The sequence below is a fragment of the Phocoena phocoena genome, chromosome 11 (genome assembly GCF_963924675.1).
Source record: "Phocoena phocoena chromosome 11, mPhoPho1.1, whole genome shotgun sequence".
NCBI classification, from domain to species: Eukaryota; Metazoa; Chordata; class Mammalia; order Artiodactyla; family Phocoenidae; genus Phocoena; species Phocoena phocoena.
In genome coordinates, this window is record NC_089229.1 from 8096425 (window position 1) to 8384782 (window position 288358).

Sequence of the window (288358 nt, forward strand, 5' to 3'; positions counted from 1 at the left end):
CAGCAGGGGGGAGTGAGAACTAACAACAGTTTCCCTTGCTAGCTTGCTCACCGAGAGGGGGAAAGCTTGTTTCTTATATGGGGTGAGGGTAGGGGTGTGTCCAGGGGTCGGGCCGGAGGGGCGGCTTACGTGTTTTGCTCACCCTCTAGGTGGTGGTGTGTGCAGGGGCATGTACGTACCTTGCTTTTGCTCTCAACACCGTGTTTCTGTTCCAGACTCTTCAAAAGTGGCTGTTGGGTTTTTTGGTCTTTTTGTAACTTTTGGGTCCAGAATTTGTCCCAACTGCGCATGCACGCAGTTATTTTTGGTCCCATACACTTTCTTTGTATTTTGTTGCTCCAGGAAAGGTGTGTCCAGGTGCAAGCGTTGCAGCACTGCAGCAAAGGGTGCCAGGTCCCAGCAAAAGGTCCCAGGTCCCAGCCTGTCTCACTTGGATTGTAGTTTTTTCCTCCTTAAAGCATTTTTGAACATCTTTGCATAAAACAAGATTTCAGTAGAGATAACATTGTCATTTTTCATACACGAAGTAATAGGAACATCCTTACTAGCGTTATCTTTCTACTAAAGCCCATGGAAAAACAATAGATATGTGGGACTTCCCTGGCGGTCCAGTGGTTAAGACTCCCCACTTCCACTCTGGGGTGGGGGGTAGGTGGTGCGAGTTTGATCCCTGGTCGGGGAGCTATTATCCCGCATGCCGCGTGGTGCGGCCAAAAGAAAAACCAATAGATGCTATTTGTAGCATGGATGGTGATTCAGTTTATAGACTCTGGAGTCAGACTTGAGCTCAAAGCCTGTTCTGCCACTTGCTAGCTGTGTGACCCTGGGCAGGTCCCTTGAACTCTCTGTTTTCTCATTTGTAAAGTTAGGAAAATAACAGTAAGCAACAGCATGTACCTCATAGAGATGTTGTCAGGCTCAAATGAGATAATATATCTAAAGCCCCAGAGCCTAGCACGCATGCTAATTTATTTCACAGCCCCGATGCAGCCCTGACCATATACCAGCACTACTGTTTTCCTAGGACAATTCAGAGGACGGTTATGAGGATTAGATAAGTCAATATCCGTCAGGTATGAACCACGTCTCCTAGACTCAGCATGGCTCAGTAATTCCTTACTTCCTTCTTAGCTCTTTTACACTTTTAAGAAGATACCTAGTATATTTCGCCCAGTGTTTTAAGCTATTTTTAGTGGGCATGTTGGTATGATTTTCCTAGTCCACCATGACCGGAAGTATAACATTTATTATTTATTGTCTTTCCCCATCCTCCACCTTGCCCTAAATAAAATGTAAGCTCCATGAGGTAGAGGTTTTTGTCTTTGTTCTCTGATGAAACCCAAGTACCTAGACAAGCTTGAGGACAAAGGACAGCAATGTTGCAGCATCAGGCCCTTACGAAGTGCTTACTTCTCTTCTTAGCCACATGGTGGCTAGGAAGACACCTGGCCACACGGTGTCTTCCTTTTTTCAAGGAGGGGCAAACGCAGCACCTCATTCACTCCTCTTTCGGGGTTGATCGCATGCAGTGCTGGGGAGACACATGTTGCAGGGCTCCTGCCCTGGGCTGGAACTCTGCCTCCTGCTGTCTCATCCCGGTTAATCCTCCCAACACCAAGGAAGGCCATCTACCTAGAACATTCTGAGACAGCTCCCTTCCCATCTTCCCCGAGGAGCTAATCTCAAAGATTTTATGGGTCTGTGATCCTGTTTTGGGTCCCTTTTTCCTGCAGCTCTAAAAGGCACTATTTGGGGTCAAGACAGGCGCAGCAAGAGAGCTTATTCTGACTCTTTAGGAGAGAGAGAGAGAGACACTGTAAAATTTGAGGGCTGTCAAATTTAAGGGCTTCTTCCTTATGAGTTTGGACAGAAGTCTAAGAAGTGAGGTTTGATCTTGGACGGAGTGTGTGTGTTTGCTTCAGAAGTTTTCTAGACAATGTGCACCTGAAATTCTCACACAGGTGGACTGAAAGCTAAGAGGAGACCTGACCTGAAAGGTACCCACCTGCTCTGGACCATCCTTAGAGCCCTCCCGACCCCCCTTTCTCCCCAGACTATTCGCAGGCTGCTGACTGCAAGTGTTCGTTATTATTTATTCAGTCAGTGAACAGATATTTACTGAGCACCTACTATGGACCAACTCAGACTTGGAGAAGTCTGCTGCTGGAAGGAGGGGGCATGGATCTCCGTAGAATTTCCTAAAAGACAGGTGGGGACTTGCTTTAGGGCAGTTGGGGAAAGCACCTTTTGAGAGGAGACAGACCCTGGGTACATTCATATTTTAAGGCAAGGGAAGAAAAATTTAAACCAAGTTTTTCTCTGCTCACTTGGGCCTCCTTCCTCCCCTCTAGTGTGCACTAGGCATCTGCATTATGTCTTAACCAGGCCTTCCCCACAGCAGAAACACCCGCTAAGCCATCAAGATCAATTTTTCTTCTTCTGGCACCAGCCATGTAACTCCTTAGAAGATGACATTATTTACTTACAACCTTATAAATGTTGCTAGCTCTATTATCTATATTCTGCCTATCTTACAAGATTATTTTTTTCTTGTATTACCAAATGTGTGACTGAGCCTCCAATAAAGTAATGATGACCAGGCGACTTGGAACAATTGGCCAAATACATAGTTCTATAAGATCAATGATTGTCACAGTGTAACTCTAGCTACGGGAAGAAGCAACAAGAGGGCACCATTTCCTGGACCACAACAAACTAGTAAGACAGGTGGTTCAGAGGCTTCTGGTGACTGTTAACAGAGCCTAGTACAGTAATAACACACTGAGTGGCCTGTCAATGAAATCCTCACCCTGCCTGGGAACGAGCATTCCTGGTGCCATGGGACAAACTGGTCATGAAATGCCTCCCAAACCTCGATTGAAATGAATACTTAAAGGGAAAGGATTATAAAATAAAGACTGTGGCCCACATCCAGTTCTACAAGAATCAAGTCATCAGCCACTGCAGTTGCTGATACACGATATACCTACCCTACAAGGAATTCAGGGCAAAGCTCAGCATGAGGTACTTTGTGTGCTGGGAAAACTGGCAGGACTGGCCCCCAGTTAGATAGATATTTTCAGGAGAAAATGTTAGGAACCCAGCTTCTTGCCCCTTTAGTACTTAGAAAAGCACTAAAACCATTGACTAAGCTCTCTGTTCCTCGAGAAGAGTAGTAACCTGCCAGGATGGGTGCTTGATTGCATGCACCCCCTTGGTCAAAATCACAATATATATACTGCCCCACCCCCCTTACCGCTTCAGAACCGTCCTCAGAGCTTTTTGGAAGACTCTCTCCTGCTGGGTTATAAGCCTCAGGTTGGCTCCAATCAAATTCTCCATTTCTTTCTTAGGTTGGCCATTGATTAATTTTTCATCGACCTGATGATGGGAAGTCAGATTAGGAGCTGGAGGTACCCCTGATGGGGGCCCTCTTGGTAAGATTCCATTACTTAGGCCCCTTCCCCTGGGACTCTGGAACAAAACCTCCTTACTCCGGGGTCACTGGGGTCTCTCTGTGCCAGGCAGGTTGAAGTAAATTTCAGGAGGCAAGGCCAGCCCTTGCCGCAGCTCCACAAAGCAACCACTCACCTCAGCTTCTCAGGAATGTGACTGTAATGAAAAAAATGCTGCCTGCTCTTCCAGTTCTACAAGGATCAAGCCATCAGCCAATGCGGTTGCTCAGCCCACAGACAGTGTGCCCAGAGGGGAATTCGGGATGGGGAAAAAACGGGAAACATTCTGTGCTTTGGATATACGGGGCCCCTAGATAGTTAAGATACACAATTAAGGAAAATTTTCAGTGACCCCAGATTCTTGCATCTTCCTATACATAGAAAAGCACTAGGGAGTTCCCTGGCGGTCCAGTGGAGGACTCGGCGCTTTCACTGCCTGGCCGGAGGAACTACGTAGGATCCCGCAAGCCACGTGGCCAAAAACAAAACAAAAGAAAAGAACTAAAATCATCTACTTGGATGTCTTTCCTTTGTGATTAGCGGTAATCTGTTTTTTTTTTTTTTTGCGGTACGCGGGCCTCTCACTGCTGTGGCCTCTCCCGTTGCGGAGCACAGGCTCCGGACGCGCAGGCTCAGCGGCCATGGCTCACGGGCCCAGCCGCTCCGCGGCACGTGGGATCTTCCCGGACCGGGGCACGAACCCGTGTCCCCTGCATCAGCAGGCGGACTCTCAACCACTGCATCACCAGGGAAGCCCGAGGGAATCTTTTGATGCTTGACTACGTGTTTTTTCCAGCAAAAAAAGTTGCTCTATATCCTGGCTTCTCACTTACCTCTTCAGAGCAATTCCTCAGAGCTGTCTGAGAGGCTGTCTCCTGGGCTATAGTCCTCAGTAAGGTCCCCAAATAAAACTTAACTCACAACTTTTACATTGTGCCTTTTCCTTTCAGTAAACAGGGACATCACTGGAGCTTCAAGGAGGGGTGACATCCCAGGATCATCACTTTTCCCACTCCCCACCATGTTGCAGTATAACCTGAAAATTCTTTTCGCCCAGGCACTTAGGAGAATTCTGGGTGTCTCAGGTCTTCTGGGGGGCATGGGGCGAGGGGATTCCCTTCTCCTTCACGTGAGTTTATCAAGGAATTTTTTTCCTGAACAAATAAACAGTGCTTCTCCCTAAAGGAATGCCAGTGAATATGGTTTCTCCAACTCATCACCATCGGATTTAGGCCACAGCTTTAGGTTCTTTATTGTAATACTCATTAATCATCCCAACCCTTCAGTAAAGGCTGTGGGGAAACAGACACAGGGTAAGAGATGGAAGCAAGAAGCTCTGGCCTGGAGCCTCTGGGAAGGAGGCAACATGGCCTAGAAGTCCGGGCTCTGACCCACACCGAAGGGCAGGGTGGCCCCCAGCAGCGCTGGGAGTGAGGGACACACACAGTGAAGACTCCGGAGACCTGAGTGAATGTCCACTCCCCCACTGTGAGTCAGAGGAAGCTGCCCCATAGCCCGGCAGAGGCTGAAGGCTGTGACAACAGGCATGTTTAGCCCTCATTTTACACAGGACAAGATTGACCTTCAGGGACACTCAGTAATCGACCTGAGGTCCCCTGGCCAGCAGGGCAGAGCCAGGCTGGGAACTACACCTGCCTTTCCATCAAGTTGCCCTGCCTCTCTATTCTGAGTTTCTTGCGAAGTGTCTGTTTCCTTACTGCTCTCACCTGGTGCGTTTGGTTCACCTGTAGGGAGCTGGTACCATGAATGTCGTATGATCGGTTAGCGTGACTCTTATCAGCATTTTTTCTGCTGCTGGTTTTTACCACACTCTGGTTTTCTGAGGCTTGGGGAGCAGCGGGGCATCGAGCATCCCTGTCCATTCAAGCAAGACAAGACAATCACTTGAGAATGAATCGGTAGGATAGCAGCCCTCACGGGCATGTAAAACATTACTTCAGAACACAGTCCTAGTCAGGTAGGACTCTGTAGGGAGAGGAACCAGTACAATGGGATCTCCCAACTCAGAGCACAAATGGACCTCCAGCTAATTGCTAGAGTCCTTACCCACGCCCCCACCCCCCACTTGTGATTTGCCCCCTGCTGCGAAGGGCTTAGGGCACGGCTCATCCAGAGACGTGAATGATGTCCTGAGGATCCTGTCTCTCTCTCTCCTCCACTTTTTGGTCCTGCTTGTCATTGTTGGGCTTTATTCCCAAGTCTTCCCTTGCCACCTGACAACAAGATGGCCACTGGCAGCTCTAAGCCTACCTTGTCTTTATGGCTTATGAAGTTAGAGGAGAAGACGGAGCATCTTTTCTTTGCTTTTTTAAATTAAAGTCTTTATTGAATTTGTTACAGTATTGCTTCTGTTTTTTATATTTTGGTTTTTTGGCCGTGAGGCACATGGGATCTTAGCTCCCCTACCAGGGACTGAACCTGTACCCCCTGCATTGGAAGGCGAAGTCTTAACCACTGGACGGCGAAGTCTTAACCACTGGACCGCCAAGGAAGTCCCCTAGAGCATCTTTTTTTTTTTTTTTTTTTTTTTTTTTTTTTTAGAGCATCTTTTCTTAATGACTCTGGCAAGAGTCCCAGGGAGTACTCGGACTGGCCTGGTTTGGTTGCATCCCTCTTCCAGGGGCATGGAGTAGTTTGGCCAGAATTTGATTGTATTATATGAGCTCTTTGGAGTAAGGAGCAGGGCTCAGATCCACTGAAAACACGCAGACTGAAAAATATTTCTAAGGAATAGGTCTGGGTTATTCCCCAGAAGGTCTACTGGGCTGACATCCACTTGACCTGGGTGTCACCCCCTGGCAACACAGACACTGTTGACCAACCTGTTTCAGTCAGACTGCTTCTGGCTTCAAAGAACAATACAAAATTCAAACAAGCCTATAAATGGTGAGGAAATGTATTTATTAGGCCACACAACTGAAAACCCAGCATCAGATCAGCCTCCAGTAGCGATATAATCAGCTGCTCAATAAAGCTGGTCGGGGAAATGACGGGTCATTTCAACAAATGGTGCTGGGACAATTGGACTTCCACACTCAAAAAAATGAACATAAATGCTTACTTCATGCGCAAAAATGGACTCAAAATGGATCATAGACCCAAACGTAAGAACTAAAACTACAAAGCTTCTAAATGTACGAGAAAATCTTTGTAACCTTGATTTTAGGCAATGATTTCTTAGATATGACATCAAAAGCACAATCCATAAGAGAAAACTTATAAATTGGACTTCATCAACATTAAAAAAATTTTCAAAAGGCACCGTTAAAAAAAATGAAAGACAAGCCACAGAACTGGAAGAAAATATTTGCAAATCAAAAATCCAGTAAAGGACTTGTATCTAGAATATACAAAGAACTCACATAACTCAACAATAAGACATCCCAATAAAATGAACAAAGGGTTTGAACAGATACTTTACCAAAAAATGATATGTGGATGGCAAATAAACACATATAAACTCTCAAATCATTAGTTATCAGGGAAATGCCAACTAAAACCACAGTGGGATTTCATCACATACTCACTAGCATGGCAATAATCCAATGACTGACAATACCAGGTGTTGGTGACGATGTGGAGGGCTGAAGCCCACATAGTCTACAAGTGGGAATGTAAAATGGCAAAACCACCTTGGAAAAGCGTTGGTAGCGTCTTTAAAAGTTAAACATATACACTTATCATATGACCCAAGCAATCCCGCTCCTAGGTATCTATCCAAGAGAAATGAAAATATTGTCTCATTATTCACAATTGCCTCAAACGAGAAGCAGTCCAAGTGTCCATCAACTTGCAAACAGATGAACAAGTTATAATGGTTCCTTGGCGGATGATTATCTTCCAAATGGAATTTTTCTTTGCAAAATAGTTTAGAACACTGGTTAAAGGACTCTGGACTTACTAGCTGCGTGCCCTTAACATATTTAGATTCCCTGAGCCTCACTTTTTTAACCTATAAAACTGAAATATGAATACCTACCTCATAGAAGTAGAGTGAGAATTAAATGAGGGAATGTAGATAATGTGCCTCAAATAGTGCTCAAAACAGCTGTTTCTGGAGTATCAGTTTTACTTGAAGAATGAGGGGAAAGTCATATAATTTTAAAGGGAATTGATTTAATTATTTACTTTTATATGAAAACAAAAACAGATATCACACATATATGGTCATCTTATATATGGAAAAAGAAAAAAATATATATATTTGACCCCTACCTCATACCATACAAAAATAATTTCCAGAAGGATTACACATCTGAAGCTAAAATAAATAAATAAGTAAAGCTTTTTAGAACAAAACATAGGAGAACATCTTTCTGACTTGGGAATAGGCAGATCTTTCACAAACAGGAAATGAAAAGTGCTGATCATGAATGAAAAAAATATTAAATGAATTCTATGAGAACTAAGAACCTCTATTCATCAAAAGACACCATTAAGGGAGCAAAAAGACATTTCACAAAAGAAGCTATCCAAATGTAGAATAAACATACAAAAAGGTTCTTAACTTCACTACTTTCCAGGGAAATGTAAATAAACTAGAGTATGATACTACTCCACTTGATTGGATAAAGTAAAAAGGATAAAAAATATCGTCTAGACAAAGATGTGAAGCAACAGGAACTCTCTGAATTCCAGTTGCTTTAGAAAGTTCACCAGCAGTACATACTAAAGCTGAAACTATGCCTCCCCTATGACCCAGCAAATGTATTTCCCAGCAGACATGTAGGCAGGTTGTATGGTTTTTTTCTGTTTCAATAAAGATGAATCATCCTTGCATTTTAATGTTTGTTTTGCTGGTAATTAATTTTTATGGCTTCAAAAGAGTGTAATATTAGTTAGTTATTGCTACAGTATTCTACAAACCAAACCACTCTACAGTTCAGTGGCTCACAAATCTATAGTTCAGCTAGGAAGTTCTGCTGATCTTGGCTGTTGTAGGCATGTGTATGTTAACCAAACGACATGCATATAAGAATATTCATACCAGCACAATGTGTAACAGCCCACACTGAAACAACCTATGTCAGCAGAATGGATACATTTATTATAATAGATTTATACCGTGCAGTGAGAATGAAAAAACTACAACACACACGAGGATTATGGCTTAATCTCACTAACATAGTTTTGAGCAAAATAAACCAGACTCAAAATATTTTAGATTGTATCGTTTCATTTATATACAGAACAAAAATAGACAGAACTAATCTATGCTTTCAGACATCAAGATGGAGGTAACTTGGGGTGGCAGTGAACAGAGAGGGAAGGAGGTGGACTCTGGGGACCTGGTCTTGATTGGGTGATGGTTAAACGTGTGTTCATTTGTGACACTCCTTCGAGCTGTACGGTTATAATGTATACCTTCTCTGTACACTTCTGAAGTGTCTACACTTCAGAAAAAAGAAACAGAACAAAACCAAATACGGATATATTAGGACATTGAATTCAAAATGTGCATAAATAAGAGCCTTAAAGAAATTTCTCGCTTGCTGCAGGTCTTCTGGCTACTCCTGGCAGGGGATGATCTCTTTTCTACTAAGGTTCTTTGGTGGGAAAGTCTGAAAGCACCGCTTCCATTTCCCATGGTGAGGTTTTGAGGGCCACCTTCAGGAATCCTCCACCCAGAGCTTCTCGAAGGGGCTGGGGTTCCGGGCTCCTGCACCAGTGCTCTTGGGATTGGGGTGAAGCAAGTGAGGCGTGGCAGGACAAGTACACGGTCAGATCCTGTTTGTTCCATGTTTTAAATTTTATTTTGTTCATCATGGTTTTTTTTTTTTTGCTATTAATTTTGTTCTTTTTGAAACATTATTTACCTTGATTATTGAGGTTTTTTTGGTGTCCACTTAAATTTTGCGTCTGATTCTCCTCACCCTACACTATGACATCCTGGCCAGCTTTCACTTAAGAAGAAAAGAAAGGAAAAGCTCTGCTAGCTTTTATTTTTAAAGCAAAATCTTTATGCTCCCCAAGCAGCAAGAACTTTAAAAAAAATTTTTTTATTTTTTACTTTCGAATTTTATTTATTTATTTTTTATACAGCAGGTTCTTATTAGTTACCTTTATGACACATATTAGTGTATATATGTCAATCCCAATCTCCCAGTTCATCCCACCACAACCACCGCTCCCCCCTGCTTTCCTCCCTTGGTGTCCATACGTCTGTTCTCTACATCTGTGTCTCTATTTCTGCCTTGCAAACCGGTTCATCTGTCCCATCTTTCTAGATTCCACATATATGCGTTAATATACAATATTTGTTTTTCTCTTTCTGATTTTGAAGTACGAACTTTCAGCGGGGTTTCTCCTCTCACCATTTACCGGCGTCATCTAGGGAGTAAGGGAGGGGTTACTAACAGCTATTCACCACGAGGGGGCGCCAAAGAACAGTTTATAAAGCCGAACTCTCTGGTAATGGTGTCCGGCAGGCGTTCCCCAGCCTGGATTCCTTTTCTCTGACAAAAACCCTTCCATTTTGTGAGTCTGCCTCTCTCTACGCGCCTGTCTCAGCTAGGCTCCAAATACAGGAGCCAAGTTCAATATAAGAGCATGCTTGGATTCTATCCCCAAAATACCCAAATAAGATATTTATATTGTTTGCAATGATCAGAAAGCCAAAATAAAATCCCATGGGAGTTTGAGCTGGTCAGACTTGTGTTTAAACCCTGGCTTGTGTAATAGGGGGCAAGGTATCTTGGTAGGGTGACCAGCCTTCTGGGTTTGCCTGGGGCTGTCCTGGTTTTAGCACTGAAAGTCCTGCAGCTCAATCTCTCAGTTCCTGCAAACTGAGAAGTTTGGCGACCCTACTAGCTTGACCCTTAGTTTTTCTGATCTGTAAGATGGATATTATGTCAGTACCTACCACTGGGAGAATTGAATGAGAGGATGATATACATAGTAGGTGATGGATAAAAAACCAGCTTAGTTTTGTTACCGAGTAATACTGCAGTTGGTTGCAGGCGTGGCCTGAGTTCCTATGAAATCATTTAAACAGAGCCCCAGCATTTTTATCACCCTGCTCAGGCATTCAACTCAATTACAATATTTGCTGAGTGCTTATCAAGAAATTGTTGGCAGTTTAGCAGTTATGGGCACATTTTTTCAAATGATTGACAATTCTCAAGGATGTCATGATCTTTAGGGGACAAGGAAAGACATAAAGCGTTTACAGAGTAGAGGAAAAAAAACAATCCAAGGCCACTGCCAGCACCCTGTGGGTCCTAAATTCCTCTTGTCTGGAAAACAGTAGTGGTCTCCTAACTTATCTCCCCAGCCCCATTTCAGTTTCCCTCCAATCCAATCAACTAACTACCAGGTAACTCCTCTCGAGACACAGTTTGGATCCTGTTTTCAAAAGCCCAATCAATACCCACCTCGCCTTGGCATTCTTTACTTTTTAAAACAGGGACTCCACCGAGGCTTGAAAGCCTTATCTCTCAAACAAACCAGACCAATCCCTTGCTCAAATATGCCCCATGTTTCCCTTCCTCCATGCAGTTACACAGTGTTCCCTAAGCTGGAGGGCCCCACCCCATTACCGCCTACCAGACGTAAACTCCTTCACGCGATCTTACTGGCTTTCCACCAGACACAAGCTCTCCCTTCTCTTATTTCATTAATACCATCCTTACAGCATTGTTCATATTGGTGCCATTTATAGACCCTGCTCTTGATTGCAGGCAAGGATTGTCTATTTCACTTTTAATATCTCCTCTAGTTCCTTGTGTGTAGGCAACAAATGTTTATTGAATTTCAGCCAGAGTTCTCATTTTAGTATCTGTACCCTGGCTTTGCTAGTTTTTAGCTGTGTGATATAGAGTTACTTAATTAACCTCTCTGTCTCAGTTTCCTCATCGAACAATGTGGATCATAACAACACCCACCTTGGGGTTTACCAAAAGAATGAAAGGCGACAATGCACTCAGAATGCTTAGCATTGCGCTTGGCACACTGGAAACTATGGATTATCAGAGAAGGGAAAGATCCATTTAGGCTGGGGGAATAGTGGAGGGCTTACTGGAGGAAGGGGAATGTGAGCTGGGATATAAATAAATAAAGATAAAAGAGAAGACATTTAGGCAGAGGGACCAACCTGAACAAAGACTTAAGAAGAAACGGGAAAGAGCAAGATGTGCTGAGGATAAGGCAGATCAAGACCTGGGAAATGGGAGTTCCCTGGTGGTCCAGTGGTTAGGATTCAGCACTTTCACATTCAATCCCTGGTTGGGGAACTAAGGTCCCACAACTTGTAGAGTGTGGGTAAAAAAAAAAAATAAACAAAAAACCAAAAACCTGGAAAATACCTTTCGAGAGATTCCCCAGGAAGAGAGACAATGAGGAAAAGGACAGACAGGTGGAGTAAATCTTCCAGGAGTATGGATTAGCAGGTTGGAAGGAGGGGAAATCAGCCTCTAGCGGTTTGCTGAAGGTTTCTGTCATTGGGTTTGCCCATTTCAGCAACAACAACAAAATTAGAAGTGGCCAGTTAGATGGGTGACAATCCAACTTGCAGCAAAGGATGGAAATGGACAAAATGACAACTACTGCTAATTATTAGCAGGGTTAAGCCTAAAATCCCATATTTGTGTTAAATAATTAATTAAAGATGTATAAGAAAGAGTGAATTTGGCTTAGTAGCAGATGGTGGGGAAAAAGCATTCAAGGAAAGAGGGCGGAAAGGATTGGTTACAAAGTCATTTTGAGCCAGAAGGTCAGGGCAGCCACTAAACTTGCTAACGCAACCTCATAGCATACCCATGGATGTAGGGGGTCAGATCAAGGACGGCCAAGGTCTCACTGTACTCTGTGGTGGTCTGATCACACCTGAGTATTTTAGGTACTCACATTTTGGTTGCAAGGAACAGAAACCCAAGAGGGAAGGGAATGAACTGGCCCCCCAGCGTGACTCAAATGGTGCCTCTCCCATATTTCCTTTAAAATATATATATATATATATTTGGCTGCACTGGGTCTTAGTTGCAGCATGCGGGATCTTTTTTTTTTTTTTAAGTTGCAGCATGCATGCAGGATCTAGTTCCCTGACTATGGGTCAAACCCAGGCCCCCTGCATTGGGAACGTGGAGTCTTAGCCACTGAACCACCAGAGAAGTCCCTTCTCCCAGGCTTTCTTTAACAGGCCAGTTCACCCATCCCCCAGCTGCTGTGAGTATTGGCAGCTAAGGGTTCCCAGATGCCCAAAATTCCGGAGAATTGCCCTCCGCTGAAGGGAGCAGTTTTTGTGACCTTAACCCCGTCATGACCCATGGCCAATGGCTGAGAGATACTGGGGGGATAGCCACGTGGTATGGTTTATGCTCCAGAGCTCTCTGCTGTGGATCAGGCCAAGGTGGGATTTGAGCCTTTCTTGCCTCTTTCCCTTTCCCTGTCCTGGTCAACTTCCTCTGTTATAGGTTTTTCCTCCCTCAATAAATCCCATTCACTGGACCTCGCTTACAGGCAGTTTCTAAGGACCCTGACCTAAAACAACTATGAAATCAAACAGCCAAAAAATAGCTGGATCCAGGCTCTCAGAGTCATCACTCCTTGTGGCCTTTATCGGTATCTCAGCTCTGATAGTTTGTTGGTTCTCATACCGGCTTTATGCTCAAGCAAGTTCTTTCCTGTGGTCTCCCTGTCAGCTCCAGGTGCAGAGCTGGACAGTTCAGCAGCCTTAGTGCAAAAAGAGCTTCTCCCTCCCCGTAGTTCCAACAAAGAGCCCAAGACTCATTCCAATTGGGGTCACATGTCTGTCTCTAAATCAGTCCCTGCAGGTGGTGGTGGGGAGGGGTGAACAGCGATTTGATTGATCAGGACTGGGCTGTGGGCCCGCCCCGGAAAGGTGAGAAGTCAAGTCAGCCCCAGGCAGCCAGCCATATAGACCAAGAATGGGGAGGAGTGGTTCCCCAGAGGAACTATGGGTCCCCTTCCCAGAAGAGAGAGAACATTTGCTGGAAGGACAAAAATAACACATGTCCCCGGTAGAGCCTGACAAACTGAAGATGTCCTCATGAAGTCATTGGCATAGTGGGGAGCATGGAAACCATCATCTGAGGAATGGTGGCAAGAGAAAGAGACTTAATCCCTGTTATTTTGGGGGATGGGTAGAGGGTGTGGGAAAGGAAGCATACTCATCATCCTTAAATATTTGGAATGCTGTCATGACCAAGTGGGATTAGACGTGTTCTGTGTTATCTTTAGGGGATAACGTTAGCATTTAGGGTCAGAGATTACAGGGAGGAAGATCATATGAATACCATCCATATATGATATATATATCATTCACACACACACACACAAAATATATGTATACAATTTAAGTTGTCCTAAAAAAAGAACAGGCCTGTCTGAGAGCTGGTAAGCTTGCCATGTCTGGGAAGCTGAGTGGAATGTCACTCTTCCCATGACTAATAACACACGCCATGCTTGCCTCTCACCCTGGCTGTTTCATGAGGGCTGTGTCTAGGTAGACCCTATCTGGAATGCTCCAGCCTGGTCTTGTCTTGGGGAAATTCTGCCCCACCCCAATAATTCTGACCAGCAGTGCTTTTGTCTCTGAGGCATACCTCTGGGCCCTCTAGTTAGTCATGATGCTTGGGATATTCTGCCTGGTCACCTCCGCATGTGCCGTAACTTCGCCCAGTTTGGTAAGAGCACCCAGAGGGTACTATCTCTTTTCCCTTACTCCCTCGAGAAATATTTGTTGAATACATAATATATCAGAACTTTTGCGGAAGAACTCTTGCCTTGCAGAAAGGTATGTCACTCAGGGGCCACACGGATCCTGCCTGCGGAGCTACAAGATTCTATGACCAGCTGTGACACTGAACTTGTAGCTGATGGATAGATGAGTAATTGGGAATACCCAAGGCTGCTTCGGCTTTTGCAGCTGTTGGAGGGGGAGAGGCACCCTCTCCTGCCCTTCCTCTTAGAGTTACACCAATGCCAGGCTTTTGGGGGAGAATAGGGGAGCATATTAAGAATTTACTCTGGAATGTAAAATGAGCAGCCGCTTTTCAGTTTTTGGGCCTTCACACTTCTCCGGCCTAAACCTGGAAGAATGCTCTAGCCCCCTTCTTCCTGTAGCTACTGTTACTCCTCCCTCCTTACCCTGTCTGGTGACACCATCCCCGGGAAGCTTTCGGGAAAACACTTCCCCCCCCTTTCCACCCCGCCAAGTTGGAGTTATTTCGCCTTTTCTGGGCTCCCTCCCATTGCTGGGGGAGGGGAAGCAAGTGGCCTGCCTCCACCAAGGCACTTACCGCCGCGGACCTCGCTTTCCGTGTTTCTCTCTCCCTCTTAGCCTGTATTATTTCTCCTTGTTGAGGTCAGGGACCAAGTCCCTGTGTAGCCTCTGCGCCTAACGCAGGAGTCCCGCGCATGCACACATCCCCACCCCCAACCGCCCCACACCCCTTCGCTACGTGCGGAAAAAGTAGGACATCAATCAGCATTTTAGAATTTTAGAATTGCAAGAGTCGTCGGAAGTCGTGTAGTGTAGTCCTCCCTTTTACAGAGGCTCTTCCTGAAGTCTCCTGATACAAGCTTTTGGGTTCATTCAGCCTTTCCTTCTTGAAGCCCAAAGCACTTTTGCTGTTAATGATCTCAACATCCTGCGCGGGTAAAGGAGGGGCAGGTAGGTGCCGGTAGGGGAAACTGACTCAGGGAAACGAGACGGCGGGCTCCTGCGGGGCGGGGACTGTAACTGGAATTCAGGACTCCGGGCCAGGACGGAATTTATTGTGTCTCCTTTTGGGAAGCGTGAAAGTAAGTAATCGATTTATGAGCCCCAGGCGGGGACCCTTCAGGCCCCTAGAAGGATTGTGATGGGGTCGGGAGGATTAATGCACTAAGCGCTCACGGCATTGACCCCTTGGCAACTTAGCGAGGTCTCGCCGGGTCCACCGCCCTTCCCGTGACTGGGTGACCAATGGGCTGCGGCCTCTTTAAGGCCCCAGCGCCCCGCCTCCGGCTCGTCTCCGACCTCCTCCCACCTCCTCGCTGCCACTCCGCCAGTTCCAGACTTCCCTCGGCATGAGGTCATCTCCCTGCTGCCTATTGGCTGCGCTGGACCGTCAGTCACAGGAAGTCCCGCCGCCATCTTCGCCAGCCTCGTATCCCTCTGGTCCCCCCGCCTTCCCCTTAGTCCGCGGTTCCCGGCCCCCACGAGGCCTCTGATTGGCCAGCGCTTCTGTCAGTTCTCCAGCGGGCGTTGTGGGGGGCGGGAGGCGGGTGTGGTGGGAGGGCCCGCAGCTTCCGTGGCTGAGAGGAGCCGGCCGCTGCCGTGTCTGTGGTGTCCGCGGCGGCGGCGAGAGCGACTGTCCCATCCTTCCCACCCTCTCAGCTCCGCTCGCTGCACGCCCTCCGCTCGCGCCGACTTCTCCGCAGCTCCGCGCGTCCCAGCTGGACGCTGAGCCTTGGGAGAAGACGCGGGCGGTGAGAGCCGGAGCGGGGACCGCCGCAGAGCCCGGGCCGGGAGGAGAGCGAGGCGGTGAGTGAGAGTCCGGGCAGCGGACCCCTCCCCCACCGCGGCCCCGCCCCGCCCGGAGCATCCTTTCTCCTGGCGACCCCGCTGCTCGCGCGCCCTCCGGGGGGTCCGGCAAGGCCGGCCTCGCGGCCCGGCCCCCTCCCCGTCGCCGCCCCGCTCCTCCGGGCCGGGGTCGCAGAGCCGGGGCGGGCGGCGCGGGGCGCGGCGGTGCACCTGTGCGCCGCCGCGCGGGCCTCGCAGGTGGGGAGGCACGGAGGTTCCCGCCCCCGCCGCATCCCGGGCGTTTCGTGACTGCAGGGACTGGGTGTAGGGTGCTTTCTCCGGGATCTTGTGCAAACCTTCAGAATCCATGTGCAATCCCAGGATTCCCAGGCAAGGCAGTCTCACCTGGACTTGTTGATGCCTGTGTAGCAACCTGAATGCTGCCAGGTGTAAGGAATCTGACAGATTTGAAACTTTTCCCTCTAATGAAGTGTCTGTCAGGACGCCTTGCTTACAGCCCCTACCCTGGGGGTAATGCAAGAGCATTGATCCGCTGTAGTAGGCAGGGTTGGAGTTTGTGAGTCAGACTCTCAAACCTGCCAATTGCTAGCTGTGTAATTTGGGGCCTCAGTTTCCTCATCTGAAAATTGGGGATAATAGTAGTATCTGTCATCGGGGGTCGTTGTGAGTATTAAATGAAATAATTCACATAAATTGTTTGACACAGCGCTTGGCCCCTCGTAAAGGCCCAAGAAATGTTTGGTTTTATGATGTTGAAAACCATGATAGACCAGCGTGTGTGTGTAAGCACCAGCCCAACTTGGCTTTGTCAGGATTTCTGTTTTCTCCCTGTTATGCAGCATAACTAAAGGGCAGTTTGGTGGCCAGTTAACTGCTTACCAACCTATACTTGGCGTGAAATGTGTGTAGACAGGAATGTGAAATACGTCACTTAACTGTGGTAATGAAATTACACCCAGCTTCATGTATTTTTACACACTTTAAAATCCATAAGATGTCTGAAATGCCAAGTTGACAGTTTTTGAGCTCTTTTCAAGGTCTTTTCCAGCTGAAGTCAAAGCCTGTAATAGAATCTTTATTTTCAATAAGAAGTTACATTTATGTGTCTTACTTTAGAAGACCCCCCAAAACTCCACATTTTACTTATGCGGTTTTACTGTTGAAAAACAGCCACCTCCCAGGGTTGAGGTGGTACAGCCAGCTGGCCCACAGCCCTATGACTGCAGGGTGGGGAACCTTTGGCTGAAAGTTACTAAACTAAGTTTTGCCTAGTGTTGTTGGCATTTTTCACAGCGAATCAAAGGGCTTTATGATACTTAGTTTCTTAATGAAATGATTTAGAAAGAAGCAAACCATTACTGCTTTTTCAGAAACATGTGCAAAGAAAAACTGGCTGTAATGTAGTTGTAGCATTTGCTTCAGTTCTTTGCCAGTAACCGTTAAGAAGAGCCCCTGTTTAAAAAGGCTTCCAAAAGTCACATCCATTAGGATAAATTTTTTATTTAGAGTGAAATCATGTGAGATGGAAGACTAATATGTATCCCATAATCCAAAAGTATTTATTGCAGACTTTCCATGTCCTGAGTGCTCTGTCAAGAGCTATGAGGAAGGGATTCAAAAGAAGTACAGAACAGCATCTCGGCCCATAAAGGGCAAAAGCATAAAGTTCAGTCACCCAGTAGTGATTATGGGTATTGCTTAAGTAATGACTTCATTCATTCAATAAATTTTTGTTTCATGCCTGTAATGTGCCAGGTGTTTTTCTAAAAGCTGAGATTATGAAAATGAGTGTGCTATATGTTCCCTGCTCATGAGGAGCTCACAGTCTAGTGGGAGGGTAAGAAAGTGACAGATAATTGTAACACACTGACATAAACTCCAAGTACAAACCCAGAACTGTATGGGAGAGTCTAAGGAACTTTTCCTTTGGACTTCAAGGAGAAGATGGCCTTTGAGCTGAATCTTAACTCATTAGACAAAGGAGAGGAAGATCATACCAAACAGAAGTAATTGAGCTTGAAAAGATTTCCTGACAACTCTTTGGACCATGGGTACAAGCCGTAGAGAAGGGGAAAGAAATGGACATTTCTTGATGCCCACTGTGTTACAGGCATCAGGCTAAGCTTTTAATGCATTGCTTAGTCCTCACAATAACCCTAAGAGGTAGATTTTACCTCCACTTTAGGGTATAGAAACTGAGGGTCAGGGTAGTTAAATAATTTGTCTAAGGTTACACATTAGTGACAGAGCCAGGACTTGAATCCCTGACTTTAAAGTGTAGTAAGTGTTTTTTCTTTTAAGACTCTGTTTTGTAGAAATACTAAATATACAGTGAGGTGAGAAAGTTCCACCCACGTATATCATTTTACTGCTTGTGTTACAGATTGCTTTCTGTGAAATAAATGTTTCATATTTGATTAATTTTGGGTTAGATGAGTTTTGGGTCTTCGTTGCTGCGTGCGGGCTTTTTCTAGTTGTGGCGAGTGGGGGCCACTCTTCGTTGCCATGCGCGGGCTCTAGGAGCGCGGGCTTCAGTAGTTGTGTGGCATGTGCGCTCAGTAGTTGTGGCTCGCGGGCTTAGTTCCTCCGCGGCATGTGGGATCATCCCGGACCACAGGGCTTGAACCTGTGTCCTCTGTGTTGAAAGGTGGATTCTTAACCACTGCCCCATCAGGGAAGTCCTCATATTTGATTTAGAGTTGCTAGGGCTTATATAATAAATAAAGGCTGTTTTTATCAAATGATATTTATTTTACCCTTATAAATGTGATATTTCCTAAGAACTGTGGCCCATGAAAACATTCAGTGAAAATGGAGGACATTGAGATATACAGATCCTGTGTGTGGCACTTTACAGAGTAGTTAAACAGGTGTGGACTTTTCCTGAAGCTGCAGCTTAAATATTTATTTAAATGTAAAAGAAAAGCATATGCAGACATATGGCCAATGACATGGGTTTGAGCCCTAGTCCTGGAAGATCCCACATGCTGCAGAGCAACTAAGCCCCTGTGCCACAACTACTGAGCCTGCGCTCTAGAGCCCGTGAGCCACAACTACTGATCCCACATGCCACAGCTACTGAGCCGTGTGTCTAGAACCCGTGCTCCGCAACAAGAGAAGCCACCGCAATGAGAAGCCTGCGCACCACAACGAAGAGTAGCCCCCACTCGCGGCAACTAGAGAAAGCCCATGTGCAGCAGCCAAAACATACATAAATAAATAAATAAATAAATAAATAATAAATAGATGATGAAAGGGGTAAAAGTTTTTGAATACTTAATTTTTACACGGGGAAAACTAGAATTTTGAAGTCATATTAATGAAGATGGTTGTATTGTATTTAGAGAGACCACCACGGCAAGGGCATATCCTGACTGTAAGCTCCATAAGGGCAAGGATGTTTGATTCTTCTGTTCCCAGCTTCAAGAGCAGTTTTGGGACATAGCAGGTGCTCAGAAGTTTATTTCAGAAAGTCTTTGAAAGGGAAGAGGGGAGACATTGATGGAGTACAGATGAAGTGCTTGAGGCAAAGGGAATAGTTTATAAATGGATACATTTTGGAAGAAAAGGAACAGCAGACAAAGGGAATAGTCTGCTGACACAATTCAACAGATATAGGCACTGTTTATTTCTAAGGCTTAATGGAGTTTTGAGAATCAAGGAAACAGTGTCTACTCTGAAGGAGCTCACAGTTTTAGAGAGTAGGTATCTGCTATTAGCTATCTACTGCTGTCTATTGCCTACATATGTAATAATTACCCCAAAAGATAGTGTTTAACATGGCAATAAACATTTATTACCTCTCACAGGTTCTGTGATTCAAGAGTTCAGGAGCAGTTTGGCTGAGTGGTTTTAGGCTCAGGGTCTCTTTAGAGATTGCAGTAATATGTCAGCTGGGATTGCCGTCATCCAGAGGCTTGACTGAGGCTGGCAGATCCTCTTCCAAGGAGGCTAATCATATGGCTGGCAAGTTGGTACTGGCTGTTGGGGGAAGTCTCAGCTTCTCTCCATGTGGGCCCCTCCGTAGAGCTACTTGCTTGCCCTCATGGCATGGCTGCTGGTTTCCCTCTGAGCAAGTAATCCAAGAGACCAAGCTACGCTGTCTTTTATGACTTAGCTTCAGAAATTACATACAGTCCTTTCTCCAGCATTCTGTAGGTCACACACTGCAGGAAAGGACTACACAAGGATGTGACTGCTAGGAGGTGAGGAGCGTTGGGGGCCAGCCTGGAGGCTGGCTACCACAGCGGGAAGCATAGAAAAAGCTAAGTGTTGAAAGAAAGCGCAACGTGCTGCGGGAGGGGAGGGGAGGACTCAGAGGAGGGAAAGATCACTTTTGGGATGATAAGGGAATTGGGGAAGATTTAATTCTTTTAACAGATATTCACAGATATTTATTGTGTGTTTACTGTGTGCCTTCCACGTGGTAGGGTAATTTGTAGAAATAGACGCTGAATTAGGGCCACATGAAACGTTTTAAGTAGTCTAGGCCAGCATTGACACTAAGGACAAATGTTTGATCTTTATGTGTAAGGTGAAGGTGGAGTCATTTTTCTGATGTTGAAGAGAACAGTAACTTATCAGTGTGATAGACAAGCAGTTACAGAGTGTAAGTAGTTAAGAGAATGAATACTAGAGCCACTGTCTGGGTTTGAATCCCGGTTCCACCACTTGCTAGCTCTGTGACCTTGGGTGTGTGACTGTGATACTTTTGCTACTTTATCTTCTCAGTGACTCACTAACTGTAAAATGGGGATAAAAATGGTGCCTGCTTTATATTGCTGCTATGAGGATTAAAAAAGTTAAAAATATGCCAGTTTCTTGGAACAGCTTTACATGCATCATCATCATCATCATTACTTTTTGGCAGTAGCGTAGAACTGACATGGGTGAGTGAGGGTGGAGGGAGAGATGAATGAATGTGAAATGATGCGAGTATTGAGAAGGAGGCGTTTAAATGTCAACCATTGCTGCTTCAGCATCAGTTTTTCCAGTTCAGATATCTACCTCCAGATAAATTTTATTTCTCCAAATAGAGTGAAGCAGTGGTTTTATTAGTTGAACTCCACAGTTAAAACAAGACCTCAGAAGGTGCAAGTTTCCTGTTGAGGGTATCTCATACCCTCTTATTGTCCCTGTAAATTCCTGGGCCCTCTATCTGCAGAATGGGTTTAGCCAGAAGCAGTCCCTAAAGTTGCATATGCTTCAGAAGAGCTTATAGGTGGAACTAGGCACCATAGCAAAAATACCTAGAATGAGAACTTTTGTGACTGAGTCACAAAGGAATCTGCAGAATTCTTAAAAGCATTAACTATATCACTTCTATGGAGAGGGAAGATAATTGAACTCCATGTTGCTGCAGGTGTTGAAGAAGAAATTGGGTGAACTGCCAGGGTGTCTTGGGTGGAGCTAATTGCTTAAGTTGCCTTCAATTCTGCGGTTTTACTGACTCAAGTCCAGTTCTCATTGTTTAGTTGAACGGAGGCACTGAGAAATGGTTTGAGGTTCCACAACCATCTAGTGGCTGAGCCTGGACTACTTCCTCACCCTTTGTTTAAGACCAACTCACATAGCAGTAATAAAAGGTCTGCAGAATCCTAGGAAGACTGAGTGTTGTGAAAATTTCTTTTTTTAAGTTTTAAAAAAAAATTTATTTTAATTTTTTTTTTTTTGGTTGTGTCGTGTCTTCGTTGGTGTGCGTGGGCTTTCTGTGGTTGCAGTGAGTGGGGGCTACTCTTTGTTGCATTGCACGGGCTTCTCATTGCGGTGGCTTCTGTTGCAGAGCACGGGCTCTAGGCGCATGGGCTTCAGTAGTTGTGGCACGAGGGCTCAGTAGTTGTGGCTCGTGGGTTCTAGAGCACAAGCTCAGTAGTTGTGGCACACAGTCTTAGTTGCTCTGTGGCATGTGGGATCTTCCCGGGCCAGGGCTCGAACCTGTGTCCCCTGCATTGGCAGGAGGAATCTTAACCAGTGCGCCACCAGGGAAGTCCCCAAAATTTCTTTTTATTTTCTTTGGATACCATATTTTTACTTTTGTGGTATGTCTGGTTCATTTGCTTCTTCACTCACTCTTGCTAATGTGCATTTAGAAATCATTTCCTGTATAAATGAGTGCCAGTAACGAGTAATTTGGGTAGTTCATTTGGAAATCCGTAGTGTATCCTCTGTTACTGAATTTGAAGATAGGTGGCTGTTTTCAGGTTTTTGACCTCTGAAATTGTGGGAATTATGGGTCAGTTTGGTTTGCTGAAAAGTCTTTGTTTTGGTATCAAAATTTAAAGTATCATGGGTATAATTTGAAAAAAAATTCTAAAATTCCTAGTATGAGAGAGTAAAATAATTAGTGAGATAACATGTCAAGTTGCAAGGGTGTGAGCAGAGCTAGGTACTGACAATTATCAGCTGTGTAGCCTTAGACTCACTGCTTAACCTTATGTGACTCGATTTCCTTATCTGTAAAGTGGAGTTAAAAATTCTTACAATATGAGGTTGTTATTAGGAGTATGGAGAAATGTAAAAGGGAGTAACAGTGGCATATGCTTTGTTAGTCATTGTGTTACCTCATTAATGCTGGCACCAGCTCTGTGAAATAAGTAATAATAGCACCATTTTTTTCCACCCCCCCCAGTACGCGGGCCTCTCACTGTTGTGGCCTCTCCCATTGCAGAGCACAGGCTCAGGACACGCAGGCTCAGTGGCCATGGCTCACGGGCCTAGCTGCTCTGTAGCATGTGGGATCTTCCTGGACCAGGGCACGAACCCGTGTCCCCTGCATCGGCAGGCGGACTCTCAACCACTGCGCCACCAGGGAAGCTCCTAATAGCACCATTTTGCAGATGAGGTTAGAGAAGCTTGGAGAGATGAATTAATTTAGGAAGATCACAGTCAGGATTTGAACCAGGTCTCTCTGTGAATTAAAAGATGGTAAAAAAAAAAAAAAAAAAAAAAAAATGGTGACTCCCTATCATAATATGTTTGAAGTGCCTAACTTTGCCTCCAGTAAATGTTTGTTCCTGTTCACTTTCTTTTGCATAGCTAGTGAAAACGTCAGTACAGTGGGAATTTTTTATGGTAGTGATCAAGGTGTTATAGCTCTCAAAATATTCTTTGTAATATTCCTTATATGGGGACTTCCCTGGTCACACAGTGGTTGAGGGTCCGCCTACAAATGCAAGGGACGCGGGTTTGAGCCCTGGTCCAGGAGGATCCCACATGCCACGGAGCAGTGAAGCCCATGCGCCACAACTACTGAGCCTGCGCTCTAGAGCCCACGAGCCACGGCTGCTGAGCCCATGCACCACAACTACTGAAGCCCCCGCGCCTAGAGCCCGTGCTCTGCAACAAGAGAAGCCACCGCAGTGAGAAGCCCGCGCACCACAACAAAAGAGTAGCCCCTGCTGGATGCAACTAGAGAAAGCCCGCACAGCAATGAAGATCCAACGCAGCCAAAAATACATAAATAAATTTACTTTAAAAAAAGATAAAAAATAATTCCTTGTATGTATCTTGCTGCCATTCCCGAAATGGAAAGCTGTAATAGTGACTTCACATTTTAAGTTGCACGTTAAAATGCTTACTAAATAAGGGCCTACCAAAATATCCAAATTAAAATTTTTTGTCAGTGTTTCAGTATCTTTGTAACTGTAAATGGTGTAAGTTATGCTGGAGTCTCTTAATGGTGGTTAATTTGTACATATTTTCACTACCACAAAATTTACAGGAACTTGGAAATCTGTCTTTTCCTCATACTTTAGGACACGCCATGTTGCAGATTAAGAGTTGTGTTATCGTGGTTGAAACTGGCTTTATTGTTGATTTTATATTTTGTTATATGATGTATATCTTTAAAGTCTTTTAAAATTTGCCACATATGTCTTGGCTTTTTTTTAAAAAGGTAGAGATGGGGAAACAATTTTGAAATGAAAAGTTAGGATCATTTTCTTTCTTATTCTTGATACATGTTATAATCACTTTCTATGAACAATCACTTGAACTAAAGCTTCCATTTAGGAGCTGTACATTCTTTAATTCTAACATTCCAGGTTAATGCCCTGAGGTCATGACAGTGAAGGCAAAGATTTCATGGTATTTTAAATTCTTCTTTTTTAAAAAAATATTTATTTATTTGGTTGTGCTGGGTCTTAGTTGCAGCATGTGAACTCCTAGTTGTGGCATGCATGTGGGATCTAGTTCTCTGACCAGGTATTGAACTTGGGCCCCCTGCATTGGGAGCGTGGAGTCTTAACCACTGCCTCCAGGGAAGTCCCTTAAATTCTGTTTTATAGAGTCAGTGATCATTTCACATTATCTTGCTGATATTTCCTTTCTGTTCAGATTTTTTTTTTTTTTTTTCTGGGGTTGGGGTGTGTGGTCCTGGAATGGGAATAATAGGCAGTCAAGAATATAATGAGATCATAGACTAGTGATTTGAAATTAAATAAATTTAAATATTTCCTTTACTTAGTAGAAGTTCATAGGATGGTATGGTTCATTTGTGTGATATCTGTCCTGAATCTTTGGGTACCTCGTGTCAAACAATTATTTATTTAATCATTTTCCTAAATCAGTCACTGTAGCATAATTGACACCCGCCTCCCCGCTTTTGGCTTTTACCTGTAAGCTGATTCTGAAGGTGAACCTAGCAGAAACAGTATGTGTGAAAACTGGACATGACTTGTACAATTTGGATAAGCTATTCATGACATTTTACTTTCAACATGTTTAATAACCTTTTGGGTGCCTAAATAAAACTGAGTTAATTATAGTGTAACCTTTTGTTCTATTTGGAAAGTGTTAAGGGATTTTTGAATATGCTCCAAAATTCACCTTCATCAAGTGAGCTTAGAAAGCTCTTTCTAGAGCAGGAATTCTCAAGACTTTACCTGCATGATTGTTTCTACTTTTTCTGGCCACTCTTTTTGTTTTATTTTTAAAAAGAAGAGTAGATTTTCCCTGCTCTTTGGAGGTAGTATTGATGAGTTTTAGAGTTGAATGCACCTGTTTTCAATCGTGACTCTACTGCTCATTGGCTCTGTGATCTTGGGTGAGGGAATTAATCTTTCTGAATCTCTCCTTCCTCATAGGATAGATGGGGGGGTAAATAAATTTACATGTAAAGCATTTAGCACATAATGGACGTTTAATTCATGTTAACTTTCATAGCACCCAGAATTTTTCTTTTGTAGCACTAGCCACAATTGCAGCTAAATAATTATGTAATTATTTTATGTTTTTCTTCGCATAAGCTTCATGAGGCTAAGGCCCAAGTCTGTCTATTCCCGGCTGTATTCCCAGCATGCAGTGTAGTGCTTGGCATGGCATATAATAGATGCTCAGTAAATACTTGAATGAATGAAAGTGACTCACCTCCTCTTCTTAACCTGTCCTCCCTTGACTTCAAGGACAGTGTCCTGAACTTATTTCCTGAAAGTAGATCATAGAGCTTATGATTTGCTCTCCAGAGTCAATTCCATAGTCTTCCACTCTCCTCCTTGCTTACTGTACCGCAACCTCACTGGATTCCTTGCTGTTATTGGGTTGTACCAGGTTTCTGTGTTTGCTGTTCCCTCTGCCTGAAATACTCTATCCTTGGACCTTCACATGGTTTACTTCCTCACTTTTTTCAGATCTTTGCTCAGATATTACATTATTAGACCATCATATTTAAAAAAGCCACTTTACTCCCCAATCCCAGGCATTCCGTATTTCCCTTATCCTGCTTCACTTTCTCCACAGGATTAATCACCCCTTGACATGTATTTATTTGCTGTCTCCTCCCACTAGATGATAGTCTCTGCAAGGGCAGGTACTTTGTTTTGTTTATTGTTGTGTCCTCAGCACCATCAATACTTGGCATGTAGTAGGTGCTTAAATATTTTTTGAATGAATTACTGAATGAAGGAATGGATATTTTCATTCCTGTTTTTCCTCCCAAGTGGTATTTAACATAGTTGATCACTTTCTTTCTTGAACCATTTTATATTCTTGGTATGACATGATTCTCCTAGTTTTTCATTTAATACCTTATCCCTTCCTTCTATCTCTCCTGCCATTCTTTCTCAGTCTCTTTTGCTGGCTGTTTTTCATCCTGGCCTGAGTGGGATTTTCTCAGGACTCTGGCTGAAACCCTCTTATTGTCTCTCTCTGTAGGAGATCCCATTTAATCCCATAGCTTTAACCACCAGTTACATGCCAATGATTCCCAAATGTGTATCTCTATCTTTTTTTGAACACAAATCACTTTGCCACTTCTACTTGGATGTCTCACAGACACCTCAAATTTACATTTCAGACTGAACTTTTTTTTTTTTTTTTTTTTTGGCGGTATGCGGGCCTCTCACTGTTGTGGCCTCTCCCATTGCGGAGCACAGGCTCCAGACGCGCAGGCTCAGCGGCTGTGGCTCACGGGCCTAGCTGCTCCGTGGCATGTGGGATCTTCCCGGACTGGGGCACGAACTCATGTACCCTGCATCGGTAGGCGGACTCTCAACCACTGTGCCACCAGGGAAGCCCTCAGACTGAACTTTTAACCTTCATTTCCTCTTGTCAGAGTTGTTCTTGCTCCAGTGTCCCCCATTTCTGTAAATGGCGCTTCTGTCCACCTAGTTACATAAGCCAGAAATCGGAAGGGTCATCTTTGACATTTCCTTCTGTCCTCACATCCATTCCATCATCAGTTTCTATTAATAATCACTCCATAAATATTATCTCATTTGTCAACTTCTCATTTCTTCTACTAAAGCCACTCCAGCTAGTCCAAGCCATGCTCTTTCCAGGGCCTCTTCAATAAATTCTTAGCTAATTTTCCTGCTTCCAGCCTTCCCCCTGACTCTTTCTCCACAGTGAAGCCAAAGTTTCAAATGCAAATTTAATCATATCACTGTTCCTCTTTCCCTAAGCCTTTCACTGTATGTAGGCTCCAAGCAGATAACTTACATGAATGGAATTGGGTAGGTCAGGGTTTTTTAATAAGGAGTGGTAGGAACTGTAGCAGTTGGAGAGAACGTGCCCTGTCTAGAGAGGGCAGCCACTACTCAATTTTGATATATTGCTGACATGTGGGAGTATTGGCCCAGAACTGCTGATCTTCTGATTTTTTCCAAGGGAAGCCAGAAATCTGGATTTTTTTTTAATTGTGAATTTTCTCTATTTTAAAATGTTGACAACCAATTTGAATTTAAAAGATTTCTATACTTAGGAATAAATTTACTGAAATACATAAAAAACTTTTACATTGAAAATCACAAAACATCGCTGAGAAAAATTAAAGAAGACCTAAATAAGTAGATGTGTACAGTGATCACAGTTTGAAAGACCCAGTGTTGTTAAACGTTCCACTTTGCCCCAAATAATCTAAAGATTCAGTGTGTTTACAATCTAAATCCCCATAGGCTTTTTTTGTGGAAATTGACATGCTGAATCTAAAAGGTATGTGGAATTGCAAAGCATTTACAATAGCCAAACAACTTAGAAGTGGAAGAACAAACTTAGAGGAATTAAATTACCTGATTTCAAGACTTATTATAAAGCTAGAGTAATAAAGACACTGTGATGTTGGTGTAGAAAAAACATATTGAGCATCGACCACAATAGAGTCCTGAAGGGGACACATATGATCAGTTGGTTTTTTAGCAAAGGCTAAAACATAATTCAGGAGGGGAAAGGATAGTCTTTTCAAGAAATGTTACTGGAACAATTGATGGATGTTTGCCTGTAAAGTAATGAGTCTTAATCCCTGTCTCACACTATACAGAAAAATTAATTTGAAGTGGCTCGTAGACTTAAACATACAAACTAAAGCCATAAAATGTATAGACAAAATTATAAGAGAAGATCTTTGTGGCCTTGAGGTAGACAGAGATTTTTTTAGGACCCAGAAAGCCTGAACCAACCATAGAAGAAAAAATTGATAAATCAGACCATATCAAAAGTAAAACTTTCTTTTCTACAAAATATACTGTAAGAAATGAAAAGGTAAGCCACAGGCTAGGAGGAAACATTTACAAACACACATACTATCTATATATCTATATATAGATATATATATATACACACACACATACACACACATATATATGACTTAAATCCAGAATATGTGAAACACTTTAAAATTCAGTAATATGACAAATGGCCCAGTTAAAAATGAGCAGAAGTTTGTATAGACCCTTCACAGAAGAAAATATATTTGAATGCCTAAAAGCATATGGAAAGGTGCTCCACATCATTAGTTACCAGGGAAGTACAAATTAAAACCACAATGAGATACTACTTCATACCCACAAGAATAGCTAAAAATTAAAAAAAAAAAGACAATTCCAACTATCGGTGAGGATTTGAAACAACTAGAATTAATGTATGTTGCTGGTAGCAGTGTGAAATGGTATAGCCACTTTGGAAAACAATTGGTCAGTCTCTCCTAAAGTTTGACCTAAACAATTGGTCAGTCTCTCCTAAAGTCTCTCCATCCTCCTCTTTGGTGTTTATTATCTAAGAGAAATGAAAACATATGCACAAAAAAACCGCATCAATGTTCATGGTAGCTTTATTCATAATAGCCAAAAAACTGGAAACAACCCAGATGCTGTCATCAGCAGGTGAATAGATAAACAGTGAATTATCGATGCATGCAGCAATGTGAATGAATCTCAGAAACATGTTGAGTGAAAGTAAGACACAGAAGAGAACTTACTGTATGGTTTCATTTATACTGAAGTTTTAGAATAGGCAAAACTAATTTATAGTAATAGAAATTAGGTCCGTGGTTGGCTGGGGTAGGGGTGTATGGAGATTGACTGAAAAAGGACATGAGGGATGATGGGCATGTTTTTTTCTTGATTTGGCGTGGTGACTACAGAATAGTGTACATTTGTCAGAACTCATTGAACTCCTTGAAAATGTACACTTCAAATGTGTGCATTTTATTGTGAGTAAATTATACCTCAGAGTTGATTTTAAAAAATACTGTACGGGTCAGCACTCTGGATTAGACAAAAGATGTGTGCGTGCCAAATTTGGTTGAGGTCAGCCAGTTTCTAACAGCCGATCTATACCCCCACTCGTGCATACACTGCAAGAGGGCCTGGCCTGTAATAGGTCTTCAGATTCTGTTCAATGAATGTTGCAGCTCCCTTGCAAGAAAATATCCCATCCTTTATCCTGCAGTTTTCTGACTCCAGTCATTTTTATGGAGTTAATTATTTGGTTTCTCCTGGCCCTAGTACCTTGAGTACAAATCAGTCCATTCATTCATTCAAATAGTTACTGAGCATCTACCACATGTAAAACCCTGACCAAATAAAGTACTTGCTAACTGTCAGTTGATTATATATATATATATGAAAATTACATTTGACTTATAAAAGCAGAGTCTTGGTAAGCTCTTCTTGCTTAGAATGTTTCAGCTACTATTTCTTTGTCTTGAGCATTTACAGTCTGCTATCTGTGGAAAAATAGCATAGGCTTAATAACAGACTCTTTACATAGTAACTTCTCAGATGAGAGGAAGCAAAACATTTCAGACTGTCATTCAGTTATAGCTGTAGAAATGGCAGATTTCTTTTCTAGTCAGAGTCTGTGAGGGAGGGGGGGACTGACTTAATTGTGTTGCTAGGACCAAACTGCTTCTTGGTCTTATAGTGAGTCTGCAGCTGTATGTTGTCTACATCAAATTTGGTTATGGCTGTGTACTTTTATAGGTCACCAAGCAGAGTTATTACGTGGTTTTTCAACCAGAACTTTAAAGAGCACTGGTTATCATTCTCTACTGATAATTGTTCCTTTACTGACTTTGATCGAGCTGCTCTGAATCCTCCAAATAGCCTTCCTCCTCCCCTTCCCTAAACTATGTCCTTGCCCATTTTAAAAGTTAGCCTAAGGCTTAACTCCTTTACAAAACAACTTTCCTTCATTAATACAATCTCAAACTTGTTTTCAGACTCTCGTCTCCCCATGGTACCCTCTTATTATTTGGGTCTCTCTTTTTTTTTTGTGGGGGGGAGGCTTCACCATGTGGCATGCAGGATCTTAGTTTCCCTACCAGGGATCGAATCCTTTCCCCCTGCAGTGGAAGCGCCGAGTCCTAACCACTGGACTGTCAGGGAATTCCCTCATTTCTCTTTTTTTACTTAGCATTTCTTTTTTTCACCAAGATCTTTTCTTCCTATTAACGTTGGAGGTGGGGGGTGAGGGGTGACAGCTGTACCATTTTCTCTCTGTGTATCTAATATAAGATCTGTACCAAGTGGGTTTAATAAATAAAACAAAGATTGATGGTACATTCTACTGTGAAGGTAAGTAACATGCAACTCAGATTCCATAATGGTGAAAAGCACAGTACTTTAGATAACTGTGGACCTAGGTCTTTTCTCCACCTTTTGTTGGCACAGTTCCCTAGGAAGGAAGCCAGGGAGATTAAGAGTTGCCTGTATCTGATAATAGCCCAGAAACTTAAGAGCAGGCAGTTCCCACAGCAGCAATCTGAGTCCAGTAAGAGAGCTTAATGAACTACCTGTACCTGTACAGTCATCAGACTTTGTCTCTGTGCTGAGATATCAGAGGCACTGAATGAAAGAAAGTTAACAGGAGTATGAGAATGAGGAAAAAAGAAGTGGGCGTTGGAATTGCATACATGTGTAATCTTGATAGTTTATTTTAATTTGGAAAGATCTGTTATGCTCATTGACACATTTTTCTGATTAAAACTGTTTCTACTTCTGCCTGTGCTAAAATTAGTATCATACTAAAGAGAGGACTGTGGTTTGTCTGCCTTTCAGAATATATTATTTCAAATACCTTTTATCTTTGAAGGATTCAGAATCTTTAGTCATTTCACTGTCTAAGATTAAATTTACTTTCATTTTACATTCTCACCAACAGTGCACAAGCGTTCCAGTTTCTCCACATCCTTACCAGTGCTTGTTATTTTTTTTCGTAGTAGACATGCTAATGGACATGAGGTGGTAGTCTTTTACATATTCAGTGTTTTCATCTATGACTGGTAGGTAGCATAATGTCGCCTCTACAGTTCTTATCACAGTACTGTTTTCCTCCCCAACACTTATCAGTCATATCTGAAGTGCTTATTTTTTACTTGTTACCATAAGAGCCATAAGGGTAGGGACCTTGTCTGTCTTCATCACTAGTTATCTCTAGGGCTGAGACAGTACCTGACACATTATCCTTGCTTAGCGAGTATTTGATGAATGAATGAATGAATGGAAAGGAGAGAGGCTTAGTGTAGTGGTTGAAACAAAAGACTTCGGCATCAGACAGACTTGGGTTTGAATCCTGGTTTCCTTATTTACAAAATGCTTTCCTCATAGGATTGTGGTGAGATTAAGTGAGATCACATATGTAAAACCCTCAGTACAGCACCTGGCACATTGTAATTATCTGGTAAGTGGCAGCTGTTATTATTAGGGAGAGGTCAGCTGGCCAATGGGGCATCAGTAGGCATGGGGCTTAAAAAAACCCCTCATTTTGTCACTAATAAGATGTGACATTTTAAAAAGAAATTTATTTATTTGGCTGTGTCGGGTCTTAACTGCAGTGCACAGGCTCTTCTCTGCGGCATGCGGGCTTCCCTCTAGTTGTGGCACGTGGGCTCTAGAGCGCTCGTGCTCAGTATTTGCATCGCATGTGGGATCTTAGTTCCCTGACCAGGGATCGAACCTGCGTCCCCTGCATTGGAACGTGGATTCTTAACCACCAGACCACCAGGGAAGTCCCATAAGCAGTGCAATATTGATCAAGTTGTCTAACCGCTGTAGTCTGAGTTCTTTTCCCCTGTAAGAGCATTAATCCCAAAAGGCCCTTCTGTGATTTTCATTTGATCCTTCCATTGGTCACTATGTTCACTCCAGCAGTCAGTCATCACCATTTCACACTATCTCAACTTTAATTACAGTAGGAGATTGTTCATCTCAGAGTCTGAATCTCAGAGCATCTAAATGATAGAATTAGTATTTTTAAATTTATTTATTTTTATTTTATTTTTGGCTGCATTGGGTCTTCGTTGCTGCACGCGGGCTTTCTCTAGTTGCAGCGAGTGGCGGCTACCTGTCTTTGAGGTGTGTGGGCTTCTCATTGCGGTGGCTTCTCTTGTTGTGGAGCACGGACTCTAGACCTGCGGGCTTCAGTAGTTGTGGCACGTTGGGGTTCAGTAGTTGTGGCTCGTAGGCTCTAGAGTGCAGGCTCAGTAGTTGTGGCGCACGGGCTTAGTTGCTCCGCGGCATGTGGGATCTTCCCAGACCAGGGCTCGAACCCATGTCCCCTGCATTGGCAGGCGGATTCTTAACCACTGTGCCACCAGGGAAGCCCTAGAATTAATTTAAAAGAATACTTTATAGAAAAGATCATTCCATTTCAAAAGTTAAACCATTAAAATAGTTGAAAAATAATTTGCCCTAATATGAAGTATTTAGTAATGATTTAATATGCCAGGTTGTGTACGACCACTTAGTGATCATAGAAGTGGAGGAGTGCAGATTGTAACGTAGACTGCAGTGATAGTTTGGTGGTTTTGCTGAGTTGTGTTGCACTCAGCTCTTGGGGAGACTTGCTTTAAAGATACCTTTTTGTCCATTTGCTATGCTGTTGAATGATGGAGGAAATAAAATAACCCTTAAGAGAAGACTTCTGACTTCTAAAATGTTGGTGGTTGTGTCCCTGATGTTCTTAGCAAATATAGGCCCAGATATTTAAACTCAATCTGCCTGGGTTTGACAGAAAGAGAATTTCATCAATTTTCCCAACTAAGTAAGATGTTGTGGCTCTGTCCAGCAGTTATTTGTTTTTTTTGTACAAATAACTCAGAGCAGAGAATGGAAGAAACTTGCTTTTATTACCTGTTTTATGCTAGCCACTGTTAGGGCCTTTCGTGTACACTGTCGTTTGTTTATTTATTTATTTTTGGCTGCATTGGGTCTTCGTTACTGCACGCAGGCTTTCAATAGTTGCGGCGAGCGGGGGCTACTCTTCGTCGCGGAGCGCAGGCTTCTCATTGCAGTGGCTTTTCTTGCTGCAGAGCACGGGCTCTGGGTGCATGGGCTTCAGTAGTTGTGGCTTGCAGGCTCAGTAGTTGTGGCGCGTGGGCTTAGTTGCTCCGCAGCATGTGGAATCTTCCCAGACCACTGATCAAACCCGTGTCCCCTGCATTAGCAGGCGGATTCTTAACCACTGTGCCACCAGGGGAGTCTGTCTTATTTGGTTTTATTTGTTGATGGAATAGTTGTTTTTGCACGTACATGTTGCTCACAGTCACCACCCTAAATCACTTAAAGACAGTCCTGGAATGGTCGTTGTACATGAATCCCTATAAGCTTTTCTTAGGGAGTCACTGCTGCTAGCCCCAAGGAAGTATAGGCTGCCTTCAAGGAGAAGCTCCTTTGGCTTCGTTAAGGGCAAATAACCTGGATAGCTTTTGCCACCAAACTCCCTTGTCTCTTCAGAGGTGCTTTCTGGTGGTCTGTCTCCAAGTAGGAATCCTAAACACTTTCCCCACTGAAGAAGTATTACAATTGGTGGTTAGACTCCCAGATGAAACACACACACACACACACACACACACACACACACACACATATGTGTAAACTTATTTATCTATTAGTACATTAGTCATGTGGAAGACTTTCTGTAATTTAGATCTCTATTTAAACGTTTATTTAGTGGAAAGAGTATGGGCCATGGAAGCCACTTAATGGTTGTGTGACCCTGAGCTAGTATCAACTTCTCTGGGCCTGTGCCCTCATCAGTAAAAGGGGGGATATATTTCTCTTGTAGGAATAATATCAAGATTAAGTGATGCAGTGTAGGTGTAGCCCCACAGATGTTGGTACTGTCTATTGCTCCTCTTTCCATTCTGTTTTTCAAATAACTGAGTAAAATCTCTTTGAGCATAACTTGGTTTGTTAGTGCCTTTATCAAGATTGCTTAGTCACGTGCCCCAGGGCGTGACAATGGGATTTGTTTTTCTTTCTTTATTAACTACAAATGCTATTAGAAATTTATTCTTGGGACTTTCCTGGTGGTCCAGAGGTTAAGACTCCATGCTCCCAGTGCAGGGGGCCCGGGTTCCATCCCTGGTCAGGGAACTAGATCTCGCATGATGCAACTAAGAGCCTGCATGCTGCAACTGAAGATCCCGCGTGCCGCAACTAAGACCCAGCGCAGCCAAATAAATAAATAATTTTTTTTTAAGAAAGGAAATTTATTCTTGTTTAGACTTTGGAATGAGAAAGCTTTTTTAAAAACAGAATTAAATGGGTTTGCTTTAGGCATCTTGCTGAGATCTAGCCAATTTGGACAGGAAAATTAGAATTGCTTTCATAGTAGAGTTCCCACGTGGGGCATAGTTGGCAATAAGAAAGGTTGTGCGATCACATTCCTTATCAGATGTTCAGTAAAGTTTATTGTTACCTGAAAAACTTGAGGAAGGTCCCTACTCCTTGCCTTTCAGTCAAGAAGCTGATTGTGGATTAGGAGATGAGTAAATGAAAATTAATCTGACTTTGGCAATTGGAGAATGAGAAAAATGCCTACCCCCAGGCATCTAGGCTTGTTTCAGCTTCCCAGAGAGCTCCTCAGAGGTCATCACCCATTGGTAGTAAGCATTAAAAACAAAATAAAACAAAAAAAACTGTAGGTGAAGCCTGGACTAAGTAGGGTAATTTAAAAGATTTTAGATTGGTAATGGAATGCAGACATGTTTTTTTTTTTTTTTTGCGGTACGCGGGCCTCTCACTGTTGTGGCCTCTCCTGTTGTGGAGCGCTCTGGACGCGCAGGCCCAGCAGACACAGCCCACGGGCCCAGCCGCTCTGCAGCATGTGGGATCCTCCCAGACCAGGGCACGAACCCGTGTCCGCTGCATCGGCAGGCGGACTCTCAACCACTGCGCCACCAGGGAAGCCCCCGCCTCAGTATTTAAAAACAAATCCCAGACATTATATCATTTCATCTGTAAATACTTCAGAAGGGTATAATCAGTTTAAGAACTAGTTAACTTTTGGAAAAACCTGATAGAAAAATTCCATTTGCCTTCTTGAATCTAATTGTAGATGCCAGCTGGTGAAATTCCATGTGCTAAACCACTCCCAAGGCCTGACTCACTATTGACAGCATATACTCAATTGTAATTGCTGAGATAGCAGTAGTTTGCTGGAATATGTTATCGTGGTAAAGTATGTTTCTATTGGATATAGAGAGATTACCAATAAGTGGAAACTTGTAAGTCAGAGAGAAGTTTTTTCCTTTAGACATGTGTAAAGACAGATGATACTTTTGACACTGTGCATTATAAGCCTTTGAGATTTCATCTGGAAAATGAAGATGAAACATGGTTTGTGGATTAATAGAGTAATTTCCCATAGTACTTTGTGGCTGGATTCTTGAGAGTCACAATTGGTGGTACAATGAAAAGTAAGAGTGCTGGAAGACTAAGAACTAGAAAGACTCCTAAGCCTTGGGACGTGGAGGGGTTAGAACTTGGGCCAGCAGAAAAGACTCGTGGCTTGGAAGTGGTTATGGTTAGATTTATTCTAGAAATTAAAGTTGTAACTTAGATATCTGTAAATAGCCTAGGTGAAATAAAATTTCCTTTAGGACAGTAAGAGAAGGCACTGTTTTCTTTCAGCAAATATTTTAAAGGATTAAGTACTACCTTTTAAAAATTTGGAGGTTGGCACTGAGTGAATGGTTGGACTAGAACAGTGTTTTCCTGTGATTCCAAGTTTTTTTGGTGGAAAAGAGATGAAGGGGGAATGTAAATGATCATAACTGCGTTTAACTACTTTTCTTTAACCAACCATGTAAGAGAACAGGACTGATTCTAAGAGGCTACAAGTCCCAGCCCTGCAAGGACCACAACCTTGCTTTCTTCTTAGCCTGAAGCACTATATGAGTCTTCTGTATGTTAGATTGGTAGGAGGTGATCGTAAGTTAATTCTTGGCAATTTATTTTGAAAAACTGCTCTTTTGTTCTTTGTTCTCCCATAACCCTTAGTTAATTCCTCTAGTAAAGTACTTAGCATACAATGCCTTGAATAGGGATTTTGTCATAGTCATCTGTGTATCCTTAGCATCTAGCACATGGTCACTTGGAAAATATTTGTTGACACATGATGATCCCTTTCCAGCCCTGAGATGATGTGATTTTGCGACTTCTCCCATGGCCTTGACTGAGAATGTGAGTGTGGTACTAGTTCTGTGTAGGCTCCTCTCTTTATTGTTCTCTATAGATGCATTTGTTCTCAGGCTCTGGACCGTTCTCTTCTTTTGGGACCTTCCAGGGAACAGAAGGAGAGAAAAATTTGTGTTTAGAACAAGAGGAGTATGTGAGACTGAAGATGATCGTGTTAGGATCACTGGAATCCTCCAGCTGCCATCAGGATGAAGAACTCAGTGTTGGCTGAAGAATTCAGATGCCAAGAGCTCATTGTATTTTATTATTATTATTTTCTTATTCCTCCTCACTTACTGTGATTTGACCCCCAACCTATAACTGTAGGGTGGAATGAATTTTAGTCCTGATTTTCAAGCTTTAAAGGATACAGTCAGTCATTTGGAATTAAACAGCATCAGACCATGAGTATTTTTTTTCGTGTATATTGTAACTGCTCAAATTAATTTGTTATAAAATGGTAGCATCTAGGCCAAACTAACTTATAGTTTATCTTCTGTTACAAGATAGTGAAATGGAAATGCTTTTAAAAACCATTATTTCATCAATCTGACCCTGTTTACCTGTTGGAAATGTTGGAAGGCCAACTATCTCAAACAACATACACAAAACTAATAGTGAACTATTCATTTTCTTCTCTAAACTTAATTTTTTCCACCCGCAGCTTTCCCTGTTTTGTTTGACGACAGTCCTACATTTTTAGTTGCTCTGATCAAAACTTTGGACTCTCATTTTTCTCTCATACCCCACATCCAGTCTGCCATGAAAACTTACTGGGCCCACCCTCAAAATATATCCAAAATCAGCCACCTCTCACCTTCTCTGCTGCTACCGCTGTGGTCCAAGCCACTGTCCTCTCTTGCCCGGATTATGGTAGTGCCTCCTAACCGACCTCCCAGCTTCTACCCTTTCCTTTGTTTTCAACACAGCAGCCTGAACCCTTCATTTTATACCTAACTCAGATCATGTCACTCCTCTGTTCAAAAGCAGTGGCTCCAAGCCAAGGAATGTAGGCAGCCTCTAGAAACTGGAAAAGGCAAGGAAACAGATTCTCCTCAAGAGTTCCAGAAAACAATTCATCCCTACCAACACCTTGATTTTAGCCCACTGAGACCTGTGCCAGACTTCTGCCCTTCAGAACTGTAAGATAACAAATTTTTGTTTCTTTTAAGCCACTAAAAAAAAAAAAAAAAAGCAGTGGCTCCCCTGCATTGGCCCCCCGTTCCACTCCGAGTAGAGAATCCTGTGAGGCCTTACCTTATCTGGTCTTCTAGTAACCTCCCTGACCTTACTTAACTATATCCCCCTTGCTCCCTCTGCTGCAGCCACACTATCTTTCTTGCCGTTCCTTGAACACGACAGTCCTGCTTCTGTCTTAGGGCCTTTGCATTGGCTGTTACCTCTTTCTGGAATGCTCTTCCTCTAGATATCTACATGGCTGAATCTCTCAAGACTGTCGAATCTTTGCTTGTGTCGCTTTCTCAATGAGGCCTACTCTGATCATCTTATTAAAAGATTGCAAGTCCTCTTCCCCCAACACTTCTTATTCCCTTTTTTCTGATCTACTTTTTCTTTTTCTTCCCTAAAGCATTCATTACATTTTAAGATCTTTGTAGTTTACTTATTATATTTATTATTTTATTATCTGTCTCTCCCTATTAGAATATAAGCTCTACGAGAGCAAGGATCTATGTCTTTCTAAATCACTGATGTGTCTTTTGCAACTACAGTGCCTGGCACATAGTAGGCCATCACTAAATAAACGAATAATCACTAATAAATAAACAAATTGTGAGCTATTGAACTGTTTCTTTTACTCAGATCCATGCTTTTGCAGTACCTAGAGCCGATACCAACAAAGCAGTTTATATGTTTGAATACACCACCAATAACAGCTCTTCATGGTCATTCTGAAAGATAGGTGGTATTATTCATCTATTATTTTTTAGCGCCTCTGAGCCTTAGAGAAGCTAAGCAACTTATCCCTAGATCATATGGCTCATAAAGGTAGGAGCTGACATACAAATCCAGATTTGACTCCAAAGCCTACATTCTCTGCTGCAATATTATATCTCCTTAAACCATTCATTCAACAAATATTTATCAAGTGCCTACCATGTTATAGGCACTGCTGACAAATAGCAATTTATTGTAGGATACTAACAAAAGTATTTTAAATTTTGTCATTTTTGTTGTGTTCTTCTTGAGCACTGAGAAGTTTAATGTATTTATTTTATTTATTTGCAAGCTCTGCTTAATTGCAGGTAGAAATAAGCATGGAAATGCCTATGGTAAAACTTTGGTTATCCAGAGATCAACTTTCTGTCATTTTCAAGCATCCAAAAGAGTTCTGAACGCAAAACCAAGAAAAAGAAAAGCAAGTGCCCTAGATAGTCAAGAAAGAACTTTTGAGCATTGTTGACAATTCCTGAGAAGACTTGAAGTACCAAAAGTGCTGTGAGTAGTCAGTTGTTCCAGAAATTGAAGGAGTGTGTTGATTAAACTGGCAGTGTCTGGTTATAAATAGATCAACATTTTTTGAGAAGAAAGCCAAAAAGCATAGGTGAAAGGATATTAAGATGTGCAGAGAAGGCAGAATGGAGTATGGTGGTAGTCACAGTGTGCAAGATTTGAAGTGACTAGTGCACTGAATGAGGGTAGACTCTTGAGAACCATGATGAAGAGCCAGATGATAAGACACTTGTTGTGGGGTGGAGATGGACCAGTGCCATAGGAACACCTTCAAATGCAAAACGTTTTGAAGCCGTAGACATAAGAATCCTCTCCTTGGAATGCAAATGAAAACCACAATGAGATACCACCACTTCACATCCATTAGGATGGCTATTACCAAAAAACTGCAAGGAGGAGAAACTGGAACCCTGTGTATCACTGGTGTAAAATGGTGCAGCCACTGTGGAAAACAGTTTTGTGGTTCCTCAAAAAGTTAAACACAAGGGGCCCTCCTTGGTGGCGCAGTGGTTAGGAATCCGCCTGCCAGTGCAGGGGACATGGGTTCGATCCCTGGTCCGGGAATATCCCACATGCCACACAGCAACTTAGCCTGTATGCCACAGCGACTGAGCTTGCACTCCAGAGCCTGCATGCAACAACTACTGAAGCCCGTGTGCCTAGAGCCCATGCTCCGCAACAAGAGAAGCCATCGCAGTGAGAAACCTGCGCACCGCAAAGAAGAGTAGCCCCCGCTCGCCGCAACTAGAGAAAGCCCGCGTGCAGCAACGAAGACCCAGTGCAGCCAAAAATAAATAAATAAATTTATTATTATTTTTTTAAAGTTAAGCACAGAACTGCCATAGGTACAGCAGTTCTACTTCTAAGCAAATATCCAAAATAATTGAAAGAATGGACCTAAACAGATACTTGTATACCAACATTCACGGCAACATTGTTCATAATAGTTAAAAGATGGAAACAACCCAAATGTCCCTCCACTGATGAATGGATAAACAAAATGTGTTATGTACATACGATAGGATATTAATCTGCCTTAAAAAAGAAGGAAATTCTGAAGCAGTCTACAACATGGGAACCTTGAAGACATTATGCTAAGTGAAAGAAGCCAGGCACAAAAGGACAAAAATTGTATGATTCCACTCATATGAAGTACCTTGAATAGGTAAATTCATAAAGACAGAAAGTAGAATAGTGTTACTGGGGGCTAGAGGGAGGGGAAATGGGGAGTTACTGTCTAATGAGTACAGAGGTCCTGTTTGGGATGAAGAAAAAGTTTTGGAGGTGGATAGTTGTGATGGTTCCACAACATTGTGAATATATTTAATGCCACTGAATTTTACAGTTAAAAATGGTTAGAATGGTAAATCTTATGTATATTTTACCACACCTATACACAAAAGAACCCTCTCCTCATGTGCATGCATGTGAGTGGGAGTGTGTACGGGGAGGGCACAAATGTGCCATGCCACACTGAAGGCTGGTCCCTCCCGCTTAGATGCTCCATTTCAGTGATGGTGGAGATGTGCTTTCTCCGGTAGTGTGATAACCAGCCAAGTCATTCAGCTGCAGCCACATTTGTAAGCACAGGAGAGCGATTCAGTCATTAAGAAAATGTTAACTTAACGAGAAACTTGAAATCCTTTCTGGAAAGAAGTACTAGGGGACTGGGTGGGAAAGAGACCTACTTTTCACTATATGCTCATTGTACTGTTAGGTTTTTTTAAACCATAGTTACGTATTACCTATTTTGAAAAATTAAAATAATTTATTATGGGAAAAAAGCAAGGAATGATAAAAGAATTATTGATTTTATTCTGTTTAAGAAAATAAGAATGTACATGTTTATTTAAGACTTGCTGCGGAGGTGTCTGAGTCAGCTTTGAGGTCTAAACATAATTAGAACACTGATAGACGGACTCCTTTGTGAATCCACTCATAATAGGGGCTTTGCTGCGGTTTACTCTCCACCAATACCACCTTACAGTATTAGGAGAGTCACATAAGAGAACAGATGTTCAAACACCTGGATTTTGCTTTGCAGTTTCAAAACGTGATAGCTATATCTGCCCATCCGGAGCTACATCTGAGTCTTAATACACAGTGAAATAGGAGATGCTTCCATTGCTTGTTATGGGGTGACGGCAGCGGAAGGTGAAACTGGGAGCTTTGATAGACTTGGAAACTCTTCTTATGAGTGGAGGGTTTGAGATTTTAGTTTTTTATTTGTAAAGTATTGTCTGTGTTCTAGTGCCTTACCAAGCATATGTTAGGTTGAATGCTGAATGGTGCAGCTGGGTTGACCAGCCGGGTTTTTTACTTATTCCCTCCCTCCCTCTATAATATATATGTATATATAGTACCTATGGTATTGCTTCCTTTTTCCACTTGTCACCTTAATTAATTGTTATATTAACTGTAATTTTTGTATCCAAGTTAAATTGATAGTAGGAAAGGAAGGGCTTTTGGTGCATGTGAAAGGCAGCAGGTTTCTAGTCTCTTCTAGAGGAGGTTATAGACACACTCTGGGAATGCAGCGGTCTTTCTCGACTCCCCTTTTGAGACTCTAGTAACTCCAGCCAGTACCGGCACTTCGAGGGGGCTGCATGGACCGACATTTCTGACTCCCTTACTTATTCCAGGAGGCCCACTCCACTTAATACTCTATCTTTGGAAGTGGAAGAAAGAGCAAATAGAGGAATCAGGCAAAATGAGGTTAAGATATTTTTTTTAGGTGTTCAGTTTGAGGAGATATGTAACCATACCTTTTAGAGGCTGATTGCTTAAAAACCACAGTTCATTTATTTAATTGGGAATTGTTTTTCTCCTCCTTTTTTGATATCACAGTCAAACCTTTATATTGATTTTTCTTTCCTCTTTCCTCTTTTTCCTTTTTTCCCTTCCATTTTATTTTTTTGTTACTTTCCTTTTATTTTTTTGCATCTCTTCCCTGCAAATTAAAATGAGACAGTAGAATTCGTTTAGAAGAAATATTTGTTTGAAAGAAGACTCTGAATTCTATGAAATTGCTTTTTTAATATTTTCTAATTTCTCTTGATTTTTATCATTTATTTTAATGTTTAAAAAATAAATTAATTTTATTTATTTTTGGCTGCGTTGCGTCTTTGTTGCTGTGCGCGGACTTTCTCTAGTTGTGGTGAGCGGGGGCTACTCTTCGTTGTGCTGTGCAGACTTCTCATTGTGGTGGCTTCTCTTGTTGCAGAGCACAGGCTCTTAAGCGTGCACGCTTCAGTAGTTGTGGTTCATGGGCTCTAGAGTGCAGGCTCAGTAGTTGTGATGCGTGGGCTTAGTTGCTCCACGGCATGTGGGATCTTCCCGGACCAGGGCGCGAACCGGTGTCCCCTGCATTGGCAGGCAGATTCCTATCCACTGTGCCACCAGGGAAGCCCTATCATTTATTTATTTATTTGTTTGCATCGGGTCTTAGTTGTGGCAGGTGGGCTCCTTAGTTGCAGCAGGCGGGCTCCTTAGTTGTGGCACATGGGCCCCTTAGTTGTGGCAGGTGAGCCCCTTAGTTGCGGCAGGCGGGCTCCTTAGTTGTGGCATGCAAACTCTTAGTTGCAGCATACACGTGGGATTTAGTTTCCTGACCAGGGATTGGACCCGGGCCCCCTGCATTGGGAGCTCTGAGTCTTAACCACTGTGCCTCCAGGGAAGTCCTGAAATTGCTTTTTTGTGTGTGTGTGTGGGAAGTTTATATTTTAGAAGGTAAGGATAATGTCATCTTAGATTGTAAAAATTATTCCCATACCCTTAGGGATGTAAGAAAAACCTTTTAAAGCTAAACTTCTAGCAAAGATTCTACAAGTTATTGAGCCAAAAGCATTGAAAATAACTGCTATAGTCTTCTACTGCCTAAGTTTTTAAGGGTCAGCATTTCCAAATCTTCAGGGCACACATCTAATTTTTAAATTCTTCTCAGGGAATGAATGCAGGTATTTAAACTTTTCTTCTGTTGTAATTTCCAAAACATTTTCTGTCTTAATAAAACAGTGTGTTTAGTAATATGTAGTAGAATAAATAATTTGGACTGGTAATCAGATTCTGGTCCCAGTCTTCCTGTTATCAAGTCATTGAACCCCTTCTGCTCTGGTTCCGTAACTGAAATCGAAGGGACTGGATGTGTGAGCTTCTGAGGTTTATTTATAAAAATTTAGTCATTCCAGGTTTTATTAGCATTTTTCTAAAGCTGATAAAGTAAAAGATTAAAAAAACTTTGCTAATAATACTGTTCATATAAAAATAATTTATTTCAATATAAAGTAAGTTAGACTTCGATTCTGAAGGGGCTTAGTCAGTGGATGACTAAAACCACCTTTTTATGAGATGATCTCATGTAGAAATCAGTTTCAAAATACATTCTCTGACACCTTGGAACTGAAAGCCCAGGATCTCATTTTAGGTGAGATTAATAATTGTAAGAAATCTGTCATTAGCTTATATCTTATTTCTATTCAGATATTTAAAAATAGTAACTCATCACTATTTGACTTTTTCTGTTATGGCTTTCATTGAAATACTGTTGCTTTAGTCATTCTCCCTAAGTTCCTTTTCCTGAGAATAAAGGATTGAGCTCATACCTTTGCATAACAATCTAGAGAGTATTTTAAGCTTGGCATGTTCAAACCTGGCAGACTCAATTAATATTGGACAAACTAGCGCATTAGAACACTTTTTTTAAGTTCCAAGCCAAAAATTGTGCTTTCAGTGAACACGGATATGTATAAAATTAATACATAAGCCTTGAATAGCATAGACATTCAAAAGGCCGGTTGCTGTGGGTAACTGATTTTCAGCGAGGCTCCTGCTTGCCCTGCACATTTCTTCCTCTGCTTTAAGCAGTGACGAGAGCAGAGTTAAGAGAAGGTCTGGGGCTTCCCTGGTGGCGCAGTGGTTGAGAGTCCGCCTGCCGATGCAGGGGACACGGGTTCGTGCCCCGGTCCGGGAAGATCCCACATACCGCAGAGCGGCTAGGCCCGTGAGCCACGGCCGCTGAGCCTGCGCGTCCGGAGCCTGTGCTCCGCAATGGGAGAGGCCACAACAGTGAGAGGCCCGCGTGCCGCCAAAGAAAAAAAAAAAAGAGGAGGTCTGGTCCTTCGGTGCTCTGCTACCTTTTGTTTTCAGCAAAGAAAATGGCTGCTGTTTTCCTTTTTAAACTCTTACCATATGGAATGTTTCTATAAATAAACCTTGGATTTATGATTGGACTTCTAAATTTGTAACCTCTACCCCCCGGTGACTAAAGCCAGTATAAATACCTATTTAAACATACATACTGCCTACAAAGTTGTGGCATCCGTTCACTGAGAAAGGTCACCAGCCATAATATCTAAATAATCAATTCAGTTAATTTCTCCTGTGTCTATTGATGTGGATGAGGACCTCATTTTGTCATCAAGCAAAAACTAGTCAGCTGGTAGTGTTTGGTGAATCCACTTTGACTTTTTTGTGCATGAATTGTTGGTGTAATTATGTAGCAGACATATTCACGAAGATGTAAAAGTGCATTCGATTTTTGATAAACTGAATTGTTTAAGTGTACTAAATGGGCTCACTTTTTAGAAGAATTCTATCGTTATTCATTTTGTAAATTTGAGTCAGTCGGGCCTTCAGTCAACAAGTGCATATAATGGGCACCTATTACATGCCAGACACTGTGCTAGGTCTTGGAGTATATAGAGTTGTAGAAAAGATGTTACCTGTTCAGACAAGTAAGAGAAAAAAAAAAGGAAACCTGGGGACAGTAGAATGTTTTATCATTGTAATGGAAAAATGGACAAATGCCATGTAGGTGTGGCAGAGAGGCCAGTAGATTAACTCTGGAGAATTGGAAGAGGTTATAGAAAAGTGTTTCATTTGCATCTTAAACAATATTATTTACAATAATGACTATATCTTATTGAGTGCCTACTGTATACTAGGACTAGTTAATGTTACCCACCAGAGAAAAGGTGGGGAAAACATTCAAGGCAGTAGGAGAAACAAAGGAGCTATCAAAGATTGTGTATCCTAGAATGAAGAAGTCTGGTGTGGCTAGCGGGGATGGGGAGGGAGGTCAGCGGCCAAGGCAAAGGGTAGTCAGACTGGATGGGATCAGATTATGAAGGACCTCAGATAGAGTCTGTCTGTCCCCGCCACCATGTTTTTGTTCTCGTTTCCTTTCCTGAAGAACCTTTCTCCTCTCTTTGCCAATTTTATTATTATTTTTAAAGGTCCAGCTTTAAGGCACCTCTTCTGTAAAGCTTTCCTTTCCTTTTCCCAAAGGTTATTCATTTTTTTACTGAATGATTGCACAAAGAGAGTGTACTTCATAATAGGGCATTCCATTTCTTGAACCATTTCTTGGATTTAGTCTGATCTCCCCAACTAGTTTCTCAACTCCTAAAGGGCAGAGACATAAATCATGATTAGCATCTACTATAGTGCTCAGCCCACCATGGGGACTTAAGAAATGTATAATGAGTGGATGAATATGGAACATATATAGATATCAACCATTGAGACAGCCCAGCCACTGTGGTTGAGATTGCCTACATTTATTTAAGAGGCATTTCTTAACACAAGAGCGATTTTCAGAGGTATAGGCCAGTTGTCATTTGGATGTAAAATGAGTTAATAAGAGTATCTCATAGGGTTGTTGTGAGGATTAAATTAGTTAGTACATTTAAGCACTTAGAACAGTGCCTAGCATATAGTAAGTTATTCAATCAGTGTTACCTGTTATTTAACTCCACATATCTGGGCCTTTTTGCCAGTGACACTCAGCTACTGTTGTGGTCGTGGAGAGGATAGAAAGCAGATAAGAAACAACTTCTTACCATTGATACCAAATATGCTGTAGGAACTGGAAGAACTGCTTATATTGCATGAACTTTTATTTTTCTGTTTGTGTTTTAGTGATCGAAGGGTATGGTTGGCATGGAATTGAATTTCATCTGTCTGTGGGAATTGTAAACAAGGTAGGTCCCGGGTTTATTTATTCTTTCCTGCCTCCTTTCTAAGGTGTTTGTTAGTATTTTGAGTTCTACTGAAATAGAATTGATCAGATTTGATTATTGTTTAGGGAAGCACTCAGCATGGCCCTATGATGGTCTGTCACCATGGTTTATCTAGTGTTGTGGACTACATCTAGTGTCTTGTCTGAGGGTATTGAATGCCAAGAAACAGCACAACCGATTTAAAATTTTGGTGGTCATAGAACAGAACCATGAATTCACACACACACCATGACCCACTCCTTAGAGGGCAGAAGTTCTTGTTTTGGAGCCGTTATGTGAACCAGCTTGGGGTAGTGGGAGGTGACAGGCTAGCTGATTCTTCTGGTCACTAAAATTCAGTAGCTTATGTGAATGGTAGACTAGCTGCAATCAAAGGGCTTATCTTGACAGTAACCAGACCATCACTGACAACTATAAATTTTGTTACTGATGACAGAATCTGTCCATCTGTAACCACTAGAGTTTGTTTTGACACAGCATGCTTGTGTTCCTGTCTTAAGCTCCAGAGTCTGAACAAAAGTACACCAGATATGACTGGCTCATGTATCTCTCTTGTATCAGATGCCCACAAAAAAGAGCTATAGACGGCAGCTTCACACAGCTCTGCAAACCTATTTTTGGCAGAACATTTCCTGTCAAAGTAGGGACTAGTGCTGTTTCATGTAGTTTTAGTTTCCCATAATCTTAGGTATGTGGAGACCCCATTCATTGCTCATTGGTGCAGGAAACTTGGATCATTTGGAGAGTGAAATTGGTAGCCAAAAAAACCAATGGCGGTACTCCCCAAAACCCTCCAACCAAGAATCCCGTGAACTTGAGCATGGGGTTCTCTGGGTTGATGACAATCTTTGGACTCTTGCTGCACCTGCACTTAGAATAGAATAGCTTCTTGAGACTGGCTTCCAGTCACAAAGAACAGGAACTGCTAATATATTGCTATGGGGAAAAACAGTTGAGCCACTTCCTATAGCAGAAGGAACATGGTCCTTGGAACTGACACTGCTGCCTAGGAAGGGAGGTAGAGAGAGTAAAGTTTAACTTTTGCAAATCAGTGCCTTCATCATCATCTGGTGGCCTGAATTTTCAGAGTCTGATCTAGGTGTTCAGTGAGGAAATTATCTTTTTTCTATTTTCCTGCTATATATTGGGGTATAATGAGCAGGAACTGTTTTATGGAAATACTCTAAGAATTAATGGAAAGGAAAGAAAGGAACTAACATTTATTGAATGCCTAGTAAAGGTTTGGCATGGTACCATAAACTTTAAAGTTCATTGATATTACAATTTTTCAAGTCTAGATGGATACTATCGTGAATATCACTATCTTGAACTATTTTGACTTTTATTATAGCCACTTAGAGGAGATAGAATTATATATTAATACATGCTATTTCATTTGTATCTCCTAGAGCATTCTTTTATGGAGGAAGAAAGAAAATACCTACATGACTTTTGAGTTTTTTTGTTTTTATTTTCTGGGCTTGCTACTGATTTAGCCAAAGTCAGAGAGACTAGCAGGTCTGAAATTAGAGACACCTGTGCTGTTTTGGAAGCTGAGACTCTTGATCCAGGGTTCGCTGAAGTTGGTGCAGGGGAGGTCAGAGTAGGTTAATATTTTCATAGCTCAGAGCAAATGTGAATTGTGGTTGTTTATAGGTGCATTTTTGCTTGATCTTTGTTTGTAGTTACAAATGGGGTAAACAAAATACAGTACTGCTGTTTTGGGAAACTTCTGCAAAAGTCCCTGAACCAATGCAAATTAATCTTCTTCAAAAATAACAAAAAATTCCCCATGTGGATATTTTGACTGAGGGAATTGACTGTTGCCATCAGGCTTGTAAAGAAATTAACATACATTTAAAAAAACAATTATATATTTGATTTTCTGCTTTTAAATTTCTTTAAATTCTTCTCATAGGAGGTACCATCTCTGTATCTCAGGCACATGCAATAATGTGAGATCAGAATAAATTGTTACTCTCTTCTAGGGGATAGGAAATTAAGTCAGAGTGTTCCTTCTCCTTATTTCCCATTTAAGGGTTCCAAATCCATTGTGTTTCTACTCTTAAGATAGTAAGATTTTGTGGTCCTAGCCAGGTTTGTAGAGAGTTACCCAGAGACACAATACTGTCCTTTATTTGGCTGAAATGAAAACATTAATATTTCTTAATCTATGAAAAATTTCCTTTTTATTTTCTTGTCTGTCGAATGAATTACTGTACTTTTCCTCTTGGCTACTTCCTTTCTTTAGTCAGAAAAACTCTTAATAATATAATTTTCCCTCCTTGCTTTAGCGAACAAATACCACTTAAAAAAAGAAAACAACTTTATTGAGGCATAATTCATATACTGCAAAATTTGTCTTTTTGAGGTGTATGACTCAGTGATGTTTATCAGATTTGTAGAGTTGTGTAATCATTATCACATGGCAGTGTTACTTTTCCAGCATCCCCAAAAGATCTCTTGTAAACACCGTTTTTTAACTTCCTCTAAAGTCATCCACAAATTTTGTTGTTGTGCGTCAGATTTAATCTCCTTTCTATTAAGTTTCCCAGCATTCTATCGCATGTCTTCTTCCCCCTTTTATTATTTTTTATTAAAAAAATTTTTTTAGCATCTTTATTGGAGGATAATTGCTTTACAATGGTGAGTTAGTCCCCCTTTTATTTTTATATTAGTTTCTTATTGCACATCAAGCATATCATCCTTTTGTCATTTGAAGTCCATTCTCTCACCTCTTTTAAAATAGTGTAATCTTATTTAAAAAGAAGGGCTTTAATTTTTATTCAGTTATTCCCCCCGCCCCCACCCACACACAAAAACCTTAGGTCTCTCAGTAAAAGCTCTTGCATTATTCTTGGTTTCCTGTTCACCTCACTTGTTATTTATTTATTTTTAAAAGAAATCATGTATCTGGTTATTTCTCTTTGTATATATAGATTAGATATTTGCCAGTTTGGAGAATTCTGCTTGGTACAGGAGTGTTCAGATGCTTAGTAGATAAAATAAGGTAAATGAATATTCTGGTACTCCTGAGCTTTTGAAAATTTTATCAGTATATTGGTTATCTGCATGTTGACCCTTGAACAACATGGGTTTGAGCTGCATGGCTTCACTTATACGCAGATTTTTTTCAATAAATACGTATACTGGGACTTCCCTGGTGGCGCAATGGTTAAGAATCTGCCTGCCAATGCAGGGGACACAGGTTCGATCCCTGGTCCGGGAAGACACCACATGCCACGGAGCAGCTAAGCCCGTGTGCCACAACTGCTGAGCCTGTGTGCCACAACTACTAAAGCCCGCGCACCTAGAGCCCATGCTCCGCAACAAGAGAAGCCACTGCAATGAGAAGCTCGCACACCACAACGAAGAGTAACCCCCTCTCTCTGCAACTAGAGAAAGCCTGCATGCAGCAATGAAGACCCAACGCAGCCAAAAATAAATTAAATAAATAAATAAAATATGTATACTACTGCACCATCTGTGGTTGGTTGAATCCTCAGATGTGGGACCATAGGTAAAGAGGGCTGACTATGGGACTTGAACATCCGCAGATTTTGGTATCTGTGGCAGGTTCTGGAACCAATTCCTTGTGAATACTGAGGGATGACTGTATTTCAACATAATAAATTATCCTAAAACTCAGTTTCAACAGCTTGAAACAACAATAAATGTTATTGTACACAGTTTCTGTGGCTCAAGAATCTGGGAGCATTTTAAGTGAGTGATTCTGGCTCATGAGGTTGCACTCATAATGTCTGCTGGGGCTGTGGTCATCTGAAGGCTTGACTGGGGCCAGTGGATCCACTTCCAAGGTGGCTCACTCACATGGCTGTTGGCAGGAGGCCTCTCAGTTCCTTAACAGATGGACTTCTCCAGAGGACTGCTTGAGTTTTGTCACAGCATGGCAGCTGGCTTCCCTCTAGAGCAACTAAGCTGAGAGAGTAAGGAGGAAGCCACAGTACCTTTTATGATTTCATGTCAGAAGTCACGTATTGTCACTTCTGTTACATTCTGTTCATTAGAAGAGAGTCACCAAGTACAGCCCACACTCAAGGGAGAGGGGTAGTAGTTTCCACCTTTTGCACGGAGGAGTATTAAAGAATTTGTGGGTATATTTTAAAGCTACCACACTTGGTATTTTAATGACTTTATTTTTGCCTATGGGAGTTCTGTAGCTGCTGCCTTTGTCCTTTGTTTTCAGTAGAATTTAGTTTTTGTTTTATTGTACATGTGTATATCTAGGTTATGTTTTAATTTCTTTTTGGTAATGGAAGCTTTAACATTTTAGTTAAAATGACTAAATAGGTTATAAATAAAACATAAATTTAGGGGATGAGAGTATATGGTGTAGTTTACTGGTAGGTTTTAAAATTGGGCAAATTTTCTGGTAACAGAGGCTTCTGTATTTCCCTTCTCAGACAGGTTGTGAAGGAGTAGGATCTATACTTGCTCTTGTCACTTCCACATCTCTTTCTACTTCTTAATCCACTGAGTTGTTCACTGCACTTGGGTGCCAGCCTGAGGGTGTGTGTATGTGTGTGGGGGGGCTGAAGTCCACTCTGAGCCCTGCTTATCAATCTGTGTGCCCACCCAAAGAAGGCACCCTTTATGAATTTGCATTTAGGTACCCTGTGGTCTCACTGAAGTCACCAGTCACTATTTTGTCCATATGTCAAATCAGTGAATACTTCTTTCTCTACATTAATTGGTTCATCAGGTATTTATTGAGCACCTTCGGTGTGCCAGGCATTGCTAGGGGCAGGACTCCTCTGAGGCATTTGGCACTGTTTAGGATTTTATTTTCTCAAGGCTGTCTGTCCGCAGAAGATCGTATTCTTCCCTCCTTCCTCTTTGGCTGCTGCTTCTCAGCATCTTTGGTAAGCTTCTTGTTCCCTGCTTAGCTCTCCATTTTTGATACCCCCTAGGTCTCTCTAGTCTTGGTTGTAGACTTTAGCTCTCATCACTCTCTACATTCTTTGAGGATCTCTGCATCAAAACCTCTGGTTTCAGTCACTGCTTATTTGCTGTTGATTTCTAAGTAATTCCTTCACCCCAGACCTCTAACAAGTGCTAGACCTATTGATGCAGCTGCCTCCTGGGCATCTCCATATGGGTGTTCGTTCCATAGGTGCCTTAAACTTAACATGTCCAAACTTATCTACCTCTCCCCAACTCCACCACCTCCTGCACTTGTTTATCTCCTGTATCTGTGAGTGCAACATAAATCATTTCTTCATTCATATTACTTGTGTTAGAGACCTGGGAAATAACTTAGACCCCTCCTGTTACCACTTCACTTTAGGCCTATTTTTTTTTTTTATAAAACAGCTTTACTGGGATATAATTCAGATACCATACAAGTTGCCCAAATAAAATATACAATTTTGTAGTTTTAGTATATTCATAGAGTTGTACAACCATCACCACAGTTTTAGAACATTTTCATCATCCCTCGAAGAAACCCCATAGATACTAGCAGTCATTCCCTATTCCCTCCCTCCTCTCAGCCTCTCCCTTCTCCCCCAGCTGTAATATAACCCGTAACCTACTCTGTAATTCGATAGATTGCCCATTCTGGACAGTTCATGTAAATGCATTCATAAAATGTGTGCTATTTTGTTACTGGCTTCTTTCACTTAGCATAATGTCTTGAGGGGTCATCTGTATTGTAGCATATATCAGTACTTCATTCCTTTTTATGAATGAATAATATTCCATTGTATGGATATACTACGTTTTAAAAATAAGTGTATTAGTTGATGGACATTTGGGTTGTTTGTACTTGTCGGCTATTATGACTAATGCTGCTATGGCCATTTGTGCACAAGTTTTTGTGTGAATGCATGTTTTCATATTTCTTGGCTGTATACTTACAGGTTGAAGCCTATATTTTTTTTATCCCTCTGTATTATTGCAGTAGAATTCTAACCAGTCTCCCTGCCTCTTGACTTCCCACCTCTTTAATTTGCCCTCCACTTTACTATCCAAGTGATCTTTCTTTTTTTCAAGTGATCTTTCTGACATGGAGATTTAAGCACATCACTTCTCTATTCTGTGTCTTGTGTGGCTGTGTGTTGCTTTCAGGATAAAGTTCAAACTCAGCCTAACACACAGGCCATTTTATGATCTGGCTCCTGCCTTCCTTTTTTTTCTTGCCATACTTTTCATTCTTGTTAGCCTAACCTCAACTGATGTCAGGCTTTTTCCCATTAAGATTTTAAAGCTTCTAGAATGGTTAATCACTCTCTTTCCATGGGAAATGACTACTTATTCTTCAGAAGTCAGCTCTGGTCCCATTTGTGGTAAACTTTTTATCTTTTATTAAACACCCTTTCTCTCTGCTCTTATAGTACCTTTACTGTAAGTGCATACTTTTACATAATGCTTATCACACTGTTCTCTGGACATTGAATCTTTTTTTTAAATTATGCAAATATAGCATTGGATTTATGCTTTTTAAAAATATTTTACTTTTTAAAATTAATTAATTTTATTTATTTATTTTTGGCTGTGTTGGGTCTTCGTTGCTGCATGCGCCCTTTCTCTAGTTGCGGCGAGTGGGGGCTACTCTTCGTTGCAGTGCACGGGCTTCTCATTGCGGTGGTTTCTCTTGTTGCGGAGCACGTGCTGTAGGCGCGCGGGCTTCAGTAGTTGTGGCACGAGGGCACAGTAGTTGTGGCTCGCGGGCTTAGTTGCTCTGCGGTATGTGGGATCTTCCCGGACCAGGGCTTGAACCCGTGTCCCCTGAATTGGCAAGCGGAATCTTAACCACTGCACCACCAGGGAAGTCCCGTGGATTTATTCTTTACAGAAAATTTTTTTCTTTTCCATTACGGTTTATTACAGGATATTGAATATAGTTCATTGTGCTATATAGTAGGACCTTGTTTATTTTATGTATAGTAGTTTGTATCTGCTAATCCTAAACTCTTTAATTTATTCCTCCCCCACCTCCTTTCCCCTTTGGTAGCCATAAGTTTGTTTTCTGTGTCTGTGAGTCTGTTTCTGTTTCATAAATAAGTTCATTCGTGTCATATTTTATTTTTTTTATTTTTGTGGTACGCGGGCCTCTCACCGCTGTGGCCTCTCCTGTTGCGGAGCACAGGCTCCGGATGCACAGGTTCAGCGGCCATCGCTCACGGGCCCAGCCGCTCCGCGGCATGTGGGATCCTCCCAGAATGGGGCACGAACCCGCGTCCCCTGCATCGGCAGGCGGACTCTCAACCACTGCGCCACCAGGGAAGCCCCGTGTCATATTTTAGATTCCATATATAAGTGAATACCACGTATGGTATTTGTCTTTCTCTTTCTGACTTACTTCGGTTAGTATGATAATCTCTAGGTTCACTTCAGTTAGTATGATAATCTCTAGGTTCATCCATGTTTCTGCAAATGGCATTATTTCATTATTTTTTATGGACGAGTTGTATTCCATTGTGTATATATACCACATTTTATTTATCCATTCACCTTTCGATGGACATTTAGGTTGCTTCCATGTCTTGACTATTGTAAATAGTGCTGCTGTGAATGTTGAGGTGCATGTATCTTTTCGAATTAGAGTTTTCTCTGGATATATGCCCAAGAGTGGGATTGCTGGATCAATGGGTAACTCTATTTTTAGTTTTTTAAAGGAATCTTCATGTTGTTTTCCATAGTGGCTGCACCAGTTTACATTCCCACCAAGACTGTAGGAGGGTTCCCTTTTCTCTGCACCCTCTCCACCATTTGTCATTTGTAGACTTTTTAATGATGGTCATTTTGGCTGGTGTGAGGTGGTACCTCATTGTAGTTTTGATTTGCACTTCTCTAATAATTAGCGATGTTGAGCATCTTTTCATATGCCTGTTTGCCATCTGTATGTCTTCTTTGGAGAAATGTCTTTTTAGATCTTCTGCCCTTTTTTTGATTGGGTTGTTTGTTTTTTTGTTATTGAGTTGTATGAGCTGTTTGTATATTTTGGAAATTAAGCCCTGGTTGGTAGCATCATTTGCAAATATTTCCTCCCAGTCTGTAGGTAGTCTTTTCACTTTATTTATGGTTTACTTTGCTGTGCAAAAGCTTGTAAGTTTGATTAGGTCCCATTTGTTTATTTCTGCTTTTATTTCTTTTTTTTTTTTTTTTTTTTTGTGGTACGCTGGCCTCTCACTGTTGTGGCCTCTCCCGTTGCGGAGCACAGGCTCCGGACGCGCAGGCTCAGTGGCCATGGCTCACGGGCCTAGCCGCTCCGCGGCATGTGGGATCTTCCCGGACCAGGGCACGAACCCGTGTCCCCTGTATCGCAAGCGGACTCTCAACCACTGCACCACCAGGGAAGCCCTCTGCTTTTATTTCTGTTGCCTTGGGAGACTGACCTAAGAAAATATTAGTAAGGTTTATATCAGAGAATGTTTTGCCTCTGTTCTCTTCTGGGGGTTTTATGATGTCATGTCTTATATTTAAGTTTTTAAGCTATTTTGAGTTTATTTTTGTGTATGGTGTGAGGGTGTGTTCCAACTTCAGTGATTTACATGCCCTTGGACATTGGTTCTTCTGTTTGTTTCCCCAGGTAGACCGCAAATCTCTGAGGGAAGGAACCATATCTTCTTTGACTTGGTGTCTCCAGTGCCTAATAAAAACAAAAAAAAAGTAGCTAGTATCTACTGGGTTGTTTAATATATGACAGGCAGTACTCTAGCATTTTACATATATTTTGTCATTTAATCTTCAAAACGGCCCTGGGCTTCCCTGGTGGCGCAGTGGTTGAGAGTCCGGCTGCTGATGCAGGGGCCACGGGTTCGTGCCCCGGTCTGGGAAGATCCCACATGCCGTGGAGTGGCGAGCCTGTGCTCCGCAGTGGGAGAGGCCACAACAGTGAGAGGCCCACGTACCGCAAAAAAAAAGCACAACATAAAACAGCCCTTTGAAGTAAATACTGTTATTATCTTCACTTTAAAAATGAGGATATCAAAGCACTAAGAGATTGAGTAATTTGCTAAAAGTTACACAAATAGCAAATAGTGGAGCTGGGATTTGGTAGAGCTGGGATTCAAACCTGCGCACTCTGATTCCAGAATCTGTGCTCTTATTTTTATTGTGTTGCTGCCATGGAGTCTGACACACACATATATTTAATAAATATTGGTGGGTGAGTGAATACTCACTGTTTCTGCATGCTGGGCCTTTACTTTAGAAATGGTTGTGTTGAGGTTCCTGCCAATACTATGTTTGTGCTTGGGGTTATAAAGAAAGGAAGATGGGGTTTGAATCGCAGTGGCCTGAATTCCTATCTTACTCCCTGACTTCTGCTTCTTGATTCGTTTCTCTTTCCTTTCTTCTTCCATAGAGAATGGTTCTGTTATTCTGTCTTAATTCTTTAGGTAATGTTTACATTAAGGTTCCTGAGCTTTGTGTCTTGAATTATTTTCCACCTCAACCTTTTATTTTGGTAAGAATAGTACAGTGATCGTCAAGAATAGTACATATTCGCCCATTGTGAATGTTTTGCCACAGTTTTGTGTTCTCTCTCTTTCTCTCTACACACATGCACACATTTATATATTGTTGAAGCATTTAAGGATTACTTTACTCCTAAATATTTCAGCATTCATTTCTAAAGAATAAGGACATTTCTCTCATATAACCACGGTACAGTTGTCACACTCAGGAATGACAGTATTGATGTATTATCATTATCTAACATGTAGTCCACATTGTACATATTTCCTTAGTTGTTCTAATAATGTCCTTTATAGCTTACTTTAAAAACTTTGAAATCCAGAATTCAGTCAGGAAATACATTGCATTTCGGTGTTATGTCTTTTACCCTGAAATAGTTCCTTAGCCCTCTTTTAGGAAGGGAGAGGTGTCTTTCATGACATTGACATTTTGGGAAACTGGTTATTTTGCAGAATATCCCTCAGTTTGAATTTATCTGCTTCCTCTTGAATAACTTCAGGGTAAATATTGTATGCAGGATGTTTTGTCTTTCTTAGTGCTTCACATCAGGAGGCTCATGATGTTAGTTTCATTTTCAGTGATGTTAAATCTCACTTTTGGTTAAGTTTCTATGTGCCAGATTTATCCATTGTAAAGTTGCCTTTTCCCCTTTGTAAAATATAATCAGTTAGGGTAATAACATTTATTTCCTTTTGATATCTTTTTCTTTTTATTAAATGTATTTATTTTATTTATTTATTTTTGGCTGTGTTGGGTCTTCGTTGCTGCACGCGGGCTTTCTGTAGTTGCGGTGAGCAGGGACTACTCTTCGTTGCGGTGCGTGGTATTCTCATTGCGGTGGCTTCTCTTGTTGCGAAGCACGGGCTCTAGGTGCACGGGCTTCGGCAGTGGCTCGTGGGCTCTAGAGCGCAGGCTCAGTAGTTGTGGCTCACGGGCTTAGTTGCTCCGCAGCATGTGGGATCTTCCCGGACCAGGGCTCAAACCTGTGTCCTTTGCATTGGCAGGCCGATTCTTAACCACTGCGCCTCCAGGGAAGCCCCTTTTGATATCTCTTGAAGTAATGAAGTACCATGTGGTTGTTAAAATAGAAATGCCTCTTAAGGAATAATTAAACAGGCTAACAGTTTAAAAATTGAGTATTATGTGCAAGGCAGCACGTACAAAATGGAGTTCAGAGTTCATTTAATTTGAGCTTCTTTGTAATGTGAACTTTTAAGTGCAGAGTTTAAATATGATTGCTTAAGAGCCTTGGGATGAAAATTGAATTTTTCTTGGGTCACAGGAATTTTTGCTGATAACCTTTTCATAGTTAACTTTAGTGTATTAACATTTTTCATAGTTTTCAGATAAGTTCTTTCCTGCTCTTAAAGTCCCCTCCTCCTGTGTTCTTATTTGTGCCTTGAAACAATATAACTCTTGGTGAGGGCCCTGGAGTTGATCTGGGTGTGACTCCTGGCTTAGCCACTTAGTCACTAGATGATCTCTTTTTTTTTACTAACTTATTTATTTTATGTTATTTTATTTTTGGCTGCATTGGGTCTTCGTTGCTGCGTGCAGGCTTTCTCTAGTTGTAGTGAGTGAGGGCTACTCTTTGTTGCGGTGCATGGGCTTCTCATTGCAGTGGCTTCTCTTGTCGTGGAGCATGGGCTCTAGGCGCATGGGCTTCAGTAGTGTGGCACGTGGGCTCAGCAGTTGTGGCACGCGGGTTCTAGAGCTCAGGCTCAGTAGTTGTGGCACACGGGCTTAGTTGCTCCACGGCATGTGGGATCTTCCCAGACCAGGGCTCTGACCTGTGTCCCCTGCATTGGCAGGTGGGTTCTTAACCACTGCGCCACCAGGGAAGTCCCTCAGCTTCTCCTCTTAAAAGCTTGCTGCAGGTGTTAAATAAGCATTTGGCACTGTTTCTGGTCACATGTGTTTAGTAAGTGTTATATATTCTTCTCAATCTGATAAGACTTGTTACATATTATTCATTGACTTTTCCCTTAAGTCTCTGCACTGCACATGTATATATAAACATGTAAATGTACCTGGAGACTTTGTTCAAGGAAATAATCTTAGACATTTTTTCTGTAATTCTCTCTGTCCCATCCTTTCTTCATGAAACTTGGGGGAAATGTAGATTCACTTTTAACATAGAATCCATATGTTAACCTTTTTTTTTTTCCCCCCTTAAATGTCTACATTTGCTGTATCCCGCTTGGAAAATAGCAGCCAGGGACTGCCTAGTGTAGGAAAAAGGTGGTAAATATTCTTTCTACTTCAGACTGCTTGATCTTAATGCTTCCTTGGAAACGGGTAAATTCCAGGAACTGATAGCTGCCTGACATTTCTGCCCTGAGTTGGAGGCCATAATTTATTATGTGGCAATCAGTTGAACTAAGGAGAATCATCTACATTTTTCAGTGGTTCTCAATCGGAGAGGTACCATATCTCCAGAGGGTATTTGGAAAAGTATGGAGGCGTTTTTGGTTGTTACAGTGACTGTTAGGGGAGGGAGGAGATATGCCACTTGCATTTGGTGGGCAGGGATCAAGATAACGTCCAAAACAAAGAATTACCCACCCAAAATGGCAATATTGTTGCTGTTGAGAGACTCAGCTAATTGAACCTAAAGACTTGACGAATTGGTAGATAATGTTTTATTTTATCTCAGTTATTTAATAAAAGGTTATTGCTTAAGGCAGGAAATTTTATGAAAGAATCTTTCAGAGCTGTAGTATATTATCTCTGAATTCTTCAAGGAGAAGTAGGCACATTTTCTTATTTGGGAGAGTAAGATTTTTTCTTGAAAATTCTGAAAGCAGTGCCATTATGAATGTGCATTGGTGGTGTCTCATCCCTAAAATTAGGAGTAGTTGAATGGTTAGAATGGTTTAGTGGTTAAAGAAAATTGGCATTATATTCCTTTAGTAATCTGTATGTCTCCATGGTTAGTAGAAATAACATAATTTGTGCTTGGCATTCCAGTGATGCTTGAATATTGCCTGTGCTGTTTTTTCTTTCTTTCTTTTTAAAAAGACCAAATGATGTGTTTTTTTTGGCAGATCAATGAGATTATATTAGGTATGTATTTGAACTTGTTGTAGCTTGTTTCATTTGAACCTAATGTAGAACTTTGACAAAAATTTTAGGGAAGGTAAGTGCTCTCAACTTCCTACGGAAAATTTCACAAATTTTTTTGGACTGTGACTCATAATTGGAGACATATTTTATATTAGAACCCAGTTATACAATAAGTACATAGATATCTGAAACAAAAGTTTCATGAAAGAATACCCTTACTACATTCTGATAGTTTCTGTTTTATTTAGTTCAAAATGCTGACCTTGGTCTATTAAATTGATTTCATGACCAGTGTATTACAAATTGCAATATGAAAAATACTGCTTTAGGGTATACATTCATGCGATTCTATCCCAAGTTTTAAAATATATCCCAATTATGACTATATCTTTTCTTTAAAAAAACTTTTTAAAAATTATAATGGTAAGAACACTTAAAATGAGATGTACCCTCTTAACAGATTTTTAAAGTGTACAATACAATAATAATGTCTGTGTGCACAATGTTGTACAGCATATCTTTAGAACTTATTCATCTTGCACACAAAACTGAAATTTTATACCCGTTGATTAGCCTAGTCCTCTTTAACCTTCCCCCCTAGTCCTTGGTAACCACCATTCTATTCTATGAGTTTGACGATCTTGATACCTCATATGAGTCGAATCATGTGCTATTTGTGCTTCTGTGACTGGCTTATTTCACCTCGCATAATGTCTTCAAGGTTCATCTGTATTGTTGCATATTATATGGTTTCCTTCTTTTTTAAGGTTGAATAATATCCCATTGTGTGTGTGTGTGTGTGTGTGTGTGTGTGTGTGTGTGTGTATATATATATATATATATATATATATAACCTTTTAATTTATTTATATTAATTATTTTGGCCATGCTGTGCAGCATGTGGGATCCTAGTTTCCCAACCAGCCCTGCGCTGGAATCGCAGAGTCTTAACCACTGGACCACCGGGAAAGTCCCTATATCACCTTTTTAAAGTTCATTAATCCATTAGGTTGTTTCCACATCTTGGCTGTTGTGAATAGTGGTGCATTGAACATGTCTAATATCTCTTTGAAATCCCAACTTCAGTTATTTTGGAAAAATATCCAGAAGTGGGATTGCTGTATCATATGGTAGTTCTATTTTTAATTTTTTTCAAGGAACCTACATGCCGTTTTCCATAATGGCTGTACCGTTGCATTCCCACCAACAGTGTATAAGGGCTCCAGTTTCTCCACATCCTCTCCAACACTTGTCTTTTTTTTTTTTTTTTAATAATAGCCATCCTGACAGTATGTGGTGATAGCTTATTGTGGTTTTAGTTTGCGTTTTCCTGATGATTGGTTGATATTGAGCATTTTTTCATATACTGTTGACCATTTGTATGTCTTCTTTAGAGAAATGTCTATTCAAGTCCTTTGCCCATGTTAAGTTGGGTTATTGGTTTTTTTGCTATTGAATTGTAAGAATTCCTTATGTATTTAGGAAATTAACCCCCTATCAGATATTTGCAACCCCCTATGCAAATATTTTTCTCTCATTCTGTAGGTTTCCTTTTTCCCCTGTTGATTGTTTGCTGTGCAGAAGTTTTTTAGTCTAGTATACAGTCATCCCTCAGTATCTGTGGGGAATTTTTTCCAGGTGCCCAACAGATACCAAAATCCACAGTGCTCAAGTCTCTTATATAAAATGGTATAACATTTGCATATAACCTACACACATTCTCCCGTATACTTTAAATCATCTCTAGATTACTTATATTACCTAATGCAATATAAATGCTATCTAAATAGTTGCTTGCATGGCAAATTCAAGTTTTGCTTTTGGGAACTTTCTGGGATTTTTTTTCCTGAATTTTTTCCATCCACAGTTGGTTGAATCTGAGGATGCAGAGCCCACAGATACAAAGGGCTGAATGTAGTCCCATTTGTCTATTTTTGCTTTTGTTGCCTGTGCTTTTTTTTTTTTTAAATAAATTTATTTTTTTTAATTTTTAGCTGTGTTTGGTCTTCGTTGCTGCGTGCGGGCTTTCTCTAGTTGCAGCGAGCGGGGGCTACTCTTCGTTGCAGTGTGCAGTCATGTTATTGTGGTGGCTTCTCTTGTTGTGGAGCACGGGCTCTACGTGCGCGGGCTTCAGAAGTTGTGGCACATGGGCTCAGTAGTTGTGGCTCTCAGGCTCTAGAGCGCAGGCTCAGTAGTTGTGGTGCACGGGCTTAGTTGCTCCGCAACATGTGGGATCTTCCTGGATCAGGGCTCGAACCTATGTCCCCTGCATTGGCAGGCAGACTCTAAACCACTGCGCCACCAGGGAAGTCCCCAGTGGATTTATTTTTCAGCTCTCTATTCTATTCCACTAATCTGTTTGCCTGCCTTTATGCCACTACCATATACTGTTTTAATCACTGTAGCTTTATAATATATTTTGAAATCAGGAAGTGTGATACCTCCAGCTTTATTCTTTTTCAAGATTGTTTTGGCTATTTGGTGTCTTTTGTGGTTCAGTATGAAGTTTAGAATTGTTTTTTCCCTTTCTATAAAAAATACCATTGGGATTTAGATAGGGATTGCATTGAATCTGTGATCTCTTTGGGTAGTGTGGACATTTAAACAGTATTAAGTCTTCCAATCCATGAACATGAGACAGCTTTCCATTTGTTTGTATCTTTAATTTCTTTTGTCAGTGTTTTATTGTTTTCAGTGTACAAGTCTTTCACTTCCTTAGTTAAATTTGTTTCTTATTGTTTTATTCTTTCTGATGCTATATTGTAAATGGGATTCTTTCCTTAACTTCCTTTTTAGATAGTTTATTAGTGTATGTTGATTTTTGTATCCTGCAACTTTACTGAATTTGTTAGTTCTAATAGTTTGGGGTTTTTTCGTGGAGTCTTCAGGGTTTTCTATATATAAAAATATGTCTGTAAACAGGAACAGTTTTACTTCTTCCTTTCTGATTTGGTTGCCTTTTATTTATTTATTTTTCCTTGCCTAATTGCTTTGGCTGAGACTTCTGGTACTCTTTTAATTAGAAATGGTGAGAGTGGGCATCCTTGCCTTGTTCCTGATCTTAGTGTCCAGTTTCAGTGTTTCACTGTTGAGTATGATATTAGCTATGGGGTTTTTCTATATGGCTTTTGTTATGTTGAGGTAATTTCCATTTATTCCTAGTTTGTTGAGCTTTTTTTTTTTGTGGTATGCGGGCCTCTCACTGCTGTGGCCTCTCCCGTTGCGGAGCACAAGCTCTGGAGGTGCAGGCTCAGCGGCCATGGCTCACAGGGCCCAGCTGCTCTGCAGCATCTGCAGCATGTGCGATCTTCCCGTACCGGGGCACGAACCCGTGTCCCCTGCATCGGCAGGCGGACCCTCAACCACTGCGCCACCGGGGAAGCCCTGTTGAGCTTTTAATTTAATCATGAAAGAGTGTTGGATTTTATCAAATGCTTTTTCTTCATCTATTGAGATGATCATGTGATTTTTATTCTTCATTATGTTAACACAGTGTATCATATTAATTGATTTGTGTATGTTGAACCATCCTTGCATCCCAGAAATAACCAAATCTGACTGTTTGACTATCTGCTCCACTACTGCTCTTGTCTAAGCCACCTTTATTTCTCTCTTAGACTTCTCCAGTAGCCTCCTAATTGCAATCCCTGTTTCCTCTCATGTTCTACCCCCATCCAGCTCTGTTCTCCTTCCCACTGTCTGAATGATGATTTTATTTATTTATTTTTTTTGCGGGGGTGATCTTAGTTCCCCAGTCAGGGCTTGAACCCAGTCCCTCGGCAGTGAAAGTGCGGAGTCCTAATAACCACTGGACTGCCAGGGAATTCCCTGAATGATGATTTTTAAATGTTATTCCGGTCACAGTATCCCACTGACTATTGCTTTTTGTTATAAATCTAGCCTATATGTTTTTTTAAAGGCTTATATAATTTAATAAAAATTAAAAGTTAAGGTAATCACTGATTTCATACATCTAGAACAAGTTATATCATGGAGCCCTCTTGCTCAGTAGCGTTGAGGCTTAAACAGAATCTTCTCATCCCTGTTTGCTCATTTGCTGTTCTCGCAGTCCTGCTGTATTCAGTTTAATTCCAGTGTATCACTTAGCCCCTTTTTGTATCTACTCTTCCTTTCAGATTGGCAGAGATGGTAGCTGCTCTTCATTTTGTTGTAACTTCTTTTGGAGAGGGAGTGGTAAGCCAATACGAGAGCAGATTTCGCATTTTATTTTATTTTATTTTATTTTATTTTATTTTTTGCGGTACACGGGCCTCTCACTGTTGTGGCCTCTCCCGTTGCGGAGCACAGGCTCCGGACGCACAGGCTCAGCGGCCATGGCTCACGGGCCTAGCCGCTCTGCAGCATGTGGGATCTTCCCGGACCGGGGCATGAACCCTTGTCCACTACATCAGCAGGCGGACTCCCAACCACTGCGCCACCAGGGAAGCCCGAGATTTCGCATTTTAAAAGACAGGATAGCGTGCTGAATCAAATATCCCAGAATCCTCCATATCTGTTTAATTATTTGTTTACAGAAAATGAATATGGTTGTGTGGAAATGCTGAGTTGGGAGTCAGCAGGTTGGGGTTCTCCTCCTGGCTTTGCCACTAATTCATTTGGTAACATTGAGCAGATTGCTTATAACTCTTCTGAGCTTTAGTTTCTTCATCATCTGAAATCACTGAATACTGTAGATTTCTTCAAACCCTAAAATTCACCAATTCTACCACCGTTTGACAAGGTTTTGAGACAAAGAGTCTCTTTCTCTACTCAGCCATCCTGAATCTGAATGCCTAGAAGAAGGAAAATAAGTTTTAATTTATCACACTTGATGGGAATATTTTCAGAATTGTGGTTATAAAATAGTATAAACATATAAAATACAGCAGATAACAAATAATTATATATACTCCTGGGGGGTGAAAAATGTAGATAAGCAGTTCCTTTCTGTGCACTTTCTGTGAATTGCTCTGTAGTCATGATTGTATGATCTGCTTTAAAGAGTCTTTTGGGCTCTGCTTTACTATGTTTTCCTTGAGTCACAAGGCTCATTTCTTGCGCCATTCTCTTTGTATTATGTTTTGTGCCTGGAGTGTACGTAATTCAGCCAGAGGTACGTAATTCAGCCAGAGGTACGTAATTCAGCCAGAGGTAAAGCTGGAGAATTCATTGCTTTGAGAGTGGGAAACCCTCCACTTACATCCTGAGGCAGTTTTGCAGGAGAATTCAGCACCAGAAAAGATAAGGATACCAAAGTTATGACCGCCCTGTTTGCCACTGCTGTTACATAGGGAGCTAAGGTTTCCTTATTACACCTTTTGTTTTTCATCAAACATTGTAGCTTTCTCTGAGATGCTAGTGAGCTGTCCTGTGACTATATTTGCTTTCAAGTTATCAGGAAGATTGGTGGACATTCATTAACGTCCTATGAAAATAGGCAAAACAAGATTCTGGTGTTTTAATGAGTAGAATTGTTTGGTGGCACTCAGAGTCTTCAGGCTCTTGCACAGCCCTATTTGTTAAAGGCTTTTTACCTCATTTGGTAAAAGAGATAGAACATGTGCCCTAAAATCTATTAGCTGCTTTAGTCCAGTGAGGCACTTACCATTGCAGTGCCTAATGAAGGGCACTGTACTGTGTTCAGCTCACCCCCATGTACTCATAGCCAGATTACCGTCAGCCTTTTTTCAAACAGAAAGAACAGTGATGTGCATGCTGTGTGTCTCTGTAACACAATGAACTGAGTTTTGGGCAAATATAGTCTCAAAGGAACTTATGGTATTCATATGTTGTTAGGTAGGTTTACCCTGATCTGTGAACAAATCGTGACTTTTTCTAAGGAAGTCAAAGTTAGATTAGACTGCCTTGCATCACAGAGGGTGTGTGTGTGTGTGTGTGTGTGTGTGTGTGTGTGTAAGAGTTAAAAGCTTTATTCTGTGGCTAAATTAAAGGAAGTGACCTAGGGACATTTTTTAGACTGAATAAGAGTAAATTGATGAATTTCTCTATAGAAAGTAGATTAGTGGTTGCTGGGTGCGGGAGGAGGGGGAAATAGAGAGTGACTACTAACAGGTGTGAAGTTTCTTTTTAGGGTGATGAAAATGTTCTGGAATTAGATAGTGGTGATGGATGCACAGCTTTGTGAATATACCAAAGACCACTGAATTGTCCACTTTAAAAGGGTGAATTTTATGGTATGTGAATTACATCCCAGTAATGCTGTTCTATTATTATTTTTTTTAAAGGACTAAATTATCTGTTTATGGGTAAGATATCTCTCTTTTTTTGCTGGATAGAGCTGTGTGAAATTCTAACACATGGGACGTTTTTATTAAAGATAGCATGTATCATCCTTTTTCTAAAGGCTATGCCAACTTGAAAATCCTAATTATAAAGAAAAATTCTGTTTTATTGAAAGACTGAATGTGAAATTTAAAATTCTGTAGTATATGACTATGGGTGAACATGGGAAAGGAGTAAGTTGTGTATTTCATATATGTAATGATCTAGAAATAGAAACATTACAAAAGAGAAAGCACATTTGTCTAATAAAGCTATAAAAATTGGCTCATTCTCAAATAATGAGATACTATTTCACACACTTCGATTGTGCAGATGTATCTAAAGTTTAATACTACCAGTTGTTAACAAGGCTGTGGGGAAGAGAAACCCTAATACACTGTAGAAGGATGTGTAATTTTTGGCAAGATTTTGTGAAGTTGAAAATAAATATATCCTATGAACCAGCAGTTAAAGGGATGTAACTCTACAGAGTTACATATGCAAAAGGAAACATGTACAAGCATTTTTATTTCAGTCAAATTTGTAATAGGAAAAATTTAGAAACAAATTATCCAACTACAGAGGAATGGATAATAAAGCAGTAGTATTTTAATGCAATTTATTATTGTTATACAGTCAGAACGACAAACCAGGTTCACCTGTGTCTACATATATAAATCCTGGAAACATTTTGTTGAGAAAAAAAGAAAGCAAGTTACAAAAAGTTAAATGTGATACCACTTGATAGTTAAAGACAAAATAAAATAATCTGTGTTGTCTGTGGATCCATACATATGCTGCAAATTTATTTTTAAAAAAGATGAAAAAAAAAAAAAAGAAAAGAAAAGATGGATTAGGGGCTTCCCTGGTGGCACAGTGGTTAAGAATCCGCCTGCCAGTGCAGGAGACACGGGTTTGAGCCCTGGTCCTGGAGAATCCCACATGCCGCGAAGCAACTAAGCCCATGTGCCGCAACTACTGAGGCTGTGCTCTAGAGCCTGCGTGCCACAACTACTGAAGCCTGCACGCCTAGAGCCTGTGCTCCGCAACAAGAGAAGCCACCGCGATGAGAAGCCTGTGCACCGCAATGAATACTAGCCCCCGCTCACCACAACTAGAGAAAGCCTGCGTGCAGCAACAAAGACCCAACGCAGCCAAAATAAATAAATTAATTAATTAAAAAAATATGGATTAGAAGAAGATGTATTAATTTCGGCAGGATTGTTACTTTTGACGGGGCAGAGCAGACAGTGGAATGAGCAGGGAAACCAAGTTACCTCCAGTTTTCTATTTCATAAAAAATTCTGGGGCTACCCTGGTGGCACAGTGGTTAAGAGTCTGCGTGCCGATGCACGGGACACAGGTTCGTGCCCCAGTCTGGGAAGATCCCACATGCCGCGGAGCGGCTGTGCCTGTGAGCCATTGGCCGCTGAGCCTGCGCCTCTGGAGCCTGTACTCCTCAATGGGAGAGGCCACAACAGTGAGAGGCCCGCGTACAGCCAAAAAAAAATTCTGAAGCCAATATGGCAGTATGTTATAATTGTTATATTTGAGTTTGTTATATTACACTTTTCTGTATTTTAAATTCTTTCACAACTAAAAATAAAAAATAAAAGTGAAAAAAATCATACAGCATTGGTTTAAAAAAAAATCAGTCAGCCTACACATTTTTCCTCAAATATTTTCTTATTTATATTCATAGAAATGATTCATACTAATGGTCATGAATATTAGTTTTTGAAGAAGTGCAGAAATTGTAAGTGCTATGGGTTATTTCATATTTTTATTTTAAAATCCTCATATCCATATTTTGATATTTTTTCCTTGATTGAAATATGCTTGATCAACACTGTAGCATTATACAATAGCACATTAGTTATTGGCATGGTTGAGTTCTTATAAAATGTGCACGGGTTTTTATGTTTTATAGTTAGGACTTAGCTTTTCATCTATGACAGCACCTGTGTGTTTTAGTAGTGGTGTGAGAATGCTGCTTAGGAAGGGTCACAGGTCTCCCTTCAGATGTTCTTTCACACACTTTGAGTCTAAGGAAGCTGTCAACTAGTATGATATTGGCAGGCACTAATGACTTCAAAGTTTATTTGTTATTAATATTATTATTTTTTATAAACATTTACTGTATATAATAAGAAAGTGTAAAAAAAAAAAAAAAAAAAAAAAGAAAGTGTAAATCACCAGATGGAAGTGTACTTCTGAACTCTTTAGAACTTTTTGCAACTGAACAATGGAGTAGGGGGATAGATGATGATAATTATTTTAGCTGCTCATCTTAAACAAACCTTAGAGAAATAGCACAAGATATGCATGCCTTTATGAGACTTGAGAATTCCGCAGTTTTTATCTTTTAAGTAGCAGACTTGGCTCTGGATAGTCTCCCTAACAATAACAGTTTCCTTCCTGTCATTCTTAGAGGTAAGGATGTGACTAGGATCTCTTCTGTTTAGTATAGAAAATGTTCCCTTCCTAGTTTCACTTTTTTCCAAGAAATGATTGAGTTTTTGTATTTTAGAATGAGTTTTCAAGTTAGACTTTCCCCTGCAGCAGTTTTGTGTTTTTTAAAATTGTGGTGTAATTGACATATAACATTACATTAGTTTCAGGTGCACAACATAATGATTCGATATCTGTATATATTGTGAAATGAACACCTCAGTAAGTCTAGTTAACATCTGTCACCACACATAGTTACAGATTTTTTTTCTTGTGATGAGAACTTTTAAGATTTACTCTCTTAGTGACTTTCAAATATGCAGCACAGTATTAACTACAGTCACCATTGCTGTACATTACATCCCCTGACTTATTTCTTTTATAACTGGAAGTTTGTACTTTTTGACTCCCTTTACCCATTTTGCCCACCCTTTCACCCCACTTTTGGCACTTGCCAACCTGTTCTTTGTATCTGTAAGCTCGCTTTTTTGTTTTGTTCTGTTTTTTAAAGATTCCACATGTAAGTGAGATCATATGGTATTTGTCTTTCTCTCTCTGACTTATTTCACTTAGCATAATGCCCTCAGGGTCCATCCATGTTGTCACAGATGGCAAGATTTCATTCTTTTTTATGGCTGAGTAATATTCCATTGTATATTTTTACCACATTTTCTTTATCCACTCATCCATTGATGGACACTTAGGTGTTTCCATGTCTTGGCTATTGCAAAAATTGCTGCAGTGAACATGAGGGTGTATGTATCTTTTCAAGTTAGTGTTTTTGTTTTCTTTGGATAAATACCCAGAAATGGAATTGCTGGATCATATGTTCTGCTTTTAATTTTTAGGGGAACCTCCATACTGTTTTCCACAGTGGCTGCACCAATTTACATTCCCACCAGCAGAGCACTAGGGTTCTCTTTTCTCCACATCTTCACCAGTACTTGTTATTCCTTAATTTTTTGATGATAGCCATTCTGACAGGTGTGAGGTGATGTCTCATTGTGGATTTGATTTGCATTTCCCTGATAATTAGTGATGTTGAGCATCTTTTCATGTACTTGTTGGCCATCTATATGTCTTCTTTGGAATAATGTCTATTCCAATAACGCCCTTTTTTTAATCAGTTTTTTTTTTTGCCTTTTTTTTTTTTTTTTTACTATTGAGTTGAGTGAGTTCTTTATATATTTTGAATATTAACTCCTTATCAGAGATGTGATTTGCAGTCATTTTCTCCCATTCAGTAGGTTGCCTTTTCAATTTGTTGGTAGTCTCCTTTGCTTTGCAAAAAGAAGCTTTTTATTGATCGTTTTTGTGTAGTTCCACTTACTTATTTTTGCTTTTGTTGTCTTTGCTTTTGGTGTCAAATCCAAAAATGTAATTGCCAAAGCCAGTGTCACGGAGCTTACCGCCTGTGTTTTCTTCTAGGAGTTTTATGGTTTCAGGTCTTACATTCAAGTCTTTAATCCATTTTGAGTTGATTTTTGTGTTTGGTGTAAGGTGGTGGCCCAGTTTAATTCTTTTGCATGTGGCTGTCCAGTTTTCACAGCAGCATTTATTCCAGAGACTGTCCTTTCCCCACTGCACATTCTTGGCTCCTTTAGGGCAGTGTTTTTTTGAGCTGGGGTATGTGGGTGGGGGAGAGTAGTGCTATTGAAAAGATCATGAACTCTGAGGAATTTTTCAGGACAGTAATTTAAAGAGATCAGATTTAGATTCAGCAGGAATGGTTTTCTCTGTCTCTGCTCTTTCCTTTTCTGCATAGCTTTTGAAGGCATTTCAGTACTCTAGAGATACTTAGAAGTGTTTACATAAATATGCCATGTTTGGGGCCAAGGTGGTGTTTTATTTATTTTGCTGCATTTGGTCATTATCAACTAAAATGGTTAATGTCTACTGTATACACAACATTGTTTAAAGATGTCCTCTCCCCCACTCCAAAATGAGGTCCTTCAAGTTAGAAACACACTCATGTCAGGAATGTTTGGGCTTCTCATCTGTAGTCTTCTGTTTCATTAATTATCTTAATGGTGACAGAAAACAAACTACTTTAGTTAAATGTTATATTGGAGTTTTTTCCCAGTAGACATTTTTGTATTTTTAAAGATACACTTAACACATTGAAAGTAGGGATCTTGTCGTGTGCAAAGAAAATTTGTGTAATCTCCCCAAACTCCATTTTTGGGATTATTTGAAGTTTAAGCCAAAACCTGACTTGGAAACATAGTTTTTCTAGGGCATTACAGATTTCTACCATCATTTAGAATCTCTTGGATTGTCCCATTGAAAGGTGGGAAAAGTAAGTTTATGGTATAAGTGGAAAACTTTTATGCCATAAAAGGTCTATCAGGGGCTTCCCTGGTGGTGCAGTGGTTGAGAGTCTGCCTGCCGATGCAGGGCACATGGGTTCGTGCCCTGGTCCGGGAAGATCCCACATGTCGCGGAGCGGCTGGGCCCGTGAGCCATGGCCGCTGAGCCTGCGCATCTGGAGCCTGTGCTCCGCAACGGGAGAGGCCACAACAATGAGAGGCCAGCGTACTGCAAAAACAGAACAAAACAAAACAAACAAACAAAAAAAACCAAAAGGTCTATCAGCATTCACCCAAAAGTTACTGAGATCAGTAACTTATCGAAGAGCACCTTGTTCTTTTTTTTTTTTTTAATTTACTTCTATTACTTGTTGCCAGAATGCTATTTAAGAATGCTACCAAAGAATATCACTGGAGTATATTTAAATGAGAGAAATTGCTTAAAAATAGTATTTGTTGAGTTCTTACTCTGTGTCAGCATTGTTATAAGTGTTTCTCATGTATTATCTCATTTATCTTTGGGGTAACTCTGTGAGCATCATTATTATCTCCATAAGGATTACTAGCCTAAGGTCACACAGCCTAGTAAGTGGTAGTGTAGACATGTAAAATCAGGCCCTTTGACTAAAATACTCATGTTCTTTATCACCATATTGGTTTAATAAAGTCACCATAGGTTGTTTATATCAACCGAATTTCAAGTAGTTGAGCTATAGAGATACCTGCAAAACAAATACTTTTAAAAAATTGGACTATTTTTAAATAATATTTTTTCAGTTTAAAATTTACCCTAAAGTGAATATATTTTTTTGTGAAAAATATTTGAACACATCTCAATATTTTGTATCTAAATCTAGCACTTTGACTTATATAGGTCTATATTAGGTAGCTAATTAAACTATTCCACCTATTTATTGAGCAGTTGAACGTCTTCTATACAAGGCCCTGTACTAGCTAGTTGGGAACAAAATGGAGAAGGGAGTTAACATTTATTGTACACTTGTTATATTTCGGTTGGTCTTCAGGTCTTCATCTCATTAATCCATACAGTAACCCTGTTAGGTAGGTGTTATCCTCATTTTATAGCACAGAAGACTGAGGCATAGAGAATTGAAGTTCTTGTAACCTAAATGGCAGCTCTAGAATTGGAACCTAAGTCTACCTGACAAAAAAAATCCATGCTCCTTTTCTGACTCACTGTGCTGCTTTGTGTGTGAATATGTGTTCCCTGTTTCTAAGAGATTATAGTCTAGTCCAAGGGTTCACAAGATGGACTGCTGGGGGTCCCTGATTCACTTTCAAAACTGTCTTTGTAATAATACTAAGATACTATTTCTCAGTTCACTGTGTTGATATTTGCATTGACGATGTAAAAGCAATGGTGGGTAAGACTGCTGGCATCTTAGCATGAATTGAGGGAGTGGCCCCAACTGTACTCAGAGTTGTTGTATTTTTTTTTTTTAACCACTGTGCACTTACAGGGAAAGAAAAAAGTAGTTTCACTTTACAAATGTCCTTGATGAAGCCGTATGACTTTTTATTTTATTAATTTTGGACCCTCTAGTGTATATACCTTTTTAAAAAAATTGAGATATAAATCACACATAAAATTCACCTTTTAAAAGTGCACAATTCCTTGGTTTTTAGTATATTTACAAGATTGTACAACTATCGCCACTATCCAATTCTAGAACATCTTTATCACCCCCAAAAGAAACCCATTTTTTTTTTTTTTTCGGTACGCGGGCCTCTCACTGTTGTGGCCTCTCCCGTTGCGGAGCACAGGCTCCAGATGCGCAGGCTCAGCGGCCATGGCTCACAGGCCCAGCCGCTCCGCGTCACGTGGGATCTTCCCGGAGCGGGGCACGAACCTGTGTCCCCTGCATCGGCAGGCAGACTCAACCACTGCGCCACCAGGGAAGCCCAGAAACCCAATATTTATTGGCAGTTACTCCTCATTCTCCTCTGACCCCCAGCACCAGGCAAATACTAATCTACTTTTTGTCTCTATGGATTTTCCTCTTCTGTATTATTCCATTTATATGGAATGTATGTGGTCTTCCGTGTCTGGCTTCTTTCACTTAATATTACTGTTTTCAAGGTTCATCCGTGTAGTAGCCGTTGCTTCATTCTTTTTTTAAAAACACCTTTAATGAGATATAATTCAAATACTGCACAATTCACCCATTTAAAGTGTACAATTCAGTGTTTTTTAGTATATTCACAGGTATGTGCAACCATTACTGCAGTTGATGTTAGAACTGTTTTATCACCTAAAAGAAACCTGTACCATTTGGTTATCACTGTCTTCCAGTCTCTCTCCCCCTCTTTCCAAATAAAGAACCACTAATTTACTTTCTACCTATAGATTTCCCTATTCTGGACTTTCATATGAATGGACTCGTATAATATGATTTCCAGTTTCTCCACATCCTCACCAATACTTGTTATAATATGACTTTCTGATTCTGGCTGTCCTAATAGGTGTGAAGTAGTGTCTCATATTCCCTAATGACGTTGGGTGTCATTTCATGTGCTTATTGGCTATTTATACACCTTCTTTGGAGGAGTGTATATTCAAAACGTTTGCCCATTTTAAAATCGGGTTATTTGCCCTTTTATTGCTGAATTATAAGAGTTCTTTATATATTCTGGTGCCAACCTTTTTGGCACCAGGGACCGGTTTCGTGCAAGACAGTTTTTCTGTGGACGGTGCGGGGGAGGAGGGATGGTTCAGGCAGTAATGCGAGAGATGGGGAGCAGCAGATGAAGCTTTGCTCGCTTGTCCACCGCTCACCTCCTGCTGTGCGGCCTAGTTCCTAACAGGCTGCGGACCCATTCTTTTGGGAGAAATCACTTCTTGATAGTATCACTTGATGCACAGAATTTAAACATTTTGATGGTCCACTTTATTTTATTCTTTGGTTGTGCTTTAGGTATCATACCTAAGAAATTGTTGTTTAATTGAAGGTATGAAGATTTATACCTATGTTTTCTTGTAAAAAGTTTATTTTTTATTTTTTTGCTGTAAGCGGGCCTCTCACTGTTGTGGCCTCTCCCGTTGTGGAGCACAGACTCCGAACGCGCAGGCTCAGCGGCCATGGCTCACGGGCCCAGCCGCTCCGCGGCATGTGGGATCTTCCTGGACCCGGGCACGAACCCATGTACCCTGCATTGGCAGGTGGCCTCTCAACCACTGCGCCACCAGGGAAGACCAAAAGTTTATATTTTTAACTCTTACACTTAGGTCTTTGATCCACTTTGAGTTAATGTTTATAAATGGTGTTGAAGTAGGGGTCCATCTTCATTCTTTTCATGTGGATATCCAGTTGTCCCAGCACCGTTTGTTGAAAAGATTATTCTTTCCCTCCTTGAACTGTCTTGGCATTAATTGTTCATCAGTTTGATCCAGTTAAATTTGGACTGGGGTAATTTTTTAGGCCCAGCCTTTGTGGTTTGATCTGACCCCAGAAGAGGCTCTTCTTTGCTGTCTCTTGCCCTGGTTCTTACTAGTGAGTTACCTGGCCTGTGGTTTAGTTTGTTGCTCCTGATTAAGAGGAGCTACTTTTCAAGAACCTCCTTAGGCCTGAATTTCTCTACAGTCTGTCTCAAATAAAGCCAGTTTCTTTGGGGAGAGCTTTGGAGCTTTCTTTTCTTATGTACTACTTCACCCTCTGGACAGAATCTCTGAGTCATTACTCTGGATGTTGACCAGGGTGGTAGCTTTTTGTCTAATTGTCTTGTCTCTCCTGGCATGGAACCTTTGCCCTGTGAATTGGGGAGAATACAGTCTGGACCCCAGGATTCTTGGATGGCTGTATCTTGGATACAGCCTCTGTCCTATGGATGGGTGCTGGGTAGAGGAAGAGGCCCATTATCTCCTGGTCCTGCTCACCAGGAATTTAGCCTTTTCAGTGGAGTTGTAGAAGATGAGAAATCGTGGTGACCTGCTCCTTCTGGTGATTGGTTGGGAGCTGAGGAGAGAAGGAGTGCCTTCTTAGTCACACCCACCTGGAGCGAAGCTCCAATCAAGCTAACTGCGCAGTAGTGGATTGTGGCTCAGATGCCACAGATGTTCACTGTTAGCACGTTTTAGTAGATTCTCTTGAATAAATACTTCTTTATTTGCTGTATGGCTCTAGGACCATTTCCAGAGAATTAATTTTTCTTTTTAGTAGTTTTCACCAGCTTTGCTTATTTTCCAGGGAAGTTTGTCCTTGGAGCCTCTCATGCTAAGATCCCAGAAGTGGAAATCCGTAATTTACACTCTGGTTGGGATTAATATCAACTTAATTTCAATAGTATACAACAATTTCGCTCCTGTATAGTTCTGTTCCCCCCTCCCTTTTGCTGTTAATGTCGCAAGTGACAACCCAGATTTATAATTCTTACTTTATGCAGTTGTCTTCACAGACAGGAGAAAAAAGAGAAACAAAAATGCATTTATATTGTCTTTTTTGTTTACCTATATAGTTGTCTTTATCTGTGCTCCTTATTTCTTCATGTGGATTTGAGTTACTCTCTAGTGTTTTCTCATTTCAAACTGGAGGACTCCTTTTAGCATTTATTGTAAAGGCAGGTCTACTAGCAACAAATTCTCTCAATTTTGTTTTTCTCAGAATGTCTTAATTTTTCCTTCATTTTTGAAGGATAGTTTTGCTTGATATAGAATCCTTGGTTATTTGAATTGAATATCTCTTGTACATGATGAGTCACTTTTTCTTTCTGCTTTCAGGATTTTCTTTTCTTTCTGTATTTTGAATATGATGTGTCTAGATGTGAATCTCTTTTAGCTTACCCTCCTTGGAGTTCATTGACCTTGTTGAATGTGTAGATTAATGATTTTCATCATATTTAAGAAATTTTCAGCCATTATTTCTTCAAATATTCTTTCTGCCCTTTTTCCCCTCTTCTGGGCCTCCCATTATGCATATGTTGGTAAACTTGATGGTGTTTCATAGGTCTCAAGGGACGTTATCATTTTTCTTTATTGTTTTTTCTTTCATTTCCTCAGATTGGGTAACTTCAAGTTCACTGATTTTTTTTTCTTCTGCCTGGTCAAATCTGCTTGAAACCCTCTGGTGAATATTTCATTTCAGTTATTCTGCCTTTTCAGAATTTCTGTTTGGTTCTTTTTTATAATTTCTAGCTTTTTACTGATATTTTCGATTTGGTGATACATTATTCTCACACTTTCCTTTAGTTTGTAGGTATGGTTTCCTTTAGCTCTTTGAACATATTTGAAACAGCTGATTTAAGATCTTTGTAATAGGTATAACTCCGGGCTTCCTCAGGGATAGTTTCTTTTGCTACCCTCAGCATGTATTTTCTACTTTATAATTTGAAATGACTGTTCAAGCTCCAGCCATACAATCTGTATTCCAGCCATCAGGAAGGAGGAGGAGCTGAAGACATGCTTATTCCCTTTGTACTTCCTAGAAGTTCTATATGATACTTTTGCTTATAGCCCATTGGCCAGAATGTTATCCTGTCATTACACCTAGTTTCAAGGGAGGCTGGGAATTGTAGTCATTAATCTGGGTTGCCATTTGCCTGAGTCTTTTATTACTGAGAAAGAAGAGAAGAATGGATTGGGGGTTATAATTAGGATTTTGGCTTTTTAACTGTAGTCTGCTCCTTTGGTTATTCTAATATATATGCTTACCCTTCTTTTCACATATACAACACATTCACCTCATCCCTAGAGAGACTACCCCAATGTTTCATTTAGTTACTGCATTCAACACAAAGCCCAGGATGTCTGAGTAGTGTGCAATCTTCTCTGGTAGGAATGGTTCAGGGCTTATAAATTAAAGGACAAGGTAACTGCCCCCGAGACAATTAGTATACAATAGGTGTAATAGAAATAGGATGATAGCAATAAAAAATTACCACCTGGAAAATTTCTATCTTTTTATTGATATTCTTTATTTGGTGAGACATGATTCTCATGCTCCCTCTAGTTTTTTAGACGTGGTTTCCTTAGACATGGTTTCAGAAAAGGGGAGACTTGGTAAACATATAAAAGTCTCTGGTCCATAGCAATTATTAAATGCTACTGTGTAGGAAATTTGAAGACTTTCTGTCCTGACAGAGGAATACATTTCTGGATTAAGCATTATTTTTAAGCCTGATGACTCTGGTCTTTTCTTACTTGGATCTGTGCCTTGTCTATCTCCACCCCATCTTAATTTAATGGCAGTCACAGTGAGGCTATCTGAAACAGTTGGCTTGTGTGAGAAGGCAACCCTAAGCACCCCTCCCCACTGCTCCCCCCAACCCCTGTCCGCTTTGTTTTGGCAATTGGGTTCATAGCCTTTATATGGGCAGAGCTCCAGTCCTATGGCTGTTTGGCAGCCACTACTTCAAATATTTATTTATTTATTTAGCTAGCTAGCTAGCTAGCTAGCTAGCTGCACTGGGTCTTAGTTGCGGCGTGCGGGATCTTTGCTGCGGTGTGTGGGATCTTTAGCTGTGGCATGTGGGATCTAGCTCCCCGACCAGGGATAGAACCTGGGGCCACCTGCATTGGGAGCATGGAGTCTTAACTGCTGGACCACCAGGGAAGTCCCTGGCAGCCACTACCTTTAACTGCACCATTTTGGAATACAGAGTGGTTTGCTCTTTCTACCCTATAAGGCTCCAAAGTAAGAGGCTTCTAGTGAACTTAGATTGCAGGCCACAGGAAAGAGTACACCTTCCTTAGCAAGGATATGTTCCTTTTTATCTTTTCTTATTGACTGACTAGCTCTAGTCTGAGTTTTACCTCTCTGATATAATTTTGTCGAAAGTTGCAAGAAGCAGCCAACACAACATTCTGAATCTTTCCCACTATTTCCCTTAAAGCTATAGCATTCCAATATAATCAGGCAGTGCTTTAAAAAAAAAATATTTATTTATTTATTTATTTGGTTGCACTGGGTCTTAGTTGTAGCAGGCGGGCTCCTTAGTTGTGGCTCGTGGGCTCCTTAGTTGTGGCTTGTGGGCTCCTTAGTTGTGGCTCTTGGCTCCTTAGTTGTGGCTCGCGAGCTCCTTAGTTGTGGCTCACGGGCTCCTTAGTTGCAGCTCGCCAGCTCCTTAGTTGCAGCACATGGGCTCCTTAGTTGCGGCATGTGATCTCTTAGTTTTGGCATGCATGTGGGATCTAGTCCCCTGACCAGGGATCGAACCCAGGCCCCCTGCATTGGGAGTGCGGAGTCTTATCCACTGTGCCACCAGGGAAGTCCCCAGGCAGTGCTTTAATGAGATGTTTTGCCGTCTTCAGTATCTGAAGGCTCACCAGAAATGTTATAATCTTTCTCATGAAGCATTCTGTTCCTGGCACCAAATTCTGTATTAGGATTATGTTCAATCATTTGTGATTCCAAAAAAGTAAAATAATAGTGGTTTTAAACATGATATAAGTTTACTTTCTTCTTACGTAAAAGAAGTCCAGAGATAGGTAACCCAGGGCTAGTGTGGTGCTCCACAGTGTCAAGGAACCGGCTTCTATTTTTGTTGCCTTGCCATTCTCAGCATGTGGCTTCTTCCTCATAGTCTGAGACGGCTACTTGCATTCCAGCACCTCATCCATATTCCAGGCAGCAGGAAGGAGGAGGGTCCAAAGAATAGTGTACTCAGTTCCTTTAAGGACATTTCCTGGAAATCACACTTAATACTTTTACAGGCATACCTCGTTTTATTACGCTTTGCTTTATGGTGCTTCACAGATGTTGCATTTCTCAGAAATTGAAGGTTTGTGGCAACCCTGCATTGAGCAAGTCTATTGGTGCCATTTTCCCAAAGTGTCTCTGTATCACGTTTTGGTAATTATCGCAGTATTTCAAACTTTTCATTATTATATTTATTATGATGATTTGTGATTGATGATCCTCGAGGTTACCACTGTGACTCGCTGAAGACTCAGATGATGGTAAGCATTTTTTAGCAATAAACTAAAGTAAGGCATATATATTGTTTCTTTAAGACGTAATACTATTGCACGCTTAATAGATTATAGTATAGTGGAGACGTAACTTGTATCCACTGGGAAACCAAAAAATTTGTGTGACTCGCTTTATTGTGATATTCGCTTTATTGCAGTGGTCTGGAACCCAACCTGCAATAGCTTCGAGGTATGGTTGTATTCATGTCCCATTGGCTCGAACTCATGGCCACATCTGGCTACAGGAGAGGCTGGGAAATGCAATCTGCATTCCGGCAAGCACTTAGCTAAAGTTCAGGTGTTCTATTACCAAGGAAGAAAGAGAAAGTGGATATTGGGCAAAACCTCCAGTGCTTCCCATAGTGATCCAGGTGAGGTTCTTTCGCTTTCTGCTTATTGGTCGTCTGTGGTATTTAAAAACACTCCTAATTCTCTTTCTGTTGTATTCTCTCTTTCATATCATCTAAAACTTCCCAGTTACTACATTTGGATGCTTTCATTTCTTTTAGATATAGATCACGAGTGTGCTTCCTTTCTCCTTCATTGATTTAGAACCTTTCCATTTTAAGATATGCCACCAGGACATTAGAATATTTCCATGCTGGTGTGCACTTACCTTTTCTTTCTTTCTTTTTTTTTTTGCTATACACATCATGCTTATTGCCTGCACAGATGCCTACAAAATGCGCTGCGCTAACTGCTGACTACTACTGTGTGTCTTAGCATTTTATAAATTCTACAGTCACTGTTCTTAGATGTAGCTGTAAAGTGGAGATTCCTGCAGTGCTTTGGAGAACACTTTTGCTGTATTTTATATTTGTTTGGGAAGTGGATTTCTTTGTCTGTACTCTCTCTTCCCTCTTTATTTCAAAGCTTTAAATATAATTGTACTGAAGTTAAAATCATATTTACTGATGTCTGTTATATTTTATTCCATCAGAACTTCTCAGCATCTCTTTTTAGAAATATTACTTGGCTAAGAGTAATACTATTTGAAGCAAGAGGCTGTCAGAAGGGAAGAATAATGGAACATGACTTAGGAGCTGTTTTTATTTATTATTATTATTATTTTTTTTGCGGTACGCAGTCCTTTCACCGCTGTGGCCTCTCCTGTTGTGGAGCACAGGCTCCAGACCCACAGGCCCAGCGGCCATGGGTCACGGGCCCAGCCGCTCCGTGGCATGTGGGATGTTCCCAGACCAGGGCACGAGCCTGTGTCCCCTGCATCGGCAGGCGGACTCTCAACCACTGCACCACCAGGGAAGCCCCCGGAGGTTCTGCCTTGATTGAAGCCTTTAATGACCATGAGCAACTGAAAATGCATTTTTAAACACAAACTCTGCACTGTTTACTGTGAAGGTAATGTAAAGAGCAAGTACTTTTGTATGGTAACTAATCTTGGCAGAATAGATTCATTTAATCAGTAACTTAGCTTTTATAGTTAAAGTGTAATAAGAAGGATAATTGATGAGAATGCTGGTGGTGTTTCATCTCAAATGCTGCAGTGCTGTCATAGATTGTACATAGTCCTGAGGGTTCCTCACTGTAGCACCAGTAGGTGACTAGGAGCCGTAGCCTAGCCTCTTCTCCTTGACCCATATTGAAGACTCTAGTCTTCAATATACTTTTTCTGTAGCAGAAAAACCCAAATGAACTTTTGGGCCAACGCAATATTTGTGTTTACTGTATTCCTACAAAATTGTGACAGTTTCTGGATTTTTTCCCTTCTTTTTATGACGAAATATTTCATTCTCAGTGTTTTGAAATATTTGATCAAGAATTTAGGAAAATATTCATGACTCCTTTTATAAAGAGGGAACATATTCTTAAGATATGGGGAGAGAGCTCATTGGGAAACCTAAGGATGTGAGGCTCTGGCACTGGAAAATAGTGCTTCTCTTCAAACACTCCATTGTAGTGTGGAAACAAAGCACAATACTGTAAAGGTCTTCCGTTTCCCCCAACTGCTGCCTGTCTTCATCTTAGGTGAGTTTTGTCTCAACAAGTTTTTCATTCCAAAGGTAGTATGTTCAAAAATAACTAGTCTTTTTCATATTATTCATACCTGAACAGCATCACTAGGGCACATTTTCTATACTGTGGCCTGGCAACATTTCAGGTTGTCCTGGCTTATTGGAGTGTAAGGTTTTAGTGTCAGAGTGGAAACGACAGAAAAATTCCTAACTTGAAAATTGTCTTATGATGGATTATGTAATTTTTGTAGGTGAATACACAAATATGTTCAGATCATATTTAAATTTATTCAGGTCTTTTATACATAGCGTGTGGACTGCTGAACATCCGTCATTCTTTCTCTTAGAGAAGAAATTTCTTTCTTTTTTTAAAATTAATTAATCTATTTTTTGGCTGCGTTGGGTCTTCGTTGCTACGCGGGCTTTCTCTAGTTGCGGCAGGCGGGGGCTACTCGTCATTGCAGTGTGCAGTCTTATTGCGGTGGCTTCTCTTGTGGAGCAAGGGTTCTAGGGCGCACAGGCTTCAGTAGTTGTGATGTGGGTGCTCAGTAGTTGTGGCTCACGGGCTTAGTTGCTCCATGGCATGTGGGATCTTCCCGGGTCAGGGATTGAACCCATGTCCCCTGCATTGACAGGCGGATTCTTAACCACTGCGTCACCAGGTAAGTCCCAAGAGAAGAATTTCTAAAAGACAGAATTCCGCAGTTAAAAATTGGAACATATTTGAACACCACAGAAAAGGGATCAGGAATCATAAGGAAAGCATATCTGTAGTGTTTGTGGGCATGAATATAGTTTAAGGAATGTAATGAAGACATGTTGCCAAAATAGTGCTTTAAATCTTAAGCAGCCTTTTCTTGGGGAGCAGGGAATTGGAGATAGGGATTTAGGCAAATTGTCAAATTTCTCTTAAATGTTTGCAACAAAATGCCACCTTGTAGTTAAACTCTGTACTTTTCAGGATACCTTCTCATAAAACCCTTTAAGGTAACATGACAGAGAGTAACAATTTTTATTCAGAGTGACTTGCCCAGGGTCATATCACCAAACTCAGTGATTTAAGATACTGATATAGGTCACATAACTTTTCCCCAAAACAACATTATTGTAATTGTTACTAGGGGGCTAGGCAGAATGGTAAATTATACCAAACTCAAAAGTCAGGCAGCAGGCTAAGGTGAACAGCTTCCCCTACAGTCTATTCTCTACACAGCTGCCAAAGTGATCTTTAACAACATGTGTCAGATCATATCACTCCATTGCTTAAAACCTCCCAGGGGCATCTAGTTTTTCCTAAAATGTATTTCTCCCCGCCTGTTCTGCTCTCTGCCCAGGCTGGTCTTTCAGTTCCTTGAAGATGTCAAGCTCATTCCCACCTCATGGTCTTTGAACTTGTACATGCTGTTTCCTCTGCATGGCTGGCTGCTTCTTGTCAAATTCTGGTAACATCAGATTGTGTAGTGGTCAGAGACATGGGCTCTGAAAGCTGATTCTCTGCGTTCCAGTTATTTAACCTCTCAGTGCCTTCGTTTCCTCACGTGTAAAAAATTGGATAAGTAAATACCTGTTAGTGTTGTGAAGGTTGAATACACACACATACAGTGCCTCACACAGAGTAAGTGCTCATTAAGTGTTGGCTGTTATAAAAGTCTCAGCTCAGAAATCACCTCCTCAATGAGACCTTTTTTTTTGCGGTACGCGGGCCTCTCACTGTTGTGGCCTTTCTCGTTGCGGAGCACAGGCTCCGGACGTGCAGGCTCAGCGGCCATGGCTCATGGGCCCAGCCGCTCTGCGGCATGCGGGATCCTCCCGGACTGGGGCACGAACCCGTGTCCCCTGCATTGGCAGGTGGACTCTCAACCACTGTGCCACCAGGGAAGCCCAATGAGACCTTTTTTGAACATTTAAATTAACCTTCCTCCACCCCCCCATAATACTTAACAGTTACCTGAAATTATTTTATTGTGTATTTATTTACTTTTATTTTTGTGTCTCTCTTACTATAACGTAAGCTCCATGAAAGCAGGAATATTTTCTGTGTCTTGCATTTCCAGTTCCTGGAACAGTGCCTGCTCAATATATATTTGTTGAGTGAATTAATGGAAGCCAGATCCACCCCAGAAGGTCTTCTTAGGTGACATTAAGACTGAAAAGCAGTTTGTGTCACTCAGTTAAAGGTGTTCCCATGTGTACCCAACACCATTAAGTTATGTTCTAAGCTATGGGTATCTGGCAGGGGCTTGTAGAGAGTGGTGTGGAGAGGTAATACAAAGAAAAGGAGTTGAGCCTGCAGATAAAATACATATCTTACTTTTCTTTATTTTAAATGTTTTTATTTATTTCTCCTGCTTCCAGCTGGTAAGTTCATGTCCTTTTATATAAGCCCTTAAGCTTACTTGTGCCTTTAAGTTTAGGGACAGCTGGTTGCCCCTCAGCATTATAAAGTTACAGCTTTATTGAGCTTCTTCTAAAATAGTGTGAGTAGAAAGTACCGATATGTAATTAGATACTCAGCTGTATATGATAATTTTAGGAGTCAGAGGGATGCTCTAAAACCAAAGTAGGCAATCTGAGACTAGGAATTCCTGAGTTATCAACAGAGTCAGGTATGATAGCAATTTCTCATTCTCTTATATCTATACCTCTGCCTTTTCCTCTTATTAATACTATCACTACGCTTTTTGTTTTCTGTTTTCTTCCTATTCTTGTATTCCTTTTTGTTTCTATCCTTCTACTTTCATGTCCATATTTTCCTTCTCATGTATATGATGGAAACTCAAATGATGTTTCTATTATTTGGCTTTGGCTCCTGCACCCAGTACCCAGAATCAGATTGGTCATCCTCTCAGATAAATGTCCTCTTCCTTTCTTGCCTGCTTCTTTTAGTAGAATCACCATTCTATCGGTCACTCTGGCTTAAAACCATGGAGTCATCTTGACACCTCCCTTTCCTCAGCCCCACAACCAAATACAAACATGTCCTATCACTTATAAATTCTGTCTCATTCATTCAGCATGAACTCAGCAAAGAGTAGAGTTTCTGCTCTTTGTCAGGTATGACTCCATGTTGTGTGTGACAGTTTCCATCTTTCTACATTTCCTACCCAAATTCAGGATCTCAGTAAATTATACTTTGCCTAGTGAAAGTAGCTTCGTAACTTTTTTCCCAACCTCATATTCCTTTTTTCCAATCCCGTATTTATTGCACTGCCTGATTAATTCTCTAAAACATGGTTTGACCATGTTATTCCCTACTTTTTTTTTTTTAATTTTTATTTTATGTTGGACTATAGTTGATTTACAATGTTGTGTTATGTTCCCTACTTCTTAGAGTGAAACTCAGCTTGCTGTTCCAGTCATATCTCGTATATTGTACAAGTACAGTCTTGTACTTGATTGCCCTTTTAGAACATACTCCACACTTTTCTCACATCCATGTTTTTGTTCATGCTGTTGTGTCTCCTGGAAGAATATAAGCTCCCTGAGGGCAGGAACTTTGTTTTATTCACTGTAGTATCCCGTAGCACCCAGAACAGTACCTGGCATGTAGTAGTTACTCAGTAGATATTTATCGAAAGAATGAATGAGAAGTAAGTGAATCTTGTCAATACTACCTATTTAAAAAAATTTTATTGACATATATAGTTGATTTACAATGTTGTGTTAATTTCTGCTGTACAGCAGAGTGACTCAGTTATGTATATCCTTTTTTGTATTCTTTTCCATTATGGTTATCACAGGTTATCGACTATAGTTCCCTGTGCTCTATAGTAGGACCTTGTTTATCCATCCTGTATCTAATAGTTTGCATCTGCTAATCGCAAGCTCCCCACCCTTCCCTCCCCCACACCCCCTTCCCCTTGGCAACCACAAGTCTGTTCTCTGTGTCTGTGAGCCTGTTTCTGTTTTGTAATACTATCTATTTTTTATGACTCTTCCCAAACATTAATATTACCTCTCTTAGGAAGCCTTTTCTGATCTTCTGTGTATTTCTATTTAAACATAAATACCTACCTGTGACAGAACCTTTTTCCCTCTCTTTTTTTCTGTATCAGTGCTGGCTTTGATTGTGTACGTCATGTGGTTGCCATGAGATTAATATAGTCAGTAAATGAACAAATGTTTGTTCTTGTTCTGCGTCAAGTATGATATCTAGGTACTTGAGTCAAAAGGACAGTAGAATGGAATTCCTTTCCTCAGTGAACTTAACTGCGTAGTGGAGGATCAATCCATTTTAATAGTAGTAAAAGTAAGCAGTGAGAAGCAAGCCTGGGATCTTATGGAAGCATAGCCTTTTGGAAGGGGTTGGATAATAGGGAGAAGGGGGTAGGTTGGGGAAGAAGAGGCAGTTCTAGGCTGTCACAAGTAGAAAGCAACATATGGTGGGAGCAGTGGGTGCTTAAAGGGGAGTGTGAGAAATGAATCAGGTACTCTGAAGGGCCTTGTACTGTTGGTATTGAAGAGGCAGTACTATATTGTTACCTTTTATCTGTTTTGTTGGGATAAGAGGAAAAACTTGGATGACTGATTCCCTGTAGAACGATCAGGAGGCGCTGAAACCCTGAAGTGAGCAAAAGCTGTAGCTCCATGGAACTTTCTGAAAAAAATTACTTGGGAGGTAAGATTTTTGTTACGTGGAATGCCTTCCTACTTGATTGATAGTCTATATAAGCAATTCCAATTTGAAAATAAGTTTTTTCCTGAGAATTTGAAAGCATACTCTATTATGTCAGTTTCTAATGTTGATGTTAAGAAATCTGAGGTCATTCATTGTATCTCACAGTGTTGTGGGCCAGGGATTTGGGTGGGGCTTAGCTTGGGGGTTCTTCTGCTCCACATGGTGTTTATTAACTTGGGTCCACATGGTGTCATTCAGCAAGTGATTGGGCGTGCCTGGGGGGTGTCCAGGAGTATACAGGCCTGACACCTTCGTGGGGATGTCTGGAAGGCTAGTCTTAGCTAGATCCCTTTTCTTTTCAGTGTAGTCTTGAGACCTCTTCTTATGGTCTCTCCGTCAGAGCAGTTGGACTTCGGGGAGTACAGCGCTCCCAAAGATCAAGATAAAAGCTGCCAGTCTCCTTAAACTCTAGACCTGGAACTGGCATAGCATCATTTTCACTGTACTGCATTGTTAAGGCAGTCACAGCCCAGCTCAGATTCAAGAGGAGGGGAAATAGACCTCACCTGCCAATGGGAGAAGTGTCAGGGAATTTGCAGTCATCTTTAATCTGCCATACCACTCTTCATGTGCTTTCTGTTGTTTTGAGTTAGATTTTATATTTTCCTATTTCTTGTATTCCTTGCTTTTGGATGACTTCTAAGATGAAGAGGGAGCAGAAAGGCCTTTTCTTTGCCATCTGTAGTAGCCTGAGTAGTTTTTAAGACATCTGAAGATAATGGGGATGGTGGTAACAGAGATAAGGGCAGCTAGCTAGCCAAGGCTAGATGTTTTCCTCACCTTTCACTGTAGGATCTAGGGCAGTACCTAGTACATAGTTAGCTCTCAGAAAATACTTGTTCTCAAATTCCTTTGTGTCAAATTATATATAGATATATCTGCTTAGACAGTAAGAGTTTTAAAGATTTTGGTTTATCTGTTGAAGATAAATCAAGGAAAATAAGAGTAAAAATCTGTACAGTTAAAAAAAGATTCATTAATTGATTAAAAAACTTTTTATACAGAGAAATTTTTTTCAGAAGAGTAATATCATTTGGTTGTATGAAACTCTTTGTCATGGGTCATAATAAAAAATCATGTTAGTATATACTTTTCTAGAGTTATCAGCTGTCTGCCTGAGCTCTTCCATGTCTCTAACACATTTTGTGCTATTGCGTCTAGTTACATGTGCCGCTCGGCACAAGCAGAAGGCATGCAACCCAAAAAGGGGGTGGGGTGGAGAAAAGATGAGGGGGAATCAGGCCAGCAAGAGAGGGAAACAGATGGGTTGTGGGAGATGACCCTGCCCCCATGTTGTTTTTGTTCTGGCTGCTACTGATCGTATGTGAATCAGCAGCCAAAAGATTGGAGTTGGTGATCCTATGATGAAAAAGAAAGTTTGATTTTGGACTCAGTAGAATTATAAATTTACAACACTAAAACATGATGCAGATTTTTTCTTTTGGTTATTTTAATTATCTTTCCTTTGAGACATGTCAAAGTATTTTGAGATATAACTCTTTAATTTTTCTAAATAATATATGTATAATCTGAGATGACTATTACTCTTTTAGCTTTTCTTTTTCATGCAAGTTTTACAGTAAATAAAACTTTAGGCATATTTAGGAACTGGTAGAGGAGACTTAATCCATGATGGCAATTCCTCAACATTTTTGGATCTTGTCTCTAGATGGTCAGAGTTTACTAGGACTTTCTCCTGTGGGCTATTTAAAAATGAGTAGAAAGTCGTATGTTTGCTAGAGAAATAAATCTTCCCAATGTATATATTTCATGCTAAATATTCTCTCTTTTCTTTTGTTAGTGCTTATACTTGACTTCTGTTTGGCTTATTTTCTAAGGTCAAGATTAAGGAAACCTTGCTTTATGTCTCACCAAGTCTTCACTTTGTCCTATGGAAGAATCTTATTTAAAAAAAATTTTTTTTAAAACATTATAAGAAAAAAAAACATTATAAGAATGTTAGCAAACATACACCAATATAGAGAGAATAATAGTATAATGAATCTCCATATACCCAGTATTCAGCTTCAACAGTTACCAGTGTTCTGTCTCTCTTGTTTCATCTGTTCCTCCTGCCCCTTACAATTTTTTATGGAAGAATTTTATTGTAATACCATTTAATGTTAGCATTTTGAAAGGCTATATCCTGAAACTTTTGAAATCTTTAAATTAAATACTACTGTAGCATATAATTTGCCCAGTAAAAATGTTTGGTAAACTATGTAGGTATGTAAAATTTTTAAATGACCTCTTCAAGCCCTTAATGATCCTATAAATATGGAACTTAATCAGTTACTAAGCTATTAAAATAAGTTCTGAATGGAACACTCAGTAAAACAGTTTTTCAAATTGCTTTTTCTTTCATTCCAGGCAGTGGCAGGCACAGTAATGGTCCAGGTCACTACAGAATTTAATATTCCTCTCTTTAATCTATTAAAAATGTATGAGTTCTGAAAAAGATCACTTTTTAAACTTCTTCATTTTTTCTTTATGCCTAGCACTTGACTTGGGTTGACTTTCTTTTAGGGCTCATAGTGCACGTTTTCTTTTAAAAAAATCATTTTTTTAAGAAGTACTGGTTATGTGCATTAAGTACATGCCAGAATTACAGATGCATGCAGTTTAACTTCAAACTTCATTAGAGAAATCATGACATCATGTGATGGATGGATCTTTATTGTCTTTTAGGAGCAGTAACACATGTGAATGTCAGATCTCCAAATCTCAGCAATAATAATAATTTTCTAATTTAAAGTAATAGGAGGAAGGTTGTTCTGAATTACTGATAAGTAAATTAAGGGACACTTTAAAGAATAGACAGTTTATTCTTTCAAGCTCAATGAATGAGTTAGTTTAGTAAATTATTTCTTAAGCAGAGATCTTGCCAAGCCATTAAAAAATTATTGTGGTAAAAAACATATACTAAAGTTACCATCTTAATCATTTTTAAGTGTATAGCTCACTAGTGTTAAGTATATTCACATTGTTGTGCAACAGATCTCTAGAACTTTTTCATCTTGCAAAGCTAAAACTCTATGTCCAGTGAACACTACTGCCAGGCCATTTTTAAAAAAATTTTTATTTATTTATGGCTGTGTTGGGTCTTCGTTTCTGTGCGTGGGCTTTCTTTAGTTGCGGCGGGCGGGGGCCACTCTTCATCGCGGTACGCGGGCCTCTCACCGTCGCGGCCTCTCTTGTTGCGGAGCACAAGCTCTAGACGCGCAGGCTCAGTAGTTGTGGCTCACAGGCCTAGTTGCTCCGTGGCATGTAGGATCTTCCCAGACCAGGGCTCGAACCCGTGTCCCCTGCATTGGCAGGCAGATTCTCAACCACTGCACCACCAGGGAAGCCCTGCCAGGCCATTTTTAATGGAAAAATAGCTCATTTGAAATGAGAAATATACATTTACATATTAACGTTGACTGTGTTATGTGCTAGTCTCTTTTGTAATCGTGTAAAGAATTATGCATTATGAGGCAGTATTTTAGTTTTTCTCTTAATCTGGTAAACACTATAAAATAGGTGGCACTCTTTTATCCTACCCCTCCCTCAAGTAGCATAAAATATTTCTTAATCTCATACTTCATTATGGTATCACAGATATCAGTGAAGTCTGAAATAATGGGATTTTGCTGTTTGGTTAAGAACTTTTTACATGAAACTATGATTCTACCCGAGCAAATTGGAGTACTTAAGTGGAATGATGTTTGCTGGTTCCTATCCTGACTTCCAAATGTTATATTTAATCTTTTTGTATTTTTTCATACAGTCTTCTTGTATTGTTCAGATTTTCCTCAAGACTTGCCTGTCTTGGTCCCCAGACTGTCTTTAAATATCTTTCATTTGCTTCTGTCTTTTTCAGACAGGCATTTACCCAAGTGGCTGTTAATGTGCAAATACCAATTGCAGGGTCTGTCTACTGTATACACACACAGTTGCTACCATCTCAGTTAAATTTCTCCATTTTCTAATGAGAGGTATGGACTCATATAATCTATAATGATTTAACAACTTTTTCCCCAGTTTTATTGAGATGTAATTGATATATAGCACTGTATAAGTTTAAGGTGTAAGTAGTGACTTGACTTACCTATGTTGTGAAATGTTTACCACAATAAGTGTTGGTAACAGTCATCATCTCATATAAATACAAAAACATTGTTTTTCCCTTGTGATGAGAACTCTTAGGATTTACTCTCTTAACAGCTTTCAGATATACCATGTAGCAGTGTTAACTCTACTTATCTTATAATTGGAAGTTTGTATCTTTTGGCAACCATCATCCAATTCCTCCACCTCCCACCCCAGTGACTGGTAACTACAAGTCTGATCTCTTTTTTTATGAGGTTTTTAAAATTTATTTATTTATTATTTTTGGCTGTGTTGGGTCTTTGTTGCTGAGCGCAGGTTTCTCCCTAGTTGTGGCGAGCGGGGGCTTCATTGCGGTGCATGGGCTTCTCATTGCGGTGGCTTCTCTTGTTGCGGAGTACGGGCTCTAGGCACGCGAGCTCAGTAGTTTTGGCTTGTGGGCTCTAGAGCGCAGGCTCAGTAGTTACGGCACATGGGCTTAGTTGCTCCACGGCATGTGGGATTTTCCCGGACCAGGGCTCGAACCCGTGTCCCCTGCATTGGCAGGCGGATTCTTAACCACTGCGCTACCAGGGAAGCCCCCATGAGTTTGTTTTTATTTTTCTGTTTGTTTTTTAGATTCCACATAAGTGAGATCATACAGTATTTGTCTTTTTCTGTCTTATTTATTTCACGTAGCATAATGCCCTCAAGGTCTGTCCATGTTTTTGCAAATGACAGTATTTCCTTCCGTTTTGTAGCTGAATAATATTCCATTGTATATTAACAGCTGTTTATTGAAAACCTGTTACTGTATGTGAAGCTACTTTTTCTAGGTCTTAAGACAGAAGTTTTTGTTTTTTTTAATGAATTTATTTATTTTTATTTTACTTATTTTTGGCTGCATTGGGTCTTCGTTGCCGTGCATGGGATTTCTCTAGTTGTGGTGAGCGGGGGCTACTCTTCGTTGCAGTGCGTGGGCTTCTCAATGCGGTGGCTTCTCTTGTTGCGGAGCACGGGCTTTAGGCGTGTGGGCTCCGTAGTTGTGGCTCGCAGGCCCTAGAGCGCAGGCTCAGTAGTCGTGGTGCACGGGCTTCGTTGCTCCGTGGCATGTGAGATCTTCCGGGATCAGGGCTCGAACCCGTGTCCCCTGCGTTGGAAGGCAGAGTCTTAACCAAGGCGCCACCAGGGAAGCCCAAGGCGGAAGTTTTGATACTGTCCTCCTCCTGCTTTCCTTTAGGACTCAATTAAGAGTGGTTTTTTTTTTTTTTTTTTAATTCACACCTCAGTGCCGCCATCCATGTGCGCATGTATGTGTGAGCACGCTCATATGTTTCAGGGTGGGGAGGGTATTGAGGACTCTTTCCTAAGGAGTTTGGGTCTCAAAGGGTTGTTAAATATCATAAAATTGAATTTTTTAGCCTGAAAAGGCTGCTGTTAAGGAAAGCAAATATTCTCTTTCAGGGTCAGTGGCAAAGAAAAAGCCAGATGGATTAATCATGTATAACAGTTGTTTTTTCCCAGTACACATAGAGACATGGCTTAAATGATGGTAAGTCATAGGCAAGATGGGAAAAAATTTTTTGAAGTTCAGATTCTGGATTTTCTTGGTAAACATTTGTTATTTTTTAATTCCTAAAATTGTTCAAACCCTCAAAAAATTCTTTTCCCAATGTTTGCCCGTACTACCTCTTAGATTTTTGAGTTCCTAATATATATATATTTTTTTGAACTTGCCTCACTTTCTTTCAGCATTTTTGGAGTAGAGAATCCTTCTTAATGTCTTTATTCTTCCTAATGTCACCCCCGCTTCTTAATTGGTCTTATCTGATCTTTTCCATTCCATTTTACATTTTATGAAGAGCAACCAGAACTACAGTCAGGTTTGGGCACATTATAGCCTTACGTGAAGGTAGAATGTGATGGTCCTTTTAGTTTTCAGTGCCTTTCTTCATTTCATGGCTTTCCAATATTTTGTTGGTTTCTTAATCTGAAGCAGATTAAAATCCTCACTAAAGTCTGCAGGGAACTCCTAGGTCCCCCTTTTAGATTAAGAATTATAGCTTTTTCATTATAAAAGCAATATGTGTGTTTTAGAGAAAATTTGGAAACTAAAGAAAGTAAAACTTTTCATAGTCCAAACAAACAAAACCCATTTTGTGTTTTGGTAAATTCCCTTATGGTCTGTTTTTCTGTGTATAATATTTTTATATGAATATGTGTTTTTATCTTTTTGTAAACTTAATTTTAGATAAACAGTTTCCACATTTTAATTTGTAAAAATTATTCTTAATAATTCCACAGCATTTGGTGGATGAATATAGTCTTAATTCCCTTAACCATTAATTCCCTTGTTGTTAAAAAGACTTTCAAATTATTTGTGTTCTTTTTCTTTTTTTTTTTCTTTTTTTTGCGGTACGCGGGCCTCTCATTGCTGTGGCCTCTCCTGTTGCGGAGCACAGACTCCGGACGCACAGGCTCAGCGGCCATGGCTCACGGGCCCAGCCGCTCCACGGCATGTGGGATCTTCCTGGACCGAGGCACGAACTCGTGTCCCCTGCATCGGCAGGCGGACTCTCAACCACTGCGCCACCACGGAAGCCCTGGGGATTGTTTTCTTAAAGAAATTTTCTCCCCTGGATTATGTTGGTACAACATGATACTTTAATACCTTGTACTCATTATTTCACAAGATATTTTTCCTTAGTAGTTGGAAGGTAACATTTATCTCATAGCTATTTCTCCTTGACCACTATTTCCTTTTATCCCACTAGACACGTGTGTGTGTGTGTGTTGGTTTTATTTCAGTCGTACATTATCCACCTGAGTGATATAGTTGAGGACACTTATCGGACTTGAAATCTCATGCACTCTGTGAGCATAGTAAAAATTTAATAATGATGCTAGTTTACTTTACAAAAAGCTTTTAAGAATAGTGGTAGCTCACCAGTACTATAATTTATAATAATTAGTATTCAGCATGTATTCAGTGGAATAGTCTTTTTTCCATAACTAAACTTTTAATTTCTCCTTCCATTTCCAGGTTGCCATCACGAAAGCCAAGGTGGATTTCTCCAGTGTAGTGTGCCTGCCCCCTTCCGTCATTGCTGTGAATGGGCTGGACGGAGGAGGGGCTGGCGAAAATGATGATGAACCAGTGCTGGTGTCCCTGTCCGCGGCACCCAGCCCCCAAAGCGAAGCTGTTGCCAATGAACTGCAGGAGCTCTCCTTGCAGCCCGAGCTGACCCTAGGCCTCCATCCTGGCAGGAATCCCAATTTGCCTCCACTTAGTGAGCGGAAGAATGGTGAGTAGATATGGAATTATTGAATTGCCTGATTTGAACCAAGGTCTTCATGTTTCTAATGTCATAGATCCTTACTTTATTTTATGTCTCTTGAAAGTTTCTTATAATCTTAATATTTCTTATAAAATAGAGAAATGATAAGTTTAGGTGGTCATTGTAAGCCCAACATTTCTTGCCTGGGTTATCGTAATTGGTTTCTGGGTTTTTTTTCCTACTTCTTTGCTTCTCCCCATGTACTCTTTCTCATTTTGTAAACCCATATACACGTTTATGTAATACATATATTAATTGGAGAGGGAGAACTATACTGTATGTGTTCTTCAGAAACTTGTGTTTATTGTTCAATATTTATTTTCCCTGTGAGTTATTAAAGGTATTCTGTAATTTCTTATAATCTAATCTGTGAATCACCATTTATTGAATAGTTCTTCTTTTCCCTAGTGATATTTCTTTTTGGCTGTGCCACGTGGCATGTAGAGTCTTAGTTTCCTGACCAGGGATCAAACCCATGCCCCCTCAGTGGAAGTCTGGAGTCCTAACTGCTGGACCACCATAGAATTCCCTTCCTTAGTGATCTCTAATGCCAGCTTTATTCTGTTTCTCTGTGTACAGGAGTTAGTTTTTGGGCTCTCTGTTTTCACTGATCTCTCTATCTCCGTGTCTTTACATCATTTTAGTTACTGTTGCCATCTGTTAGGACAGGTCTCTCCTTGCCTTTTTCTTCTTCAAAATTGTTTTGGCTAATCTTGGCCTTTTATTTTTCCATAATTTTAGAATCAGCTTGTGAAGTTCTACAAGAAAACCCACTGGGGTTTTCTCATCCAACATTTTATTATGAAAAAATTCCAACATATGATGAAATAGAGAGTTTTACACTGCACACCTTTATATCCACCACTCAGATTCTACCATTAACATTTTATAATATTTTCTTTATAGTAGATCTATCCATCCCACTGTCCATCAATCCACCTTATTTTTTGGATACATTTCAAAGTAAATTGCAGACATCAGTATATTTCCATTTTATTGAAGTATAACGTTGATACAGAGTAACACAAATTGTAAGCATCCTGGTTGTTATTACAAACAAAGTGAGTACACCTGTGCATAATTACTATTTAATAAAGAAATAAAATATTTCCAGCACCCCAGAACCACCCCTTGTGCCTCTTTCCAATCAGTACTCCCTCTTCCTGATCAGATGAAACTACCATCCTGACTTTTAACACAATAGTTTAGTTTTGCTTGTTTCTAAACTTGATATAAATGGAATCATGCTGTGTGGTGTTCTGTTGGTGGCTTCTTTTATGTTTTTGAAATTCATTTGGGTTGAATTGTGTGTGGCAATAGTTCATTTTCATTGCTATATAACCAATCCGTTTTATGAATGTAATTTGTCCATTTTTACTTTTGATGGAAATTTGGTTTATTTTAGTTTGAGGCTCTTATGAATCATGCTGCTGTGAAGTTCTTGCTGGGATTTTGATTTGAAATATATCATTTATAGGTTAAGGGGGAGAATATACATTTTAAATATTGGGTCTTCCTGTCCATTAGTTAGTTTTATCTCTCCAATTAAATAGGCTGTCTTTAGTATCTACCCACAGATTTTATAATTTTTTCCATAAAGGTTATACAAATATTTTATTAGGTATATTCCCTGGTATCTTTTTTGGGGGTAGACATTATAAGTGGTATATTTTTATAAAATATTTTTTGACTCTTTGATACTGGGGTTTAGAAATACCAAACCTTTTCAAAACTCCTCTGGCTTTTCTACATCTCTACCCTCCATTTGGGAACCCCCCTCCCCAAACCCCACCCTGCCACCTTCTTGCTAACTCTTACTTGTCCTTCAGTATTCTGTTCAGACATCACTCCCTTTGAGGAGCCTGTCCTCACTCATATTCAGTGTTACGTGCCCCTCTTTGTGTTTGCCCAGTTGCCCTTTGTCTTCGTACTTCATCACCCTGTGTTGTAATTGGAATTCTCCACCCAGTGGGCCTTTGAAAACTGAAATCAGACATTGTCACACTCCTCTCTCAGAACTCTTCAATATCTTCTCATGAGGCTTATGATGAAATCATAGTTTTTACGATGTGGTCTTGGTATCACCTCTCACCTGATTTTTTTTTTTTTTGTAGCTTAAATCTATTACCTCACAGCTAACCCATGAACAATATCACCTGATTTCTTACCTCTGTTCCCCAGCTCACTCTGTTCCAGCCACACTTACTTGTTATTTCTTGAACATATCAAGTATGCTACTGCCCCAGGGCCTTGATACTTGTGCTGTTACTGAAGTTCCTGCACAAATGTTATTTTCTCTGGGAGGCCTTTCCTGCCTATCTTATTAAAATAGCACCTCCCATTCCTCTCTATCCTGCTTTGTTTTTCTTCTAAGCACTTATTATGACCTGTGTGTGTGTGTGTATGTGTTTGTACATGTGTGTATATATGTTTGTTGTCTGTATTTCCCCTCTCTGATAGTACATTTCATGAGTCCAGAAACTTTATTTTATTCAGTATATATTCAACTCCTGGCTCATAGTGGGCACCCAATAAATATTTGTTGAATAAATAGATGAATGGTTTACTTGTTTGTGGCAAGAACTCTGTTCTACATGCGTAGTGGGAAATGTAATGGAAACTTAGGCATTTTTTATTTTGGGAAATAGTGGACACTCAAGCAGTTTTCTTGTGTTCTTTTCCCATTTATAATTTCTACTTATTCACCCAAGATGGCAGAAAGTTCAGCTTATTTATACGTTAAGGGGAAAGAGTCCAGAGGGACAAGCTGGAGACAGAAAAGGGGAAAGGATAACTGATGGAGCATTGTTCCTGGGAGATGCAAGAGGATGGGATCCAAAGGCATTGGCTCTGCCTTGAGTGTGAGTGGGGACCAGCATTCCTCTGGGATGGGAGGAATGGCAGTGAAGGTGATGACAGACAGCAAACAGCAAAACTGTAATATCTTGGGCAGGAAGTAGAGAAAATTGGTGCTGACAGCTGTGATGGTCTCAATGGAGTAGAAGGCAGCTGTTACTGTTGAGGCAGAGGTGTTGGTGTATCTTCAGCCTTTTTTGTCTCAGCTCTTTGCCATATAAATCAGCTGATTTTCCCCCCCATTTTGAACAACAACAATTCTCTAACCTTCCCTTTAAAGTCAGGCTCCTGAAAGAGTAGTTTACAGTTACTGTTTCTCTACTTTCCCACATTCCAGAGACTTCACTGCATTCTGGCCTCTGTCCCTACCTTTCTTCAGAAACTGCCATTGCCAAAGTCATTAGTGCTCTTTTTGTTGTAGACCAAATAGGTACTCTGTATTCTATTTGACCTCTTTGTAGCATTTGACATGGTTGGCCATGCCCTCTGACTGAAACTTTTCCTCCACTGACATCTGTGACACTACTCTTTACTGGCTTTTAAAACTCAGTCTTTCTAGCCACTTCCTTCTCTGCTCAGATCTTTTACTATCTTTCTCTACTCACCTCTTAAATTTTATTACTCTCCAGTGTTCAGCTCTAGAGCTTCCTTAACTTCTTACTCTATATCTTTACCTTGAATGGTTTCCCCCAGAACTCTGGCTTTAACCTCTATTATATGCTATTGATTCCATGTTATCTTTCCAGGCTAAGTCTCTGCCCTGAGCTCCAGACTCATATGCTTGGCTGTCTGTTGAACACCTTCACTGGATGTGCCACAGACTCAGTACGCTCAGAGCTAAACTCATCATCTTACCGCTGTTCCTACTGAATTCGTCATTGTAGAAATTGGTACCACCTTGTACCCAGATGTTCAGACCAAGGGGTTGCTTTGTTTTGTTTTCTTTCTGAATGAAATCTTTAAGGGTTTTATTTGTTTTATTATCAGATAAAGTATAGGAAAAAAGAAAATGAATATTCCCTCATGATTATACAGTTCAGTGATAGCTAATGGCAGCAGTTAATATATTTTCTATCAGTTTTTATTTGTTCATTCATTTGTTTACTTTTACACATATATACTCTGTATAAATTATTTTCATGTAATATTATTTTATGAGATTTTACTATATCATTCAGCTATATTAGAAAACATTTTTTTCTCTGCTTGATATTTGTATTGTGTGTATACAACATTTAGCCAGTCTCCTGTGAGACCTTTACCTTGTTTTTATTTTTTTATGTTATAAATAATACTGCAGTAAGCATCTTGGTATATAAATCTTGCAAGTAACTGTAGGACAAACTCCCAGAAATGGATAAAAAGATAAGGACATAAAGAACATCGTGTCCTTCTGGTCACAAAAGTAACGTGTTTGGGTATGAAGTTTTTAATTTTTTGAAGTCATTATTTCCAAATTGTCCTCCAGAAAGATTATAACATGCTATTTTTAGAAGTAATTTTTTACTCCATTTCCTTTCTATCTCCTTTATCTTTCCTCCCAGCCACCAGTCACCAATTTTTGTAAATTCCACAGTGATCATATCTACTGAATTCATTCTTTTCTTGCCATCTTTACAGCTGCCACTTAGTTCAGACTCTTTTTTTTTTTTTTTTTTTGCGTTATGCGGGCCTCTCACTGTTGTGGCTTCTCCCGTTGTGGAGCACAGGCTCCAGACGCGCAGGTTCAGCAGCCATGGCTCATGGGCCCAGCCGCTCCGCGGCATGTGGGATCTTCCCGGACCGGGGCACAAACCTGCGTCCCCTGCATCGGCAGGTGGACTCTCAACCACTGCGCCACCAGGGAAGCCTGGATCAGACTCTTAATAATGTCATACTTGGATTACTGCAAGAATGGCCTTCTAACTGCTCTCTCCTTGTTTCTCATCTTGTCCCTATTGCCAATGGGATGATCTTTCTAAACCATAAATGAGGCTACTGCTCTCCTGCTTGAAATCAGTTAGCGGTTCCCCATTTCCTCCCTTTATGCTCCTCATCTTGGCAAACCTTCATAGCCAGTTTCTGCCCTGCCTCTCATCTCTTCCCGCTCACAATAAAATATTTGGGGTTTCCCACAAGAGACATTTCCACATCTCAGTTCCACTGCATGTCCTGTTTTTTTCTTCCTGGAATGGCCTTCATCCTCTTCTTCTGGCTAATGTTTCTTTCTAGTCAAGAACCAGGGTAAGGGCTTCCCTGCTGGTCCAGTGGCTAAGGCTCCACACTCCCAGTGCATGCGACCTGGGTTTGATCCCTGGTGAGGGAGCCAGATCCCACATGCCTCAACTAAGAGTTTGCATGCCACAACTAAGAGTTCTCATGCTGCAACTAAAGATCCTGCGTGCCGCAACTAAATATCCCGTGTGCTGCAATGAAGATCCCACGTGCCTCAGCTAAGACCCCAGCACAGCCAAAAATGTAAATAAATATTAAAAAAAAAAAAAAAAAAAAGAACCAGGGTAAGGTGCTGCTTCCTTCAGGACTTCTTCCTTAGACTCCCAGCTTAGGTTAGGGGTTTGCCCTTTGTGTTCTTCCTAAGCACCCTGTGCATAATTATCTACTTATTTGTTATCATATTTGACTAGATGAGAAGCTTTGTGAAAGCAGGGATTATGTCTGTCTTATTTATTGTGGTATCCTTAGTGCCTAGCCAGAAACTAATGTGCTAATCAATCAGCAAGGGTGCTTGTTAAATGCAGATTCTGATTCTCTAGATCTGGATGAGGACTGAGAGTCTGTATTTTTAAAAATTTAAAAATTTTTATTCATTTATTTTTAAAATTTATTTATTTATTTATGGCTGCGTTGGGTCTTCGTTGCTGCACGTGGGCTTTCTCTAGTTGCAGTGAGTGGGGGCTACTCTTCATTGCGGTGCACAGGCTTCTCACTGAGGTGGCTTCTCTTGCTGCAGAGCACAGGCTCTAGGCGCACGGGCTTCAGTAGTTGCGGCTCGTGGGCTCTAGGGCGTGTGGGCTTCAGTAGTTGTGGGGCACAGGCTCAGTAGTTGTGGCACACGGGCTTAGTTGCTCCGTGGCATGTGGGATCTTCCCGGACCAGGGATTGAACCCGTGTCGCATGCATTGGCAGGTGGATTCTTAACCACTGTGCCGCCAGGGAAGTCCTAGACCAGAAGTTTTAACTACTTTTTTAAAATTGAAGATCTCTATAAATTTGAAATTTTATGTATAAGTCCAGTGTGTAAAACGGCTGCTCCAGTTGACTGGAATCTGTATGGAGGAGGCAGAACCCCACTTACCTGGCATCCTGCCCCTCAGGCAGCTCTTGAAAGAGCACAAGTTGAAAACTTCTGATCTAGATCATCTATCTCTGTTAGTTTAAGCTATGTCAGAGCCAACCTCTTCAGTTGCTAGAATGGTTTCCTAACTGCCAGGAGCCCTAAATTGATTAATAGTGACCTTGCTTATAAGAGAATGTGGATACTTGAAACTGACAGACAAACATAACAGTCTGTACAGCATAATTACCATTTTGGCAGGCGAAAATAACCCCCCGAATTGAAATTTTATTCAACATTAGAAAGGAAACAGTGGTGAAATACTGGTATTAGAATAATGCTGAAGGGGAGGGGAGGGGCTTAATAAAGAAATAATCTATAAGAAGTTTGATGACTACAGAAAAATACCTTATATGGTAGAATGTATGTCAATGGCCAAAAATACTAATTGCTTAGCAGAAATCATTAAAATAACTGTCAAAATCAGATTCTGTTGTTTTAGGGAGAAAATAGGAATTATTGATCAAGTTAAGAAAACTAGGAAGTTGCAGAGTAGCTGTTTCCCTGGTGAAACGTCTTAGTGTTTTCTTTTTTGTTCCATCCAGCAGCCAGCAGGTGAATGTCTGGACAGGGGCATGTTGTTAGTATCTAGTTGCATTGCTTTCCTGGCCATAACTGGGTCTTCTGTTTGTGCACCTTAATGGTGCTTCTTCCTATGAAAAGGAGAAAAAGGCTGGATGTACTGGTAAGAAAATCATTGTTATATTTTACACTGGGTCTGCTTTGCATGGTTATTAGTAGGGAGGTAAAGGTAAGAGCAGAAATGGAAAATCCTCAAGAGGATTATGGAATTGGAAAGTGTGGTGTTCTAGAGCAAAATAAATCCTGGGGTTCGAGGTGCTTTTTCATGGATGGTGTACTGTGTGTTGAAAAGGTGGAGTGAAGTTTTACTTTTTCTCAGATCTCTTTCATTTAGAGGCATATCTTATATGGAAATTCATTGATTGAGCAAGGGTCCTTATGGAGCAATAGGCAGTCAAGGTCCTGATACCTCTATTTCCTAAACAGAGCAAGTTGGAACCCTACTGAGAGGAGGTACCTTAACCCAACCTTTATTGGCCTAATTGGAAAAAGTTGGCAGAGACGTTTCAAGGTGTATTTTTAAATATTACTCGTCTGTCTTCTTCTAGGCTGAGCGCTTAGGTCTAAAAGATAAAATTGATGTACCTTTGGATCCTCTCCAGGCTGGGCTTGGAGAAGTCCAGAAAAATCTCTCTGATGATCTAACCCCATCCCCTTTGGCCAGCTGGCACACATTGAATGAATGTGTCATAACGGAGAATTCAAGTTTTACTTTGCTTCTTCCTTTAATGGCGCAGTGCTCCTTGGCTGTCTTTTCCTTACATATCCACCCCTTCTTTATACTAACTGATAAGTCTTTCAAGTATGAATGAGTTTCAGAACTGGCTGAGACTGCATAAGGTGTATTGTCAGGAGCCTCTAGGATGGGAGCTGAAATACCATTTACTCCTTTTTCTCATTGCAAATATATTACATTTCAGTTACCTTACAGGCTTTTGTGGGCAAGCCTGAAAATTTTGCCATAATTCATATTTCATGTGGGAAGGTACATTCCATATTCCAAATGATCAAATTACAAATGAACTTTTGGAATATAATCCATTTATAAGTTGAGGACTTGCTTATATCCTAAGAGGTGTGCCTCTTGACATTTGAGAATTATGGATTTAAGACACAGTGTATAGTAATTACATGGAATGCATTACTCAGAAGGCATTATAGACAAAAGTTAGATAATTTAATGAATGACAAGTTCATAAATGTTTCTAAGAGAAAGCTGGCATTTTGGGCATTGTATTCTTGGCCTTTTATTTTATCCTTGACTTTTAAACGTTTATTTCAGGTCAGTCATTTGTACCTTCCTACAGCCCTGCTACTGTTCATTGCTGTGACCAGTATGGAAATTATTATTCAGCAGATATTTATAAAGTGCCTACAGTAAATGAGGCACTGAGGAAGACGTTGAAAGGTATACAGAAGAATAAGTTGGACCATAGCTAGTAGTTTTTGCCTTCTCTCCTGTTCCTTTGATGAACAAACCATTAATTAGCTCTTTTATAAGAGCTAATCAATACCAAATTTCTTTGTTTTTCTTTCCCACTTTAGGTACTACAGACTAAATTTGGGGCTAGTCATCTGTTTATGGGGGATAATTTGGGGGGTCGTAGATAGAGGTTGATAGGAGGCAAAATTTTTAAAACTGGTGACATTTACCTTTCCTTTTTCCTGCTTGGTCCCCCTAGCACCCCCTAGATAGCTCTCCTGCACTTCTTGTGTTCTAGTTAACAAATCCATGTTTGTTTCTTAAAGCCAATGAGAACTTTGTAGGACTTGAATTTTTGTATTTTGCATTCTCATTATTGAGAAAGTACTTTTCTCCAACCCACCAAGGATTGAGTAAATAAAAACTTGAAATATCACCCACAAGAAATTACTTTTATCTACACCTGTAGGAACATTTACTTCTGAATCACAAATTATTGATGATCCAACAGATATGAATATACTTAGAGAAGAATGGGACAGAACATTTGAAATTAGATCTACATAGCTGAAAAAGCTTCTTACACTAATTGCCCCCCCCCTCAGTATTAGATTGGTGATACATATTTTACCATTCATGTCTTTTTTTCTTTTTTGGGGGGGTGGGGGAGGATAATAACATACATACAGAAAAGTGCATAAATCATGATAGTTTACAGAATAGCCGTAAAGCAAAGAGCTGTGTAACCACTACTCAGCTCAACAATAGCTCATTATAAACCCCAAGGAAGCCTCCCACATGCTCTTTGATTACAGCACCGTCTCTTCTTCATAGGAGTAACCACTATTCTGACTTCTTGAAAATCATTTGTTTTACCTACTACAAATATATTCCTAAACAATGTAGTTTAGTTGAAGTTTATATGAACGGAATGATTCTATATTCTTCTTTTGTTCAGTACATGTGCTATTCATTTATGCATACGGCTTTAGTTTATTCATTTTCATTACTGTATAGTGAATGCTCCCATGGAAAATCATAATTTTAAAAAATCCATTCTTCTGGTGAACATTTGGGTAGTTTCCAGGGTTAGGCTATTACAATGTTATTGTGAATGTTCTTTATGTATCCTGGCGCATGGGTACATGCATATATACATAGGAATGGAAATTCCTATACATATATATAGTAACACAAAATTACTAGGTAAGATTAAATTCTTTTCCAAAGTGGTTGTACCAGTTTATATACCCTCCAGCAGTTTATGGAAGTTCCCACTGCTCCATATCCTTACCAACACTTGGAATTGTTGGATTTTTAATATTTACTACTCTGTTGGTTATGTGAAGGTATCTTATGATGTTCTTGATTTTCATTTTACTGTTTTCTAATGAGGTTAAACATCTCTTCTTATACGTACTAGCCATTTGGATTTCTTTTGTGAAATGCCTAGTGACATTTTTTGCCTATTTTTTCTACTAAAGAGCTAATAGGAGTTCTTTGACATATTCTGAATGCTAGTTTGTTGTTGCTTAAATGTGTTACAGGTACCTTCTCACACTCTGTGATTTATCTTTCTCATTCTCTTTATGGTATCTTTTAATTAAGGATTTCTAATTAGTTAGTTTTGTATCTTAATTTTTTGTATGCGGGTAAGGTAAGGCCCAACCGGATGTTTTTTTCCAAATGGAGTCTTATTTACTTATTTTTTAAAATTTATTTATTTATTTATTTGTGTCTGTGTTGGGTCTTCATTGCTTCATGTGGGCTTTCTCCAGTTGCTGCGAGCTGGAGCTACTCTTTGTGGTGGTGTGCGGACTTCTCACTACGGTGGCTTCTCGTTGTGGAGCACAGGCTCTAGGCACGCGGGCTTCAGTAGTTGTGGCACGTGGGCTCAGTAGTTATGGCTCGTGGGCTCTAGAGCACAGGCTCAGTCGTGGCGCACAGGCTTAGTTGCTCCGCGGCATGTGGGATCTTCCCGGACCAGGGCTCGAACCCGTGTCCCTTGCATTGGCAGGGAGATTCTTAACTACTGTGCCACCAGGCAAGTCCCGGATTCTTATTTATTGAAAATAATCTTCTTCCCCACTGATCAGCAGAGCTCCTTTCATGTATCAGGGACTTGCCCTATGTGTGAGTGTGTTTCTGAGCTCCTGTTTGTTTCCACTGGTCTGTGTGTCTGTGCTTGTACCAATACCTCAGTCTTGATTATGGTAACAGTAGTTAGTCCTGTTCTATGGGAGAAGTCAGTCTTCCCATCTTTTTCCAAGAGTCTTTTTCTTGGCTTATTCTTGGCCCTTTGCATTTCCATATTAATTTTAAAATCACTGTGGGATTTTGATTGGAATAAATCTATAAACCAATTTGGAGAGAATGAGCATCTTTAGAATATTGTGCTACAAATGTGGTATTTTTCTCCATTTATTTAAGAACTTATTATTATTTGGCCATACCCCACAGCTTGTGGGATCTTACTTCTCTGACCAGGGGTTGAACCCCTGCCCCCTGTGCTGGAAACACAGAGTCTTAACCACTGGACCACCAGGGAATTTCCTCTCCATTTTTTTAGATTTTCTAAATCTCCCAGTGAGGTTTTATAATTTTCTATGTGGTGGTTTTACATATCTTTTGTTAGATTCATTTTCAGAGGTTTCATAAGTTTTAATGCTGTTATGGTATCTTTTAAACTTTTTTCGCTTTCTAACTGTTGTTGCTGGTCCCAAATATTTTTCTGAAGAAATAACAGATGCAATTTGTATGTGTCTGTTATCTGCTTTGCTGGGTGGGATGGGAAGAATTATGTAAAGAGAAATGAACAGGACAGAATGTTCACTTCGACATAACTCATTCCCCTTTCATAGGTTTTTCTCCTTTGTGTAAAATTTGGGAAGTACTCATTTGTTTTCCATATGTGTAGCCTGTGGAAGAAAGGGCAGATAATGTATTTTTTTTCCTGTAAGAGTACACTGTATCCTTTCATGCTTTAGTGTTGCACAGGAGGTACTAATTAACTGCTGGGAGAAGTAAAAATTTTGAGTGGGCAGTTTCTGATCCAAATTACATTATTTTCTTGGGGAAAGGAAAGATTTGTTACTTACGTTCCTCAGGAAGCCTGGTTGTCAAGGGTTTTTTAGATTAGCCAATGTGAAAATGCCCAAATCTTAAGCATGCTAGTTCATTGAGCAATTCTGGTTAAAATGTGATGTAGAGAATTTCATAACCTATTTCATCTCAGTACTGAGAGAGAATCAATTTCCCATTCTTGAGTATTCATCAAATGTTGTGCTAGGCTCCTGGAGAACAGATACCAGATAGAATCTCCCTCTTAAACAAACAAACAAACAAAAAACAAACAACATACACACAAATAACTTCCCTCTCCCAGAGAAAATTCTTACTAGCACATGGTTTATTTCCCGCTAGTTTTCTTCCAAGTGTATGTTTTAAAAATAACTGAGCTAATACTATAGACTCAATTATGTGTCCTGCTTTTTTTCACTTAGCACTGGAGCTTAAGATTTTTTAGTCGTTGAAATGCTTCTTATAAGTAGCCTTTTAATATGTGTAGAACTTCCATTCTGTGCCATCACTTATTTCATTTCCCCACTGATTGGACATTTGAATCATTTTCTGTTTTTCACACTCACACTAATATTTGGATGAACATTTTAAAAGACTTTTCTTCTGCATTTTAGGTTATTGAGGTCCTCAGAAGTGAAAATATTGGCTTAAAGAATTTGACCGTTTTAGCATTGAAAACATTTATTCAGTGACTGTTGAGCACCATCTGTATGCCAAGTATTGGAGAGACAGTCAGGAACAAGACAGATAAGGTTCTCATTGTCATGGAGTTTACAGTTAGTGAAAGACAGAAAGATTAAACAAAGAGTTACACAAGCCAATTCATAGTTACAAATTTTGGTAAGTGCTTAGGGGGAAAGAAAAGTACAAGGTGTTAAACAGATTAGCAAATCTCACTGTGATGGTTCTAATTTAGGTGTGTGGGGAGGCGGGGAGGTTGGTCAAGGAGGGAGAGATGTTTAGGCTGATAGCCAAAGCACAAGTAGTGAGTGCTTGGCTCAACAAAGCAAAGAGGGCATAGCCTGTGTTCAGACTGGGGAGAGGAGGAGGTGGGGAAAGGGGTCTGGGACAGGCAAGGGTTCACTGGGGAAAACTTGGCACAGAAGAGCTAAAAGAATATCATTCTGTCAGTGGAGAGAGAGAGAGAAAGTGATGTGAAATAAGTAGATAGTTAAGGGCCAGATCACACAAGCCTTTGTAGGCCTTGTTAACAATTGAGGTTCTTGAGAAATACATTGTCCCATTCCATTCCAGAGTGGCCCACCAATTTACAATTATGTCAACCCTGTTGGAGTGCCAGTTTCACTTACTAACATTGATAGTCTTATTTGTAAAGGACTTTGATGATGTGATCGTTGAAATGTTTTCATTTCAGTTCGTATTTCTTTGATGATTAGTGAGGAATAATCTTTCCCCAAATGTGTGTAGTTGTTTCTTCATTTTTGACCATTCAGTTCATTTCCTTTCTCACTAAAAGATCATTTTTAAGGTTCTTCCACAAGTACTTGTCTAGTTCCTCTTGATTATGAACATTAAAGGCCTTTGGGGAGCCAGTGGTGGGTGGGAAAGCTTTATATGAATAAACTGTATTGCTATACTGCAGTTATTAAGTCCCTTTAGAGTGGATTAATAGACTGTAGATCATATTAAATTTTTGTTAATTAGCTAGAGAGTTATGATTAAAAGCAAAAGAGCTTTTATTTTATTGGGAATTAAGATCATTACCCTTCATTTCCCTGGTTCCATCAACTTGAAAATCATGTTCACGTGTGCAGAGACCTTTTCAAAGTTTACTTTAGTTCTCTTTCTATGAAATTTTGCTAATTTGCACAAAAATTAGTGGATTTGAAGCTGCCATAGGAGTTCAGACTTTTAGAATTGTGAAACCTGTTTTAAAACCAGTTTTCACATTGAGTCTGATGCTGTGCTGATACTCTTCAGGGTGAATGCAAAATCCTAGCAGTAGGCAGATTATGTTGCTTATTGTTTTTTTTTTTTAAGATTAATTTTTTGGATTTCTGTTTAAAAATTGTTTTCTTTTTATTTAGCTCCTTTTATCCCAAAGTGCAGATGAAATAATGGGTGTGGAGTTGCTGTGAAAAAGTAAACAAATCAGTTGAAATGTGATGTGTTAATGTTACTACCACCACGTGACGTGACTGTCAGTACTGTATCTCTGTCGGGCTGGAATATTGACAGTTGACATTCCGAGCACTCTTCTACAGCAAACAGAAAAGTTTTGGCAGAAGGGGAACAGCCCTCTGCCCTTCCTACCATCTTCTTTGCAGGAATCTTATAATTTGTATTTATTTTCCTCTAAGTACAGAACTGTGAGAACTTGTTTCACTTGAAAAACCCTCACACAGCAAATTGTCCAGCCCACATATGGACAAAGGAATGACTCAAGCTTTTAGGGATTCTTTTCCTTTAGTTGGTAACCTCTGACCAGACTATCATGTAGTCTGAGAGTTGGAATTGACCCATTTTTCATAAGATGGTTTGTGAGCTTGGTTGTGAGAAGGGGCCAGTGAGAACGCTTCTCTCTTCTCAGAGCAGCATTTAGCCCACACCGGCTGCCACTCCGTTGCCTGTTGAGTCATTCCCACAGTTCTATATAGAGCTTTTCTGGCTTTTCTTTTAAACATGATGTTCTTGGAGTGAGAAAGAAAGGACGTTTTTTCTTCTCCACAGAATCTCCCCCACCGCAAATCTGAATTGCTTTCTTTTTTCTAATAACAGAATATTGCTGTCAATCATTCTGAGACTACTTTCTCTTTTAAGACCTCTAAGCACTTTCATTTATCATTTGTGTGACTACGTGAGCATTAAGGCATTTGCTGGGCTGAGTTTGCCCAGTAGGCTTTCAAGATACAGGCTGTCACCCAGAAAAAACCGAGGCATTCTAGCTAAACATACCAAAAATGGATTTCTAGTTTTCAGCTATTTAAAAGTCAATTAGGGACTTCCCTGTTGGCGCAGTGGTTAAGAATCCGCCTGCCAATGCAGGGGACATGGATTCGAGCCCTGGTCCGGGAAGATCCCACATGCCACGGAGCAGCTGAGCCCGTGTGCCACAACTACTGAGCCGGCATGCCTAGAGCCCGTGCTCCACAACAAGAGAAGCCACTGCAATGAGAAACCCGCGTACTGCAACGAAGAGTAGCCCCCACTCACTGCAACTAGAGAAAGCCCGCGCACAGCAACGAAGACCCAACGTAGCCCCCCCCCCAAAAAAAGAAAGTCAATCAGATATGCTGAAAGGCATCTTAATATCCTTATTATGAATATCAGTAAAAAGTACTGTGAAGGGCAGAAATGAGTTTTTAATTTTGGATAAATGGAAATTGCTGTAATTTGAAAAGATTTTAGTTTCTTTTTGTTTTTGTGATGAAAGATTAAAATGCCTCTTGTTCGTTTTTATTCAGAAGATCCTGCTCTGTGCTAGTGGAAAAAGGATTGAAGTTTCTTTATGAGGAAAGGGAAATTCTTATTTCTATAACTGTCTTCTTATGTGTTCCAAACGTCCAGCAAGATCATAAAGCATTTTAGAAAAGTCAATAACATCAGTAAGCTGTCTATTCACAGATCCCGTTTCTTACACAGGCACAAGTAAGGAGCTCTTTTAGGGGTTTGGCAGATCTGAAAGACAGATTATAGCTCCGGAATGTATTCAGATGACTTTTTAAAACAGATATTTTAATTGGAGAGGGAGTGGAGAAAATATCTGTGCTTCTGTAGTTAAACATTCAACTTCCTTAGCCTGTTATCTATAAGTACCACAGATGAAAAAGCCGTTAGAACGCTTTTTCAGAAAACTAACTCACCGTACATATTTATTTGTGTGTATGTGTTTATACATGCCTGATCCCATCCCACCTCCCATTAATGGGTCAGTAATTGGGCTGTGTCTTTCACAGGATTGAGCTGTTTGGATTATGTTTAATCTGTTGCTCTGAACTGCATTAGCAGCAGAGTCCCTTATAGTAAGGTTTTGAACAAAACACTCGTCTTCTCTTCTTAAAAGAGAGGGGGAAAAAAGCAGTTGATCTCTTTTCTGAAGGTCTTTCTGTCTGTCTCTCCCCTCCCCCCAGAGACGAATAGCAAGGGGAGGAGCTCACTCACTGTTCTAACCACACTTCATATGTCTTAACTTGAGTGCTTTTTGGTTTCCTGTCGGCAGTAAATCAACTCTGTGCCATCTTGACTTGTGTGAAGGGTGGATAAATTGGTAACTGCACTCAGAAGGGGAGTGAGTTCTCACAGTCTGATCTGAGCATAAGGCATGAGACTGAATTTATGAAAGCTTCAGTAGCCTCCGAAGACAACATCTTTCTTCTGCGACTTTGAGGTTTTTTCATTATATTTGTGGGCTCTTGTTTTTGAGAAGAACCTGTCATGACGCTACTGGAACCTGAGATGTTAATGATGGCTGTACAGTCCGGTAATTCCCGTATTGCCTGCAAATCCTATTTGCCATAGCTTTCTTAAAAAACATTGGGCATATTTGTACTAGGGTTGGATGGAGATGGGGAGGAAGATAGAGGGAGGGTAAATATAAATTGTCCAGTAAATGTACTGCATTTTCAGGATTTTATTGTAAAAAATATTAATAATTTTTTCCTGATTGCAAATTCTAGATCTTCAGACATAGCTTTGAATTAGATGCTTACCGATCTTAAGATTGTTCAGTGAGGAGACATGTGAGAAAAAACGACTTGTCTTCTTTAATCAAGTATTTTGTTATTGTCTGTGGTGCTGCTTTTAATGAGGGATAATTAAATTGCTTTTGCTGTTTTATACAGTACTGTCTTTAATCACTAATCTACACTCTTCTTTAAATGGCTCTTTGTGAAAGCGTGTCTTAAAATTTTTCCTTAGCTGTTTTTCTCTTTTGTGGTAAATCTTTTATTTGTATCATCTTCTGGTTCTTTGGAAATCCTCTTGATAACATGTAGGATTGGGACTCTTAAGTTTTGGAGATGAGGAAGTTTGAGCAAGGAGGCAGCCAGTCAACAGAAGGAATGCAGGATTTTTGAAATTCTATCTCTTAACAGTTTTCCCAATTTAAAAGTATCTTTTAAAGCATTTTAAAAATCCCAGTTTGTTTTTAATGATTTCTTTTAGTGTTCTTAAACTTGTAAGTTAGATATCTAAAAATAGGGAATGTTCTTTTGTTATTTTTAGACTTCTACTAAAATGTAGTCTGTAGTGTTTTCCTGTTTCAGAGAATATCTTGAAAGATTCATACAAGTGGCATTTGGGGACCTCTTCCCATCCACTGGCCTTCACTCAAAGGAAAATTAGACTCCTTGGTGCTGGCAGATGCTGTCTCAGGCAGAACTGGTCTCACTGTTCTCCTCGGGGAGCGCTTAGATAGTATGTTGAAAGACACAGATATCCATCTGAAGACACAATCAGATGCTATCACATTACACTTTATGGACAGGGTATGGACAAAAAGGAAAGATATTGCTACTGTTCTGTTTTTTCTGGTTTTACAAATAAGATCACGATGAGTCGTTTATTAGTTGAGTCTTTCTGTTGATGTATGCTCTGCATTCCAGGTTCCTTTCCTTTTCTTCCCACAGATCTTTTGAGCTTTGTGTTCTAAACAAGATAGTATGCTTATCTGAATGTTTCCCATCTGTCTTTGATGAAATAGTTCCCAGTTAAAATGACTCAGATTTTTTTTTTTTTTCCCCTGTTCCGTATCCTAGTTCTCTGCTGTATGTGGGCAAGTACATATTTTATTTTAGGAAGTAGAAGTTAGCATTTGGACTCTCTCTCCCTTCTTTGATCATCTTGTTACTTACAGATGATCTCAGTCCAGTAACTTTTCTTAATAAAGGTTAAAAGATTGCTTTTTTCTGAGCTGGGATCTCACTGTTCCTAGCTGGATAAGGGAAAGGGACTTACTTAATATTTTCTTGTCTTGCCTAAGAGCTGTTTTTCCTGTGACATATGTTGGGTAGGGCTAGCCACCCATCTGTTGGACCAGCTACTTCATAAAACTTTTAAAGGATAATAGTATGTAAGACAAGTATGGATGAAATTGACAGGGGTATTGGATACAGGTAGAATGAAAGGTCTGCAGAGAATAGCATGTATGTGGACCTTTTTCTTTTGCATATGTTCATAAAAGGGAAACTGGGTATAGAAAGGAGTAATAGCAAACTGATTGCTGTAGTACTTGTGGTTCCTAAATGTTCAAAAACCTTAGTACTGTGTTGCTTTGTAAAATTGTTACTGTTTTCTTCTGAAGCTGTAACCATTATACTGGATTGTAATAGTAAATAATAGATGTATCTATGATAGGAAATGAAAAAGCATCTCTTATGAAGCTTTAATTAAAAAAAAGAAGCCTATCATTCTTTCTATAAAGTCAAGACATTTAGACTATGTGAGCTGTAGGTTTTCCAGCAATAAAGTATTTGGATTTCCATGAATATGTGCTTTATAGGTGAAACTACTATTTAATGAAATGTTTAAAGTAATGAAACTCCTTTGACAAGATTCAAGATATAAGGTTTTCACCCTAAATTAAACTTTAAGATACTGAATGTTACGGCAAAGTTCCAGGATACATTGTGTTTTCATTTAGTATTTGAAGCTTGGAGATTTTTGGTGAGGCATACTTGCATGAGGAGACTTTCATCCTCCCCACTGCTGGTGGTCTCTTTCTGACCCTTTGAGATCCAGTACAGATGGTGCCTTTCTGTGAAACCTCTCTCAACAGAGTCAGCCCTTCCTTCTCTCTGTTCCTGCAGCACCACCTTTACAATGTAGATTAATTATCATTTTTCATGTCTTCCTAATTAGATTATTAGCTTCTCAAAGGCTATATATCCATCCATATATTGACTCCTGACATTGGCACGTGGTAGACACTCAGTATGTATTTTCTTTTTATGTATGTATATATGTATGTACGTCTGCGTTGGGTCTTCGTTGCTGTATGCGGGCTTCCTTTAGTTGCAGCGAGTGGGGGCTACTCTTCGTGGCGGTGCGCGGGCTTCTCATTGCGGTGGCCTCTCTTGTTGCAGAGCACGGGCTCTAGGCGCGTGGGCTTCAGTAGTTGTGGCATGCGGGTTCAGTAGTTGTGGCACGTGGGCTCAGTAGTTGTGGCTCGCGGGCTCTAGAGCGCAGGCTCAGTAGTTGTGACACACGGGCTTAGTTGCTCCGTGGCATGTGGGATCTTCCCGGACCAGGGCTCGAACCCGTGTCCCTGCATTGGCAGGCAGATTCTTAACCACTGCACCACCAGGGAAGCCCCATGTATTTTATTTTTTTAATGAATGAAGAAATCTGGTTTGGCATACTTACCCTAATAAATTGGCATAAGCGTCCTAAATCAAGATTTTATGAAAGTATTTTAAGATCTGTTGTTGTATTAAGACATGAATCCTCTAACTATCATCCTGTATCTTAGCCAGGCCTTGCCCTAAGCGTGTGCTGTTGAAAGCACAGCTTTCAAAACTGAAGTTCTTTCGCATCTCAGGATGTGCAGTGTGCACTCTCTTCCTGCGATGTGTACTGCTAAATCCAAGTGTTCTGATCAAGTCACAGAGGATTAAAGCACCTATCACCCCTATGGAAACCTATCTAGTTCATTGTGATTAGAAAACTAATTATCTGAGATGGACATTTGGGATTTCTGAAGCTAAGACCAAGGGAATATTGGGGCACAGCACTGACTCTGGTATGTTTTAGAACCAAGGAATGCCAGGGCTCAGCCCTTGACAGCTAATATGTAAGGCTTTGACCAGGCAGGCCCTGTCCCTGCATCCAGCCAGTGCAGTCTTCTTACTAGTTTATAACTGTACAACAGTGGATCATAGTTCCTTTGTAGAGAAAAGGATTGAAGCAGTTTCCTAGGTATGTTTGGTCACAGGATACACACCTGATCTGGATGAGGCACGGTTAGGGAGTCGGTTTGTTTTTTCCGTCTCTCTTGTGTGCATATCTCTGCACTCCCACCCACCCATGCACACACACAGACTCCATCCGCACCCTACATCCCCCCTCCCCACTCTTGTCTTGTGTAGGATATCTTTGGAAGGACTGTAAGAAACTGGCAACAGTGACTGCCTTAGGGAGAAGGGATGGAGAGCTGGGGGATTGGGACAGAAGAGACTTTTTGTTCCACAAAAGAATGGAGTTCTCTTTTAAATTTATTATGATTATGGGATACCCCATAATTGTGAAAGAACATGTAGTGTACATATTACAACAGTATATAGAACACACAAGCCCATGGACACATTATCCAACCCGAGAAATGCAGCACAGTGTACACTAAAGTCCTCTAATTACCCTCTTCGATTTGTCCCTTAGAAAACTGCTTTGTTAGTTTTGCTTTTAACTGTATATACCTTTAAAATTTTTTATGTGTGTACCCCATACATACTACCATATAAAAGTGTTTCCTCGGTCCATTTACTCTTTCATTCCTTGATGTCTGTATACTTAATTCTTGCATATTTATTTAACTTCTGGTTCCCTAATCATTACAGTTTGCCTCTGACCTGTATATTTTATAATAGTATGGGTTAGAGAGAGTATGGGTTTATTTTATTTCATAAAAATAAAGTTAAAGGAAGATGGTGGGCAGACAACTTTTGCCCTTTTAGGTGATACATTAATTCTTTAAGGAAGGGCCCCCTGTTTGGGTTCACATCACTCAGGGGTCTATAGCGCTAGTGAAAAACTCCAGAACCTTCAGCAATAACTACCTTTGGATCTACTAATACTCTAAATATTAATATGGGCTTTTAAAATATGTTCTTGTTTATGTTCAAGAAATTTTAGAGCTTGAAGGAAACCTTAGGTATTTTCTTGTCCTCTCCTTTATTTAAGATGAGGAATTTGGCTCTTTGAGGTTAGTTAATTTCCTGAAGTCACATGATTAATTGGTGGAAGAGATGGAAGGAGAATTCATTTCCTTACTCCCATGACAATGCTCTTTCTGCTATAACATACTTACAAGGAAACCATCAGAGACCTTTGATGTATGAGATTGTTTATAATTTCCCCCAGAGATCTTGGTTTCTTTGGGTTTTCCCTTGCAGGTTTCTCCCACTACCCAGAGTGACTCACATCTTAAGAGGTAGAGATAAAAACCAGTGCCTGGGTGTCTACCTCCTGCCCCTGGGAAGTGGAGTCAGATGCTACAGGCCTTGTGGTTCCCTGGTTCCCTGGTGGACCTCCATCTTGCCCTGCCTTCTCTGGCCTGAGTGCTGATCTCATACCTTGATGATGATCTCAGAAGACAGGTAGGCAGACAAACAGATGTTGTCATCAGTATTCTGGATTGTGTCTTACTGCCCTTTCTCTGACTTATTAATTTATCTGGGGTCCCCTTAGAGTTAGGACCTAGATCAAAGGAATTTGAATTCGTCTGTCTGTCTCTATCTTTTTTTCTTCCCTTTTGTTTCCTTTTGGATGAGGCAAGCTGTCAAGACCATGAACCACAGTTTTAGCTTTATTAAAACAGTGCCAAATTAAATAAAGATGAGTCTCATACAGTCTTGTTTTTTTTGGAACTTCACTTTTATGATTACCACATGCCTTATTTTTGAAAGGATTTTCTTTATAATAACAAGGGGGAAAAAAATTAAAAACCTCCCGCTCTGCCATCAACAACAGAAAACAACGTTCTCTGCCTTGCTCTCAACAAGCTAAAGGGCAGTATCAGGCTGAGCTCATGTTGTTAGGGGTCTAGGGCATCCTTAATCTCACGGCAGCCACATAAATGGGGTGGTGGCAGCAGTCTAGTGAGAGTACAGAGGGCCTAGAAAAGAGGAATCTGTGGCAATTACATAGTGAAAATAAACTCAGTAGTGAAATTTTTATAGTGTATCATACTTCTAAAGTGTTTTTATGTATATTATCTTATTTGATCTTCCCAACAATTTTAAGGTGTCTGTACCTTCACATTTTGTAGGGTAGGAAACTGAGGCTTAGAGAGGCTTCAAGACACACAGTAAGAGATGGAATATATGTTTAAATTTAGGTTTTTTACTTGAAACACTACTTACTTATATGTTCCATTTAGAATGAAAAGTCAGATCGTATCCCTCCTCACTGAGAACCTGCCACTGGTTCTTATTCACAGAAAAAGCCCAAGTCCTTACAAGGCCCCAGCCCTGTAACTCTCAGACTACACTCCCCGTCTTCCCTTGCTCATTCTGCCCCAGCCGTGCTGGCCTCTCAGCTGACCCTGCACACCTTAGGCTGTGCTCCTGTTTCAGGGCTTTCCTACTTGGTATTCTTTCTGCTTGAGCACTCCTTGCTGGGTAGCCTCATGGCCTGCTCCCTCACCTCCTTCAGATCTTTGTTCCAATTTCACTTTCTCAGTTAGGCCTTCTCTGACCATCCTGCTTTTTAAAATTCTGCTTTTATTTTTCTTCATACCACTTACCATCTGACAGAATACAGTCGTCCCTTGGTTTCTGTGGGGAAACCAAGGGACAACTTGGTTCCAGCCCGCTCCCCACCCCCAATACCACAATTCATGGACACTCAAGTCCCTTTTATAAAATGGTGTAGTATTTGCATATAACCTATGCACATCCTCCCGTATATTTTGAATCATCTCTAGATTACTTATAATACCTAATACAATGTAAATGTTGTGTAAATAGTTGCCTGCGCAGCAAATTAAAGTTTTGCTTTTTGGAACTTTCTGGAATTTTTTTTCCCCCAAATATTTTCAATCTGTATTTGGTTGAATCCGTGGATGCAGAGCCTGTGGATATGCAGGACTGACTATATGTGATTTATTTGTTTATTGGTTACTGCTGTCTTTCCCTACAAGAAAATAAATACCCCAAAGTAGGGGATTTTTCTCTTTTGTTTTTCTGCTGTGTTTCCAGTGCCTGTAAGGGTACCTGATGCATAGTATGCACTTAATAATAATTGTTGAGTAAATGATTTACAAAAAAATTTGGGATATGTTTTTGGAATATGTTTTAGGCAGGTATGTTCCTGAGGACATGCCTTTCAACTATTCTGTGTAGCATGCACTGCAGTAACTAGTGCAGTGGTTTTCAGGGTGTGGTCTGGGGACCTCTGGGCATCCCTGAGACCTTTCCAGTGGATGTGAGATGGAAGCTCTTTATATATTTCTACTGAGGTGTTATTTGCCTTTTTTTACTATTGTCCACTCATGGGTGTACTGTGTAGTTTTCCAGAGCTACATGCTGGTATGATATCTCAACAGATTGAATGCAGTATCATGTATGAAAATTCAGCTGTCTTAGTAAGTTGTATGTTACAGAGATTTGCAAAAATGGTAAAATGGCACTCTTTTTGCTTTTTTTTTGTTGTTTTGGAAAATAATTATATTTTTTCATAAAAAGATATATGTTAACATATAGTGGGTTTATTGCTGTTTTTTAAAGAAATAAATATTTTAAATGCTTTCAGTTTTAATTTCTTATATGATAAGTAGTAATAGATATAACTCATATAAACAAAAGCTCTTTGAAATTATCAGTAACTATAAGAGGGCAAAGGAGTCCTGATGTCAAAAAGGTTGAGAAGAATAGGGGTATAGTGTTCAAGAGCATAGACTTTGGAACCCAGGTTTCTTAACTCTGCCACTACTACCAGCTCTGTGACCTTAGGCAAATTACTTAACCTCTCTGTGCCTGTTGGTTCGTCTGTTTAAAAAAAAAGGTAATAATATCAATACCAACCCCAAGAAGTTGTAAGTATTAAATAACTTAATGTATGTAAAATGCTTATAACAGTTCCTGGTACATAATAAATGCTGTATGGTTTTTGATGATCTTGTGGTTGTTTTTGGTTTTTGTTGTTGGGCTTTGAATACTATTAGGTGCAGATAGTTTTTATTTCTTCCTGGATATTCTGACAACTTGCCACAACTCTCTTGATATTTGGCAACTCATAAATTTTTAAAAAATATCTTTCTTCTTTAATCTTTTTTTTTTCTTTTTTTTCTTCTTCTTTAATCTTGAAGTACTTCTGGAAATTTGTCCTAAAGATATTTAAAAAGGTATATGTGTGTGTGTGTGTATGTATATATATATAAGGATGCTCATAGCAGTATTTTTTTAACATCTTTATTGGAGTATAATTGCTTTTCAATTTCGTGTTAGTTTCTGCTGTATAACAAAGTGAATCAGCTATATGTATACATATACATATACATCCCCGGCAGTATTCTTTATGATAGAAAAAACAGAAACAAACAGAAACAACCAATATTTTAGCAATAGAGCATTGGTTAAATAACTTATGATATATTCATATAATTGGTACTAATGTAGTCATAAGGTTATTTAAAGATGTGGGAAAATGTTTACCATTTATCCATATAATCCTAAAAAAATAGCTATAAGGATATACATCAGAATATTAATAGCTGTCTCTGAGTAGTGGGATTTCATAGTGGATTTTTTTCTTCCTTTGAGTTTTCCTGTATCTTTCTAATTTTCCATCTTAAGCATATATTTCTGTTGTATTGATATAAAGCTCATATTAAATAGGTGTGTGTATGTGTGTGTGTGTACACGTAGGTAGTTGAAAGAGGCAGAAAATGGCTGGAAGTGTAGTGTCTTGGATCAGGAGCTAGAGCTGTTGATTTTGGGACCTCTGCCGTCAAAGCACTCCACTGACCCAACAGTGAATGATAAGGAGGCACTCCATCCCATTTGGCTGTTCCATCTGACCAGTCTAGTTTGTCTAAACGTCTTTTATATTTTTTGCCTTTGTTTCTATTTTGTAAGATTTATTGAAATTTATCTTCGCAGTGTTTGTATTAGGTCATGTTCTTGGCAGAGCTGCAGATCCTTCCCGTGCACGGTAACTTACTCTCAATTTGCTGAACCTTTCAGCAAAGTTTTTATGAACTAAAAACACACTAAGTTTTTTTGTTTGTTTTTGATGGGTAAGAAAAATCTGAGTTCTCTTAGGCATAAAATAGTGGTGTTAGTATAAAATGTTTCAATTGTTTAAAAGTATCTTTCTGTAGTATATTTTGTTCTTTGTAGAGTAGGTGTGAAAATCCTCTTAACAGTCCATCTACTCTTTATCAGAAAGCCAAAATTCATATTGCCTCATCTTTGCCTTGTAGATAGGAACTGAAGCACTTATACTGAAGAATTGCATTCCTCAAATCAGTGCCGTAAGACTAATTTCTAAAATATTTGGCTGTGTAGAGTATTGAAAATTTATGGTGTTAACATTAAGTAGGCTATCCAAACAGATGCTATAACCTTGCTAACCCTTCTAACACCTTGCTACTCCAAGTGTGTTCCAAGGACCAGCATCATCTGTATCACCTGGGAGCCTGTTAGGAATGCACAGTCTCAGGCTCCACTTCAGACGTGCAATCAGAATCTTTATTTTAACAAGGTCCTCAGGTGCATATTAAAGTTGAAGCGTGTTGTTCCAACAGATATTTTTATTGACTTTGTTTTGGAGGTGAACAGGTGAAAGGAGTAAAGACGATCTGTTGGTGTATTTTTTTTTTAAAAAAAGGAGCAAACTGTTGATACATAAAACACACCCGGGACAGCTCTCCAAAGAATCATGCCGAGTGAAAAAGCTAATCCAAAAAGGTTACATATATGATTCCATTTGTATAACATTCTTTTTTTTTAATGTTTCAAACTATTTTTTATTAAGAAGTATGACTAGGAATATAATTACACACACACACACACAGTGTTTCTAAAAGAGTATTACCAAATTACAAATATTAAAAAGTCCTAAAACTGGGAAAAATAACAAGCATTTATAACTATTTCACACACATCATTCCAACAAAAATTATTTGTGAAATTCATGTTTTTAAGGCACAAAGTAATTTAACTTTCAAAGATATGGGTTTTCCCAACTAGCATTCGAAGATGTTTAAAGCTGTACTCCAAATCCCTTAAAAACATATTGAAGAGACATATAAAATCAAGTCATGACATTAGAACTATTGAACAGTGGGCTCCTCAAGCATTTTCCCTTAGGGAAAATAGGTAGAGTACTTAAAATGATTTTTTCCATTAGGTATAGCAATGAATCAGTTTGAAATTACTGAGTACCCAGCATTGTAGCACGGAGGAATAATGTGTAAAACATTCTTGAAATGACAAAATGATAGTTATTGAGAACAGATTGATGCCTCTTGGGGGCTGAGATGGGGTGATGCTGGGAGGAAAGTAATTGTGGCTATCAAAGGTCAACATGAGGGATCCTTGTAGTGATGGAATATTCTGTATCTTGACTGTATCAGTGTCAGTATCATGGTTGCGATGTTCCACTATAGTTTTGCAAGCTGTTATCATTGAGTGGGGAACTGGGTGGAGGGTAAACCAGATCTCTGAATTATTTCTTACAACTGGGTGGGAATCTATAATCATCTCAAAATAAAAAGTTTAAGAAAACACAGACAGTTTGGCATCTTTTCAAAAAGTTAAACAGATTTACCATATGACCCAGAAATTCTACTCCTAGGTGTATACGCGAGAAAGCTGCAAACATCGCTCCACACAAAAACTTGTACACAAATGTTCATAGCAGCATTAGCCAAAAGTGGAAACACCCCAAATGCCCATCACTTAATGAATGGATAAACAAAATGTAGTATATCCTTATAATGGAATATTATTCACCAATAAAAAGGAACGAAGTACTAAACTATTCTAAAAAATGGATGAACCTTGAAAACACGCCAAGTGACAGAAGATAGACACAAAAGGCCACATATTGTATAATTCCATTTATATGAAATGTCCAGAATAGGCAAATCCATAGAGACAGAAAGATTAGTGGCTGCCAGGGCTTGGTGGGGGGGGGTAGGACAGTGATGGGGAATGACTGTTAATAGATGCGGATTTCTTGGGTAATGAAAATATTCTGGAACTAGATAGTGGTGATGGTTGTACAACTTTGGGAATATTCTAAAAACTACTGAATTATAGACTTTGAATGGGTGAATTGAATAGAATGTGAATGATACCTCAATTAAAAAAAAAGTCTGAGGAAAACAATGCAGCTTTCTCTAAGAGTGACAGGTAGCCTATCAGTTGTTGCTTGGGGCCAGAAGCGGAAAGAGAAGTTAACTACAAAGGGGCATAAGAGCACGTGAGGGGGTGAAAATGTCGTGTATCTTGATTGTCATATTGGTTACACAGGTGTATACATTTGTCAAAAGGCATTGAACTTGTATGCTTAAAATGGGTAAGTCTGTCATATCTAGATTAAACTTCAATAAAATTGATTTCAAAAACTTGTAAAATTATCTCTGATTGTTTTAAGCTTAAAGTCACCTTTACATTAAAACTCTCTCGTCTTTATAAATACAAGGCTAACAACTGTTTAAAAAATTAACTTCGTGGACTCTGACTTCTATTGCTAATTTCTATCTCCCTTTTCCATCTAGTCAGTTTACAAAGTGAAATTAGATTGATCATTTTCAGTCAGACTGTGCTCTTATGCTTTTGAACTATTGTGATTCTGTTGCTGTGCTTTTCAAAACCTATGAGTGGGTGTGATTATTCTAAAAAAATTTTTTAAGTTTAAAGTTTGTGGAACATTTTATGGGCTTTTGTTGCTTTTTTCCTTTTATGAACAACAGAAAAATGTTCCATTGGGTATAACAACTCAGGTTGATTGCCTTTCACCTTCATACACTCTGGAGTACCCTGAGCTAATTTGGGCACCAGGAGATTGGAGTTAAAATTACCCTCGAAGGAAGTAAGCCAAAAGGAGGTAGCACTGCTAGATAATGCTTAGAAAAACAAAACACAACAAAACCCCAAGTGTGTGAACTTCTTTCCCACCCACATCACCTCTGTCTCCCTGATCTCTTGTCAGGAAGTGTGCCATATTACACAAAAACCTCCAAGGTTTGAGAACAGTTGTGGAAGATAATCTCTAAGTTAGCAAAACCAGCTCTGTAGGTGGTTCCTGAGCTTTCTCCCTGAGGTTTCCTTCCCTTGCCCTCACTCATTTCTTGGGCCTAACCATGCCTAAACCCATGGGTAGAGTGCTTCCCATTTAAAATTCTCCACAGGTGAAGAAAAATTTTATTATTTCCCTTAAGCATAGGCAAGACAGCCTTATATTTGAAAAACAAATAATTAAAATTTAGTAGAGATAGGAAACTATATTCAATATCTTGTAATAGCTATAATGGAAAATAATCTGAAACTATATATATGTATGTATATAACTGAATCACTTTGCTGCAGATCTGAAACTAACACAATATTGTAAATCAATTATACTTAAATAAAAATCCCTTTAATATGTTAACATAGATAACATGTTTTAAGAAAAATAGCTATATTTTCTAGAATAAAAAATTAGTAAGAGAATGGCATTGTTTTACATTTTTGCATATCTCTTTAATATGTGGCTTAATAGAAGAAAGAAAAAAAAAAAAACTAGTAGAGACCAAACAGGACAATGCAACAAACCACAAAACTTAAGAGACACATTTATAGAGTATGGAATTCTAAGTAGATTTTATAAGAATTCCAGGAAAAATATAGAAATATATTTAAAATAAAAGTAGCTAACACATTTTAAATGGGATTTACCATGTGCCAGTGTTCCAAGCTCCTTACATATATTAGCTCTTTTAATCTTTGCAATAACTATGTGAAATGGATGCTCTCATTATCCCATTTTACAGATGGTGAAATTGAGGGGCAAAGTAGATAAAGGAACGTGTCCACACACCTAGTAAGTGGTAGAACTAAGATTGCACCCAGATGGTCTGGCTTCAGAATCCATGCTCTTTACCACTACATTATATGCTTTCCACGTGAACTTTTATCCCCCAATAAATATATAGTAGCTCTTGTCAGGTACCCAGCTTGTCTAGGTTCCTTGTCCTGTTCTTTCATTACATAGCCTACCTTCTTTTTTACCCTCTTCCCTCCCTGCCTTATCCCCCGCACCCCCAGAACACTATGACATAATTGTTAAACACATTTCTAACTTTTTTCTTTTTGAATATCTGTATTAAATTTTCTTGTCCTAGATCTCCTCTCTACATAGGGATGACCCTTTCCCCTACATTTAACCGTACTTAGAAAGCCTTCATACAAGCCCTAACCTTTGCCTAGAAGCTTCCCTCTTTTTAACAGTGATTCTTGTACCTGTTCACGAGGATTAGAAAGGACGCTATTTTGAATTGCAGTGTAGCAAGATTTCTGACTCAACACCCATGGCCCAAACCAGCTTCATATGTTTGAAACTAAGCAAAACCTCCTGAGTGTGTTGCCATAAACGTGCGTTAGAAATTTTTTCCGATGTTGCAAATAGTTTCTGTGGGTAGGAAGTAAATTTAAATCTGTATATCTTTAGAGTAGGAACATTTTCTGTGTGAAGGTCCTTGCTGACTCTGGTAAGAAAAAAAGGTCCCCTTGCCTCCTTCCCCCTTTTCTTCTGAGCTCTGTAGTATAGAGCTTTCAGAACATCCTAACAGCTGAGTTTTATATCTGCTAAGTCAGTCCAGATGTTTGTAAATAATCTCCCATTAGTTTTATGCTAAAGATCCCCTTGCAGCTTGGCTTTTGGTCAACTGACTCAGTGTTACTAAATTTATATTTAATCCCAACTAAGGTGGTTAGTATGAATGTTTTTAGAAAAGTCTTGATAAATTTGAAGGAAAACTATTTTTTTGATGTACTCTTAGAATTTCATAGGTGTTACATGAAAAGTGTTTGAGAATCTAGAAGAACGTGGTCCCCTGCATAGGGATCATATGCTAGTTTAGATAGTTTAGGATAAGAGCTTAGATATCTAGTTCCGAAGTCAGTATTTGTACTCATGAAATAGTAGGTGAGTTTCTCAGCGTTCATGGTTCATTTTCTCCATTCCTGCCTCCTCCTCCAGCTGTACCTCCTGATCGTCTTCCTTTTGCTTTCTAGGTTCTATCCTTCCTTAGGGTCTCAGAGAATGCCCCCCTAGCGTGTCCCTCCCCTCTGGTTATTTTCATTCTTTCTCATTCTCTCTTTCTTCATGCATTTATACTTAGAGATTATATGTTTATTTGTGGTACTTTTGATTGTTTAATGTGTGTTTCCCTCACTAGTTTATAAACTCTATGAAGGCCTTACCTATTATTGTCCATTTTAATTTTATCTTACCTATTAATTTTGTTTTGCCACTTTATATCTAGCATCTCTAGCTTGATACCTAGTTGGTGCTGAATAAATGTTAATGAGTGAATGAAGTGAACGTGAAATATTGGAGAGATGGGAAGAAAGCCACTCTTGGAACATTTGGTATTAGGTTCCCCAACCCAACTATTTCTCGAAGAGCAAGTACAGAGTATCCTGCTAAGGATGAGTCTCTAGTTCCTTTATAAGATGTAGAGGGTCATGGTTTTTTGTACTGCCTTTCCCTCTCCATCATTCATTTTGAGAAAAGTCATTCTCAATGTTTGTGAAATAGTCAAGATATATAAACTACAGAGTATTTGTATCTCTATCACTAGATACACTTCTGCCCCAGGTTGAACCAAAAGTTATCTCTTGCTTCAAGTAAGGAGCTAGTACATATTTGGGAGCATTATGTATTGGCCAGTTGATTAGAGAATTTAAATTTTTTCCTTTTTAATATACTTACTTTTGTCTGAGGCTTTGGGAGATCATCATGGCATATTTAAGTCAAAGGACTTAATTTTTTTTTTTTTTTGTGGTACGTGGGCCTCTCACTGTTGTGCCTCTCCCGTTGCGGAGCACAGCCTCCAGACGCGCAGGCTCAGCGGCCATGGCTCATGGGCCCGGCCGCTCCACAGCATGTGGGATCCTCCCGGACCGGGGCACGAACCCATGTCCCCTGCAGTGGCAGGCGGACTCTCAACCACTGTGCCACCAGGGAAGCCCCTTAATTTTTATTAAAGTGGCAAGCATTCATTTTGCAATTTAAAAGCTCAAGCTCAAACCAAGAGTTTAATGTCTGGATACTTCTGCTTCTTGCCCATTGATTTCTTACCTCCTGCATTTCAGAGTACTCTTGTGAGATATGTGGCGCTCTGAAAGCGCCTGTCTCAGTCTACTCAGTTTCAAAAATTGTTTTCATAAGAACATTAGACAGCCTTAAACTTGGCGTGCTGGTAGTGGGACTAAAGTACCACAAACAGACTTTATTCCTAGGAAAACTTTCCTTCCTTCTAATTTCTTTCTTTTGTTACTTTAGGCTTTCTAAATTATCTTTGTTCTTTGGAGGTTTTGGAAATTTCTTTTCCTAGTAAAAGTTACATAAAATAAGATTTAGAAAATGTATAGTTTAACAAATGCTCTTATACACTATTCATAATAAAGACGGATCAGTTAATTTACAAATTACTTTAAAGATGCAAATTGCTAAGTGGTGGTGTTGTGGGTTCTTGGCTTTGCAGGATGTCATCCCTTTTAGCCCTGTAGCTAAATATCAAGAGGCTACATGTTCAAACATAAAGCATTAGCCTCTGCCAACATTACATCAGCTCTACAGAACCTCATTGGCTAATTATCCCCTGGGACTAGGACATGGATTTGGCAGCTTGTGAAAGCTGCTATTTCCAATTTCTCCCTCCCTGGCTGTGACATATCCCAAAGGAATGAAGTTGAGAAATAACCATCTTCTTCTGAAAGCTCTCAACCTCTCATTCCCACAGTGATTCTCATGGTCAGGGATAGAAGATCCCTTCCACTTGAGGAGTCCTTGTAGCTGATGATATATTCTTTAAGTAGTGGCCAAGGTACCCTGAATGAGCCATGGAAGGGTGATGGCAAGGAGCCTCATGTTCCTTGAGGTATGTTTCTGGGTGGTTGTCTATGAGAATCCTAGTGCTTTTGTTGGGATCCTCTTTATATTGCCAGAATTGAAGAAGCTGGAAATCCAGGATTGGGGACCATATGTGATCATCATCAGTGTTAGTTGACATTCAGTGTAAGAATTAGTGTAGACATTTAACATCTCCTTTAATGAGCATCTATCAAGTAACTTTTTTGAGAGCAACTGTGGATAGTCAAAAGAACTGTACGATCTTAATCTTTTTTAGTCTCAATTTCTTCACCATAAAATAAAGATGTAGTACCTGCTTTATTTTCCTCAGAAGGTGTTGTGAGGGTAGAATGAGGTAACACATGTGAACAGTGTCACCAAGAACACTGCTGACTACTAGTCATCCTATGCAGTGGGCCCATTTTAGGCCTCCTCTTACTTGACTTTTCTTTACCATTTGACCCTATTCAGTGCTCTCTCCTTATTCTATACTACTCAGGGTTCTTTGTGTGATCTTGGTTAATCTAAGCATAAAATCAGTTTTTTGGAAGAGTATTGGATAGTGCACAGCCTTAATAAGAAGGCTATCTAACAAAGGTCGGAAAGTGAGCAGAAACTGAGCGAGGCAAGACATAGCGAAGACCATGCCACAGGACTAGTCTGCTGAGGACTCTGTCACTGGCACTGCTTACTGGGCTTTCTCTGCCACTGCTGCTGGCCTGGTCTCCAGTGAATGCCTGCAGCTATTGGCAGTGCCACCGGTAGATACTTGCCATAGTGCCAGGGATAATTTCTGATTATATTTTCCACATTTGTGTCATTCCCCAACTTTCAAAGTTCTGGATGAGAGGATCTGATTGGCTGGACTTGGGTTGTATTTGTGAACTGGATGCCAAGATGCAGAGAGAGGGACTCTGTAGTAGGAAGAGAGGCCTGCCTTCCCCCTATCTTGGAATTTCCCCCAAATAGGAAAGGTATTCAGATCTGGGCAGCTAAACTATAGACAGCATTCTCTCTTCAACTTGCCTTCTACCTCTCTGTCCACTGTTGAATCTCTTTTGCAGTCTTCTCTTCTTCCTGTCCCTTAAATGTCAGTTTTTCCCAGGGTTAGTCAGTGACCCATTTTTCTTCTCAGTCTGCACATTCTCCCTAGCAATCTCATCCCAACTCGTGGCTTCAACTACCACTTATTCAGGATGTCTGCATCTATATCTCTAGCCCCACCATATTTCCTGAGCTCTAGTAGCTTCATTTAATCTACTACTTCTTTCCACCTGGACATCTAGACGACTACGTACACTTCAGGAGTTTACAGATTTAAAGTTGCTGTTACCAGTCCCCACGACTACCCCTGCGTTCCCTAACTCGAGACCAGTTTCCTACCCAGAAAATTAGGAGTCATTCTCAATTCCTCTTTGCCTATATTCCTCACATCTATTTGGTCTCTGAGTTCTGTAGATTCTGCCTTTACTTTGACTTCTCATATTTTGTCTCACTGTCCTAGATCAGACTGTCATCGTTTCTCACTGTGGTTTCAGAGCCTTCTTACTAGTCTCTCTGCCTATAACCTGGTTCTTCTCTAGTCTGCCCTTCCTACAGCTACCAAGATACTTTTTCTTACAATCAATTCTAATCATTTTATTCTTCTCAGAATGCTTTGATTTCTTATGGGGTAAAATTTAAACTATTATACTTTATTATATTGTCTATTTGGCCTCTGACTAATTATCCTCCTATCACTTCTAACTTCACAGTCTCCAGCAGTGCTACACTGCTTTTAGTTTCCAGAACATTCTGTGCTCTTTTAACTTTCTATTCCTTTGCATATAATCTTCCCTCTGCCTTGACCATTCCTCTCTCTGTTTGCCAGCCGACTAACTTCTGCTCAAGTCCCAGCTCCAGGGCTCCCTCTTCCAAGTTGCATGCTGTCTTTGATTCCAGATGGGCTTAGGTGCTCCTTCTCCTGTGCTCTCCCTGTACTTGGGACAGACCTCCAGAGGGTTAGTTTTATTGCATTATTGTTCTTAGCAGAGCTCAGCAGTAAGCTCCTTGAATGCAGGCATGGTGTCTTATTTCTATATCCACAGTTCCTGTCACACAGCAGGTACATAATAATTTAATTTATTTAAGGACTAAATGAATGAAAGTACTTTGAAAGGGGAAGTGCTGTACAGATGTAACAATATTTTCATTATTAGCATTTTCTTGTAAGCATTAGGCCCTTTCTAACTCTAAAGTTCTGTAATCTATAAATGAGTTCTGAGGGGACAATTCTGATTTTTAAAATTAATTAATTAATTAATTTGGCTGGGCTGGGTCTTAGTTGCGGCATGCAGGATCTAGTTCCCTGACCAGGGGTCAAACCCGGGCCCCCTGCATTGGGAGCTCGGAGGCCCAGCCACTGGACCACCAGGGAAGTCCCAACAATTCTGATTTTATTTCATTCTTTTATCTATCTGCAGGCGGCCAGAGGTCCAAGAGCCCTCCCAGCCCCTCAGATGAGTTTGCTTTCTCTATGATCAGCCTTATACTTTTTCCCCAAGAAGTTGATTAAACATACTTTCCTATGTTTTTTTAGCCTTCCACCTAATACACATTTTAATCCTAAATAATGATTTGCTTCATGTGTGATTCCATTTCCTTACCCCACAACCACCAATTCAATCGTTTTGCTTTAGTTGCTCTAGTTATCATAAAGTATACAGTGGCTGGAAATGTACACATTATCAGTATTCTAGAGATTCTCTAAAGAACCTAGAGAATTATCTGTCTATTTGGCTGGACTGCTGGTTCTGCTTTTCTGCTATCCCACAGCTCTCATCCTGGTTCTGTGCTTCTACCAGGGGCCTTGGCAAAACAAGCAGTGTATAGTTTAACTTCACTCATACTTTATTTTTTAGACTTGGCGGTTGTCTCTTGATTTATTGCACTGGGAAGCATAAGTTTTGATTTTTCTTTCCTTTTTTTTTTTCTTTCTTGTTCCTCCCTCTGAGGGAGCCTGCGTCATTGAGAAATGTTTAACCTCATGGCCTTGCACTGGGGCTGGAAATTTGCCTAAGGGAACTTGAAGCTGGTAGTGTTTTTACTCAGATTCCCCCTTATGGGGAGGGGGATTTCAGCAGGGCCTGCCAAAACAGAAAGATGTTGGGAAATTTTTTAGTAGCAAAGCTATTGCCGTTAGGTTACTGAAAGTATTTGGAGAGTTTTCTGGAGAGAAGCTTAGGCATTTTGAAATCCCTCTGGGAGAAAGCTGTAGCTTTACCAGGTACAAACAAAAATTCAGACTGAGAAACTTAGCTTCTCAGATGTGTGGTATGTTGTTGTAAGAAAACTTTGACCAGTTGGATGAGAAAGAGAAGCTAACCATAGTTTGAGGAGTTTACAAACTCTCACTTAGGGAAAATAGCCGTAGGCTGGGGCAAATCTCTATGGACTGTGGGAAGAATTTGGCTTTTTATCAATTCTGGATTATCCTAAGAGTAGATCATCACAGGGATTTTCTTTGGCAAGCCTCTTGTTCAGATTCTTATTGATATTGTCACTCTATCTATTTACAAAAGCACTTTGTTGATACAAACAAGATATTTGCCCAGTGAGAGTTAGAATAGATGATCTTTTGTGCCCAAACAATGATCTCCCTATTAGGAGAAGGTGAGGTCCAGCGAATGTTTAGAATATGACTACCTCTGCTTATTTTTATCTTTGTGTCACCGATGAAGAAAAGTTATACAGTTGTTTGCCAGTATGGAATGATAAGCTGTGCAGGCTCTGGGCCTTGACAAGGGAAGAATTGTGCAGTTAGACCATTTGTGGCAGCTTTGTGACTTCCTGGAAAATTGGAAACAACTGCATAGTACTTAGTACAAATATAGGCATTCCTGCCCACTCTAAAAGATAGTTGGACTCATCCAGCAGGTTGTCTTTCTATACACTGGCTCTTCTGTTAGCCTGGATGATTGAGGGTTGATAATATGCATGACTAACGAGACTTCTCTTTTAATCAGCAAGTATTTATTTATTACTAATTATATATATACTTAGCACTCTGGTAGGTACTGTGGGGGATTCCTGAGAAGTAGAAGGAATGATTCTGAGACTCAAGAAATTTGCATTCTTGTTGGAGATAACAGTAGTAAGTGAGGATTATAAAATCCTAAGAAAAAAGAAAGAAATGAGGTCAGGAAAACTTCACAATGGAGGTAAGATTAGAGCTGGACCTAAGAGGAAAAGTGCTGTTAGCATAGGTAACAGGAGTCGGAGGAGGGAAGGGTTGAATCAGATGGCGTTCAGGTAGGAGGAGTATCCTAAGGCAAGGTCTGGAAACTAGACTAGGCTGGTGTGTCAGAAGAATAAGGTTTCACCTTGATTGGAATAGGAGGTATGGTATAGTTGGAAGAGAACATTGGGTTGAATAGATAATAAGGAGCTGGATAATCGAAGACCTTGAATGTTAAATTGGAGAGTTTGGCCTTAATCAGATAGTGGGGAGTCATTTTTAAGCTCTTGAGTAATTATTTATCCATTTCTTTCAGTAATTACTATTATTATTATTTTTTTTGGAGTATAATTGCTCCACAATGGTGTGTTAGTTTCTGCTATACAATGAAGTAAATCAGCTGTATGCATACACATATCCCCTCCCTCTTGGACCTCCCTCCCACCCTCAATAATTATTTTTTAAATTGATATTTTGGTTGAGATAACTGTAGATTTACAGGCAGTTGTAAGAAATAATACAGAAATAATACAGAGAGATCCTTTGTACACAATAATTACTTTTTAAGTGCTAAGTTTGTGAGAGTCGCTTCAGAGCTCACATAAATGTATAAGATGTTATACCTGGCTTTTCATGAGCATACAGGGAAAGGATATGTGTACACATCCTTTTTTAAAAAAAGATTTATTTATTATTATTTATTTTTGGCTGTGTTGGGTCTTCGTTGCGGTGCATAGGCTCTTCGTTGTGGCAGATGGGCTTCTCTCTAGTTGTGACGTGTGGGTTTTCTCTTCTCTAGTTGTGGTGCGCAGGCTCCAGGGCACATGGGCTCTGTAGTTGTGGTGCACGGGTTCCAGGGCATGTGGGCTCTGTAGTTGTGGTGCTCAGGTTCCAGAGCACGTGGGCTCTCTAGCTTGTGGCACACGGGCTCTAGTGAGGCGCACGAGCTCAGTAGTTATGCCACGCAGGCTTAGTTGCTCTGCGGCATGTGGGAGTTTAGTTCAAACCCACGTCCCCTCTGTTGGAAGGCGGATTCTTTACCACTGGACCACCAGGGAAGTCCCTACATCCTTTTTAGTAGATACTATTTAACAAAATATGAAGCATAAAATATGTGCCCTATGAGCAGGGCTCTTAGAGAAGCAGTGAATCACTTTTGGGAAGGGTTTGGGAAAGGCTTGTAGTGCTGGTGCCATGTGAAATTATTCACTCAGCCCCTCATACATCCCAGGGCCTGTGCCAGGTGCTAGGGGTGCAGAGGTGAGCAAGCTAGACATGGCTCTTATCCTCGTGCAGCCTGAAATTTATTGGTGAAGGCAGACAAGTAATTACAATAAAATAGAATGGGAGTTATAATGGGAAATTCAGAATGCCATGGGAGAGCAGAGCAGGGGGATCCAAACAATTCTGGGGTACATCGTAGGAAGGTATCACAGAGGGAGGGTTATTTAAGCTATGATCTGAGGGATGTTCCAGCAGAGAGGACAATGTGAACATCTGAAGGTGAGAAGTAAAACAGCACCTTCAAGGAACTAATGGACTTCTCTTACAGCTGGTATATAGAGACAGTGTAGTATAATGGATTTGAGAGCGGGCTCTGGAACCTGACTGCCCGGGTTTACATCCTGGCCCTACCACTTACTAGTTGCCCTTGGACAGTTATTTAGCTGTGTCTCAGTTTCCCCATCTGAAAATCGACATAACAGTAATTTCTACCCCATAGATTAGGACTAAGTGATTTCTGACATATAATGCCCTTAGATTAGTGCCTGGCACACAGCATGTGCTCAGTACATGTTAGCTATTACTGCTGTTGCTGTGACCAGCTATAAAATGTGAAATGATGAATGGTAAGAATAACTCAGAAATTCAAGGGGGCCTTAAAAGATATGTTAGGAGTTTGGGCTTTATCCTCAGCGCAATGGGAAGTCATTGAAGGGCTTTGAGTAGAGGCATGACATTAGATTTGCATTTTAGAAAGATTATTCTGGTTTCATGTAGAAGATGAATTGAAGGGGCTTAAGAAAGATGGCAGGGAGACCAAATAAGAAGCAGTTGCAGAAGTCCAGGTGAGGGATGGTAGTCATGAGGAAATGGTTCAATTGAAAAGGCATTTGCTAATCCAGCCATTCAACAAATACTTATTCAATGCTTTCTGTGTGCCAGGTAGACTTCTCAATTCTGGAGATAGATGTCTCATGGAGTTTACGTTATGTTGGTGAGAGGGAGGTAGTGACAATGAGCAAATATTAACATAATATTAGAAATGATAAGTGCTGTTTAGAAAAAGAAAGCAGAGAAAGGGGATAGATGGTAAGAGTCTGTAGCTAATTTAGAAATGGTGGTCATGGGAATTCCTTAGCAGTCCAGTGGTTAGGACTCTGCGCTTTCACTGCTGACGGCACAGGTTTGATCCCTGATTGATGAACTAAGATCCCACAAGCCGTGGGGCACGGCCAAAAAAAAAGAAAAAGAAAAGAAATGGTGGTCAGGGAAGGCCTTTTTGAGGAAGTGACACTTAAGTAGAGACCTGAATGAAGTGAGGGTTTTTCTGGGGAAAAACTTTCCAGGCACAAGTATGATCATGCTTAGCATGTTCAAGGACTAGTAAGGACAGGGAGGAAATATGAGTGAGGAACGCATGTGCCGCAAGGACAGAGATCTTGTTCACCTAGAATTGCCTTGAGCAGCATCTGGCACATACACTCAATACTTGTTGATTGGATAGATGCGCAGGTGGATAGATGGAATTTCAAGTGAATGAACAAATAAATGATACATTCTCCCAAATAAGCCTGGAATCTAGGAAGGTGGGGAGAAAGTTGTAGGTAAGCTTCCCAACTAGCATCTTTCTTTCTTATGAGAGGTTAAGAGAAAGGACTCTGTAGCTAGACTGTTAGGTTCAGATCCTGACTTTACCATCTGCTAGATGTGTGACCTTAGGCAAGTTACTTATCTTTTTGGTGCCTCAGTTTCTTCATCTGAAAAATGGGAACAACAGTAGTACCTACCTCATGGGGTCATTGCAGGGTTTCTCATCCTCCGCACTATTGACATTTGGGGCTGGATAATTCTGTGTTGTGCGGGCTGTCCTGTGCATTGTAGGGTGTTTAGCAGCATCCCTGGCTGCTGCCTACTAGATGCCAGTAGTTCCCTCCAGTTGTAACAAGCAAAAATGTTTTCAGACATTGCCATATGTCTCCTTCTGGGCAAAATCACCCCAAGTTGAGAACCCTGGGTTTTTGTGAAGATTAAAGGAGCTGGTATGTGTAAAGCACCAAGAACAGTACCTGACATATGTGCTGTCATTAAGATTAGCATAATGACTTCTAGGGAAAAATAAGTGTTTCTCCTTGACAGCGTGGTCTCCCATTTGATTAAGTAAATAACAAAAACTTTAAAGCACAGTTGCTGATGGAGTGTAAAAAAATGGGTTTGTCTATCTCCAATAAAATTTATTTATGCACGCTACCACTTTCTGTGGATGGAATTCCTTCTGTTCATTCAGGAAACTCTGGCCCTACCTTTAGATACAAAAATGTATCTCAATTGGAAGTTTCTTCAAGGTGGAGGAATGTTAGTAATAGGTTCTTTCCACAGGAACTGGGATTTGGGGCCACTTTTTTGTAAGGTAAGAATTTGGTTTCTAAGATTAGAGTACGCTTCTCTTTGGGTGCACAGTGGCTTTCAACAGCTGCTAATGGAAACCATCATCTATCCTAGTCAGAACTCACCATCCATAATAAGCATGATCAGTATTTATTGTATTTGGCCATTGAAGAATTAAAATAATAGTGTGTTCAAGAACATTTTGTGGTTATAAATTTTTTTCCAGTTTCATTGAGAAACAGTTGACATACATCACTGTAAGTTTAAGGCAAACAGCATGATGGTTTGGTTTACATATATTCTGAAATGATTACCAAAAATAGGTTCAGCAAACATCCATCTTATATAGATACAATAAAAAGAAAAGTAAGATGAAAAGAAAAAAGAAAACAAAATTTCCCCTTGTGATGAGAACTAAGGATTTTACTCTCTTAACATTTCTCCTGTATGTCATACAGCAGTGTCAGCTATAGTCATCCCATTGTGATCATGGTTACATTTTATAGAGTCCATTTTCATTCCATATCATTTGTGCTTGCTGCTAGCTAATGCATTGGGTTAGCTGTTTGCAAATAGTGTTTACCTTCGGTGTATCTTAACTTTGCTTAAGCTGTGAACGTGGTGATAAATGGGGAGCGTCATTAGTTTTAGAAATGTGGTATAGAAAAACATCAACTGACAAATGCAGCAATCAGAATGAGATAACTGAAGAAATCTTTTAAAGTCATAAGATCAGGAATAAGACAAGGATGCCCACTCTTCGCACTTTTATTCAACACAGTATTGGCAGTCTCAGCCACAGTAATCAGACAAGAAAAAGAAATAAAAAGAATCCAAACTGGAAAGGAAGAAGTAAAACTGTCACTGTTTGCAGATGACATGATGCTATATATAGAAAATCCTAAAGATGCCACCAGAGAATTACTGGAGCCCATCAATGAGTTTGGTAAAGTTGCAGCATACAAAATTAATATACAGAAATCTTGTATTTCTATACACTAACAACAAACTGTCAGAAAGAGAAAGTAAGGAAACAATCCTTTTTACCATCACATCATAAAGAATGAAATACTTAGGAATAAACCTACCTAAGGAGGTAAAAGACCTGCTCAGAAAACTGTAAGTCACTGATGAAAGAAATTGAAGACAACACAAACAGATAGAAAGATACACCGTGTTCTTGGATTGGAAGAATTAATAGTGTTAAAATGATCATACTACCCAAGGCAGTCTACAGATTCAGTGCAACCCCTATCAAAATGCCAATGGCATTTTTCACTGAACTAGACAAATAATTTTAAAATTTGTATGGAAACACAAAAGACCCCGAATAGCCAAAACAATCTTGAGAAAGAACAGAGCTGGAGGAATCACAGTCATATTCCCTGACTTCAAAAGCCATATTCCCTAAGTACAAAGCTGCAGTGCACAGAAACAAACACATAGGTCAATGGAACAGAATAGAAAGCCCAGAAATAAACCCATGCACTTCTGGTCAATTAATCTATGGCAAAGGAGAAAAGAATATACAATGGAGAAAAGACAGTCTGTTCAATAAGTGGTGCTGGGAAAACTGGACAGCTACATGTAAAAGAATGAAATTAGAACATTCTTTAACACCATGTACAAAAATAAACTCAGATTAAAGACATAAATGTAAGACTGGAAACCATAAAACTCCTGGAAGAAAACATAGACCACTCTGACATAAATCATAGCAGTATTTTTTTGGATCTGTCTCCTAAAACAAAGAAAATAAAAGCAAAAATAAAGATAGGACTTAATTAAATTTAAAAGCTTTTGCACAGCAAAGGAAACCATCAACAAAACGAAAAGACAGCCTACTGAATGGGAGAAAATATTTGCAAATTATATGACCGATAAGAGGTTAATATTCCAAAATATATAAACAGCTCATACAACTCAATCTCAAAAAAAAAAAAAAAAAAACCCCAAAAAACAATTTAAAAGTGGGCAGAAGACCTGAATAGACATTTTTCCAAAGAGGACATGCAGATGGCCAACAAGCACATGAAAAGATGCTCAACATCACTAATCATCAGGGAATGCAAATCAAAACCACGAGATATCACCTCACATCTGGCAGAATGGCTGTCATCAAAAAGAACACAAATAACACGTTGGCGAGCAGAAATAAGAAGAACAACAACCCTGCAGCCTGTGGAACAAAAACCACATTCACAGAAAGATAAACAAGATGAAAAGGCAGAGAGCTATGTACCAGATGAAGGAACAAGATGAAACCCCAGAAAAACAATTAAATGAAGTGGAGATAGGAAACCTTCCAGAAAAAGAATTCAGAATAATGATAGTGAAGATGATCCAGGACCTCAGAAAAAGAATGGAGGCAAAGATCGAGAAGATGCAAGAGATGCTTATTAACAAAGACCTAGAAGAATTGAAGAACAAACAAACAGAAGTGAACAATACAATAACTGAAATGAAAAATACACTAGAAGGAATCAGTAGGAGAATAACTGAGGCAGAAGAACAGATAAGTGACCTGAAAGACAGAATGATGGAATTCACTGCTGTGGAACAGAATAAAGAAAAAAGAATGAAAAGAAGTGAAGACAGCCTAAGAGACCTCTGGGACAACATTAAACATGACAACATTCACGTTATAGGGGCCCCAGAAGGAGAAGAGAGAGAGAAAGGACCCGAGAAAATATTTGAAGAGATTATAGTAGAAAACTTCCTAACATGGGAAAGGAAATAGCCACCCAAGTCCAGGAAGCACAGAGAGTCCCAGGCAGAAAACACCAAGACACATAGTAATCAAATTGACAAAAATTAAAGAAAAATTATTGAAAGCAACAAGGGAAAAATGATAAATAACATACAAGGGAACTCCCATAAGGTTAACAGCTGATTTCTCAGCAGAAACTCTACAAGCCAGAAGGGAGTGGCATGATACATTTAAAGTGATGAAAGGGAAGAACCTACAACCAAGATTACTCTACCAAGCAAGGATCTCATTCAGATTCAATGGAGAAATCATAAGCTTTACAGACAGGCAAAAGCTAAGAGAATTCAGCACCACCAAACCAGCTCTACAACAAATGCTAAAGCAATTTCTCTAAGTGGGAAACACAAGAGAAGAAAAGGACCTAGAAAAACAAACCCATTAAGAAAATGGTCATAGGAACATACATATCGATAATTACCTTAAATGTGAATGGATTAAATGCTCCAACCAAAAGACACAGGCTCACTGAATGGATACAAAAACAAGACCCATATATATGCTGTCTACAAGAGACCCACTTCAGACCTAGGGACACATACAGACTGAAAGTAAGAGGATGGAAAAAGATATTCCATGTAAATGCAAATCAAAAGAAAGCTGGAGTAGCAATACTCATATCAGATAAAATAGACTTTAAAATAAAGAGTGTTACAAGGGAAAAGGAAGGACACTACATAATGATAAAGGGATCAATCCAAGAAGAAGATATAATAATTATAAATGTTTATGCACCAACATAGGAGCAGCTCAATACATAAGGCAACTGCTCAGAGCTATAAAAGAGGAAATCAACAGTAACACAATAATAGTGGGGGACTTTAACACCTCACTTACACCAATGGACAGATCATCCAAACAGAAAATTAATAAGGAAACAGAAGCTTTAAATGACACAATAGACCAGATAGATTTAATTGATATTCATAGGACATTCCATGCAAAAACAGCAGATCACACTTTCTTCTCAAGTGCACACAGAACATTCTCCAGGATAGATCACATCTTGGGTCACAAATCAAGCCTCAGTAAATTTAAGAAAATTGAAATCATATCAAGCATCTTTTCTGACCACAACGCTATGAGATTAGAAATCAGTTACAGGGGAAAAAACATAAAAAACACAAACACATGGAGGCTAAACAATATGTTACTAAATAACCAAGAGATCACTTTAGAAATCAAAGAGGAAATCAAAAAATACCTAGAGACAAATAACAATGAAAACACGACTATCCAAAACCTGTGGGATGCAGCAAAAGCAGTTCTAAGAGGGAAGTTTATAGCAATGCAAGCCTACCTCAAGAAACAAGAAAAATCTCAAACAAACAATCTAACCTTACACCTAAAGGAACTAGAGAAAGAAGAACAAACAAAACCCAAAGTTAGCAGAAGGAAAGAAATCATAAAGATCAGAGCAGAAATAAATGAAATAGAAACAAAACAATAGCAAAGATCAATAAAACTAAGAGCTGGTTCTTTGAGAAGATAAACAAAATTGATAAACCATTAGCCAGACTCATCAAGAAAAAGAGGGAGAGGACTCAAATCAACAAATTAGAAACGAAAAAGGAGAAGTTACAACAGACACCACAGAAATACAAAGCATCCTAAGAGACTACCACAAGCACCACTATGCCAATAATATGGACAACCTGGAAGAAGTGGACAAATTCTTAGAAAGGTATAACCTTCCAAGACTGAACCAGGAAGAAACAGAAAATATGAACAGATCAATCACAAGTAATAAATTGAAACTGTGATTAAAAATCTTCCAACAAACAAAAGTCCAGGACCAGATGGCTTCCCAGGTGAATTCTATCAACCATTTAGAGAAGAGCTAACACCCATCCTTCTCAAACTCTTCCAAAAAATTACAGAGGAAGGAACACTCCCAAACTCATTCTATGAGGCCACCATCACCTTGATATCAAAACCAGACAAAGATACTACAAAAAAAGAAAATTACAGACCAGTATCACTGATGAATATAGATGCAGAAATCCTCAACAAAATACTAGCACACAGAATCCAACAACACATTGAAAGGATCATACACCATGATCAAGTGGGATTTATCCCAGGGATGCAAGGATTCTTCAATACACGCAAATCAGTCAGTGTGATACATCGTATTAACAAATTGAATAATAAAAACCATATGATCATCTCAACAGGTGGAGAAAAAGCTTTTGACAAAATTCACCTATCTATGATAAAAATGCTCCAGAAAGTGGGCATAGAGGGAATCTACCTCAACATAATAGAGGCCATATACCACAAACCCACAGGAAACATTCTCAATGGTGAAAAACTGACAGCATTTCCTCTAAGATCAGGAACAAGACAAGGATGTCCACTCTCACCACTGTTATTCAGCATAGTTTTGGAAGTCCCAGCCACAGCAATCAGAGAAGAAAAAGAAATAAAAGGAATACAAATTGGAAAAGAAGTAAAACTGTCACTTTTTGCAGATGACCTGACACTATACGTATATACGTAGAGAATCCTAAAGATGCCACCAGAAAACTACTAGAGCTAATCAATGAATTTGGTAAAGTTGCAGGATGCAAAATTAATGCACAGAAATCTCTTGCATTCCTATACACTAATGATGAAAAATCTGAAAGAGAAATTAAGGAAACACTCCTATTTACCATTGCAGCAAAAAGAATAAAATACCTAGGAATAAACGTACTTAGGGAGACAAAAGACCTGTATGCAGAAAACTATAAGACACTGATGAAAGAAATTAAAGATGATACCAACAGATGGAGAGATATACCATGTGCTTGGATTGGAAGAATCAATATTGTGAAAATGACTATACTACCCAAAGCAATCTACAGATTCAGTGCAATCCTTATCAAATTACCAATGGCATTATTTACAGAAGTAGAACAAAAAAAAATCTTAAAATTTGTATGGAGACACAAAAGACCCCGAATAGTCAAAGCAATCTTGAGGGAACAAAGTGGAGCTAGAGGACTCAGGCTTCCTGACTTCAGACTATACTACAAAGCTACAGTAATCAAGACAGTATGGTACTGGCACAAAAACAGAAATATAGATCAGTGGAACAGGATAGAAAGCCCACGCACCTGTGGTCACCTTATCTTTGACAAAGGAGGGAAGAATATACAATGGAGAAAAGACACCCTCTTCAATAAGTGATGCTGAGAAAACTGGACAGCTACATGTAAAAGAATGAAATTAGAACACTCCCTAACACCATACACAAAAATAAAGTTAAAATGGATTAAAGACCTAAATGTAAGGCCAGACACTATAAAACTCTTAGAGGAAGACATAGGAAGAACACTCTATGACATAATTCACAGCAAGATCCTTTTTGACCCACCTCCTAGAGTACTGGAAATAGAAACAAAAATAAACAAATGGGACCTAATGAAAAGCTTTTGCAAAGCAAAGGAAACTACAAACAAGACGAAAAGACAACCCTCAGAATGGGAGAAAATATTTGCAAACGAATCAGTGGACAAAGGATTAATCTCTAAAATATATAAACAGCTCATGCAGCTCAATATTTAAAAAAACAAACAACCCAATCCAAAAATGGGCAGAAGACCTAAATAGACATTTCTCCAAAGAAGACATACAGATGGCCCAGAAGCAAATGAAAAGCTGCTCAGCATCACTGATTATTAGAGAAATGCAAATCCAAACTACAATGAGGTATCACCTCACATCAGTTAGAATGGGCGTCATCAGAAAATCTACAACAACAAATGCTGAGAGGGTGTGGAGAAAAGGGAACCCTCTTGCACTTTCGGTGGGAATGTAAATTGATAAAGCCACTGTGGAGAACAGTATGGTTGCTTAAAAAACTAAAAATGGAATTATCATATGATCCAGCAATCCCACTACTGGGCATATACCCAGAGAAAACCATAATTCAAAAAGACACATGCACCCCAGTGTTCACTGCAGCACTATTTACAATAGCCAGGTCATGGAAGCAACCTAAATGCCCATCGACAGATGAATGGATAAAGATGTGGTACATGGGCTTCCCTGGTGGCGCAGTGGTTAAGAACCTGCCTGTCAATGCATGGGACATGGGTTCAACCCCTGGTCTGGGAAGATCCCACATGCCGCGGAGCATCTATTCCCGTGTGCTACAACTACTGAGCCTGCACTCTAGAGCCCGCGTGCCACAACTACTGAAGACCGTGCACTTAGAGCCCATGCTCAACCAGAGAAGCCACTGCAGTGAGAAGCCCTCACGCTGCAACTAGAGAAAGCCTGCGCCCAGCAACGAAGACCCAATGCAGCCAAAAATAAAAATAAATAAATTTATTAAAAGAAAAAAAAAGATGTGGTACATATTATTACTCAGCCATAAAAAGGAACAAAATTGGGTCATTTGTAGAGATGTGGATGGACCTAGAGACTGTCATACAGAGGGAAGTAAGTCAGAAAGAGAAAAACAAATATCGTATATAACACATATGTGGAACTAGAAAAATGGTACAGATGAACTGGTTTGCAGGGCAGAAATAGAGACACAGATGTAGAGAACAAACGTATGGACACCACGGGGGTGGGTAAGTGGTTGGGGTGGTGGTGATGGTGGGATGAACTGGGAGATTGGGTTTGACATATATATACTAATATGTACAAACTTGATGACTAATAAGAACCTGCTGTATAAAAAATAAAATTAAATTAAAAAAAAAAAAAGAACCAAAAAAAAAATTGGTAAGACCAGTGTCGAGGAGTGTGCTGCCTATGTTGTCTTCTATGAGTTTTGTGGTTTCAGGTCTTATATTTGGGTCTTTGATACATTTTGAGTTTAATTTTGTATGTGGTATGAGAAAATGTTCTTGTTTCATTCTTTTGTAAGTGGCTGTCCAGTTTTCCCAACACCACTTATTGACTTAGAAGCTTTAGCACAGGGAAAGAAATCATCAACAAAACAAAAAAGCAACCTACTGAATGGGAGAAGATATTTGCAAATGACATGTCTGATAAGCTGTTAGTATCCAAAATATATAAAGAACTCAGTGAATGGAACCTAAAGAGAACTGTATTTTGGCTCAACAGAGAGAAAAAATACCAGATGATTACAGATGAGCATAATGGAATGGGAATACTTCTTGAAGTGGCAGGCTTTCTGCCACTGGAGGTGTTGAAGAGTCTGGAGGCTTTGTTGGTCCCATTTAGGTATGCTATAGAGGACAAAATACCTACATTTGGAAAGAAGCTGGACTAGATGACTTTCATGGTTTTTCTTAATTATAGGATTCTAGATTTAAAATCTAATTTTTTGGCTTTGCCCAAATTCACATCAATAATTACTATCCAACAGGTTCCAGGTCATACTGGTTTAGGAGGTATGATTCTGAAAGGGTGCCCATCGATTCCTAACCTTATTAGGTTTACACTTTGTAGGTAATTTCTATGTTTTAACCTAAAAGCAAGACTGAGATGCAGAATTCCATCCATCATAGCAGGCTGTTGGAAGTCATATTTTGGACAGGTCTTACCCTGGGGCTTCCCTGCAGCACCTGGAAAATTTATATCCCCTGCACTAGAAATCTAAGAATCTTAAATTCTGTTTTTTATATGAAACTTCCTTCAGTCCAAAATTTGATACAAAATGAATCAGTGAAGTATAATGAGTATGTGTTTGGGTGTTGAGCAATGGATTAAGTAAAATTAAATCATAAATCAGGAACAATGAACAGTAAAAAGAATTTACCTTTAAAAAAAAAACACGTTGGCGAGGATGTGGAGAAAAGGGAATCCTCGCACACTGGTGGTGGGAATGTAAGTTGGTAAAGCCACTGTGGAAAACAGTATGGAGGTGTCTCAAAAAACTAAAAACAGAACTACCATCTGACCCAGCAATTCCACTCCTTGGTATATATCTGAAGAAAAAAGAAAAAAACCCACAAGTTGGAAAAGATACACGCACCCCAGCGTTCATAGCAGCATTATTTTCAATAGCCAAGACATGGAAGCAACCTAAATAGCAGCAGAAGAATGGATAAAGAAGATTGTGTGTGTGTGTGTGTGTGTGTGTGTGTGTGTGTGTGTGTGTGTGTAGTATAGTGGAATACTACACAGCCATAAAAAAGAATGAAATTTTGCCATTTGCAAGGACATGGATGGGCTTGGAGGGTATTACTCTTAGTGAAATAAGTCAGAGACAGATAAATACTGTATGATACTACTTATATGTGGAATCTAAAAAATATAACAAACTAGTGAATATAACAAAAAAGAAGCAGACTCAGTTATAGAAACAAACTAGTGGTTACCAGTGGGGAGAGGGAGGCGGGGAGGGGCAGTATAGGGGTGAGAGAGTGGGAAGTGTAAGATAGACTCAAGGATGTATTGATTTGTAGTGAGGTGGGTGGACCTAGAGTCTGTCATAGAGAGTGAGGTAAGTCAGAAAGAGAAAAACAAATGCCGTATGCTAACACATATATATGGAATCTAAAAAAAAAAAAAAAAAAGGTTCTGAAGAACCTAGGGACAGGACAGGATTAAAGACACAGACGTAGAGAATGGACTTGAGGATACGGGGAGGGGGAAGGGTAAGCTGGGACAAAGTGAGAGAGTGGCATGGACTTATATATACTACCAAATGTGAAATAGCTAGCTAGTGGGAAGCAGCCGCATAGCACAGGGAGATCGGCTCAATGTTTTGTGACCACCTAGAGGGGTGGGATAGGGAGGGTGGGAGGGAGATGCAAGAGGGAGGAGATATGGGGATATATATATATATGTGTATAGCTGATTCACTTTGTTATAAAGCAGAAACTAACACAGCGTTGTAAAGCAATTATACTCCAATAAAGATATTTTTTTAAAAAAGTATGTATTGTATGACACAGGAAATATTTTTTAATATTTAGTATTTTATAATAACTATAAATGGAGTATAACCCTTAAAAATTGTGAATCACTGTATTATATACCGGTAACATATAATATTGTATATCAGCTATAACTTAATTTAAAATACTGTAACAGTATAAGTTTTGTGTTTTTTTTTTTTTTTTTTTTTTTGCGGTACACGGGCCTCTCACTGTTGTGGCCTCTCCCGTTGCAGAGCACAGGCTCCGGACGTGCCGGCTCAGCGGCCATGGCTCACGGGCCCAGCCGCTCCGCGGCATGTGGGATATTCCCAGACTGGGGCACGAACCCATGTCCCCTGCATCGGCAGGCGGACTCTCAACCACCGTGCCACCAGGGAAGCCCAACAATATAAATTTTTAAAAATAAAGTTGTGACTCATCAATCCCCATTTGGGAGATTATTATTATTTTAAAAATTTACTTAAGTCTTCATACATAAATCTACATATGTACATGATTTTACATAGATAACATAAATCTGGAATTTTGCATCCTTTTTTTTTTTTTTTTTTTTTTTGTTGGTACGCGGGCCTCTCACTGTTGCGGCCTCTCCCGTTGCGGAGCACAGGCTCCGGACGCGCAGGGTCATCGTCCATGGCTCACTGGCCCAGCCGCTCCACGGCATGTGGGATCCTCCCGGACCGGGGCACAAACCCGTGACCCCTGCATCGGCAGGCAGACTCGCAACCACTGCGCCACCAGGGAAGCCCTACATCCTTATTTTTTTAAGTGCAGGCTTTTTTGCTAAGCTTTCTCTCCTCTTCTTTTTCCTCATTCCCCCCACATTGGTGTGTCTTTACCCCCAAACCATGTAAACAGCCTGATGTACATCCTTCTATATTTTTCTCTGCACTCACACAATCCTATACAGATCCATATGCACATAAACACACACAGTTTTTTTCTCTTTTTTTCTATTGACTTATTTTTAAGTGGGATTGTGTCATAGGCATTTTTTTTTACCTTTTGCTTTTCTCACTCAACAATACTTAATGGAATCCTAGCACATCGTCTGGCATAGATCAGATTAATTCTTTTGAATGGCTACATACTGTTTCATGGCCTGTATGTGCTGTAATGTATTCAGACATTTCCTGTATCGGAAGATATTATATTCATTTTGTTTCTTTCTCTTTTTGCCATTATGAAACATGCTGCAATAAACATCCTTTTTATGTATGTTTTTATTTCTGTGGTGTCTCTTCTTAGGAGTGCGACTGATGAGTTAAGGAGACATGGATTTTTAAGTTCCATAAATGCAGTAGCCAAATTGCTTTTTAACAGACTGTAATGCTTCACATTCCACTAGCCATGTATGAATGTACCATTTTCCCCACCTCTCTGCTAGATATAGGTGTTATAAACTCTTAAAATTTTTGACTCGTCTAATGGCTATGACGTGATAGTTTGTTGTTACTTTAATCTCTCTCCAGTCAGGACTTTAATTAGGATTCTTAACAGGTTTGCTGAATAAGCCATATGAAAGCCCAACCTGTTTGGACACTGCAGCCACATTTTGAAATGCCAGTGAGACATGGATTGTAAGGGATCAGGGGATGACGACGATAGTTCGGTAACAGTAAAAAGTTGGGCGTTTGAATTCTAAGATCTGTTAATGTGAAAATGTTGCATAACACTGACTTTTTCTAGGAAATATGTCTTTGCATGTATGCAAAACCTTCTTCCCCAGATCCCTGGCAAATTACCTTGCAACAGAGATCATTTTTCTAGGGAAGTTTAGTACAGTGGTAAACAGATCCCATTCAAGAAGGCATTATATTTTATATACCATATTTTATCAGGAAATTGATACCATAATATAATATAGTAAAATTTATATTATGAATAGTTTTTCTTAGCTTATAATTAATCACTTTGACAGTAATGATAGCTAACATATATTGACTTCTTCCCTTGTAGTAGGCACTTTAAACAGTTATTTCATTTAACACCAACCCCAGTCCTTCAAGTTAAGTAAACTTCTGCTTTGAGAGAAACTGGAACCTATCTGGTAAGTGCTGGAGCTAAGGGTTGTACCTTCAGATCCAAAGCACCTGACTATTAAAACCATGCAGTCTTTTGATTAGATACAGTATAAAAGAGCTTGAAGACTCATGAATAATTTTCTTTTTTTTTTTTTTTTTTTTTGCGGTATGCAGACCTGTCACTGTTGTAGCCTCTCCCGTTGCGGAGCACAGGCTCCGGACGCGCAGGCTCAGCGGCCATGGCTCATGAGCCTAGCCGCTCCGCGGCATGTGGGATCTTCCCGGACTGGGGCGCGAACCCGTGTCCCCTGCATCGGCAGGCAGACTCTCAACTACTGCGCCACCAGGGAAGCCCCTCATGAATAATTTTTTAACCTGTGTTTTAACATAAATATAGACCACCACAGTCTAGACCTTATCAGTACCAGGGGCTAATTTGAATTTGACCTTTTCTCCTTCCCTTTGTCTGGGATCTGGCAATGATGATAAATAACATTACTAAGGATTCAATAATTAGTGAGCATACGGTTGAAAGATAGTGGGCTAGATGCTCTGGGTATTTGGTAATGTTTATTGAGTATCCATTGGATAGAGCCCTGTTTTATTTTATTTTATGGCAAAATAAAGTAAGAAACAAGATGCTTATCCTTTTCTTCAAAGAGTTTAACATTCAGTTGAAGATAGACTTGGTCATTATACTACAAAATAAGAGGAAATTTTATACTGAAGGTACAGCAGGTGGAGTGACCAGAGTTTTTAGAGGTTAATTAGGGAAGGTTTCTTGGAATAGGTAAGTTTTGAGCCAGAGTTCTAAGATGATGGATGTGAACAGGTGGCAGATCTGAGTTTCCTAAAAGATAGTATACTCAGAGTCGGTTCCGACTTGGAATGTTTCATAATTTTAAAGAGTGGAGTGTCCCTTGTCACACATCTTAACTTGAGATTCTAGATTGAGGATTCTGTTTGATGAAATCCTTTTCTAGGCTCTCAGTTAAGTGCTGTGCTTCTGCTTGTCATTTTGATTGCTTGGATTTGTGGGGATGAAGTTTAAATATACGATCTGGATTCAGAAAATAATTTTTGGTTCTCTGTTGCTTTTCATAAAAATATAAGGTTTAGAGGTGATTTTAATTATTCTTTAACATTCACGTAGTTTTACTAATCAGAAAACTTACTGTTTCCTTTTCTTAAGTATAATTAAAAAAAACTTTATTTCTAAATTAGTAATTTAAAGTATAAGTAATGTTACAGTGTATGTCCCTGTGTACACAAACCAAAAAAGAGAAGCACTCCTAAAAGTATTTAAGAACACTCTTTAACAAAAACATTCTTTTAACAACAACAAATTAACTGTTTCCTAACAAAAAGGCTGATGTGTTGATATGTTCAGAACCGTAGCCTGAATTCTGACCAGATGCAGCATTTATCTTGAAATTACCTGAGAATTTGAGACCTAAGAAATTTGAGAAGTCTAGGTTAATTTTTTTTAACTACAAAACAAGTAGTAGTCAATTTTGAATTTTTAAAATTTATTTTCAATTATAATAATTGAAAATATATAATTTATATAAAATATATTTTATATAATTTTCAATTATAAAACAAGATAGTATTTGTTTTCTTAAAATAACAAAGTTGTACAAAGAAGGCCCAATCCAGCTTTGAACTTTCTCAACCATTTACATTTAAAGTTATGAAATTATTTTCATCTAAATTTAACTGAATCTTTTCAGTGGGCCTGTGCAGCCTTAGATAGTTTATTTTTTTAAAGCATCCTGGGAAATGTTGATACCTTCTTTGCAGTACAGTCTTGATAAAATTTTGTTGTTGTGAATAGTATCAGAGTTTCAGGTTAAGATGGTTGATGAAGGACTCTACTCTCTTTAAAATTATGAAGCATTCCAAATTGGAATTGACTCTCTGAGTATAGGGAGCTCAGTAAACTCGCTATCTTAGGGACTTCCCTAGCGGTCCAATGGTTAAGACTCCACGCTTCCATTGCACGGGGCACGGGTTCGATCCCTGGTCGGGGAACTAAGATCCCTCATGCCACACGGCGTGGCCTAAAAATAAAATAAAATAAAATAAACTCACTATCTTAAAGGACTAAAACTGCTTTCAGACTCCCAAATTACAGACACCATGAGTTAAATGGCTCCCCTGTGTGTACTGTCCTTGGATTGGAACTTGTGTGTATCTATGTGAACTACAGAATTGATGCCTGTGAAACAAAACATGTAACCCTGGTGAGTGAGTGGCTGCTGAGCATCCTGACTTCTAGGGAAGATGTCTGGATTTGCAGAAGAATTAACATGCAGTATTCTTGCTTCAGTGGAGAAAAGTGAGGGGAGATGGCTTTCTGCTGGAGGAGTTCCAGCCGCTTTTGATTTTGAAAGATAGAATTGAAGACAATGAAGTAATGAGAAAGAGCCAACAGAGGGACTTCCCTGGTGGTCCGGTGGCTAAGACTCCACACTCCCAATGCAGGGGGCCAGGTTCAATCCCTGGTCAGGGAACTAGATCCCACATGCCACAACTAAGAGCCCGCATGCTGCAACTAAGATCCCACATGCTGCAACTAAAGATCCCATGTGCCACAACTAAGACCTGGTGCAGCCAAATAAATCAGTAAATTAAAAAAAAAAAAAAAAAGCCAGCAGAAATGTAGTTTGACATCATCTGTTATTTTTTTCTTAGAACTGTGCACTAATAATTTTGTTGCCAGTTTATAATGTGGGCGGCTTGTTTGGCTGGTGACATCTGGACCACTGAAGAAGTGCAAATGGTGGTATGTTATAGGGCTAGCACAGGCAGTTATGGGGAAGCACGAGTGCACGGATTTCTAGCCTCATTAGATCAGCGCTCCAGTACCTAAAGGGAAGAACCTGGCTTTGTGGCTTTTTTAGGCTTGTCTTGCTAATACACAGCACAGCCCAGAGACCTTGAGGCAGAATGGAGCATAGCAGGGATGCTCGGTTGTTCAGAAGCTTCTCTAGCTGCTGGCTTCCCTCTACACTAATGACAAGAAGGGGACTGGAGGAGAGTAGCAGCAAAAAAGGTGTCCTCTATGGTATTAGGTGGGCAAAAAGATCCTGGGGTTCCCTGGAAGCATGACAGTTGTCTACAGAGGACTGTCTGTATAAAGGAGGTTATAAACCACTAATAAGAGAAAGATATGTAAAAGTGTGGTACTCTGTCTGTTTATAGGGATAGACTTTTACTTCAGTTAAAAAAAAAAAAGTGTAGGCGACTTCCCTGGTGGTGCAGTGGTTAAGAATCCGCCTGCCAATGCAGGGGACACAGGTTCGAGCCCTGGTCTGGGAAGATCCCACATGCCACCGAGCAACTAAGCCCGTGTGCCACAACTACTGAGCCTGCGCGCTGGAGCCTGTGAGCCACAACTACTGAGCCTGTGTGCTGCAATTACTGAAGCCCATGCACCTCGAGCCCGTGCTCTGTAACAAGAGAAGCCACCGCAATAAGAAGCCTGCACACTACAACAAAGAGTAACCCCCGCTGACCGCAACTAGAGAAGGCCCGCGCACAGCAACGAAGACCCAACGCAGCCAAAAAATAAATAAAATATTTTTTAAAAATGTGTAGACTGTACTTGAAATCATTCTGTTTGGTCTGAAGTATCACTGCCTGGTTTCATTGCAAAAGGAAATTTAGGGAGGAAAGTTTAAATAAAATCATTTTGGTCTTTAAGGTCTGGGGTCCCAGGGAAGACAGTTTCTTTTTGTGTTGTACAATGTCGTTTGTAAAAAATAAACATTTTATTTATTTTTATTTCTATTTAAATATATATAAATTTTTTTTTTGGCTGCATCAGGTCTTAGTTGCAGCACTGGGGATCTTTCGTTGCGGCACGTGGGCTCTTCTTTGCAGTACACGGGCTTCTCTTTAGTTGTGGTGCACAGACAGGCTCATTAGTTGCTGTGTGAGGACCCTCTAGTTGTGGCGTGTGGGCTCAGTAGTTACAGCATATGGGCTTTGTTGCCCTGCGGCATGTGGGATCCTAGTTGCCTGTCCAGGGATCGAACCGGCATCCCCTGCACTGCAAGATGGATTCTCAACCACTGGACCACGAGGGAAGTCCCCAAAAATAAACATTTTAAAAAGGTGGCTAAAACATTTTTGAGTATGTGATTATAGGGAGGCAGCAGCCTTTTTTTTTTTTTTCCTTGAGAAACATATTAATTGGTGTGCCTTGTTCTCCTGAAGACTTGATTACTCAAAGGCACAGCCAGTTAGAAAACTCTTCTTCCATCTTGTTTTTCTGTTTCAGAAAGTTCTGCTTGCAGTAAACGGTCAGTCTGCAGTCTGGCAACTCTGCTCCCCAATTGTGTGCAGACTGCTTATCAGTGCTCTTCGTTGTTTCTGGTCTTTGCATGACTCAGTGTTAGTCAGAGTCCGAACGAAGGAATCCCAGGAGAGATTGTGACTGGCTCCCTTTTTTGGGTGATGGTTTTTATTTAATTTACTAGGTCTTGTAACATAGGCAAATGTTAACAGTTTGAGAAATCCTAAAGGAATGTGAGTTCCAAGCATGACATCTTTACAAGAAAACATTTAGTGAATTCACTAAATGTGAATTTAGTAATGTTAAACAGATCTTTTTTATACCTTTCTCCCCCTGTTTTCTACTCTGAGTAATTTTGTCCGTTTAATGGGAGAGCATGGGCTGCCCTAAAAGTGGAAGACTATAATTAAACAATATTAAAAAGAACCATTTGCTGAACATTTTCTGTACATATGACATATTGATTATTGATTGTCTCATTAAATTCACCCTACAACCATATGAATTTGGTGATGTTACCACCATTTTCAGGTGGGATGAAAGCTCAGAGAGGTTAAGTGACTTACCCAAAGCCAGACTGGTGGTGGGTAGTAAGAGCAAGAATTTGAACAAAGATCTTCCTGGTTCCAAGTGCAGAGCTCTCAGCTGCTATCACATTGCCTCTATCCTGCTTCAGAGGGGTAGTAGATCTCAGAAGAAAAAGCAATCTGGTTCTCTTGCTTGCTTTGGTGGTTCATTTGTTTACTGTCTGTGTCTCCCTTCTTACCCAGCACCTAGCATGTGCATAATGCACACTCAATAAATGTTTACTGAATGAACAAGTGTGTACAATTAACCATGGAAAATGGAAGTGAACTGACATTTTTGTTTGTAAAATTTTTGTAAGTATATGCTATATTTGTAAATATAGTAAAGTACATCTCAGACTAATATTTATCAGGTTTATTCATATATAGATGTTTGAGAAAGAATAAAACATTTACAGTTCTATATGATTTCTGGAGATTATCAGCAAACAGCCTGACCTCTCATTTCCCTTTTCCTAACTAGTCTCCCACAGCTGGTCTTGGTTCTCTTCATTTCACACTGCTGTCAAAGTGCCCTTTCTTTCTTCCTCTCTCTCCTCCGTTGCCCAAGAAATTGTTATTTTCACACCTTTTGCTTTTTAACATTTCTCTCCCTTTGGTTGGAATTCCTTTCCCCATCTTTTTGGTTGACTTTTTAAAAAAAGTGTTCAGGACTTGGCTCAGGTGTCTTCTCTGACTCCTTCAAACCTTGTTAGGTCCCCTCTTTGTGTTCCCATCAGAGCACTTGTCATGCCGACGATTGTATAATTGGGTACACGTCTGTCCATTTCTTTGAACAGCCTGTATTGTAAGCTCCATGAAGGGAGTGACTTGAGTGTTTTATCTGTCTGTGTCACGGTGCCTGGCACATGGTAGGCAGACAGAAATATGGAACGAAAAATAAAACAAAGGGTATAGCTTGCCCAGTCCTGCCATACATCTTAGAGAACCATTCCATTTTAGAGATGGAGCCTGTCAGCTCTGGCCCCTTCTGTTTAGAGATGAGGGTGATGCCCTGCAGTCCTACAACTAAGTAATTAGCAGCGCAGCTGAAAAACAGGGCTCCTGAATTCCAGCCCAGTGTCCTTTCTTTCATTGTTTTTTGAAACAAGAATTTTTTTTGCTTATTATAAAGGCAGTAGTTGTTTAATGTAGAAAATTTAGAAGATACAGATAAACAGAAGGGAGAAAGAAAATAAAAGCATACTATTCCTACCACCATCCTTCCACTCTCCTCTGTGCACACGTTTATCTACGTGTTACATAATCGTGTGATGACAGCAGCTTGCATTTACTGAATCTTATAGAATAGGCACTGTCCTCAGTGCTTTGCATGTATTACCTCATTTATTACAGCAACCCTACAGGATGAATACTTAGGAATGGAATTGCTGGGTCATATGGTAAGTCTTTGTGTAAGCATTTGAGGAACTGCCAGGCTGTTTTCCAAAGCGGTTCTGCCATTTTATATTCCTACCAGCTACACAGGATGACTCTCCCCAGAATTTTTAGATAAGTCTTTCTGCACCTCTGCAACATCTGACGACCCGAATCAGAAATCCCAAAAGCTCCCCAAAGCTTTGTTATCCCCACTTTTACTGATGAGGAAATGAAGGCATAGAGATGTTGAGTATCTCGAGGTCATACAGCGAGTATGTGGTAAAGACAACCAAGATTTAAACCCAGGCAGACTAGCTCTAGAGCTTATGTTCTTAACTACTATTCCATTCTGCCTCTATGCATAATATTTTATAATCTGCTTTTTTAAAAAATTGAGATAAATTTATATACAGTAATGGTCACCCTTTTCAGGGGTACAGTTCAATAAGTTTTGGTAAAAGGTAAACCATCACCACAACCAAGAGATAAAGACAATTTCTATCAAAAAGTTCCATTGTACCTCTTGGTAGGCAGTCTTCCTCCCTATTCCCATCTTCTGGCAACCACGGATCTTATTTCTGCCCTTATAGTTTTGCTTTTTCTTGAATTTCATATAAATGTGTAATCATGTAGTGTGCAACCTTTTGTATTTGTCTTCTTTTACTTAGCATAGTGCTTTTCAGGTTCATACATATTGTTGTAGTTCGGAGTTTTTTTAAATTGCTGAGTAATATTTCATTGTATGGATGTACCACGAGTTGAAGGACATTTGTTTTTCTTCTAGTTTTTGGCAATTAAAGCTGCTGTGAATATTCACATACAGCTTTTTATTTGGTCATATGTTTTCATTTCTCTTTGTTTAAATACTCAGGAATGGGATTACTGGGTTGTATGATAAGTGTAAGTTTACCTTTATAAGAAATTTCAGACTGTTTTCCAAAATAGCATTATCATTTTGCATTCTCCCCAGTAATGTCCGAAAGTCCCAGTTTCTCCGCATCCTCACCTGCAAATTATCAGTAGTATTTGTATTCTGATATTAGCCAAATAATTCTCTTCACATAGTCTTGTTGGGAAAAGATGTTGCTTAAATTAAGGATCTCTGATATGTTCTTTTTCTTTTTCCTTTCCCTTTTTCTTTCATTTCCATTTTATAAATATTTATTGAGCATCTTACAATGCAAGGGGGTGGATGAGGATAAGTGACTCTACTCAGAGCCCCCGGATTGGCACCTTGAGTAGGGGCCATGCAGGTGATGGTGAAGCGGTTGATTCTTATACTTCACCTCTTTTCCTACTGGAACAAATTGCTCAGCGTGGAGGTTTTTGCTTCTCTGCCTCTACCCTGTATCCCTTGCTCAGCTTTCAAGTGCTTAGGAACCTTGTGGGGAGAAGAATATGGTGGCGCATCTGGCACCAGCTGTGCTGCCAGCCTTTCACCACCACCTGCTTTAAGTGAAAATGCCAGTGAGTGTCTGGTGGCAGCTATTTGCATAATTAGCTGGGTAGGCTTTTCAATTCAGTCTGTTAGGATAGTTGCCCTGATTGCCTACTCAGCAATTCGCATGATGTGACTCTGACATGTGAGGAGTAATATCAAAGCGTAAGGTAAGTCGAGGCCGACAACGTAAGAGTATGAATCTCAGATTCTTGGTGGGCTGCCACTGTTGTCACAATACGTTGTCTCTGACACTAGCCAGCTTCTTAAGAGCCTTTATTTTCTTTCTAAATGAGCAAGTCAAGTATGTACTGAGCTATACCTTCTTTTAGAGATTTTATCAGCAAAATATTTTGCTAAGGAATATCTGTCTCTTCACTCATTTGTTCATTCATTGGGCACATTTGCTAATTAACCACTATGTTTGTGCTACCCTTCTTAGTGCTGTGATATGGCTTGTTTCAAAGTAAATTCTTCCTGAGTTTTTCTCTTAGTATCTTCCCCTCCTCCCAATTTGATATCTTTCATCTATAAATATTTTAAAAACAAATGTCAAGTGAAATAAAATAGTGTAGTGTTATAGCTCCTTGTTCCACTTCGGTGCAGACTTTGCACAAGAAAGGAGGGAGGTAGAGAGAAGAGGGAACCTGGTCATGTGATGCTGCCTGTCTGGCAGAAGCCTTTTGGTTCTGAGCAGAGAAACCAACTGTTTACTATTTTGGGTGAATGAGGTTGGTGGGTTGCTATGAGCATTTTCTCTAAGGGAACCCTCTTCTCTTCCAGCTCTGCGCATTGAAATCCTCCCAATCCTGCTTTTTGGCATTTGGGTAGAGGAGGGAGGTGTCCGCTTTGAGGCCCAGTGCTGACAGGAAGAAATGTTTTCCAGGAGACTTACTGATTCTGACCTTCTGCTTTTAATGCCACACTCCCTAAGTAAACTTGGGATCTAGCTGTTCTTGCAACCCTTAGGGCTACAGAAATGAAGTGCCCACTTTAACTTAAAGAGCAGTGCTAATCAAATCTTCAGCAAATAATAAACGGGCTCTTTAAAGAGTGAGGGGAGGAGGATGAGTTTGTTGCAGCACTGGCCTTTGGAGTCCCACATCTCCCCCAGGCTGGAGGAGAAGACCAGGATTTATCAGCCCACCTGCAGGATTCTGCCACTCTCATGGATTGTCCTGAAGCCGGGAAAGGACAGCTGCTCAGCAGTGTGCCTGGCCCCTTATCACAGCTTACGGGAAGGTTGGCATATTTATCCCTGTGGGATTTGCATGCTTTTGTTTCTTCCTCTATCTACTGCTGTCTTTTATCCCTTCACTGTTTCTCTGTAGCCATCCAACCTTTGACTTTGGATGATTTCTTCTTTGGATGGTTTTTATTAAAGCTTATTGAGCACTTAGCAGATAGGTAACTGAGCAAGGACCTGTAGGGTCCTGTATTTCATGACCTGATGGGACAGTGTTTAGTATGTTTCACTTTCTTATTCCTTTTCTTCCACCCATGCAGAGCTCATATATCAAAACTAGATTATGGAAGAATGGAGAAAAATCTTTTCTTTGGTAAGATGGGATTTTCCGCCTGTATGTGGGTTGAAACACTGTTTTACCAATAAAACATACTCTGGCCATGGGTACTGTACAAATCAATAGGCAGCTATTGATGATGACTTCAGTTTCTTTTGTTAAGTACTGAAAGCAGATAGATAACCTCTAAGATCTCGTAACATTAAGATACCATAATTTAAAATAAAATAACACTTGGCAGGCTTTTTATTTGTATTTCATGTTAGTTTTGGTTAGGGTGAACAATTCGGACTGGCCTTACCGATCTTTTTAGTAATCGCAGAATTACATTAGAATTGCATCCAAGTGTATGGAAGATAGCAGGAAACTGTTTATTAGGTGAATATCCATAAAGGAGCTTTCCCTTGTGAACATCTCTGAAAGTTCTGAAAAAACTGCTGAAACTGCTGAAAAAAAATTCTTTCAGAAGGGTTATGGGTTATGAAAAAAGGGTAGTGACTTTATCCAAATTCTATCAAATGTGAATGGAAAAGAATTATCAACATTTTCCCCCTCCTAGCTTGGAAATCCTCTATTATCCATTATCAGAATTTAAATACAATCTCTATTATCGGTTACATAAATGCTGCTTTTCTAAAAACTTGGATATTTCTTTTGAATTTTTGAGATCTCTTTGGAACTTTACTGACATTTGACAGGATGACTTGAGCATGTGGAATCAGCAATGAATGAGTTCATTGAAGAGGGGATGAACGTTTATCAGTGCCCAGTTGGCAAAGAGATTACTTTAAAAAACTGGTTGAGAGGCAGTTGATTTTTCTTTGAATATCTAGAAGTGCTCTGGACTAATGTCAGAGAAGCACCATGGCAACATTAGAGGGAAGGTTGTTTGAGAGGCAGAGAGACAATGTGACTCCGGACTTAAGGCTTTGGGCTGCTACTGTTGACTTTCTGTATTCCAGAGGACTATAGTGTTCTAGATTCCCAGTCTGATCATTAAGAATATCTTTGTTTTAAGTGCAGGAGTGTATAGGAAATAGAAATACAGACTTCTTGTCATAAGTAGGGTCACAATGGTAATTTTAGACAACTGTCCTAAACAATCGACTGTATGTTTTTCTGGTTTTATACTGTGCTTAGAACCTTGTACTTAGAATTCTGTATGTCTTCTGGATCTTGAGAGGACTCATGTTATATTTTCTACAAATATATATACACATTGTTTTTTAAAAATAATTATTTTGTAAACTGCACAAAATAGATTGTGCATTAGATGTAAAAGATGCCTGATGTTACTCCTTTTGAGGTGAAGCAAGTGTCTGAAGGATAGTTCTTCCTTTAAATACGCAAAGAAGATCAGTGGAAATAACTTCCTAGTCTTGTGTTTTATTATTGTCGTTGTTGGTTTGTTTGTTTGTTTTCGGTACGCGGGCCTCTCACTGCTGTGGCCTCTCCCGTTGCAGAGCGCAGGCTCTGGACGCGCAGGCTCAGCGGCCATGGCTCATGGGCCCAGCCGCTCCGCGGCATGTGGGATCTTCCCGAACCGGGGCACGAACCTGTGTCCCCTGCATCGGCAGGCGGATTCTAAACCACTGCGCCACCAGGGAAGCCCCTTGTGTTTTATTATTACAGATAAATCCCTAATAATATTTCCTCTTCTTTCATGGTTTTAATTCTGTCTTTTCTTTTTCCTAATTAAAAAAAAAAAGATTCTAAAAGCTGGCACATGTTTTTAGAGATAATTGTTTATAGGAGGCCATGTGTAATACTTATTGTTTTAGTTGACAGTTGGAAATGCCTAGAAGGATAGAGACCAGACTTTTTAATTTACCTTTTATGGCATTAGGACCTGTGGTTTTCTTTATTAATAGACTTTGGCAAGGATCAGATGTCCATTTTTTGGGAGGAGTGAGCTTGAAAGATTGATCAGCCTTGAAATTGATGTTTTGTGGTTTAATACAACCATCTGGTGCAGTATTACCCAGTACTACAGCTGTCTTGCCCACTATGGTAGCCACTAGACACACATAGCTGTGGAGACTTGAAATGTAGCTAGAGTGACTGAGAAAATGAATTTTATATTTTATTTAATTTTAATTAAATTTAAATAGCATATGTGGCAAGTGGCTACCATACTGGATAGCACAGTTCTAGACCCTTCACATTCTGACCTTAGCCAGCCTTTCCAGCTATCTTCCACCACTCCCTTTAATGCTCCAGCTAAACTGGAGTGTATTGGTTACGTTCTTATCCTTATAGTATTTCCTGGGCCAGGTCTTGGCTCATGCCATTCATCTTTAGTTTTTGGAGTCCTTCAAAGGTGGCATATATGGTGCTGCTCCAATGAAGCTTATCTAATCCTTTCTGTACTCGAATAATTTATTATCTGCAAGCTCTTAAAGCAGTTATAATACTGTCTTTGATTACAGTGACTTTGTTTTACGTTCCTTATCTTCTCCATTATATTTATAAATTCCTTGAGGGGGGCTTTTATAGTTTTTATGGTTGTATGTGTGTGATAGGCTTAACCTTTTCTCTTTTTTTCCCTGCAAAATGCTAGCAAAGTACATTTATACATAGTAGGTGGTCAATATGCATTAGCTGAGTCTGTTGAGGTTACCGTGCACTAGAGGGCGGTATCATGCCCATAAGCAAAATGCAGTGTTTGTCCCAAAGTGACAGATATATTTTGAGCATTCTGTCTTAATTCAGTTTTATTCAATCTCATATTAATAATTATAGCCTTCAGAATGAACTCACATCTTTTAATTGTCAGTGATATTAATAAATAACCTTTTCACATACTTGTCTTGAATTCGATTCAGGATATGATTTTGGACCAGGAGATTGGTGAGATTCTTACTGGGAAGAAACTTAGTACATCTGAGAAACACTGGCCAAGGCATTAGGTGTCAGAGATTACTTCCTTGAGGGCAGAAGCCTTTTTGTGGTAGGCAGCTAGGGCTCGGTACTGAGCTGATAGTCAAGAACCTGAAGTTCTTGGTTTGATCTTGCCAGTGGGGAGCTTGGCTAAGTGGCTCTAACCTTGGCATACCAGTTTCTTTTGTTGTACAGTGGGTATAATGTCTGCCGTCCTAACTCATAAGATCATACGTGTGAAAGTAGCTGTGTAAAGTATTATATAAATATATTGGGGTATTTTCCTTCTCAATTCCTACCTTTTACCAAGACATGTACATAGCAAGTGATTGATTTATGACATTTATTTTTCACCTTTTAGGTAAAGAATTTACTCTGTTAAAGGTTGCCGAGAGATATATTGATACAATTACTCCCACCTAGGCTGCACACACTGAGAAGTGATTATAGTCACAATAGTTTGGTTAAAATATATCCTGGCCTTTGATGTTATGCAGCCTTAAAATAAACTGTATGTGTTGTGTGTGTATAAACTACATATACGTATAGTTTAAATCTTTGTTAGTCTCCTCTCTAGTGGATTTATTTTTGTATATCTTCTACCCTGCTTAATACTAACTTCAAATATTCAGAATGAGCCAACTGTTGTGAGGTTTTTTTTAACTCATTATAGAAAACCAGGTTTTGGAAATATGCATTAGATTTTCTTGCAGGGTTTGTGGGTTAGAAAAGAAGCAATCCATTCTAGAAGGAGGGTAGTATAGTGGTTGTTTTTTGCTGAGAACAGCCATCAGTCTGGAGCCTTCTCTAGTAAATCATTAGCTGTATCAAATAAAATGTTCAGCTGAAGTTCGTGCAATCTCACAGTTACTAAACACTCTTGCCAAAGAGAGTTGCAGTCATAATATCTGCAGTTGAATCATTTCCTGTTCAGGCTTGCAGGTGGGGGAACTGTCTGAAACTGCAGTCCTGTAAGATTAGTTATAAAGAAAATGCCTTGGTGGGAGAGGCCTTGATGATATTAAATGACAGCCTAGAGAGTGTGTGGGTGGAGAAGGTACCCCGGGATCCTGGGACTAACCAGACTTGAAGGCATAGATCAGGATATGCAAGCCCACTCCCATGGGGCCATCTGACTAAAGCTTGTCTAGGGCGTTCAGATATGTGCTGAACACACTCGGGCACTGGGCCAGGCAGATGGCACATTCCTGTGCCGACCTTCGGAGGCCTGCCAGGTTACAAAGCTAGCATTGGAGGCGTGGCTCTGCTCTGGCATGAACAGCCCGCGAGCCTGCATTTCATCTAGTGTTTGGTCCTCCCCAGTTGAAGGGATGCCTTGGGATCGGTTTGGTCTCTGAGTCCACTTAGGGGTTGCCACCTATTCTCATTCCCCTTGCCCCTACCCCATCTTGGAGTTGATTTTTATTGTCCGCACAGCCCCAGAACTTACTCACATCCTCTAAGTGATTCCTCCAGACTGGGGATGACCCAAGGTTAGCGTTTGAGACGCCACAACTCCCCTCCCGCCTCTCCCTGCCGCCTGTTGTCATTGACCCACATTTTTAGGTTTGACTAACCTTCCGTCTGAGAATAGGTGGTGGCTGCAAGTTAGGCTGCAGCCACCTGTCCCTTTATTTGCTTCAGTGCGTCCCTTTAGCTGTGTAAATTCGGGTGAGATGCACTGCTTGGGCTTCACCTTGCCCACCCCGTCCCCTGCTTTCCTGTTGCCCTTTTGATTTTTTTAAATCTGATACTGAGCCTCTCCTCCCCCCACTCACACACCAATGGAGTCTCCTATGCTATTTCTGTCAGTTTAATGATCCCCAGCTGTTGCTGTAGTTCTGGCTGTTTTCATGCTCCAGAGAATCAGAAGAGCCAGAGAAAGAGGGGTCTTGCTTGTGTATCACACAGTGCGTCAGACAAGTCTAATGCACTTTTCTGAAACAACTACCAGGAGACTTCTTAGGGAAGAGTGTTATTACTGGGATAATTTGAAAATGCAGGAGGAAGGAAACTATAAGCTAGTATCTGGGATATTTTAAAAATAAGCATTCTGCTGAAAGATGTGGCACCCTCTGCATCACTCAGAATTATGCTAGAAAGATGTGGTATGTGATAACTGGGTAATTGGTTGATCACTTTGCATTCTACTTCCATTTTAGCTTTGGAGCTGGACTGTCCACTCTGAGCCATGGTGTGTGTTGAAGGAGCCAAACATCTAAATAAAAAGGAGGCTTCTATGATGGGAAAACACACAAATCATTCCTGAAGTGGCCAGAAAAGGCCTTGATTTCAGTTCTGCTTTAACTTAATGCAGGTTTGTTTTGTAAAATTTTGTGTTGAACCTGCAATATTGAAATGTTCCACTTGCAAATTTGACCACACAAACTTCAGGAAATACAGAGTTGCAGCTCTCCTGACAACATCCCCGCCCTTATACTTACTTACACGTTTACTTTTGAAATGCCTTTATTAAACCTGGGGGGATGGGGCGTGGGAAAATCCTACAGTAGTTAAATGGGCTACAGTATTATAATAGACTGGCTTTTCCTTTATGGATTTGGTCTTGAGAATTTTAACCCATCCAGCAGTTTTAGCTGAATAGGCTTGTAGCTTTCACACCTCATATATTACATGAACTTTAATTTTATGGATCTCATTCTTCTACAGAAAGGAAAAAATTTGCTGTAGCCTCTACCAGAATTTATTTTTAAATATTCTTTTATTTTTTTTGTGAAAAATAGATAAAATTTTATATTACCTAGGATTTAAGGGTTGAGAAATTATTACCATTTTTCTTTAAATATCATGGAGAAGTTTACACATAAACATTAGAATTTTCAGATATTGTGTGTGTGTGTGTGTTTTAACCCGTTTTACCAAATTTCTAATTCCTAATAACCTTTCTGCTCCCTAATTCTTCCCCTAAAATTTTTTTCATTTAAAAATTATTTTAACCAGAATTTACCATTTTTTTCATCAAAATGTCAGTTATGTGAACTGTCATTAATTATACAAACACTGACAGTTAATTTCAAAAATGTCAAGAAGCTAAGTTGGAAGTACTTTAATAGAAAAAAACTAACTTTCCGAGTATTTACAGAATTTATATGAGAATATAGGCCTCCCTTATTATTTCAGTCATGATTATCCTACCATGCTATATGTTTTCAAGTCCATATTATAAAGATATAGAAGGAATAAATACTCTAATATAGTTTTAAGGGAAAAATTTTTTTGTCACTTCTCGCTTAACTACCCTGTTCCAAGCTTTGAGTCTATTCACCTGTCACCTGCCCTCAACAAAGTTGGGTGCAAAATGTCAGCACCAGTTATGCAGCAGGGAAGAGCAAATGAGATTCGAAGCTGCCCATGTTTTCTGGGTGAACGTGCAGAACTAATGTGGCAGGGAAAATGCTGTTCCTGGTGCCTTTAATGTTGGGTTTGTTCAGATGGCCCTGCCAGTCCAAAGGAAGCACATTCCCAATTTATCTCCACCCATTCAGACGTATGGTGCAAGTACATGTTATCCTCAGATCTTCTGTGTTAGGGTTGTTTTGAGCATTGCCTTATAGATCCTCAGGAAAGAGACTGATGACATTGAAGTGGCTGGCAGTTTGAGATATGTCTGCTGCAGTCAGAGAAGATTACTTCAAGGGGGGGGGCTGATGAGCAACTACCCAAAATGAAATGGTGAGCCTCAGCTTTTTGAGGATTTGGGGGTTTGATTTATTTACTTATTTATGTATAATTATTAATATTTTTGCTATGACTCTGGCATTAAATGTGATGTAATAGAAAAAGCACAGATTTTGGTATCAGGCCAACCTGTGTTTGAACTCTGGCTCTACCTCTTACTAGCTGTGCAAACAGTTACTTAACCTCTTTGAACCTCTTTTTCTTCATCTATAAAAGAGAGGCAATACATACCTTAAATAACTGTTGATATCATTGATAAATGAGTCACTGTAGTAGTGCAACCAACCCAGTGACTGCATAGTATAGGAAATCGGCATGTTCGATTCTTCATTTCTTATATCTTAGTTTCCTTCTCAAGACAAGCCTTTTCTTACTTCGGTGCCTTTGCACTTGCTATTTCTGCTGCCTGGAGCACTCTTTCTCCAAATCTTTTCATGGTTTATCATGCTGTTTAGGTTTCTGCGTAAGAGTCTCTATCTCCTCAGAAGGACCTTCCCTGTGAACTTGGTCTAAAATTGACCACCCACCGTCACTCTCTCTTTTCTTATGCCACTGTGTTTTTCTTCACATAATGTACCACCGGAAGTTATATGTAACTTATGTATTGTTTTTCGCACTAGGACATATACTCTGTGAGGGCAGAGATGTCAATCTGTCCATTTTACTGCTATATCACCTAGCACAATGCCTAGCTTATAATAGGTACATGATAACCATTAGCTTGATTAATTAATGAATGAATCAACCCAGAATCTCCCTAGTACCAGGGAAGAACCCCTGGCAAATTGCAGAAAGGAAGTTGTACCAGGAAGCAGGTACTCTCTGCCTATTCGAGAGCCAAATGGGAAGCGGGCCTGTGGAGTTCTCTGGTATCCTTCCAGACTGCCTCCTGTCTCTGGGAGGAGCCCCTTTGAATGACCTTTACATGTGACCACTGTTATCTATAGTCTCTATGTCTTTTGGAATTTGAATAGAGGGGAGATTTTCAATTCTAGAGTTCTGAAATGCCATAAACTATTCACTGAAATCACCTGGACTTTCCCCTGGTTGGTAAACGTATAGATGATTTTTTCCAGCCACATCATGCAGATAATATAGTGTCATTTTTAAACATGCAGAACTGGTGTGTTTTATGAAAGAAAAGAAGCACAACATATGATAGTGGTTAAGGGCTCAGGTTGTCGATTGAAATGGAGCTGGGTTCCAATTTCTGTTCTACCCTTTACTTACCCTATGACCTTGGGCAAATTGCTTAATTTCTCTAACGCTCAATTTCCTCATCTACAAATAGTATAATAATAACAACTTCGGGACTTCCCTGGTGGCACAGTGGTTAAGAATCCGCTTGCCATTGCAGGGGACACGGGTTCGAGCCCTGGTCCAGGAAGAGCCCACATGCCGCGGAGCAACTAAGCCCGTGTGCCATAACTACTGAGCCTGCGCTCTAGAGCCCGTGAGCCACAACTACTGAAGTCCGCATGCCTAGAGCCTGTGCTCCACAACAAGAGAAGCCACTGCAATGAAGAGTATCTCCCACTTGCCGCAACTAGAGGAAGCCTGCGTGCAGCAACAAAGACCCCAATGCAGCCAAAAATAAAAAAAAATAATAACTTCCATATAGCTTTGTTTTAAGAATTAAACAAGATGATACATGCATGTTTTCACTGTTTTATAAGTATTATTACACAATACAGAGCCCCTTTATTTTGTGTATTTTAGTAGTTCAGGTTGGATTTTCATAAGCTTATCATTTGTAGATTACCAGGTTTACCAACCCAGGAAAATATCTCATCTCTGCCTGTATCCCTGCCAGTATTCAGATTAAATAGAAGCTATTTATCATTTTTAGTATTATTTCTGATTTCTAAAGCAGATCATTTGAGAGATAATTTAACTCATGTTTACATACTATATACAGAGATGAAAGAGAAATTTATGGGATTGTGAAAGGGTTGAATGAGCATATTGATAAAATAATCAAATTTGAAATCTCACAGATGATTTTGGTATGTGTGATTTTAAAAAGAATTAGGAATTCCTGTCTTCAAGTCTTTGAAACATTACATTATTATTTGTTTATGCCACAAATCATTTTATAATTTAAATTTATTAGTAGACCATTATTATTTGTTCTTCATAGTTAATCATTTATAGGAATTAGTAATTTCTTTCTGTCCAATACATGGTAGCACTTCAGTTTGAAAAACTTGACCTTTGGGACTTCCCTGGTAGCACAGTGGTTAAGAATCTGCCTGCCAATGCAGGGGACACAGGTTTGATCCCTGGTCTGGGAGGATCCCACATGCCTCAGAGCAACTAAGTCCATGCGCCACGACTACTGAGCCTGCACTCTAAAGCCCGCGAGCCACAACTACTGAGCCTGCACACCACAACTACTGAGGCCGGCACGCCTAGAGCCCGTGCTCTGCAACAAGAGAAGGCACCACAATGAGAAGCCCGCGCACCGCAATGAACAGTAACTCCCACTCGCTGCAACTAGAGGAAGCCTGCGCGCAGCAACGAAGACCCAATGCAGCCAAAAATAAATAAATTTATTAAAAAGAAAAACCTGATCCTTGATATGTTTTAGTAATTGATTTGTATATCTTTCTGAAATAGTCAAATCCATGGGTTTTTTAAATAAACTTTTTGTTTTGCAATAATTTTAGACTTACAAAAAAGTTGCACAGATAGTTCAGAGAGTTCTCATACACCATTCACCGATTGCCCCTAATGTAAGCATCTTACATACCTTTGGTACATTTGTCAAAACTAAAAGATTAACATTGGTCACACTACTAAGTAAACTCCAAACTTTATTTAGATTTCATTTGTTTTCCCACTGATGTCCTTTTTCCGTTCCAAGATCCGATCTAGGATACCACAGTGCATTTAGCCATATGCCTTTTAGATGGTGGATCAGTAGGATCCCTCTCTGAATCAACTTTCCTTCTCTCACCTCTACTTCCTCCTTTTTGTCTTAACTCTGGATCTGACTTTTAGCAGATCCTTTATTCTCTGGCAACAGATAAATGGACCCTTCTGGGTCCTTTTTTTTTTTTTTTAAGTATTGATTTATTTGGTTGCGCCTGGTCTTAGTTGCGGCACTCGGGGTCTTCATTGCGGCACTTGGGGTCTTCATTGCCACGCACTGGATCTTCGTTGTGGCACGTGGGATCTAGTTCCCTGACCAGGAGTCTAACCCAGGCCCCCTGCATTGGGAGCGCAGAGTCTTAACCACTGGACCACCAGGGAAGTCCCCTTTCTGGGTCTTTTAACCACTGTTTTGGTATTGACAGCTCAGAACTTCAGGAGCATGCTTTGAACACTCCCTGTATATTTAATTTTGTTAATGAATGTGTGCTGATTCTTCTGCCTTTCTCTGCGTCTTGCTCTTTATACATACCAGGTTGTCTAGAGTCTGGGAACAGAGCGTGCTTCTTCACTGACTGCATGTTTCAGAACTGCCTTCTAAAAGGAAGCAGTTCTCCTCTCTACCTCTCCCCTCCCCTCTCCCTCTTCCCCCTGCCCCACAACTTGGGACATGATTTTAAATAAGGAGGTTTTTTTATATAAGGCCCTTTCACTCTGCAGAATAAAGCATCTCATTGGAGGTATGGTACCAGGTTACAGTACTAGCAGTTCTTGCTCCTGTCCTAGAGAAAAACTATCTCATGTAAAGACCTCTAGTGAAACATTTATAGTCTGTGTTACAGTTTTACAAAGCACTTTTCACATACATTAGGTTTTTTTGAGCTTCAAAGGGTAGGGGTTATTTTTCCAAATTGTATTATAGTGAGAAAGTCAAGGCTAAAAGACGTTAAGTGACTTGATTAGGTAGCAGCAGAGCCAGGCCTGGAACCCGTGTCTTCCCATTCTTTCTCTCATGTTTTTGGTCTGCCCTTAAAGGTCAGTTCTCTAAGTGTATTGCATTCACTTGGAACTTACAAAATATTCATATAACCAACTCAATATGCAATGCTTGCCCCTCTCCCCGGAGTCATAGTTAAGTTGATAGTAAATGCTTTCTGGTTAAGAGTAGGACTAATTATAGAATACATTGGGCCTTTAAAATGCTATTGTTTATATTAAAAGCATAGGCCAGAAATACATTTTTAGTGCTGTGTATGCTGTGCTAACCCATTCCGGCTGGTTTCCCAAGTTGACGGAAGAAAATTAATCATGAAAAGGACTAGAGAAATTTAGAACTTAGAGAGCTTGCGAAATTATATATAAGGAACAAAAGAAAAAAGAATTCCAGGGATGCTGTAGGACAGGGTAGGAATGAGAACCAGGAAGCAGGAAGAGCAGTGGAGGGGAGTAAGGGAGCACAGAGGCATCTCTCCCCCTTCTTTGACATCTTTCTAGTCTCTCTCAGGAAGGGCTTATGAGAGATTACAGTAAACAGGGGCCCAGAGGAGTATTCTTTTCGGGAATGAAATCAGAAAATTACTCAAAACATTAGTTCAAGCTAATCATGGGGATAAAATATTTTTAAGGGCCAATTTTTATGTTCACTCATCCTACCCCACATAGAAAGGATCTTGTTTCTGTTTCTCTGTGACTTCCAGCGTTGGGTAGTATCACCTTTGTATTCCCATAGCACCTAAAAAGTATGTAACTATTTGAATTTCTATTTTTAAGAAACCAACACATCTTTTTATTATTTATGCATATCTGTGTAGCACACATAAGACCAAATGACTTGAGTTTGGCAGGGACCCTTAGTAGTGTGTGCTAGCTAAAGTTGCATTTTTCTGTGACTTTTTAAGTAAAAAATCTATATTACAGACATCAATATCTTTCTTATAGCATTGTAATTATCCGTTTTGAGTCCCTTTTTTTGCATTAGACTTAAGAATTCCTTGAGCATGAGAACCATGTCTTATTCACATATCTATTTCTAGCGCCCGGCCCTGGCTTTGAGAGTACAAAAGATGTTTGAATGCATGAATTGAATCATGGGAACCGTCAAACCACTTGGTTGGGATGTGGTGTCTGAGTAATGTTTTCTTTGAAAATACTCTTCACTCTTATAAGTCCTTATTTGATGGTTGTTTCCCTCAAACAACCACTGAAGGCAGCGACTCTGTCTGGTCACTACTATATCCCCACAGCAAGCTCAGTGGCTGGCACGTGTAGTAGACCCTTATATTTCTTGAGTGAATGCCAAGGAAAGTTTTGACAGGAACTGAGGAATAACTGAATAAGGCATGAATATGAGGTGCATAGGTGTGCTGACCAACTAGTATGTGAACCCTCGAGCAACTAAGCAAATATGTGTAAAGTGACTAAATGTAACTGTGTCTTAACTTACTTATTTTAATACAGCTTACCCTGACGTCTCTGTTTCTCAAGGATTGTTAGTATCTTAAATAATTGACTCTGTCATAGTGAAGAGAATTAAAAAATCATCTAAAAAATAGTGAAGAGGAAATGTGGAAAGTTAGTTATCACAGAATATTAAAGGAGGAGTAACTGTGAATTCCAGGGTCTGACCTCTCTCATATCCTTTATTCTTTCTTGTAAAACATTGATCACAACTTGTACTTATTTATATGTGATTTGATGTCCGTTTCCCCACTGGACTGAAAGCTTTATGTGAGCAGAGACCATAGGTGTATCCAGCCTACTAGTATGAACCCTAACGTATTTGTTATATGAGTGAATGAGAGGATGCATGGAGGAGAACTCTTTGCTCATCCTGACTCCCAATCCCTATTTTGGTGGTGATGCTATAAAGTAGCCCAGGCAGCAGAAATGAGAAATACCTTCCTCTGGGGGTACCTTCACCTACTTTTTAAAAATAATTAATTAATTTGAAAATTGAGATATAATTGACATAAACACCCTTCACCTACTTTTATTCATATACTCTAATAATGAAATGGGTGGGTGTTCAGAGAATAGTCTCTGGTTCTAAGTGATAGGTGATGTGGTTTCACAATTTGGGTGATTTTGCAGTTTATAGGGTAAACTGAAGTATAAAAATACACCAATAACATAGGTGTAATTCACTGCTGCAAAGATGAATATTCTAATTATGAGCATGCTAAGCTTCACATAAGGCTAAAACCCACACTGTTCCTTCTCTTCCCAGTAAAACACATTCTCCAGTTTGAAGCTAGAGGTGGTGTTGTCTATTGCTCAGTTGAATTGTATCTGCTTATTTCTTCTGGGATTGGTACCTGAAGGTTAATGAGGAGGAAAAATGTACCAATTATTATGAGATCAGGCTTTGGGGATTTATAGAAAGAACAGAATTTGGAGTAAGAATATACTATCTGAAATTAGTTATAACAATTAATATTTATGAAATAAGTGTGCTAGGCTGTGTTTAAAAGAGAACTTAGAAGATGGTGCCTCATATCAAGTGCATTAGAGTTAGATAGAAAAGTCACGGAAGTGAGCCTAGAGATGCCAGATTTTATCTGTTTATTAAGTTGTACTTTAGCCATTTTTTTCCCCTTGACAGTAGTAGACGACAAATAATTTTTCTGGAAGAAGTGTGTTAGAAAATGAAAGTCCTCTCCTGTTACAAACTTTTAAACAAATTTAAAACAAAATTTTTAACTTAAAAAGATTCAACCATTGTTCAGTACACACCAAAGGATGATGTGCTTTAAAAGCAGTTAATTGGGAGCATCAAAAGAAAGGTGAATTAAATCTGTGCAGTACTAGTTACTCAGCATGATTTATAATTGGCATCATGAACATGGATGGAACATGTTTAATTTTCCAGTGTAAAGTGAATTTAAGTTATGCCAAAGTAGCATTAAATGGGGCAGCAGTTGTTAACCTGACACTACATTAGAATCATCTGGCAAGCTTTTGAAAAACCCTGATGTCCAGGCCCCACTCCAGACCAATTGAAGACATTCTCAGATGATTTTATTTGGGAAGTAAAGGTTGAGAATCACTAGAATGGGGGAAAGAATACAAGCATAAGAATACAGAAGATTTGGTTTCAGTCCTGGCTTCTGTTTTCTAGTATTTTGTTGAGAATTTTTGTGTCTGTGTTCATAAGGGACATTGGTCTGTAGTTTTGTTGTGATGTCTTTCTCTGGCTTTGGTATCAGAGTAATGCTAGCCTCATAAAGTGAGTTGGGAAGTGTTCCCTTCTCTGTTTTCTGGAAGAGTTTGTGAAGGATTATTATTAATTCTTCTCTTAAATGTTTGGTAAAATTTACCAGTGAAGCCATCTGAGCCTTGGTTTTTCTTTTCTCCTCAAAAAAAGGAAAATCTCTCCACTTTTTATAGGTCTCTCTGGATATTCTGTTTTTTCTTGAGTCAGTTTTAGTAATTTGTGCCTTTCTAGGAATTTGTCCACTTCATCTAAGTTATCTAGTTTGTTGGCATATGGTTCTTCATAGTGTTCCCTTTTAACTTTCTTACTTACTATAGTTGGTGGTAATATCTCCTTTTACATTGCTGAGTTTTGCATCTGTTTTATGTCTCTTTTCTTGGTCATTCTGACTAAAGATTTGTCAGTTTTGTTGATATTTCTAAACAAAAACTTTTGGTTCCATTGGTTTTCTCTGTTTTCTGTATAATTCCTTTCTGCTTTAACTTTCTTTCTTCTACTTACCTTGGGTTTAGTTTGCACTTCTTTTTCTAGCTTCTTAAGGTGAAGGCTTTATAGTATGTATTTGAGATCTTTCTTCTTTTCTGATATAGGCATTTAAGTCTATGAATTTCCCTCTAAGCACTGCTTTAGATATATCCCATAAATTTTGATATATTGTTCAGTTCAAAATACTTTCTAATTTCCCTATTATTTTTCCTTTGACACATTGGCTACTTAAGAGTGTGTTGTTAAATTTCTACATAATTATGAATTTCCCAAATTTTCTTCTGTTGTTGGTTTCTAATTTAATTTCATTGTAGTCAAAGAATGTACTTTGTATGATTTAAATCCATTTAAACTCACTAAGACTCATTTTATGGCCTAGTATATGACCTGTCCTAGAGACTGTTCCATGTGTGCTTGAGAAGAATATGTATTCTGCAGTTGTTGGGTGGAGTGTATTCAAGTTTTCTATATTCTTGTTGATTTTCTGCATATTTCTTCATTATCAAGAGTGAGGTAGGGCTTCCCTGGTGGCACAGTGGTTGAGAGTCCGCCTGCCAATGCAGGGGACACGGGTTCGTGGCCCAGTCCGGGAAGATCCCACATGCCGCAGAGCAGCTGGGCCCGTGAGCCATGGCCGCTGAGCCTGCACGTCCAGAGCCTGTGCTCCACAACGGGAGAGGCCACAACAGTGAGAGACCCGTGTACCGTAAAAAAAAAAAAAAAAAAAAAAAAAAAGAGTGAGGTAGATTGTAATTCATGAGGAGATAAATCAAAAGATTCCTTATTCTAAATCATTTAAGTAAGTATCATGAAATTGAATTAAAACAAAATGGAGAAATCTTCTATTTTTTTTTTTAAATATTTATTTATTTTGTCTGCGCCGGGTCTTAGTTGCATCATGCGGGGTCTTCGTTGCCGCTTGTGGACTTAGTTGCGGCATGTGGACTCTTAGTTGCCACATGCCTGTGGGATCTAGTTCCCCGACCAGGGATCGAACCCGGGCCCGCTGCAATGGGAGTGCGGAGTCTTACCCACTGGACCACCAGGGAAGTCCCGAAATCTTCTAGTATTAGTTGTACCTTAGGAATGCCAGAAATGACATCTAATTTATTTTCTAGTATATTCGTCCTTTTTATTTTAGTATCTTAGTATGAGGGTCACTTTTAATTCTCATGAAAACTCATGCTTTCAAACTTAACTCCAACCAGGCCAGTCTTTCAATTGATCATTTCTGGGTAGTAATTTCCTCCTCTGAAGTATGAAAACCTCCATAACTTAGGGTCAAATATCTTAGCGGGGGTGGGGGTGGGGAGAGAAAAGATTTTTGAGAAGGCTTGTTTGCCTTTTGCTCTCCTCAAGCATGTAAACCTCACTGAGTTTCTGATACAGCACTTTTTGGACTAGCATATAATTTCTGGTCAAGGAGCATTTCCCTTACTTGTCAACAAGTTTATTTTGGAGACTTTTTGTAACATAAATAGTCTGAAGAGCTGTGATCAAATTTTGTCGTTTGATTAGTTTGTCATTTGATTAGGTTTCATATCCAAATTTAAAGAACTGAGAAAAAGATTCATCAGTGTTTCGAATAGAGCTGAGTTAATGGAATGTTCCTGCAGTCAGAATCTTTGTTGAAGAGGTCTTCATCCTGAGCAAAGGACGATGCAGAGGGAGTGTTTTTGTTCTTTCCCAGTCATTCTCATACGAACCCTTTCCTCTTCTTTTCTACTTCCCTCATAACTTATACTTTGCCTCCCTATTCTAGAAGCCATGGTGAAATCAATAATGGGTAAGTATGATAAGGTAGGAGCAGCCTACTGAGCTGTACATCTCCCTTTTCAGTAAAATCCAGAACTACTGACCAGTGGAAGCCATAGAGCTGGACTTGAGAACACAGCACTTATTTTTGCTTTTTCTTTCCAGACTCAGTTGACCCAATTGTTCGATGTGTTCATTTCTTGGGCATTATCCCTTGAATACCATCAGTATACCTCCATGGTCGTACAGGGCAGAAATATGTGAAGTTCCTTCCCTTGCTTTGATTTCCCAAGTAGCCAGTTATTCAAATAGCAGTTGATCACCTGTGTTTGAAACAAATGGAAAACTTGATTATTTTCATGGGGAATGGAGAACCTAGGTTCCCCTACTTTACGGTTTGTTTCTTTTTATTCCAGTCCTTTTCTGGCAGGCAGCTCAGTTGATTCACCATGCATCAGCTTTAAAGACATCTGTTCATCTATATATAGGCTGCTTGCACAGACCCATTTAGAAACAGATGATATATTAAATTTGTGGAATTCAATAACAGTGAAGGTATAAAGATGCATGCTTGTGCACAAATAGGTATTTTTGTTTAGTTTTTATTGACTTGGGGAATGGAGAGGAAATCTAAATGGTGATGTACAATAACATTATACATAATATACATAATACATAATATGGTATTTACTGAAAGTCACTTATTAAATGATTTGTTCTAAAATGAATAATCCTCAAGGCCTGGAAACATAAAGCCATTTTATTTAGAGTGCTTAGAATTAAGAGGAATTAAGATAGACTAAGGAAGGGGGAAATTCATATAAATATGCATTTCTTTGTAGCTGAAAGTCTTAGAAGAAGGATTGTTGTATATATACAGAGCCAGACAGATACATTACACCATAATTCTGAATTTACTGCTTAGGGCTTTTATTTTCCTCTTTATAAACATTGTTAGGGTTAGCAGGGGTTATGCAATGTATAAAATAATACATACCTGCAATCAAATTATAGCAATACCCAGAGTATACTGATAAAGGGTTAATTCTATTATGTAAGTGGGAAACTTGGTCAGATTTCAGACAAGCATAGGGTTTGGAGTTAACTGCTGAGAGGCACAAGATGGAATTTTCAGATAACTGAACTTTAATTTCATTTAGTTTTAGAGATGAAAAAGGTTTATTAGATGAACCTTCCTCTTTGACCTAGAGCTGTTTAAAAAAAAAAAGCTCCATAAAAAGCTCGAATCATAGAGTTAAATTTTTGCTTTCATGAAGCAAGAAGTTTTTCAGTCAGTAAGTTTGCATAATGGATCCCTTATGGCCCTGTCTGTATATGGGTTTTTAGGAAGGCTGATGATTGATACTTCAAATTATTCTTGGATAGTAGAGTTTTCATTAGTTATTGTTTTTTTTAAGTGTTCAGACTTACTGAATTGCATTAGGTTTCCCTGTTCTCTGAAATCAAATCAGTTTGTTATATTTAATCCTTTTCTAATAGCTCATCTTACACGGGGCCTTAGAAACACTCTAAAAGATGACAAATATATGCCCTTTTTTCCCCTCTTACTTTATCCTGCCTGGCCCTCCTCTTTCTTTCTTCCAAGGAGACATGTGGCACACTATTAAGTACCTTCACTGTAGTGTCACAGCGACCTGGTACGAATCCTAGTTCCAGCACTTTTGAGCCATCTGACCTAAGGCAAAAGTTTAAAGGTTTGATCCTTAGTTTTCTCATCTGTAAAATGGAGATAATAATTGTACTATTCGCACAGGGCTTCCCCCCCTTCAAAATTATTTAATTACAAGGCTGGATAACTGAAAAAGAATTTTCCATTAAAAACAGCTTCAGAGCTAGAAAGTATCAATAACAGGTTATGACTCTAGGGCAGTGACATGATTGAATAGAAATGGTTTGGATCTTATGGATGCATTAATCTAGATTCGATGTTGGCTCAGAAATCTATTTACAAATTAAAACAAAATAATCTGTCTTGAGTTTTGTTTTCTTTCCGTGTCCATAAAATGAAGAGCTTTTCCTGATCACCAGTTTTTCATAAAACAGACAAGTAAATCTCGTGGCGCTAGCCAGAAAAGTTTACACCTTAGGAACTTCATAGCAAACTGGCCTTTTTCAATAGGCAGAGAGCAACCCCTCATTTAAAATGAAGCTGTTCATCAATCGGTGACATTCATAGCTTCATCCTTCAACCTGCAGGATGCTGGTAGGATTGTCAGGTTTTAACCAAGTCATTTTCCAGCAAACATTCTCCCATATGTTTTGGAACTTTCCTTTGCATCTTATTCTCTCCACATAACAGTTCCATTACACAGAAAGCCATTGTTCCAAGCACCACAGAGCAGCTCCCAAGTCCTGATGTAAAAAAGAGGGCTTTTTTTTAAAATTAAACAAGTGAAAAGCATGTCAGTCACTTAACATAGGGCTGACACATAGCAACACTCAATGACTCCTATTATAATTTTATTTTATTATTACTACTGCTGTTGATCTGTAATTTATTCTGAAATCAAGTTCTTAGATTAAATTTATTTTACTGAAACTGATCACCCAAACTTCTTTGACCCTGGCCTGAACCATCCATTTCCCTCATCCCCTTTGCCTTACCACAGAATGAACCCAGGTGATCATACTCTCTGCCTGTTTATCTTATTGCAGCACAGGCTTCCAAAAGACCCTGGAGAAGCAGAGAAGTAAGGAGCCCAGGTTCTGGAATCAGAATGCTTGGGTTCAAAACCTGTTGTACCTCTTATTAGTAGATCACCTTAGTTAACCTACTTAATCTCTCTGGGCCTCATTTTCCTTACCTATAAAATAATAATACCTATTCTCTCCATAGGGAAGTTATGAAGATTAAGTGAGTTAAAACATGAAAGGATGTAGGACAGTATCTGGCACAGAGCACATGTTCTATAAATGTTAGTTATTAGTGTGGCCGTTGCTGCTTTTATATTTTATTCTGCAAGGCTGTCTTTATTTTTAACAATGTTAATTTGCAAATAATAATAATACCCTCCTGATTAGATTTCTCAGGCTATATGTGTCATCATTTAGAGATCCAGTTCAGTTTAAGAAACAATTGTTAAATGCTTACTGTGTATTAAGTCCTCTTGGGGGGTGGTTCATAGATTAGTAAGATATATTCCCTGCCCCCCCCCCCCAGGAGTTTATAAACTGGTAGGAGAGAGAAGATTTATTCAGAGGGTAAGTATTACACAGGGCAAAATATCACTCTACTTTTTATTACAGATAAAAGGTAGCTCACAGGAGGCCTGGAGTAATTCTCAGTGCTGGAGAGGAGTGAGTTGGGAAGGTCAGGTGAAGAGTTGGACATTTCCAGGTGAAGTGAATAAGGAGTTGGGAAAGTTCATGGTACCTGGAAGAAGAGTGATTGGACAGTCTTGATCGGGGTGACTGAGAGTGGGCGAGACACAGTGCTGTCACTGCAACACGAGGAAACGTAGTAAACTTGATGCAATAGGAGCGTAAGGAGGTGGCAGAGTTGAAGTTGGCTCAAAAGTTTTAGTATTAGTGCTGGGGAAGAGGGTAGTGATACCATTAAAGAGAAAAAGGATGGGAAGTAGATTAGGTTTTGGGGGGGAAAGATAGGTTTTGGACCTGCTGAATTTGAGATATAGTCAGGAGAGACTAGTTACGGTTCTGCAGTTTTTGGAGACCTTCTTAAAAACTGCCTTATGGATGGAAAAGGCAGACATTAGGGTAATATGGTTCCTAACAGATACAGGTCCCCCTCAGATGTGACTTGCAGGGACCTTATAATTGAAGACATCATATAAGGGAACTTCCCTTGACCCATGAGATCCTCTTAACCCTCCTTTTCTGGACATTTTCTCACTTAGTCTCTGAATGGAGGCTATGCCTTTGTCATTCTGTATGGTGTGCAGTGGTAATACCCTTTAGGTTTCACTGGCATTTGAGATAGAGATAATTGGCTTTTTACTTAAAAAAAAAATTCCTATTAACTTGTTATATCAAGTCGTGTTGCCAGAGTAGAAATAGTAGAAACACCCATCACCCTCCCTTAGTCCGGATGTGCTTTGAATCACCTAGCTTTGTTGTTTCATGTCAACAGAACAAGGCTCTAAGTGAAGAGGAAGAGGCAGAGAAGAGTTATCTTAATGGCAAAATATTTTCTGGTCCATGGAAATCCATTGCTTGCTGAAAATAGGTATAATTTTTAGATACAAAAGAAAAGATTTTACAAATAACCAATACTTCCTGATCTATCACTCGCTATACTTATGGTGGTAAACATTTGCTACCAGAAAGAAGGTGTAGAACATCTAGAAAGCTTTTTCTGCTGTGTGGTGGTCCTCATTATGTTTTCTGTGAGTTAAGAATTTGTGTTTTTTTCGTCTTGGAGGAGGACACAGTGTTGTAGAAGGTTTTGAACAAGAGGCAAGACTTTGGTACTTTGTGGATTGTTATCACCCAGCAAGACCCTTTGCAACTTCCTCTCGCCGCCCACAGCAGAATACGGAAACCGTGCTGTATCAGGCCACTTCTGCAATTACAGTCACAATTAAAGGGGATCCTTCTTTCACGCTACACCCTTCTGTTTCGAGGCTTTCTTTGCATTTGAAAATGTGTCTTTTGTGGTGGAATGCCCAACTGAGCCTTGATCTCCCCTCTCTCTTTGCTGCCATGCAGTGCTGCAGTTGAAGCTCCAGCAGCGCCGGACGCGGGAGGAACTGGTGAGCCAAGGGATCATGCCGCGTAAGTACCACTCTCTCTCCCCCTCTCAGCACTTCATAGAGTTGCTTTTAGGATGCGGTGTGTGTACGCAGTATGCCACGGGGAGCATCTAACAGAAAACAAGGCCTATGGGGTTCATTTTTCACTGCTTTCTTTGTCATACTTTTCTAAGTTCAGGGCCTCTCAATCAGTGATAGTTAAGAGAACAGTCCTAATTGATCAAGTTCAGTGAAACAAAAAACGTTAGGTTTAACGGTACCATTGAATCACCCTTAGCTTCTGAACTGCACGTTTTAAAGGGTTTCTACGCCCTATTATACTTCCCTTTATAGGAGGAACAGATCTTGAGCTGGGGTACTGTGAGGAAGGACACTTCTCACATGTGTTTTGCTTTAGTGTTCGGGTGCTTGGGAAGAGACAGCCCTTTTCCATCTAGTATTCTGAGTCAACCCCAGTTTTATTTAGTGAGAGCCTCAGATATACCCTAAGGCTGGCGTGGGGATGAGTGTGCCTGAATGGAGTCATTGATGGGGGTATCGCAGGGCTGGGCTTGGTGCAGAACTGCATCACTTGGGAGAAATAAAGCCAACCTTGGAATCTGTTAGAAGTAAGAAAATTTGCTTTTACTACCAATAGCCTTATAAAATGAGTGGAAGCTGAAGCCAGCAAAATTTTGCTTTTTTTGACATTTCTTTTTAAGTCATCAGCAGAGAGTTATGCTCTCCCTCTCATTTCTTTTATCTTTATGTGTTAACTGCTACTTGGACACACCCTAATGAAGTAAAAATTTATATATCATACAACAACTTCTAGCTTCATAGTGGGAGAACTGATGTTTTTCACCTTAACTCAAGGCCTGCTAACCTACTGCTACTGTACTTTCCTAATTCTCATTCACTCATTCATTCAAAATATTTGAGTACCTAGTGTGTGCCTGTTGATACAGGAAGATAAGTTCAACCCCTGCTCTCAGGAGTTTTGTACTTAGAAGACTGATAATATAATAAACAGGGAGACAAACACAATTATTTCAAAACATGGTAAATGCTATGAAGTAAATTAACTGGTTGGTATATTAGTAAATAATAGGAATGGGATGGAATCACTTTGGAAAAGTTGGTCAAGAAAGACCTTCTTGAGGAGGAAATATTTGAGCTGAGATCTGAAGGATATGATGGAGACAGTCATTCAGAAGCAGGAAGAGGGCCCAGGAAGAAGGAAGAGCAAGTGTAAGGGCCTAGTGCAGTTAAGAGCCTGGCATGTTTGCAAACATCAAGGAAGCCATTGTGGCTGGGCCTGGTAAGTGAGGAGGCCCGTTAAGATTGGCAAGGTGTGCGGAGCCAGAATGAGAGCCTTGTCAACCACGAGAAGGAGGTAGGTTCTGCTTTAACTGCAATGGAAAGCCATTGAAGGCTTTTAAGCAAGTGAAGATGGGATTTGATTTACATCGTGGTAAAACCAGGTCCATGTCTAAGAGCTGGAACTTCCTAGCAAGTATAAGGAGTCTGAGGTCTCTTTCTGTCCTAAGTGTCAGCCAGGAAACTTAAGTCTCAAATTTATATCTTTTTTAAAATTGCTATTAACTACCAAACAATTTACCCACATGTCATCTTCTTCTCTGGCCTTCCAGTGAAGGACTCCCCATCTTTAAAGTGTGGATCAGTTAATGTGATCAGGTAGGGCGGTGTTGTGCTTTACAAAACGCTCCAGATCCGCCAGTCTATATACAAACCTTGTAGAGGAACAAGTTACCCAGCATCACGTGCCTTTCACCAAGACATCGTGCGTTTAGTGTCTACTTTTTGCCTGGGGTAGTCCTAGGTGCTCTAGAGATTAAAGAAATGTAAGGCACAGGACTTGCCCTCAAGACATTTAACAGTTTATCTGGGTAGTAAGATTTGCCCATCCACAAGATAAAGAGCAATTCAGCATTGACCTGGGGGTGCTGACTCTAATTACAGTACTGGTTCTGAGAGCATAGTGCTACTTCTCAGGATCTGTAGTATGTTCAGGATCCAAAAGCCACGCGGAGGATGAGTGCCTTGCATTCTTCTTGCTGCCTTCCATTTGATACTAGGGGCTACTGGAGATAACCGTTTAATAAGATTTATTGTATACAGTCTCCTTGCTTAGCATTTCTTACAGTATTCTGTGTTGTTAAGACAAATGATGCTTGAGTATTGCAGTTATCTGCTTATATGTTTGTCTCTCCAATTAGACTGTGAGCTCCTTGAGAAAGTATCTTATTTATATTTCTGTCCCCAGTACCTGGCATTGAATGAACGAATGAATGAAGACAGCCAGTTGTAAAGTGGAGTGTGTGTGTGCGCGCATCCGTGTGTGTTTGCGCGCACGCGCGTGTGTGTGTGTGTGTGTGTGTGTGAAAGAGAGAGAGGGAGAGGATGAAAGACAGACACAGATACCACTCTATTGCAAACTTGTTGGAATTCTGGGCATGGAATTAGAAACAACACTCCTGTTCTGTCAGGAGCCCAGGTTCCAAAATATTCTGAATATCTAATTGTGTGCTTTGGGTGGTTCTCTGTATCTGTGAAGTGAGAATAATTGCCCTTCTTATAGGAATAGAAATGCCCTGCTTCTATGAGAATATTGCATCTTCCCTCATACAACAAGCCACCTTCAACTATGGGCACAGTTTGGTTTCCAGCTTTTCTAGTGAAGAAAGTAAGAAGCAAACTCTTAGATTATGAGAGAGAGTGTTGAGGCCTGGGAAGAGTTTCAGGTGTGAAGTTCCCTGCTCATCAGCATGCCTGCTCATGTGCAGATAGGGCCCTGAGTTCCCAAAGATGAGGCTCTTTTTTTCCCCAGCCCCTCACCCTCTGAGTAACACCACTTCCTCACCACAGCCCCTCACCACTACCCTAACTCCCATTATAGTCTCCAACATTCTCTGCCTCCCTGACATCCCCAGCAATTCCACATCTCACCCTTCACTCATGTCTTTCAAAAACAATATGAGTAGTGCTGGGGGCAAATCATAATGATCAGCCATTTGTTGATTATTGGAGATTTGGAGACCTGAAAAGATAACCTCTGGTTTGAAGTGCCCATTTTCATTTCCATCTTGCTGGCCTGAGGAGTTTCTGGAAAGTGCCTTTATGTTTAAGTTTGTTGTACAACTTAGGAAGTAATTAGGACCTTCAAACCAGAGGAAAGGAGCAGTGTAGTCATGGCTATATTCTGCCTCATCATTTCTGATAATATCTTTTATCAAATTCTTCTCATCCCAGTCTTTCTGTAGCTCTAGGAAGAACCCACCCACCTCGTTTCAGAGAACCCTCACATGCAGCTCCCATGTGTGGCTGGCTTCCAGTTCTGACATCATATCTGTAGGACATGATGTTTTCAGTAGCTGCCTTGCTGTCAGAGTCATTCATGTTTTTGCATATTGTTCAAAGTTGGGCTACGGCCTTCCCATAGAATTCAGGGGATTAAAGAACCCCTCAATTCGCATACACCTCTTTCTGCTACTTGATATGCTCTGTTCATGGCATCTAAACTATGGGGTATAAAAGTTGGTTTCTGATGTGTTTTTAAATAGAATCATTTCCCAGAATCCTTCTTTCTCATCATGTAAACATTTGTCTCGAATTTAACACTACTTAAACCCTACCAAATGCAGAGTGCCAGATAGCAAAGGATTACATATTCCAGGCCCTTAGCTTTCTTTAATGATGTCTGAAGCTCTGCATATCTTGAGGGAGAGGAGAGATGGCACAGATAGGAAGCTGGTGTTTAAGTACAAAGATTAAGGAATGCTGCTGTATCTAGGATGAAGATTCATAGAAGAGGTGGGTCATGTGTGGTACACTTTGTTCTCAAACAGAGCTTTCCCCACAGCCTTTCTCTTTGACATTTAAAGTGTACAAGCCATAAGGTTAAGGTGAAAATTAAGAAAAACATTCTGGCAATGAGAGCTGCTGCAGAGGAATAACCTTTTAAAGGAAAAGCTGGAAATTCTCCTGACCCAAACAAATGAGAAAAAAGTCTCCTATAATCTTTCTAGATATGAGAGAAGAATCTCATTTGTCTGTTCCCTCTCCACCTTTTGTTATTCCATTGTGAATCCTTGAGAAAAAGCAGAGAGTAGCGTATTTCTAATGCTCCAGTTACCCCTTACCAGGCCATTATTGCCCCATGTGCATGTAGTAGGAAAACCTTGGTACCTTGGCAAACATGAGGAAATCATTATGTTTGTCCAGTAGATTAAGGATTTTCCTCCGTTTCTTGGGTGAGCTTGTTTTTTTCATTTTAAATGGTGTTTCTGTGCACTCAGCCTCTGCCATTGGTGACACTTACTTCTCAGTGGTTGGGAAAATCCGAAGGGTGTGAGGACAGCACAACTCAGAGAGGGCAGCCACTGTCAATCCAGGGCCCTGTCAAACTGCCTAGCCCCTGAGAGGCCCTCAGACATGTTGCTGGGTGAGAAAGTGAGCCAGTTGGCCAGCTAGTTTTGACTGATTTATATATCTTCTAGTAGGCCCTGTGTTCTCACCCTGAAACTGGAAAAAAATGGCCTCGTGTAATGGAGTTCCCGCAGCTCTATTTTTAATAAACTTCACCACATCTTGATTCCCCAGCACTTCAATTCTACGGTTTGATCCCTTTGTCATGCTTCAGCCGTCGGCATTAGCCAAATGCTACACAGAGACAGTGCGGCCCAGTTGCAGCACTGGTAGCTAATCTAAGCTGTCATTTTACTGGCCCCCACGTTAGCCCAAAATCTCCTGCTCATCTGACTGTAGCAGTCTCTGCACCAACAAGAAATTTCTTCTAAACTCTGACATAAGGTTATTTAATGGCTGGAAGTGTCAGGATTAATTATTACGATCTCTTTTCCTCTGTAGCTAAAATTCTTAATAATAATATTTTTGCTATTTGTAACTTGGGAATTATTTCTTATATTATTCTTGATCAAGTGTACAAACTGAGTTTCAAGATTCTCTTTCCTGAGTACATATGGATAAAAATCTATTTTGGTGAAGCTCTTTTAAAAGTGACTTTTGGTGTTCTTAACCCCTGAGAAGGTAAACCAACCTCCTCAGACCTCAGAATTTCTTGTAATGAGAAAGAGGCTATGATTTAACTTTGTCACTCTCAGTCCATCTTTATTAAATACTGAGGTGCCGTGGCATCTTTTCCCCCAAGTTACCATGAATTCAAAAGAACAAGCCTTTATACCAGCCCTGTCCAATAGCACTTTCAGTGATGTTAGAAATATTCTATAACACTAGCCACTAGCCACATGTGCTATTGAGTGCTTAAATGTGGCTGGCGTGAGTGAAGAGCTGAATTTTTAATTTAATTTAATTTTAATTAATTTAAATTTAAGTAGTCATACGTGGGTGGTGGCTGTTATATTAGACAATAGGGTTTTAGGCTTTATTCTGCCACTTAGGAACAAGGTGATTTTAGGTAACTCACTTAACTTTTCTGAACTCAAATTCTACTTTTATAAAATTCTTATCTAACATGGAAACAACCTAAATGGATGTGTGGGGTGTATGTGTGTGTACACACACATATACACACATATACATACAGACAATGGAATACCACTCAGCCATAAAAAAAGAATGAAATAATGCCATTTACAGCAACATGGATGGGCCTAGAGATTATCATACTAAGTGAAGTAAGTCAGAAGGAGAAAGGCAAATATCATATGATATTGCTTATATGTGGAATCTAAAATATGACACAAATGAACTTATCTGTGAAACAGAAGAAGACTCACAGAGAGAACAGACCGTGGTTGTAAGGGGGAGGGAGGTGGGGGAGGGATGGATTGGGAGTTAGCAGGTGCAAACTATTCTATGTATGTATAACTGAATCACTTTGCTGTACCCCAGAAAATAACACAACATTGTAAACCAACTATGCTTCAATAAAATAAATTAAAAAAAAATAAAATTCTTATCTACCCCACAGTTAATTTGGAGATGAACGAGATGATGTATTGTTCATGCTTCTGAAATACAGGTAGTATTATTTGCAGTTAAGAGTGAGAACATTAGCTTGGATCTACTATCTTGTGAATCTGAAAGCAGCTTTATATATATATATATATATATATATATATATATATATATATCTCATTAAGTTCTGTGAAAACCACTGTTTGGGAACAGGAACTATCTTTTTTTTTTTTTTTTAAGCATCTTTATTGGAGTATAATTGCTTTACAGTGGTGTGTTAGTTTCTGCTTTATAACAAAGTGAATCAGCTATACATATATCCCCATATCTCCTCCCTCTTGCGTCTCCCTCCCACCCTCCCTCTCCCACCCCTCTAGGTGGTCACAAAGCACCGAGCCGATCTCCCTGTGCTACGCGGCTGCTTCCCACTAGCTATCAGTTTTACGTTTGGTAGTATATATTAGTCCATGCCACTCTCTCACTTTGTCCCAGCTTACCCTTCCCCCTCCCCATGTCCCCTCAAGTCCATTCTCTACATCTGCGTCATTATTCCTGTCCTGCCCCTAGGTTCTTCATAACTTTTTTTTTTTTTTTTAAAGATCAGGAACTCTCTTTCAGTAAATAAAATCCTTCTTAATTTCACTTTCCTCCCTACCCTTGGATTAAAAAACAGTTGCTGAAAATTACTGACTCAAAGAACCACTAGTCAACATGGTACTCTGTTAAAATTGTTCCCCTTTTGGTTATATATTAACAGGACTACTATTTTATTAGCTTGCCCTCTCCATGGTAATGTATTTTTGTTTTTAACCTCTCTTAAAACAAAACAAGTGAGTGGCTGGGTTGGAAATAATTTTTTTTTTTTTTTTTGGGGGGGCAGCTTGCCAAGAGACAGAAATGTTTACCCGCAGGGACACTGGTGATTCCAGAGCAGAAGAGGGTCTAGTTTGAGGCTGAATTGCCACCCATCCCCCTTTTTGTAAATCTTACAAAGATTGAAGATGACAAAATTGTAGGCTTCAAGGAAATGTCATTTGTTTTGCTTTTAAGTGAAGTGTTACAATGTCTGAGATGTTCTTTTTTTAAATTTTAATTTATTTTTTTATACAGCAGGTTCTTACTAGTTCTCTATTTTATACATATTAGTGTATATATGTGAATCTCAATCTCCCAATTCATCCCCCCATCCCCCCCCCCGGCCCCGCTTTCCCCCCTTGGTGTCCATACGTTTGTTCTGTACATTTGTGTCTCTATTTCTGCCTTGCAAACCAGTTCATCTGTACCATTTTTCTAGATTCCACATAGATGCGTTAATATACGATATTTGTTTTTCTCTTTCTGACTTACTTCACTCTGTATGAGTATCTCTAGGTCCATCCACGGTCCGAGACATTCTGTCTCAAAGGATTCTGTGTAGATTATGAGTTTGGGTGGGGCTAGGGTGAGAGCAGATCCTCACCTGGGCCTTGGCCGTTTCCCACGTGCTCCAGTCCACTTGGGAGTTGCTAGAAGCTCTGTGTGGTAGTCTCTGAACAGCTGTTCCTGTGAGCCAAAGAAGTTTGGACAGGATCTGACCAGCTCCCCTTTCTGGCAGCAGCTCAGAAGAGACCTCCCTCGGGACTTCCCTGGTGGCGCAGTGGGTAAGAATCCGCCTGCCAATGCAGGGGACACGGGTTCGAGCCCTGGTTTGGGAAGATCCCACATGCCGCGGAGCAACTAAGCCTGTGCACCACAACTACTGAGCCTGTGCTCTAGAGCCCACGAGCCACAACTACTGAAGCCCGTGCCTAGAGCCCGTGCTCCGCAACAAAAGAACCCACCACAATGAGAAGCCTGCACACTGCCATGAAGAGTAGCGCCTGCTTGCCGCAACTAGAGAAAGCCCGCGTGCAGCAGCGAAGACCCAACATAGCCACAAATAAAGCAAAAAAATAAATAAATTTATAAAAGAGAAAAAAAGAAAAGGCCTCCCCAAAGCCTGCCGTTTTCCCACCTCTCCAGTCCACCTGGGGCCCTCAGGCTCGTGCTTCTCTCAGATGCTCAGTCTCACAGCTGTTAGTGTGGTCCACTTGGCTTTTTCAGATACATAGATTTCTCTGGATGAAAGAGGTCGTTTTTTTCCCTTTTCTTTTTAATTGAGATGTAATTGACATACATTATATTAGTTTCAGATGTACAGCATAACTTTTTTTTTTTTAAAGAAGCAGAGAAAGAGAACTCCGCCTATCTGAGATGGTGTATCCTCAGCACAGGAATGTTACCATTTAACTGTAGTTGAATCCCAAGTTTAAATGGCATTTGATAAACACCATGGTAGGGACTTCCCTGGTGATCCAGTGGGTAAGACTCCATGCTCCCAGTGCAGGAGGCCCGGGTTCAATCCCTGGTTGAGGAACTAGATCCTGCATGCATGCTGCAACCAAGAGTTTGCATGCTGCAACTAAGAAGTCTGCATGCCGCAACTAAAAGATCCCGTGTGCCATAACTAAGATCTGGTGCAACCAAAATAAATAAATAAAAATCTTTAAAAAAAAAAAAACACCGTGGTAAAACATGTGTTCCAGGATTAGAGCTAACCCGATCCCTAGATTCGAAGCTGAGAGAAAACTGGTTAGGCATATGGCCTCAGGAATCTTCTCTTTCGTCTCAGGAGAAGACCAGCTGGGCACGTCACTCCTTGGTATTTTATGTTGCCTTTCTGATATATGTCAGCATCCTCGTCTCTCTTCCTGCTGATGTAGGTCATCAGAAGTGTGTATTCCTATGTCAGTGGTCAGTGACTAGCATAGAACCTCTTCCTTGTCCAGTTGCTAACTAATCCTAAGATAGACCCTAGAATGAGTTGTATGTTCTGAGCGTATTCATTGCTGAATCCAAAGAAGAATCCAACAGGGAGCTCTCTTGAACAGACCATCAAAAGTAATCTTCTTGATACAGGTTCTTGATACAATTTAATATCTAAAAAGTGTAATAGGTATTCACTTTCATTTAATAATTAGTTCTCAACATGTCTGAGATATCCAAGGCTAACATCTTTGCAAGATAATAAGTGAAGTAAAGGAGTTAATAAAGTCACTTGTTGAAACTATGCACTAATTTTACTTAAACGATAAAAATCCTAAAGAATTATGTACTCAAGGGGAGCCCTGATAGATATCTGATGATGGCAGTGATTTAAAATCCTTCAGCCTAGTGGGATGTTGTTTGCAGAAGGGCAAAGGTGATTTGGAGCTTGTATCTAAACAGATGACTTAGGTGTATTGATTATGGGGCTTCAAAAAGGGGTATATGTGTATGCTTCAGCAAGGAGTGTATATTGGAATGATAATTGACTGATCTGGAGTATTAGGCTGGGCTATGGTGTGAAAGGCAGATACAAACATGGCTGGCATACATGTCAAAGAGAAACTTGAAAGGCCAAATTCAAAATATTTGACCCCTGATATTTTAGCCTTTTGGAATTCACTGTACCTGTTGATATTCATGCCATGCAGGATTGTGCTATGACTTTTTTGTCCCAGTCTTGAGTCTCTTTCACCATCCGTGGGTCAAGGTTGAAGATTCTGGAGCAGCTTGCACTTCTGCAAAGGAAAAGATTAGCATCCTTGAGTCTCCATTTTTAACATTCATTCCTGGTAGTTGGCTTCCCTGATGGTTTGGGTGGGGGTGACAGCCCAAGTGCCAAAACAGGATATGGATGAAGCACGTCTTCTGCCTGTCAGTTTGGACCCATGCTTGCCCCAGAGTGCATGATCCCTTCCCCATACCCCATCACCCAAGCTCTTTCTTTGATTCACGTGAACTTAGTTCTGGTTTTCATTGTCATGGCCAGTCCCTGGACTGTTGACATAACTCTTTGGTTAATGGTCAACAATTGCAGGTTATTTTTGCAGGTATTTTGGTATGACGGATAAAAACAGAAAGACAAAAAATGGAAGTCAACCCCAGTTAGCTCTCAGCATTTGACTCCACACCCACGCTGTTCTCTTCAGAAGGAGGATGGCACAGAAGAAAAAGTTAAAACAGTAACAGTGCCAAACGCTTATTAACCAGAGCTTCTAGCAGATGGCAGAGCACTTTCACTTTGATGCTAGGAGTCATCACGGCAAATTATATAATTGCTATTTTGCCGATGAGAATACTGAGGCTCAGAGGGGTCATGTGACTTGCCCAAGGTTACAGCACCACTAAAAGACAGAGGTAGATCCACTCCAGGTCTTCTGGCTCTGAACCCCATGCTAATTCCTGAAAGTCACAGTCTAATGATTCTTATTGACAGAGGAATTCATGATGATAGCTTGATGTACTTTCAAAATTTCAACTTTGTAAATATTAAAATTGAAAACAGTGTTAGATCGGGAACTACAGTTGGTGGGGAAAGGTGGAAGTTAGTGGGGAGGGGTTGTATGTGAGAGTAGCTCCATCATTTTTAAACCCTCTATTAAAATTGCTTCCAAGTTGCTGCTCTTGTCTGCTGGCTTGAAGGCCATGGGCATCTTTTCACTTCTGTCCTAATAACGCTTAGTTAAATCAGAGGTTCTTGATTTTGTGTGTGTGTGTGCCATTGATGCTCCTTGGAAAATCTTACACATCCTCTCACTAGACAGTTGCCCAAGCAAGTACCCAAAATTCAGCACACAGTTTCCAGGGATTCATAGATACTCTAAAGCTGGTATAGTGTGCCCCAGGTTAAGGGCCCCTCCTCTGCCTGGATGTGGAATCCCAAGAAAAATCATTCCCCTAATGCTGTTGTAAACCCTTACACATCAGTGACACAGCCAGCCTCTGTGCTCCTAACCTGTGTGCTAAGACCAAGGACTACATTTCTGTAGCTGCCTTCCAGTGAGTGTGTTGCCAGGCCCGAATACAAACAGCAGGGTGTGGAATCCATCCCAGCTGAATGAGGCCCTCGCCAGGGTGTGAGGAAGATGGCAAAAAGCCCTGATCCTCTGACTCTCAGAAATACATACTTTGCACCTCGAAGCAGTGGTCCTGAAAGGAGCTCAGGAGATTAAACTCTGCCAATTTGTGGACACCTACACAGCCATCAGAGTTGCAATTTTGAGTTAGCTGTTCCGAAAAATTATCAAGTCCTTACTAGGTGTACTTTTTAGTCACTTAGCCCCTGGTGGTGGAGAATGAGTGAATAAAAATTCTTACATTCTCATCTGCAGTGTCACCTTTCCCCTGACTTTTGGACTAGGGAAACAATAGTTTTCAAATTTTATTGGCACCAGCCTCCTTGAAGAGCTGACTAAAGATTGAAATTCTTGAAGCTCTGGAATCTCTGCATTACGTAGAGATTCTTGCCCTCCAGAGACTTTCTAATGCAAGTGTGGTTCTGGAACCACACTCGGAGAAACACTGGACCAAGGGCTGCTGGCACCATTCCCCTTTTCATTTTTAGTCACGGCGTAGAATATTGTTACTGTCTTCTTGCCAGGAGTTCTGAAGTACAGGATAGTCCTATCCACGTGATTCAAGAGTTTATGAATTTCTAAGACAGTTGAGGCTGCTGCATATAAAATGATTGAGTACAGACAGCTTATGACCCCTTGCCTCCAATGCTGGGAAAAGCCTGCCTTGCCTGCCTCTCATATGGCCTTGTACCATGTCTGTGGTCAGTTTGGTGGAGTTAATGAACTGCCTGGAGCTGTGTGACAAACTTCTGTGCTAGGGCCACGGGATGTGGCAAAAGACTCAGTTAACTTTGGAAGGAGTTTGATTATACGGTGACTCCCTCTTCTGCTATGTTGACCCCTTTGAGAGAGGGTTGATGGGAAAAGGGATGAGAAAATGTGTGCCCCTTGACATTTACTGAGGTTATATCTGAAGTCCTCCCTTCTGTCCCATTGCCAATATTGGAGCAAATGACAAGGCAGCATTTCTTTCCAGAGGAATAGCAATGAGAAGAAAGCAAAATGTAAAAGATCAGATTAAAATCACTGTTTGTTATTTTTTTGTAACAATTTTTTTTTTTTTAAAGATGCTTGATCAGAGAAGTATCTTTTCTCTGACCCACACCCACTCCTCCTCCTACCTGGCTTATGCTGAAGTATACATAAATTAGAAGATCTGAATTTTAGAATCAGAAGAACCAGAGGCCTTTGTTCTGCCGTTAATTAGGATGTGATCCCAGGCAAGTCAGTTCTCCTTTATAAAGTGTAGGAAATAGCAGGTACTAAGAAGCTCAAGTTAGGTAATTCCCAGCATGCTGTGCAAACAGCAGGGGAAAAACAAGGAAACCATTTGCAGCAGATCTTTTATTTACGTTACCCTCAGGAGCCTTTTTGTCAACAGCATGGTTGACAGGCACAATCCTGCTTTATTTCTTCTCCCTGTTTCATTCCTTCTATTTCTACTTGAGAACAGGTAAAGTCCAAAGTCCTGCAGGGCCCTCTGCGGCTCCCCCTCTTACAGCATCTCTTCCCACTCTTCTCTCTGCTCACGCTGCTCTGCAAGCCTGGCCTGCTTGAGGTCCCTCTGTCTCTCAGGCAGGTTCCCACCCAGGGCCTTTGCACTTGCTCTTCTCCTTGCCTGCAGGGCTCATTCCTTTCCTCCAGATCTTGGCTCAAACATCACATTAGAAAGTCTTTCCCTGACCACTGCATATAAAATCCTGCCCTATCACCCTCTATCGCCCATACCCTGCTTTATATTGCTTCAGAGCATGTACCACCTCCTACTGTGTTAGGTGTTTATTTGTCTGATGCATCATTCTTCACTAGGGAAGAACAAGGATATCCCAGCACCAACGGACATGTTGGCTCTCAATTAATACTTGTTGGGAGTGAGTAACCAATAGTTAGCGGTCTTAACCCCTTAGGGGACACACACCTCTGGACCCCACCCTCACTCTTACTCCTCTGCCTCTTGTGATTGGTCCCCATCTCCACCAACTCACCGGCATAGCTCCGAGACCTCTGGCTGTGTCCTAAGTATGAGTAATCCTCTGGAAACTTTGCAAGCCATATTTTATCTGACCTGCCCACTATTAACATCTCTCTCTTTCTACCTACACCCTTTTTCTTTATCTCTATGTTTATAGCCTTCTCCCACCCCCGTGAGCCTTCTCAGGTTCTTTTGCTGGGCTCTGTCCGTCACCTATGCTTAAATTCTGAGAGTCTCTTAAGATTCATCCTGGGAAGTATTTTCTTCTGTCTCAACATAACATATATTACATTATCCCTAGATGATGCCGTATGCACACACATACACATATAAGCATATGTACATATATACACACATGCAAGTACACACACATACCACTTGCACATCTCTTGATAGGATGTCACACAATTAGCTCATATTCAGCATGTCCCAAACTAAACACCATCTGTCCCACCCTGTCCCAGGCCTGCTCCTTCTGTATCCCCTCTCTGGGAGTGTTAATGGCACAACCATTTACCTGGTCACTCCATTTTATTCTTCTGAATGGCCTCTTGATCTCTACTAGAGTGATCTTGTAAAAATGCAATTCTTACTCTTTTGCAATTCCCAATGTAATACTTGATTTCAGGCAGGTATCATGCTAAAACCATTAGGTAAGCAGTGCTTAGGGAACAGGATTTTCACAAGGCCTCAAAATGTTACCCCACAGATTATGTATTAATTACAAAAGGGGAAATGCTACCTTTAGGATGGAGAGATCTGGTGTCACCTTTCATGCTTTCAGCACTGTCAGTGGTTGGGCAGCATGGTACGGTGTGTGCCTCCTGATGTTAAGAAGTACGTATCAGCTATGTAGTCTTCCTGCCAAAAATGTTTAACCTAAATCTAATCACAAGGAAACAGCCAAATTCAGAATATAGGACATTCTTTCCACAAGACAAGCCGGTTTGTATACTTAAGTCAGTGTCAGGAAAAGTGCAAAAGGCAGGAGTACTGTTTCAAAATGTGACCGAGGAGACAACTATGAAATGTAGTGCATGATTCTTGATTACATCTTGGATTAAGGGGGAAAATCCAAACCGCTATAAGACATTTGACGGGCAATTGAGGAAATTCCAACATGGACTGTAAATTCGATTATATTATTGGATTAATATTAATTTTCTGAGGTGTGATAAAGATATTTTAGTTAGATAAGAGAATGTCTTTCTTCTTAGGAAATGCATATTGAAGAATTTAGGGATGAAATGTGATTGATAGTCATCCCTCTGTATCTGCAGGTTTCGTATCCACAGGTTCTAAATATGTGGGTTCAACCAACCGCAGATGGAAAATATTTGGAAAAAAAAATTCCAGAAAGTTCCCAAAAGCAAAACTTGCATTTGCCACGCACTGGAAATTATTTACATAGCAATCACATTGTATTAGGGATTATAAATAATCTAGAGACGATTTAAAGTATATGGGAGAATGTGCATAGGTTATATGCAAATGCTACGCCATTTTGTATAAGGAACTTGAACATCCTTATACAAGATTTTGGTACATGGATTTTGGTGTCCGTGGGGCATCCAGGAGCCAGTCACCTGCAGATACCAAGGGACAACTGTGTCTGCAACTCACTTCCAAGTGATTAAATAAACAAAATTGTGTGTATGTGCATGTGCTCACAGGAGAGAGGGAAAACAAATATGGCTAAAAGATAACTGGTGAATCTAGGTCAGAGTTATAGGGTCATTTATTACTTGCTCTTTCAGTGTTTTTGTAGGTTTCAAAAAAAAAAAAATTCAAAGTTAAAAGGGGGTGCAGGGAAGAGGGGGGAGCATGTGAGTGCAGACATGAGTGGTGAAATGAATATATACCAATTACCAGGTATGTTTCTGCTCATTTAATTTTTTTTTAACATCTTTATTGGAGTATAATTGTTTTACAATGGTGTGTTAGTTTCTGTTTTATAACAAAGTGAATCAGTTATACATATACATATATCCCTATATCTCTTCCCTCTTATGTCTCCCTCCCTCCCACCCTCCCTATCCCACCCCTCTAGGTGGTCACAAAGCACCGAGCTGATCTCCCTGTGCTATGCAGCTGCTTCCCACTAGCTGTTTTACATTCGGTAGTGTATATATGTCCATGCCACTCTCTCACTTCGTCCTAGCTTATGCTTCCCCCCACCATGTCCTCAAGTCCATTCTCTAGTAGGCCTGCGTCTCTATTCCTGTCCCGCCCCTAGGTTCTTCAGAACCATTTTTTTTTTTTAGATTCCATACATATGTGTTAGCATATGGTATTTTTTTCTCTTTCTGACTTACTTCACTCTGTATGACGGACTCTAGGTCCATCCACCTCACTACAAATAGCTCAGTTTCGTTTATTTCTATGGCTGAGTAATATTCCATTGTGTATATGTGCCACGTCTTCATTCCATTTTTTAACATAAAACATCAAGTTAGAAATAACTCCCCACCCCTCCATGTGGTTCTGATCCTGTCACTCGCCTGGTTAGTGTGGTAACTCTGGCCTCCATGGTTTCTGATGAGAAATCTGCTGTCGTTCAAATTGTTTCTCCTCTGGCTGCTTTCAAGTGTTTTTCTGTGTTTTTAGTTTTCAAAAGTTTAATTCTGATGTATCCTGGGGTGAACTGCTTTGGGTTTAACTTGTTTGGGGTTTGTTCAGCTTCTTCAGTCTCTGAAGACTTATGTCTCTTGCCAAATTTGGGAAGTTTTAAGTACTTTTCCAACCCATCTTTTTCCTCTCCTTCCAGGGCTTGGATGACATGATGTTAAACTTTTTTGTGGGTGGAGGTGACCTTGTAATGGTGAAAGTCCTGACACCTCACCAGTCCTCCCCGTGACACCACCTCAGCGGGGGGTGGGGGGGGAATCTCCTTACTGCTAGAGGGGTGTAAGTCCAGGCTCCCCACTTGGTCTCCACTTATTCCTTGGGCTGGGGGCAGCCTCCTACTTGGCCTTCTTTGACACCACCTGGCAGGGGTGTTGGGGTGCTTCATTACAGCCTTGTAAGGGTGAAAGTCTAGCCTCCCACTTGGCCTTTCCTGTTGAGGGTGGGGCTTTCACCGTGCTGTCTGTCTGGAGTAGAATGATTACTGTCTTAAGTTTTTTCTCTTGCTAGGCTGCCCTTTTCCTGGTCCTATGGCTAGCAAGAGTAGGTTTTGTTGGGGCTTTTTTGTCCGCTTCCATTGTCATTTCCAGGTTGCCAGCTTCTTCAGCTCCAAGTCTGGGATGTAAGGCAAAAAGGAAACTCGGGGGACTCGCCACTGTGTCATTCTTTGGGTTCCAAGGTCCCTAGTCAGTCTGCCACCTTCCCTCCACCTTTCAGAACCTATTTATGTAAGGTCCAGAGTGTTTATTTGTACTTAGTGGGAAGAACAGAGAACATGTTTTCCCCGGCTCCCCAGATGCAGGCCCTGCCCCCGCCCCCCCAAGCTTCATGATCCCCACGTGAACACCCTGGTCCCACCACATCAGACCACTTGTAGTCCCTAGAACTTGTCTGCCTGTGGTGTTTCTATTCCATTCATTTGGGTTTTCTCTGTAAAATCTACCCAGACAGTTCACACACTCTTTCCTCAGGCAGAATTTTGCCTCTTCTGTCTTACGTAGCACTTTAAATTACCCCGACAACTGTGCTTCCATCTTGTGTTGTAATTATTTGTCTTTTTCCCTGACCGGACCCTGAGCTGCCTTTGAGGGCTGGGACTCCATCCTGTACATGCTTGTCCTCAGTAACTAGCACAGCAGTTGCTTAAGAATTATTTATTAGATAGATGGATGAATGGACATAGTTCTGATTTCCCACCTGAGTTGTTAAGTATGTTTGTTACCACACACAGACACAGCCCCCACAGATGCACGGTGCGTATGCCTGCTGCTTCTACAGTGAACAGAGAAATCCAGCAGGCTTGCCTGGACGAAGGGCTCCTTAGCCCATGGCAGTCTGTTGATCTCTGTTAGCTGTCCTGTGTTTATAGCCTTTGAGTTCCTCTGAATACAGAATTGGCCGTGAGCTTAATTCTAGCATAGTATGGGAACGATCATTTTTACTATGTCAGCACCTAATAAAGTGACATTCAGACCCAGGCACCTAATAAATATTCCTTAATGATAATGATGAGAAAATGAATATCTGTGGTTTGTTGCTATCCTTCTTGCTGAGATGCATTTCCAGAACTGCTTTGTGGCTCCTAGGAGGCTTTCACTTGCCTACATGTTGAACTAAATTTGGGGCTGGTGATGGGAAAGCGCTACATACATGTGCTAGGTTGGTTTTTTTTTTTTTAAGTTACTCTCTTTTTATTTATTTATTGGCTGCCTTGGGTCTTTGTTGCTGCGCGCAGGCTTTCTCTAGTTGTGGCGAGCGGGGACTGCTCTTCATTGTGGTGCGCGGGCTTCTCTTGTTGTGGAGCATGGGCTCTAGAATGCAGGCTCAGTAACTGTGGCTCATGGGCCCAGCCACTCCGCGGCATGTGGGATCTTCCCGGACCAGGATTCAAACCCGTGTCCCCTGCATTGGCAGGCGGATTCTTAACCACTGTGCCACCAGGGAAGCCCCGCTAGGTTGGTTTTTAAGGCTCCTTATGTTCGCGCTTCGGTGCTAGATCAGATCACAGCGCTCCATCTGATCAGATCACACCCAGCACAGCACCGAACTCCCCCTGGAAGTGGATGGCAGTGTGTTTTGAAAAAGGAAATTGAAACAGTTTTTCTCTTTTTAGTTCACAAATGACCTCACTTAATTAAGGCAGCAAATGTGTAAGGGGAGAAAGAAGATGGGCGCTGGAGAGAGGGAACAGAGTATTAAATCGGGGGTTAGAGGCAGCCAGGGGCGGGGCCCACATCTAGCACCGAAACTGTGACTAAGAGCACCACACCGCTTAGCCACTTGTGTTCATTTGATTTCCGTGGGGGGGGGGGGGGGCTTGGTTATTTTTCCTTTGAGCACCTGTTTGCACACCCCCCTGTGTTCACGCGAAGCTGCGCAAGTGTTCCAGGAAACCAGCTCCCGGAGGGTGGGAGTAGAGGATCAAGTTTTGGTGCCCTCTGACACCAAAAATGTATATTCTCATAAACAACATGCACAGTTCTTGGGTTTGCATTGGTTTGGCGGGGCTTCTCTTTCAGAGACTGCCTTCTAGGAGTTTCTGGGAAAATAAAATTTCCGAGTGAGCAGTGCCCTGGCTCCTCTGGCAAAGCATTAAGGCAGCGAGAGAGGGCGTGAGCGTCCAAGGTGAATGCCGCCCTCCTACTCAGACACATGTTTATGGTTAGCTTCGAGCCTTTGGGGATTTTCCACAGCTAGTAGAGGCCTAAACTTTTAAATTATTTTCTGCGTTGCTGTACTTCCTTGTGTCTCATTCCCTTAGCGTGGAAGCTTGTGATTTTGACTATACATTGCCACCTGCTTCTACATCAAGAAAGCCCAGGGCTTACCTTTATCACCCCTAATCTCTTCACTAGGTTACCCTCCATGGCTGCAGCTTTTAACAGAGCTGGCCAGACATGTATAGGAGTGCCCTTTCCACCCCAAACCCCTACCTACCAAAAGCACTGGCTGCCCCAGCTCCAGGCTTCCCCAGATGGGCCTGGGAAGCGCCTTCCAGGAGTCCTGACAGAAGCCCGTACCAGACTGGTCATTTCTCCCTCTTCCTTTCACATGTTGGAAGTGGCTCTTGAAATCGCTGAACTTGCTGTCACAGAGCAGAATTAGACGTGGGGAGAGAGCAGCACAAAGTGAGTGGGCTCTTCAAGGGCTGATAGAAGCCTACACACTTGTCACAAAGGGAGAAAGAGAGACAGAGCTGGACCTGGGTTGGGGTCTGCCACTCGGTGAGTGACCTCACAGGTTACTGCAGTGTTAGTTTCCTCACATATAGAATTGGAATAGTGGTGCCTACCTCATGGTTGTTAAGAGGATTCAATGAGATTATAATGTTGTTGTTATAAAATGAAACAGTCTTTTGGAATCAGTAATTATTGTTTTGAATTCTTTTCTTGGGCTTCATTTCTGGTTCTTTTACCCAAGCTCTGAGCAGCTAGTGAACTGCTCTGGTCTTCTCATCCACCTCCAGGCTCGTCTCCTAGTATCAGTGCTGAAGGCTGCACCTTAAGCTCCATGGTGAGCCCCAGGTTTGAAACCGTGGCTTTGTGTACCTGCAGTTATTTTGCACCCCTCTTCTGAGTCTTCCTTACACATGTTTGTGCTCAGTACTGTGGTCGAGCTGGCCTTTCCACATGGCCTGCCCTCAGCCCTACATCTAAGCATTGCAGGTCATTGAGGCCTCCTTGCCTCCCATCCAATGGGGTCATTCTTCTCCACTTTTTGAAGAAGTTAAGGAGCCAACCCAGAGGAGGGAAAGAACTCTGACTTAAGGGTGAGAGAGAATTAGGTTATGATCCTATTCTGCCACTTGCTGCCTTTCCTGCCCTTTCTGAGCCTGTCCTCATCTGTACAGTGGAATATTACACATCACGTGGAGTCAATAGGAGTATTCAATTAGGTAACATTTTAAAGTATTTAGAACCATGCCCACCACAGAAGGTAGGCATCCTCGCTATTATGCAAAAATTTCCTTAACCCAGTGGAAAGCAGGAAGTCACGTACAGTACAGCCAGTTCACCTGTCACTTATCCCCACTCATGGTGCAACATCCTCGTTGTACATGAAAATGTTGCACTCCCCTTCCATCAAGAAATTCTGTGCTTTGTGAGTTGTTTTCCCAGAAGCTGGATCTGCCTTACCCCTTAGGATAGTCAGTGTAGGTCGTTGCACGCTGACTGGTGTTTAGCCAGATTATCTGTGACCGTGGTGTAGGAACTAGCTGGCCCGTGTGGGAATCTAACCCCTGTTTCAACCAAATCACTGCACGTGATGACAGCAGCACCCTAAATGTGTTGGTGAAGGCGCCATGGCTGCAGAGCCCTTTCACTCTCCTTCGGTTGTCACAGGAGTTCTAGGAGGTGGGCGGACTCGACTCTACAGAAGAAGAAAATGAGACCTGGAAAGCAGTCATTCCCCGTGTCACACCAGCGGTAACTGGTAGAACCCAGGACAGGCATGCACATGTCTTGCTTTTATATCTGGGACTTCTGTGAAGTTTTGAACCAAGATGAGAGCCTAATTCTGGCTGTACAAATGAAAGTTTAGAGCTCACAGAATCCTCTAGTTTTCCTGTCACCAGTGTACACTTTGTATCCGTTCCTTATAGAATATTCATTAATTCATTGAATGACTTATGTGCTCTCCGTGGCGGGGGTACTGTCAGAAAGAAGTAGACAAACCCCCTGCCGTGCACAGAGGAGCTTATTGTAGTGGTAGGAGGCTGGCAGTGAATACGGAGAGATGCGGTATGACCATCCAGGGCGTCAGGCGGTGATGAGCTGTGGAGAAAACTAAGGCAGCAAGGCAGCTGGGGGCGGTGCGGACACTGAGTTTTGCTTTGATTCTTAGTGCTTCTCGTCTCGTCCATGTGATAAGCGCTCCTAGAGCAAGGTTGTGTGTTCATTCCCTGCTGGTCCATCACACTCTGCATATCAGGACTTTTGGAGGCTGATTTTGGAGTTGAACCAGCCTTACTCAGTAGAAGCAGGTGCAGGGGCTGTCTGCTTGCCCACTGAGATGCCAAGACCTTCGATTAGAGCTGGGATGGCCTGGGTCATGCTTTGGAATGCTCTGGTAGCTTGGAGAGGGAGCCTGTGCTGGTTTTCCTTAGAGATTATTTGTTAAATCTAGCGCTCCCCCTGCCGTTAGAAGATAGCGTACTTCCAACTGATCTTTTAAAATGGGTTTCTTTTTTACTTTAATATTAGGAAAAAAAAAAAACTTAGAGAAAAAAAGAAGTACTGCAGTGACATTTGGAGCTTTCTTCGGGGACTGCTGCTCCTGAGGCCCAGCCCCTGGGGGTGGGATGGGGGGAGGAAGCACAAAGGCCCAGGCAGGATAGGGTCATATCTGTGCTCTGGCTACTTTTAGCGTCTCCTTACCCCTGCACTCCTACCACAGCCAGCAGCCCAGCAAAAGTTATCTGCACACACAGTTTCACAGCTGCTCTGAAATTCTAGGGCAGCAGAAGTGAAACTAACCACGGTCTTATGAATTTTCCTCTTACTGCTGTTGTTCCCAACTTGAAGTGAGTCAGGCCTTTTCCCCTCTCATCCTCAGGGTGTCCCAACTCGTTATCTGCTGAGTTTTTGACACAGACTCTCTTCACAGCGCTGCATTTGTAGAGGGTCCTGCTTTGGTCTCCCCACCCTCGGTGTGCTTTGCTGAGTTGTGAGCTGTGGCCATGTGGTGGTAGCCCCAGAAAAGAGCCGGGTCCGTGACGGGGGATACAGTGAGCCTCTGGTCAGCTGCTGGTTGTGTGCACCAAGGTTAACCATACAATCATGGTGAAGTTCTTTTAGTCCTTCAAGATGAAATTCAAGTTAATTTTAGCAGCACTATTAATACCAGCTGAACCGAAGAAGGAAATGGCACCCAAGTAGATGCAATGTCTTTTTGGTTTAACTGCCTCATTCAAACAGTTCGGTCACTTTGCGATTCCTGATGAGGTTGGAGAAGGAAAGTGGGTGGACCCAACTTGCAGCTCTGCTCTGTGTCCCGGTCTCCCCGAGGGTAAAGGGAGGCCCAGTGGGCATTCTTGGAGAGTTGACTGCTCCATAAGGATTACATTAAAGTTATGTTCCCTGGGTGCACCTTACAGAGCCCAAGCTTAGGCAGTGACTGTTCCCATTAGGAACAAAGTAACCAGAATTGTTTTGATGGGGTAGCTGAACCATAAAGATACGTGCTTACTCAGGTGCCGTTTTCTTCTTCACTTCAGCTGATATTAATAGTACTGCTAAAATTAACTTGAATTTAAGATACCTTCTCCACTGTAAATTGTAGCAGTAGACATGATGCTTCACTATAAAGTAATTCTTATATCATTCTTCTCCCAACAGCTTTGAAAAGTCCAGCTGCATTTCATGAGCAGAGAAGGAGCTTGGAGCGGGCCAGGGTAAGGCACCTTGCTTCCCAAGGATTCCTAAGAGCATTTTCAGAGCCTGTTGTGCTGCTGTCATCTTCCTTCCAGTCTAGCATTGCCTCCAGGGTCAGCCCTGGCCTTATGGTTCTAAATAGAAAGCTCTGGCTTTTCTGCTTCATCCCCACCTGAGCGTCTCCCTGTGCGATGATATGGGCCATGATCACAATGAGTTTCTTCCTTTAGTACGTTCAAGGGTATGTAATGGTCACCTCCCTTCTTTTGGTTTGGAGACCACTAGTATTTTCCCATCTTTAATTCCACTTAGCCTTTTATAGCTGTTAGGACATGACCACCAGCCACGGAAAAGCTTGCTGAGTGGTGGTCCCTCCTGTCTGGCCACACTGCCCACACCTCTCCAGAATGGGCATGGAAACCTTACTGGTCTCCGTGTGCCCCTGAGCAGCCAGGGTCCACTTGAGGCCGTGGAAGCAGAAGCTGGGTCCCTCTGAGCTCAGGTTCACACTGCAGCACCTGGCTTGTTGCCCTGTCCCCCTCGGTTTCAGTTCCCTCGGGGGCCTCAGGGGATATTCTGCTGCCCAGTGTGGGCGGAGATGGGGAATTCGCCAGAACATGCTTCCCCCTCTCAGCCCCTTCACTTTTCTCTTTTATGTAAAAGACAAGGGAAGAGAGCCTCCCCAGATGGAGGATCATAGGCCGGGGCTCCCTAAGACCCACAGCTCTTTCAGAGACTGAAATATTTACCTCCAAGACTTATCTTACTATCTTCTGTCTTTATTTTATTTTTAACAAATTTCTAAGGAAAATTACGATTAATTCTTAGAGTGAGTGGGAAGAATGAGGCCACAGGTCCTGGGAACCAAAGGAGTGACCAGCTGTACTGTTTCAGTGCCTGGGAGGATGAGAGAATACAGCAGAGAGAAAAGGAATGTCATTGCCTGTGCCCTCAACCCAGTCTTAAGACTTGGCACCATTTCCTGGCCTGCTTCTCCAAGGCAAGGAGTAAATATGAACTAATTAGTACAGCTCCTAGTTTATTGAGTACTTTTATATGTGAAATTATACCCTTTTCTTGTTTATGTTCACATCAGCTCTTATGAATTAGGTGTTATTATCTTTATCTTAATAGATGCAGTTAAGAGAGGTTAACTAACTTGTCTAGCTAGTAAGTGGCAAGCTTACTGGGATTTAAACCTTGGGGTGTGGACTCCAGGTGTTTTCTTCATCAGTACCGTATGCCTCCCTCTGCTGTCTGTGAAGACCTGCAGTGTACGACACCTGTTCTGCCGTCTTCTCCGGCAGTCATGGAAGTACTTCTGCCCACTGCAGATGGGTGATAGGCCCTGAACCCGCGGCCACTGTAAGCCGTCTCCTGGAGAGCTCAGCACCACCCTGGGGCTGGCACAGAGCTGACCAGTCAGAGCACCAAGGCCAGTCCAAGGAGCAAGTCTTTACCTTGCTAGCAAGCATGCAGTATGCTCTGATACTTTATTTTCTATTCAATTCTACTCTACCCTACTCTGCTCTGTCTTGTCCTGTCCTGTCTTGTCCTATCCTACCCTATCCTGTGCTGGTCCTGACCCACTAATGGTCTTGACCTATAGTTTGTAAAATTCTGGTGCAAAGGTTAAGAGCACAGGCTCTAGAGTCAGACAAATCCGGGGTCATATATACATTATAACGTGAGCGCCGGGCAGTGGGCTGGCTCTGGGACTGTTGAGGGAATGGTTTAATTTGCTTGGCGTCTCAGAAGTGCAGAAATGAGGACATGAGACTTTAAGGAACTAGAGCTATGACACCATGTATCAAAATTAGTACTCTACTTGGCAGCCATTCAGAGTGAATGGAAAATGCTCATGGTATCAGGCAATGCCAAGTTTTTTGAAATAAGGTATAAAATTACATTCAGTATGATTATAGCTTTGCAAAATTAAACTTACCTTTGCATGGAAGAATGATTAGAAACAAATATCCCCAAATACTAACGGTGGATGATTAAAAATTTTTATTGTTGTTTTACTTTCTAATTTTCTGAATTTTCTTTGATGAACATAACATATGATAGTAATAGATTAGGACTTCCCTGGTGGCGCAGTGGTTAAGAATCCACCTGCCAGTGCAGGGGACACGGGTTTGAGCCCTGGTCCGGGAAGATCCCACATGCTGTGGAGCTACTAAGCCCGTGCACCACAACTACTGAGCCTGTGCTTTAGAGCCTGCAAGCCCCAACTACTGAGCCCACGTGCCACAACTACTGAAGCCCGTGCACCTAGAGCCCGTGCTCCGCAACAAGAGAAGCCACTGCAATGAAAAGCCTGCGCACCGCAAAGAAGAGTAGCCCCTGCTCACCACAACTAGAGAAAGCCGGCGTACAGCAACAAAGACCCCATGCAGACAAAAATAAAATAAATAAATTGATTTTTTTTTAAAAAAGTAATAGATTAAAAAATATATTAGTAGTCCAGCCTCAGAGCGACAAATGGTCTTGACAGATGGATGATGCCCTTGGCAGGTGCGCTGAAAGTGGACACGTCCTTCCAGGCCTCAGGACCCTGCAGTCTCCAGGCTGAGGTTGTGGTGGCTGCAGAGGTGACCCACTAAAGGCACGGCTGCTTTTTGGTCCTGTTCATGCCATAAGCTTGTGACCTGGATCTGAGAGCTGCTTGGTGTGTTTTTTCTATAGACAGAGGACTACCTGAAGCGGAAGATTCGTTCCCGGCCAGAGAGATCGGAGCTGGTCAGGATGCACATATTGGAAGGTGTGTTAGATTGGAAATGCTTCTTCATCTAAACCCTCATTCTCACTGTTTTCACCCCTGCACCACCCACGTTTCGTCGTCCCTCTTTTTCATCACTCCCGTTTCTGTTGACAGTGTAAGCCAGAGCCTTAACGCAGTTAAAACAGCAGTGCTGTGGGCAGCCACCCCTGGCTTTTGGGAATTCCCAAAGGAGCACAGTCACATTCTCTTGGGGTGGCTTCCCTTTTTCTATGGCCATGTCGTGGCCCTGGATCTCATAAAACCTCGGTATGAAATTCTTTCCTCCAACCCTGTTCTTAAATGTGTTTACTTTCTATTTTCATACATTCCTTCATCTATCCATCCATCCATTCATTTGCTCACTCAGTATTTACAGGAGCACCTGTGAAGTACAAGCAAGATCATCCCAGACGTACTCCACCTGCCCACACACACTTCTTTCCTCATTCTAGGGAAGGAAAGGTTTTGGCTTGAGTCTATTCACTTTTTGTTTGGTTTTGAAACCACTTTGGGGTTGGAAGAAGACTTTCCTAGACTGAACCCCACACTTTGCAGAGGAAGACACTGAGGCCCAGAGCAGGGAGGTGGATTGTCCCCATAACGCAGCGAGCTTGAGGGAGAGGAGACACCACCCATTGCCTGGTGCTCTTTCAGCTCTAGCTCCAGCTCAGAGAGTCGTCTGGGCCAGCCTGTGCCTAGTGACCACTGTTGTGCGTGACCACACACTGTCCACAGTGGGGGCCCCTTCTTCTGTCCTTGTGAAACTTCAGGCCGGGCCACTGTACTCCGCCTGGCACTTGATTTACATTCTCATGGTCTCTGCTCCTTCCCCAGAGGGAAGGGGAGCTGTTCTGCAGTTCCCAGGGCAGAACCAGCTCATTCCTATATCCTCCTGCACTCCATTCTCTCCCACGGGCAGAGACCTCGGCTGAGCCTTCCCTGCAGGCCAAGCAGCTGAAGCTGAAAAGAGCCAGGCTGGCCGATGACCTCAACGAGAAGATTGCGCAGAGGCCTGGCCCCATGGAGCTGGTGGAGAAGAACATCCTGCCTGTGGAGTCTAGCCTGAAGGAAGCCATCATTGGTGAGGAGGCCCAGCCACCACGTGTGGACTTGAAGGCGGGGCGCAGAGGGCATGGGCTCTGGACAGCTTGCTCCCTGACTTCCTGCTTAGCCTTGGGGGAGCCGAGGTACAGAGTATGAGAGCCTGATAAACGGGTCCTGTGAGCCTGGGACAGCGCCAGTGGCCTCACAGATCAGCGCCGTGCCAAAATAACTGCATCAGTGACAGAGAGGCCTCTGTCCACTTCCCATCTCTGTGAGTGCAGGGGCTTGTCCCTCTTTCCCAGAGAAGGTAGGTAGATGTCCGGGGTGGTGTGTGTGAGCACGTGGAGATGCTGGGACCTTGAAACTGTGCCTGCGGTTTCTTTTCATTAGTGAAATCTCTTCTTGGAGCCTGGCACTCTCCTCAGATAGTTCAGTCAGTAAAGGTCGATTGATCCAAGCAGTGTGCTAGGTGCTAGGGCCACAGCCCCACAAGGCAGACCAAGCCCCTCGTCCTTACGGAGCTTAAGCCCAGGAGCAGATACAGGCAAGGAAACAGGTGAGAGTGAGATGGATGCCGCCCCCCCCGCCACCGGCCCCAACAGCGGGCGTCGGTGTCAGAAGAGCTGAGGCCCAGGTGGGGGTGATGGAGGGCCACCCCCTCCGGCCCCGGCAGGGGGCATCGGCGTCAGAGGAGCTGAGGCCCAGATGGGGGTGATGGAGGCCGGCCCCGACAGCGGGCGTCGGCATCAGAAGAGCTGAGGCCCAGATGGGGGTGCAGGGTGAGTAGGAATGAAAGCGTATGCAGCGGGCAGAAGGAGCAGCCTGCACGTGGAGCTGGAAACGGGTGTTGAGACGTGAGGGGGAGGCCACAGAGTCCAGGACGTGCAGGGCCTCGTGTGCCACGGGCAGGTGTGCAGACATGATTCCCTCAGACTTTGGTAACTGTTGGTACAGACATGTTTCTTTGGCTGCCGCAGGCCTGAGACCTGCCCCCGAGGAGCGGCCGTACCTTCAGGAGGCTCAGGTGCTCTCACGTAGGAGTGAGCTAGGTCTTTGGGCAGGGCAGGGGAGGGCACAGGAGTAGGCCCGAAGCAGGCCGCGTTGGGCCCGAGCCCTGGCTCAGAGGAGACCGGTTTCTGGGACCTCATCTGCACCCGCAGTGGAGGTGCCCTGACCGCCCTCTTCCCCTTTAACTCCCTGCTTTGCCCTGGCATTCACTTCACCTTGTGTTAGTGTTTTCCTGCCCGGACCTTCACCAGATTCCACGACAGCGTTTGGGCCAAGGTCAGTTCTGGACTCTCCAGCCAGCCCAAGTCTGGTAAATGTTTGCTGAGAGTCAGCCATGCACCAGGCCTGTGTGAGTCCTACCGTTACAGAGACGAACAGAATATGCTGCGGCTGCCCTCAGAGAACTCAGTCTGACGGGAGAAGGCTGCCGTGTGCACAAGTGATTTCTGAGTCTAGCTCCCAGGCACGGTGGCACCACGTAGTTAGAAAGACCAGGGCCCTGTAACATCGTAGCCAAGCCACCTGCCGTTCGGGACAGTTTGCAGGCTCCCAGGTGACGATGGCGGTGAAGGGCCCGGCACAGTCCTGGGCGCCCAGGGAGACTCGGGGAAGGGCTGCTGCTGTTTGCAGTGACGTTCGTTACAGACCAGCTGGCGGCTCTGTCGTGGACAGTGTAGGACAGCGGTGTGTGGCAGGGGCAGCGAGAGCCCATCCGAGATGGGCTTCTCTCAGGGATGCGGATGGCGGTGGGGCTGACGACACGTTTCGGGCCCACCTGGAGATCGAGTCAGTTTGCCAAGTAGAGAGGGTGCAGAGGGACGTTCCGGACAGAGGGGACAGCGGGGGCAGTGTGGCCTGGAGCCCTGGCGGAATACGGCTTGTTTGAGGCCCGGGAAGTAGCTTAGTTTGGAACGAGGTCATCACTGGTGACTGGGGAGAGAGGAGCATTCGCCGGCAGTGAGCGTGCAGGCCAAGGAGTGAGCAGGAGGCAAGGCAGTGGTGACAGCCCACATGGTCAGTCTGTTCAGGAAGAGAGTGGAGAGGAGAGAGGGGCATAGTGGTCAAGGAGGAGGTTTAGGGCTGAGAGGAAGGAGTCAGGGGAGAGGCTGAGGAGGTGGGGGATGGAGGGGGAGGCAGAGCCGGGTGTGCACCGGAATGGGAGGGGCTTCGCAGACGGCCTCCGTCTCCCGGACTGCACCACACACCTGAGGCCATCTGCTCACACACGCGCCGCCAGCTGGTCGTCGGCGTCATGGCCGGCCTCCCCTCAGCATCCACGTTTCCCGCCAGCAGAGCAGCGGCTGGGCTCCAGGGCGCCTGGCCCGTGAACTCCGGCCGGGTAGGGCCCCATCCGGGCTGCCCTGGCTGCAGGAGAGAGGGGTGGGCCCCTCAGTGACCTGGCCTGACGGCCCTGGGGCCGCTGCAGTGTGGCCAGCAGCTTCCTCAGGCTGGGCTGAGGTGGGGGTGGACCCGCAGCTCCTCCGTCCTGAGTCCCATTGTCCTGTGGCTGCTGTGCCATGGCAGGTCCCCTCTCTGGGAGCAGGAGACTGTGGGAGAGCACCTAGACCTAGCGTGACCGGCAAGAAGGGCCCACTGTCAGCGAGCTGCATCCTCTCCGCGCTCCTTGCAGGCCCCTGGGAGGGCGGGTGCGGGGTGGGGGACAAGCTCAGGGGCACCCTGCTGGGCCCTAGGGGCACAGGGCCTCGGGGCACGGCCCTGGAGCGGGGGAGGGTCTGCCGGGAGAGCGTTCCTCATCTGTGGTCTTCCCGCCGCAGCTGCGTCCCCGGCATGGCTGCCGGCTCACTTCTGCGCCGCTGCCTCATTCCCCCTGTGTGGACGGTGCCGGTGCAGAACTTCTCCCCTGACCGTGCTGGTGGCAGGGTTGTGACAGGAGTTTTTTGAAGTACCCTGCCTGCCCCATCCCCTTCTTTCCTTCTCTCTGCATCTGGGATTCCCATGCCGGGTCCCTGCTTCTCCCGCCTCTCCCACCCAGCCTGGTCCCTGCCCCGGAGCGCAGGCCTGCCCCCAGGACATGGGTCTCTGGGAGTCACTGGCTGCTGAAGGGAGGTCGCTGTCCTTCCACTGTTCTGCTTCACCTGTGTAAGCAGGCGGCCCTTCTCCACGAGGCTCTTCTGTCTGTTCCTCCTGGTCTTCGGGGAGTCGGGCAGCCCAGGGGAGGAGCTGCACCTGCATAGCTGTTACCCAAACTCCTTCCGTCCCTGATCGCAGGGTCCGTGAGCCTCTGGGAGAAGAGGAGAGTTTTGTGCAGCCACAGGATGGGAATAAAGTGCCTTCAACAGCAGGGAAACAGGAGGTGGCAGGCTGGGGGGCGGGAGGGCAGACCCTGACTTGGAAGACTGAATGCAGGGCGGAGTTAAAAGCAAGGGGTTAACCATCAGGCCTTTCCCCACCAAGGGGAGTGCTCTGATGACCTGGTGGGACTGACTCTTCCTGGCCTTTGTTTCGGGTCGTGATGACAAGCTTTCCTTGAGCTCTTTTGGACACAGGAGGCAGGTCGGCTGCTGGCCTCCTTCTCCTACTGCTTGCTGGGGCCGCAGGGCCGCAGGGCAGGCGCCTCGCTGGGACAGCCTCTTCCCCTTTGCTGGAGGAGTCTCACCCTGGCCTTGGCTTTCAGTGGGCCAGGTGAACTACCCGAAAGTAGCAGACAGCTCTTCCTTTGATGAGGACAGCAGCGATGCCTTATCTCCTGAGCAGCCTGCCAGCCATGAGTCCCAGGGCTCGGTGCCGTCACCCCTGGAAGCCCGAGTCAGCGAGCCACTGCCCAGTGCCACCTCTGTGTCCCCCACTCAGGTGAGCTTGTCCACTACAGGTGCTTCCCCTGCTCAGGGGCCCCAGACCTACTGGAGCGGCCCAGAATGAGGTCCCTCGCTTGGGCCAGGTGGGACGGGGAAGCCAGAAGGTGCGGCGGTGGGCCCTCGTGGAGGATGCCGGCTGGGCAGCCTTGCAGTTAGATTCAGAGGCCTCCCTGCTGCCCCATGTCTGCTCATTCAGAACAGCCACTTCTCCTGAGTGTGTTCAGTTCCGTAACATTTCACCACCCTCTGTCTTCCCCTTTTCTAGTTCCCTCTCCTTGCCACCCTGGAGGCTGCTCTTTTCATCCCTCTCGTCTTTGCCCGTCATTTGCCCCTTAACGGTGATGGCGTCCGAGGGGGTGACAGCCACCCACCTCCAGGCAGGGCAGGGCAGGGATGCACCACTGGCTGAAGCCTGGAGATGGCGCAGCTTCCAGGGCCACGAGAAGGGGTGGGCGTGTCCTCACTTCCCCTCTTCTCTCCCAGGTCGTGTCTCAACTCCCCGTGGGCCCAGAGTCTGGAGAAACAGTCTTCCTGGCGGAGCAGCCTCCTCCGCCGCCCAGCCTCGCCAACGGAACCACGGTCGCCACCGCCAAGCCCCTCCCCACACTCATTAAGGTGCAGACCTCTAGCTGACCGCCCTCTCCTCTCCGTTCCCCTCTGAGTCCTGCTGTGACTCCGTCCCAGTGTGGGGAGTGGGGCTGGCTCTCTTCTCCTCCTGGTCCGGGACCAGCCGAGGTCACCACAGTGCTCTGGGAGATCTGTTCTCTCCACACAACGCTGGCCGTCACAGCCGCAGCCACTGCTCACTGAACACAGCGGGCCAGGCTCTCACTCCTGCCCGCCCCAGGAAGACACGCCCACACGTCCCCTCTGTCCACTCGGAGCCTCGTGAGGCTATGACAGAACCGAGAAGTGAGGTGATGGGCCTGAGGTCACCCAGCCAGCCGTGCCGGGTGTTTGTTGTCACTCTCTTCCTCCAAGGCCTGACCTAAGATACCTGAAGGGACGGCATTTACCGTCAACCCCACGAGACGCCCATGGGGACCTTTGTGTGGGAACACGGTGCTGGACGCTGAGGTTAAGTTCAGCAGCGTGAGGAGCCGGTGTCTGGTCCTCCCCACCCAGCCGAGCTTTCTCCCTCGGCCTCTGGGACCTTGGCCCTGACTGCCACCCTCCATCCAGCCTGTGCTCCACGCCTGCTGGGCAGGTGCCCTTCCTTCCCGCTCGGCTTGCTTCCCATCTTGACTGATTCTCCAGTCCCGCCACACAGGCCCTGGCCCTGGCCTGGAGCCTCTGGCCGCCCACGTTCCTCTGCTGCGGCTCACAGCCTTAGCGAAGCCTCCCTGTGCCTCCGGGCGCTCCCAGGTGGTTGGCGGGGTCTCCGCGGCCCTCCCGTGTGGCGCCCCTGCTCCTCCCGGTCAGTGGTGCCCTGGCGCTCTGCTGGCTCCCAGCCGCTGCCCCAGCAGCCGGCACCTCCCTTGCCTCTGTGGTCTATTCCTGATTGGCTGCAGATGTCTGAGGTTTTCTCCCCAAATTCCTCCCTCAGACCTGCTCCTCGTCACATGACTGGTGCCTTCCTTTGCCCACTCCCCGTTTGCGAGAACGGTGTATGTGTGTTTATCTAACTTCCTCTTTCCCGGTAGTGCCTCGGCCTCTGTCCCCGCTCCCCAGCCCTGCCATGGGCTCTCCTCCAAGCTGAGCCCCCAGCTGCCTCAGACCTGCCTCAGGTCGCACTCCTCTCTCTGGTGGCTTTCCCTGGGCTCTCCGTCTTCTTCCCTTTCAGTGGGGTGCTCCCGGGCTGCCCTCGGCCTCTTTCTCGCACCCTCAGCCTTGCCGGGGCCTCTCAGCGGACCCCTCTCCCTCCTCTCAGGTGCTCTCCGGTCCCAGCAGCCCCGCGCCTTCTCCCCCACTCTCCCTACCCTGGCCAACCGGCACCTCTTCCCGACTTCTGCGAAGGGGCCACTGTTGTCACACGCTGTTGCCGAAGCTCAAAACTGTGACCTTGTAGCCACTCGGCTGCCACACGCGCTGTTGTACCTTCTTCCTCTAGTCAGTCACCTCCTTCCACATCCCGTCAGTGCCCACGGCGCCCTGGTCAGACCCCAGCTGAGCCCTGCATCGAGTCTCCACCCTTCCGCCTGCCGTTCTCTGCTCAGAAGCCGCGAGGCCCTCCTTGCTCCTTCCCCAGCACTCAGCACCCTGCTCACTCTTGCCCACACCCGCTCTACCCTCCTCACCCGGGAGACGGCCTCCCTGTGTGCCGGCCGCCCCGTCAGTGAATGGACATGAGCTTCTGAGGTCCAGGGTTCGGATCCCAGCTCCTTCGCGCAGCGAGGTCCCAGTCACTGTGCGGCCTCGAGCGCGTGGCTTCCCTGAGCCTGTTTCTTCCCTTTCGAGTCGACGGGCCGGTTCCTGGGGAGGCAGGGTTTTTGCAGGTCTGTGTGACGCGGCTTTTGTAAAGCGCCCAGTGTGGGCTGCGCGAGCTCCGTAGAACAGGTCTTTTCACCTCATCGTCCTGTTCACTCTGTGCTCAGGGTCACAGGGAGGCTGCCTGGCCTGTGCACTGGGGCTAGAAGCTCTTTTAAGAGCAGATCCAGTCACAAGCCCCGCCCCCCATCAGCCCTCGCCCCCTCCCTGGACACTCCCGGGCACTGAGGAGGCCTCTGCTTTGGGAGGGGTGCCATCCGGCAGGGAGCGTGGACAGGGCAGGGTGGGCAGCGGGGCCTTTCCGGAAGCCACTCGGCTGCCCCTGACAGCGCCCTCTGTCTCCTGTGCCCGCAGCAAAGCCAACCCAAGTCTGCCAGTGAGAAGTCGCAGCGCAGCAAGAAGGCCAAGGAGCTGAAGCCGAAGGTGAAGAAGCTCAAGTATCACCAGTACATCCCCCCGGACCAGAAGCAGGACAAGGGGGCGCCCCCCATGGACTCCTCCTACGCCAGGATCCTGCAGCAGCAGCAGCTCTTCCTGCAGCTCCAGATCCTCAATCAGCAGCAGCAGCAGCACTACAACTACCAGACCATCCTGCCCGCCCCGCCCAAGTAGGCCCGGCCTGCCCCCCCAACGCGCCCCCCGCCACCCCCCGCCCAAGTAGGCCCGGCCTGCCCCCCCCACGTGGCCCCCCCCCCAACCCCCCACCCAAGTAGGCCCGGCCTGCCCCCGCCACGTGCCCGCCCGCCCACAGGCACCGGACGGCCAGATGCGGGCAGCCCTGACATGAAAGGACCCTTTGGTCCTGGTCCTAAGGGAGTCCTCTGTGGGCGGGGCCCTTGCCCCTTGCTCCTCTCCATCCGGCCCGCAGAGGCCTAGGGCGAGACCTGGCAGGGGCTCATTCCTGTCCTTTCTTCCTCTCAGGCCAGCAGGGGAGGCTCTGGGAAGCGGTGGGGCCCCCCTGACGCGCAGCCTTTCCGCTACCAGCAGCAGCTCCGGCTCGGGCGCCCCTGGGCCCAGTGGGCTGGTACGTCAGAACAGCACCTCGTTGACTGGCAAGCCTGGGGCCCTGCCTGCCAACCTGGACGACATGAAGGTAAGTGGTTGCACGCTTCCCCCTGGAGGCCTTGTGCCGTCGCCAGCCTGGCCTCGCGTGGGGGCGGTCAGGTGCTCGGTCTCAGGCAGGGGAGGCGGCTGGCCCAGGACCACGGCTGCAGGAGGCAGAGCAGAGCTCCAGCAGAGGCACCTGGAACCTGCTCTGAGGCCCTGGTCATCCGTGGCATTAGCCTTGTCATCATGGTCATCGTCATTGACGATGCCAGCCAGTATCTGTCAAGGGCCGCAGGGCTTACGGAGCACTTGTGCACCTCTCGTTTTCCTCAGCCTCTACAGTGCAGTGTGAGAAACAGGGAGTGTTACCCCGGCTTAAGGATAAGCAAGCAGAGGCGTCGAGGGATAGAGAGGTTTGCCTGAGGTCATGGGTCCGGCCGGCAGTACAGCCAGGGTTCAGACTCAGAGCTCCACTACAGCACCCACCCTTTCCATGCGGCCCGCTACTGTCCTGCTGAATCTGCTCTACAAGTGCTCTGTTGGCCTGGGAGAGAGCAGCCCACACTTGGGCCACAGGCTGCACTCGTGCCCTGGGCTTTGGAGGGCGGGAGACGCCCCAGGCCTGGCCTGTTTTCTCTGCCCTGATCAGAAAGGGGAGTGGATCCCTGGAGAGTTTGTCCTCTGAACCAGTCTGCTCCCTCCTCAGTCATGACAGGGATCCTAGCAAGGTGCAGCCCTTTTGGGGGGAGCTGGACACGGGCCTCAGAGTCCCTCAGACCCGGCTCTAACCCCTAGCTCTGCCCATCACCAGCTGTGTGATCCTGAAGAAGTTATTTCACTTTCATGAGCTCCGTTTTCTCATCTGTAAAATCCAGTCAATTAAGTATTTATCGAGCACAAGGCACCATGCCCCCGGTGTGAGGACGGCGAGGAGGAGGGGGCCAGCCTGGCAGATGCACGTCTTGCCCCCCAGGGCTGTGGGAGGGTCAGGTGGTTGATACATCTGAAGTGGCCAGTGGGGTCCAGACAGAGGAGGACTGCCCGGACTCTCCACCCCCTTGCAGGTGGCAGAGCTGAAGCAGGAGCTGAAGTTGCGGTCACTGCCCGTCTCAGGCACCAAGACAGACCTAATTGAGCGCCTGCGCGCCTACCAGGAGCAAATCAGTCCCGCCGCTGGAGCACCCAAGGGCCCCGCCGCTGCCTCCATCCTGCCCAAGGCTGGCGAGGTGGTGGTAGCCTTCCCTGCCGCTCGGCTAAGCACGGGGCCCACTCTGGTGGCAGCGGGCCTGGCCCCGGCTGAGGTGGTGGTGGCCACGGTGACCAGCAATGGAGTGGTGAAGTTTGGCAGCACAGGCTCCACGCCCCCTGTGTCTCCCACCCCCTCAGAGCGTTCACTGCTCAGCACAGGCGACGAGAACTCCACGCCTGGGGACACCTTTGGTGAGATGGTGACGTCGCCAGTGACCCAGCTCACCCTGCAGGCCTCGCCGCTGCAGATCCTTGTGAAGGAGGAGGGCCCCCGCGCTGGGTCCTGCTGTCTCAGCCCTGGGATGCGGGCAGAGCTGGAGGGGCGTGACAAGGACCAGATGCTGCAGGAAAAGGACAAGCAGATCGAGGAGCTGACCCGCATGCTCCGGCAGAAGCAGCAGCTGGTGGAGTGGCTCAGGCTGCAGCTGGAGCAGGAGAAGCGGGCCCAGCAGCCCACGCCAGCCCCTGCCCCTGCCCCGGCCCTGGTCACACTTGGTGCCGCAGTGAAGCAGGAAAGCAGCCTTGCCAGCTGCCAGCTGAGCAGGCAGCCCCCGGGCCCCGATTGCCCCTTCGGCCCCAGCCTCGCGGGCCCCGCTGCCCCCCATGTAGACACTTGTACCCTGGGGCCCCCGGCCGTGGTGGTGAAGCAGGAAGCCGTGTTGCCCGAGCCTGAACCAGCCCCGGCCCTGGTCACGCTTGGTGCCGCAGTGAAGCAGGAAAGCAGCCTTGCCAGCTGCCAGCTGAGCAGGCAGCCCCCGGGCCCTGATCGCCCCTTCGGCCCCAGCCTCGTGGGCCCCGCTGCCCACCACGTAGACGCTTGCACCCTGGGGCCCCCGGCCGTGGTGGTGAAGCAGGAAGCCGTGTTGCCCGAGCCTGAACCAGCCCCGGCCCCGCAGCTGCTTCTGGGCCCACAGGGCCCCAGCCTCATCAAGGGGGTCACACCTCCCACGCTCCTCACTGACTCCACAGGGACCCACCTCGTCCTCACCGTGACCAATAAGAATGCAGACAGCCCTGGCCTGGCCAGCGGGAGCCCCCAGCAGGTACCTGGGTGTGGGAGGGGCAGGAGCCCCAGGAGGGCGTGAAGGCGCTCTTCGTGACAGTGCCCTTTTCACCAGTTCCCCCGTGGTCGGCGGGTTATGCTCGCTTCCTTTAATCTTCCCTTCAACCCTCCGAAACTAGGGATCGCCATCCCAGTGTCACCCAGGAAGGTGCTCAGACTTGAAAAGGTTGAGGCACCTGTGTAAGGCCCCCAGCCTTGAGGGTGGGGCCACGAGGGCCTGCCCACTACTCTGGCGGTTGGCGTCAGAACCCTTCTGTGCCCAGCCGACGGCTCCTGAGCAGCCCCACCCGGGCCAGGCCACTCCTGCCCCTGCTCCGTGGGGTGGGACAGGCCCAGGGGAGGGTCGGGGAAGCCCCTCCTGGGATAGACTGAGGGCCGCCAGGCTGGACCTGATGCGAGCTCCACTCCTCTCCTTTCCCTCAGAGAGGCCAGCTGTCCCCCACCAAGGTGACATTGGCAGCTGGCTCCCTGCTGCTGCCACCCTCGCAGCCCAGACCCTTCACTCAGCCTGGCCCACAGGTGAGGCTGCTCTAGGCTCTGTGTGGCCTCTCAGCTCTTCCGAGCTGGGGCTCGGGGTGGCAGTGACAGGACTCGGGTACTCAGGAAGGGACACAGGCCCCTGAGCATCCTCAGGCAGAAACTCCAGGGAGGAGAGGGGAAATTAGCCCAGAGACCCCCGCCCCCCTGCCTCTGCCCCGTGTGGCTTGTACCAAGCCCTAGGGAGCCAGTCGCCCTCTGTAGGGTCAGAGGTCAGGGCCTTCTCCATCCCACATCCCTTCTTCCCCGGGGGCTTCCAAGAAAGCTCTCCGAGAGCCAGTGCAGGTGGCAGAGCTGCCCGCCTTGCCTGCCTGGAGCGTGTAGGCCCTGGGCTATTGCCCTCGCCCCAGCCACTGGTTCCCTCCCTTTCTCCTGTCTAGCTCTTGTCCCAGCCTGGCTCTCCAGCCCCTGGCCCCCCAGCCCAGAGGGACCTGGAGCACCCGCCACAGCCCCTTTTTGGGCCCCCCACTTCTCTGCCGAAGAAGGAGCCGCCTGGCTATGAGGAAGCTGTGAGCCAGCAGCCCAGACAGCAGGTAAAGAGGGTGGACCGGGGCCTGGCTGGGTGGGCGGCCGCCTCAGCGGCTGGGCTGGGCTGGGCTGGGCTGGGCTCCCACAGTCCCCCGGGCCTGGCTGGAGGGTGGGGCAGGTAGGAGCCAGCCTCGCAGGTCAGAGAGACCTTGGAGAGAAGCCGTCGGGCAGGAGTGAGTGTGGGCTCCGGGAGCCTGAGCACAGGCTGCCCGGCTCTGTGGGCCTGGCTGCTGGCTCAGGGCCACAAGGTAGGGTCTGTGCCCTGAGCCAGGCTGGGGGGCCTCTTGTTCTAGACTTCCATTTCATTTTCTTATTTTTGTGCCACAGGAAAATGGTTCCTCAAGCCAGCAGATGGATGACCTGTTTGACATTCTGATTCAGAGTGGAGGTAAAGTCCAGACCCACCGCTCTGCTCCCCGACCTCCTCTTTTCTTCACAGGTTGTCTCCATTCCTAGGCTGGTTGGTTACTGGGTTTGGTCTCATTCTTGAACACGATGCCCAGCAGGCCTGGTGCTTTGGATGCGGTAACGTGTGAGACGTGTCCCTTCTCCAAGGCCTGGGCAGGGACTCCCCGGGGTGCTGTCCTCGACACACGTTTGCCTCACCCTGACCTGCTGCGTGGCCGGCACCGTGCCCGCAGCCCAGGGCCTAGCAGTGAGCAAGAGAGACGTTTGCCTCGGCGGGGCTTATAGCCCAGCGTGGGGAGATGAGCGGTGAATGAAATAAGTAAGTTATCGTGTGTGTCAGGTATTAGGAAAAGCCGGGACGGGAAGGGTCGCAGGTGCGAGGGTGTCAGGGTCAGCCTCGCCGGGCAGGCGCAGTTTAGCCACGGGCATCCATAGGGAGCTCCTCAGCCGGCAGGGCTGATGGGCACCCGGGGCGGGCGCTGGGCGACGCTGGAAGCCGTGGCACAGCTTTGAGGGAAGGGTTGCCCCGCTGGAAGGGCAGGAGCAGGGAGGCAGGCGCGATGGTCCAGGCGCGAGCGGGGTGTGTGGGTCGGGAGGCAGCGGCGAAGCGCAGAAGGGCTGGAACCTGGGTGTATCTTGGAGACAGCGCCAGTATGGTTTCCTCACGGCTTAGGTGTGTGGCGAGGGGACCCCAGGGCAGCCAAGGATGAGGCTGAGGGTGTGGGGGGTTACTGGGTGCAGCAGCATGAGCGCTGGGGGTGTGGGCCGGGGCGAGTGGGGGCCGCGTCGGTCACAGCCTCAGCCCCTAGACAGCTGAGTGGAGGGCCACATGGCCAGCCCAGGCAAGGTCTGGGCTGAGTCAGGAGTTAGGGAGTTGGCGTCTGGTCGGGGTGGGGGTGGCGTTTGGAGCAGTGAGGCAGGGTGAGCAGAGAGGGCGAGGTGGAGGCAGGGGCGCAAGCCAGTGAAGCGGAGCAGCGGGTGGAGGGTGGGAGTGCGCCCTTAAGAGGGTGACGTCCTGAGGCCGTGGGCTGCTGATGGGCGGTCAGGGAAGAGGAGGACCGAGATCCGGTCCCGGGCTGTGTTGTGGTGGCAGCTGGTGACCTCAGCCAGGGTGCTGCAGGGGGGCCATGGCCAGAGCCTGCTTGAAGCAGGTTGAAGAGGCTGGGACTGTGGGAGACAGCTGGTCAGGCGTTTATAACACTAATTCCCCATTCCTCCATCCCGCCCCCCCACCCCCCGTAACCTCTCTTCTTCCTGTCCGTGAATTGATTATTCTAGATGCCTTCTCTAAGTGGAATCATACACTATTTGTGCTTTTGTTTCTGGCTGGCTTCACTTAGCGTAACATCCTCAGGGTTCTTCCGTGTTGTAGCTTGTATCAGAATTTCCTTCCTTTCTGTGGCTGAAGAGTGTTCCATCGTGTGTATGTACCACATTGTGTTCAGCCCTTCATCCACTGGACATTTGGGTTGTTGCTACCTTTTGGCTATTGTGAGTAATGCTGTATGAACACTGGTATCTGTTTGAATCTGTTTTCAGTTCTTTGGGGTACATACCCAGAAGTGGAATTGCTAGGTCATATGGTCATATTCTGTATTTTAATTCTTGACGAGCCACAGAACTGTTTTCCATCTTCATTCATACCAGCAACACACAAGCGTTCCAGTTGCTCCACATCCTCACCAACACTTATTTTCAAGAAAGTTTTTTGAAAATAGCCAGCCTCATAGTTGTGAAGTCACATATCTCACTGTGGTTTTGACTTGCATTTCCCTAATGAGTAATAACGTCGAGCATCTTTTCACGAGCTTATAGGCCACTTGAATATCGTCTGTTGGAGAGTTTGTCCATTTTTCAGTTGGATTTTGTTGAGTTCTAGTAGTTCTTTATTCTAGATATCATTTATCAGATAGTTTGCAGATTTCTTCTCCCATTCCAGGGGTTATCTTACTTGTTTTAATTTTTTTGAAGTATAGTTGCTGTGCAGTCTTTTCAGTCTTGATAGTGACCTTTGATGTGCAGATGTTTTAAATTGTTACGTAGTCTAGTTTATTTTTTCTTCCATTGCCTGTGCCTTTGGTGTTATAACTAAGAAATCATTAAATCCAGTGTCATGAAGATGTTCCCTTCTAAGAGTTTTGTAGTTTTGGCTCCTAAATTTAGATCTTTGACCCGTTTTGAGTTATTTTTTGTATGTGGTGTAAGGTGGGGTCCCAACTGCAGGTCATCGTCAGGCTGGTTTCAGACACCCACTCACTTTCTTGATTGGCAGAGATCTCAGCAGATTTCAAGGAGCCAGGGAAAGAGAAGTCTCCCCTGACAGCAGCCTGCGGGTCACCCCTGGCCGCACAGCCGTCACCATCCGCCGAGCTCCCTCAGGCTGTCCCCCCTCCATCCGGCTCGCCGGCCCTCCCTGGGCGCCTGGAGGACTTCCTGGAGAGCAGCACAGGGCTGCCCCTGCTGACCGGCGGGCACGAGGGGCCAGAGCCCCTCTCCCTCATCGACGACCTTCACAGCCAGATGCTGAGCAGCTCTGCCATCCTGGACCACCCCCCCTCCCCCATGGACACTTCAGAATTGCACTTTGCGCCTGAGCCCAGTGGTGTGGGCCTGGACCTGGCCGATGGCCACCTGGACGGCATGGACTGGCTGGAGCTGTCGTCGGGTGGGCCGGTGCTCAGCCTGGCCCCGAGCACCACAGCCCCCAGCCTATTCTCCACGGACTTCCTCGACGGCCACGACTTGCAGCTACACTGGGATTCCTGCTTGTAGCTCTGGGGCTGCAGAGCCGGGGGCTGGGAGGGCTGGAAAGTCGGAGACCTCGGGAACTCAAGGGAGCTCAGCACTCTCCTGCCTGATGCAGCCTCTCCACGTGGTCATGAGTCCTGACAATCACAGGCCCTGCTTTCCCCTCCGTGGGAGGCCGGAGGAGGGTGTCCCCACACCTGGCTCTGGCTCACCAAGGAGAAGAGCTTCCAAGAAGCAGCTCTGGGTCCCACCCTGGGGTTTCGGAGGACTGGATGGGCCAGGGGCTTCTATTTGACCTCCTTTTGTGAGGTCGGGGTGCACCTGTCTGCTGCAGTTTGCTCAGGAGGCGAGGCTGAGGCAGGGCAAGGGGTGCATGTCCTTCCTTCTCTTCCCCTTCCCTGCAAGGGAAGGAACTGGCTGGGCCTCTACCTCACCACCCTCTTGATGCCAACACCACCGACCCAGGCTTCCCGGGAGGGGGGCTCCCTGCCATTTTAGTGTCTTGGTGTAGTGTAACCATTTAGTGGTTGGTGGCAAACGTTTTCTGTACAGGTGTATATACCTCTATATTATATATCGCCATACATATATACACATATATCTTGGGGGCGGGTGGGAGGTGAATGCAGCCCCCCACCCCTGGTTCTACTCTGCACACGGAAGGGCCCGAAGCCACCGCTCCCAGGGCTGAACACAGCTTACCCTGGCCCCACCCATCACTTGTATCTGACACGTATAGACACCTCGTCACAGCCTGTGCCGCACCTGTCCTGCTTCCTGCTCCTTATCAGTGCCACGAGGGCAGAGGTGCTTCCTGGCCCCCTGCCCACATTCCCTCCCGCTGCCTCACTGCAGCCACCACGGCCCTGGGACAGCAGTGGAGCCAGAGGTGGCCCTCAAGCTATGGCCTCCTCCTGTCCTGGGGCCTGGCCTCCCTTCTGGCCGTTGTCATTCACAGGGGATCAGGGATGGAGTCACCAGAACCAGTTCTGGGACAGAGGTGGGAAAGCTGTGTGAACTTTTTAAAATAAAAACGAAAACCCTGCCTGTTAGTCCATCTCCATGGAATGGAGGGGGGTCAATCCACGGAAGGGAAGAGGGGGGTGCCGCGCTGTGATCCTGACTGCACCTCCCCGTGAGACCGCCTCCCATCCCTGGCTGTGCATTCGGGACCACGCGCAGCTGGCTAGACAGAAGGTGGGAGAGGTGCGTCTCAAAGACAGTTTATTTGTAAATCAAAGAGGCTGGGGAGCCTTCAGCCTCCCCACCCTCCTCCTGAGCAAAACCTGACAGAGGAGAGGTGGCGCTCCACCTCCCAAGGTTTTTGTTCAGCACAGCAAGCCTGGGGCCTCTGGTAAAGACCCTGGCAGGGCAGAGCCCTCCCCGGGGTGCTGAGGGTAACAGGCTGAGCCGGGCCCCCACCTTCTGCTCCTGCCACCTGCTGCCCTCCACCAGCACTCTAGCACCCAGGGCGGTGTCCCCGGACTCCCTACCACGGTGCCCAGCCAGAGCTCCCGAGAGTGTCCTCCCCTCGACCTTGCAGCTTGGGGTGGCCCCGAGGCTGGCCAGCGCCGGGCTGTTCTCTTCTTGCTTGAGGAAGGGGCTTGGTAGCCAAGGGGTCTGGGGAGGCCTGGATGTGACAGGGTCCCTGGAGGAAGAGCATCACCCGTCTATGTCCCAGCTGAAAAGGTGGTGCTTCACCAGCATGTCCTGGACGCCCTCCTTCAGGGGCTGCTTCTCCTCCTGCATAGGAAGAGCCCTCCTGTCACGGCTGCAGGGCACACCACAGGGCCCAAGGGGCCAGAGTGGTCCTCACAGGCGACACCGGCACTCAGGGCCCCCACGAGGCCTGCCTCAGCACCCACACATCTGGGGGGGACCCGCCATCCCCCCTGGGGAAGGCAGGACCCGACCACCCACCTCTCTCTTGGCAGGAAGTTCCCAGTCTTGGGAGAGGCTAAAGGCAAAGCAGCAAAGGACCCTGGAGGCGGAGGGAGAGGGAGGCCGTCAGCGGCGGCAGGGGGCTCGGCCCGCCCCTCGGCCCACCCCCGGGGCGGGGCCTCCTCACCGCAGCTCGCACTTGATCTGGACCCAGCCAGGGCTGCGCAGGAAGGACCAGGGCTGGTACCACTTCTCCACGGTGGGCAGGCTGGAGCAGAGCACCTCCAGCCACAGGTGCAGGACCTGCTCACTGGCCACAGGCGGGGCGGGGTCGGGGGCGGCTCCAGGCAGAGGGTCCTGCCCTCCCGCACCCACCGCACTGGGCCACCCCTGCTCCAGGGCCCCCTCCATCCGCACCCCCAACCTCCCTCCGCTTGGTGGCCTATGCAGGTGACCCCGCCTCCTTCCCTCTCAGCTACTCTGGCTTCTCCACATGGGGAGATGTGCCCAGGGGCCCAAGGTCCCTGTGGCCCCCACTCCCCTCGGTCCTGTGTCTGAGACTCGGCCACCGCCACCCCGGGCCCTGGGGCCTCAGTCCCGCCGGTCAGCCGGGGAGAGACATGCCCGCTCGCTGGCCGGTGGGCCCACGGCATGTTCCGAGCTGGTCTCGGGGACCCCTGCCTCGCCTCTCCAGGTCAGAGCAGCCTGGAGGCCGCCCCTCTGCTGTGTGGCAAGTGCAGAAACACCGCGCTCAGCCTGGCCAAGGTCCGAGCCTCGCACAAGCCTGCAACCCCTCCGGCAGGCGCCCCTCCCTAGTTTGCAGCCGCATCCCTGGTGAGCCTTCACTGCTCACCTTGCTGAAATCTGTGCTCCCCAAAACCCGAGCGCCAGCCCCCCGCCCCAAGCACTGGCTGGTCTCACGCTGGAAGAAGGGCTTCGGGAACCACCCTGGCCGTCTTCCACCTCCGTCTGCCCAGCTCAGGCCCCCCCGCGGTCCCCACTCAGCAGCGGTGCAGACACTCACTTGAGCCCCACGCAGATGAGGGAGCGGAGCTTGACGTCCATTTGTGCGTGTGCAGCGTCATGGGTCACATTAACGGACTGCACGGCCTGGAGGGCACAGCTGTCACTCAGGTGTCCCCAGCTCCCAACCCTGAAGGCCTGTCCCGCCCACGGCCCTGCTTACCCGGTAGAGCAGCTCCTCTGGGGTCAGGACTTTGCCATCTTCATCCAACCTGAAAGGGGGGACCAAAGCTGCCAGTGCTGCCCTGGTGGGCTCGGACCGCTCCCTCTCCGTCCTCCACCCCCAGCCCCAGGCTGCCAGGTGACCCTACCAGGAGGATGACCCTGCCAGGAGGACACCGAGGCCAGGGCAGGGTTACCTGTACGTCTTACACAGCACTAGGCGCGAATACACCGAGTCGAAGTCTCTCTCAACCTCCCGGCCCGCCGCCTGGGGGGCAGGGTGAGCGTCGGGCAATGGGGTAGATACCAGGTCAAAGCCACAGAGTCCAACTGAGTTCAGGTCACCACCCCACCAGCTCCTGCCACCAGCTCCGCAGGGCACAGGGGCTCAGGGAAAAGGACTCTCACCTCCTCGATGAACAGCCAGGGGTGGCAGGCGCCCCCAAGCAGGGAAGGCTTCTTCAGTCCGTGTTCAAACAGGGCCTTCAGGGCCGGGCAGAGGGTCCCTCGCACGAGGTCCGTGACCCCCTCTGTCACAGAATCGTCCCCCGCGATGGAGTACTGAGGGTGGAGGACGGGGTCTGAGACGCCCCAGCCAGCCCCTCCCTGTCCTCACAGCCACTGCCACAAGCCACACGCAATCGGGACGCAGGCCCTGCAAGGAGGGTGCAGGCCTCACGGGGCAGAGGCAGCAGCGGCTCCGGGGACGGGCCTGCCTCGTGCGTACCCTCCTCACCTCCTTGCTCCGCTCATCCAGGACTTCCACGAACTTTGCTGGAAACCAGCCTGTGGGAGAAGCAGGGCCCGTGAGGAGCGGGCGGCCTGGTGCCGTGATGCTCCCCACAACGGGGCTGAGGACACACGGGAGCAACGGATGCCGCTGTCTGAGCAAACCCAGTACCCGCTGCAGCTTCCCAGCCAGGCCCGCCTTCCCCTTGCCCAGCGCAACACAGGACCAGATGGAGGCCTCACCTCTCAGGCCATTCAGCTCCCCCACCCAGCAGTGCTCGTCCTTCTGGGAGATGATCTGCGGAGGAAAAGGGCGGGAAACACAGCTCCAGTTGCCTGACTTCATTCTTGGTTGGGAGCTCTGGCCACGTGAGGGCTCGGCCAACCCGCCTGTGGCCTCGGGGCTGGCGGGGACGAAGGCGTCCGCTCACCGTAATGATGTCGTTCTTGCGGAAGCCCAGCTCGTCATCATCGTGGCGCTCAAAGTCCAGTAGGGCCTTGGCCCGGCGCGGGTGGCTGCGCAAGCATGCCACATAGTTCTCGTGGTCCCTCTGGTGGCTCTCCATGCTGTAGTCCGGGCTCAGCTCCTGCTGGGGGGGTGGGGCAGAAAAGCCCACCGCGAGGGAGCGCTCGGAACAGGGCTAGGGCCGCTACTTGAGCTGTGTGCACAGCCCGGGACCTGAGACTCACCACACTGCAGTTCTTGGGGTCTGTGCACTGGAAGTGGCGTGCCACGCGCAGGATGGCTTCCCGGAGGTCGGCCACCAGCTCTGTCTGCTTGATGTTCTTGGCCTTGAGCGCCTCCAGGTCGTCCTCCCCTGTGAGGCCCAGAGAGCAATGGTGGCCGTGGCCCAGCCCGGCCCTGTCCCGACTCCAAGGAAGCGCAGAGTCCACACGGGGTGTGAGGCCAGACGCCCCGCTCTCGGAGCCCAGCCCAGCGCTTGGCCACCTGTGCAGAGTTCTCACCAAAGAGCAGCGACGTGATGCCAGACTTCTTCCGCTGGGTCCTGCGGCGGACAACCTGCAGGCAGGGAAATCAGGTCGGCGGCAGCCCCAGGCACCCGGCGCCCAGCCAAGTGGATGGCGCCCCAACACTGGGGACAGTGAGCAGAGCCCTTCCGTGCAGAGGCCCCACCGGCATCTCACTCGTGCCGCCTCCTCTGACATGGCCTCTGAGGCCGGCTCTGAGGCTCAGAAACGTATCGTCAGTTCAAATCTGGGTCTGTCCAGGTGGGTCCCGGCAGAGACGCGCCAAGGACAAGGTGGCGGGTCCCTGCACAGCTGTGGTCTGGCCAGGCCGGGCCCTGGGTGCTGAGCTGGAGGGGACGGTGGTGAGCTGGGGCCTCCTCTCTCATGGGCCCACCTGAGAGAGGCTGGCGGCAGGGCTGGTGCCCAGGAGCTGGCCCTGGTCAGCTAGGAGGTAGGCCAGGTGCTTGCGGCGCTGGCTCTCCACGGCCACGTCAGTGAGGGAGCCCGCCAGCCGCATGGCCTCCCCCAGCAGCAGGTCCGCGTCCTCCATCTGTGACGGTATGTCCGACAGCGTGTTGAAGATGGAGGCCGAGTTCTCCGACTGGATCAGCTCCTCCTCCTGGGCCATGTGAGGGGGGCGCTGTCACTGCCTGGGTGGCATGTGTGACTTCCCTGGATGGTCCAGCTGAGCACACGAAGGCCCTGCCCCAGGAGAGAGACCTCCCTCCTCCCAGGGGCATCTCCAGAGGGGCCAGGGCTCAGGCCACAGGACACTGAGGCCTGGACTGGAGCAGAGGTGGAGGGCGGGCAGACCCCGAGGCGGCTGCCAGGACAGCTGCCTCTGGCACCCGGGGCTCCGGCCTTCACCTTGAGGCGCAGCATGCCCAGCGTGGCCTGGAACAGCACCAGGGAGCCCTCGTAGAAAAACAGGTCCCAGAGGCGCAGCAGCAGCCTGATGTGCACCACGCTGGCGAAGGCCGTGAGGAACCAGTGCAGTGTGATGAGGGACAGCTCTGTGGACACAAACCAGAGGCCCTGAAGCTGGCACCAGGGACGGCCGGTGCGGAACAGCCAGAGAGGGGCATCCCCCAGGCACGCAAGCCGTGGAGGAGGTGGAGCGAATCTCCCAAAGCAGCAAGAGGCCATGCTTGCTCCACGGCAGAGAGGAGGCGGGGCGTCAGGGACCGTCGGAGAACAAGAGAGCAAGGAAGGCAGCAGCACGAGTGGCCGTCGTCAGAAGACCTCCTTTCCTCCTCCTGAGCTGCCAGCACTGCCCCGTCTTCAGCTGGGTCCTGAGGCCTCAGACCTGCAGCACCTGAGCCAGAGCTCGGGAACCCTTGACCCCAGAGCAGCGGTGGGCTCAGGCCCTTACCGATGTCATGCTCCTGGAGCAGCCTGTCCAGCCGAGGCAGGTACTGGACGATGAGGTGGCGCAGGAGCCGCTGGTCGGTCTGGACGCCCAGCAGGGTGGTGCTGAAGTAGGAGGCGGGGAGCAGGTCCTCGATGATGGCGCACATCATCCAGAAGGCATCCTCCTCCTCCAGGAACAGCAGGAGGCAGGCAGCCACCTGGCCGGGGGCAGGGGGGTAAGGGGCCTCTGCCCAGGTGTCCATGCAAATTAGAAGAGGCACCCCCTCGGGGGTGACCAGTTAGAACAAGGCGGCCTCTGGGGGGTGGGGGTGGGGTCACACCACAGACCGCATGCCGGCCTCAGGCTTGGAACCCCTCCCTGCTTGGGAACCGCCCCCTCCACCCCCTCCTCCAGGCCTACTGCCCCCGTCCCGGGCTGTGCTCACCATGCCTGTGCCCTGGCAGTAGCCGATCTCCGGGTAGAGCCAGGCCAGCGCTCGGAGCACCCTGCGCAGGCGGGGTACACCCACGCTGCTCACGTGGGCGAAGCAGGCGTTGCTGGGCATGGTGCGGAGCAAGTCCTTCTCAATCTGCTGGCAGCCCGCCCACAAGAGCCTGTGAGGCGCAGAGCAGGCGCACAGCCTCTGCACCCCTGACACCGAGACCCCCCGGAAGTAGGCCGGGGGCCCCTGTGTGGGGCAAACCTCAGGTTGGCTTCTCTCCCAGGAATGGGGATTCCTCAGGCTCCGGGTCAAAGTCACCCTCCTCCCTTCAGGATAAGGGCCCAGCTGGTGTGCAGCTGGTGCCACGTGATCCACGGGGGAGCCTCTAAACATAAAATTACAGATTCCTGGGCCTCAAGCCACAGCTGTGGAATGAGAATCTCTGGAATGAAGCCTGGAAACCTGTATTTAAAATCTCCAGGGAAGGGACTTCCCTGGTGGTCCAGTGGTTAAGAATCCACCTTCTAATTCAGGGGACGCAGGTTCAATCCCTGTTCGGGGAACTAAGATCCTACATGCCGCGGGGCAACTCAGCCCGCACGCCCCAACTAGAGAAAAGCCCGCGTGCCACAACGAAAGATCCCATGTGCTGTAGCAAAGCCCCGACACAGCCAAAATAAATAAATGAATAAATAAATAAAACATTAAAAAAAAATCTCCAGGGGATCCTAACGTGCACCAGTCCGGTGGCCTTTTTGACAGTCCCTCCCCCCACACCCCCCACAGAGGGACCAGGAGGAAACTGGCTGGCTCCAGGCACACGTCTGTAGGTGCAAGGACTGCCCAGGGCTGCCTCACCGCTGCCAAGCTCTCCCGGGCCCCCCTGAAGGGCCTCCCCGACCCCCCGCCCCCCCCAAACAGGGTCCCACCTGCTTGGCAGCAACGGTCTCATCGTTAGCGCTGTCCTTCACAATCTCTCGGTAGGACAGCTCAGAGTTCCTCTTCTTCTGCAGGGCCCCGGAGAGCCGCATCCACAGCTGATGGGGGGAGCACGGCGCTCAGTCCCCAGGGGGCCCCTGAAGCCCGCGGCCCCCGCGGGCGCCGCCTCACCTGCGGCCTCATGCTGTGCGGCACCCCGGCCAGCACCAGGGAGCGGAGCTTCTCCGAGCGGGGCAGGGAGATGGCAATCTTGTCCCAGGTGAGGTCTCCCACGTCGTGGTTGTGGGTGAACTCCAGGTGGGCCTGCCAGCGCAGCCTCTGGGGGGGGTCCTCCAGCAGCTGGCCTGGGCGGGGGGCGCCGTCTGCGCCTGTGAGGGAGGAGGGAGAGCGACCCCCGCCGCCTGTGCCCCGAGAGCAGAGGACTGGGCTCTGGGTCCGCCGCCCGGATCTCACCACCGAAAGTCAGGGTCACCTTTCCAACCATCTCCCGTGGCACCCCAAACAGCCAGCGCAAACTCTTCGCTTTCACCCCCAAACCAGATCCGCGAGGCTCCCCCCGCCCCCCCCACCAGGTGCTCAGGCTCCTCCGCTTCAGAGCACAGGCAGAACCTCGGCTCTCTCGCCCCTCCGACTACGGCCCTAGTCCAAGCCACCATCTCTCTCGTCTGGGTTAGAGCAACAGCCTCCTCAGCGGCCGCCTAGTCCTGCCCTGCCTCCCTAGAGGCTGTTCACAGCCCAGTCACAGCTCAGAGCCTGACCCCGCCTCCTCGCGCCCTGCTCCCTCCACCCCAGCTCTTTCCCACAAATCCACTCGCCTCAGGGCCTCTGCACCTGTTATTCCCCTTCCTGGCCACACTCACTGCCTCACTTCCTCTCAGTCTCTGTTCAAACGTCTCCCACCTCCCCTCCTCTCCCAGCCTCTTCTTGCCCCCAGCATACATTTGTTTGTTTGTTTACTGCCTGGGAACTCATGAAGCCAAGACCACCTGTTTGAGGCACTGGGGATGCACAGTGGGGCGGGGCCACCCCACAGAGCCTCATCCTTACTCATCCTAAAGCCATGCCCTTGGCCTCCACTTTCTGAAACTTCACCTTCAGTGAATTCACATAAAGTGCACAAACTTTAAGTGTACACTTTGTTGAGTATCAATAAACAAATGTCTAAGCACTGACAGTCTAAACGCTGTCCCCATCAAGACACAGAATACTTCCATCATACTAGAAAGGTCCCTGTGCCCCTCTCAGGCCCAGCTTTTATCTTCTGAATGTCTGCCTGCAAACTAGGGAACAAGGAAGGCTCATCAGAACTGGGAGTACGAGTGACCTGAAGGTGAATGGTCTCAGTCAGTCAGTTAACGTCTGCTTGGTGACAGGCTACCCTGGGTTCTGGCAGACAGCTTTCCAGCAGTCCACTCGGCAACACCAGGTGTATTTACAGTAGAAAATAATGGAAATGGCCTAGGGGCCCACTTACAGAAGAATGGTTATAAAAATATGAAGACAGTGACTTCCCTGGTGGCGCAGTGATTAAGAATCCGCCTGCCAATGCAGGGGACATGGGTTCGAACCCGGGTCTAGGAAGATCCCACATGCCGCGGGAGTAACTAAACCCGTGCGCCACAACTATTGAAGCCCGCGCGCCTAGAGCCCGTGCTCTGCAACAAGAGAAGCCACCGCAATGAGAAGCCCTCGTACAGCAACGAAGACCCAATGCAGCCAAAAATAAATTTTTTAAAAAACAAAAAAAATGACATCCATTATAATTATAAGGATAGTACACAGCCACTGAAAAACATGCTTTAAAGAGGTCTTAACTGACAGAAAAAATGCTCATGGAATAATGTTGAGATATAAGAGCAATATAAAAACATATATATGATATCTTAGTTATGAAAAGTTACATATGGATACACACAAAGCCAGGAAAAAAATACATAGAAATGTCAGCAGTTATCTTCAGGTTGTAGGATAATGGGTTAATTTGTTTTAATCTTTATATCTTGATGTACTTTTAAAATTCTCTACAATGAACACATTATTGCTTTTATTATATGAAGATCAATAAAGTTAATCTTAAAAAAAAAAAAAAACCCAGGGAATTCCCTAGTGGTCCAGTGGTTAGGAGTCAGTGCTTTCACTGCCAAGGGTGTGGGTTCAATTCCTGGTTGGAGAACTAAGATCCCGCAAGCTGTGCAACGTGGCAAAAAAAAAAACTCCAAAGGATTCCAGATACTTATAACAGCATCACTGTCGGATGTGGTTCTGTCCCTGATTCTGGAACATCTAGAGCCCGAGGCCACAGCAGTGTAATCAGTCACTGGAGCTTGCCCTCCCCAAGGACAGTGGAGAGATTACACCCGAGGGGCTATCTCACCTTCCTTGTCCACGCGGAAGCCGAACTCATCATAGCAGAACTCTGGTTGCACCATTGCCTCTTCCTTCTAGACACAGGAGTAGGAAGAGTCAGCCTGGGGCTGCGTGCGCTGCTGCCATGCCTCCTAGCCTCCCTGACTCAGACCAAAGGCCACCATTCCCTGAAGCTTCTGTGGTCATCACTCAGCTCTGGGGGCCACGACCCTCTTGAATTCTTCCAGAGTTTTCCTTGTTTTCCTCAGAGGTCAAAGATAAAATCAAGGCAAGAAACACGTTTTATGTATTTCTGTGTCCCCATAATACAGAGAGCAGAGTGCCATTCTTGTTCCCCAACCTAATGTCCGATTCACAGGGAACGTGGAGCTAAGATACTGTCTCTGATGGGGGCTTCTGACCCTGTGTGAATACGGGGGAGTGGCCCCCCTCCCAGGATGCCTGCAGCGGGCGGTGGGTCCCCTTGGGTGCCCCAGCGTGGGAGCAGAGCCACTGGCGCCCACTGGCTGACTGCTGTACCTGTGTGTACTTGGCCAGGATCTCCTGAGGCCACATGCTAGGAGTCAGGGCTGAGAAGGGGCCACTGGCAGAAGGTATGTGGCTTCCTAAAACCAAAGAGGACCAGGAATAGGAGATGAAGAAAATGCAGAGCATTCAGGGGGAAAATTCAAGTTGAGACACCCCCTCTCCCTTTCTCTCCCCACCGTCCCACCCCCCAGAGTGCCAGCATTAAAGGACTGGACCATCTAGAGTGGGATGGATGGGGGAGGGGAGAAACCTAGCAAAGTGCAACTTTCTGGAGGAAGGAAAAGGAAGCCAGCAGTGTGTTACAAGACATAACCTGACTTCATCTCCTTGCCTCTCCCTCCACCTGTGAGTGAGGATTTTCAGGCTGGAAGGAGAGGACAGGGATACAGGAAAACTGAGAAGAGAGTTGCAGTAGCTCTCCCAGATGCCCATCAGAAGACTTCCTCCTTCCTCCATTACCTGGGCGGTCCACGTGACCCTCGAAGGTCCGTGGAAAACAAGCCTGCTTCCCTCCCACTGGGGTTTCCTCCTGGATAAGACCCCCTTCCCCCTGGAGAGCCTGTCGCCCCATGTCCAAGCCAGGCCCCTGCCTCCCACCTGACATCGTGTGGAGAGGACAGGCAAGTCTTCTGTAGATCCAGACTCGGGAGTTTCCTATCCTAGTATCTTACAGCTGGAAGGCTCCTCAAGCTTCATCTGGTCCAGAAACATTTGCCCTGGTAGGAGTGCAAAGAGGAAAGTCATTTAACGCAGCCCCTCTCCTGGGAGTCCTTTCTACCCGACTCTGATTTGCTGGCCCAGAGGTGGTGGGGAGGTAAATCCTGGCCACTGTTTGACACGGAAGGAAAAGTCACACTTGAAAGAAAAAGCCTCCTATTCTGAACATTTCATCCAAGAGCATACACCTTGAAGAAGCTACAAAACTATTGTTCTCCAACAGCTCTGTGAGCCAAGAGGAGGGTCTGCTCAGTTCCCATACTACTAGAGAAGGAGAGGATCACACAGACAGACTTCCTGATGCTCTGTACTCAGGCAAATGTTTCATAAAAAAGAAAACAAAAACCAGCCACCACCAAAACTTCCACGAATAGGTTCCTGAGCCAGAATTTTTGAGGAATCCCTTAGCTACAACACTTCTGAGTCCGTACCTCCACTCACCCGACACTGACGTTTCCACTTCATCCACCAGTCTGCTCGACCACACCTTCCAGCACCTCACAGCTGGGAAACTAGGAAATTGCCATCTAAGTTTCTCACGTCACTGTTTAACCCCTGCCTCCCTACTTTTTTGTCCTCTTAAAAAATGACTCAAGAATTAAAAAGGCAAACAGCCCAATTTAAAAATGGGCATAAGGGGACTTCCCTGGTGGTCCAGTGGTTAAGACCCCACACTCCCAATGCAGGGGGCCCGGGTTCGATCCCTGGTCAGGGAACTAGACCCCACATGCCACAACTAAGAAGTCCTCATGCCACAGCTAAAAGATCTCACGTGCCACAACTAAGATCCAGAGCAGCCAAAATAAATAAATAAATATTAACAATAAATAAATAAAAATGGGCATAAGATTTAAATAGACATTTCTCCAAAGAAGAGACGTAAATGGCCAATGAGCAGGTAAAAAGATGCCCGACATCATTAGTCATCAGGGAAACGCACAGCAAAACCACAATGAGATTCCACTTCACACCCACGAGGATGGCATACTGGAGACAAAAGTCTTTTTTTTTTTTAATATTTTATTTATTTTTGGCTGCATTGTGTCTTCGTTGCTGCCCGTGGGCTTTTCTCTAGTTGTGGTGAGCGGGGGCTACTCTTTCTTTGTTGCAATGCGCAGGCTTCTCGTTGCAGTGGCTTCTTTTGTTGCAGAGCACGGGCTCTAGGCACGCGGGCTTCAGTAGTTGTGGCACATGGGCTCAGTAGTTGTGGCTCGCGGGCTCTAGAGCGCAGGCTCAGTAGTTGTGGCGCACAGGCTTAGTTGCTCCATGACATGTGGAATCTTCCTGGACCAGGGCTCAAACCCGTGTCCCCTGCATTGGTAGGCAGCGTCTTAACAACTGTGCCACCAGGGAAGTCCCTGGAGACAAAAGTCTTAAAAGCAGTGTTTGGCCATATGGGATGAATACACTTAGGCACATAGCTCCTGTTTGTCCTACAGCAGCAGGCACCTGCCATTAAAACTTATCTTCAACATCAGAAAAAAAAAGACAACAGTTAGTGTTGGTGAGGATGTGGTGAAATTGGAAGCCTCATACTCTACTAGTGGGAATGTAAAATGGTGGGCTGCTGTGGAAAGTACTGACAGCTCCTCAAAAGGTGAAACACAGAGTTACCACATGACCCAGGAATTCTGCTCCTAGTTATTTACCCACAAGAAATGAAAGCAAGAGTCCACACAGCAACTTGTACTTGGATGTTCACAGCAGAATTACTCATCATAACCAAAAAAGCAGAAACAACCCATATGTCCAAGAACTGATGAAGGGATATAGGAAATGCATAGAACATCCATACAATGGAATATTATTCAGCTTTAAAATGGAATGAAGTACTAATAACACAGGTGAACCTTAAGAATATTATGCTCAGTTAAAGATGCCAGTCACAAGAGGATGAATATTGTATGACTCTATTTAAATGAAATGTCCAGAAGAGGCAAACCCCTAGACACAGAAAGTAGATTAGTGACTGCCAAGGGCTGGAGGAGAAGGGAAGGCACAGTGACTGCTAATGGGTACAGGGTTTCTATTTGCAGAGATGAAACGTGTTCTGGAATTGGAGAGTGGTGATAGTTACACAACAGTATGAAATACTCAAACCACTGAATTATACACTTTAAAAATAGCGAACTTTGTAGCATGTGAATTATATCTCAATTTAAAAAAATTAAATAAGCCATCAACTGATGCGTCAGCACTTGGGCTCCCTCTGAGTTCCTATTTCTAGCCTGCTCCTATTAGAACAGGCAAGAGCCTATTATCACCCACTCGAGCTTCAACAGAAATGCAGTTTGAGGGGTGGCTTTCTCAGCCTTTTTCTGAATATGAAGCCTTTTACTTCTAACCGTGAAATGAAAGGAAGGTAACATAAATGGAAGGTAACAATGGAGATGTGGGTGAAATATTTTAGGGCAAGTTGCCTTCTAGGTTTTGGTATATTCACCTAGGCCTAGACCTTCTTTTGCCATTTTTCAAGTGACGGGACCTCAGAGGTGACAGCTGTTGGCCTCGTCTCCTGCGTGCTGTCTGCTGTTGGGAATTCGGGGTAAATGAGAAGGGTCAGGTGAGTGAGAAAGAAACAAAAAAGGAAAATCAAAGAACCACTTCGAGGGCACTGTGAGAAAACATTACCCTATGGACCCTTTCCTCCAGCGAATGTTGAAAAATGGGCACGTGAAAAAAATCCCAGTTCTCTTTAAAGACACACTTGCAAATCTGGGGCCAAACAGCTTGTCCCAAGGGCAGCTCAGCTGGGTCACCAACCTCTACTCCTGCCCCCAGACACACCCTGACCGGGCCACATTTGGGCTAAATGCCCATCGTGGAGGCTTTGATGCCCAGCTGGGAGGGAGCCCTCTTGCTTCTAGATAAGGCTTGCTGAGAAACAGATGGCAGAACCCGCTTCCCTAATGGGCCAGCCATCCTAGACTTGTCTGTCTGTTCTGCGTGAGGAAAACGTAACGTCTTCCTTCAGTATAACAGGTATGCGGGGCCTGATTTGAATCAAAATTCTGTGCTGGATGGAGCAAGTATTTTAACATTAAAGCGACTGAGCTAGAAGTTCTTAAAATCATGTCATCATTCAGTCCTCACAGCATATTCTGAAGCAGACTATCTCTGGTCCTCACACATGAGAAAACAAGCCTAGAAGAGATGCACGTACAGTCTCCCAAACGGACCCTGATAACTGTGCCCCCTGCCCCACCATGCTCCCCCCACCCCCACCTGGGGAGATGCTGTCACTCAGCCACCAGCTTGACAGTGCCAGGAAATAACCCCGTGCTCAGCCAGGCCACCGCCAGCCTGGAGCCCTGGGCAGGCACGCTGCTGTGGCACCAGCGTTAGGAGGGCAAGGCTTCCGAGCTCATCCTCTGCCACCTTTGTGCAGAGGCCGGACGGCGCTGCGGTTAAAGTGAAGACCTCTCCAGTCGGACAGATGTGGACTCAAATCCCGGCTCTGCGGCTCCCCGCTTCTTATAACCTTGGGCACGTTCACGTCACCTCTTTGAGTCTCAGTTTTCTTCTCCACAGACTGGAGCAACGGTACCTACGTCTCACAGTGGTTACGAGGATGAAGTGAGAACGCAAAGAGCCCCAGCACACTGACACACAGCAAGTGCTCAGGAAGCATCAGGCAATTAGCAGGAGTCCTCATAATTTCCAGAAAGTTACTGTGAATATCTGGGCCCTCTACACTGAGGTTACTCAAGGCCATGTGATACTGCTGATATCCAGCCATTACAACCTGTAAAAACGACAACTTCGTATGGTTCAATGTAACACATGCCAGCTGGGATCGTCAGAAAGACTCCTCATCACTGACGCCTCAGAGGTAGTGATTTAGCTGTTTCTTCCAGAAGGGCAGAGAAAGTGTGGAGGAAGCAGGCGTTGTCTGTAAGTGGAAGAAAGGAGCTGTCTCTGGCTGTGGAGGACTGAGGGGGCTGGGAAGACAGTTCTCAGTCCGCAGCTCCCTTTCCCAGTCTTGGCTTGCCCACCTCATTCATTCACTCAACAGTTACTGAGCACCGCCATGAACCACACATAGTTCTAAGGGTTGAGACGCAACAGTGAAAAACCAAAGTCCCAGCCATTACATCACAGCAGAGAATCAGACAACAAACATAAACACAGCTGTGTTAGATGGTGCTAACTACAGTAGTCTGAGGAAAATAAAGCAGGATAAAGGTACAGGAGAGTCAGAAGAGAGGAGCCATGTCGCTAACGTGGTCAGGAAAAGCTCTGAGGATAAGGTGACATCCAAGCAAAGACCCAAACAAAAGGAAGTGGGAGACCAAGTCCTACGGCTCCTGAGGGAAGGAAGATCCAGGTAGCAGGAGCAGCAGGGTGAAGACAAGGCAGGAACAGATGTGGCAGGTGCAGCTGCTGCGGGGGAGAGGGGCTGGGGAGGAGGAGGAAGCACAGCGCGGGGCGCAGCCGGCTCAGGAAGGCCTTGCAGTGCAGTACAGAACTGGAACTTATTCTCCTTACAGGAGGGCTCTGAGCAGAGGCAAACCTGAATCTGATTTAGGATTTCAAAGCTCTCTCTGGCTGCTGTACAGAGAAGGCTGCAGGGCAGGAGGGGGTGACGCAGTAGGAATAATGTTGGCTTTGCTACCATGGGGACAGTGAGAAACGGTCAGATCTGGATATATTTTAATGAGTCTTTGCAATAATATGTATATGCCATTTCTCTTACCAACTACCCGCTAGTCCCCAAGTTCCCAACAGGAGCCAGAAGTGATATTGCCAATCTGGGCAGGCAGGTTTTTCCAGCATCCGGTCACTATGGAAACCTTCCTGAAAGCAGCCATCTGGGAGCTGGTTAAAGCAGCCACGTCACTGGCGGCCCTACTGTTGTCACAGGGGTACTGAGAGGCAGAAACTTTTGAAAAACAAGAAATATACTGGAGGCAGATTAAAAGACTGTCATCTTGAAGCATGTAAGTTTTTAAAATGCCTTTTGATCCAGTAACTATTCTCCTGGAAACTTATCTTAAGGAAATAATTCAATAGACGCAGAAAGGTATGTACATGAAAAGGTCTACTTCAGCATCACCTACACAACAAAAACATGAGGACAATTTACATGTCAAACATTAGGGGAATTAATCAAATCTGGGTATACTGACACAATAAAATGTGATTCAGTCATTTCACATTCCAGTTATGGACTTCCGCTTTTGGCCAAGATGGAGTTACAAGGACTGGATTTACTTTCCCAACCTGAACAACTAAAAAGCCAGAAAGATACATGAAACGATGATTTTCAAACATTGGATGACAGGCAGCACAGGACAGTGAAGCCTGAGACAGAGAAAACAATTGAGCTGAGCCCTGTGACGGCCTGCTACCGCCTGGAGAGAGTCTGCAGCCAGGACTGGGCACCCAGGAGGGCAGAGGAGCTGAGTTAGGAGCTAGAGGTGGCCGAAGCAGCCTGAAGTTGCAGAGCAGAGACTTGCACAGAGAGCTCCAGAAATCTGCAGAGAGCACCCCCAAACCTTCATGTGAATACTGGTCAGAGCATGTGTGTGAGGAAGCTACCCAAGGTAGGGAAGAGAGCACCTGCAAGCAACACAAGGAATACTACCTGAAGCTCACCCTACCGAGTCATTGTCATGTATTTTCCTTTTCAGAAATTGTGGAATGCAATTTGCCCAAACTCTGTAAAGAATTTTTGCATCTATGTTCATGAAGGATGTTTGGTTGTAGTTTTCTTTCCTAATAACACCTTTTTCAGGTTTGGTATCAGGATGATATCTGCTTTATAGAATGATTTGGGAAGTAGTCCCCCCTCTTCCATTTTCAGGAAGTTTGTGTAGAAACTGGTATTATTTCTTCCTTAAATGTTGAAAGGAAATCACCAATGAAGTCTCCTGTGCCTGGAGTTTCCTTCATGGAAAGATTTTCAACTACAATTTCTTTCATAGAGATAAGGCTATTCAGATTATCTTTATTCCTCCTGAGTGAGCTTTTTCTTTAAAATAAATTTATTTATTTTTGGCTGCATTGGGTCTTTGTTGCTGCACGCAGGCTTTCTCTAGTTGCAAGGAGCAGGGGCTACTCTTCGTTGAGGTGGGCAGGCTTCTCACTGTGGTAGCTTCTCTTGTTGCAGAGCACGGGCTCTAGGTGCGCGGGCTTCAGTAGTTGTGGCTCGCGGGCTCTAGAGCGTAGACTCAGTAGTTGTGGCGCACGGGCTTAGTAGCTCCGCAGCATGTGGGATCTTCCCGGACTGGGGCTCGAACCCATGTCCCCTGCATTGGCAGGCAGATTCTGAACCACTGCGCCACCAGGGAAGTCTCCTGAGTGAGCTTTGATAGTTTGTGTACTTTCAAGGAATCTGTCCACTATCCAAGTTGTTGAATTTATTGGTAAATTTAGTCCAAAGTATGCAGAAGAAAAAAAAGCAATAAACAATAAAGATAACAGAAATCAATAAAATGGAAAACAAAAAAAAAGAGAGAAAAATCAATGAAACCAAAATCTGTTCCTTTAGAGATCAATAAAATCAAACCTCTGATCAGACTGAACAGGAAAAACGAGAAGACACAGATTACCAATATTATCAGGAATGGAAGAGGATACATTACTACAGATCCTGGAGGCATTAAATGGATAATAAGAGAATATTATGAACAACTTTTGCCAATAAGTTCTACAATACATAAAAACAATAACATCATGACCAAGTGGGATTTATCTTGGGAATGCAAGACTTGTTCAATATTTAAAAAGTCAATCAATGTAATTCAGTATATCAACAGACTGAAGAAGAAAAACTATATGATTATCTCAATAGATGCAAAAGAAGCATTTGGCAAAAGTCAACATCCATTCATGATAAAAACTCTTAGAGATCTAGAAATAGAGGAAGCTTCCTTAACCTAATAAAAGGCATCTACAAAAATCCTACAGTTAACATCATACTTAATGATAAATGACCGAATGCTTTCCCCCTAAGATTGGGAACAAGGAAAGGATTCAACATAATTCCAATCAAAATCCCAGTAGGAGTCATACAGGGAGAAGTTAAGTCAGAAAGAGAAAAACAAATATGATAATATTAACGCATATATGTGGAATCTAGAAAAATGGTATAGATGATCTTATTTGCAAAGCAGAAATAGAGACACAGACATAGACAACAAATGTATTGATACCAAAGGGGAAAGGGGAGCATGGGATGAATTGGGAGATTGGGGCTGACATATATGCACTACTATATATAAAATAGATAACTAATGAGAACCTACTGTATAGCACAGGGAACTCTACTTAGTGCTCTGTGGTGACCTAAATGGGAAGGAAATCCAAAAAAGAGGGGATATATGTACACGTATGGCTGATTCACTATGCTGTACAGCAGGAATGGACACAGCAGTGTAAAGCAGCTATACTCAAAACAAAACAAAACAAAATCCCAGTAGGATATCTTGCAGAGACTGACAAGCTGATTCTAAAGTTTAAATGGATAGGCAAAGGAATCAAAATACTCAAAATAATTTTGAAAGCAGAAAGTTGGAGAATTCACACTACCTGATTTCAATACTTACTATAAAGCTACATGTAGTACAGGTGACACTGGCAAAAGGAAAGACATATAGATCAATGGAACAGAATAGGTAAGCCAGAAGTAGACCCATACATATGGTCAATTAACGTTATGAATTGTGTCCCCCAGAAAAGATATGTTGAAGTCCCAACCCTCAGTACCTCAGAATGTGACCTTATTTGGAGAATGGGTCTTTGCTGATTTAAACAACTTAAGACGACCTCATTAAGGTAAGCCCTAATCCATTATGACTCGTGTCCTTATAAAAAGGGGAAATTTGGACACAGATATATAGAGAGAGAAAATATGAAGAGACAGGGAGAACACCATGTGAAGCACAGACTGGAATTATAGTGTAATAAGCCAAGGAACGCCTGGGGCTACTAGAAGCTGGAAGAAGCAAGGAAGGATCCTCCCCTACCGGTTTCAGAGTGAGCATGGCCTTGCCGACACCTTGATTTCAGATTTCTGGCCTCCAAAACTGTGAGACAATATTACTGTTGTTCTAAGTCACCCACTTTGTGATAATTTATTATGGCAGCCCTAGGAAAGTAAATAATTAATTTTCAACAAACATATAAATGCAATTCAATGGAGAAAGGATAGTCTTTTCAACAAATGGTCCTAGAAGAATCACTACAAAACTTCTAGAAGAAAACATAGGAAAAAATGTTTGTGACCTTGGTTAGGCAAAGATTTCTTAGATATTGCACTAAAAGTATGATCTATAAAAGAAAAAAACTTGATTAAATTAGACTTTATCAGAAGCCACTGGTGGTAGAAAATATGTTCAAATCACACATTTAATAAAGAACACGTATCCAGAATATAAGGAATTCTCTAAACTCAGTGAGCTGGAAACAAACAATCCAATTAAAAAAATAAAATGGGCGGAACTTCCCTGGTGGTCCAGTGGTTAAGAATCCACCTTCCAATGCACGGGACATGGGTTCGATCCCTGGTAGGGGAACAAAGATCCCACATACCGCAGGGGCCACAACTACAGAGCCCATGTGCTCTGGAGCCTGCGTGCCACAGAGAGAAGCCCGTGCACCGCAACTTGATAGAAGCCTGTGCGTCACAACGAAGAGCCCACATGCCGCAACTAAGACCCAACACATCCAAAAATTAATATTAAAAAAAATAAAATGGGCAAAAGATTTGAACAGAAACATTAACAAAGAAGATATACAGATGACAAGCATACAGAAAGATACTTAATGTCATTAGTTATTAAGGAATGCAAATTAAAACCACAATGAGATATTACCATACACATATTAAATGGCTTAAATTAAAAAACAAACCACCTGAAAATATTAAGTGCTGACGAGTATTCAGAGCAACTAGAACTCTCATACACTGCTGATAGAAATGCAAAATGGTACCACAAATTTGGAAGAGGGTTTGGCAGTTTCTTATAAAGTTAGACATGTACTTACCATACAACCCAACAAATCCACTCCTAGGTATATTTATCTAAGGAAAATGAAACTTTTGTTTACACAAAAACCTGTATGTAAACGTTTGTGGCAACTTTATCTGTGACTGCCAAAATCTGAAAACTGAAAACAACTCAAATGTCCTTTAACTGGTAAATGGATAAAGAACTGTGGTACGGGCTTCCCTGGTGGTGCAGTGGTTAAGAATCCGCCTGCCAATGCAGGGGACACGGGTTCAAGCCCTGGTCCGGGAAGATCCCACATGCCGCGGAGCAACTAAGCCTGTGCACCACAATTACTGAGCCTGCGCTCTAGAGCCCGTGAGCCACAATTGCTGAAGCCCACGCACCTAGAGCCTGTGCTCCACAAGAGAAGCCACTGCAATGAGAAGCGCGCGCACTGCAACGAAGAGGAGTCCCCGCTCGCCACAACTAGAGAAAGCCAGCGCGCAGCAACAAAGACCCAATGCAGCCAAAAATAAATAAGTAAAATAAATAAATTTATTTTAAAAAAAGAAGTCCAATTATAGGGACTAAAGAAATATGGATACTATTTATGATATAATATTAAGGGAAAATGTATGTAGCATGTGCACTCAGAAATGTGTATATCTGTCATTTACTCCCCAAATATTTCCCCAAAACATATCATGTGCTAGGGCAACAATGATTTACAATCTAGAGGGGGAAAATCAAACAGAAAACAAATAGATGGATAAATAAATAAGAATTTCAGAGTATGGCAAGTGATCTGAATAAAACAAAAGGGTGATGTGATATAGAATCCAGGGAAGGTTTGCCTGGGAAAGCAATAAAGCTACTATTTTTTTCTACTGCACCCCCCGCCCCCAAATACCAAAAACCAAACCAAAACAAAAAGAATCCAGGGAAGGAATCACTGACGCACTAGCACTACTTGAATCGAAACCGCAAGGACAAGAAGCCAGCCTTGCAAAGATGGGGTAGAGTCATGGGCAGAAAGAAAGGCAAGTCCACAGGCTCTCAGGTGGGGAAAGGCCTTGGAAGAAGAGAAAGCCCAGTAACTGAAACACAATGGACAAGGGGGACAACGGTAAGAGGAAACTGGAGAGGTAGAAGCACCCAGATTGTCAAGGGACTGTAGGTCACAGTGAAGGATTTAGATTTTAAGGACAATGGGAAGCTACAAAAGGATCCTAAACATGGCGGTGGCGTGAACTAACACGTTTTTAAAAAAATCACTTTGGCTGCCGTTTGGCAAATGGCTTGTGGAGAGACAAGAGTGGATGCAGTGAGACCAGTTTGGAAGTACAAGCTCCAGGAAAGATGACGGGGAGTGAGACTAAAGTGGTGACAGTGGATGTGGGGAGAAGTAAATGGATTCAAGATATAACCAGAGGCAGAACCAATAGGCCTTGCTTCTGGGTTGGATGTGGGGAGTGAAGAAAGGGAGCATCCCAAAGTGAGGCCTAGGTTTCTGGTCTGAATTCCTGGGTTTACGATGATGACATTTACTAATATGCTGGTGAGTGGGAAAGAAACAGGTTTGGGGGAAGAGGGAATGAAGAGTTGTAGGATAATTTAAATGTTTCTTAGAAATCCAAGTGGAGCTGTTAAGCAGGTGACTGGATACACAAGTTTACATCTTCAAGGAGATGTAAAAACTAGAGATATAAATCTAGGAGCCTTTTGTTCATCTATCCAACCAACAAATATTTTTTGAGCAACTACTATGCCCCAGACACTGTTCCACATGCAAGGGATATAGCAGTAAAACAAGACAAAGTTCTCGCTTTTATGAACCTGCAGTTTCCTCATCTGTAAAATGATGACAAATGAGAAAATGTAAATATTTATCACAATACATAGCACATAGTATGTGCTTAATAAAGCCAGCTATTAATATTAGTGACAGAAAACAGACAATAAACAAATAAATGAAAGAATAATTTCAGAGGCAGGTAGGGGCAGGACTATTTTTGATAGGTGGTCAGGAAAGGCCTCTCTGAGGAGATGACATTTCAGCTGACACCAGAACGATAAGGAGTCAGCTCCACAAAGACTTAGAAGCTCAAACAGAGGAAACGGCTTGTGCAAGGACCTTAAGGAACAAAAGATTTATTATACTGGAGAAATAAAAGACAAGTGTGTCTGAGATGGAGCAATGAGGGGGAAAGTAGCAGATATCACTGGAAAGGCAGGACGACCTGGATTATGTAGGGCCTACTGCTCATAGCAAAGACTCTGGACTTCATTTTAATGGGAAGCCATTGAAGAGCTTTGAGCATGGGCATGACACGGTCTGACTTAGGTTTTTAAAGAAATCGCATTGGCTACTTTGTGAAGAATGAACTACAGAGGGGTTTAGAGTGGAAACTATTACAGCTGTCCAGGTGACAGATGGTATCTTGGACCAAATCAGTTGAGTTGATGACAAGTAACTAGATTCTGGATATAATTTGGAGATATAGAGGTAGATAATGGGAAGAATCAATGATGTCTCCTAGGCTTTTGATCTGAGCAACTGTGCAGATCCCATTAACCAAGATGAAGGGAGACTGGGGGAGAGCAGGTTTCATGGTTAGCAAGCAATCTGCTTTGGCCATGTTCAGTGGGGATGTCTATTAGACCTCTAAGTGGAGAGGTCAACTGAGCAATTGTATATATGAGTACAGAGTTCGCAGTAGTCAGAACGGGAGACATGAATTTGAGAAACACCAGGACTAGATGTCGTGGCTAAGGAGAGAATGCAGAATAGGGGGCCGAGGACCAGATCCTGGAACATTCCAACATTTAGAGGTTAGGCAGAAAAATATACAAAAAATAGTTTGAGGAGTGACCAATGAAGTAGAAGGAACACTAGCAGTGTGTGGCACTGTGGAAACCAAAAGAAAGTGTTTCTACGAGGAGGAGGTGATCATCAGTGTCAGGTGCTACTTAAAGGTCAGACAGGTGCTATGGAGGACAGAGAACTGGTCATTGGTTTGGCAAGCTGGAGGTTGGTGGTGACACTGACAAGAGCTTTAATTGTGTTATTTTTCTTGAACTTTTGGTTTTAATTAATTAATTAAAATAGAAGTATAGTTGATTTTCAATGTTGTGTTAGTTTCTGGTGTACAGTAAAGTGATTCAGTTATACATATATATATACATCTTCCTTTTCATATTTGTTTCCATTATACGTTATTATAAGATATGGAATATAGTTCCCTGTGCTATACAGAAGGACCTTGTTGTTTATCTATTTTATATATAGTAGTTTGTATCTGCTAATCCCAAACTCCTAATTTATCCCGCTCCCCCCCTTCCCCTTTGGTAACCATAAATTTGTTTTTTTTTTTTTTTTTTTTTGCGGTACGCGGGCCTCTCACTGTTGTGGCCTCTCCCGTTGCAGAGCACAGGCTCTGGACGCGCAGGCTCAGCGGCCATGGCTCACGGGCCCAGCCGCTCCGTGGCACGTGGGATCTTCCCAGACCGGGGCACGAACCCGCGTCCCCTGCATCGGCAGGCGGACTCTCAACCACTGCGCCACCAGGGAAGCCCATAAATTTGTTTTCTATATCTGTGAGTCTGTTTGTTTTATAAATAAGTTCATTGGTATAATATTTTAGATTCCACATATAAGTGATACCATATATTTGTCTTTTTCTGTTTTACTTACTTCACTTAGTATGATAATCTCTAGGTCCGTTCATCTTGCTGCAAATGGCATTATTTCATTCTTTTTCATGGCCGAGTGGTATCTCATTATATATATATACCACATCTTCTTTAACCATTCATTTTTCAATGAGCATTTAGTTGCTTCCATGTCTTGGCTTTTGTAAATAGTGCTGCTGTGAACGCTGGGGTGCATGTATCTTTTCAAATTAGAGTTTTCCCCAGATGTATGCCCAGGAGTGGGATGCCAGATCATATGGTAACTCTTTTAGTTTTTTAAAGAATCTCCATACTGTTTTCCAGAGTGGCTGCACCAATTTACATTCCCACCAACAGTGTAGGAGGGCTCCATTTTCTCCACACCTTCTCCAGCATTTACTATTTGTAGCCTTTTTAATGATGGCCATTCTGACTGGTGTGAGGTGATACCTCATTGTAGTTTTTTTTTCCTTTTTTTTTGGCTGTGTTGGGTCTTCGTTGCTGCACGCAGGCTTTCTCTAGTCGTGGTGAGCAGGGGCTACTCTTCATTGTGGTGTCCAGGCTTCTCACTGTGGTGGCTTCTCTTGTTGCGGAGCATGGGCTCTAGGCACACGGGCTTCAGCAGTTGTGGCACGTGGGCTTCAGTAGTCGTGGCACACGGGCTCAGTAGTTGTGGGTCACAGGCTCTAGAGCGCAGGCTCAGTAGTTGTGGCACACGGGCTTAGTTGCTCTGCAGCATGTGGGATCTTCCCAGACCAGGGCTTGAACCCGTGTCCCCTGCATTGGCAGGTGGATTCCTAACCACTGTGCCACCAGGGAAGTCCCCTCATTGTAGTTTTGATTTGCACTTCTCTGATAATTAGTGATGTTGAGCATCTTTTCATGTGCCTATTGGCCATCTACATGTCTTCCTTGGAGAAATGTCTATTTAGGTCTTCTGTACATTTTTTGATTGGGTTGTTTTTTTGTTATCGAGTTGTGTGAGCTGTTTGTGTATTATTGAAATTAAGCCCTTGTCGGTCACATCATTTGCAAATATTTTCTCCCATTCCATAGGTTGTCTTTTCGTTTTGTTTATGGCTTCCTTTGCTGTGCGAAAGCTTGTAAGTTTGATTAGGTCCCATTTTTAAATTTCTATTGCCTTGGGAGACTGACCTAAGAAAATATTGCTACGGGGCTTCCCTGGTGGCACAGTAGTTGAGAGTCCGCCTGCCGATGCAGGGGACATGGGTTCGTGCCCCAGTCTGGGAAGATCCCACATGCCGCGGAGCGGCTGGGCCCGTTAGCCATGGTCGCTGAGCCTGTGCCTCCGGAGCCTGTGCTCCGCAACGGGAGAGGCCACAACAGTGAGAGGCCCGCATACCGCAAAAAAAAAAAAAAAAAAGAAAGAAAGAAAACATTGCTACGATTTATGAGAGAGCTTTAATTTTTAATGGTGAGGGTGGAAGTCCAGTTGAAGTGAGTTGAAGAGGGAAGAGAAGAAAAGTAGTCATCAGCATGAAGATAGTATGTGATTTCAGCCATTTAAAAAATATATAATATATACATGTTGAAGGTAATATAAAAAGGAATATGGCTGATTTTGTGGTAGGAGTATGGGGCTCACTAGTTTTGATTTTAAATGTTCTCTTTTTTGAAAAAGTACAGAGGTATTGTGTTTAAAGATAATTATATCACATCAAAAACTGTACATGAATGTTCACAACAGCATTATTTATAATAGTCCAAAAGTGGAAACAAAACAAAAAAACCAAAAGTGGAAACAATCCAAATGTCCATCAAGTGATGAATGGATAAACAAAATGTGTATATCCATACAATGGAATATTATTCATCCATAAAAAGGAATGAAGTACTGACACATGTACCAACATGGATGAACCTTGAAAACATTATGCTCAGTGAAGGAAGCCAGTCACAAAAGACCACACAATGTATAATTCTATTTATATAAAATGCTCAGAATAGGCAAATCCATAGAGAAGGAAGGTAGATTAGTGGTTGCCAGGGGCTGGAGGGAGGGGGAAATAGGGAATTACTACTAGTGGGTATGTGGTTTCTTTTGGGAGTGATGAAAATATTCTGGAATTAGTGGTGATGGTTGCACAACAGTGAATATACTGAAAACCTCTGAATTGTATACTTTAAAAGGGTGATTTTTATGGTACATGAACTATATCTCAATTTTAAAAATTACAGTTTAAGTACAGAACACTGAGGGAATAAGAATGTGTCCTTGGGGCTTCCCTGGTGGCGCAGTGGTTGAGAGTCCGCCTGCCGATGCAGAGGACACGGGTTCGTGCCCCGGTCTGGGAAGACCCCACATGCCACGGAGCTGCTGGGCCCGTGAGCCATGGCTGCTGGGCCTGCACATCCGGAGCCTGTGCTTCGTGACGGGAGAGGGCGCGGCAGTGAGAGGCCTGCGTACCGCAAAAAAAAAAAAAAAAAAAAAAAAAAAAAAAAAAAAAAAAAAAGAATGTGTCCTTGAGTTTTCTGAGGTCCACAAATGAAGCCTGAACTTAAAACAACTATGCAGTTTCTCTGTATCCTGCCTTCCTCTTCCTCTCACAGGGCTACTACCTATCACCTCAAATATCCATCTCCACAGGGATTTATACGAAACCAAAGAAAGCAAAAGTGGAAAAAAAGGTGCAAACTATTAGAGATAGCTTATATATATAACTGTGAAAAGGATCACGTTCTCTCTCATTTGTAACTAACACTTTTCTAACACTGCTCAGCATGAATCTGACATCTTAACAGCAACTGTGAAGTCAGGAACTCCCTAAGCTGCTGAAACCAGGTTTCCACACCAATTTTTTGTTTTGTTTTGTTTAAGGCTAAACAAGATCCCCAGGTGTATGACTTCACATGGAGTTGCAGTTTCTTTCCAGTACACTGAAATGAAATACTCTGCCCAAAGCAAAAGTCACTAAAAGCAGTTTAAAGGAAAAAGATGCTTATAAACCAGGAGACCAGAAAAGTACATCAATTTGCAAGACAGACTCTAAGGGGGAAAAAATGCTATTTCCGAATCTACTTGTACAGATATGCCTCCCTGTCCCGAGTTTTCTCCACAGATTGGGCGCTTACTTGGTCCCCAGTCACACCCGAGCTGGGGTCAGGTAGGACACTGGCTGTCAGAGCCCGAGGCTCAGGGGAGCTTCTTCCGAGCACTTCTGGGCACTTTACACAGGTCCGCTCTTTTCTACTGAGAACACAGATGACAGACTTAAGTGGTAGCAGGATATATGTAAGCTATAGGTCAGAAGAAAATCTCTGCAGCATATACAGTCACTGGGTTTATCATGGGAAGGAAGTGCGGGACTCTCCTCTGAGTTTTGTAATTATACTAACACGATGACATTAACAGAAATCAAAAATTTTTAAAATTCTGCCACAAGTCTGCCATCTCAATAAATCACACTTTCTTCTTTCCTATGCTCTCTTTTGGTTTTTCTCTACACACATACACAGTTCTTATATTTCAGATTTTAAAATATTTTTCTCTACTGCACATCAAATTATCAGCATTTCCCCAGTAATTATGCAGTATTTATAACCATATGTCCTATAATTTACTAATGTAGTCATCTGTAGATACAACATTTAAGCACCTAACAGCAATTTTTGCAATAAAAACAGTGCTGTGAGGAACTTGCTCTTTGAAGATTTTTTTAAATGAAGTGTATATTTGTCTAGTTTGGGAGAGGATTTGGATTTTTAAAAAATGTGCCTTTTCTACTTTATAGTGTCAGCTTTGTAAACAGAAATCAAAGAATAGATTAGTAACAAATTATTGCTATTTGAGTTTAATACGTCACTTGAAGCAAGGTAATTAACCTAGTGATCCCTAAAATGAACCTAAGATTTTATAATATTATAATAATAGGACAGTGGAAAATTACTATTTTAATAGTTGGCTCTTGGGACTTCCCTGATGGCACAGTGATTAAGAATCCGCTTGCAAGGACTTCCCTGGTGGCGAAGTGCTTGAGAATCCACTTGCCAATGCAGGGGACACGGGTTCAATCCCTGGTCCAGGAAGATCCCACATGCCGCAGATCAGCTAAGCCCATGTGCCACAACTACTGAGCCTGTGCTCTAGAGCCAGAGAGGCACAACTACTGAGCCCGAGCGCCTAGAGCCCGTGCTCCGCTACAAGAGAAGCCACCACATTGAGAAGCCCACGCACCTCAACAAAGAGTAGCCCCCGCTTGCGGCAACTAGAGAAAGCCCACGCACAGCACCAAAGACCCAATGAGGGAGGTTGGGAGGGAGGGAGGGAGGGAGGGAGGGAGGGAGGAAAGGAATCTGCCTGCGTCCAGGAAGAGCCCACACGCCGCGGAGCAACTAAGCCCGCGTGCCACAACTACTGAAGCCCGTGTGCCTAGAGCCCGTGCTCTAGGCAACAAGAGAAGCCACTGCAATGAGAAGCCCGCACACCACAACGAAGAGTAGCCTCCGCTCGCCGCAACTCAAGAAAGCCCGCGTGCAGCAACGAAGACCCAACGTAGCCAAAAATAAATAAATTTATTAAAAAAAAATAAAGTTGGCTCCAGAATGCTTCCCAGAGAGGAGGTTTATCTTTGGGAAAATATTTTGATAAGCTCCTTAAAGGTGGAAGGTAAACCTTGAAGCCATGGATTAGAAAAGGAGAGATCTATCGATTGTCTAGCAAAGGAAATTAATGGAAATTTGGAGGTAGGGGTGGCCAGGACTACAGAGGGGAAGGGAACAGCAGTCCAGAGATGGGTAAGGAGCTGCATCCTTCAGGACAGAGCCACCCATGAGACAGTGACATGCTGCGTGCCTGGGACTGGGGAGGCCTTAGGGGTGGACCAAATGCCTCTTAAGCAAAGAACAATCCAAACCCCAATTTAAGTTAGTGTGCTGTTGCAAGGTAATACCCCTTTGGCATCCATACCTTCAAGAAAGTCTGCTGGACTCATAATAGCCTTGACTGTGGTTTGAGGGGAAAATCAAAGAAAGGTCTGAAAATAGGGATAATAATTCCTACCTTACATGTTGTTATGAGAATTAAAGAAGTTAAATTTGAAAAACCTGGGGGAGGGTGTTGGCCTTCTCACATAATGTGGGATATAGGGCTTATGTCCATTTTATTGACATTCCAAGGTAAGTGATTTAGACTGATTATGTAATGTACGTTTTATTAGCTTATCTTATTTATTTAGGCATATAAAATAACTACTTTTAAAAAATACAAGCTACACTTCAGCAATACCATGGAGTTTAGTTCCCTGACTTTACAATATTGTTCCCTCTCTCTTAAATGAACTCCATCAGTGGTCCTCAAACTGCAGAGTGTATCAGAATCACCTGGAGGGCTTCTTTAAAACCCAGACAGGGCTTCCCTGGTGGTGCAGTGGTTAAGAATCTGCCTGCCAATGCAAGGGACTGGGTTTGAGCCCTGGTCTGGGAAGATCCCACAGGCCGCGGAGCAACTAAGCCCGTGCGCCACAACTACTGAGCCTGCGCTCTAGAGCCCACGAGCCACAACTACTGAGCCCGCGTGCCTAGAGCCCATGCTCCGCAACGAGAAGCCACTGTAATGAGAAGCCCGTGCACGGCAACGAAGAGTAGCCCCCTCTCACCGCAACTAGAGAAAGCCCGCGCACAGCAACAAAGACCCAACGCAGCCAAAAATAAGTAAATAAATTAGAAATACACAAAAACAGACAGCTCTTAAAACCCAGACAGCTGGGGTCCACCCCTCAGAATTTCTGATTCTGCAGATTCTACTCTCTACCCAGCACAGAAATCCTTTTTAAATGCAAATGATTATTTCCTTCTCCTCTTTAAAGCCCCTTTTCTTCCCTCCGACTTTTGGAAAAAAGTCCAAATTTGTTAACTTGACTTTTAAGATTGCATGAGCTAGTAGTCCCTGCTGACCGTTCCAGCCTCATCTCTCAGCCGTGGACACTCGCTCGATGCTCCAGCCGCAGCACCCTTCTTTCAGACCTTAGAACCCACCACTTTCTCTTAGAGCATGCTGCTATATGAAGCAATTACCACAGTATGGGAAGAAAGTCTCAAAACTTTAGCCCCACCAAACACCACGATAAAGCAGCTAGTGGCACTAATCTTCTAGAACTGGCTCCCCCCTCCAGTCACCCCAATCATTCTTGTTGAAAACATGTTTATTATTCACTTTATTCTTAATCTCCCCAGTGAAAAAGGCATCCAAATTTCTCAAACTGCCTCCTTCCAAACAGGCATCAGCTAAAGAGCAAAACGACCCAGGAATCAACTCCACTTGGCGCTCCACTCCCTCCACTCCCGCTCCCACAGGCTTACAGCTGGGGGTGTTTCCCCGTCCCTGAGTCAATATTTTCTTTGTGACCAGAGACAGTGTTCCTTCAGGCAAGATTTAGGCATGACTGTGCAAGGTAGAGCACAGACTGGAAGCACAGATGAGGGAAACAGGACTCTCCCCGCCAGAACTCCACAAGCCCAGATATGGCTCTCCCTCTCCTGCACCGCAGCACCAGGTAAATGAGGCTCTCCTGTGCAGGCTTCTGCACCAGGCCCATCCACTCTAGGTCTTCCTGTAAAATAATCACCCAAGGTAATCTGATCACTTCCCTGAGTACCTCCCAGGATCACTCCCCTAAGATTTACAGCCTGGAAGCACCTGGACTGTGATAAGGAAAGCAGAAGCAATGTACTGCATGGACCTTCTGTCATTCCCACCACCAGGGCTGGGGAGCAACACCCTCCTTAGAAGTAAAAGTGAAACAAACAATGGGTACCTAACCTCAATTCGACATTCAGGTAGCTCTGAAAAATGCAGACAAGAGTTTTTGAGGAAAATAAAGCTCCTTGAGGGCTGACTGGCAAAAAAGGGCAGTGAAATATTTATATTTAAAGCTTTATATTAACATAGGAGCTTCGGGCACTTAAAAGGAACAGATCATAAATATAGTTAACAAACTCCCTATTCCTCATATAATTAAACCATAGAGGTCAAAAACTACCTTTAAGTCACTCATTTGGCCATACCATCTATATAATTACTGGGAATTTTTCATTTGCAGATATGAAAACACCTACCTAATAACCCTAGAGTATGGTAATCCAATCCTATGTACTTTGTGGCAGTGGTTAGATGGAGGTATTAGAAGGGAGATACAATGAAAGAAGGAAGAGTGTTTACTGAGCATTTACCATACTTACTAAGCACTCCCCATTTTACACTTGAGAAAACCAGGGCTCAGAGAAGTTAAGCAGCTGGTCCGTATCAGTCAGTGAGTCAGAAGTGACTCCTAAGTGGTCCCTCTCTACCACACTGACTGGTACAACTGAGTTGTCAATTCTCCAGCACAGTGCTCTGGGAAGACACAGAAGCCGCTTGTGCATGTGTAAGAACAATGTACCTTGACTTGGGAATGGAGCCCAGTGGGAGCCAGGCAGAGTTAAAACATGATACAAGCAACTGTATTAAGAAACATAAATTTTTGTGAAAATTCCAAATTAAATATAAATTAGGAGAGAATTCCCATAGTACAAGAGCAAATGAATTTCTCTAACAGACCTGCACCTATGTTTAGAGATCATTAGCTTCTTCAGTGCTGGGCGCAGGGCAAAGGCTCTTATATCAGTCACGAATGATGGAGTTAGAAGGATCTTTTGAGTTCATCCCCCTCTTACTTTTTTCAAAAGAAAGAAACTGAGGCTAAAGACGTCAAAAGACTCATTTAAAGCCGTAAAGAGAGTAGGTGACACAGCCAGACCAGAAGCTAAGTCTGCTATTTCCACTATCCCAACCTCAAACTGAATCAAAAACTTGGGAACAACATGGTAACAGGCAAACTGCATTACACTCAGACCAGCATCATTATCACCAGAAATTTCAGGAAAGATGTCAGAGGAGGTTGTCCTCCTGCTGTTATAAACCTTAGGGTTAGACAATAACTTTTTTTTTTTTTTTTTGGCTGCGCAGCATGAGGGATCTTAGTTCCCTGACCAGGGATCGAACCCATGCTCCCTGCATTGGAAATGCAGAGTCTTAACCACTGGACGGCCAGGGAAGTCCCAGGAAGTTGCAATTTTAAATTAGGTGTTCAGGGAAGGCTCAATGAGAAGGTGATGTGAAGAACGTAAGGGGCAGGACTTCCCTGGTGGTGCAGTGGGTAAGAATCCGCCTGCCAATGCAGGGGACACGGGTTCAATCCCTGGTCCGGGAAGATCCCACATGCCGCGGAGCAACTAAGCCCATGCACTGCAACTACTGAGCCTGTGCTCTAGAGCCCGTGTGCCACAACTACTGAAGCCCGTGCACCTAGAGCCCGTGCTCCGCAACAAGAGAAGCCACCGCAATGAGAAGCCCGCACACTGCAATGAAGAGTAGCCCCCACTCGCTGCAACTAGAGAAAGCCCGTGTGCAGCAATGAAGACCCAGCATGACCAAAAATAAATAATTAAAAAAAAACTGTTAAAAAAAAAAAGAATGTAAGGGGCTGGGTGAAGCAGGGGTGTGGGACAGAGACAACAGGAAACCAGGCTGGCCATACAGGGAAAGGCAGGAACAGCCTGTTCTAGAACAATCTCTAGGGCTCAGAGTCTGGAGACTGAGATTTCAATCAGAGAATCATAATTGAGGAGAACTTTACAGGTCATTTAGTACAACTACCCATCACATTATTAAACACCTTTATTACAACCCTCAGGTGACCATCTTGTCACTGTTCCTCACCCTAAGTGGGCATAATACTACTATAAAGGGTCGTTGTGAAGATTGAGCTAATAGAAGTAAAATTCTTAGAACTCTGCCGAGTCTATAGTAAACACCCAATAAATAAGAGCTATTATTGAGTGGTGACAGTAGTAGTAATTATCCCAATTTTACAGATAAGCAAAATGAGGCATTGGGAAGCAATATTACTGTGTTAAGTTTTCAGAGTTTGAAGTGGTAGAGCCAGAATTTGAACTTTACTGTAGCTGCTAATTACTATATCCCACTGACTTCAAAAGCAAAAACAAAACAAAAAAGTGGTACTTGGACTTTAATCCTATAACCTCAAGTCACACAAATTAATGATATTTACAAATGAAACTCAAACACAAGAAGAGGGAAATGATCTGTTGTTTCATGTATTTAGAATGTTAGCTAGAAGGCTAACTAGGTATCTAGGAAGACCAGGAATAGTTGTATGGTTTTGTTAAGGAAAAAAAAAAAATCTATTAGTCCTAATTGGAAATCAGGCCCTTCCCAAGAATAAGCCTTCTGATTACTGGACTGGTGCTTTCAATCTCATTTCTCACGTTACTCTGATAAAGGTATTTAATGATTCCAAAGAAATTAACTTCCCCAAACAATCCAGAACATTAGCAGAGAAAAAAAATACATACAAAACCTACATCACAAACACTTAGAAAAAGCAGAGATGTGTTTATAACTGAAAAAGAGGCATAATATTGGAAGTGAAAACACAGCAGTTAACTGTGCCTACAGAAAAGAGGTGAACGTCTCTCTCCTCGTTTATGAATTGTGAGCATAAATTAACAAGCCTAAATGTTCAAAAAGCGGAGGTGATTATATACGTATACTATTTCAAACAATGGTGTCTTCAAAATCAGTTCATAAACCACACTGAACGTCAGCGTCGTTACTTCAGTCACATGGTGCTGCTGGGAGTCTAGCACCTCCCGCGAGCTGAACAACATCCTGTGAGGTATTCACTCCACAAACATCTACTGACCAGTGTTCTAGGAGAGAGGAGTGGGGTGGTGAAAAAGACAAAGGCCCTACTTTCACAGAGCTGACACTGTAGGCAGGTATTATGAAGAAGAAATTAAGGCTCAGGTCCCAGGTCTGGCAGACTCTAAAGCCTACACTGTCTATTTCAACCGTACCATCTCTCACTGGCGAGATACAACTTCTAACAACTTCTAAAAGTCCACACCTAAGCATGCAGTCCTGACACCACTGTCTGGAACAACTTAGGGTTTCTCTCTGTTGGCAGTCCACTATCACCTTCTCAGTGAAGTCTTCCTCCCCCACTCCCAAGAGCAAAGACTGCTCGGTCAGGAGTTAACATACAGTGACATGTATGAAATTCTTTTTCTCCCTCATTAGCTCCTAAACTCCCTCAGGGCAAGAACTATATCTCAGCCTCTTTGTAAGTCTAGAAGATGGTACCTAAGGTAGGTATTCAATCAATGGCTGAGTGGAGTTCATGAGAAAAATTTCAATAGAGTCGAGGGGTGGGGGCCAGACTGCAATGAAATAAGGAGTAAACGGAAGAGAAGGGCATAGAGTTTGCTTTTTAAGGACAAATCTAGAAAGGAAACAGATGGGAAGTGACAGTAGTTTGAAGAAGAAAGGTGGCCACAGGAAAGGTGGGGTTTTTTGTTTTTTCTTTGAGAACGAGAGAGACTTGAACATTCATGTTGGTAGGGCAGTACGGTGCAGTAGGAAGAGCGGGGATGTCACAATCAGAGACCTGAATTTGCATTCTGGCCCTGTCACTACGTCTGTGGACAAATCACTTAACCTCTGTACTTCAACTTACACACATATAAAATGACAATGATAAACCTGCACTTCACTGTGACGATTACAGCACTTGGCAAAGAGAAGAGATTCAGTATTACCGTATGTGGAAGTCTGGACTCTGGTGTGCTAACCCCTCCCGCATAGTTTGTGCTTCAGTCCAGATTTCCTGTCTCACTCCTTGTGTAATATGTGACGGCAAAGAAACAAGATCCTTATTTCTCCTGTATGTGCCATCCTCTGTGCTATTCCCCTTCCTTGTGACAGTCTGCATGAGCTCATGAATGGCTGCTGTGGAAAATTACTGATGTCACCAGCTGAGGAAGAGAGACAATCTGGAGAATAAGCAGATGAAACTGATGTTAAATTATCAAATGTACCAGATTTTGAGCTCCTGCCAAAGCGTTCATTGAGAACTAGGAAGAGAGAAACCAAAAACACAAACACACAGAACCTTGTTTAAGTTTCTAAGCCAACAAGGTGTCCCCAGCATCCACCCTGGGCACTGAAAGATGGCGGTATGATAAAAGAGATGATTCCTGAGGTCCTTTCTCAATATTTTACCCTGACGTCAGGTTCATTTCTGTGAGGTACCTCACCGACTCTTCTGTCAACCTGACAAGTTCCCAAATTCACAAGATTAATATTTAACAATTTTTGTTCACAGCCTTCTAAAGTTGATGCCATGGGTCGTGTTCACCTGTTACCTATATCTGGTCAAGAGAAACACCTCACCCCGGCCCTCTCTCCCAGATTACACGCACCCATGCTTAAAAAGGGATAGAAGAGGGCTAAAGCCCAGGCTAATGTAACAATTAGTGATGAAAAGGCTACAGGCACCTGGGATTATTAAAAGACAGGAAAGATGTTGACTTTTAGAATCAATTACCAGCTAATTATGGAGAACAGAAATAAATATGTAAAACAAAGAAGATATAACTCCATCGTTTAGAGTTCAGAGAGAACTGGAAGATACGGAAAAGAGATGAGGAGGAAATATATGTTGAAGTTGAAAATTCACTTTTTATGAAACAGAGTCTGATTAGGAACTTGAATTTACCAAGAAAGAAAAAGAAAGAAAGGTAAAGAATATTCCAGACACCTCTAAATATCCCACCAAAGAGCAAGCAAAAAAGGGCCACCAACCCCCCACAAATCGCACATGCAGCACAAGACTGGAAAATACGATACAGTCATTCGTCACCAAAAAGAGACTTTACATCACCTCTCCCCTCCGCCCCATATAAAAAGCATCTTGGATCTATCATTAAACCATGTATGAGAATAATTTTCAAAATTCCAATCCTAACCACACTGGCTGAGTCCTGGATAGTACATGCCTCAATTTCTCCAGCGTTAAAACCCCATATTACAGTGTGTTCAGAGTCTGGCCAGAATCTGAGCCTGTGTTCTGACCCCAGACTTGAATCTTTAAGGTAAAGTTACAAGTCACACCTGAAGAGGACTCTGCTGCTGTAAACGTATTCGAAGCAGCCGTTTTATCAAAAAAACCCAAAATACAAAAAAGGTCGCCGGCCTGAGGTGCGGCTTCTGTAAATTGCTCCCAGCCGCAGGAGGGGGCCGTTATCGGGCTCGAGCCCCCAATGCACTACAGCTCAGGCGCCGGGAGCCCCCCATTCCCGCTGGGCCGGCTGGGGGGTCCCTCCCCGGGAGGCCAACCCCCGCCCCGATCACCGCCCGCGCCCCTCAGGCCTCGCGCCCGACCTCGAGAGCCCGGGCCTAGCCGGGACCCCAGCCCCGCGCGCCGCACGAGCGAGGGCCGGCCGGCGACGGCGCCGCCTTGCCCCTCGGCCCGTCAGTCCGTGGGTCAGTCGGTCGGTCCACAGCCCCTAGTGTCCCCACCGGAGGGGCATGGGTGGGCGCCGGGCCCCGCAGACCCAGCGAGTCTCGGCCAACCTCTCGCTCCGTACTCACCTGCCCCGCGGAGTACGTCCAGCTGGCCCGCAGCCGCGGGCCTCCGCCACCACTGTGCCAACGCTTGTCAGGCTCCAGGCTCGGCCCCTGTCGGCGCTCGGCAGCGCCACCGCGCACGCGCGCCGGGCCGAGCGGGCGGCCGCGGGGCATGCTGGGGGCTGTAGTCTTTCGGGTCGGTTGGCTGGGAGCTGCGGTGGGGTCTGCGCACTTCTGGACCCCGCACACCAGCCTCCTTTCGGAGACTAGGCCGCGTCCTCCGGCGTGGGGGTGGGGGGTACTGGGGGTGGAGGTGGAGAGGCGACCTTCGAAGCCCAATTTTGGCCTAGCGATGCCCACCTGGCCTCCCGTCTGCGCTGCAGCCCTAGGAGTTAGGGGAATATGGGGTGGACCAGTGGTCAGGATGGGGGATAGACGCGGCAGGGCTCTGGGAAGGAGCGGCTTACCTGATATTCATTTTCTAAACATTTAAGTGCCTTCTTTACGGGTGTACAAACCAGTCCTAGACCAGCCTGATTCACTCTTACACAATTCACAAGCCTTGGAAGGAGCCGCAACTAGTAACAAATTGGTTGAGGTCCTACCCAAGAAATTCAATCTTCAGGCATAATGCAATGAGAGGGTGTAGTCAGAGGCCTGCATTTGAGTCTATCAACCACGCTAACATTTGGCTCACCCATAAAATGAGAATGTGAACTTGTGGTGGTTGTGAGAACTGGACGCTGTCTGAGAAAATGTTGAAGTGCAGTACGAATGAACTGTCCATGACGGCAGCAGCGCCCGTCTCCATTTGATATCCAGGTCCCAGTGGACATCAGGCTCTAGTTTTTAAAAAAAAAAAAAAAAAAAAAAAGCACTTGCCATGTTTTAGAAAGGTCACCAAAAGCTATAACAGGATTACAGGAATATTTTTCTAGAAACTTCACCCAACTCTGAAGAGATATACCACAATTTCGTTTTAGAGCTGCTTATTAACCTGAGCTCAGGTTCCTAAGGGTGTTTCCAAGGTGGGGATGATGCAGTGAATTAATGGGAACCACAGGTGAAGCCTACAAAACACACTAAGGCATTCTCAATCATGACCTCATTGTATTATGCTCACTTTACAAACCACTTTCATGTTATTCACAAACACTCCTGTGGCAAAAGCAGGGCAAATTTTATCATTAGAATTTTGCAGAGAACTTGGCCAAAATATCAATAATGGGAACTAATAGTGGTTGAAGAACTGCAGATACAGAGGGTCAACTCTAAAGTTATATGTGGATTTTCAACCACACAGAAGTCAGTGCCTCTAACCCCCACGTTGTTCAAGGGTCAACTGTCCTTGGCCTGTACTCTCACAACTAGCACTATCTTAGTTACAACTTTATAAAGCCATGGCAGAGGTGTAACACTGTCCCATAGTTTTAAACTTCTCAGTGCCCTAGAGCCATATCAGTGGAAGGCTCCATCATTTGTGGATGGAAACTTGACCCGAAGCATTCATGGCTCCAGTCTCCCTCTCAACCTCATCTGTGGCCACTTGACATCACTATTTGATAGGAGCTTGTTATTTCCTAGGAAACTCCTGTGGGGATTGAGGACAAGGGGGTGGTCTGCAGTAGCTCCCAAGTATCCATTGGAGCCCCTCCTTCCACTCCAGCTTGGGCTGGGATGTTACCTAGCTACAGTTTCTGGCCCACTGTAGATAAGGAAGGCCCAATACCACCACAAATATGAAATATCAGTACAAAATAAAGCATCAGAATCTGAAAGGGCAGATCTAACATGGCTTTTCTAAGGCCAGAGGATCTTGTTACATGAGAAGAGGGCCTCCTGTTTTGTTTTGTTTTGTTTTTGCGGTACGCGGGCCTCTCACTGTTGTGGCCTCTCCCGTTGCAGAGCACAGGCTCCGGACGCGCAGGCTCAGCGGCCATGGCTCACGGGCCCAGCTGCTCGGCGGCATGTGGGATCTTCCCGGCCCGGGGCATGAACCCGTGTCCGCCGCATCGGCAGGCGGACTCTCAACCACTATGCCACCAGGGAAGCCCAGGGCCTCCTGTTTTGTGCCACCAAAAAACTCATTTCTTTTTCATTTGACCTTTTGTCCAAGTGGTCACTTACAGATCACCTCATCCTCTGAAGTACTCAAGTTGAATTCTGAGTCAGAAGCCCAAATCAGTTTCTTCCTGAGTTCGGACTTTTCATGAAAACAAATTAACACCCATACTCACCTCTTAAACTATTTCCCCCGGCAGAAATTTGGCCTTTAAGAATCTGTCTGTACAGTACACAGCACTTAATGAGGTAAAGGTAAGGTCACACAAGATCCAGAATTGAAAAGCCAAATTCTACTTTTACTTTTAGTTATGTTCAGAATTAGTTACGTTCAGAATTTAGTTACGTTCAGAATTCATGAGCTAACATTTGTGTCCATCAGACCACATCTCTAATAAAGAACATACCTTATAAGTAATATATGTGAATTCCAGTATTTTTCATCTTTTTATTTTTGCGTGTGTGTGTCCACATTGCACGGCTTGTGGGATTTTAGTTCCCCAACCAGGGATTGAACCTGGACCCTTGGCAGTGAAAGCACAAAGTCCTCACCACTGGACCGCCAGGGAATTATGAATTCCAGTATTTTTAAAATGTTATCATGACTAAATATAACGTCTGGGCTTCCCTGGTGGCATAGTGGTTAAGAACCTGCCTGCCAACACAGGGGACACATGTTCGAGCCCTGGTCCGGGAAGATCCCACATGCCGCAGAGCAACTAAGCCCATGTGCCACAACTACTGAGCCTGCACTCAAGAGCCCATGAGCTACAACTACTGAGCCCACGCGCCATAACCATTGAAGCCCGCACGCCTAGAGCCCATGCTCTGCAACAAGAGAAGCCACCACCACAAGAAGCCTGCACACTGCAACCAAGAGTACCCCCGCTCGCTACAACTAGAGAAAGCCCACGTGCAGCAGCAAAGACCCAACACAGCCAAAGATAAATAAATAAAAGAAATAAATTTATTAATAAATAAATAAAACGTCTGTTCCAGGTGGAATCCTGGAACAGAAAAAGGTCATTAGCTAAAAACTAAGGACTCAATTTAACAATGTATCAAATTGGTTCATTAACTGTGAAATGGTACATCAGATATTAATAATAAGGGCAACCAAGTATGGTGTATATGGAAACTCTCTGTACTATATATGCAATTTTCCTGTAAATCTAAAACTTTTCTAAAATTTAAATAAAAATTGCATTTAGAACTTTAAAAAATGCCCAGAAGCAAAAAGAAAATATAAAACACCTAGGAATAAATCTAATTAAGGAGGTAAAAACCTGTACTCACAAAACTATGACTCTGATGAAAGAAACTGAAGACGACACAAACAGATGGAACAATAAACTGTGTTCATGGATTAGAAGAATTAATATTGTTAAAATGACCAAACTACCCAAGGGAATTAACACATTCAATGCAATCCCTATCAAAATATCAATGACATTTTTCACAGAACTATAACAAATAATTATAAAATTTGTATGGAAACACAAAAGGTCCCAAATAACCAAAACAATCTTGAGAAAGAACTAAGCTGGAGGTGTACTCCCTGATTTCAAACTATACTACAAAGCTACAGTCATCAAAACAGTATACTACTGACACAAAAACAGAACCATAGGTCAATGGAACAGAATAGAGAGCCCAGAAATGAACCCACACTTATATGGACAATTAATCTATGACAAAGGAGGCAAGAATATACAATGGGAAAAGACAGCCTCTTCAATAAATGGTGTCAGGAAACGTGGATAGCTACATGCAAAAGAATTAATAATGAGCATTGGCAAGGATGTGGAGAAAAGGTAACCCTTGTGCACTGTTAGTGGGAATGTTAATTGGTGCAGCCATTATAGAAAACAGTATGGAGTTTCCTCAAAAATTAAAAATAGAACTATCATATGATCCAGCAATTCCACTCCTAATTAGAAAAGATATATGCACCCCTATGTTCATTGCAGCAGTGTTTACAATAGCCAAGATATGGAAGCAATATCTTGTCCCATCAATAGATGAATGGATAAAGATGATGTGGTATACAAGGGGGGAAAGGAGGGGGTGGGATGAATTGGGAGACTGGGATTGACATACATACACTAATATGTATAAAACAGATAACTAATGAGAACCTGCTGTATAGCACAGGGAACTCCATTTCGCTGTACAGTAGAAACTAACACAACATTATAAAACAATTATACCCCTATTTAAAAAAAAAAAAAGATGATGTGGTGTATAAATGATGGAATATTACTCAGAATGAAATCTTGCCATCTCCAACAACATGGATGGACCTAGAGGACATTACGCTAAGTTAAATAAGTCAACAGACAAATACTGTATGGTTTCACTTATATTTGGAATCTAAAAACAAAAGAACAAAACATAACAATAGAAACAGAATCACAGAGAACAAACAGGTGCTTGCCAGAGGGGAGGGGGTGGGGAGAGGGAAGAAATAAGTGAGGAAAGTTACGTGGTACACAGTTGCAAAATAAGTGAGTCACAGGTATGAACTGTACAGTGTGGGGAATATAGTTAATAAATATGTAATATTGTTTTATGGTGATATATCATAAATAGACTTATGGTGATCACTTTGAAATGCATAAAAATACCAGATCACTATGTTGTATAACAGGAACTAACATAGTGTTGTAGGTCAATCATACTTCAAAAACAAACAAACTCATAGAAAAAGAGATCAGATTTGTGGTTACCAGAAGTGGGGAGTAGGGGCAAGGGGAACTGGATGAAGGCAGTCAAAAGGTACAAACTTCCACTTACAGAATAAAGAAGTACTAGGGATGGAATGTACAACGTGATAAACATAATGAATGCTGCTGTATGTTATATATGAAAATTGTTAGGAGAGTAAATCCTAAGAGTTCACATCACAAAGAAAAAATTTTTAATTAAAAAATTAAACTTCTTTAATTTTGTATATCTTTACTAAGCTTACTGTGGTAATCATTTCATGATATATGTAAGTCAAATCATTATGCTGTACACCTTAAATTTACACAGTGCTGTATGTCAATTATTCCTCAATAAAACTAGAAGAAAAAAATCACCTTAAACTCATTATCCAAGAGACCACACGATTTCACTATATAGCTTTCCAGCCTTTTTTTTTTTTAACTTTTTACTATTCTTTTTTCTTTTTTTTGGTACGTGGGCCTCTCACTGTTGTGGCCTCCCCCGTTGCGGAGCACAGGCTCCGCACGCGCAGGCTCAGCGGCCATGGCTTATGGGCCCAGCCGCTCCGCAGCATGTGGTATCTTCCCAGACCGGGGCACGACCCCGTGTCCCCGGCATTGGCAGGCGGACTCTCAACCACTGTGCCACCAGGGAAGCCCTTACTATTCATTTTTTATGTTGACTCATTCCCAATTCTCTGGTTGGTTCAAGTTCAGGATGCACTCACCTATGGTAGGCAGACCAAACCAAGAGCAATGTCCTCAAGTCTGTCTGCTCCCCAACTAACCAGCAAGAAGAGAGGAAGGTTGGCGAACACTCCTGAGCTCAGAAAGGAAAATGACATTTTCTGAATACTTTCTTCATGTCAGACCCTGGATTTACATACTGTTCTGGAGACACCTATCCTCTGTGCTTCCACTGAAGGATATCTGGCTCTCTTGGTTATTGTATGAAATCTACCATCAGCCAGGGAAAGAGGGCAGTAAGTGCCCAGGTGTCTGACTGCAGCTGAACAGAAGACAGTGGTCCCACAGTCTGCCAAGACCCTGATTTCTGGATGGTTCAGATCCTGGGGCTTGCATCATTGGTTAACTGAATTCAGTCTAATCTTTGAGATGCCATGAGTGTTGTCTCTTCTCAGGAACCTGAAGCCCACCCAAATGCCTTTAATTAAAATGTTAAAATAACAAAATTGTACTTAAGAGTATATCACAACACAGCCACTAAGGAGAACAGTATGGAGGTTCCTTAAAAAACTAAAAATGGAACTACCATACAACCCAGCAATCCCACTACTGGGCATATACCCTGAGAAAACCATAATTCAAAAAGAGACATGTACCACAATGTTCATTGCAGCACTATTTACAGTAGCCAGGATATGAAAGCAATCTAAGTATCCATAGACAGATGAATGGATAAAGAAGATGTGGCACATATATACAATGGAATACTACTCAGCCATAAAAAAACTAAATTGAGTTATCTGTAGTGAGGTGGATGGACCTAGAGTCTGTCCTACAGAGTGAAGTGAGTCAGAAAGAGAAAAACAAATACCATATGCTAACACATATGTATGGAATCTTAAAAGAAAAATGGCTCTGGGCTTCCCTGGTGGCGCAGTGGTTGAGAGTCTGCCTGACGATGCGGGGGACACGGATTCGTGCCCCGGTCCGGGAAGATCCCACATGCCGTGGAGTGGCTGGGCCCGTGAGCCATGGCCGCTGAGCCTGCGCGTCCGGAGCCTGTGCTCCGCAACGGGAGAGGCCACAACAGTGAGAGGCCCGCGTACGGCAAAAAAAAAAAAAAAAAAAAGGTTCTGATGAACCTAGGGGCAGGACAAGAATAAAGATGCAGATGTAGAGAATGGACTTGAGGAAACGGGGAGCGGGAAGGGCAAGCTGGGACGAAGTGAGAGAGTAACATTGACATATATACACTACCAAATGTAAAATAGGTAGCTGGTGGGAAGCAGCTGCATAGCACAGGGAGATCAGCTTGATGCTTTGTGACCACCTAGAGGGGTGAGAGACGCAAGAGGGAGGGGATATGGGGATATACGTATGCATATAGCTTATTCACTTTGTTATACAGCAGAAACTAACACAACATTGTAAAGCAATTATACTCCAATAAAGATGTTACAAAAAAAGAGTATATCACAAGTATATAATTATAAAACCAAGAGAATGGAAGAGGAAAGAAGACACACAAACCCACCCACTCAAATAGCCTAGGAAGAAAAACCAGCCAAACCACCAATCACTAGAGATCAGAACTGTCAGAACAAGACTGTCATCTATTTTCTATGAGGAAATTTATTAACTAAAATCCACGGTATCTGGTATCCCCAGTGTGTCTGGTATGTTATAGAAGCTCTCAGATTACGATGCACTGATAGTAGCTGCTTCCTCTCCAGAGGCCTGTACTAGAGAAGGAAGTAGACGGGGTGTCTGAACAGCGCCCAGGGATTAACTCCTTGTGCGAGACCTAGTAGTTTCAAACATCCCTTCCAGATGCTCACAAGAGAGGACTAAGAGTAATCGAACTGTTCCTGGAAGAACTGAAATATCCCATGGCTCCGGGCGGTCCATACCTGCTTGCCACCCTGAACTGCACTTAGAATTTGGCTTTGGGGCTTCTCTGGTGGCGCAGTGGTTGGGGGTCCGCCTGCCGATGCGGAGGACGCGGGTTCTTGCCGCGGCCCGGGAGGGTCCTGCATGCCGCGGGGCGGCTGGGCCCGTGAGCCGTGGCCGCTGGGCCTGCGCGTGCGGAGCCTGTGCTCCGCAACGGGAGAGGCCCCAGCAGTGAGAGGCCCGTGTACTGCAAAAAAAATAAAAATAAAAAATGTTTTTTTAAAAAAATTTGTCTTTAAGGATCACCTCCTATTCTTCCCCACAGGTTGAGTTCTTCACTCAGGCTGCCTTTGACTTGATACAACTGGGGCCGATTCTGCCTCTTCTCCCTCACGACACTCCCACTCCTGACCACTAGGTGACCCAAGGGTGGAGGTGCGGGGGGGGGGGGGGGGGGGGGGAGAAGCACCAACTCAGAGCAGCTCTGATGCCTCTGCTTCACTCTCAACCATGGGTATGGACTGTCTCAGCTGCATCACTCTTCCTCCTCACAACGGTATTTGAAGCAATGGCAAGTTTTCTTACAAGACAGGTGCCCTAACACTCCACCGCTCCTCATGTGACAAGGGCTTCCTTGGAGGTTGGCTCTCCAGTTTATCTCTGTTCCTCAGACTGGGTGTCCAAAATAGAACATAAGGCCACGGGTCTGGAACAGCGTGCCTTTTCCGGACGCTACACTACCATTAACACAACCTAAAACTGTCTTCCCTCACTGGCAACTACTTCTGGCTCATACTGAATTGAAGTTATTTACATTTACCTTAATTTTATCTTCATTTTGGCCACATCGTTTCAATCTATTTTGGTTAAGTGAGATCTTAAGCTATCTTACCAAGTAAACGTATTGGTTAATTGTCCTAGTTCTGTGTCATCTGCAAATCTGAGAAATAAGCTTTCTTCCTTTTCATCTATGCTGAATAAACATGCACAATAGGCAGGGCTAAGGATAGAAGCCTATGTCATAACACTACTGCTCTCCTTCCAGGTGGATGATCACTCTCTCACCTTTGGCTGCAGCTGGTTCAACCAGCTATCAGGACCAGAGACTGTCAAACGCCTTGATGAGATCAGTATGGCCAGTTAGCATGTCCTTGATATATAAGCCTTAACCAAAGATCAAGTGAAGCTGGGCACAACTTCAGCTAAGCCTGATGATCACATCAGCTTTCTCTGAAAATTTACCATAGCTCTAAATTTCATTACTTATTCTCATCAGATACAACTGAAATGCAGGTATCCAGCTATAATGAATCACTGAATCCAGATTATTTTGCTAGGCCTAGATCAAATTCACTTTCAGAAGAGAGGACCAGGAATTTGTTCACCATCTTGCAATTGCAATCAAGGGAACGTGTAAAAAGGACTAGACTAGCTGGAAAATATGCCTTGAAAGAGCAGAGTGCAAACTATAAGCTACATTTATTACGAAAATTTGTGTTGCCGTGAAAAAGAGTCCAACCACAATGCAATTTATTTCTGCATTGCAAACTTGAGAAATGTGAAAGCACCATGGAAAGAAAAGTGCTGTATTAATTTACGATAACAACTCTTCTTCTTTTTTTTTTTTAATATTTATTTATTATTTTAAGTTGCGGCACACGGGATCCTCATTGAGGCATGTAGGATTTTTCATTGCGGCGCATGGGCTTCCCTCTAGTTGTGGCGTGTGGGTTTTCTCTTCTCTAGCTGTGACGCACAGGCTCCAGGGTGCGTGGGCTCTGTAGTTTGTGGCACTTGTGCTCTAGTTGAGGCGCATGAGCTCGAGGGCTTAGGTGCCCCCGCAGCATGTGGGATCTTAGTTCCCTGACCAGGGAATGAACCCGCGTCCCCTGAAGTGTAAGGAGGATTCTCTACCACTGGACCACCAGGGAAGTCCCTATGGTAACAATTCTTGAGATAAAATAAGGCACTAGAGTAACAGTTTTTATGACTCGGCAAAAAATGTTAACAGAGCCAACAACGGTTTTTTGTTTAATTCTCTTCCAACTCTACAGATATAATTCTGCCTTCACCTTCATTACACTTTCATATGGTCTTAACAGGGGATGCACCTCCTCTTCTAAGAATCTCCGTACCTGCCAAAGAAGAAAGCAAATGCAAGACAAAAGAACACGTTAAGTTTTGAGAATCCTTTTTTCAATGTCAATTCATAACACTGAGACCTTATTTGATAAACTTTTATGCCACCACTGAGCTTCTATTTTTCTCAACTCCCTGTCAGAAATCTCTCCCTAGACACAGGCAGCTCACCCCATCAGGCCCACCAGGCTGCCCCTCCCCACAAACCAGCCTGGCTGTGTCCTTTCAGTTGGTCTCACCATTCTCCACCCGTTTACCCAAGCTAAAATCAGCACTGCTTCTTCCCTCCTCCCCATTCAACTAGCTTCCAAGTGACTAACATCTTAAACAGCCCTCGAACCTGTGCCCCGTGTGCACGTACCCTGGCCTTGGCTCAAAGCCCTCGTCACCGACTGCTTACCCACTGTAGCAGCCACCTTATTGGTCTCCTGACCTCCAGTTTAAGTCCTTCAAATCCAATACACCAGAGTGACTTGAATATAAATGATAAGCTCCCGTCTGTCTTCTACTTCAAATCCTAACTGCTTCCAGGGCACCTGATAATCTGGCAACTCTCTCTTATGCTGGACGTCCATGCATTTGCCATCTCCTCTCACCCTGGTGTTCCCTACAAGTAACTCCTACCTGTCCTTAAGATTCAGCTCAGATGTCATGTCTTCCAAGAAGTCTTTCCTAACTTCTTCTAATCTAGGGCTGTCTCCTTTGTGATCCCCAAAAAGATGTGCTTCCCTCAATTCCTGCACGTGTAGCTTGGTATTCTAAGCCTTCACCATTAAGTTTTGAGCTCCCTGAAGATAAGGATTATCTATTCATCTTTAAAGCACCAGAATTAAACACAGCAGCCAAACACAATCTGAGCACCTAGTCTGTACTCGATAAATGTTTTTGAATTAACCCATAGTCTCCAAAAGGCCAAAGAGGAAAAGTGACAGACATTTACTGAATAGTTACTATGCACCAAGCTAGGCCTTTCAGTCCACGCTCTGAGATATGTATCTCTATCCTACCAGCCAGTAAAAGTAGGCAGTCAAGACTGAACCCAAATCTACCTGACAGTAAAAACCCAATCTTTGTCCATTACACCACAGCTCCAGACCAAAAGAGAATTCAGAGAAATCCACTGGGAGAAACACTTAAGGCAGCTCAAAACAACCAAATCTTTCAATTTTAGCCAGCAACCTACTCTGAATTCTTTCTAACTAGCCCCATTCTCAGCATACCTCCCATGAAGCAGAAACATTATATTAATAGATAATATTGCAGGCTCTTTGTACACCCAGCAGTGTACAAAGAGGGCACCTGGGGAAGACTGCAGCACCACAGAAGTGTTCTGATGTTTACCTGCTGGGATGCACGACCGGTGAAAGAAGAAGGATCCAGTAAGTGGTCCAACTGGGAGTGAATGGGACTGAAGTAGGCATCAGCCTGGATACGCTCTATGAGGTCATTGTCACCCCCTTCCTGCTTGACCACAGCAGCTGCCTGATGGGAGAGCACTCTGATTCTCTCATGGCAATCCTGGGAAGACAAGGAGTATGGTTGGCTTGCTAGTGACAGGCATTTGAGGGTCCATGCTGTCTATAGCAGCTGGAGCAAAGGCCTCCTCCAAAGTTTCATGAACCATCTGCCCTTGTATCCTGCCCAATTCCCAGCATTTCCTATGGAAATTCAGACCTAATTTCTTCACTGAAAGTGGATCTTTTCTACAAGTGATTAAGCAATTCACTTTTTAATAAACCGAGTTCACCGCCATCACCCTCCAAAGATAAGCCTGTTCTAGGGCAGCATATGGTCACTGTTCTGCACCAATACCATGACTGAAGGTAGTAACAGAGACAGCTTCGTCCATCCTTCTTTGGGAAGGAGAAAGCAGGACTTAAGGTGTACTTTGTTTACCCAGGAGCATGAGGGGTTACAAACCTGGCGGTTACCTCCAGCTTTCACCATGGCCATAATGATGTTCTCTGTGGCCATGAAAGGCAGCTCTTGCCGAATGCGCCGCTCAATTACCTGTACGAGTGAAGCACCAAGAAGGATGCCTCAGGTTACAAGGTCATACACACAGTAGGACATCAGCTATGACCAAAACGATACACAGCAGGGACACGAACTACCATATCTATGGATTGTCTTATGCTACACTGTTATTTTTCAGTTTTCTCATAATCCAGAGTATTATTTTGATTTTAAAAAGGAATATTGACTTGAGTAAACTTTTCAAAGTTGCTTCATCAGAATGATTCCTAAAACCTCAAGTCTGCTCAATTTCAGTGCCTGACTTTAGGAGCCAAGTACAGCATGGGAACAAACCCACCTGCCTCAGGTACTCACAAACAGACCAACGGAGCAGTCTACTCTGCCCGTCACAGCAGAGCTGATGACTCGCTGGTGGACAATTTTCAGCCAATTCGAAGCACTTCTTCTTCCCTCTTCTATAAACATGTCTGTGAAACCCACAGACCTAGTTCCCTAGAGCTTATGCCACAACCTGAAGAGTGAGCTCTGCTGGGGAAGAGCTCCTACTGGACCAGAATCCAGCTCCTCCAACACGCTCACTCCAGAGCAGAAGGCCACCCACCCCGCCACATTCCAACCCCTCCCTCATACTGTGCTTTTTCACGGAGGCCTCTTACTCTGGGGTACACCACCAAGCCTTCAGAAATGTTCTGCAGCGTATTCAGTATCGTATCTGCAGTGAGAAATGCCTCGGCCAAACACATTCGTCTAGAAAACAAACAGCCAATTCAGTTATCGCTTCAAGCAAATAACGATTTCCATGAAATGGAGGGTATGTCCCGAGAAGCTGCCCTGATTGCTACTGATTTCTCACGCCAGATGTGCTACTTGGACAATTTCCTTCAACTACCCCAATATCCTAATGACCCTCAAATCTACCACCTCTTGGGGCTTCCCTGGTGGCGCAGTTGTTGAGAGTCCGCCTGCCGATGCAGCGGACACGGGTTCGTGCCCCGGTCCGGGAGGATCCCACATGCCGCGGAGCGGCTGGGCCTGTGAGCCATGGCCGCTGAGCTTGTGCGTCCGGAGCCTGTGCTCTGCAACAGGAGAGGCCACAACAGTGAGAGGCTCGCGTACAGCAAAAAAAAAAAAAAAAAAAATCTACCATCTCTTGACTAAGACCACTTGCCCAAGCACCAGACCACATACCCATTTGGAGAGCTCCACCTGGCTGATCTGTAGGTTCCCCAGACCCAGAACTGCATTCAGCCACTTTTCCACTGCCTGCTGCTCACCACCTCACCCCACGCCTCCTCTCCCTGTAGCTCCTGACAAGGGAAATGGCACCAGCACCCCGTCACCATCTTAACTCTCACTCCAGTCAACCGCCAAGGCCAGCCCACCCGACATCGATTTCATATCCACATCCTCTCCAGTTACATGGCCACTGTGCCAGTGTGTACTCGGATTTTTTTTTTTTTAAAGATTTTTATTTCATGTGGACCGTTTTTAAAGTCTTTACTGAAGACTTTAGAGTCGTTGTTACAATATTGCTTCTGTTTTGTTTTGGTGTTTTGGCCGTGAGGCATGTGGGGTCTTAGCTCCCAGACCAGGGATCAAACCCGCACACCCTGCATTGGAAGGTGAAGTTTTAACCACTGGACCTACCAGGGAAGAACCTGGATTCGTTTTTTTTTTAAATAAATTTATTTATTTATTTATTTAATTTCGGCTGAGTTGGGTCTTTGTTGCTGTGCGTGGGCTTTCTCTAGTTGCAGCGAGCAGGGGCTACTCTTCGATGCGGTGTGTGGGCTTCTCATTGCATTGGTTTCTCTTGCTGTGGAGCACGGGCTCTAGGCGTGTGGGTTTCAGCAGTTGTGGCTCGCAGGCTCTAGAGCACAGCCTCCGTAGTTGTGGCTCATGGGCTTAGTTGCTCCACAGCATGTGGGATTTTTCCGGACCAGGGCTCAAACCCGTGTCCCCTGCATTGGCAGGCGGATTCTTAACCACTGCACCACCAGGGAAGCCCCTGGACTTGGATTTTTTTTTTTTTTTTTTTTTTTTGCGGTACGCGGGCCTCTTACTGCTGTGGTCTCTCCAGACGCACAGGCTCAGCAGCCATGGCTCACGGGCCCAGCCGCTCCGCGGCATGTGGGATCTTCCTGGACCGGGGCACGAACCCATGTCCCCTGCATTAGCAGGCAGACTCTCAATCACTGCGCCACCAGGGAAGCCCAACTTGGATTTTTAAAGTAGCCTCCTAACTTGTTCTGATCAGCTCTCTGTCCCCTTACAACTGATTCTCCAAATTGGTGCAGGGTACTTTAGCGTGCACATCTGATTAGGTCACAGCCTGCTAAAAAACAGTCAATGGCTGACTTCCGAATGAGTTCACATGTTTTATTCCCATAAACCCTGGAATATGCACACACCCCAGAGACCTAGCTTTAACTCTGATCAATTCCTCTCAAGAAATTCCAGCAGAATACAAGCAAACTAGGGTAATGAATCTGCTTTTGAATATTAATAAGTATATATATACACAAAGCAGAAAATCACGTGCATGCTGGTACCTTATTAGTAACTACAAATTACTCCTGACCCATCTCATAACTAATTAAGATGTTGCTGTGTCAAGACACCACACCTGACATCCCCCTGCCTTCAGAACAGTTATCTTTGGGACTCCCCTAGAGGTCCAGCGGTTAGGACTTCGCCTTCAATGCGGGGGGTGCGGGTTCCATCCTCGGTCGGGGGGCTGGGATCCCACATGCCTCACAGCCAAAAATAAACCCACAAAAAACATAAAAGAAAAACAGAAGCAATACTGTAACAAGTTCAATAAAGACTTAAAAAGAAAAAGAAAGAGCAACATCTGAACTCCTTTTCAGGGCCTAGAAGGCCCTTCATAAACTGGCTGCTACCCAAGAGCACGTCCGACCTCATCTCCTGCTACAGACTTCATTCTCCAGGGCTACCGGACTAGTAGTAACTCCCCCAACTGTTCTTTCTACTGCTCTGTGCCTTTATACGTGCTCCCAATCTTGTCTCAAATGTTAAAAAATGCCTAGATTTCTTAAGTCTAAAGCATCACCTCTGTGAAGCTTCCCTCAACTCCTCCACCACCCCTCCCTCCGCTTTGCCCCCACAAGGATTACTCTGTATATATTTTGATTCGAACACATATCACACTCTTCCTTCTATGTTCTTGCCTCCCTATTAGACTCCAGGCTCCTCAGGGACAAGGAGGGAATACAGAGATGCTCATGAAGTCCTGATGCTTCCAGGCCCCTCTTGGTCCTCCCACAACTTGCTGTATGTGACACCCCCGTTCCACTGACCGGTTGGCACTATCATCCAGTGTGCGTTCAAACCACTGCACAGATGCTGTCTGCAGCGGGTCCATGACAAGGGTCATGAGGTGACGGGCCAGGCTGCAGCACCGCTCCGAGCGCATAGGGTTCCGCTTGTATGGCATTGCACTTGAGCCTGTCCATGTAAAGGAGAAGAAGCAAAGGCAGGAAGACCTCAGGGGACAGTGGACGGCCGAGCACGCTCCTGGTGGAACTGCTTACACGCGCCCGCGGACCTCCTGGCATCTCGCGGTGTTCCCAGGTCTCCACACAACACTCACCAATCTGCTGTTTTTCAAAGGGTTCCTCCAGCTCCTTGAGGCTTGCCAGGAGTCGTATGTCAGTACAAATCTGGGGAAAAGCAGGAGCACAGGCATCACCCACACTCTTAGTATGTGGGGTCTGGGGCAGGGACTGGACTGATGGAGGAGGTGAGCTCTTTGGGAGCCCGCCGAGCTGAAGCGCAGCATGTCTTCCCCGAGGGAGACTCCTCTCAGCTCCTGAAGAGCTGGCATTCGGGGAGCACGGAGTGTTCTGGTGAAACACTGTGTAGGATTATCACGGACGGACAATGGTAAGATGAACTTAATGAGAACATGGAAACTAGTCCTTCCTTTTAACACACCTTCACTTAAGAGGCTTCACTGACCAGCCCCAAATTGCTATGAGTGATATCTGACATCTCTCAAAAGCCACAATGAAGTTGAAGTGAGGCTGGGCGGGTCTATCTGCGGCGTCCAACACTCCCATTATTACCACCACTCACCTTGTGCACCGATGCCCCCAAGCCGGCCAGCACGGACAGCACCTCAATATCTATTTTTCGTGTATAGGTCTGCCCTGTGATGATGAAAGCCCTAGTAATGAATAGAAAAGAGCCTCACGTGAAAATATTCCAAAATGTGACTGTGTCAAACAAATGAGCAAAAACAGACTGAGCGAAAGCTTGGTGCCACTGGAGCGCTAAGTCACACTGAGCCCAGGACCTCGCTGATATGTGGCTCCAGGAACAAACTGCTCTTCCACCCTTTTTACTGATACCCAGACAGCCGCCCTGACCCCAGGAGGAAACACGGTCCAGCGAGCCTCTGTCCTGCTGCAGTCCAGTGAAGTGCCTGAAGCAAGGAGCCATGGGGGAGCCTGTAGCCCTCACTGCAAATAGCCAGACTGAGACCAACCCATCGGAGGTCCTCAGTAAAACACAAAACAGCAACAATACGGGTAAGGCTACTCTACTGAACTCAGAACTAAACAGCTTCCTTTTTTCTTATAAATTATAAGAAATATAATAGAATCCAGACTATAAGAATAAAACCCAGGTTAGAGATGGAAGGAAATGGGCGGAAGGACAGAGAAAGAATTTAAAAAAACAACAAAAAATTTAAGGTCAAATCTAGAGGAATAGTATCTTTCATTACTTAACAAGGAGGCCAACACTTTTCCCACTTACCTACCTCTTAAATCCTGCCTTTTCTGTCACCATCTTGTCAAGCTGCTCTACCTTGGAAAGAAAAGACATCCCTATAGAAATTCAGGTGTGTCTAGTAGGAGAATATCTTGACAAGTCATCCTGCCCAGGTTTTGGCCTTCACTACCCGCTTCCAGTCCAGACTCCACCCATTCCAGGTTCAATCGCTCCTACCATCCTGGAGGTCAGCTTTGTCTCTGGTGCTCCTACAGTTGAGTTTGTATCACCCAGGTCACTTTCAGAATACCTTTTGGTCATCTCCCTCGAAGAGCTGCAGGAAGCTGGCCTGGGTGCCAGTGGTGCCCTTCACTCCTCGGAAGCGCAGGTCATCTCGGACACGCTTCAAGTTCTGGAGATCCATGCAAAGATCTTGAATCCAAAGACAGCAACGTTTCCCAACTGTGGTCAGCTGAGCAGGCCTGAAAACAACCCAAAGAGAACGCAGAGAGGTCTCAAACCAGTGACTTATTTCATAAAACCTTCATTGCTTCTTCTAATAATCACTGCTACCTCTGGGAAGGGCAAGAATTAAAGTAAGAGACAGAGAAACCAGTGAAGACAAAACAAGAGCTAAAAAGTTTAAGCAAATAAGTTAAGCAAATTCAATGTCATTTATAAATATTCAAAGGTTATAGAACTAAAGGGCTACTAGCATAGTTCTTTCTTCACCATCAAGAGGCACTATAAGGGCAGAGACAATGTCTGTTTTGTTTGTCCCCAGGCCTTGGCAAGAAATACACACGTACCAAACATTTGCCAAGCATCTAATGTGTTCTTGGTATTGGAAATACAACAAAGAACAAAACAGACAAGTGGAGCTCATATTATCATGTAAACAAGTAAACAAACAAGATAACTGTTCATTTTTTTTTTTTTTTTTTTTGCGGTACGCGGGCCTCTCACTGTTGTGGCCTCTCCCGTTGCTGGGCACAGGCTCCGGACGCGCAGGCTCAGCGGCCATGGCTCACAGGCCCAGCCGCTCCGCGGCATGTGGGATCTTCCCGGACCAGGGCACGAACCCATGTCCCCTGCATCGGCAGGCGGACTCTCAACCACTGCGCCACCAGGGAAGCCCGATAACTGTTCATTTTTAAAATGCTATCAAAAAATAAAACAAGGGGCTTCCCTGCTGGCACAGTGGTTGAGAGTCCACCTGCTGATGCAGGGGACATGGGAAGATCTCACATGCCACGGAGCGGCTAGGTCCGTGAGCCATGGCCGCTGAGCCTGCGCGTCCGGAGCCTGTGTTCCGCAGTGGGAGAGGCCACAACAGTGAGAGGCCCGCGTACCGCAAAAAAAAAATAAATAAATAAAAAATAAAATAAAATAAAACAAGGATGACGATACTGGAGATTGTGACTCTAGACTGACAGTAAAGAAAGGGCTATGTAAAGAGTCCAGATCCGACGAAGAAGGACTTCCCCAGTGGCGCAGTGGTTAAGACTCCGCCTGCCAATGCAGGGGACGTGGGTTTGAGCCCTGGTCTGGGAGGATCCCACATGCCACGGAGCAACTAAGCCTGTGTGCCACAACTACTGAGAGTGGGCTCTGGAGCTCACAAGCCACAACTACTGAGCCCATGCACCGCAACTACTGAAGCCCGCAGGCCTACAGCCTGTGCTCCACAGAGAGAGAAGCCACCGCAATGAGAAGCCCACGCATCGCAACGAAGAGGAGCCCCTGCTCGCTGCAACTAGAGAAAGCCCGCATGCAGCAACAAAGACCCAACACAGCCAAAAATAAAAAAAAAATAAAACAACAACAACAAAAAAGATCCAATGAAGAGCCCAGTCAAACTGTGGAGAATAATCCCAAAACACACACAACCAGAGGACTCTAACATAATAGCTAATGGCTTTGTCGTCAGTCTGAGGTCTAAATCAATCTATTGCAGGTCTGTTTATAACATAAAACAATTATGCGTAAACTGCAATAAAGTCAGAGTTCTGTCAGATGACCTAGCCTACTCCGTATGGGATTTCTCTTCTATTAGGCTAATGAGACTGACAGCTGGCGACACCAAGGCACCCCACTAGGAATGTCTATAGCATACACATCAAAAGTTAGGACGCATATTCCCAAATCAATCTTATGGTAGTTTTCCTTGTTAACTTCTGCTACTAGATTATTGGTACAAGCAAAGAAAAAAATACAGTTGCATGGACCTATTCATAGGAGCATTATACATAATAATAGCAACAGAGTGGAAACAAGCCAAATGTCCAGCAACTGGTGAATAGATAATGTAAAAATAAATTAAGTATTGACACATGCTACATGGATAAACACTGAAAACACTATGGTAAGTGAAAAGAAGCCAGTCACAAGAAGATGAATATTATATGATTCGACTTAAACTAAGTGTCTAAAAGAGACAAATCCATAGACAGAAAACACATTTGTGGTTGCCAGGAGCTAGCGAATGGGGGGAATGGGGGAATGGGAGGGAATGCTAATGGGTACAGGTCTTCTGGGGGGCGGTGATGGAAATATTCTGAAATTATATACTGGTAATGACTGCATGAACTCTGTAAATATACAAAAAACCATTGAACTGTATACTTCAAATGGATGAATTTTATGGTATGTCAGTTATATCTCAATAAAGCTGTTTCTTTTCAATTGCAGGGACTCACACATTCTGAGGTCATATCTACGCAGCAATACCATTTTCTGAGTTTTTAACGGCTGCTAACTGTGGCAGCAGGTACCTCTCATGAATCCATCCCCAGAGGAATACTGGAATGCCTGCATTCCCTGAGCACTCTCCAAAAGATGCAGGAGAAGAGGAGCTGCAGCACAGGTGACGCTAGGTGTGTATGGAGCCAGCACAGAACGCAATATTTGTCATGGCCCAGCCATACACACTGAGCACTGACTCCTTCACAGGAACAAATCCTTCTGGTTTCTGCTACTAATAATGAAGGCTCTAATTTTAAGGAAGATTAAACTCAATAGGCTTTCCTAAGTTACAGGGGATGATACCCTTGTTGCCATAGCAACACCCCATTAAAACACACGGCAGGGCTTCCCTGGTGGCGCAGTGGTTGAGAGTCCGCCTGCCGATGCAGGGGACACAGGTTCGTGCCCCGGTCCGGGAAGATCCCACATGCCGCGAAGCAGCTGGGCCCGTGAGCCATGGCCGCTGAGCCTGCGCGTCCGGAGCCTGTGCTCCGTAACGGGAGAGGCCACAACGGTGACAGGCCCACGTACCGCAAAAAAAAAAAAAAAAAAAGAATGGAATCACTGAATCAAGAATACTTGCTTGAGAGGCAGAGTGGAAACAGATCCAAGAAGGGAGCAATCAGAGGCTCCCCCTTCCTGGGGCCTAAACTGGGAGAGCCCCTCCTTCCCTCCTGCTCATGCCGCAGGAAGGTACCCATCTAAAACTCTGGTCCTTCATAGTTACCCCAACTAGCTGTCTACTGTCCTAACCTGCAAAACCATCTGGGCTGACTCTACTAACCAGCATTGGATTCCTGGAGTGGGAAAGGAGGGATCAGGCCCTGTGACCCAAACAGGATCTGCTCTCCAACCTCCTCCTTGCCCCTAAAAGATCTCCCTGTAGGCAAAGGAGATACCAGAAGTGTTAGATTATTAAATTAAGGAAAAAAAAAAAAATAGAATACTTTCTGTATACATATTTTCCAGTGAAACGAACCACTAGATTTACTCTCTAAGCAGTATAGCTTTTAAGGTAGGTATAAGGTTCATTCCTCACAGGCACCCCAAGTGCTTATGTTTTGAGATTTCTCACCTCCAGGTTACCATGCAGAAGGGAGAACTGAAGGAATACATGGAAGCTGGATGCACATAAACAAGCTCAATTCCCAAGAGGTAACCCTCTCACTTACTGGAAATGTGTGAAACCTAAGGTGGGAAGATCAGCTCGTTCCTTGGCAAAGTCGGCAAGCCGAGAGATCACCCTGGCAAGCTGCAAGGAAGACCATGTGCGAGAAGGAGTGAATTCAGGCTGAGCACTTGCATAAACAGGAACTAAACTTGGAGACAATTTCATATACAATTACACCTCCAGCTCACAGAAGGCAGAAGCCATATTTTTTCATTTTCATCTTTGTATCTTAAAGTGCCTTGAAGAGTTCATACTAACCAACATTCAGAAACTGAGTTGACTACCTAAAATGTCACGAATTATTTCTGCACAGTTTTACCACCACTGGCACGTTCATGAAGAAAAACAGGACAAAATCATAAATCTGACCCACATATTCCAGCCACGTGCTGCTGGTTACACTTTGTTCACTTAAAAGGCTATGCTTTAGAAAGCATTAACTTATATAGTGATTTAGCTCAAGAAGACATAATTAGTTATACAGGTTAGATCGAGGATCACTCAGCTGAGTAAACAATAACTTATTTAGATTTACATTGTGCTGCTTTACATCGTGGTGCCCATCTCCTGTCACAGGGAATCTTAGGACTGGTAAGAAACTTCTGTCAACTTCTTACCTTTGGCAAAAGCAGGTCAAATGCATTTCTAAGAATAATCAAGTCCTGCAAGGGAAATGCAGTGATCTTACATTAATCGGCTTTGCCCAAACAACATTATGACATGACACTTTCTGGCCATCACCACTGGGTTTCTAACCTAGTTGCCTATCTCACTTTCAGCAACACACTGTGCAAGCCAGAAGATGCTGACAGAAATTCTCCTCTGATTACTGTTTTAAAAGCACACCAACTTAGAGAGCAGTACGACTGGCATCTATAAGCACAAAGGCTTTATACTTACAAAGCCCTATTTATGTGGTATCTAATGGAACGGGAAAATGATAAGGGGTATGCCCCATCGTGAATACGGCAAAGATGTCCAGGTCAACAGGGTTTATACCTTCCCGAAGATTAGTGTTTGCGTTTCTGAGAAGAATACATAGGGGTTAAAAAAAAAAAAAATCCATAAGGCACATCTCATTAGTTTCCACTCCCTTTTTTTCAGGTCAATCATTGCTAACAAAAAAAAGTCATGAACTACAAGATCTAGGTTTAGGAAATTTAAAGCTGTTCCTGGGGGTTTAGGAGATGTAAGTGTTGCAGGCAACTCCAACACATGTTTATGAGACAGTAATTGTTGAGCCCAACTACATGCTGGGTCATTTTAAAAGGATACTCCAAGTTAGAGAACTGTTGTTCTCCCATTATCTGATTCACCAATTACACATCGATGCCTTTAATTACGTACCACATTAGACAAAAAATGTTACTTGGGGCAACTTAGAAATTACGGCTTCTTTCTGAACTGCAAGTGTATCTGGATTCTAACTTCTAGTCCCACGGGTGCCCTGCAATAAGGGCAGAGCTTTGGAGCCACTCTACCCAGGCCTGAATCCTTTCCAGCTGCAAAACCTAGAGCAAGTTCTTCAACTTCTACACTTCCTCATCTGTGGCAATGGGGAAAATAAAGCCAAAGCCAAAGACTACATATTCTGAATCCATTCATATGAAATTTCGAGAAAAGGCACAACTATAGACACAGAAAGCAGGTCAGTGGTTGTTTGAAACTGGAAGCAGGAGTGAAGATTGACTGTAAAACAAGCAAAATAGAACTTCTTGGCGTGAGGGATATGCTCGAAAACTGGAGTGTGGTGAGGCTGAATGATTGCATAAATTTACTAAAGCTCACTGAACTGTACCTTTAAAATGGGTAAACTTATGGTATTAAATTATACCTCAATAAAGCTATTTAAAAATGGAGATAACAGAATCTATCTCTTATGCCTTTTGTGAAGAAAAAATGAAGTAATACATAGAAAGTGCTCAGAATAGTGCTGGGCACCTAGTAAACTTAGGAAAATGTTTGCTGTTACTTTCTCGTGTTTGACTATGAGACACTTTTGCTAATTAAAGGACTTAAGAATTATAATGTAATTATTTCTTTTTTTCAGAAGTCTTGGCAAAGAGTAAAAAGGACTTTGGAAAGGAAATCCCTTTGGAAAACTACTTTGGCCACTAAAATGCTAAGATCTCGGCTTACGTCCAGCATACCAATGCATAGGCAGTGTCTATACGTCTCATTTTATGGAGGTCATTAGGGGCTTATAGTTTAGATTGGAAGGATACCAAAAGCAGAAAATTCCTGAGCACTGAGATCCTAAGATCTATGGAGTCGCTTCCTAAAATGGACAAAATCAAAGAAAATTTATAAATGCATTATAAACACTGAGTCTAAGCGGAAACAAAACAACATCACGGGCTCCTACTGTATTGTCTCCAACATAGCAGGAGGTGGCACCAAGATGAATAATGCCAGCAGCTCTGGGGCAGCAGTGGGCAAACGTGTGCACATGAGCCATCACATCATGTCGTAACTGCTTCTCCTCCTCAGCTGCCATCTTGAAGTCAATGTTGTCCAGGTTTGATTTCATCTCCTGGATTTGTTCATCTGTGATAGGCAAACCCAATGTCTGCAGAACAGGCAAAATAAAATAAAATAACTTCTTGTAGCACAATTATTTGAATTGAAGTGACACTGAAAAAAAAATTGGTTCATGTTAAGCATTTATGCCCTACCTTCCAATTCTTAAACTAAAATTGGGGCAACTAAACTAAAAGGACATGGGGAGAAGGAGACAACTTTCTAAATGAATCATGGTAAATTATATTCTAAGGGAACTCCAATATATAAAACAATGCAATCCTGATTTTTGTTCCCTCTGTCCCTACGTCTCTGCTCACTCCCTCACAGGTCTGGTCTCTGGGCTCAAACGCCATCTCCTCAGAGGGGTCTTTCCCGACTTCCATGTGAAATACCCTTCTTTTGTGCACTCTCTATCTATCCCTTTAGCCTGTTGCTTTTTAATTTATTTAATTAATTTATTTTTGGCTGTGTTGGGTCTTCGCTGCTACATGTGGGCTTTCTCTCGTTGTGGCGAGTGGGGGCTACTCTTTGTTGTGGAGCACGGGCTCTAGGCGCGTGGGCTTCAGTAGTTGTGGCACATGGGCTCAGTAGTTGTGGCACACAGGCTTAGTTGCTCCGCGGCGTGTGGGATCTTCCCGGACCAGGGCTTGAACCCATGTCCCCTGCATTGGCAGGTGGATTCTTAACTACTGCACCACCAGGGAAGTCCTAGCCTGGTTTTATTTAGAGCACTTATCACCACATGACATTTTTACAAATCTATTAGCCTGTCTCTCCCCTCTAGAACGTATATACACTCTCTGAGAGAAGAGTTTTGTGGTATTTATTGCTTACTCTTTAGTGCTTGGCACATAAGTGCCCAAAGTGTAGCATCCAGGCCACAGCTTTACATTGGATCTAGATGGATTTAGCCAGAGAAACCAAAATTAGGAATGCTATTAGTGTCTTTGCCAACAAATTATGTGCAGAAAATTCAGTGCCACTGAAAGCAATTCCGGGGCTTCCCTGGTGGCGCAGCAGTTAAGAATCTGCCTGCCAATGCAGGGGACACAGGTTCGAGCCCTGGTCCAGGAAGATCCCACATGCTGCGGAGCAACTAAGCCCGTGCGCCACAACTACTGAGCCTGAGTGCCACAACTACTGAAGCTCACGTGCCTAGAGCCCGCGCACAACAAAAAGTAGCCCTTGCTCGCCGCAACTAGAGAAAGCCTGCGCGCAGCAACAAAGACCCAACGCAGCCAAAAATAAAAATAAATAAATTAAAAAAAAAAAAAAAGCAAGCAATTCCGGGAGATACAAATGAGAAAATAAACACATCAACATCTTACATTCATCTATCACTGAAAAAATCAGGCTGACAAAAAATAGCTGGCAGCCCACAGGCAGCTCAGAACCCTGGAGCCAAGTATTGAATATGTACATTGGTGAAATTTATCCAAACCTCACTTGAAAGCCCCAAGGCCTGGCCCTGGGAAGGGGCTCACATCTTAAGACCTACCTTGGCCAAGATGGTAGCTACTAGTCAGATGTGGCTATTTACATTTAAACTAGTAAAAATTTAAAAGTAAAAACTCAGGACTTCCCTGGCAGTCCAGTGGTTAAGAGTCGGAGCTCCTACTGTAGGGGGCGCAGGTTCGATCCCTGGTGGGGGAACTAAGATCCCACATGCCGCTCAGCCCAGCCGGAAAAAAAAAAGGAAAGTAAAAATTCAATTCCTCAGTCACACTAGCCACATCTGGCCAAGCTGCCTTGGATTTTTAGTCATCAGACATGACATCTCAGGGCTCCTCCCAAAGCAAAGCAGCAGGGGGCAGCGTGGCCAAAATGCTTCCTATCCCCAAGCAATGTGTCTTCTCAAAATTTATTCCCTACTCCTAATTTTCAGCACTTCTCCTAATCTCTCATCGCTCAAGTTTTTTTTTTTTAACTACTGAATTATGATGTAATTTATGCTGTTAATTTTGACAACCTAGCTAATAGATAATCCAAACTCAGGAGATATCAAAATTGTATGCATTTCAGGCAATGTATATATAGACTGGGCAGAGGAAAGAACACATATTCAGACTCTACATTTCAATCCCAGCTTGAAGCTTTTACTAGCTATGTTGAGTGGCAAAATCTTAAGAGTGCCACCACCCTTATCTACATGGAGTACTAAGTAAAACAGAAAATAGAGTACATGCTAGTACATAACAAACCACAACACACTTAATGCTCTTGTCTACTATCTATTATTGTTATCTGAGCCCACAGTTTATGAAATCTCTCTGTGCCTCCATTCTATCCTCTGTAAAACAGGAATAAGTTACTTATTGTAAAGAATTGTTTTGAGGATTAGTAAACTATTAATTTTTAATCTTCAAACTGCCAGGCACACACATAGCAGGCACTGTAGAACTGTCTACTACTTTTATTTTTAATTGGAATATAGTTGATTTACGATGTTGTGCTAGTTTCAGGTGTACACCAAAGTGAATCAGTTATACATATACATATATCTCTCTCTTTTAGATTCTTTTCCATACAGGCCATTACAGAGCATTCTGTCTGCTAGTGTTATGTACTACTTTATTTTCTTGAGCATAGTGATAGGAAGGGGGTAAAATCTAAGAAGAAAGTTTCCTGTTTGGGGACCGTGTACCTCGGTCCTAGGCACGTACTCAAGATTGTTTCCAGGTTTACTAAATGTCATTTGGGTACTGCCATCTTGCTTGTTGTGGCATTTTCCTCTGAAACTTTACAGCTCTGTGGATCACCTTCAGTTTCCTTCAGCTCCTCTGCAAAGGCCCGTCTGTAGCTATTTCTGAAATCGTTGGGCTAAATAGGTCTACATGCAGCTCTTATAAGAGAACCCATACATCTCATCTAATAACCCTGATTCTCCCTCCCCAGAGGCAGACGGCAGCAGAGTGAAGCAGAAACGGTGGCCCAGGAAACATGGATTTTGTAGTGACGGTCCGGTCTCAGACAACACTGAGGCACTGTGGAGGGCGAAGTGGCTGAGCGCTCAGTCAGGCTCTGCACGGGACACGGGTTCACACCCGGGTTCCGCTATCAATGGTTAGGAGCAAATAACGCGCTGGGCATCATCGAGGCTTGGTCTTCTTCCCTACCATGTGGGAAAACCACCACCTAGCTTGCAAAGTCTTTACGGGTTAACGGGGGAAAGACGTGTACAGAAACGAGCACAACGGCACGGAACGAGCGCTCGGCTATGTACTCTTGCAGAAACCGCCAAGATACTCCCTGAAACGGGTAACTGCACTTCTTGCCGCCCCCTGTGCGCCTCGAACCCTCGATGATTAAAACACGTGAGGCAACAGGTGGCGGCTTCCGGGTCTCCTGCCCTGGGCTTCCTGGGGCCTCTGCTCCTCTGGAATAACGGGGAGGCTGCCTCCGGAGGCTCAGCCGGCGCTCGGCACCCAACCCGGCACGTGCGGGGCCGGGCCCGCCTACAGCTCCGGAGCACTTTACCTGCTCGGCTTCCGCCAGCCACAGCCAGAGCTGCCGCCAGGTCCGGAATTTGTACCTGTCGCTAAACACGAAGCACATCTCCGGGCTGGCATAACGGGAGGCAAGCGGCGAGCGGTAGCTGTCGTGCCCGCAGGCCGCCTCCCGCCCGCCACCGTCTCCCCCCGCCGCCATCCCGAACACACGACCCCGCCGAGGCCAGACGGGGACCCGAGGACGGAAGCGGAAGTCCGGGAGCGGAACACCCTCCGCTTGGTCCCGCCCCCGGGGTTCCGGGAGACCCGAGTCCTCAAGGTTGTTCAGTTTCGGCGGTTGGTTGTTGACGGTTAAGGAGTTTCTCTTGGTTTACTAGAAACGTGATTAGCGCTTCATAAGTTACTCAGCAGCTCTGCGTCTCAGTCTCCCCATCTGAAAAAAGGTACATTAAGACCCGCCTTTAAGATTCCTGTGAGGATTGGGTATCATCAGATCGATGTCTGCTTCACTTAGAAAGCCCTCTGTGTTTGCTATTATATTGTCGCCTAATCCCTCCCACGCTTCTACCGCCTGCCTGACCCCAGCGCGGTTCTGAGGAGAAAGGAAGATGCCCAAGGGAAACCGGCATTTATTGAGGGCCAAGTAGGCCCCTTGCGCGAAAGTGCAGTAAGAATGGATTTCAGCAAGCTCTGGAACTGAGACTCATAGACGCCGATGACTTGCTCACGGTCGCCCAGCTAATAAATGGAGCCGCCCGACTTCAGATTCTGACTCTGAGCCATCACGCTGTGTAGTTCCCAGCATACACCGTGCCGGGTCACACCACTGGCTTGGTGAAGGCATTCCCCCGTCCTGGAACACCTCTCTCTGTCACTGCGTCTTACGTAAGGCCCAGATGGTCCCACTCTTCCCTCTGGTTGGCCACTAATAATAAAACCACTGACGTTTATGTAAGTTTCACTAGGCATCAGGCACTGTCCTGAGTGCCTTACACATGGGATCCTCATTACATCCATGTGAGGATCCTGAGTTGTTAAGGTACTATTAAATGAAATAATATACTACTCTCCAGTGCAGAGTAAGTGCTCAGTAAATGCTCGCCATTATTATGATCCCCATTTTGCAGATGACAAAGCGAAGGCATGGGTAGGTTGAGTGTCTTGAGATTGCTCATGTAGAAGGGCAAGAGCTAGGAGTTAAGTGCAGGGGGATAGGCTCCAGGCTCATGGTTCTTACCAGATTCAAAGGTACTGTGCTACAGTAGCAGGTCCTATACTGCTTTGAAATTACCTGTTTCTGAGTGTCTCACTATGAAGGGAGGTCCGTTTTGAATTCTCAGCTTGTTTGCTGAGGTGAATGGCCCCTTTCCCAGTAACCATAATACTTCAGGAATATTAAAAGCTGCTGATTAGAACTCAAGACTTCCAAGATCTTGTCTTTGACAATAACTATTTTCCTGTCGCCTTTCCATTCCTGCTTTAAAATTTTCACGATTTACTCAAAAACTCATGGACCACCCCTGTAAGTGTTCTCCCTCCCCACCTCTGGGATTTCATATAGGTCTCTCATAACTCTCACCAGAGTTCAGTGTTGTTGGCCTTTCCCATCAATGGCAAACTCGGTGCAGGTGGAGATCACGCCTGCCTTGGTCCCCCGTATCCCTGGCAGGTGGATCCCGCACAGGACCTAACGTAGTGTAGGTGCTCAGTAAATATTCGCTTGGTGAGTGAATGCTGCCCAAAGGAGCCTAGCGCACAAAGGGAAGCAAGGCCCACAGTCGCCAAGATACAAGTTAGATCCTGACATTGCCATTCCTCTTCCCCCAGCCTCTCACATCCTTCAGTGTCCTCATGCCATAGATCCTTCATGTCTCCACCTGGGCTTCAGAATTGTCATAATGGACCGCAGCACCAATCCCAGAATACTGTGGCCATCAGAGAAGCCCATCAGCTACCTGGGCTTAGCAACCACATCTTCTACCTCCCTCTGGAGCTGCAGAGGGTTGCTTTTGGGGATGAGGGCAGACAATTCTGGAAAGAAGATGACTACTCCCTGCAACTTCCAGGGCTGTCATTGCTGTGCTGTGCTGAGTTTATTCTCCTTGCTTTCCACGGTGACTACTGCAAACTACTGTCTCCTCAGTTTTCCAGCCTCTCTCCCGGCTCTGCTGTACTTTGCTGTTACTTTTCCTCCTCCAATAGGAGTTTCTGTCTCCAATCTCTTCATTCAGGAAAGGATCTTTCTCTTTCAATTATTTTATCGAATCTGTCCAGTTCTGCCTCCCTTCTTTTTTTTTTTTAAACGCACATATCTCTTCCACTATAGAAACACCTTCACTTGCTGTTACCCCCTTAACACAAAAGCTCTTTCTGGCCGCCTCTTCACCAACTGGCATTGATGTCACTAGCTGTGTGACTTGGGCGATGACCTATAATCTTTTGGCACTTGGGTCTTCTTACCTGTGAAATACGGCTCATGACCCGCAGGTGTAGCGTGAGGAGCAAAGGCAGGTGACATAGATGGTGACATCCTAGCTCAGTGTCTGGGGCTCCTGTATTCAACACGTTTGTTCCCCTCCCTTCTTTATTCCTTAGCACTGTGATGCAGCTTCTGCCCTCTCGTCTCCTCTAAACCGCACTCATTGATCACCAGGAACTTCCTCTAATAATTCAGAAGTCCCTTTGCCATAATCTGTTTGCCTATTTGCATAAAGGATCACTAATAAAGGCTATGTGGAGGTGGGTGGGGTGGACACGCAGGGAACGGGATAGGCCAGGTAACCGGGAGCAAGCTTCCCAATGTACATCTTTAAATCATTTTGATTTTTGAGTCAAGTAGTTTTCCTTTTTCCTGTATTAAGTCACCCCTTTTGGCTGATTGAAATATTTAGCATTTTTGACAACCCCTCCCTCCTGCTTTGAAAACTAAAGTATACTGATTCTCCTCCCTTTCTGACTGCTCTTTCTTTGACGATCCTTCCTTCTCACACTCCTGGAAAAGGAAGTGGTGGGAATTTCCTCAAGATTTAACCCACCTTTACTCCCCTTGGAAACCGTATGTCTGCAAGTCTTATCTTCTGAGTCCACAGGTTTCTCCAAATTTTTTTTTTAAATGTAAATTTATTTATTTGGCTGTGTTGGGTCCTTGTTGCTGTGCACGGGCTTTCTCTAGTTGCGGCAAGTGGGGTCTTCTCTTGTTACGGAGCATGGGCTCTAGGCACACAGGCTTCAGTAGTTGTGGCTCGCGGGCTCTAAAGCGCAGGCTCAGTAGTTGTGGCGCACGGGCTTAGTTGCTCTGCAGCATGTGGGATCTTCCCAGACCAGGGCTTGAACCCGTGTCCCCTGCATTGGCAGGTGGATTCTTAACCACTGCGCCACCAAGGAGGTCCCCAAAATTTTGGTTCTTAATCTTCAAAGGCCACCTAGACACTTGCAGCTGGTTGTCAGTGTTATCTAAAGCAACATCTCTAAATCGGGAATTTTATTTATTTATTTATTTATAAACCTAATGAACCTAATATAGGGCAAGGTTATTTATTTTTTAAATATTTATTTAGGCTGTGCTGGGTCTTACTTGTGGCACATGGGGTGTTTTAGTTGCGGCATGCAGACTTCTTAGTTGCAGCATGTGGACTCTTAGTTGTGTCATGAGAACTCTTAGTTGCGGCATGCATGTGGGATCTAGGTCCCCGACCAGGGATCGAACCTGGGCCCCCTGAATTGGGAGCGTGGTGTGTTACCCACTGGACCACCAGGGAAGTCCCTAAATCGGGAATTTTACATCTATCCTTTTGTTTTTATTTCAGGCTTTTAAAATACCTAGTTTCTTAAATTCTGTTACTCATGAGGATCGTTCATTTCACAGTGGTGCCTAGTGTGTGCCAAGCATTGTACTAGGCACTGGGATATAGTGGTCAGCTGATGAGGCTTGAGTGGAGAGGGCAAAGGTGAAAAGAGAGGGAGGTAAATTTGGAGGAGCAGGTGGAAGGCAGACCACGGGAACCTGGTAGGAAATAAGGATATTTAGGGTTTTATTCTAAGCAATAGAAAACCACGAAAAGTTGTAGGCTGGAGGATGACTTCATCAGATTTATGTTTTGAAAAATATCTCAGCTCTTGTGTGTAGAAGGGATTGGGGGTGGGGAACTGGAGTGAATGCCAAATGAGAAACCAGTTGGGCTAATGCAGTGGACTAGGTGAGACCTAGGGGTGTAGATGATCTAGCCTGGACAAAGGAAGTTAAGTGGCAGAGGAAATGAAGAAAAGGAAGAGATTAAGAGGTGCAGTCAATCCAGCTTGGTGATGGGTTAGTTATGGGGAGTAAGGAAGGGGGCAGACTCAACTGATCCTCCTAGGTCTCTAGGTTTTATTGCTAAAAGGCTAGCAATGCCATTTACCATGGGGTGGGAGGAGGGACAAGCAGGCAGGATGGACTTCTCTTTTGGGTTTATTGAGTTTGCAGAGCCATTAAGATATCCAGGTGTTTCAAAATGTTGAGCAATTACATCTGCAAGTCGAGAGCCCAGTGGTAAGGATATCCAGGTGTTTCAAAATGTTGAGCAGACAATTACATCTACAAGTCGAGAGCCCAGTGGTAAGGGTTGGAAATACAAATTTAGCAGTCGTAGCACATAGATGGTAATTAAAGCCATAGGGGTTGTAGGCGCTCGAGCTGGAGAACACGGAAAAGAATTCTGCCCTTTCTGGTGCTTACATTCCAGTGAGGGAGATGGATAATAATGACTAAACAAGATAATTTAAAAAAGTGGTTAAGTTCTGCGAACAAAACATAGCAGGACAAGAGCATAGAGTAGCTTAGGGTGGGGATGGGGGTGACAGTTTATCACGTGAAGAGAGAACGAAGAATAGGGAGTTAAGGGCTTCTCTGGTGGCACAGTGGTTGAGAGTCCGCCTGCCGATGCAGGGGACACGGGTTCGTGCCCCGGTCCGGGAAGATCCCACATGTCGCGGAGAGGCTGGGCCCGTGAGCCATGGCCGCTGGGCCTGCGCGTCCGGAGCCTGTGCTCCGCAATGGGAGAGGCCACAACAGTGAGAGGCCCGTGTACCACGAAAAAAAAAAAGAAAAAGAATGGGAAGTTAAAAGTAGCCAAGTGGGCAGGAAGGGAAAGGGTCTCAAGCACTGGAGGAACCAGCACTTGAAGGGGGAGCACCTCACTTGATTACAGTTTGGAAGCAGCAATTTGGGGGGAAATTCTTCTGATACCTCTAATTTTCTCCACATATCAGCGGACACAGGATGCTTGCTGGCAGTGTCAAGGTCTCATTGCTGGTTGGCTACAGTAGATTTACAGGCGTCCTTATTTGCCCCGCAGTGACTTTTTTCCCCAAGTCGTGCTGCTTTTGGTTGCTGGTGGAAAATAGAAAATAGGTTTTTCCAAAGTGGGGATTTTAGCAACCATATTATTGAAACTATAGGCTATAAAATCTAAACTAGATTAGGAAGGAAATGAGGAAAAGGAGAGGGCTGATGGAGTCGAAGAAAGTAAATAGGCCAGTGTCCTGGGGTGGCTGATGAGGTCAAAATGAAGCCAAAGAGGAGGGGGAACCAGTTCAGGAGGACAGGAAGTCAAGGTCAAGGATGCTGAAATTAGTGATTCTGGAGGGGAGCAATTTGGTGTGAGTATGGGAACGTGTGGCCAGGGTGACTGGGGGAAGGAGTGCAGAAAGCTGGCAGTTAGGATGGATTTTCCAAGTGGATGCTGAAGTCACCTAAGGTGACAGCAGAGCCCACAGCGGTGAAGAGGGCTGAGTCAGAGGCTAAAGTCTTGACAACCATCTTCAGTTCTAAAACACACCCCCCCCTTAGACATTTATGCATTTTTAAAATATCCAAAATTTAAAATAAAGTCTTTGGTGATAAAGGTCTTCATAGGTTTTGCTATGATCTCAATTCCACAAATACAGCACTTACTTGATATAGGTAGGCCTGCAAGGTGTTTTTGACATCTAGTTCACCTCTCCTGACCTCACATTTCCTGGTGTTACTTACTTTATGATAAGAATTGGATGGTACATAGCCTACCACTTTGTACAGCAGACTTGCTTAAGACCATTTTCTTAGAATTCCAGGTGTCTTTCAGCCCAGGCGTTTTGGCGTGATAACTTTGGAATCCAATCTGGGTTCCTAGCATGGTGACTGAAACAAGTTTCTAGTAAGTGATGAATGTTTACATGGTATGCTTAGAGCAGTGCCCTAATGTAAACATTATAGGAAGCAATCAGTCAGTGTTATCTACTAGTAGCTGATTGAACTATGCTGAACGGCAGTTCCTCATGAAATGGGTTTGCCACTATCTATTTCACACAGCATTCTGAGAATGAAGTCAGACACGACACTACCTGGGAATTACTAAGTCTTAGTTTCCTTCCATTGCGGCCCTTTGCCCTTCTAGCGCTGTTGCATGGTCACATGTGTAACGAGTCTCTAGCAGCTAACAATAAGTAAGAAAGTGTTCAGATGGGAACAAGCTGGCTTTCAGGGTAAGGCTCTCCCGCTCCTCCACAGTGGTGAGCACCGGAAGCAAGGCAGGGGCGCCGGCAGGTGGCTTCGTGGACACAGCTGGCACGCTGTCACCTTCCCGGGCTGCAGCAGAGCCCCGGCAGGCATCGTCCCTCTGCCCTCCTCCACTCTGTAGTGTCTTCGCTCCAGATGCACATGAGGCTCATACGGGATGACAACGAAAGGTAGCAGGAGAACCTGAACTTCTTTCAGAGACTCTGAACCCGGCAGCGTGGCAGGCAGCAAGGAGCACACACCCACCAGCGGCTGGTCAACCTGACAACTCCGGCAACACAAACCTAACAAGACAAGATAGACAAAGTGGAGGCCCAGTCCAGATGCTGAATGTCAGACAGCATTTATGTGTGGGGCAGGGCGAGGGAGTATAGTAGAAATACAAACATTCAACAGACGAGCAAATTAAACTGGCTAAATAAAACAGGAAACCACAATAAATGCTTAGCAGCCAAACACATTTATTAGTCTTTTTTCTTTTTTTTTTTCCAGGAACCCAAAAATATTTTGTAGTTATAATGTAAGCAACTGAGTTGCACATAATACAATCATATCTTTCCAAAATAAAATAAAATAAAAAACTAAACAAAAACAAAAATAAGCTGCTTAAAAGCCCAAAAAAACCCTTCAGAAAACTCATATATGCATTACATCATCTCTCAGTTTTAATGAAATGACGACGACTTAATTCCTTATTACTCAACCTGTCACAATCCAATAAAAGACCACCCTTTAGTTTTTTTTGTTTTTGACTTTTTTTTTGAAATCCAGCATGAGAAATACAGTACCTGCTATGGCAAAAAATACACATAAAATGCAACTTTTCAGCTTATTTGTACATTAGTAGAGTTTAACATTTTATTGTTTGTTTTTTAAGTGAACCAGTGATTTTAAGTACCACTATACTAAAAAAGTAAAATAAAATATAGAAAAGGGGGGCCCAGCCTGCCATGCAAGTGCACCTCTAAAGTGCCTAGTTTCTGTGTCCATGTAAAACCAGTCATATGAGGAGCAATTTCAACATATGGGAGTTTGATTAAACCTCTGTTTAAGAGAAAAAAAAAAAAAAGACAATGCCATAGCCTCCCTTTTCTCCCCTCAAACTTCCTTAAATCCCGTCATCCACTTTCTCTATGGCCCACCAGTAGAGAGAAAAGAAAGCCACCAAAATAACATTGTAAAAGCTATTTCAAGTATAAGAAAAACAAAACACTTCTAGGTAACTTGCAGAGAGCATCAAAATTGTGCAGCTATTCAGTCATGTTTACAGGTTTTGTTTCTGCGGACAGTGTTTCAGATGAGAGGATTTTTGCTGTACCTTCCTGTTACCTGTTTGTGTGCAAAGTTGGAAAGCTGCCTTTGAAAGATCCAGCCTCTTTCTGATGCCCTTCTCTGCACCTTCTGTGAAAGGGGGCAAGGAGAGAAGCGAAGGGAGGAGCCATACGTCCCAGGCCGTCAGGTGGCACTGCTCCGTCTCTCCTCTGCGCCATCCCCCAGGGCCCTCACTTCTCTTGTTCACCATCAGTGACCTAACTCTCATTGCAGAGATTCCCATATTCAGTTTCCTGATTTGGTAGGATGTATTTTACTATGTAAACATAGCCCCCTAGGATTATGGAACCCAAAGCAGCATATATATCTCCATCTAAATGGAGAAAGAGAAAATAGTCCAGAAACCTCTCCTCGGGTTGCTTCTGTTATCTGTTTTTGGTTACTCGAAACAGGGAGGGGTGGGGTGGGCACAGAGTAAGTCATAAGCAAATAGTGGAGCGTTAGGAGTGGGCATGGTTGAGCCGTTGCATCTGCTTATTTTTTTTCCTCTGGGAAGGGTTTTTTTGTTTTTTTAAAACCTGTTAAAAATGTTCCTGCACCTTAAGTCACACTGAGGTTAAGGCCAAGGGTGCAGAATCTTGTGTACGTGTCTCTGTGAGCACATTCATGGTGCATGCACCATTTTTTAGGTCTTCTGTGAGATCACTGGACACACTTTGGTCACTGGTGTGTGCAAAGGGTGGTGGGGGGGAGTGTCCCAGGACAGAAGTGCAGAGATCAGCAGAGCCCTTTGGGAGCGTCGCAGAGGGACAGAAGGGCAGGAAAAACTCAGGAGGGACCAGAGGAAGGAGACTGATAGAAAAGGGGCTTCCACACAAACAACAGAAATAAAATTCGCAGGTCGACAGCGCCCAGATCAGAAGGTGGGTGGTGGATATGCGTGCATTTATCATCAAGCTTCTTCCCTCAAAGGAAGTCGTCAGTAGACAAAGATCAGCGAGCCCAACCTAAAAAGGGCTTCCTGACAGATACAGGGTTTATCTTTAAGATGGGGGGAGCTAGGGGGTTTGCGAAGAAGCTATTCAAAACGATCTATTCTGGTCCTGCCTCATGAGCGGCCAAATCTAGGAGAGCAGTAGCTGACAGATCCCTACAAGCAGCACTCGTTAAACTTATTTACCTCTACCTAAAGTCAGCTTCAAGCCTTGTGGAGGGAGGGACACCTGAGGGTGCGTGGGCCTTTCATGGAGGTTGCCTGCATGTCTCAGCTGAGGCTCCTTCTAAGTAAGAAATCAATTCATTTCCAGAGCATCGCAAAGCGACACGGCTATGAATTCTACAGCACAAAATTGAAATGCCAGGGGCTGATTCTCTTTATGATCTACAGAATGCTACTCAGTTACTCAAAGTGTGTGTGTGTGTGTGTGTGTGTGTGTGTGTGTGTGTTTGAACCAAGAAAGGTTGAGAACTCAAGGTCTCAGGAGAAAACATTCTGGAGTCCCTGGAGGGGATGGATCTTCTGGGAGAGAGAAATCCAGACACTCCCTACCCTGGAACTAGAGCTAGAATAGATGGCATCTATTCAGAGCAGGGTTTAAACACTGGTCTGTCGTCACTGTGTATGGGAGGCAATGGAGAGAACATCACCCCACAAATGCAAGTCCACTCCCCTAACCTGTTCTGCTTTCTCTTCTTAAACATGAAAGAATAAGATCTGAAACTTCTGATGGCTTTTAAAAAAGAAGTGGAAAACATCATATTTTAGGGTTACTTTCACAGCAAAGAAAAATTGTAAAAGTTATCCTGCTATCTACACGTTCATATTTTTCCAAGGATAACCCACCGATGTCAGAAAAGGAGGGGAGTTAAGGGTCTACACTGCAGGGGAAATGTACCTCGAGGTATTGTTTTGTGTTAGACAGCTGAAACATCAGAATTTTATTTTTTTGTTTTCTTTTTTGTCTAAAGGCAATCTAACAGATTGGAACCCTGATGAGATCGTGCCTGTGCAGGCTTGCAGGGGCACGAGGAGACTGTGATCAAGTCTGTTACTAGTTACAGTACTGTGAACATCAACAGCAAAACTGCTGCAGGGAAACACTGGCTCCAGGCACGGCGGTCTCTTGCTTCCGATACTGTGTGTTGCCAGTAATGCCTAGACCAGAGCAATGCAAGGGCCATGACTGACTGCAGGAAGGATCAACAGAGGGACGCTGTCAGGACAAATAGGAGGCTGTGGGCTTTCCCGTGTCAAACACCTCGCTGCTCACTAGCTACACACAGCTTAGTAACTGCAAGGGAAGCAGAGAGGTCACATATGGCGGAGGGGTAGTGGATAGGGGAGAGCTGCCCTGTTTGCCTGTCAAGCAACAGCCCTCTTCCCCGTAGAGCAAGAAAGTTTCCTTACAATTAAATTCACTTAAAAATGACTGAGAAAGAAAAATTAAAACGGAGCGAGGAGGAGGAGTTTTTTTTTGAAATGACATAAAGATTAAGGTCAGCACGAGTGAGGCAAGGTTTCCTGAGCTGGAAAGGGTTCTGAGTTCAGGACAGGGTGAGCACTTTTTTCCGGAAAACACAGGGGCCTTCCGGGCCCTCCTGTTGCACCAGGCTGACACTGCACGGCTAGGATGGAGATCCCGTACCACACTGGTTGGTAGGGACTGCAGGCCCCCCAGGAAGTGCCAGGCCGGACTCACACGTCTCTTTCTACCTCACTGGGCCGACCTTACCGCTTCTTACTCTCACTCCCCTTCCCTGCCAGCTCGAGGGGATACCATGGACACAGAAACTGTAGAACAAGGATACAAAGCTACTTCCTTCCCCTTTCTGCCCTCTCCTCCCACCCCCCCCTTTGCAGAATGCATAGTTACAATTCACACGTTACAAAGTAAAGAAGCAATGATGACCACATATGGGACTTTTTTTTTTTTTGAAAAAAGAAAAATCCAACAACCTCTTCTTAAATTCAGTATCAAAATTCACATTTGCATAATAATACATTTCAAGGCCATTAGAGAGGAATGAGAGTGAAGCCCCGGAAGCTGCAGCATCTCTCCTCCCTGTGTCTTCCTGAATGAAGCTGAAGGAATCTTGCGGAGGGATTGTTTTCCTCTTTGGGGAGTTCTGAGGAATTATGGAAATGGCCCTTAGCATTCACTTGATTTCTCTTTAGAAAAGAGAGGGAGTGGGGAGAAGAGGTGGAATTGTTTAAAACAAACGTGAAACAAAGGAAGAGACACTGCAGATTTCTATGTTTAACTATAATAGTTCTGAAGAAATAAAATATGATTGCAGATTTTTCTCTTTTCTTTCACAAACACGTCCATCTTATCCTCTCAAAAGCCTTTTCCTCGTGTGTGATACCCTGTTTGCACAAACAGCAACGTTATGTGACTTCCATTTGGGAAAAGCATTGCCTTCTCAGGACACAGACTCAAAGGGTGGCAACGCGCTGCCTGCCCTGCGTGAGGCAGGAGGGAGAAAAGCCTTCTCGATGTGCACGAGTGTGTCACAAGCATCACCATATTTCAATTCTCCAGCGCTTGCGGGAAAACAAAGACTAGAACAGCCACAGCCACGGCCACACACGCACACACATAAACACGGAGACAACTAGGCAATGCAGAGAGATTAAGTTCAACCTGCGCTCTTGGACTAACCTGGTCTCTGCCATCTGTGCATCATCACCTCGTCATCCCCTCTCCCAAGATCCGGAACCTCTCCCCCACGACTCTACACTGTGCAATTATAACGCCCCGGGGTCGGTCCGGAGAAATGCCGACTTCCCTAAAGACCAAGCTGACCGCCTTTCTGTTTTATCCCAATGGGTAGGTTCTTCCTAAAACAGACGGTCTCTGAACTCACAAAGGCACATTCAGAAATACTACACTTAAGTAATTCATTCCTTGGACAAAATTAAAAAGGGGTGGGGTGGGGTGGTGTTTTAAACACATATATTTTAACTTATCCTGAAACGTCTGGCAAGAAGTGTCATGCTGAATGTATCACTTGGTGAAAAACTCTACTACCTTTAAAAGGTATGTAACTTAAGGGTTCCAAAGGTTTTCGCTCTGTTTTGTATAAACAGTCCCCTTTTTCATTTTTGGCGAACACACGCAGGATATACTCTCTTCCTCTCCATAAAGCTCTGCTGTCAGGTTGGTCCTGCAGCGAAGTGGCTCCTGGCATCCCCTCACCTCTCACAACCCAGCCCTCCGAGGACTGTGCACGCCTTTCAGGACCCCAAGGAGAAGGACCGCCAGATGCAGTAAGAGGTCCAGGGAAGTGGGGGACCAGAAAGGAAGGAAAGCACTTCGCCCCACAACATCGGAAGCTACTCCAGTTTCTCTTCTGCTGCTCACCAGCAGCAGCAGAGGACTTTCACTTTTTGAGAAAAACAACCCCAGCTAATTAATATTGGCTCAAAATGCATCAATTCCAATTGGGAATTTACTTTCAAAACAGTGATTTATATTTTGAAAGTTAAACTGAGGCACAAAGTGCTTTGGGGAAACACTATTTCTTTTCAATTTAAAACAGAACACTTCTTGCCTCTTTCTGACCTTTCTCCTCCCATGAACAAAACAAGCGTTTGTCACAATGAAGAACCAACAGCTGAATTTTGCAGAGACCTTTTGCTCAGGGCAGGACCATTCTTCCTGGTGTGCACAGTTGTCGTTAAAAACAAATCCAGGTGTGCGGCTAACTGAAGAGGAAATTATTTAAATTCTGTGAGGCAAACACTGGCTGTTTCTATCACTTTTGCTATTTTATTTTGGTGATGGTTGGAGGTTATTGTAACAGACTGACAGTTGAAAAACCACTCAAAAAATAAACAAACAAAAAAACCCACTCAAATGTTTGAAGACTTGGTAATTAGTCCAGATCGAGTCCGAGTGACCGTAAACATGAGGATGGCGTGGATGCCCAGCCGGTGGGGTGTAGCCCTGTTTCCTGACTGGTGTTCCCTTCACCATCCTGTGCATGTCTGTGGCCTCTTTCCCCTGCTGAAGCAGGCAGGGTCATTCATTGCTCAATTTTAATTATGTTACTACTATGTTCATAGATTCTTGAAGTTGATAATTATCTCAAATGAAGACTGTGATGCCAGTACCTCCTTTGTCAAATTTCAGGTCAAGAAAACAACGCCATCATTGACAAATGGGGACCATCTCTGAAAATACACACACCTTTGGCACTGGCCATAAACCTACAGGCCTTATCACAGGCTGTGCACTAAATCTGGAAATAGAGATAATATTCTATGTTTTGTAATAGACTGACGATGTCCTTGACAACATTTTATACACCTGCCTGTTTCCAGACTGCTTGGACACCCTGTACTTGTGGATAAGAAAGCAGAGAGGCTGTGGTGCAGTTCTGCGGCTGAGGGGAAGGGCACTCCGTTTTCTGATTAACTGCTGAGGTTATACACGCGGGCCAGACTATTTTCCTCTGCACTGTCGCACGCAGCCTTAGTTGTACACTCACGGGAGGGAAAACAGTAAGATTTCTCTTTATAGTAACACTAAGAAGTGCAGTTAATGCATAGACGTGAAGTGTGACAAAACTTGGCGAAACACTGGAGAAGAACAGGTTTGATTTCTTTTTTTTAACCAGCTAAAAATGTATCTCTACTCCTAAAGACCTTATAGATAAGTAAAAGAAAAAAACCCAAACTCAAAACAATAACCTAGAGTGTTGTATGCTGAATTTGAACTCTGAGGATGGGGGAAGAAGGGGACCTTTTCAACATAAAGACTCAATTGTTCCCTAATCTTAGAGATGGCTACTACAGCCAAGTCTGCTGCAAACATCCTGTTTACACAGCAGAGAACAGGCTTGGCCTAAGCATTCTGCTCAGCTCACAGACATCTTCATTCTGTTTAACAGTCAAGAAGGCAGAATAGAAAAAATAAAACTAAAAAGTACGCAGCATCTGAGGTCGATATGGAATCTGGCTGTTAATCTTACAAAAACTGCCCCCCTCCCCTGCAAAAAGTGGTGAAAGTGAGAGTGAATACTTGCAACTAGTTAATAGCCTGTGAAATTTTAGTTGCTGCTAGCTATATTAATAACAGGTCTTCCAAGTTCTTCGACAGTAATTTTTTTTTCTTTTCTTTCTTTCTGCATATCTTACACACGACATGCAACCCACAGGAACTTGGAAGAACCAGCTGCTAACTTCTGCTACATTCACGTCAGAAGAGGTGGGAAAGTTCTTAGAACAGGAGCCACAGTAATAGAAAATCAAGTTGCTGTAAATAAAACGGACTGAATGGCAATCAAGGCGTAATGTTGATTTACTGGGGGACACTGATGAAAGGATGTGCTTTGGAACCTTAACATGTGGCACTGCTAAGTTAACTTCCGTGAATGTTGTAAATGAAAAATATCAAGGGCTGGGGACTTGGGGGATCAGAGATGCCACATGGACCATCCATTTCATCACAGTGTCTAGGAGATCTGTACTTTTTTTTTAAAACACCTAAAATTAGGTCATGGCACTGGATCTTAATTGCCAGGAGAGGTCTCCGGTCTGATGGAAGACTTCCCTTCCCCTTCTAGTGCTTCTTTCCTTTTGGCTACTCATGTGGTAGACAGAAACCAAGTTCATGATGTTTGAGAGTGGGATATCTCTGGCCACTAGTAATCAAGTGTTTAAAAAAAACAGTAAACTGGTAAAAATTGGAAAGCTCAAGTTTACATGATCAAAATGTTCATGAAGTAAATCCACGTAATGAGAAGTCACCAGCAATCCCCTGTACCCATGCCAGAATGCAGTGGAAGAGAAGATGCTTCCGCCACATCTTCTAAGTGTACTGAGGCCATCTAACCTCTCAGCAGACATGGCTCTTGCCAAGGAATACCATGGAAAGAAAAGTTTTCCTCTTCCATTACATACTCACTATATCCTGTTCTTAGGTCACTGACAACCAAAAAAGCAAAGCTTCCAGCAACTGGTCAAGAAAAAGGGAGTTGATGGGAAAGGGAGGAGACAAAGGAGAAGAGCAGAAAAACAGGAACCCCTTTCTAAAGGCCCGACACAAAGAGCCTTTCCAAGTCACTGCAGTTGTCACTGGAGAAGCTGATACACAGTAACAAAGGGTGACAGCACGAGGAAGGATCTTGGTATCCCACATTATCAAGACATAAAAGCATACTTCCTTGATTTCTGTTTCTTTAATGACTTTAAATTTAGCCCACTGTCTTTGGGGCCTGTCCAGAACCACTCCAATTTCTGTAGCGGGTGAGCGTCTTACTGTCTGGGGCGACGGGACCACATGCACATACGCACGAGTTCCTCCTGCTTAGGATGTGTGGGTGTATGTACGAAGGCACTAAAGCGGT

At 43.3% G+C, this 288358-nt stretch overlaps 3 protein-coding genes across 5 annotated transcripts; 1 reads left to right on the plus strand and 2 right to left on the minus strand.

Annotated features, from left to right (window-relative positions):
• The first annotated feature begins 44259 nt into the window (after window positions 1-44259).
• MRTFA (myocardin related transcription factor A) lies at window positions 44260-210992 on the plus strand. The gene is made up of 16 exons (XM_065888122.1): window positions 44260-44341; window positions 45528-45589; window positions 90867-91128; window positions 171457-171522; window positions 193295-193350; window positions 196019-196094; window positions 197014-197175; window positions 200782-200957; window positions 201446-201577; window positions 203744-203997; window positions 204311-204482; window positions 205501-206299; window positions 206498-206727; window positions 207665-207817; window positions 208140-208200; window positions 210493-210992. The coding sequence occupies exons 1-16, from the start codon at window positions 44260-44262 to the stop codon at window positions 210990-210992; spliced, it is 3243 nt and encodes a 1080-aa protein (XP_065744194.1).
• A 1638-nt stretch (window positions 210993-212630) lies between these two features.
• On the minus strand, window positions 212631-217648 carry SGSM3 (small G protein signaling modulator 3). Its single transcript, XM_065886672.1, has 16 exons — window positions 217529-217648; window positions 217105-217300; window positions 216600-216745; window positions 216127-216351; window positions 215730-215784; window positions 215454-215581; window positions 215195-215350; window positions 215007-215061; window positions 214771-214820; window positions 214443-214595; window positions 214232-214302; window positions 214036-214084; window positions 213874-213959; window positions 213037-213159; window positions 212889-212949; window positions 212631-212708 (listed from the first exon to the last, which is right to left on the minus strand). Exons 1-16 carry the CDS (start codon window positions 217646-217648, stop codon window positions 212631-212633), a joined length of 1752 nt encoding a protein of 583 aa, XP_065742744.1.
• A 38813-nt stretch (window positions 217649-256461) lies between these two features.
• ADSL (adenylosuccinate lyase) lies at window positions 256462-273445 on the minus strand. 3 transcript variants are annotated; one of them, XM_065888430.1, is made up of 13 exons: window positions 273227-273445; window positions 269592-269795; window positions 267844-267888; window positions 267228-267307; window positions 263621-263792; window positions 263360-263406; window positions 262672-262762; window positions 262187-262256; window positions 261894-262041; window positions 259230-259320; window positions 258517-258606; window positions 257938-258114; window positions 256462-256592 (listed from the first exon to the last, which is right to left on the minus strand). In XM_065888430.1, exons 1-13 carry the CDS (start codon window positions 273395-273397, stop codon window positions 256506-256508), a joined length of 1473 nt encoding a protein of 490 aa, XP_065744502.1. In that variant the 5' UTR covers window positions 273398-273445; the 3' UTR covers window positions 256462-256505. The 3 variants fall into 3 exon arrangements, with proteins under 3 accessions (XP_065744502.1, XP_065744503.1, XP_065744504.1); XM_065888431.1 differs by lacking the exons at window positions 267844-267888; window positions 273227-273445 and having other exon boundaries at window positions 269592-269771; XM_065888432.1 differs by lacking the exons at window positions 257938-258114; window positions 273227-273445 and having other exon boundaries at window positions 269592-269771.
• Between the last annotated feature and the right edge of the window lie 14913 nt (window positions 273446-288358).

What these genes read in the sequence shown, in the direction of transcription:
- ADSL (XM_065888430.1), bottom strand. Translation starts at nt 273,397, where the DNA reads ATGGCGGCGGGGGGAGACGGTGGCGGGCGGGAGGCGGCCTGCGGGCAC. An exon ending in GCTATGTTGGAGACAATACA is followed by an intron (nt 267,889 to 269,591) that starts GTAGGAGCCCGT and finishes TTTCCCTTGCAG; the next exon opens with GACTTGATTATTCTTAGAAA. An exon ending in TTAGGTTTCACACATTTCCA is followed by an intron (nt 263,793 to 267,227) that starts GTAAGTGAGAGG and finishes GGTTGTTTTCAG; the next exon opens with GCCTGCTCAGCTGACCACAG.
- SGSM3 (XM_065886672.1), bottom strand. Translation starts at nt 217,648, where the DNA reads ATGCCCAGCAACGCCTGCTTCGCCCACGTGAGCAGCGTGGGTGTACCC. An exon ending in ACTGCCAGGGCACAGGCATG is followed by an intron (nt 217,301 to 217,528) that starts GTGAGCACAGCC and finishes GCCCCCGGCCAG; the next exon opens with GTGGCTGCCTGCCTCCTGCT. An exon ending in CTCATCTGCGTGGGGCTCAA is followed by an intron (nt 213,160 to 213,873) that starts GTGAGTGTCTGC and finishes GCCTGTGGCCAG; the next exon opens with TGAGCAGGTCCTGCACCTGT.
- MRTFA (XM_065888122.1), top strand. Translation starts at nt 44,260, where the DNA reads ATGGGCACCTATTACATGCCAGACACTGTGCTAGGTCTTGGAGTATAT. An exon ending in GATGTTACCTGTTCAGACAA is followed by an intron (nt 44,342 to 45,527) that starts GTAAGAGAAAAA and finishes TTTGTGTTTTAG; the next exon opens with TGATCGAAGGGTATGGTTGG. An exon ending in CCCTCCCCACACTCATTAAG is followed by an intron (nt 201,578 to 203,743) that starts GTGCAGACCTCT and finishes CTGTGCCCGCAG; the next exon opens with CAAAGCCAACCCAAGTCTGC.